This window comes from Canis lupus, chromosome 11 (assembly GCF_011100685.1).
Source record: "Canis lupus familiaris isolate Mischka breed German Shepherd chromosome 11, alternate assembly UU_Cfam_GSD_1.0, whole genome shotgun sequence".
In the NCBI taxonomy this organism is placed as follows: domain Eukaryota; kingdom Metazoa; phylum Chordata; class Mammalia; order Carnivora; family Canidae; genus Canis; species Canis lupus.
In genome coordinates, this window is record NC_049232.1 from 35,201,655 (window position 1) to 35,436,123 (window position 234,469).

At 39.1% G+C, this 234,469-nt stretch overlaps 2 protein-coding genes across 13 annotated transcripts; both read right to left on the reverse strand.

Annotated features, from left to right (window-relative positions):
* Positions 1-11,426: 11,426 nt before the first annotated feature.
* Positions 11,427-14,650, reverse strand: CER1 (cerberus 1, DAN family BMP antagonist). Its single transcript, XM_038551618.1, has 2 exons — positions 14,153-14,650; positions 11,427-12,452 (listed from the first exon to the last, which is right to left on the reverse strand). Exons 1-2 carry the CDS (start codon positions 14,648-14,650, stop codon positions 12,138-12,140), a joined length of 813 nt encoding a protein of 270 aa, XP_038407546.1. The 3' UTR covers positions 11,427-12,137.
* A 15,611-nt stretch (positions 14,651-30,261) lies between these two features.
* FREM1 (FRAS1 related extracellular matrix 1) lies at positions 30,262-195,006 on the reverse strand. 12 transcript variants are annotated; one of them, XM_038552420.1, is made up of 38 exons: positions 194,839-195,006; positions 194,008-194,193; positions 165,522-166,030; positions 160,808-160,902; positions 158,419-158,720; positions 156,875-157,071; positions 149,842-150,165; positions 146,698-146,806; positions 143,447-143,578; positions 136,224-136,568; positions 135,461-135,603; positions 128,482-128,675; positions 127,657-127,747; positions 126,023-126,190; positions 123,321-123,529; positions 120,718-120,811; positions 116,677-116,929; positions 112,182-112,376; positions 110,902-111,087; positions 104,358-104,554; positions 100,086-100,308; positions 95,777-95,921; positions 91,842-91,983; positions 88,630-88,825; positions 84,468-84,732; positions 75,902-76,316; positions 70,032-70,233; positions 69,168-69,312; positions 59,885-60,014; positions 57,188-57,260; positions 50,366-50,515; positions 48,637-48,875; positions 47,401-47,448; positions 46,967-47,131; positions 46,654-46,782; positions 46,132-46,247; positions 35,428-35,513; positions 30,262-33,389 (listed from the first exon to the last, which is right to left on the reverse strand). In XM_038552420.1, the coding sequence occupies exons 3-38, from the start codon at positions 165,762-165,764 to the stop codon at positions 33,184-33,186; spliced, it is 6,552 nt and encodes a 2,183-aa protein (XP_038408348.1). In that variant the 5' UTR covers positions 165,765-166,030; positions 194,008-194,193; positions 194,839-195,006; the 3' UTR covers positions 30,262-33,183. The 12 variants fall into 12 exon arrangements, 9 of the variants coding, with proteins under 9 accessions (XP_038408348.1, XP_038408347.1, XP_038408349.1 ...); XM_038552419.1 differs by lacking the exon at positions 194,839-195,006 and having other exon boundaries at positions 194,008-194,687; XM_038552421.1 differs by lacking the exons at positions 194,008-194,193; positions 194,839-195,006 and adding an exon at positions 187,539-187,734.
* Positions 195,007-234,469: the final 39,463 nt, after the last annotated feature.

The window sequence follows — 234,469 nt, forward strand, 5'->3', positions numbered from 1 at the left end:
CACAATAAAGTTGCTGCCATTCTCAGCAATGAGACTCAACAGTTTCACATGTAGATTCTTCTAGTATAGGAGAAAGTGATGCCCTGTGTAGGTCACCCTGACCCTTCATCTTTTGGAGAAATATGGATTGAGGCAGAAAGCAGAAGACAAATGTGCTTTTGTATTTGATTTATTTAGTTTTGAAAATGTGCTTTTAAAAACAATTTTTGTGAGTAGTGTTTTTAGAAAATAGCTTAAGTGAATGGGGTTAGTAGAGACCCTAGACAGAAGTAAAATGGGTCTAGAAAGATGACAAGTTCTACCCTGGTTCAAGTGTAAAGAATGTACTAAAAATAGAGTAATTTTGATGATGATGACCTCATTGCATGAAGGAAAGGGATTAAGATTTTCATTGAGAGATTTTATTTAAAAACAACAGCCAAAGAGATGGAGGTGGGGGCTGGGTTTGTCTCCAAGACATAAAAATAGAGAAGAGGAAGGTGCATCTGGATGGCCCAGTTGGTTAAGTGTCTGACTCTCAAGCTCGGGTAATGAACTTGGCATGGTGAGATCGAACCCGATGTGGGGCTCCATGTTCAGCAGGAAGTCTGCTCAGGATTCTTGGTCTCCTCCCCTGCCCCTCTCCCACTTACATTCCCTCTCTCTCTTTCAAGTAAATAAAGAAATCTTTTAAAAAACAAACAAAAAACAAAAGAGGAAGACAAGTTAGAAACCAGAGCTTAGGGGTGCCTGGCTGGATCAGTTGGTAGAGCATGTGACTCTTGATCCAGGGTCATGAACTCGAGCCCCACGTTGGGTGTAGAGATTACTTAAATAAATAAACGTAAAGAAAAAAAAAGGATTCAGAGCTTAAACAAAGTATGGGGCAGGGGTACCAGTAGAATCAACAGTCCAAATAGGAGAGTTATCTTTGGTAGGAGAACAGACAGTTACTTAATACTGAAAGTCAGAAACAAAAGAAGAGCCAGAGGGTGAGCAAGTGGGATATTTTGAAGGGGAGAGAAGGGAGGCTGAGAGGGAAACTTCAATGACCTCCAACTTCACGTAGACACCAGAATAAGAGATGCTGAGCTCTCAGAAAGGTAAAGGAAAGAGGCACATGTTCAGCACCAGGAAAAGAGATGAAGACTCTGAAAGAGATAGCCAATGTGGCTCATGTGGAGACAATGCTGGCCAATGAAATAAAATAATCTGAGTCCTTCTAGAAAAACTTTAGTGCCCAAGGTAATAAAAATAGCACTTTCTGGACACCTGGTTGGCTCAGTGGTTGAGCTTCTGCCTTTGGCTTGGGTCATGATCCCGGGGTCCTGGGATCAAGTCCCACATCAGGTGCCCTGTAGGGAGGCTGCTTCTCCCTCTGCCTATGTCTCTGCCTCTCTCTGTGTGTCTCTCATGGATAAATAAAATCTTTTTTAAAAATAGCACTTTCTGCCATATGTTATGGCTCTATAACACTTTGGAGAAATAACTTCTGTTGGTTTCTGAATATGCTAACTCAATAGATCTGCTTTGGGTTCATGGTATCTACATTCAGTAGATGAAAAAAATGAGGCCACCTGACATTTCATCCTTTGACATCCTGCAGTGCCACAGCAGGAAGCCTCAGGCTTTGCTGGTAAAAATGAGACTGGCAACAGTGTATAAAGATGGCTGAGAAAATTCCATAGGCAATTCAGACTCAGAGTGTCATGATGAATAGTATGGGGGAGGCAAACACATAATTGAGGAATTCAGTGGAAGCAATGATGAAAAATTGACCAATGACTTAGAATGCCACTAAGCACATCTGAGGTTAAGTAAATACCTGTGCTTCTTTGGATAAGGATAACTGCCAAACTCAAAGACATGCACGCACCACACACACACACACACACACACACACACACACATAATTTCTTACTGATATCCTTGTTCTTTGCTCTCTTAGTCAAGAAGTAATGTTCACTGTACTGCATTACAAACAAAGAAAAATGTCATCCCCAGGCTCATACCTGTTCTAGCAAGCAACCTCCTTGTTCACTCTACCTTTTCCTATTCCACTTTGGCTGTTTGGGAAGAACCTGGAGATATGACCCTGTAGAACATGTAGGCAATCATCAAATGGGATCAACCTTAGGTTTAGGAAATCTTGGACCCAAGAATCATCCCCTGGCCTGAACCTGTGAAAGCCAGCTTTCTGAGAGACTCTTTCCTAAAGCAATCTGATCACAGTTGTGCTGTCATTCATTAACTGCCACGGGAATCACCAACTGTCATTATGAAGTCTTTTACAAGCGCCCTGTAAATATTAAAAGATCATGTTAAAATTACACCATGTTCAGCAGCAGCTGATGCTGTTTTATGGAAACAGTATTAAAGAGCATGGAAAATTATTACACTACAACTCCCATGATTCCTATGTCCTACAGCTCCCCTGAAGCAGGACTCTGCGCCGCAATTTTAACTCTTTAGTCACAGCAGGGAATCATCCAACTGATCATTTCCACTGAGGCAAATCTCATCCTTTAGACGAGCTGTGTCCTTAATGCTTTAGATGCCTTTTTGCGCACTTGCCACTTAACTTTCTATTCTAAGAATGAAGGCAGGAAAATTGTTTTTGAAGCTTCCCAGGGCAAAGAAGGAATATTTCAGCTTTCTTAGAGTTAAAACTAATGTATAGGAGTGCTTTCCAGCAGCCACATGACCTGTCAGGCTTCTTTCTTAGACTCTGGGTCAAGTAGAGTAAACATTCTGGCAAGATGGGACACTTGTCTGCCCTGATTTATGAAATCTCAGAGCTAACTCAAGGCTTATTTGGGTTGTCGCATAAGTCCTGCTTGCTCCCCAAAGACCTGCTTTATCAGCCCACCATAATGTTTGAAACTTCCACCTCTATAATTTTGGCAGAAAGAACAAGATTCAGAAGGTGTCTGTTAAAATAAAAATGACTAGATGAGATTTTGACAATATTTTTAAGTTTCTTAGCAGCAATAATGACAGTATTTTTATTGAGCAAGAATATCCTCATTCTTAGGAGTAAAGGTGAAGTGTCATGATATCCGCAATTACTTTCAAATTGTTCAAGAGTCTAAAACCATGGAGTAAATACACACACACACACACACATACACACATACCTGTACAAACTGAAAGATAAGCAAGTATGGCAAAATGTCAATAATTGTTGAGTCAAACTGGAGGTTATAGAAGTATTTTTGGTACTAGTGTTTTCAAATTTTTGTAATTTTGAAAAATTTTATAATGAAAAGATAGAAAAATACAGGTTCCCAGGAATACCTCCAATTCAGTCAATTATACTGTCTAGGTGTGGAACCAAGAAGCATTGCTTGTGAGCACCCAAAGTAAGTTTTAGGCTGATATTTGGGAGTTATTGAATTATAGTGTTCAATGCTGATGAAGGAATATGTGTGGTAGGTATGTGATTTTTTTAAAAAATTTTTATTTATTTATTCATGAGAGACACGGAGACATAGGAAGAGAGAAGCAGGCTCCATGCAGGTGGCCCGATGTGGGACTCGATCCTGGGACTCCAGGATCACACCTTGGGCTGAAGGCAGGCGCTCAACCGTTGAGCCACCAAGGTGTCCCATGGTAGGTATGTGATAAAAAGAGCAATTTATCTGGGGGAGAGAAAATCAACTCAATTAAACACCTCTATTTCCTCTGAGCAAAAAATCCAGTTTTGTTAACTGGAACAGGAGTCACGTTACACATGAACTGCCCAAAAATGAAGTTTGAAGAACTTGAAAGACAGATTCTGTGGACAACAACAGGAAGATCCAGAAGGGCTGGGAGGGCAGCATAATGCTCTTGGTCTAGAAGAGATCTGAGCAAGAGTACAGAATTCCTCAGTGACCTCCACCTCTTCATTATCACCTGTGGAGCTTTAAAAATACATCAATGATTGCCTCCTCTCTCCAACCCCTACCACCACCCATTGGAACACAGCTTCTATATTTTACAAGCACATTGGTAATTCTAATGCACAACCAAATTTAAGAAGCTGAAACACAAATTCTCCAGCCAGATAAATTCTGTCGCAAGGGTAGGAGCCTATCATAGCCATCTTGATACCCTGTGGGTCAGCACAGTGCCCACCACTTAATAGGTTCTAAAAGATGTTAGTTGGATGAATACATTGATAGGCTCAAGATAAATGGATATGACTTAGAAGCTCTGAGCAATTGTAGGTCATTTGAATATCCTAAAGTGAAGGCGAGAGAGAGAGAGAGAGAGAGAGAGAGAGAGAGAGAGAGAGAGGAAACCACAAGAATGAGATTTAAGGCAGAAAGGAGGAAAAGTAGACTCCAAAGAAAATCCCACCTGTTTGGCAATTGTCCTTAGAACTGTGCCAGGGTTCATGATCTCTTTGGCAGACAAGGAGGAGAATGGAGACAGAAAGTCTCTTTTTGTGATATTTGCACATTTGGGAACCTCTTCATTTCTAGGTTCACAAGGTGTTCCCATGGTCCTGTAAAGCTCCAAGATATTATTTGCTTAAGCGTAAGGTACTGCTAAATCCCATGGATCCCAGGCCCCCCGAAGAGGGTATCATCTGAGTGTCTTACTTGAGCTGGTGCAAGATGTGAAATCTGTCTATCCACTTGAGTTTTCACCTATTTCTTGCCTGAGGTTTGGGCAGGATGCAGGTTTCCTTTGGTAATAGAATTGTGACTTATGAAAAAGAACCTACTGGAAATTCTTGTTCTTTAAATATTGGACACAAAGAGGTGTGTTTCCCTTAGCTGGCAGACAAAAGGAACTTATGATAATTTCCTTGAAAAATATTAACCCGAGTCCCCACCCACAGGTGGGTCACTGGTGATTGTTTCTTTTGGAGGAAAGGAAGAGGAGCAAAACAGAGTCAGAGGGAGGCAGACACTAAAGGAAAATCTGAGCTGTCTCCCAGAAATGTGGGTGGATAATTGGGGCCCGGCTCTGGAGAACTAGTACTACAGGAAAGTTCATTCCATTGCTCAGGGAATTATTACTCACACATTTCACCACTGAAAGCTCCTGGAGGTGAACACGAGATGAAACAAGGTGAAGAGGACCCATCAATATTTCAGATTCATCCTCTGTTCCGAAAGTGGAAACCTGACTTTTCCTGAGTTCCAGTCAGATGGGGTTGGTGCACATGATTTCCACCGTTTCTTCCAGCTCTTCTGGCCTCCATGCTTTCTTTCCATTCCAATTTATCATACCCACTGTTGAGATTTTTGGCTCATGGAAATCTTTGGGAAGCTCATTAGAATTCTGGACCTTCTGCCCTGAAGGATTCCCATACCTGCAACATATGTGCACATTTCAGGGGGTTCATGAGCCCCTCTGGAGTGACAGTTACAAACCCATACCATCCTAATCTGCTCACAGACCTTCAAAAACTCCCCATTGCCTACCAAATACATCCTTAAAACCTGTTGGCTGTCATTCAAAACTCCCCACACCATCTATACTACCTATTCTTCCAAGAGCAGCTCCGAAAATTCATCCTTAAATTCATTAAGCTAATGTGTACTGAGCATTTATCTCACATAGAACATTATACATTTTATGTAAATGTATGTTTACATATGCAAATATACCAATATTAAAATATAAGTATATAATATGATATCTAAAACAGTATCTCAAATGTATTTAAAATATATTAAAATAATATGCTGTATAAAACAACATTATATCAGAAACAGAGTGGTAACAAGTATATACAATATACAGAACTTTTTGTTCAGAGTTTACTTACAATTTAGAAATAAAGTAAATAAATAGTGATAATATAAGTTAAAAAATGACAAAGGGCTGTGGCCGACACTGTTGTTTGCCTACTCAACGGTACTCAACTGTCATTTCCTCTTTATTCCTTGCTGTCAGAGCAAAGGTTTTGTTCCATTGTTTATCCTCAGTGTAACTGATTTTATTCAGCTCTTTAAAAAGGATGCAAAATGGGAGAGAATCCTCTTTTCTATTATAGACATTGGTGTGCGAATGGTGACACATGATGTCTGGAACTGCAGCAGCCATATTGTGACTGAGGGGAGTTTTAGCTTGTGAAGGACACACTGAGAATGACAGAGCAGAAAGATGGAAGGAATTTGAGTCCTTGGTAGAATGGGAATGCTTCTGACTTGACCAACCAGGAAACTAGCTGCCTTCCATACTGCTTGTTAGTGAAATGCTAAATCCCTTTATAATTTAATATATTCTGAGTTGTGCTTTCCGGTTCTCGAGTTGAAAGCATCCTCATTGATTAAGTGTCTTAAGAAAGGCATGGATGAAAAAAAAATTAAAAAAAAAAAAAAAAGAAAGGCATGGATGATGAGCTCTGGGAATCAGAGAAGGAATAAAGTAGTGGATGAATCAGGAGTTTAACTCTATATGTGTGTGTATATATTATGTTTATGTATATATGTATATGTGTACGTATATATGTATATGTACATATATAAACACATATTTATTTATAGATTTTTTCATCTTTATTATCTTGAGGTAATGTAAAATAGTAGGAAAGATCTGGGACTTTGGAGTCACTCAGCTTCTCTTCCACAGTGCTGCTCTGGGAGAGTTATTTAACTTATATGATCATCTTCATCTACAAAATAATGCAGTACTCTCTCCCTTATAGAGTTTCCTGAGGATAAATGAAATTATGTATGTGAAGTGGTTGGTACAGTGCCTGATAAATGATATATCTTCAACATATGACATCTATTGATATTGTTTCTTTTATGCAGGAAAAAATATTTATTGAGTACCAGCTACTTGCTGGACACTTTCCTAGGCACTGATTACAATGATCAAAGAAATCCAATATGATCCCTCCTCTCATGAAGCTAATGATTTGAGTAATGATGACACAAATAATGGTATAATCATAAACTGAAACAAGTGCTGAGAGGTGAAGAAATACAGCACCATGAAATCATGCAAGAGTCTAAACTAACCTTGTCTAGGGCTTATGGAAGTTTTCACTAAGACAGTGGAATTTCAATTTGGGGTTGGAGGCATAGTAGGAAGAGCATTATTCTAGCTTTACAGAAACAAATACATTTATTTACTTGTTCCCAGACTATAAACTTTGTAAGGTCAGGAATTATATTCAAATAATCATGCATTCCTTTATTTATATTCTTTATACTCAGCGCAATGATCAGGCTCATCACAACCATAAATATACGTGGACTGAATGAATGAAGCTTCCTGACTCTCAAAAAGAGGGAAAAAATGAGTATAAAATGTCTATTTCTAGGAGATAGGAAAAGAAAGCACTTAGAACACATAGTAAGGGCTCAATAATTGGTAGCTGCTATTATTACTACTATCATTATTGCTTTATAATTTGCACATATTCTCTCTGCTACAATGCTGTAAGCTCCAGGGCAGCAGGAAATATTTCTTATTCATCTTTACTTATCTCTGGGTTCTCAGCACAGTGTCTTGCATAGAATAGATTCTTTATAAAAATTAAGAAGATACATGACATTCTTAATTAGAAATTAAATTGACAGTTTAAAGAAACCATGTACATTGAAAAAAATAAATTTTCAAAGCTAAGTTAACCACTCTGTAGCGAATACTTAATGCCAAGTTTCTAGAATTGAGATAAAGTAGACATTTAAAAAAAAAAAAAACTTTAAAAACTGTTATAAAAAGTAGGCAGAACTCTGTGTGGAGAAAAAAAAATCACTGTAGAACAATTCATACGGCTCATCATAGTGTAATTAAAAACTCACAGCTTTAATGTCACCCTTTCAGGGACGACTCAAACTAAGTAACTACCCTCTAGCAAAATTCCCCTTCTCAATTCTTTGCATACAACTTACAGCCACCTGATATTTTTCCTTTTCGGTGATTAATGAGTCGACTGATTCTCAAATTGCATGTCTTCCCCAACTAGAATGTAAGCTCTATAGGAGCAGGGAGCTTGTCCAACTTGTTTTCTTTCCATATTCACAGCACCTAGAGCTATATCTTGCATATAGCTGGTAGATACATAAATACATGCTGCATAAAAAAATATATAGAAAAATACTGCTATTTAGTATTTATGGATATATACATACCTTTGCGAAAATATAAAAGGATATTGGAAATATAAATAGGAATCTTGGGGATGTTCTTGAGGGGTCAGGGGTTTGGGGCATGGAGCGTAGCATGGTGGTTGGAGGTAACTTTATATATATATGAAATAGTTTATTTCTTTTGTAAAAATAGACAAGAAGTACATGATGACAAAATGTCAAATATACTGGTGGTAAGAATTTGAGTGTTTGCTATAATATCCTTTGCATTTTTCTGTGTGTCTATTTTTCAGAATAATTTTTTTAAAGAAAGTATGCCTGAATGGAGAAGAGTGAAATAAGCCCTGTAATTTTACAGAATCTAAAGCTCTCTCATGTGCTGCTACTTACACTTATCCTCACAATAATTTTTTAAAGATTCATTTATTTATTTTTGAGAGAAAGAGAGAGAGAGAGAGAAGAGCATGAGCAAAAGTAGAGGGAGAGGGAAAGAATCTCAAGGAGACTCCTCACTGAGTATGGAGCCTGACGTGCTCAATCTCATGACACCAAGATCATGACCTGAGCCAAAGTCAGAAATCGGACACTTAACCGACTGAGCCACCCAGGTGCCCCCACAACAATTTTGAAGTAATTCTTTATCACCCTAATCCTATCTGGGTGGAAAATGAGATCAAGATTGATGAGGGAGTTGCCATGACCACCTCTTTAATTTAGGGCAATGTTTGGCTGAGAATCTGACCAGGGGATGATTTCTCTTTCAAGAGGTAAAACCAATGTCCTCAAATATGATTGCTGAGGAAGAGGTAAAAGAAATCAACCTTGAGGCCTATAAGAAGGAGACTTCAAAGAAATCAGTGTAAACTGGAGAGCAATAAATGAACAAATATTTTAATACAAATAGAAAATATGCTCCAAATGACTTTAGTCTGGTAGCTTAAAATTTTTAAGGCTTATTTTTCTTACCTGTAAAATAGGGTATTTACCCACCTTATAAGATTTTTGTAAGGATTGTACTCATAAGTGGAATTTAAGAAACAAAATAGGGGATCATAGAGGAAGGGTGAGGAAAATAAAATAAGACAAAATCAGAGAGAGAAAGAGAGACGCCTGGGTGGCTCAGCGGTTGAGCATCTGCCTTTGGCTCAGGGCATGATTCTGGAGTCCCGGGATTGAGTCCCACATTGGGCTCCCCACATGGAGCCTGCTTCTCCCTCTGCCTGTGTCTCTGCCTCTCTTTCTGTGTCTCTCATGAATAAGTAAATAAAATCTTTTTAAAAAATCAGAGACAGAGATAAACCACAAGAGACTCTCTCTTAACTCTAGGAAATAAACTAGAGGGTCGCTGGAGGAGAGTTGGGGGATGGGTAACTGGGTGATGGACATTAAACAGGGTACTTGATGTAATGAGCACTGGGTGTTGTATGCAGTGAATGAATCACTGAACTCTACCTCTGAAACTAATAATACACTTTATGTTAATTAATTGAATTTAAATAAAATAAAACTTTAAGAGAAGATTTTTGCGAAGATTGTGTAATATATGTATTTATGTATTGTATAAGTTGTATGACTTATAACTTATCAGGAGACCCAGCATAGCATCTGGCACTTAATAGATTTTCGATATTTGTGTGTTTCCTTTCAGGTGCCCACACTCCTATGTATTATGTTGAACCATTGAGAACTGCCTTTTTTTTTCCAGTAAAAAGATGAACGTGAGCAATTTCATGAGGTCTGCACTATGAATGTAAGCTCTGATACCACTATCCACTGTCTCATCTTGAATTCACATGAGGGAAGAGCAGAGCAGAGTTTGAATAAGACTGATGATTGTTTGGGGCTTGGGCTTGAGAGTCTATTTGCAAGGATAAATAAAAGGGATTTGCAAGCATGTAAGGAGGGGAAGGACAGTCCAATTGGCAGAGATAGGTTTACATAATCAGGGTTAGGCAATTGCATACAAGACAGCTGCTCAATAGCTTTTGGCATCAAAATATATTGACCAGCTGGGATATCATTAATGCTTAACAGTATCATCCTTATGACCATATCTTGGCCAATTAGCTTGTCTTTGACCACCAAAGGGTATAATATATTCTGATGCAAATGCCACATGTGTATCTGTATATCACATATTATATTACTTTGATGTAGAATATACACTAAATATAAATACATCTGCTTCTTCAGAACACCAGGTTAGATGATGTGATTAAAGAGAAATAGAATTAAAGCATACTTCAATTCCTTTAAAAAAAATCAATATTCTGAGAAATGCCTTTTTGTGAATGCTGAAAGTAATAGGATTCAAATAATTAAAATAATTTTAAGGTGGATTTTTAAAAAGTAATTATAGGGATCCCTGGGTGGCGCAGCGGTTTGGCGCCTGCCTTTGGCCCAGGGCGCGATCCTGGAGACCCGGGATCGAGTCCCACATCGGGCTCCCGGTGCATGGAGCCTGCTTCTCCCTCTGCCTGTGTCTCTGCCTCTCTCTCTCTCTCTCTCTCTCTCTCTCTCTGTGACTATCATAAATAAATAAAAAAATTAAAAAAAAAATTAAAAAAAAAAAAATAAAAAATAAAAAAAAATAAAAAGTAATTATAGAAAAAGAAATATAACTAGAAATATAACTAAAGTCAGGTCTATACAATGTATGCATACAAATAAATATAGAAGGAGAAATGGAATCACTAAAGACAGTGATTTTTTTTTTCTGTTAACAGAAAACTGCTGGAAGGGTCAGAAGAAACACTTGGAGCATTGTCATTAGCCTCTGAAACCATTGAGAAATGCTCCCAGGTAAGTAGTCTCCAGATAGGACCTTTAAGTTATGGGACAGATAAAAACTATTAAAACAAAATTTGGGATCCCTGGGTGGCGCAGCGGTTTGGCGCCTGCCTTTGGCCCAGGGCGCGATCCTGGAGACCTGGGATCGAATCCCACGTCGGGCTCCCTGTGCATGGAGCCTGCTTCTCCCTCTGCCTGTGTCTCTGCCTCTCTCTCTCTCTCTCTCTCTGTATGACTATCATAAATTAAAAATAAATACATAAATAAATAAAATAAAACAAAATTTAAGACAATTGAATTCCATGACATTTCCCAATGCTTCATATACTAAAATTTAATACATTAAAGCATTCAGAATATTTTCAGAACTTGCAAGTATGGCATTTACAGAATAAAATACATAATATGAAGTTTTTAGACAGCAGCAAAAAAAAAAAAAAAAAAAAAACAGTCATCCAAACACAGAAGTCTAACTTACTACCTAATCCAAAATGCACATGGATAAAGAATTTCACCTATAAGTTGTTTCCATTTTTAATCATTTGCAGTTTATTTAATTTGACATCTACTGGAATTCCTTGGTTACCTCATTAGCATCTCTGGATTGACCTTTAAGCCTGGTACTGGAGCATATATTTTTAGTTCCCCATAATATACATACTTGTGTGGCTACCAGTGATTGTTCCTCGTCCCTATGAAAACCACTAAAAGTAATATTGCTGTTCCTTTTTCAAAGACAGAGACTTGACATTAAGAACTTTATATGGGGAATATCAGAAAAATAAAGAGGCAACCAAGCAAGCTACTCCTTACATCTATGGCAATAAAATAAGCATATCTGGAAGGCAAATAAAACACTGTCTGAGATGAAAGAATCCTTCCTAAAAATACTAGAGACATGTTTTGGGTGGTGCTTTGACAAGTTATCAAAGAAGCCAATTTTTAGGGTCTACTTTATTTCTTTTCCAAGTTCAGATGTAGGGCTTTTACCAGAACTCAGAGACACTAGATCATGGAACATTTGTAGTGGAAAGGACTTTAGCAATCATCTGATTCAAGTCCCTCATGTAGAGATGAAGCCCTTGAGATGGAGAAAGCTTCCACATCCTTAACATCCTCCTGCCAGGACGGCAGGGCCAAGACTAAAATCCAAATACGTACCAATAACTAGATGAATACCATTGCCTCTAAATTGTCCTATCTCGCTATTTTGAACCACCTTTCCCTTAAAATAGTATGCACCCACTAACACTTCCAAACTGAGTAATCCAGCACCTTTGCTATTGTAGTTGTGTTTTTCAAAGGTAATAGTGGGATCTCCTTTTAAGTGGAAAATCCTGGGATGAAGGGATCCTGGGCATGAAGTTCTGCGTGGGAGCCTGCCTGTAGGAGGTGTCCATGCTCATGCTCAGTCTTCATCTTGCACTGGCATTCCTTCACTAGCATCACCACCTTGACCACAGGGACAAAGCCGGTGCAGTTCAGCTGCAAGTGCATCGTGGTGAACTTGGCAGGTGAGCAGTGGGAGCAGAAGGTGTGGGGGTGCTGTGCAGCTCCAGGAAAACGAACAGACCCACATTTCCCAAAGCAAAGATTGTTCTGTACAACTACTTTTTCACAGTCTTCATGGGTGATCGTCTAAGAGGCAAACACATCTCCATTAAGTTATCTTGAGTCATTTCACTGACACACATGATGCAGAAGCTATCGACTGTAAGTCTGAAGATAATTCAGACTAAAATTTCAAAACCTTTCCAATTTTGGATATTTTACAATATCCAAGGGATGGTTAATCTATAAGGGCATAAGGGCACCTCAATTAAATTTCTTTTGTTCAGTAGATAAATAAATTAGCCTTTAAGAAATCCTTAAGTTAATAAGAAAATATTTTATATCTTAAATACCAAACTTTAAGAAATTTGATCTAATTACGTGTTACCGGTTGAAAAAATTCTAATGCCTAACTTCCTATTTAAGTAATGCGCCTTATCATTCGACGTCTCACAGTGCATTATGCATAATAGACTTTCCATACACGTTTGTTCAACTGTTCATAGAATAGATTAGAACATCAAGATGAATTCTATTCTATTTTGAGATCTATGAAGCTGCTTGGGGCAAAGTTATAGCACATATGCCTGCAAATCATCATGCATCACCTCACCTTTGCCCCTCCCATACCCCCTCACCTAGCTTTATGTGCCCTTCAAGATATATGAGTCAAACACTTTAATTTTAATTTAACTAGCAATAGAATTCAACATAAGAGTTTCAAAGGAAATTCAATTGCACGATTCTTGGGAGCAATTTTCTAATTGCACATGGCCAACAGCGCAGTCATTATTATTTGATAATGGACTTATTGCTACATATCCTTGCCTTTTCAGGCAGCATACTTAACTGCCTTACACAGTCAATTACCTTATAATACTGCCTGCTTAATTGGGTAGCATTATTGGACTGTAAAATTTTACTCTCCCCTGCGTTGCTTTCGGTTCAGTATCTTCGTGTTTAAGGACCTGATGCAGTTTCTCGGTTTAATTTAACATTTGGAGCGCAGGGCTTGCCAGGACTGATGGGAGGAAGTGGATAGTAGAATGCCCCTTTGTCTTAAAATGGTGCTGAATCCATCATAATAACCACAAATCAGCCAACGGGACATGAAGTAGGAGGTGTTTCCAAGAGGAAAAAATGTGATTTCACACTGATATCATTTTTTGAAAGCTTATGAGAAAATAAATTAAATTAAATCATTTTTTGCTGCGGTAATGTTAGAAATGATGTAGCAACTTCTGTCAGACGGCCTATGAAGTAGTTGGGTAGGAAATACAGGGATTAAGGCCAAGATACATATGTATGCGGCTGTTTGGGGAGGAGTCCCATGTATCTCACCTTATCTACAGGTAGAGCCAACCTGCTCATCGACATCCCAATAGAGGGTAGAGGAATAGCTAGAGAGAAGTTCTGGTTATTGCTCTAGGTTCCCACTCTTCCTTACTGAAGGCACAGTCTCACCTATCCCTCCGGATAGAACCCCTCCAACATAAAAATAAGTAAAACCCCATAAAACAAAGTTCTGTGCCATCACTAATCTGGGTTATTAATCTGGGCAGTACCATCATATCATTCTTACAGCATTTCCAGAACACCAAGAAACAAGGGCAAGTTAGACGGAAATTTGGGGAGTATGATCATCCTTGGCAAATGTTATAATGAGTGCCCAAGGACCAAATTTGGGAGTTAGGTGAGACTCGGGGTCCTGGCAGCCCCTCCCTTACCCTCCACCTGTCGCAGTTGTCCACCCCTTTCCTGATCCCCTCTCCCTCCAGAACAGATACCTGGCCGAAGGGCACTGTCCTACAGGTCTCCTGATGCACTTCATGGCTTTTGATGGGCAGGATGATCCCCTGAGAAGCTGGACTCATTCTGAACATGAAGTGGTGCCAGAATTTCTTGGCCTCTTCCCGAAGAGGAGATTTCTCCATTTGCATCCCATCTTTTGGCTGAGTGAGGGCATGGGTCCCAGGTGGGAAGTGCTCACTGACCAAGTCCTGGGATGGGTGCAAGTTTCGCTCAGGCTTCTTCCAGAGCCTGCCAAACCTGGACAACATCTTCTCTCTCTGCCTCTGGCCTTCTCCTGCACCTACGAGGTGTGGCACCGCAACAAAAAGATCTGGCTTCTCCTCAGCTTCCTCGTGGTTGCCAATGGGGAGTTCCCTGCGATTCCTTTCTAGGATCACAGGGGAAACAGAGCTCTGAGTTTGTCGGCCATCCCTCTGCTGTGCAGCCTTCCCTAGAGGCAGGAGCACCAGCAGCAGAAGTAAGACCAGACACATGCTGTCAGGGGGGCCCAAGCTTCTTTCAGATCCACAGATGGTGAGGCCTAAAGGAAAGAAAGGCTCATTCTCTGCAGGAATGCAAACAAGGAGATCCTATATATAGATACCTGCCTTGTGGGATGGAAAGGCAGGTGGTCAGTAGCCAGGCAGAGTAAACACATTTATTGTTTGCTTGAATTATGTAGTGCTAATGGTGTCATGCCTTCACTTGAGTTTTGTGTATTTTAGAAGGCCCCAGTGAAAGCCTGGGACCCAGGGGGTGATTAGCTGGCACTTTATCGTCTGAGATTTACAGAGCAGTATTTGAGAAAACAACACATTCTTTTCCTGGATTTCCCATCAGTTATTAGAAGAAGGACCAGAGTCAACAAACATTTGTCATGCATCTGCTTTGTATTGGGATAGAAAAGACAAGATAGGTTTTTATGACAGAAGAATATCAGATAAAAATTAAAGGCATACATTTAGTAAAAGCTCAGGCCATTAGGCTCTAAGTGCACACACACACACCCACACAACCACACACACAGGCAGCCATATATCAAAGATAAAAGCAAGGAAAAGGAAGAACTAGAATGTTAACTTTGTTGAGCAGAGAACTCTCCTTCTTACTTAGATGTGGTTGGGGTTGTTGATTTTTGTATGGAAACAGAATAAAGGGAATACGTTCTCCTTTTCCACACAAGGAAACTCACAATTCCCAAATAAATCTTCTTCCTTTAAGAATCAAATACTCGATGCTAAATTTCACAACTGGTCGGCCATCAGATAAACTCTTTCAATTGTTCACAAATTTCTCAACAGGATCCTCAGTAATAGATCGCTCATCAGTCTTCAGTGAAGATGGGGAAATGTCTCCCTCAAGCCACCCTATTGGTTTTTTTCTTTCTCTAAACAAAGAGCCAGACTTGAGAACGTGGATTCTAAGAATCAGATTTGATAGCTCAGGGCCTGAAACTGGCTGGTCAGTTCTTCACCTTACAGAATCCACATCGTCTTCTTTATTCCACAATAATTGATCCAGGTTAAATTAAGACGGAAACAAACATGCATCTTCAGGAATCAAAAGAAAATTTATTAGATGACAAGACTATCATTCAAAAATGTTATAAATCATGCAAGGGTGTGAGAAAGAAACAGCTCCACAAAATTGAAACCCCAGAATTGAATCCAATTGACCCTCCACACCATTTAAATAGTATTTCCACTGGAAATCAATCCCATACTTGCTTATATTTCTTCTCTTTTATTTTTTATTTTTCTTCTCTTTTAATATAGTTATCATATAAAAATATATATAGTTGTCATATTCTTTGCTTTTAGTAACACACATAATCCTGGAACATTGTCGCATTTCCATTCTGATCAAGCTTTCTTTCCAAGAATTGACCCATTGTAATCTTTTTTCCAGACATTTGTGTTCTTTTTAATAGTCATGCCTGATTTCTGTGACATAAAGCCTGAAATAAGTTCCTTTATTAACAATAATAAACTATTTTTAAATGGACCATCATTTTCCAGAATTCTTTCAGAAGAAACATCTTTTGCCTGTACCAAATATCCATGGGACCTGGGCTAATATGAATCAAGATATACTTGATCCATACCAAATGAGCATTAGTATTTGCCATTTCTTTTAAAGTATTTTTTAAAGTTGACTTCTATTTGAATTTTTTGATTGCCGCTAACTATCCAATGAAATAGGCTGTCCAGAGCTGGCCACTCTGCCCTGATTATAAATATGGCCTGGAGACCATCTATGTTTCCCAATTTCTTTTAAGCCTTACTTTACAATGGCTGTAGTCCCATTGCCATCAATCACAGTGTCTAGTATTCCTCCAAGCCAAAGGCTGTCCTAGAGATTCTACTCAGGATCTCAGGTTGCCCTGCACAAAGGATACATTCAAATAATTTCCGTTGAATTAAAATTTGTGATAGACTCACTTTGTGGGCAAAACATCATGGTAGATACTAGAAGATGATAGAAAGTGATAAGAGCTTGGCTCCTGCCCTCAAGCAGGTTTTATAGTCTAACGGTATTGTATATTTTGTAATTGAATTATATTAGCCATATGGATCTTAGTTATCCATCTTTAATCTTCCCGTAGCCCTAAACTCTCTTTCTTCTGATACTAATTTTGGTGTTTGATCATTTAAAAGTGACTCAAGCAGGGGCACCTGGGTGGCTCATTCAGTTCAGGGTCTGCCTGCAGCTCAGATTATGATCCTGGGATCCTGGGATCGAGTCCCACGTTGGGCCCCCTGCTCAGTGGGGAGTCTGCTTCTCCACCTCCCTCTGCCCCTTCCCCCTGGCTCGTGTTCTCTCTCTATATATATCTCTCACTTTCAAATAAATAAATAAAACCTCAAAAAATAAATAAAAATTACTCATACAGAATTTGCTTTTCTGTTCTGTCATTCCTGTTGAGAAAATGTACCAATATGTTGAAGGATAAAGTTAGCAAAGTAAAGCCTTCTGTGATGAGAACATAAGTCTGTTTTCACCCCCTGTCTCTCACAGCTAAGGGCGGATGCCATTCACCTTTCACCACTGTGTCCTTTCATTAAATCTAAAACTATGTATGTGGTACATATGGTTTACTCTTAAGTTTGCAGCTTTTAACAAAAATATGCTGCTTCTGGGCAGCCCGGGAGGCTCAGCAGTTTAGCGCCGCCTTCAGCCCAGGGCCTGATCCTGGAGACCTGGGATCGAGTCACGCATCGGGCTCCCTGCATGGAGCCTGCTTCTCCCTCTGCCTGTGTCTCTGCCTCTCTCTCTCTCTCTCTCTATGTGGGTCTCTCATGAATAAATGAATAAAATCTTTTTTTTTAAAGGAATTTTCGATTTCCTGAAAAATTGGAAGACTTTAAAAAAATATGCTGCTTCTGTGGGTCTACAGTGACACAGGCATCTAGTTACCTCCCTGGTTTGGATGAAGCCAAATGGAGCAAGGTGGGGGGGTGTCTCCAGACTCAGCAGGGAGCAGTAGTGTGGAGAGGGCACCGCAGATGGTTGGTGTACTTAGTACCAAATGCCAGAGTGAGAGGCAGGCCTGCGCTGACACAAGCCCCAACCTGCTAAGTGCACTTCCTGGGACAACCTCAGGCCTGCATGAGAACCAGAGGACCTAACGCCGTCATTCATTCATTCTCACTTAACAACCCATGCTCGGCCTCATCTGAACTCTGCTTTCAACTTGACCTGGTTTCCCGGACACTGCAGTGCCTTCAGGGTCGGGTGAAGCTGCCACTGTTCCCGAGAAAAGACAGCAGCCACATTTTTCCATCCCTCTCTTAGACTCTCAGGAGGGAGCCGTAAAATGTCCAGTGCTCTCAGAGGGGAAACAAAGAAGCTAAGTCTGCAAACCCCAGGCCTACAACAAGAGGTGAGAGGTAGTGTCAGGGTGGAGGTGGAGGTAAATTGGGAGGCAAAGAAGGGAATTTCGGTGAATGGATTTGCGAGTGAAATCTGCATGCCACTGCTTCCTAGCTACCTCTCCTCCCCAAATATGGAAATGCAATAGAGTTGTATGGAGTTGAATTATTTTAAAAGAACTCAAAAGGAAGCAGAATCTTCTGTTTTCCTCCCAAAGAATAAGGAATAAGGAAAATTAGGGTAAGCGATTTTCCCCTTAAACATTTTATCTTTATTTGGTTTTAGTAAATTATTCAAAGCATAGCATCCTCATCACTCCCGTCCCTGCCACTTTCTACAGAACCAGCACATTGGAAGAACCGGTTCCCCAAAGCTGCTCCGCTTATTGGGCTCGCTGCTCCGCTCATTCATAAAGCTTACGTTTGAGTGCCAGCTCCGCACGTGGGCCCAGAGGTACAAGGGTGAAGCTGTCCTTGCCCAGGCCCACTGGAATTTGCAGTTGATAGGGGGAGACTAGTTTACTGAGGATAAGTTATGCAAGAAAACCTTGGCAGGCGCCTTTCCTGTACCGATCTAGGACTTTCAAGTAGATCCAAATTCCAAAGGTACAGTGGACTGTCACGCTGTGTTTGTGTTAATTTTAATTTTAGTCAATAAATAGGTGTTGAGGGGTGCCTGGGTGGCTCAGCTGGTTAAACATCTGACTCTTAATTTCAGTTCAGGTCATGATCTCAGGGCCCTCAGATTGAGCTCAGTGTGGAGCTGGCTTAAGATTTGCTTTCTCCCTCTCCTTCTGCCCCTCACCCCCTCCCACCCCCTCCCTATTCTCTTTCTCTCTCTCCTAAACAAACAAAGGTGCTGAATATAAGGATGTGCAATAAATGCAATAATTTTCTTTCATTTTTTAAAAAGATTTTATTTATTCATGAGAGACACAGAGAGAGATAGAGAGGCAGAGACACAAGCAGAGAGAAAAGCAGGGGAGCCCGATGCAGGACTCAATTCCAGGACCCTGGGGTCACGCCCTGAGCCAAAGGCAGACACTCAACCACTGAGCCACCCGGGTACCCCTTTCTTTCACTTTTGATTATGTGATGAATATTTGCAGTAACAAACCTCAAGGCGAAGTATATAATTAAAGTATATAATTAAATAATAACAGTATATAATTAAAGGTAAATCTTCCTGTGACTTCCCAGGCTTCCTGTCTTGCCATGGAGGCAACCACTGATAGCAACTTATATCAAGCTTATATTCAAGCTTTAAAAATTGTCACCTGTTACAGGCTGAAATGTGTTCCCCCCAAAATTCACATGTTACAGACTCAACTCTCTAGTCCCTCAGAATATGACCATATTTGAAGAGAAGGCTTTGAGAAGAAAAGATGAAGGTAGAATGAAGCCATTAGGGTGGACCCCAATCCAGTAAGACGGGTGTCCTCATGAGAAAAAGAGATGAAGACAGAGACGCAGAAGAGAGACAATGTGGAGACATCAGGAGGCATGGAAATCTGCCCGCCAAGGAGAGAACTCCCAGAAGGAAACCCAGATTTCGAACTTCCAGCCTCCAGAAAAGTGAGAAGAAAAATTACTGTCGGTTAAGCCACCCCCTCTGGGTCATTTCATTATGGTCCCCATAGCAAACTCCTACATCCCTCCCTCAAAGAGAACAAAACATGGAGCCAATAGAAAAGGACGTATATCAAGTGGTGTAGCATGGCTCAAAAATTCTTTTTTTTTTTTTAATTTTTTTTTATTTATTTATGATAGTCACAGAGAGAGAGAGGCAGAGGCACAGGCAGAGGGAGAAGCAGGCTCCATGCACCGGGAGCCCGATGTGGGATTCGATCCCGGGTCTCCAGGATGGCACCCTGGGCCAAAGACAGGCGCCAAACCGCTGCGCCACCCAGGGATCCCTCAAAAATTCTTTTTTCACTTTAAGGCACTGATCACCAAGTTACTTTTTAGGGTCAGATTACTCCATTTCCAGTGTCAATGACCCACTCTGTGCCCCAATCGCTCCCCTACCATGGAGAAACTGGGGATATACCCATCACCGTGCGCACCCGTCATATACGATGTGACTAAGCAGCTACTCACCCTGGTTGGTAGCGAGGGCTCCTGTAAATCTAAAAGAAGACTAGGGCCACAGAGGCGACATTGCCGTGTGCCCCACCTCCCGCTGCCCACCTGTCCCCACCGCCCACGGCCTCCCCACCACCCAGGTGCGGGCACTGATGCTGAGCCTCTGCCGGGCGCCTCTTCCCCACCCGTAACATTTACCTCGATCACATCTCATTCTGCAGAGGGCTGCTCTCGGGGAGAGTAATGTCAGTGGAAGTAACTGGACTGGAAGCCAGAATACCCTTATCTGATTCCCGACTCTGCCTTCCAGCTTGTAAGCTACAAGATTTCGGGGGCTCCAGGGCCCTAAACCTCTCCAGGGACAATCCCGCCTGCCCTGCTTTCCACCTCCAGCTCATTGCCCTTCTTTGTACCCATAATTCTGCCCTCACCCTGAGCGATGTCAGTGTCCACACGGATGGGTCTAACTGGTCATCAGCATGACATGACACCCCATTCAGAACCCTAACCCAGATCTGATGACCCCAGTGTTCCCCCTGGCCTCTCCATCCCCCTGACACTTCAACTCCTATGGTGGTTTGTTTGTTTTTTTTTCTAATTTAAATTCAATCTGCTAACATGTAGTATAATACCCAGTCTCATCCCATCAAGTGGCCTCCTCAGTGCCGGTCACCCAGCTACCCCATCCCCCGCCCACCTCCCCTTCCACAACCCTTTGGTTCCCAGAGTTAGGGGTCTCTCATGGTTCTTATCAGGAATGGCTACCCCTCCAGGTGGTGGACTTCTCATTCCACTCTCCCACGACCGTATTCTGTGGCTTCCCTTCTGTACGGCGGCTCCCTGCTTTCCCCGTTACCCTCATAACAGGCCCATCACGGTTCTAGCGAAGTGATGATTGTGTGTGAACATTTGTGTAACATCTATCTCCACTGGAGATTTTATTTTTTTTATTTTTTATTTATTTTTTATTTATTTATTTTTTGTTTTATTTTATTTTTATTTTTTTTCCACTGGAGATTTTAAAGCCCATGGAAGTAAGGCTGTGTCTTCTGGAATCACCATCTCAGGCCTTAGAAGGTAAAATAACCATCCTAGTTCTTTCTGTGTGGTAGATGTTCAAAAAATTGGTTTTAAAAATGACTGTCTCTAGGCTCTCCTTCTCCTCCCATCCAGGTTGGATTCAGGGCCCATCGCTTCACACTTGTGGAATCTTCCCGACTCCCTTGCCCCTTTGTACTTCTCTAACACCCAACTGGTGAAGTTCCAACCGAACTTCAAGCCGTCACCTCCCCTGGGCCACGTCCAGGTTGCAGAATGCTGGCAGGGAGGACAATGAAGTGACAAATATTGGTTCCTTATAAAGTAACTACCCCCCTTCCTAACTGAACCCTCAGTTCTGCCCAGCAGTCTTTCTCCTATTACTCTCATCAACTCTGTCTCCATTCCTCTGTGGATTTTTAAAAAATCTTCTCTAAGTATCTCCAGCCTTAGGCCCTTCTACCTCTTCTATCGTCTTCAGTAGATGATCTCCTCCCTTCTTCCACAGAGGAAGATGGAAGTGGGCAGAAGGGTGAGTTCCCTCCCACTTGACCGTCACCCAGCATTGATTCGTTTCTCCTTCCCACTCTGCTCTTGGATTCTACCCTTTCCAACCTACCATAGTGAATATCACTCCCCCATCAACCTTCTACTCCACTGGCTGCCTCCCACTAGCATTTCTACAATCTTACTTATTTTGAATCTTTTAAATATGTCTCTTGATTTCTTGTAAGTTTTCAGGTTTCACACTCTGGCATTGTCTTCTGCCTTGGAAAGAACTGCTCAATCTCCATGTTCTCACAACCCCCTGCCAGGTCAACCCCCTGTAGGCAGACTTTTGCTTCAGGGCTTCCTTAAATAATCCTTCCCAGGATCACCCATGCTTCCTCATAGCTGTTGCAAATCTCTGCAACATTGAACTCAGCTCTCACAAATTTGGTCCTCAACAAAATGGAGAAAAAGTCACCTGGGTGGCTCAATAGTTGAGTGTCTGGCCTTTGGCTCAGGTCATGATCCCGGGGTCCTGGGATCAAGTCTCACAATAGGCTCTCTCCAGCAGGGAGCCTGCTTCTCCGTCTGCCTGTGTCTCTGCCTCTCTCTGTATCTCTCATGAATAAATAAATAAAATCTTTTAAAAAATGGAGAAAAGGAGATCAGAGTAGGCAAAACAGCTATGAAAATCCTGAAGCTTTAAGCTAGAAGAGCAGAATTGCCATCCGGCCAGCTCCCTGGGGAGTGGAGGATTTACGAGGAGCTGTCTCACCCAGAACACCAGAGTTTCTTTGGGTTTCTGGAAGCCAGGTCTCTTTGTTACTTGGCCATTTAGCGATTCCCCAGACTTGGTTTAATTTGAGTGCATATGTGTCCTCCTAAACCAAGGAGAGAAGGCTCCCCAGAGGCTGGGTCTGTGCTTGCTAGAGATGGCATTGTCAGCAGCTGAAAACAGTTTTTTTTTTTTTTTTTTTAAGATTTTATTTATTTATTAGAGAGCGAGAGAGAGGAACAGACACAGGCAGAGGGAGAAGCAGGCTTCCACACAGGGAGCCCGACGTGGGATTCAATCTGGGTCTCCAGGATCACACCGAGGCTGAAGCAGCACTAAACCGCTGAGCCACCCGGGCTGCTCCCAGGGAGTTTTGTTAAATGCATTTATCTGTGTCTTTTCTGTTCCTGATCTCTTGCTTGACACTTAGGAGGTTAATGAATGCTTTAACTTACTGAATCCAATAAAAATGTGGACAGAAACCTCTGACGTGGGGCCCTATTGAGCTTTACTTTCTGAGAGCTATCTCTCTGTCCTGGAGAACTTACCCTTAATTCTCTGTGTTCAGACTCTATTTTAAAATCAAATTTCCACGGAATCTGGGAAGACTCAGAATAAACCTTTCTTTATTGCCTGGCTGCAGCCTCAGAGTAGGTCTTTGAACTTTGTCATACCAGCCACAGTTCCTAGGCGAGACTCTCCTGGAGAATAATTATACTCCTAGAAAAGGTAGCTCCTGCCAGAGGACTCTATCGGCATTAGGTGACTTGTGCAGCTTGTAAATTGTTTTCCTCCGGTTGGAAGATGGAGGTGGTGTATCACCAACAGAAATGAGTGTAGGGGGCATCTGTCTGAAAACCATTTCCCTACTGGCTACCTTGCCAGTTTCTGCTTATACAATGCAGGCAGCTTGGGGGAACCATATTGTCCCTATAAGCTCATAACACATGGACAAATGATTAAAAACACATGGAAAACAGTTCCACAGCTAAGCTAAAATTCAGATGGGAATGGAAAATCAACTTGCAAAGCTTTTCAACTGACTCGGGGCCAAATGTAGGACAGAATGCAAGGAGAAGTTGCCAAAAGAGAGGGAAGTTGAAGGAAAAAAAGCAACTCGCGGATAGGAAACCTAAAACAATGACACCTTGTATTGACAACCCTTTCCTAAGACTCTCCAAGAGTGGGCACCAAAATCAACTCTGGAAATATTAAGTCCTTCATTTCGTGAACGATTTTGGACAGATTTATATTCTCTACCCTCCATAAATAAAGGTTGGCTTGACTATCTTGGCAACACCTATGCAGAAACATAATGTTAAGTATCTGTAACATAAATATGAAAATATTACACATTTTTCCTTTTCCCTTGGAGGTGTGGGAATTAAGTAACAAGGTGACACGAGACAAACTGTGAAAAATCATGACAATAAAATGCAAAAGCAAAGCAGAACTTTCCAGTAAGACTCGCCTTCTGATGTGAACCTGACCCCAGGCCCCAAGGAGGCCATCCAGCCAGGCAGGCCTTGGTCAGATTTGCAAAAGTTCAATTCTTGGTTCAAATCTGAAACTCTAAGAAGCTCGTTATTTGAGACTAATCACTAAAATGACCCAAGGATTCTGGTGGGTAGGAAATACACAGGCACAGAGATTTCCTGTGAGCCAGATTTTGCTGTTTTTTTCCTGTCTTTTCACTTCTGGCCTGAATCCTTGCTGACTCCTATACAACCTGAACTATATTTCTCTCCATTTAGTACCATTTAATTCTTCACGTGTTCATCTGGGGGCATGATGGATCCTCAGTACGTGGCACAAGTATATTCCTTAAATACTGAATTTCTAAAGGAGGTTTTCAAAACATGGCTCCGTGAGGAGCCATTCTGAGAAAGAATGATCTCTCAAGTCCTTAGCAACAAACAATTCTTTCTGTCATGTGAAAAACCATCTGCTAGCATGTCTCTCTTCATAATGAGATTTGTGTATCATAGATCATGTCTGAAATGAGGACATATTGGGGTTTTAAAAAGGGCTTCCTTGGTCATCTGGATTTCTCCAAAAACTGGAAACATTTCCATGATCAACACAAATGTCCTAACATGTGGGAATGTTCTCACTTGTCATACGGAACTTTAAAATCTCAACTCTCCCACCCCCAGACCTTCCTTCCCTGTTTACTGGTGAGCACAGGGACTGTTTAAAATTGTCACTCTCTTGGGGCGCCTGGGTGGCTCAGTCAGTTAAGCATCTTTCTTTGGCTCAGGTCATGATCTTGGGATCCTGGGATCGAGCCCTGCCTTCAGTGTGGAGTCTGCTCGTCTCTCTCCCTCTGCCTCTTCCCCCGCTCTTCCCTCCTTCCTCTCCTCCCAGTCGACCTCCTCATGCTCTCTCTCTCAAATAAATAGATCTTAAAAAAAAAAAAAATTGTCCCTCTCTTCCAGTACTTTGCATCTCTCTCTCTCTTTCTGTCTCACACACACTCACACAACAACTTTTAAGAAGGTATCTTTTACTGAGTACCTACTATGTTCCAGGCATATTCTTTATAGTTTCACATCTAATTTTCACAACAATTTTTCCAGAAGTTAACTGTTATCCCCATAGATGAGAAACCTAAGCTTAAAGAATTTAAAATACATAATGAGTTAATGGTGGCATCATGATATAAACCCACCATGCTTCTCTCCTGTCAGCTTGCTTTCTGATGTGTAGCTATTAAAATGGTGCATATATTATTTTATATTCTGTTGTTTTAAAACAACATTACGTGATAAAATTACCACTTTAATGGAGACAATATAATTTTCCATTAATTTTCCATTCTTCTGTCGTTGGATATTTAAGTCTCACGATTTTACACCAATATCTTACTGCCCAGAAATGAGGATATCGTTATACTAGTTCTTTTTTTGAAAATTTTCCATGTTGTAGAAACTATTGTTTCCTTAAACAGCTTTATTGAAATGCAGTAGACATACAATAAGTATATTTTAAAGTGTATAATTTGGGGCACCTGGGGTTCAGTGGTTGAGCATCTGCCTTTGGCTCCAGTCGTGATCCCAGGGTCTTGGGATTGAGTCCCAGATCCGGCTCCCCACAGGGAGTGTGCTTCTCCCTCTGCCTGTGTCTCTGCCTCTCTGCCTCTCATGAATAAATAAAGATAATCTTAAAAAAATAAAGTATGTATACCTGTGAAAATATTGCCACAGTCAAGAGCATGAATATATCCATCATCCCTAAAAGTTTCCTTTTTCCCTTTTCAATCCTTTCCTCTCTCTTTTCCTGTCCTACTCTCCCGTTCCCAGGTAACACCTGACTTGCTTTCTGTTACCATAGATAAAGTTTGCACTTTCTAGAATTTTCTATAAATAAAGTACATATACATTATGTATTCTTTCTCAGGCTCTTTGACTCAGTCTAATTATTTTAAGAATCATCCACGATGCTGTAGCAATATCTCATTTGTTTTTATTCCTAAATAGATTTCATTGCAAGGATATACTATGATTTGTTTATCCACTCACATGATAATGGACATTTGGTTGTTTATAGTTTAGACTGTTACAAATAAAGTTGCAATGACATTCATGTAAGTCTTTGAATGGAAATATGCGTTCTTTTCTCTAGGGTGAATACCTAGGAATAAAATGGCTGGATCACATGGTAGTTATATGTTTAACTTTTTAAGAAACCACTAAATTGTTTTCCAGATTGGTTGGACTACTTTAGATTTCACCAGTGGTGTATAAGAGTTCTAATTCCTCACCAACACTTGCTAAAGTCAGTCAGTCTTTATACTTTGAGCCATTCTAATAGGTGTGTAATACTCTCTCATTACAGCTTTAATTTATGATTTTTAATAACCAATGATTAATATGTTGACATATTTTCATTTACTTATTTGCCATCTTTGGTGATGTATTGTTCAAAGCTTCTGCCCATTTTAAGAAAACTTATTACTGATTTTTGAGGATCTGTTTTGTGTAATATGGATTTAAGTCTTTTATCACAGAAATGCACAGTAAATATTTTCTTCCAGACTGTGGCCTGTCATTTTCTTAGTAGCTTGATCAAGATGTATTATTCTTTTGTATATATTGTTGACTTTGAATTAATTTTTGCTTAGAATTTTTCTATCTATATTCATGAGGGATATTGGTCTGTAGTGTTCTTATAATATTTTTGTATAGTTTGGTATCAAAGTAACACTGGCCTCAGAATAAATCAGAAAGTATTCTTTTGAGATTTTCTGGGTGTTTGTAGAATTGGCACTATTCCTTCCTTGAATATTTGCAAAATTCAATAGTGAAGCTCTCTGGGACTTGGTAATCTGTGTCCTTTCATTTTTTTCCTGATTGGTCCAGTTAGAGATTTACCAATTTTATCAATATTCTTAAAGAACTAGCTTTTGGTTTCATTGATTTCTACTCTGATATTATGTATATCCTTACTTCTTCTGTCTTTTTTCCCCCTAGTTTTTTTTTTTTTTAATTTTTTATTTATTTATGATAGTCACACAGAGAGAGAGAGAGAGAGGCAGAGACACAGGCAGAGGGAGAAGCAGGCTCCATGCAGGGAGCCCGACGTGGGATTCAATCCCAGGTCTCCAGGATCGCGCCCTGGGCCAAAGGCAGGCGCTAAACTGCTGCACCACCCAGGGATCCCCCCGCCTAGTTTCTTAAGGTGGAAGTTGAAGTTAAAACCTTTCTTCTTTGGAATATAGACATTTAATGCAATAAAATTTCCCTTACATAATTCTTTAAGGGCATCCCACAAACTTTAATATGTTGTTTACATTTTAAAAATATTTTTGCAATTAATTAATTAATTGAGAGAGAACATGAGCAGGGGGAGGGGCAGCGGGAGAGAGAGAGAATCTCAAGCAGATTCCACCCTGAGCACAGGGCCCCATGCAGAGCTGGATCCCACAACCTGGAGATCACAACCTGAGCTGAAATCAAGAGTTGGACATTTAACCTACTGAACTACCTAGGTGCCCCCATGGTTTTCATTTATTAAAAAGTCATCAGACTTTTTAATTTGCCCTTTGATTTCTTCTTTACCCCATGAGTTGAGTAAGTTTATAACTTAGTTTCCAAACGTTAGGGGTTTTCCAGGGATAGCTGTTATAGATTTCTAATTTAACTCCCTTATGATCAGAGAACATACTTTGTATAACTTAAATCCCTTTAAATTTATTGAGACTCATTTTATGTCCCAGAATATAGTTCACCCCAGTAAATGTTCCCTGTGCACTTGAGAAGAATGTCTCCTCTGCTGTTGTTGTGTAGAGTGTTCTAGCAATGTCAGGTTAATTTTTTTTTAAAGATATATTTATTTATTTGTTCATGATAGACACAGAGAGAGAGAGAGAGAGAGAGAGAGAGGCAGAGACAGAGGCAGAGGGAGAATCAGGCTCCATGCCGGGAGCCTGAAGCGGAACTCGATCCTGGAACCCCAGGATTGCGTCCTAGGCCAAAGGCAGACGCTAAACCGCTGAGCCACCCAGGGATCCCCCAATGTCAGGTTAATTTGGTTAACAATGTTCACACTTCTAAATCCTTACTGATTTTCTGCTTACTTGTTCTACCAATTATTGAGAGGGTCTTAATATTTCTAACTATTATTATAGATTTGTTTAATTGTATCAGTTTTTGCTTCATGTATTTCTAAACATTGTTAGTAGATACATATATGTTAGAAGTATTATGTCTTCTGGATGTATTGACTCCTTTAAATTTATAAAATAAACTCCTTCAAACTTGGTTGCTCTAAAATCTACCCCGATATTAATATAGCCACTTCAGCTTTGTTTTGACTGTTTTGGGATGGCATATATTTTTCCTTTTTTTTCCTGTAGACTGAGTTGGGATTGATGGCCTTTGGGAAGCAAAAATACAGATGGGGATAGAAGCAAAAGGTGAACTCTTATTCATTGCTTGGAAAAAGTATTGCGGGTTACCATAAGGCCCTAATGGAAGTGTTGGTTGATTTTTGTTCCTTTCTGTCTTAAGATAAACTAGACTTTATTGCCTAGCAGAATATAAGACCTATAAAAACTGTTCAAAATGAACAGTTATATGTGTAAGTTACGAGGAGGGTATATTCATTTCCTGCATGATCCTGTTCTAAAGACTTGTAGAATTAATTTTAGAAAATCATGGCATTCTGGACATTACACATATCCAGACACACTCTGCCATCAGTAATAGCCCTCTCATGATTAATGGGGAGAAAGGAGGAAGATCAATAAAGCTGTACTGTAAGTTAAACAGTACATCCAATCAACATGCTCTTCCCCTTAACCAACTAGATAAATAAACAAAAACCTGGGTGAGACACCAAGCAAAGACTGGAAAAAGTATCTTGGATGAGTCAGATAAACACACAGCAAATATATCAACCCATTTACAGCTTTCTAAAATAAATTTTTATTTGGCAATTTTTTTTTTTTTTTAATTTTTATTTATTTATGATAGTCACAGAGAGAGAGAGAGAGAGGCGCAGAGACACAGGCAGAGGGAGAAGCAGGCTCCATGCACCGGGAGCCCGACGTGGGATTCGATCCAGGGTCTCCAGGATCGCGCCCTGGGCCAAAGGCAGGCGCCAAACCGCTGCGCCACCCAGGGATCCCTTATTTGGCAATTTTTAATAGCATTTTTATTGAGATATATTTCCTGTAATAGTCACCATTTTGAAGTGCACACTTCAGTGGTTTTTTTAGTGTATTCACTATGTTGTACAACCATCCCCACTGTCTAATTCCAGATCATTTCCCTACCCTCAAAAAGAAACCCTGTAGCCATTGTTAGTTTCAATTTCCCCTCCCCCCACCCCCTGACAACCGCAAATCTGCTTTCTGCCTTTGTAGACTTGCCTGTTTTAGACATTTCATACAAATGGATCATGTACTACGTGGCTTTTCCCGTCCATCCTCTTTTACTTACAATAATGTTGTCAAGCATATGTCAATTTTATCGTACTTATTATTCAAAGATATTTTACTGGAATGTAAGCAGACCATTTGCTCAGAGCAGTAATAATTAGAATATGTAGAATAATTTGAAGATATTCAGCCAACGATTTGGAAGTCTCTATTCAAGTGCTAATCTCTTCCCACTTTAACTCCTAAAGACTTCATTGTCCCGGGACTACAATAAGGATATTAGGTGAGATAGTATCATTGTTCTCTTTTTTATTCCTGTTACTCCAGGAATCTCAAAGACACAGAGACCCATACTTGTGTACCTCTTGTTGCAAAACATTGCTTGTCTTGTTGCAAAAAATCAGGCAGCTAGATTTGAAAACTTTAGTTCCTAACTTGATCTGGAGACAGGAAATTTGGGACAGCTGCTATCTGTAACCGTTTGACCTGATCATAAATACAGGAAGTAATACCAGTTTCTTAATCAGGAGAGAAATATAACAAAAGACAGCCTGAGCTGTTTGTATTGGGGTGTGTTTCCCTTCAATTCTGAAAAGGGATAATGTGATCAATGAATTCCACTGTGACTTCCTCCCTGATAAAAAGTTTCACGCTTAAAAAAAAAAAAAAAACTATTAGAACTTTGCACGTATCCACTATGCTTTTATACTTTTATTTTCCTATCCCATTCACAGTAGTATCTCCAGTATCTAGACTAGGTGAGGGGTTGGCACTGGATATTTAATATTCGTTGAATAAATAGTAGATGGATAGATGGCTGGGTGGCTGGGTAGATGACTAAAAGCCATGTAACTAAAGGCTGATTTAAACAGCAAGGATAAAAAAAAGACATGTTGAGTTTCCTTTTCTATCCCTTCTTACAATGGATAAATATAAAATGTTAACAACTAAAGCAACAGTAGCTCAGAAGTAAAAATAGTTTCATTTTATTAATTTTGTTACAATAGTAGTAGTATTTAAGACAGTACATTTCATAGGTTCCTTTGCTGCCAAAATTAATCAGCACCAGTTCCTCCTGGTTTGAATTATACAAGCCATAGTGTTAATGAAAATATGTGCATGTTCTCTTTGTATTAAAAATAAACAAAAACAGAAATGTAAATAAATGTCACCTGGTTCATTGATACCACACCTTGGAAGGAGATGAAATAATTATCATATGCTTTTATGTTCAGTAAAATATATGCAGTATACATATGAATGTTGTTGTTAAAGGACAAAAATCACAGGATTCTGAAAAGCTACACACTACTTAGCTGGACTGATACCCCTGAAGAGGGGGACGGTTCCTGAGTCAGTATTCAAGTCTGGGGAGAAGAGCTGGGTGGCATGGAAGTCCGTCTTTCTGATGCTCTCCTTTTTAGCTATCATCTGCCCCATCTCTTCCTGCCCAACCCTTCTCACCTCTCTCCCCTCTTCTCTCCCATGATCACCCATTCCCCTTTTACCATTATTCCATTTCCTTCCTTCCTGCTCCCACCAGAACCTGACGGGTGACAGTGACCAACCTAGGTGGAGAGAACCAGGACCATCCTTTACTTTTTTTTTTTTTATTAAAGATTTTATTTTTAAGTAATCTCTACACTCAACATGGTTTTTGAACTCATAACCCTGAGATCAAGAATCAAATTTTCCACGAACTGAGCCAGCCAGGTCCCCCCTTGTCTTTTACTTTTATGATGTTGATCATTTACTTCTTTTCTCCCCTGAAGTCAAAGCCCAATGATGAGAAAGAAACGAAGGTCATGATAAATATTGCTCAGCACCCCAACTTGCCTGAATTTTTCTTTGTATCCTCAGTCAATTACTTGCATTTTACAACCTGATTGATGCTTTTATGATCAGGAACATTTAAAAATATTATTCCAGTATTTCTAGTTGCTACAAAAATCAAAGCATTCTCTCTTTGTGCTAGCATTTGCAATTACACTTAAACATCATTGTTGCAACAAGGTATAATAAAATCTACCATGCTGACCAGGTTCTACTTAACAGTCTTGGATCTGGATTCCCAGCCTTAAATAGTTACTAGAGCTCTGGAGTTCTAGTAGGAGTGGCCCCTGAACTCTTCATTTCTTGAACTTTTACTTTCCCTCCTAGGATATCACTCTTTACATAAACAACTCTTTGCTGCATTACCTGGCATCTCACTTCCCCACGCTGCAGACCCCAGTGGATCAGAAAGGAGTGGAGAGGGTATGGACGGTGGGTTTTTCCATCTTTTGGTTAAATACCAGAGAGTGCTTGTGTCATAGGAAAGACCTGCATGTTGTATCAGTTCAGAGCCTACCTGGAATACCTAAAGGAGCCTCCCAAGTCCAATGTGCCTTTTAAATTTAAGTAAAAGGTAGGCCTGCCTAAACGTTATCCCAACTTTTCTTTGTAATTATTTCTAATCACAAAAATTTTGATAAGTGAGCAGAAATGAAACAAGTTTGTCATGTCTTATATCCAGAAACTGGACTGAATTTCTTCCATTTATTTTCACTTTACTGAATGTGTTATTATAATAAAACCTGCACCAAAGCTTTAGTCTACTTGGTAACCCTGTTTTGACTCTGAAACTACACTGAATTACTCATAAAGCAAGTTCCATTTGGCACAACCGTATTTTTCAGTGATTATGAAAAGAGGAAAAATTGAGCAAATGCTTCAGAAATAAATTTCTAATTTCCTGTAATTAAATCTTGATTTCCGAAGGGAGTTCCTGTAAAGCTGCAACATGCTTCACTGGTAGAAAAAAAAAAATGTTTCATTCGGCCGATATTATAAATTAATAAGGGATCTTTACGTTAGAGAATCAGGTAAGCATGCCATTTCTATAAATATTAGAGATTTAAGGGCTCAAAATTGTATCAAAATCCGTTCTGAGAATATAGGTTTTCAAGGGCTCTGCTTTCAGTATGATTTTTCTTTGTTCATCAACACAGTTCATTGAGACCCTTCAGAGGAAGCAGTATTTCTCTTCCATGTGTTAACCATCACTCATATCTACTCTATAATAAACGTCCTTGCAAAATGCTAGTCGGTACCCTATACGTAAATGAAAGAGAATTCACATTACTTCAAATTTCTCATGAATCTGGAAGGCAGGGGGAAACTTAATGATTAACTCTGGGATGGTATGATGCCAACATTTTTATTGGAAAAAAGAGATCTGTCTCTTGAGGGATAGGTTGACCCCTGAAGGACAGGTAGCCTCAGAATTCTTACCTGAACTAGAGCTTTGCAAATGAGCTTCTATCTACAAGATTTTCTTATCTAAAGCTTTGCTCTTCTACCACAGAGCATTCTCCTTTCTATCCACAAGCCTCTTATCTCAGGTTTCACATTCGAAAGGGCTCCAAAAGGACAATGCAACACTTTGCAGTTCCACAGTGATTTAACGAGCCCGTAGGGTTGGCTTTACTCCGGTGGAAGTGGTAGAAGCAGCTGCAGCACAGATTTCAGAGTGGATTCGCTTGAGGTCTTGGGACAAAACAATCCAGGGACCATGGACTTGGTACTGACTCAGATATGGAGTGCGGTCAGGGTGAGAGTATCCCAGAATAAGCTAATCTTGTACCATATAAGACTGTAGGCATTTATTTCGGAAGGTGTTGAGATCTAAGCATTGTACCTCTTCCTGAAAGAAATATTCATTGATCCATCTTCCTGGAACTATTCTTCAAGGTTTCTTTTTTACTAGATAGAATCACTCCTATACTATGAAAAAAGAAATGTACCAAGTCAGCCATGACACCTTATTTTCTATTGAACAATATGTACAAATCTCGTAAATAAATAGGTGAGAGATCCCAAGTGGGCACCTGTAATACAGGCCAGTTACATCTGGAGTTTCCTGGAGCACACGTAATTGTGAGGTTTGCCCTTCCTACAGTCCTGCACTTGCCATTTCCCTTGTCTTTGAGCCAAAACACAGTCCTTGCCATGCTTTAAACGTTGAGGGGGCCCTTTCCTCCAGTTGGTGAAGGTGACAGGTTCCCCGCCAATCCACTCCCAGTGGCCAGCATGCACTTGGTCATTCAAACCTAAGGTGAATCAAAGAATGTGCCAATATTACATTTATGCTCAGATATCGTTATCACTCTATTGCTCTAAGCTCAGTAACCACAAATACAGGCCTACATTTTAAAACACAGAAAAAGGCCTGGGAATCCTAAAATGCAGTTAAGAGCATATGGCTTTGAGGGGTACCTGGATGGCTCAGTCAGTTAAGCACCTGCCTTTAGCTTGTGTCATGATCTTGGGGTCCCTCTCCTTCTGCCCCTCCCCTCCACACGTTCATTCTCTCTTTCTCTCTCAAATAAATAAAGTCTTAAAAAATTAAAATCCAAAAAATTTTAAAAAGAAAGAACATATGGCTTGGAGTCAGGCAGATCCAAATCCAAATCCTAGATCTATAACTGACTAGTTGGGCAACTTTTGGCAGGTCACTTAACCACTCTAAATTTTCATTTCCTCATCTAAGAAATGGGAATAAAAATAGTTTATCAAGGGCTGTTTTAAGTATTAAATAAGATAATTTAAGTAGTATGTAAGATAAAGTTGGTGGCATACATACATGTTTAGTACACAGTAATTATTATTCACATTATTCTACAGTCAGAACTCCTACCCCAGGGAAACAGGTACACTTTTGTCTATTGTTCTTTCTTGCTATTTAACTGTCTTGGTTTTCATATTTGAAAGTAGCTTAACTAGGTATTATTTTTAGTCTGGAACGTAAGATTTTTCAGCCTGCTAAAATTCCAACAAAAAAGCAGCTTTTCTCAACTTGCCTCTCTATTCCCACTGGCAATTTTACAAATTACACTTCAGTGTTGCAAAGCTTTTGTCATTTTTCTTAAAGGAATAGTCCTCCTCCTCACTTTCCTTAATAGTAGAAATAAAGAGGCTACAATGTGAAAAAAGTCACCTATGACAGCATGATCTGGCTGGCATCTCCCAACCAAACTCAACCAGGAAGACAGTCTTAGTTGCATGGCCTATAACCTCGTCCCAAGTGATTCTCCCTTAGTATTTTGAGGACAGAATAAAATGGAGTAAGATCACCTTCTGGATGGTTTCCTTGCATTATTGATCAGGATGTGTTATGCCTAAGTACTCTGTGGGAATCGAGGCTTGAGATGAGTTGCTGTGGAAGCAGAGAAAGTGTCTCCTCCAGCTTTAACTCTCAGAGAATTTCCCAAGTTAGAGATCTACTAAGTATTACAGAGATTTTGAGAAGCCAACGTTGAGTTTACTATAGTTCCCTAAAATCCAATATCTTCAAGGACAGATGGTGAAAATATTTTGATGTGCTCCTAGAATTCTACTCCTAAAAATAGAATCTTAAGAGATTTGTATTATTATTAAAATTGAAGAGGATATTAAAACTTCAGAAAACAAGGGATAAAATTAAGATCCACCTATAATTGTCAATAGAGGTAAACATTTCTAAATCTTTGGTATATTTTTTTATATATGTATTTGTATATATCACATGCACATGTATGTATACACATATCACATGTATAACAATTTTTTATTCCACATTATTTTTTACTTCATATGGCTGTGGATTCTGCTTTTTTACTTAGCACCCTGTCACAAATATACTACATATTTTATATATGATATGCTTCCAACATATATTTCTTGAATGAAATAATAAACATAAAGCACTTCGTCACATCTTTACTATTCAGGCCTTACAAAGTATTAAATAGTAAATATTCCTTCGTATGACTACACCATATTTATTTAACTATCCCCTGTTTATAGCTCTTGCTAATTTTTTACTTTTAGAAATACTGGTCATTGAATTCTCTTACCTATAAACCAAACCACATCCCTTATTATTTCTTTGAGATAGATATCTACAAATCAAACTGTTGTGTGATTAAGATGAGTTTTAAAAGACAGACTGTCCACTGGGCAGCCCCTCCAGAAAAGAAAAAAAAAATAGACCATCCAACCATCTAACTGTTGCTTGTTACTGAAAAAGCACAGTTATTTGGCCCATGGGAAGGCAATGCCCTCTTGATGTCCTCACCCTCCTGTTGTCAATACAGCACAAACACTTGCCTATCCAGAAGGGCCTTCTTCCACTGATGTCCCAAAGCCATCGCATGTGCTGCTTGGAGAGAACAGTTACAAGGCTGCCTCGGTGACTACAAGCAAACAAACAAAAAGGAAAGCATTAGTGATAAGGAATCCAACATTCCCATTGATATGAAATTCAACACAGAAATCAAATCGGTTAAAAATAGAAGAAAAAAGCATAGTGTAGCTAGAACTTTCCAGGATTTGGAATACTCTATTATTTTTCTTTAATGACTATCTGTAAGGTGGGATAGGTGACAGCAAAGAAAGTGAGATTTTTTTTATATATATATTATCTGGATTGAATCACAAAATTCAATAGGTTTTAAACATCGTTTTAGAAAAATCAGCAACTACCTACTTATAAAAATTAATGCCAAAATATTACTACTCTCATGGGGAGTATACCTCTAAATGGCATAAATTTGACAAATATCCAGTTAATTTGATCAGTAAGGCAACCCAAACTATTCAGATAAAAAGAATTATTTGGTCCATGGGAGGATGATGTTTTACACTTGAGATATATATATATATATATATATATATATATAAAGATTTTATTTATTTATTCATGAGACACATACACACACACACACACACAGAGGCAGAGACACAGGCAGAGAGAGAAGCAGGCTCCATGCAGGGAGCCCGATGCAGGACTTGATCCAGGACTCCAGGATCATGCCCTAGGTGTGAAGGCAGGTGCTCAACTGCTGAGCCACCCAGGCGTCCCTACATTTGGTATATTTAATCAACTACCCCAATAATTGTTGTCAGACTCAGTAAAATGAGCATGGTCTCACTGTTGAAACTTCATAGGTGTTGTAGAAGTTAAAGCATGTGTTCCTATAAGCATATATAAATATTTTCCCCCAAAATAGAATTGTTTTTATGTTTAAACTGCATAACATAATGATTTGACTTATATATATTGTGAAGTGATCACAATAAATTTAGTCAGCATCTCTCATTTCATTTAGATGTCAAAAAAACAAAAAAAGAAAGAAAGAAAAGAAAAACAATTGATTTCCTTGTGATGAGAACTCTTGGGATTTACTCTCAATAACTTCCAAATATACCATATAGCAGTGTTAGCTATACTCATCATGTTGTACTTTATATCCCAGTATTTAATTATCTTATAACCAAAAGTTTGTGCCTTTTGACCACTTTTGTCCAATGACCCCACCTCATATCTCTGGCCTATGCTAATCACATCTGATCTTTTTTCTAGGAGTTTTTATTTTTTATTTTATTTTATTTTTTTATTTAAGATTTTTATTTGTTTATTCATTCATGAGAGGCACGGGGAGAGAGAGAGAGGCAGAGACACATGCAGGGAGCCCGACGTGGGACTTGATCCCAGGTCTCCAGGATCAGGCCCTGGGCTGAAGGCAGCACTAAACTGCTGAGCCACGTGGGCTGCCCGGAGTTTTTAAAAAAGATTTTACTTATTTATTCATGAGAGACACAGAGAGAGAGGTAGAGACATAGGCAGAGGGAGAAGCTGGCTCCAGGCAGGGAGCCCCATGTGGGACTTGATCCCAATCATGCCCTGAGCTGAAGGCAGACGCTCAACTGCTGAGCCACCCAGGCATCCCAAGTTTGTTTTTTTGTTTTGTTCTAAGTCTCTATATAGTATTTGGCTTTCTGTATCTGGCTTATTTTACTTAGTGTAATCCTCAATGATAATTATGTTGTTACAAACAGCAGGATCTTCTTTTTAATGACTGAATAATATCCCAGTATGTGTGTGTGTGTCGCACGTGCGCATGCATGTGTGTATCACAACTTCTTCATTCATTTGTCGATGGACACTTGGTTCATTTCCATGTCTTGGCTATTATAATTAATAAACATGCTATAAACATAAGGGTGTAGATATCTCTTCAAAATACTGTTTTGTTTTCCTTCAGATATATTGCCAGAAGTGCAACTGCTGGATCATATGGTAGTTATATTTTTAGTCTTTTGAGGATCCTCCATTCTGTTTTCCATAGTGGCTGTGCCAATTCGCATTCCGTCGCTATACACAAGGGATTCCTCTTTTCCACATCCTCACCAGCAATTGTTATCTCTCATCTTTTTGATGATAGATTTGATGCTTTATTAGGACAGTTTTATTCTATAAACAGAATAAGAATTATTCATGAATTATTTTTGCTGGTAGCTGAATTATTCTTATAAGCAATATTTGATAGTTTTAATTCCCCAATGGTGCCCATTAAAAGCTTTTTAAAAATGTCTTAAGTAAAAAGCTAATGATTATTTTTTTCCTTTCTACTTCTTCTTTTTTTAATACAGAAAGTTTCAAACAAGAAACAAAGTCACCATGATCTTGTCTGGTTAACATCCATTGATATTTTATTCATTTTGCCCATGTCTTTCCAAACTTCAGATCCATTTCTTTGCTTTTCAAGATCACATATGGTGAACACAATTTATCCATTTCTTAATGATTTTTTTCCCCATTAAAACCTGTACAGGGGCACCTGTGTGGCTCTGTGGTTGAGCGTCTGCCTTCAGCTCAGGTTGTGATCCTGGGGTCCTGGGATAGAGTCTCACATTGGGCTCCCTACAGGGAGCCTGTTTCTCCCTCTGCTTATGTCTCTGCTTCTCTCTGTGTGTCTCTCATGAATAAATAAATCTTAAAAAATAAAAAAATAGAAACCAGTACTTAATCATTCTATCATGCAGTGGTGACTTCTAGGACTTCTGAGGTATGTAAGTCTCTTTACCCCTTCTCTGAATGTCCTCAGGCTGCTGGATTTGGGTTTTGTGATTGAATCCGACCTCATTATTTACTGTCATCTCCTGTCTGACAGTCACAGCAGACACGATAGCACAATTTCTTCCCTTCCTCTCACATCCAATTTGGTAATTCCAACGTGCTGAGGGTTTAGAACGCAGAATACCAAATGTGTGTTATGTGTAGGCCGAGGGAAGGCTCGAGGGGCTGCCTCAGTCAATATGGTATATTGAACAAAGCACTAGAGATCTGAGTTCTCTTCCTCTTCTGCCCCTAATTTTCTTATGGCTGTAACTTTAGCCTCACCTTCATCATTACGAATTAACACGTTTTATTCAAGGATATTTAACATCTCCTCCTGCTTTAAGATTCTTGAAACTATCGTGAAAGCACACTTTGTAAAAGCCATTTTAGCTGGTCAAGTACTAGTTTGATTTGTCTCTCCAAGAAGCAAAAAGCCCCCAAAGAGCAAGATGGGAATATAGCTGTGTTTAGGATAGGTAAAATGTTAGACTATAGTTATTTATAAAAGAAATATTTAGGCACTGGTATGTTGATTATTTTACAAAGACATTCCTTTTCTTTTATGCCAATATACACACCAAATAGTGTGAACATTTTCTATATGGATATGTATAGAGAGAGATTAAAAAAGAAAATATAGAGGGAAACACATAAATAAAAGTCTTTTGAAAGCTCTGAAATTTGAAGGTGTTCAAAGTGTAGCATTAAAAACAAACTAATCTTTCTAGCTAAAGAAATAAACATCTACTTTGAAATGTTTTTGATTAAGTATAGATGTATTTCAGAGTAACTCTTTAAGGATAGGCCAGCAGGGGTTCCAGACACTCCTGTGGAAAACAAAATGGTTTTTTTAAGATAATGATTTATAATAATAGAATTACCAAATGTACAATGACTGCCTAAGGAAATGAGCAGATGAGATTACAATATGTAAATTCAAGAAATACCTAATCTAGGAGTCTAGCTCCTCTGGGTTGGAAAAATAATAAAACACCAATGGAGAAGAAAGGAGATTGGAGATAAAGATTGAGTTGAATTAGCAATCTGATTAGGGACAAGGAGGAAAGCAAAATTTGCTGTTCTTTTTGAAATGTGGGTGCTGTAAATGACCCTCTGTAAAGGACCTTCAGGGAAGGGAACCCCAGGAAATACAGCCCAGAATTGACTAATGATGCCTGATACCAAAACATACTAATATTAATTCTAATTATAAAATCTAAAACCATTTCCTAAAATTAATCCATGAGAAGGTAAATAGCCAGGTTGTGCAATGTTCGAAACTATACATTTTATATCATAGAAGCAATGGCTAATTCCTAGGAGAATACCTATTTTTCTTCCTTTTATATATATTTTTAATTAAGTTTTTAATTTTAATTCCAGTATTGTTAATATACAGGGTTATATTGAATTCAGGTGTACAAAACAGTGAAGAATGCCTGTTTTTCAAGACAAAGAGGGTGGAAAAGAAGAGAACATAATTAACCTGAAAAGTAATGGGGCCAGAGAAGGGAGGTAGGGAGCCCCAACAGGTGAAAAAAACAGGTTTAATGGTAGAGGAGGTCCTGGGGTTCACAATAAAATTATACTGAAGAGTGGCCTTGCTGTCCAAAAATACTTCTTTTACAAAGACTGAACCAAAGGAATATGGAGATCTTTTATTTTTCTTTTTAGTTTGCTTTTAACTTATTGCTAGATATTTTTTGAAATGTCTGTAACTAGTATCAACTGTTCTTGGAGTAATCATTCTCATCCTTTTGAAATACAATGCGTATTGAGTATCACACAAATCAGATCAAGTATTCATACTCACTTTTATATAAAAAATGAAAGTTGAAAGCTTTTATGATATTTTAAAAATCTTACATCATATATATTTTCTTTACCTCTTTTACAAATCCTGGATACCATCAGAAATAGTATTTGATAGATGTTTTAAGTTCTGGACAAATCTGGTAAACGGATAATGTGTAATTTGAAGTAGTTTTATTACTGATAGACACATAATTAGTCTTTTTCTAAAATATGATGGAAAAATTCCAATTGTCCCTAAAAACTATTTTTTTGTTCTGGAAGTTCTCTCAGTTTTATATCTTAAAAGATATCACCATTCTAGAACTTAAAACAATTCCATGAGACTAGAGTTTATCAAAATATCTTCAAAATAATATGAAAAAATTGCTTCTCAACCAGCTTATAATATCATATTTGATCTATTATGTATGATCTTTAATACCCCTGAATTAGGGGATCCCTGGGTGGCGCAGCGGTTTAGTGCCTGCCTTTGGCCCAGGGCGCGATCCTGGAGACCCGGGATCGAATCCCACGTCGGGCTCCCGGTGCATGGAGCCTGCTTCTCCCTCTGCCTATGTCTCTGCCTCTCTCTCTCTCTTTCTCTCTCTCTCTCTCTGTGTGTGTGACTATCATAAATAAAAATTAAAAAAAAATACCCCTGAATTAATAGGGAAGACAAATTTTCCATCATCATTACAATAGATTTTATAAGCTATTCTAGCTCAAAATATCCTTCCATTTATACTATTTCTAAATACGAAATAGTATATTTCTTACATATGCACTTAACAAATATGGCTTGTAAATCACATTATTTACATTTAGGTCCAGAGAGCTTCTTAATTGGATCTATCGTAAGACATCAACTTAACAAAAGGTAAATGCTGCCATTTAAATTCAGCAACTTTTGCATTCCTTTTTCTTTAAGATTTAATTAATTAATTAATTTATTTATTTTTTTATAGATAGAGAGACAGCAGGGCAAGGGACAGAAGGAGAGAGAGAATCTCAAGGAGACTCCCCATTGATCGGTGGCCTCATGCAGAGTCCAATCTCTTGACCCTGAGATCACGACCCTGAGATCACGACCAGAGCCGAAACCAAGAGTCTGATGCTCAACTGACTGAGCCACCCAGGTGCCCCAATGACTTCTACATTCTTAACAGAGCTTTGTGAGAAGAAGATGTGGGAAGGAATTGTCAGGATTGTATGACATGTTACTGATGTAAAATGCAGGGTTCAAAGACACCATACAAGACAGCTGCATCTGGAGAGAGATGGTGTCAATTTCTCTGAAGCTCATTGATGAATGAAGAATGATTTAGTTGTGGGGCCAGTACTGGGGGATAATACTTTAAGACACAGGCTGGTCTAGACATTTCCAGTACATTAATTGTCCAAACAAATATTTGTTGAATGAATGAATTTATAAACAGAGAACCTGATGATACCTTGGGTTTGCTCTAAAAGGTTACTTTGATTTCAATCCAAAAGACACTTAGGTCCTATAATTTAATAAAAATCATAATATGTCTTTGATGTGAAAGATACAAAATACTAATACATAGTTTTGAAACCTACTTTAAGTTAGTTCAACATAAAGTTAACATAGGTGTGCTCGTCACAGATCTTTATGGAGCTATTTTGGAGAGTATCATAGAAAATGAAGTCCTGTCGCTTCCACTTACTTGCTTAGAGCCACAAGCAAGTGATCTTGCTTCCCCAAATCTCTTTTATCTGAAGAATGTAGATAATAATACCTGATTTCCTCACAGAAGTGATGGGAAGATCAAATAACCCAGTATACGTGGTACGTGAAAGAATTCTGTAAACCATACAGTGTAATATACACGGAAGGTGTTATTGGCAGGGAGGCACGTCGAACTAGGTCAGCCTTCTGTAAAAGGGTCAGAGTATAAACGCGCTTAAAGCCAAGTTGCATATGACATCTCAGGTCAAATGCATGAGGAAGTAGCTAGACTTTTAAATTAATTTTGGCCTCAAGTTTATTACTGGGATGAGTGAATTGTGTAATATTAACAGATTTATGATGAGATTAATAGATGTATAACTAGTCTTCCTACTCTTTGTACTCACTATTAAAACCCAGCTGCAATTAGATGGATCAATAAAATAAAAAATAGGGATCCCTGGGTGGCGCAGCGGTTTGGCGCCTGCCTTTGGCCCAGGGCGCGATCCTGGAGACCTGGGATCGAATCCCACGTCGGGCTCCCGGTGCATGGAGCCTGCTTCTCTCTCTGCCTGTGTCTCTGCCTCTCTCTCTCTCTCTCTGTGACTATCATAAATAAAAAAAATAAAAAAAATAAAAAAATAAAAAAATAAAATAAAATAAAAAATATATTGGGGGACTAATGTAGGTTGGTCACCCTGAAGATATCAATACTACTATAAAAACTGCCATTATTTCAAAAGACATGAGTTTTGAGTCATTTCTCAAAAGGCTAGAAGATCATAATATCAGAGTAAAGAACAGCCCTTCTAGGAAAAGATACTTGGTGACCTTATGCCAAAATTGATGAATGGATGGAAAGATACCACTTAATACACGTTGTCTTTACTTTTCTCATAACATGAAGAACCAACCAGTTAAAGCTTCATTAGAGGCCAGAAGAGTTACTTGCACTGTCATTTAGTACCACTGGAAGACAAACAATAAGGCTACCTTCAAACTTAAGGTCTGAAGTTCTGTTGCTCTGTTCATCTGTAGTTTACCAACAAATCCCAGTGGCAGTTTGATTATAGTAACCTTGGCTACAGTATACCTGCACTTCTGTACTCCCCCTCATTTTTGTCAGCATAGAAACCATACTCTCCTCTTCATAATATATTGCAGTAGTCTTCTTGCTACATCAGAGAGCTTTTCATTCTGCACCAGAGCTCTTTCCTCAAGGAGAAAAAAAATCTATACTGCTATTCCTACCTGAGCTATCAATACATCAAGGCAAATTTTAAATAAAAGTAGGACACCCAGTAATTTGGAAGAATGTCTTCATTGTTCCTTAACATACAGCATTATGGGAACATATGTATTTAAACAATAATTATTTATAAAATCTTAAAAAATAGTTTAACTTATTTTATATCACCTGCTCATCAACAAAAACCTGAAAGACACCTATTAACCTCTATAGATTCTTACTTATACTTAAGATATGAGATACATCAGTAAAAAAAGGGTGGTAGATTTGACCAGTTTTTTAAAAGACTTAAAATATATTTTTCTAAAGGTTTTATTTACTCATTTGAGAAAGCGCACTTGAGTGAGCACAAGTAGAGGAGAGGGGCAGATGAAGAGGGAGAAGCAGACTCCCCACTGAGCAGGGAGCCTGATCACAGGCTTGATCACAGGACTTTGGGGTCATGACCTGAGCCAGAGACAGATGCTTAACCGACTGAGCCACCCTGATGCCCCAAACTTTTAAAATATTTATTAGCTTTATAAAAATCTAGTTATGGGGTGCTTGGGTGGCATGGTCAGTTAAGTGCCCAACTCTTGATTTCAGCTCAGGTGGTGATCTTATGGTTGTGAGATCAAGCCCTGTGTTGGGTTCCATAGTCAGCACAGAGTCTGCTTAAGATTCTCTCTCCCTCTCCCTCTGTTCCTCCCCACCCTGCTCTTGCATGCTCTCTCTTTCTCTCTCTCAAATGAATAAATAAATAAATAAATCTTCTAAAAAATAAAAATCTAGTTATATTTTACATACAGTAAAATGCATAAATTTTTAAGTATTCAATTCAATGAATTTTGACAATTGTGTATATCCATGTAAGAACCACCCAGAGCAAGACATAGAACATCTCCATCATTCTAGAATTTACCTCGTGCTTTTTAGTCACCCTACAATCCCTCCCAGAGATAATTGTTTTTTTTTTTTAATTTCTAACACCAACTAACAAATTAGCTTTTCCTATTCATATAAATGAAATCATATAATATGTACTCTTTTATGTTGGCTTGCTTCCTCTCTACATGTTTTTTTTTTATTTTTTTATTTTTTTTTATTTATGATAGTCACAGAGAGAGAGAGAGGCAGAGACACAGGCCGAGGGAGAAGCAGGCTCCACGCACCGGGAGCCCGACGTGGGATTCGATCCCGGGTCTCCAGGATCGTGCCCTGGGCCAAAGGCAGGCGCCAAACCGCTGCGCCACCCAGGGATCCCAATGTTTTTGAGATTTATTCACATGGTTGGAAGTTTTAGTAGTTCATTCCATTTTATCATTTATAAAATAAATTGTCAAGAAAATGTGTTTCCTTGTTGATGGAGAAAATATAAAGAACCCTCATAAATCAACAACAAAAAGACAAATGATGCAAACTATTATTATTTAAAAAGTTGCTATGAATTCTTGTAAATGTATTTTTAGTGCACATTTTTTTGGTTAAGTTTTATCTATTTAAGTAATCTCTACTCCCAACGTGGGGCTCAAACTCATAACCTCAAGATCAAGAGTAACATGCCCCTCCAACTGCACTAGCTAGGTGCTCCTCTAGCAATATATTTTTATTTCTCTTGTGTAAATACCTAGGAGGAGAGATGTTAGGTCATAGGAAAATGCACATAACTTTATAAGAAACTGCCCAATGGCACTACAAAGTGGTTGTACCATTTTCACTTCCACCAGCAACCATGAGAACTCCATTTGCTCTGCAGCATTTGGTAACGTCAGTCTTTGTGATTTTATAGTGAGTCTGAAGTGGTATTTCATTGTGGTTTTCATTCACACTTCCCTGGTGGTACATCTTTTCATGCACTTATCGACCAATTATGTATCTTTTCTGACGAAATCTTCAAGTCCTTTGCTATTTGCTTTAGATTTTTTAATTTATTTATGAAAGACACAGAGAGAGAGAGAGAGAGAGAGAGAGAGGCAGAGACATAGGCAGAGGGAGAAGCAGGCTCCATGCAGGGAGCCCGACGTGGGACTTGATCCCAGGTCTCCAGGATCACAACCTGAGCCAAAGCCAAACCTGATCAAACCTGATGCTCAAACTCTGAGCCACCCAGGCATCCCTGCTTTGCTATTTTTTAAATCAGGTTGTCTTTTTGTTATTGATTTATAGGAAGCGTTTGTATTTTCTCTATTTGAGACCTAGATCAGATGGACAACTGGAGATAAGCTTTCCCAAATGTGGTGTGCACTTTCACTTTCTTTTTAATAACGATTCTATTTATTTATTCATGAGAGACACGGGGTGAGAGGCAGAGACATAGGCAGAGGGAGAAGCAGGCTCCCTGAGGGAAGCCCTATGCGGCACTCGATCCCAGGACCCCAGGATCATGCCCTGAGCTGAAGGCAGACGCTCAACCACTGAGCCCCACAGGTGCCTTGCTCTTTCACTCTCTACAGTGTTTTTAGATGAGCATAAATTTTTGAATTTGATAAAGTGCAAGATCTGACTGCTATTCACTAGAGACTTCTTTAGTCTCAATTTCCAACCATGGGGGATCTTAGTCTAATTGCATTGTTCTGGAGAGTTATATACTATAGGTGACTATAGGTGTTAGAGTTATATGCCTATAGGTGGGCAAAAAGCAGGGGTGGTATCAGGGATAGGTATTTATGCATCTTTAAAGTCCTTCCAGGCTAGATAAATTTTGTTGTCATTATTTGATCACAAGTCATCCTTCACTAAGTGTTCCATTATCCACTGACCCTTTGTCCAAATTGTCTGGTTTCATAACCATCAATGTCTCTTACACTGTCATAGGTCTGATACCTTAGGACCTTTCATTGCTATGTATTTTCAGATTAGTGGGCAGGAATCCCTACTTAATTAAAAAAAAAAAAAAAAGAAGACAAAACCTGCAGTGCTGCTGACTTGGAAAAGCTCCTTCTGCCTTTCTTCAAAAGATCAGGAGAAGCTAAAAAAATAGAATTTCAGCAATGGCACAGTTGTCACATAAAGAGATACATCAAAATATACTATTAAGCTCAATCTTTCTGGACTACAGAACTCTCCTAGGGTTCCTGAAACCAAACCAAGTAGATATCAGACACTTAGCACTCGAATGAATGAAGTGACCCTGCAGCTGGGTGAGAAAAGAGACAGGAGGGAAGAAAACACTAATTAAGGTGAAATAGGGTTTCTTACTGTTCCTTGCAAGCTCGGGCAGCAGTGCTCCAGGTGCCCTTCTGCTCTGTGACCAAAGAGTGGCAGTAGCCTGAATGATGGTGCCACCCAGCTGGGCAGGCTTCACCTTCCACCTCCTGAAATATAATTGTGCATGTTCACATCAGAACGGTCTTTAAAATCTAGAATCTGCTCTCAGCATAAGGAGTCCTATGAGTCCCCCGGCTTGACTAGAGTGGTTCTGGCACCAGAAAGGAGGTCAGCCCTTATCCCAATGCTACACCTTGAGAAATGTGATGGCTTTTCACAGAAAACACTACTAAAGTTGACACTGTTTCATTTTGCACTTTTAACATTCTGATGACCTCCTTAAATCGCATCGATTAACGATTGTAGTTTGTGATTCGTAAAATACCACTCAGGCCTGTTTGCCTCTTCACCTTCCAAGGCAGGTAGACCTAGCATGAGTAGTCAGATCATTTCCCGTCCCTTGGCTTATCGCAGAGCATCGCACAAAGATACTTTGTGGCTCCTGTGTCCCACCTCGGTTTGGGGGCTCCAGGCTTTCCAGGTAATTCCATCACACTTGTACAGCTTCCGGAGGCTTTCGTGGAAGTGGAGAAGTCCCTTTAATTCCAGTGTGCAGTCCTTTGGAATTGAGGGCAATCGGTCCTATGGGAAGGAGAGGGATTGCAGATTTGACGTAAAGAAGCTGGGTCGCTCACTCACCTCCTTGAGGTCTTCATTTGTTGGGTAGCCTTTGTGTTCAGCAAAGGATCCCCAAGCCTGCAGGCTGTTTTGTGGCCCAGCAAATAGCCTGTTGTAAGATGAATAGGAAGTAAAGAGATTTTCCTACCTGTCTGGAGAAGTGTGAGTCACTTGTGGATTCCATCTTATCTGCTTGAGGCAGCGCTGCCACTTGGCTTGTCTTTTGTGGCAGACTGGTGATGGCTACTTTGGCCTTCCTTTTGCGAGATGGAGAACTGTCTCCCTCCAGCTTCTGGGAAACCATTCCATGATACTTGAGGAAACCAGAAAACACAAATAAAGAGAAAGCAAATAGCCAGGTAGCAAACAAAAACGTTTGCTGGAAAAATGAACAATCAAAAAATTGGGCTAAAGCAGAAAGATAAAAGGTTTTCTTCCTGAACACCCAAGCCTCAGAAGCAAATGTCAAAACAGGCCTTTAAGAGAAATACATAAATATGGAAGACATTAAAAAATAGTTTCACTGACTATTTTGCATCCACAAATACAAGAAATTTAGCAAGTTTCTCAGATTACACTTACATGATAGATGATGTCGGTTCCATTTCTATAAACAGAGGATGGAAGAACCTGAAATCAACAAAATACAACATATGAGCAAAATTGGCTTGAATAATAACTAGCAACAGGGTAAAACCCTTTCAGTAAGATCTTGTGTCTAAAAAATGTTAAAACATATGTTTTATGTCCTAAGACTTTACATGCCCAAATCATTAGAATTTTTAAAAATCACTGGACCCAATCACCACTTACCAGTATTGATTCATACATTCAAAGTTTCAGTTATAGAGAAAAGACTTATTTTCTTGATATATCTATAGTACACAGAGGTCCAAGAAAACATACACACACATACACTCATGAGTGTGTGCCAGTTAGAATCCTGTGCTAATAATAAAGGTCAAAGCCACGGTTGCCACACTCAAATAGATCACTTAATCTCATTCTGTCCCAGGGTCACTGGTTATTCCCTGCTTCGATCACAAAAGGAACCAAAGCAGAAATCATATGGATGGGTCAGTATATCTATCACCTCAATTAGTACAGATTAAGGAAGCGGGCAGCATTATGATATCTGTATACAAAAGGCACTGCCTTGGGGCACCTGGTTGGCTTAGTTGGTGGAGCATGAGATTTTTTTTTTTAATTTTATTTATTAATGAGAGACACAGAGAGAGAGAGAGAGAGAGAGAGAGAGGCAGAGGGAGAAGCAGGCTCCATGCAGGGAGCCCGACATGGGACTCGATCCTGGGTCTCCAGGATCAGGCCCTGAGCTGAAGGCGGCGCTAAACCGCTGAGCCACCCAGGCCGCCTGGAACATGAGACTCTTGATCTCAGGGTTGTAAGTTCAAGCTCCATGTTGGATGTAGAGATTACTTAAAAACAAAATCTTTATTTTTTTTTAATTTTTATTTATTTATTTATGATAGTCACAGAGAGAGAGAGAGAGAGAGAGGCAGAGACATAGGCAGAGGGAGAAGCAGGCTCCATACACCGGGAGCCCGATGTGGGATTCGATCCCGGGTCTCCAGGATCGCGCCCTGGGCCAAAGGCAGGCGCCAAACTGTTACGCCACCTAGGGATCCCTAAAAACAAAATCTTTAAAAAAGGGGGGGAATTGCATACTTGTGAAAGGAATCATGGCTCCCCTTCATTATGCAAATCAGCTTCTTCAGTGTTTCAGAACACTTATTAATTTTTTTTTATTGTTTTACAATGTACTCCACACACCACATCCCAGAAGTTCCCCATCCTCACTGTTTTGCCATTCCCTTGGGTCCTAAGCTTCATACGAGACGGATCTGCAGAATCAAAGCCCTGCCCGGTGTCTCCCCTAGTGACTGCTGGCCGCTTGGAAGATGGAAGGGGTCTTCTTTCCAGATGAAAGGAACCAGAAGTGGTGGATGAGGAAGACCCTGGGGACAGCGGGTGCCAAATGCCCTTCTCCCTTGCATTGTGCTTGTTTGGGTTGAAGGAATATGAAGGATGACACTGTCCTGGAGGCATGAAAGATGGCAGGTCAGTTCATTGTACACAAACAGATAAGTGATCGCATCGACACAGCCCCTGCAGCACTTGTCATTAAACTTAGATGGATGGTTTTCCCACCAGATGTTGCCTTTTTGCCATTTGCCAGAAACTCCTTTACTCTTCATCAGTTTCCACGCAGGAGAGCTGTGCCCTTCTGCACCTCTACAGGGTGATTATAAAGTCATGAAATTGATTTCACAAACCACAGATGAAAACCATTGTCATAATTTTCTAATCATACCATATACTGGGGAAACTGCCTCACCTTTCTTCATGTCACAGCATTCCTCAGATTTATTCACTGATCAAGTATCATTCTATAAACACTTCAAAGTGTTCATCCTTTCCCCAGTCTCCTACAGGTAGAAACTGGAATTGTTTGAAGAAGTGAAATCAAGTAACAGTTATAAAAGTTAGCATTCAACTGTTACAGAACAAAGATCCAGGAAATCTTAACGGAGAGACTTCTATTGGAAACATTTCCAGTTAGTATGACAAATATCTCAACCCACGACCCTCGTGTGTGGACATTTTGTACTTCAGGTGTAAAGTGTGTATTTTCATATATTTTATGTACTAACTGTGACCAGAAAAGTCTACTGAAAAAGGAATGAATTTGGCCTTAAAGGTGGTGGGGGAAGACATTGTTGAAATAGGAGTATTATAAAGGAAAGGGGATAGTGGTTATCTTTATTACAGGATGAGAAAGAGAAGAGGTGAGAGTGGATTTCAGGTGGGGAAAACGTACCATGGGTACAGCAGGTGTAACCTCATAGGTCTAAGTCCACACATGGTAACTGGACACTCGTCAAATGCTAAATGGACACCTAAGTAGAAAGTCTTTGGCAGGAAAAAAAAAATCAGAGCACCCAGGACTGTGCTTGGTTTTATTTTATTTAGTTCACAGGTTGTTCTTTTGCATATATCATCCAGGACCTATACTTGGCTCCACAACCCGAGGTTATTCATTAATATTCTCCAGCTGCTCTCGAATCCCCCAGCCAGCTGTATCTTTCACATCTATTTTTCTCCATTCCTTCCTCTCAGAATTTTCCTGGTCACACTACAGTGGGGGCTCAGATTTGAGGCATTAAGAGCTCTCTTCAACAGAGGAAGATAATTACAGCCCCACAAATGCTGGGGGAAAATAATTGTCGATAGATTCTCACCAATGTTGTTTCCCCCTTGGTGAGAACAACAAACGGGTAGGGGGAAAAAAAACCGAAACCAACTATGCCACTGACTTGTTGCTTTTCTCAAACGCTAGCTCTTAGCGGGAGGAAAACCATATGAAGCAGAAACCAGAATAAAGGACCTACAATATGACTGAGGTTGCTTTCTTGACAAGAAATTAAGCATTTTGATTTGAAGGCGTTATCAAGCACATTGGCTGTTGAAAGCAAGCAGCTATGCGCCAGGACCGCTCCTGATTTCAAGATGAGGATCAAAAGAATACCTCCTTTTGAGTCCAAAATTTTCACTGCAGCTTTTGTCTTGGTGCCAAGAACTGCATTCACAGGGGAGTTCAGAATTACTTCAAAGGCCTCATCGTCTTCCTCTAATCCGTCATAGGTAATTGCTATATTCCACATCTTAGTTGACATTCCTACAAGAAGTAAACATTTTAATTACTCTTTAATTGCTATTTCAATCACCTAGGTGTCAGAGAAATATATTAATTAACATGTCTACAGCTCGGCTGCAGTAGCCTAAGTGAGCTATTGTACTGCTACCAACTCACTGAAGTCCTGCTGTTCTCCCAAATAATATTAAAAGACCACGTTTGTTCCTGGACAATGATGATTCCGTTTCAATGCAAACACTGTAACAAAAAAGTAAGCTGCATTATGCAAAGGATGAACAACGACAACAAAAATGGTTAGGAGATGAGATCCAAGACTTACTTTTTTTCCCCCGACCTGCCCCTTCTCAAGAAACAAGTACTGTAATCTTCAAATCTTAATAGTTTCAAAAATCCTAAGAGGTTTGTACAGACAGTTAAAAGTGATTATTGGATGGTACTTCATGCTATTCATGGAACCCTTGAAATGATTGATTTCTAAAGACAGCTGCCTCCATCGGCTGCTTGACTTCCTGAGATCCTTCTAGCCCACAAATGCTTTTTCTAATGATGTAATACTCAATATTTGATATCCTCCTCGAGAGGATTTATGGGTTGGGGGTTTTAGAAACAGACTGAGCCAATTTTTTTTTCTCTTTCTGTCTGCCCCTGCTCATGCAGCTACAATCAAGCTTCGTTCATAGTAACTTTGTGAACCAAACACCGAACCGTTTTGATGCTACAAGCACATCCAGAGCCATTCTGTCACTGTGAAGATGGGATGCAATGGAACCCCAGAAACACAAATATTCAAGCTGGAAGAAACTTGTGAGATTGTCTAACCCTGACTAGTTTCCATGACGCGGATTACAGGATAACCCCCTTAGTTTATTTAGAAGACAAGGTGGTGGAAGGAAAAAAAAAAAAAAAGTACTATTTTGTAGAGAAAAAAAGGCTCAAGTTGAAGGGGAAAAAAAGTTAACAAATTTATGGTTTAACTTTCTAGGACTAAGTTTTGAAAGCTTTTACTCCCTGGCATTTACTCATTGGCTATTTGAGGGCTTTTATTCCCATAAACCCATCTATGTATAAGCAGTCAAACATTTTTTTTCTAGCTTTCTCTTCTGAAAATCTGGAATCCTTTCTCCATGCACATTGTTTGCTGCAGATTTATGCCTCTCTATTGTGCCATCTATATGACAGCCTCCTTTTTGAAGATGTGTCACATACAGATTTCATGATCTAATCAAAGTTTCCTCAATCCCCCACAGAATCCAATGGAAAGATGAAACTGTTCACTTATCTCACTCCTGGCTGCACTTAGAGGGAAAAAAAATGAAGTGTATTTGAAATAATTTAATTTAAAAAAACCAGGCTGACAGGTGGTTTGTTAAGTTTTCAGTATCAAGTGAATTCATAAATCAATTACTTTCCTAGTCTTTGCAAAAACAGAAGTTGAAACACCAAACATAAAATTCCATATAACTCCCACCTCATAGGTGGACAGATCGACCCATCAAAATATACATTTTGTATCTATTACGTACTTACCTTTGCTATAGATGCTATGGAGGATACCACGGGTATAACATCAGCAAACCCTGACATAAAGGAATTTAAAATATCTTGGAAAAGAGAAGATGTAAATGCCAGAAGAGTCCACTATTCAAGGCTACATATGATTAGCTGCCAAGATACAGACTAGATGGTAAATACAACATGTATGGAGGCTCCAGAGTTGGAAGGTTTTGGAGGGAGGGAGTGAGAAAACAGCATAAGCAAAGGCAGGAAGGTAGCAGAGCCAAGGCCTTGCATAGAGAATGAGCGAATTAGCTGGCTGCAGCGGAGCTCACATCAGAGAGGTGGTAAGAAAGCAGGGGGCAGTCTGTGGCCAGGGAGCAGAGAACCCTGGACACCAGGTGGCTGGATTCAGACTCTAAACCTTTGGCAACAGGGAAGACTCTTGAAAATGAGGGCTTAGAAAAATCTATCTCAGTGTTATGCAGGAAGATTTAAGGGCCCAGGAAGACTGGTAAAGAGGCTAGAAGTAGAGAGACTGCATAGGCAGCTTTTGTAATAAACCTGGCATGAAGGGATAAGAGACCAGACAGTGAAGAAAGTTCTTGAATGCTAAGAAGTTTAATGTTCAAAGAACTGTTTTGACTCTCAAAGTCCAAAAAGTTCAGCATTATTCAAATAAAAATCTGATACATGCAAAAAATGCCAAGTCCCAACTAATTGCCCTCTTATTGTCAGAATCATTTTTTAAAAATTATAGTACCCTTTCTCCCTCTTGCCCACTCCCTCCCCCTAAATTAAAGTTTTTCTAAGACCTAATGGAGTAGAACCAGACGGTTAGAGCAAATCTATTCCAAATTTAATTTAAGTAACCTTCTGATTGGCTTGCTTGCATTTCAATTTTGTTTCTATGCCTACCAGGTGTGCATATAGAACCAACTTTTCTAGGTTAATGAGATTGGAAGTAAGAACTTTCTGGGTTTTTCTTTTTCCTTCCTCTCCCATTTTCAAGGTGCAAAGTAGTTGTTAAATCACCGAGATTATAAGCAATTTCAGAAGGCTTGCACCAGCCTCCTGTTCCCATAAAACAAAAGGTGCTGAGGAAAAGGTGTCATTTTATGCAGACATAGCCCACTTTACAGAGTGGTCAATTACTGGATATTTTCCTGCAAAGCAGATTTCATTATTGAAAGACATTTTCTCAATGTTTTTTAGTAAATGCCATGTTAGAGATCTGTTCCTTTGGAAAACATTTTGACTCTCAGGAATGATTTAGTCCCAATTAAGAAAGCAGCAAACCTTTCAAGAACACATACTTAAAAGGAAAACAATCATTTTCTTCAGAATATTTACACTTCGACTCAGTCACAAGAGCTGAATGCAAAGTAGGCAGGATTAGTTTGGGGTTCAGTATAATGGCAGCAAGGCGTAGTTCACTAGACTGAGACGTTACCTGTTTCTCTCCAGCACCCTCCCCAAAGTTCTCAAATCTTAGAATATCCCACTGTCTGAATTCTCACTCCGTTCTTCGTCCATCACAGAGGCTACATTTTTGAAGAAACAAACAGATTGCCTGGGGCAGAAGCAGTGGGCGTGGGCGTGGGGACGCCAGACCCAGAAGAGGCAAGGATTAACGATACAGGAGTAAATAAACATTTACAGGACCTGTAGACATAGGAACTTTAAAATACTCTAAAAAATAAATAAATAAATAAAATAAAATAAAATAAAATAAAATAAAATAAAATACTCTAAAATAAGACCTCAGCTTATGAAACCATTTCTGGCTAGTAAATTCCCAAACAATGAACAGGCAAATATTGTTTCTTTTTAACTTATGAGATTTTTTTTCCTTAAAATGTCTAAATAGTCCCTAAGATCATGACCAGTTAGAGCCTCCAGAAGTCATCAGTATCTATTCAAAATAAACTCTTCTAGACAAATTGGTCTTTATCTTATCCAGTTGAACCTCTGAGAGGTGGATTTCAGAGTCCCCTCTAAGTGTGATACTTGCTAGTTGTAATCAATCCAGAGACCTGGCAGGCTGCTCAATATTTACTGAAAGCCCAATCAGTTCAAATCTTGTGATAAACAGACCGCAAATAATAGAGACAACATATAACAAAGACTCTTGACTCCTCAAAAAATGGAAAGGTTTGAACTGCCTTAACATGAAATATAAAAAGGACACACACAGTGCAAATGCATCAGAATCTTAAGGTTAACCAGAGCACAAGAGCCTGAAGCAACCTGGGATAATCATCAAATACATAATGGGAATAGCTCTTCTACAAAATAGGTCACTTGAGGAACAAACTCACACAAGACAGAAATGTAAATAATCATGGGTGGGAGGACAATCATTGTATTTGGGTAGTTTCATGTCAAATTTAAGGGTCATTGTTATAGGTTGAATTGGGTCACTCAAAATCTTTACGTTGAAATGTTAATTCCTAGTACATCAGAACGTGACCTTATTTGAAATAAGGTCATTACAGATGTAACTAGTTAAGATAAAATTGTACTAGAGGGGCCTCTAATCCATTATGAGTGATGTCCTTATTAAAAGGGGAAATCTAGACACAGACACAGGCACAAAGAAAGCCATGTGGGGACAAGGGCAGAGACTGGTGTAGATCCAGCAGAAGCCAAGGAATGCCAAAGATTCCAGCAAATCACCGGGGCATGGAAGACAGGCATGGGACAGATTCTCTCTCACAGAAGGAATCAACTCTGCTGACCCCTTGATCTTGAACTTGTAGCCTCCAGAACTGTGAAAAAATAAATTTCTGTTTTTAAGCTACTGGGTTTGTGATATTTTGTGAGGGCAGCCTTAGCAAACTAGTCACAAAACATCATCCTACTTGTGGTGAATGGCAGGAAGGTATTTCTTTTCTTTCTTCTTTTTAATATCTGTAATTTTTCTTTTTTAATTTTTTTAAATTTAAATTCAATTTGCCAACATATAGTATAACACCCAGTGCTCATCTCATCATGTGCCCCCCTTAATGTCCATCACCCAGTTACTCCATCCCCTATCAACCTCCCCTTTTGCAACCCTTTGTTTCCCAGAGTTAGGAGTCTCTCATAGTTTGTCTTCCTCTTTAATTTTTCACCACTCAGTTTCCTCCCTTCCCTTCTGGCCCCTTTCACTATTTCTTATATTCTACATATGATTGAAACCATATGATAATTATCTTCCTCTAATTGACTTATTTCAATCAGCATAATACCCTCCAGTTCCATCCACAGTGAAGCAAATGGAGGCATTCGTCCTTTCTGATGGCTGAGTAATATTCCATTGTGTACATATACCACATCTTCTTTATCCATTCATCTGTTGAAGGACATCTCAGCTCCTTCCACAGTTTGGCTATTGTGGACATTGCAGTGCTATGAACATTGGGGTGCAGGTGCCCCTTTGGTTCATCACATTTTTACCTTAGGGGTAAATACCCAGTAGTGCAATTGCTGGGTCATAGGGTAGGTCTATTTTTAACTTCTTGAGGAACTTCCACACTGTTTTCCAGAGTAGGTGCACCAGCTTGCATTCCCACCAATAGTGCAAGAGGGTTCCCCTTTCTCCACATCTTCACCAATATTTGTTGTTTCCTGACTTGTTAATTTTAGCCATTCTCACCAGTGTAAAGTGGTATCTCATTATGGTTTTGGGTTTTTTGTTTTTTATTTTTTAAAATAAAAAAAAAATTTATTTATTTATTCATGAGAGACAAGAGACACAAAGAGATAGAGAGGCAGAGGCATAGGCAGAGGGAGAAGCAGGCTCCCTGCGGAGAGCCTGATGTGGGACTCGATCCTGGGACTCCAGGATCACACCCTGGGCCGAAGGCAGACACTCAACCACTGAGCCACCCAGGCGTTCCTCACTGTGGTTTTGATTTGTATTTCCCTGATGGCAAGTGATGTGGAACATTTTTCATTTATTTTTCACATTTGCCATGTGTAGGCCTTCTATGGAGAAATGTCTGCTCAAGGGCACTTCTTTTCTATGTTTACTATTAAGGTTGTCAAATTTGTAGTGGTGCTGATATTTAAGCCATTCTGTTCTGCCTTTGGAATATCACATGACAGTGGTAGATAATGGCAAGGGTTTTGACTCGGTGGAATGTTCTCAGAGTGCAGAATACCTCCTCCGAGGAGAGCACGAAGTCACAGGCCCTGGCTGCTTCTCAAGGCCTTTTCCATGTCAGTGGCCAGGTGATCCATGTCCATCCCAGACCAGAGGGAAAGAGAGAACCATGCAGTGAAGGAGAGCTACCTGCCCCTTCTACAGAAGCCAGGGAAGGGAGGTGTGGCTCCAGCCTCAGTGCTTTAGACACAGCTCCCCAAAAGTGTGTTGGTCCTCCACCCTAAAGTCTTCTTCTTCTTCTACTTATTCAAAACACCATCTCTTCTGGGAAGTTTTCCAGAATTTCCCTTAACCAGAACAATGGCTCATCTTTTGGGTCCCAACATACTGTTAGTGAGTTGTTTTCATGTCTCTGTCTCCCACATGAGAACACCTTTAAGGGCAGGCGCCATACTTTTATATTCCCTTTTGCACCTGGCAAAATTTTTCCACTGATTCAAAACAAAATATGTGCTATCTAATTAATCTTCCTGGAATCTCCTCATATCAACCTATTCCAAGAGAAAACATTTAGAAATGACCTGAGGCAAACATGACTTTCTGAAAATTTCCATCAAAATACGAGACAGTTCAATTCAGCTTTGTGTTAGGGACTCCAAGTAATTATTTATTTGTTTTTTGTTTTGTTTTGTTTTGGTTTGGTTTTTGGTTTGTTTGTTTTTAGGAGGGAAAGGGGCAAAGAGAAAGGGAGAAAGAGAATCTTTCTTGAGCAGGCTCCACAACCAGTATGGAGCCTGATGTGAGGCTCGATCTTATGACCTGAGCCAAAATTAAAAGTCAGATGCTTAATCAACTGAGCCACCCAGGTGCCCCCAAATAATTTTTCAAATGACACTCTTTTCTGGATTTTTTGGGTGTTTGCTTTGATACTTTATATTTGTTATAGGCTTTCTTCTCATTTTAAATAAATATTCACTTGTGATAAAGTGAAAAATGAAGGACAAAACTTCAAGTCCAACCTGATCTCTCTTGAAGTGGCTGAAGAGGGTCCCCATGATCTCCACACACTCCTACAAAAATAGGAAACAAACTGTAGACATGAAACGTACCTGGGTCAAACTGAATCAGTTTAGATGGAGTCAGAGTGAAGTCTTTTCCAACTGTAGCTGACACCTGGTTGACCTTAAAAGGGACAAATGTCCTTTTTTAATAAAAATATATTTTAATTGAGAAACATCTAGTCTAATATCATAATAGACTAAACTTATCCTTGTTTTTTTAAGGAGGCTGTATATCCAACATGGGGCTTGAACTCATGACTCCAAGACCAAGAGTTGCATGTTCTACTGACTGAGCCAGCCAGGCACCACCCCAAAGCCATGCTTGTAAATCTGTTTTTAACATAAAGTTTTTTCTTTAATTATAATAAACCATTTTAGATTTAGGCTACATGATCTTCCTTAAAGTTAACTTTTTTCCTTTTTCACATTTTTATAAATAATTCAGTCATTGAAGAAAGCAAAATAAATTTTAAATAATATTTTTCTCTTCATTACGAGTGTCCATTTATTACCTTCCTTCTTTCCCAAGCTGGCTTTGAAATTGTGCCTCAGAGGAAAGAGAGGGGGAGAAGAAGCAATAGCAGGTGCTCCCAACAAGTAGCTTTGGGGTATCCTGTGAGTTTCAGGGCACTGACGCCTTAGACAAGTTGACCATATATAAGTTTGGTCCATTTTCCTATCCGGATGAAACCACCCCTCTTCACAGAAATGAAGAAGAGCTCACTGGGGATGGCAGACCTGGTGAACGGCCACACAAAATCAACCCATACACACACAACTGAGGGCTTTTGAGGCTCCATCAAGTAAGTTAGCAACAACAACAAAAATGGTGCTAGTTTACAGAGACTATTTACTGATCTCCTGTTCCCCACTCTCAGGGCTAAAAACCAGAGGTGATTTAGGGCTCTCAAGCCATGGCCTTATCTTCCCCAGAGGGAGTCTAAATCCATGTTAAGAACAGTGTCCTTGACCAGTTTGAAAAAGAAGTCATCAAATGAGAATCCCATGTAACCATGATAGGCAGGGGTCACTTTGCCCTTTTTTAGACATGTAAGATGGCCGAGAAAATGGGTGACTCTATTTCTTCACTTTCATACAAAGAAATGAAGTGCACAATTGAAAAGGTAAACGTTCCTATTTTTATGGCTTTAGACATTACCTCTGTTCATCACCAAAAGCCCTAAGATCTGCTAATAGGTCTGCAGTGGAAACTGTGCTGAAGAGAGTATTTCCTCTGAAGCCTCCATTTGTTCTTTGCCTACAATGCCAAGGCTCCTCCTGAACAACCTTTCATTGTGAAAAGGCAGCCCATTGTACACCTGTATCCACCATATGCTGGAAGTCACATTTCTCCGCATGGCTCTTGCACATACAATTACTTAGTATTTACCACCACTGAGCTAACAGACTCCTGTGTGGGAAAAGGAACGGTCTGAGGCAAGCTGGTTGGAGCAATCAGCCTGGTGAAGGTGCACGATTCAAACTGGGGCAAAAAACACAAGTCAACGTGCTTTCCCTTCCTCTGCCTCTGATCCAGTAGCCAATATGCTCTGGGTAACGGTGGCACCTGCACTCTGGGTGGAGCTGTCCCTGAGGGCTCAGGGCTGTGTCTGATGAAGGCCTGTAGGTTCACGGTATGCGTTCAGCTTAAGTAGACAAAAGTGTTCCATGTCACACCACATATGTTCTTTCTACCTGGCCAGGTAAATGGTATGTGGCCCAAAACTCTAGACTAGAGCATATGGCGTTTTCTATAGAAGACCAAAGCATTATTTAAAAACCATTCAGGCAGATTTCATTTTGCATGAACAATCTGTTGGGAAATTATAGGGCATTCCAAGTTGTCTGATGTTTCAATAACAATAAAACATCCACTGGGAAAAAGAGCTTTTGCCTATTGGACAGGTAAATACCAAATGTGGATATGGTAGGATTTAAGTGCACAAGGCTCTGAGGGTGATTTGAATTTATTAATATAATTGCGACTGAACTGAGATGGACCTTTTTTCCAGAAGCTAATATCACTCCCCTTTCATCAGATTGAGGAGTGGAGTCTTCAAGGCTCGTTCACTACTGTTAGTTCATAAAAGCTTTCAAGCTGTCATTCTCTTGAAGTGTTACTATGATAGCAATTCCCAAAAAAATCCTTCAATTCTGGAAGCCATAGGTTGTGCTCCCTGGATCCATGCCAATGGAAAGGAATAACCAGTTGACTAATTTTAAAGTGATTACTGAATTTTCTTTATATTTCGGAGGCCTGGGTTGATATATGCTCTCTTAATTTTAACTTGGGTGACTCTTAAGATAAGTTTGCCCCTTGATTTCCCTCATCCCCTGGACCACAGGAAGTGATCCTGGTGGCATACTAAGAGAAAGCCATCTGGGGGCTGCACTATGCTCTGGAGACCTCACAGGATGTCTTGCATACACACTTTCTTTTCCAAAACAGAGTTTGGCCCGAGGTCACCAGGTTGGATTTATCTCCCTGTAAAGTCAAGCTTCAAGGCTCAATGACCAGATGTAAAAACTAAAAAGTGAGTCTGAAATATCTCATCTAGAAACTAATTAAGCTAGATCAAGGGTGAAAGGACAGAAAACATTAGATGTAAAATCTCTAAAATAAGGCGATGATTCAGCAAATTGAAATTTCCTTTGTTACTCTCGTTTTCTTTTTAAGAAAATAATCAAAGGCACCAAACAGCAACCCAAATTTTAGCCCAACAGTTTACATTTTTGACTTGTTACCTTTACACTCACGAAGGCTGAGTCCATGGAATATCCCCTTCTGGTAATTTCCAAGGGCAACATGCCCACACTCTCGCAGACCTCAAATTCCGTCTGTGACCACTCAATATGAGACCATTTCAGTTCCAAACTGTAAATGAAAGGAAAAGAAAAGGAAAAACATTTTGGTAAATGCCTGTAGGGATCCTCTGCTTGGTAGGAGATTGAACCACTGGCTCATAGCATGGTGACAGAAGTGGTTCATCAGCCTACACCACTGCTAAAAATTCCTTATGCTTATTTGGTACATTTTAGTTCAAAAAGAACTTTTACTAACAATCTCATCTGATGCTTACAACAATGCTGTGAGGTAGAAAGAGTAAGTATTAGAATTCTGTTTTACAAATGCAGAAACCAAGGTTAAAAGCCTGCCAGAGGGACTCCAATGTGAATGCTCTGAAGGAACCAGCAGTGATAAAATTCAAGGGAACATTTATTTCTGGAAAGGATATTGATAAAGAAATCTTCTCTCTTATTTTTTTGGCCTTTGCTGGTACATCAAGAAGGTTCCAGACACAGATCATCTCTGAACTTGGGTTCAGTTTTAATAACTGGTTACCTTTCAGGATATGCCTAGGAATTACAATGTGCATGGGTTTTACAATCATAATCTGTTCCTTCTTCTGTGCATATAAAAGGGCCAACCGACATGTAGCTTGCATGCAGCTATACAACTGAATAAACCTGATAAATAGGGGGTGGTGTTTTTCCCACAGTAGATTTAGCAAGCCCAACATCAGATGGAAACTGTCTACTCCTCATAATAGAGAAACTTTTTTTCTCTTTTTCAGAAAACCAGAGAAAATCAGAGACATGATTGTATAAGACACAAGCAATCTTCACTATGATCATCCAATACACTTCTTCTGTTACTTTTGTTTCTCTCATTTTCCTTTATTTCTACATTGGCAAAACTCTCAGTGGTTGTCTTACTGTTTTCCCAATCTTCCACTCAGATGTAGGCTCTGTCTTCTAGATTTCTTAATACATTTTTTACAATATTTTCCTCACACAACTAGAAATTCTGGGTACTGCCATGTAGGGCACGGGTTTCACAAGGTTCTCCAGGCTTTCGTGGAGACCATTCATATTAGAGAGTATGTTTATCCCTTACTATCCACTTGATGTCTTTGTACCAATCATGTGTCACAGTCATATACTCTAAGTGCACCAGCAAGATAAACTCAAATGCACTCTCTTTCTCTTACTCCAAGGACCAGGGGCCAGTGAGGCAAGGTAGTTTGGGGGCATGGAATTATGGTAGAGGTTCATGAATCTCTATGAACATACATGTTTATTCAATCGATACATATGAAATTTATTGTTACTGGCATGCTGGGCTTCATAAAATTTCGACATGAAAACAGAATCCTCATATTAGAAATACTGGGATACTCGTGGGTCTTTGCTGTAACTGAATTCAAATCTGGCATGGAGCAGTCAAGAAATAAAGACATAAATGGCTATGCTTAAAGAATCACAAGATAACAAGCGACAAGGCTATTATAAATGCCAATAAAAATAACATGTGGCAAAGAATTCCTTCAGGACCCCGCTAAGTGAGAAGGGAGAAAAAAATCAACAAGACGGATTAGGGGAAAGGACAGAGAGATGAAACAGAAAGGAAAGAAGAGCAGTGGGAATGAATGGAATAGATAAAGATGGGTGGATTTCAGCTAAGTCTCACTAAGGTTTAAATGAGTTTCAACATCCAATCTCCTGAGGATCCATCCATCCATCCACTGCTAATGGGAACCATGACAAGCAAAAATTCATCATTGTCACTCTGCAGATCCAGGTGACCTCAAGGCTAAAGCTAAATGCAATTTGATTGCTGATCTGGATCCATAAAGGGACCATGGAGAGTGCTGTTCAGTTTCAAACCATAAAGGGCTTTGGTGTTTGGGAAAGTGCATGCATTTCCCTGATGCACAATTAGAATGCGGCATATTGCTTACAGGATAAAGTTGTCATTACACAATGTTCTAGTTTCATGTTTTAAAATTCCTACCTACAAATAATAAAGATCTATTGAAAAGCCATGAAACTAAGTCATGCTATATATTTTTCGGAAAAATATTTAAATCACAAAGCACATGCACACCGACAGGATATGTGCAACACATGTTTTGAATGTGTTTGGGTTTTGCAGTACTGAATTTGAGATCTTTCTGTTGCTGAGGCTTGTAGCTTAAATTCTATGCAAACACCTAGAAGAAAAGAGATGTAGTCAATCACTTAGGAATTCCCCCTGCATGAAGTCACACAGCTGTTCGCTGGGCATCATACAGACAACCAGATGCAGGAGACCATGAGAGAAATTTTGAAAGCTCTGAATGTGAAGGGGTCATGTAGACAAGACTTGAGTCGAGTCTTCACATTTTAATGATTCCTTCCTTTTCTTGTCACCATTGGGCAAAGCTCAATCTAAGATCAGAAATGAAGTTCCTGGACATACTTTATGTCAAACCCATATGGCGATCATTTCAAGTCATTTAGCAAGAAGTGAGAACTCCTTGAGCCCCTAGGTCATGGTTTTTCAACCTGGACACTACTGACCTTGGGACCAGACAGTTCTTTGTTGCTGAGGCTATCCTGTGCATTGCAAGATGGTTAGCATCATCCCTCTCCTCTGCCCACTAGATGCAATCACATCAGCCCCTCCAAATTAAAACTGTTTCCAGGGATGCCTGGGTGGCTCAGTTGGTTAAGCGTCTGCCTTCAGCTCAGGTCATGATCCTGGGGTCCTGGGATCGAGTCCAGCATTGGGCTCTCTACTCAGCAGGGAGTCTGCTTCTCTCTCTGCCCCTCACTTTGCTTGTGCTCTCCCTTTCTTTCAAATAAATAAAATCTTAAGAAAATAAAACTATTTCTAGAAATTTCCAAATGTCCCTTAGAGGTAACTCATCCTCAGAGGTAAGTCATCCTCAAGAAACTCCTCCCTCAGTGACTGTGGGATACTTATTACAATAGAAAAATTTATTTAATGAGGAAACTGAATTTGAATTCCCAAAAGCCACTACTGTGAACGGAAGACATAGGATTGGTCAGTGGAGATTAAACTGGGTTGGAGATCACAGGACCTCTGGTCCCTCTGCCACGCACAACACAATCTCAAAGTGTGGCACAAGAAGACTGTGTTGCTTTGTTTCTTGTCTCCATTTTTATGCCTTTTCATTTGTTTTCCTTTAGCATATATTTTAAATTTACATTTTTCCTTGCTATATTTTATTTATTCATATAAGCAGTGACATGGTTATAAATATTTTAACAATGGACTCTGGAGGGAAGAGGTGTGTGCGTGCGCGCACGTGTGTGTGTTTAATACTGATTTTAAGAATGTATAGGACATAATTTATAAGTAATAATATTAGATATACTACACTTTTATTGTAGATTTCACATAATCGGTTGATTCTCAGCTACCATTTTGTTGATGTTTCTCTAACTTTTGCTATGAATATAAGAAAAGCCATTTAAACACCCAATTTAAAATTGCAATCCATCCCTAAATTCCAGCACCTGTGAGTCCCCTTATCCCATCCAACTTTTTCATTTTCCAAAGCAGTATCATGTAGAATATACTATTTAATTTATTTAGATATGAAGCATGCTCCCAAGTACACAGAAGTCTTTGGTTCACTGATATATTCCCATGTCCCTTGGAGAGTGGCTGACAGTAAGTGCTTGATAGATATTTGTTCAATGAATGAAGGGAACTTGTTTACCCACTGTTTCCCAAGCTAAATTGACCACCAGAACCTTTCGTCTCCCCAGCCCTATCAACATCATATTTCACAACATTTGAAAAAAATGTTAGGATAAATGATCCTCACATGTTCTTTCCAGCTCTTACTCTGGATTCTTTGGCTATTATTGTACTTTATTAGAGTATTGAGAAAGATGGCGCTGATAAAAGAGTATTTGACCATAAAGCATGATTGCTTAATACATATGTATGGTATTTTCTAAGATATGTGCATGATTCTCAACTTTTGGCAACGTCTAGATACAGCTTTGATTGTCACAACTGGGAAGAGGGTGATAATGGCATTTTGTGGGTAGAGACCAGAGATGCTGTAAACATCCTGCAATGCACAGGACACTCTACCTGCCCTTGGCTTGCCTCCCAGTCCACGACAAAGAAATTACCTGGCCCAAATTGTCAACAGTGCTGCTGTAAAAAAATAAAAATAAGAATAAAAATTATATATATATATATATATATACATATATACTTTCTGATATTTCATTTTGTAGCTACTTGAGTCATATGAATGAACAATTAACTGAAAGAAACACTTAGGATTCAAACCCTAGTTTGAGATTTGGGACATTAATCTAGGTTAACAAGTGCGTGTGAAAAAGGCACTTAGCTGCTCTATGCCTCAGTTTCCTCACTTCACAAAGTGTAAATGATGATGAGTCTATACTTCAAAGGGGTTAAATGAGCCTTAATGAATACTCATTAAGTATTTTGAGTTTCTCACTGAAAGTTTTATAGAAGTAAAATTGTGACTAATTATTCTTCCAACTAGATCTTCATGTATAATCAAGTAGCATATGACTTAAGAAAATTGAAAGGCTAAAAAATATTTTTCTGGGTATTCTAAGGCTTATCAATTCAAAGAGGATGTTATTAATCTCCATAATCTCATGCTATGAACACCTGTGTTTTCCATTTTGTCTTTCCCTCGTGGTAATGGGAAAACAGTGTTTAGCCAGGAGGCAGCACTCTGAGTATCCAAAACAAGAGCTTTGGAGTTAGACACATCTTGCAACCATTTATTAGTGTGTGATTCTGGTCAGTTACCCAGTCTCCTGAGGCCTCAGTTTTCATCAGTTTTAAAATGAGAATTATACTCATGTCAAATGATGAAAATTAAAATTCGTTAATATGTATAAAGCACCTGTACACAGTGGGTGCTTAATAAGTGCCAATTCCCTTCCCTTACTCTGTGATTTTTTAGATCTATCCAGAGACAAATACTTTAACTTCTGGCTTGCAGGTAACATGAAAGCTTTACTTCACCAATGGTTTCAACCTCTTCCCCTGCAAGGTGTTTCATAAAAGTTGCTAAAACATTGCTGAGTTGGCCTGTTACAAATTCCTTTACTGTTTGATTTCTTTTGTCCCTTCTCTTTCAAAGGCAGGAATGAATAAAGGTAGCCAGAGGGAGGAGAAGAATCAGTCCTTGGAATCGTGCAGCAGCAGGAGAAGCAACCCAGTGATGAAGAATTTCACCACGGGTCAACTTTTCTTTTGAAGTTCACTTTTTTTTTTTCCAGTGGGCACAGTAAAGAGGTCAATGTAGAAGATGTGTGAATAAACTGCCTTGGTCAGAAGTTGGCTGCATTCTGTGATCTGCACAGGCATTTTTGAGGACCAGTGTGAGTCCTATGTAGCTGAGTTTGGGAGCTCTGCACACTATTTTGAGACTGGAACAGGGCTAGAGAACAGATACGACGTCATGTGAGTGAGTCATGCCAAGGCACGAGCCAATAAGATGAGCGCCCACTTTGAAGTCATGAGGTCAGGATTCACTTTCAGATCTGCCATTCATTCATTTCGTGACTTCTGGCCAATTACTTAAATGCTTTGAGCCTGATTTCCTTATCACCCTCAGAGGACTGTATTTTGTAGATTAAATTAGACAACATATGTGAAAGCACCTAGCACAGTGCCTGAAATTTAGGCACTTAGCCAAATTTAAATCTTTATGCAAATTTCCATGAATTTCAGTGTTATAAAATAACTTCTATTTACAATAAAATGTCTCCCAAATGTATTCCATGAAAAATTTCTCCCATGAGCTATTCTGGGGTAGGGTGGTGATTGTTCTAGAGGCAAATCAAATTGAGATATGCCACGTACTATATCTCCATCTCAGAGATTCCCACTCCATACAAGCATCTCCATGATTCTGGGATGTGATGCACTTAAACAGCATGCAAGCAAGCTAGCTAGCTAGCAACAACTTGATTAAATCAAGATTTCCTAACACCTTTTCTAATGGAATATCTATTGACCCTTCAGAACCGATATTCTATAGAAATGCTGCGATAGCAACATTTTAGTAGCAAAAACTTACTATCAATCAAGATTCTAAACAGGAGTCCTTCTTGGTTTTTAAAAGAGCCTCCTTTCTCTCCAGATTGTACCCAATATTCCCTTTAGCTTTATTACAGAAGGTTTTCAGCCCTCTAAATACACGTAATATTAATCCATTAATCCTAAACTAAACAAGAACATAAAATTACATAAAGCTTATTGATTAAAAAGCATGTTGACTGTTTACTTTGTGAATCATTCCAGAATCGATTTCCAATTAGAGATGGGCCACCAAATGTCTCCGGGATACCCCTTCAAACCGTCAATCTTCTACTCATATGAATGAACAACAGCAATCACCACTGCAAGTTACATTTGTCAAGGACTTTAAATATATAAGATGTGCTCACATGTTTTATCTCATTTGTTTCTCCAAACAAATTGTGGTATCGCCCTCATCTGACAGAAGAGATAACTAAGGCTTGCACAGTCACCTAGGTCAATGGCAGACCCAAAGCTAGAGTCCTGTTCTTCGGCTCTAAGTCCAGTGGCCTATTGTTTGTTATCTATACCATAATTCCCAGTGTCCCCGTGTGTTGGACATGGAGGCACATTAATATCGATATCTGTAATTCACTACTTTAAAAAAAACCCCGAAACCTAATGTCCTTGAAGAGTATGTATTCCTCCTTTCTTGGGTGGCCAATGACTAGAGAGAAAGAAGGGAGATAAGTCTGCTGCTCCTTTCCTGATAGGCCAGTTGAGTTGACTGGTTAAGAGTGGGCAAGAAGTTCCTTAGTGCAATAAGGAAAATGGTGGACTCTAGGGCCACCTTTCCTGGGCCTGAATCCCAGAATTAGTTGCATGAGCCTAGAAAGGTCACCTCCTATCTCCATGCTTCAGTTTTCTTGCCTATAAATTCTGGATTATGGTGGTACCTAACTCATTGGTGGTTGTGAAGAGCAATGAAACAGAGTAGAGGGGTGCCTGGGTAGCTCAGTCCGTTAAGTGTCTGCCTTCAGCTCAGGTCATGATTCTGGGGTCTTGGGATCAAGTCCTGCATCGGAGTCTGCTTCTTCCTCTCCCTTTGCCCCTCCCCCAGCTTGTGTGCTCTCTCTCTCTCTCTCTCAAATAAATCAGTAAAATCTTAAAAAAAAAAAAAAAAGAAATGGAGTAGAAAACAATTGTGTTGCAAATACCTATAACATATACAGTACATGTAACTAGGTTCTTACGGGCTGTTTTGGAAAGGTGACTATTCACATTATTGTTTCTTACAGAAATAATGGGTTTCTTGTTCCAAAAACCATCTACTTACAAATGAGGTTAGGGACAACTATACCATTAAGAAATTATGAAGGTAAGTGCTGAGTAATATCTATCTCCCCCTACCACTCCAAAGAAAACAATATATATCAGAATCAAATCAAAATAACTTCTGAGTTAACCCTTAGTAGGCATATTTGCATCATCTCCTTCCACTGGTTCCAATCATTTCAAGCTGAATTACAAATATCTTCAGGTACATGAAAGTTGTATCACAGAAGGAGGAGTCTATTTAAAATAGCCTTAATTAAGGCTATAAATTCCTCTGTGATTCTCCTATGAATCTGAGAATTATTTAAAAACATAAACCATCTTCAAAAGCAACATCTTTGGTAACGATGAGGAATAAAAAGGGTGTGCAGTTGAAGCAGTATCAATCTAGCACCACTGAGGGAGAGAAAAATTCCTGTCAACCATGCTATGTTCATAGGTAGAGGAGCAGTGGTCAGCATTAGGTCAAAAACAAGTCTGGTCAATAGTCCCGTTCTTTAGTTGAATTATTAAAAATGTAATCAATTTATTAATGATTTTGGAGCAGAGTTTTTTTTTTTTTTCATTTTCTTGGGAATTGGAAGACATTTGTCTGAAATTGCAATTAGGCAATAAATTTTATATAAAGATTGTAATGCCAAGGAATCATTTCTCTTGAATAAGATCAGTTTAATGGGTGGTGGTCTTCCATTTTAGTTTTATAAACTTATGATTATATTTTACTGTCAAGGCCCAGGTCTTCCTTGTTCATGCCTATTTCCCCAGCATCTAGTACTGTGAACCTGGCACATAATAGCCACTTGATAAAAATCTGTGAAGGTTATGAATCTGGGCCAGGTATTATCTGTTATCAGGCCAAATGGAGGCAGGACTCAATGAATTTTGCTAATGAGGATGCATTTTTCTAACAATGACTATAGAGACCTCTGCTGGCAAGTGTTGGAACTATAATTTAGTCAGAGAAAGTAAGAATGGAGAGAACAGAGGTGAATTTGCTTTTTTCTTCTTTGTCCATATCATGTCATGAAAGGCCCATAAAGGGGCTGTACTCGCTTATGATGATGTGTGGCTTGACCAGGTTATGGCAAATACCGAAATTAGGATAAATGAGCAACTTTTCTATGAGGTGACTGGGAAGGGTGTTAAATTTCAAAAGAAAAACATAGCACAAGAATTGGACTCTAACATTTCTGTGATTATCTGATAGCTGGTAAATTATTCAAGGTCTACATTCAAGAGAAGTTTAGAACAGGGGCTCAGTCAGAAATATTAGGATGGTCTGGTTCTACATTTTCTACGATTTCAAAGTGTCACTTAGTATTTCTCCAAGTCTATTTTCCCCTTTACACGATCTTCATCTTACCTGTGATCGTTTTATTAACTAACAGGCACAGTCACAAGTAATCATTTCGTTTTTTGGGTTTCTTTGGAGGGAAGAGATATTTTGCTAACCCTTCCTGACTGCCCCATTTTTCCTGCTGTAGGTATTTTAGAAGACTGGTTACTAACGCAGTCCTAGAGTGACCTCTTGCTGCATGATTTGTACATGAGCTTGCAAGCCCAGTCCTGGATGTGAGTGAATTGTCAAGACAGAAACCACTCTGTGTGCAAAGGTGTATGTATTTACGTAAGTAATATGAATTATCCAGCACTCTATAATTTAACTTTTTAATATCCCCATACCCTATGAGGCTGCTGGCTTTCCCATGATCACACATTAGAAAGAAAATTCTTTCTCCAAAATCGGTTCTATGGCTTCTGAAATGGCCTATCAATTTATCTTTGGATTCTGCTTGAAAAACAATATTTCACATTCATAACTAGATATATTCGGGACATTATAAACAGGACCACTGAATAAGCAAAATAATTTACATTTGAGGAGTAGCAGAGTTCCCTGTGGGGTCCATGATTTGGAATTCCATGATATCTGAATTCACATCCAAAGATGGGTTTATGACGTAAAGAATGGTCTTACTGTTTAAGTCCTTTTGGACAAATTTCTCATGGATAAATTCACCTACAAAAAAGAAATGAATGAATTTCACAGGAATCAAACAAAATATTAAATAAAAGCTGATAAATTATATGGTTATTTTATTTTAAGCACAGCTTTAAAAACAGCCAAACTATATATTTTTAAGAAATTAACGTTATTGCAAGTATCTTAAAACTCCTATGCAATAAACTTAAATTAGGCTTTTAAACTTAAATTGGCTCAGAAATATTGTGCCTTAAAGAAAATATAAAAATAGAGGGAGAGTAGGAAGATACAGTAATAAAATCTCTAATTCTGTGCCATCCTTTTTAGTGATGTATTTTGATCATTGTCTTCAAAAAGCAGAAATAATATACAGTCCCGAGAAGCCATCATACTCCTCCCAATTTTTTTAAACTGACATCACTTAGAATTACTAATAGAAAAAAAAATTAGTCACAAATATGAAATTGGTCCTGACACTGTGTGTTCTTCTGAATATATTACAATCTGGCTGTTAAAAAGAATTGTTAACAATACACAGCTGCGTATCAGTATTTGATTCTTCCACTCAAGATGAATTTAGGAAAGCTCAACCTCAAACTCTCTTTTGCACCAATATTGATTTATAAACTGCATCTATCGGTAAGCCCTGGGGAGTGTTTACCAAATGGGCCTATACTTAATTCAATTACTCTCTAGCCTTGCCAGCTACAGGGTACTTTAAAGCGAGCAATTATAAGGATTAAGGAAGGCAGTACCTGTGGTTGTGTTCTCCAGATGTCCATGTTGGGGGCCTCGTAAAATCTTAAAGATGATCAGATCGTCATTGGTGTCAGGGTCCGATGCCTTCAGCACATGGGAAGTGAGGTAAATCCCGTAACAGCCATTTTTCAGGAGCACCACTTGAGAAGGGGAATGCAAATGTGTGATGTGGGGGGCTGTTTTGTCCAACTGGTCAACCTGGATAGTCAATAATTACATACAATCTTATACAAAGGTTTCTCACCTCTAATCACCAGAGAGAGGGTCTTAATGGTTCACAATGATAATCTAGCCCAAATTTCAGATTCTTTATCCTCCTCATTTGTTCATTTCTGCTAACGGCTGGCTTGTTCACAGAATACTCAGTAAATATCACAATGGCTGAAATAGAGGCTGACTTTCTATTGTAAATTCTGACCCAGCTTTGTTAATTGTTCATTGTCTGACTCTTCTATTAGGACACAAGCTCTCTGATGGCAGACATTATGTCTCCACCCCTCCTCCTCTCTCTATTCTGTGCACCTGGCACTGTGCCTGAACCCTAAGAGCAGCTCAGGGAATATTTGTTGAATGAATACATTAAAATTGACCCAAGAATTGTATTGCAGGGGCACCTGGGTGCTCAGTGGTTGAGTGACTGCCTTTGGTTCAGGGCGTGATCCTGGGGTGTTGGGAAGGAGTCCTGCATCAAGCTCCCCTCAGGGAGGCTTCTTCTCCCTTTGCCTATGTCTCTGCCTCTCTCTGTGTGTCTCTTATAAATAAATAAATGAAGTCTTACAAAAAAATTGTATTGAAAACTTAACATTAGCTCCAGAGGAAGATCCTCCCATGTTCCCAGTGTTTAGTGGTATACAGAAATAAGGTTATAAAGATATACATAAGGATATACATCACAAATGCATTGAACATTTTTGGGGCACTGCTTTGTTCAAATGCCATAAACGTTAAATTAAAAACAGAAATACTGGGGTGCCTGGGTGGCTCAGTTGGTTAAGCGTCCAACTCTTGATCTCAGGATGGTGAGATTGAGCCCTGAGTCAGCTCTGTGCTGAGCATGGAACCTGCTTAAGAAGTCTTTCTGTTCCTCTCCCTGTCCCTCCCCTGTTTCTGTCTCTCTCTTAAAAACAAAACAAAACAAAACAAAAACAAAATTAAAAAACAGAAATACTTCAGTAGGAGAAAAATGAAAAGCAAGTATAGGCATTTACATATTTGTTTCACTAAGGATGAGAACCAGGTAACTAAACAGGTAGACTCAATTTACAAAGATAGTGGAGGTGGGATTACTCATGAATGCAAGAGGCATATGGGTTCAAACATCACAAGGGGTTGCAGTCAGGTACGGTATGAAGCTTGGTCCATCTTGCAAATGGAAGTTAGGGAAGAAGCAGGTCAGCATGGATAAGCACCGTTTACTACTGATACTGGAAAATAGGCACAGTAACATGGTGTCCATTCCCTTTACTCCTAATCATTCAATTCTTAACTTCATTTGCCCAAAAATGATACCATTATAAATCTGGGTTCACCTTAGCTAAGTAAAGAGTAAGTGCCCTGACAAGATTATGTATATATTTTTGTATAGGATGAAATAAACTGTTATCCACCTATTTAAAAAAAAATTGAGGTAGGAGGAACTGAAAATAGAGAATTTCCACAACTTAGTGTTAACTGGTAAAAAAAAACAAAACCAAAAACCAGTAACTTGCAGAACAAGAGATGACTATAATATCATTTTTGTTCATCCATATGTTCACACATAAATAGACAAAATTCTGGGAGCATTTACACAAACCTGTTCATTTGTTTTGGGGTGGGGAAAATATCAGGCTTAGTTATGTATTTCTATATGGAGTTTTGTAACAATCAAATATTTCTTTCCCTCTCAGATTGGCAAGGTTCTTTTTTACTAACAAAAATAATCATACAACATGTTGGTAACCGTTTGGAGGAAAACACTTTTTTATATTTTGCTGATAGGGGTTCAAATCAGTGAAAATTTTCTGGAGACAAATTTGTACATGCATGCGTATACATATATGTAAAATGTATATATACTCTGATCCAAAAATTTCACTTTTTTTAGTATGTCCTGCAGAAATAATTAGATGCGTACAAAGAATGTGTATGGGTATATATATGTATGTTTTTACTAAATACAATTAATAAAAAAATCCATAAAATTAAAAGGGCAACACGGGATTTATAAATCATCTCTACCTAACACTGAGGGCCATTCAGCCTTGAAAAATTATGTTTTCAAGAAAGATCTAATGACATTAGATTTTCATAAAATAATCAAGACTGGAGACAGACAATATGCTTGATTGTACATATAATATCCTCCCAGTTTTAATTGCACAGAATAAAAAAATGAAAAGAAGTCACCAAAATTAGTTATCTTTGAGTGGTATGATTGGGAAAGACTTTTTTCTGGTCCCTTTCTGTATCTTATAAGATTATTTACAATAAACAATTATTTTACAAACAAAAAAAGCAATAACAATTTTCAAAAGTTACAGCCATTCTCCTCTCCTATAAACTGTGGATGGCAACCTCAGAGTTGTGCAATTGGGTGGGAGGTGGGGAGTCAAATAGTTATCATAGCCTTTTGGGGGAGAAGCTCCTTCAAGTATGATGGCCAGTAAGAGGGATGGTGAATGGCAGCTGAGGAAAAATAACAATACTTGGAACTATGAAAGAAATCCTCAGAATTATAACACGCTGAGTGCAGGTGTGGAGTTTTTTTATGTTGTATTTTCCTTAAAAACAAAAGTGTTACAAAAGGAATAAATGCCTGTTGTGATCATTTGTTTAAAAAATATATTTTCAAGAATACTTTAAAAATATTTTAATACATATAAAATAAAACAAAATAAAAATAAAGTATATTTTTAAAAATATTTTTTTTAAGATTTTTTTTATTTATTTATTCATAGAGACACAGAGAGAGAGAGAGGCAGAGACACAGGCAGAGGGAGAAGCAGGCTCCATGCAGAGAGCCTGACGTGGGACTCGATCCAGGGTCTCCAGGATCATGCCCTGGGCTGCAGGCGGCGCTAAACCGCTGCACCACCGGGGCTGCCCTATTTTTAAAAATATTTTAAAAATAAAAACTTTAGTTACATGGTTCCCTCTTGTGTCTTTGGTCACACTTGCCTGAATATCATTACACTTCTGGTTTCTTTCTAAAAATATATATATATTTAATATATTTTAAATATATTTTTAAAAATATTTTTAAAATAAAAACCCTGGTAACGTGGTTCTCTGTAGTGTCTCTGGTCACACTTCCCTAATCTCATTAAATTTCTGGCTTCTTCAAAAACAGGTCTTCTGGCTTAGTATATCAGAAGCATTTTAAAATATTGGCGTCCAAGGCACTTTTTTTTAAAAAAAGAAGACTACATCCTTTGAAGACTTGTATTGGATTCACTGAAAATCGTCTCAGACATGTGTAAACCATAGGAAGCAGTGGCACTGGTCCTTTCTCCCTCACCGCCAGCCCTGTCCCCACTTAGAGAAGAGTAAAAGAATCACTGTGGCAAGGTGCAGTATCCTGGTCAGATAGACATGATTCCCTACAACAGGAATGTCAGGTTGTGCACACTGGTATCAGTGAAACACAACTGTGTTTTACACTTGTGAAGCCTACTGGCTTTGCCCTCAGTCCCACTGAGGCTGAGACCATAACAGTAGTATACTCACAGTTGGTAGATTTTTCTGGACCAACTCATTTTTCAGTGGTGGTAGACTTTATACTGCCTTACCAAAGAAGCTCCTGAAGGCAAGAGACTGAGGGGCAGCAGTCACTTACTTCCTAAACTACCTGACCTCTCTGCTAAGAAAGACTAGAAAATTTGGAGGAATTATGGAAAAAAGCTTGAGGCTTTCCTTGTCTATACATAATTGTATTTTATGAAAATACAAGAAAACCTTGTACTTTGGATGAAAAAGAACCTTTACAACTTCTATCCACATTTTCCTATCAGTAAATTCTGCAACTTCCAAGAGATCACTCTCTTACAATAACTGCTCTGTAATATGAGTGTTGGTGTTGGGTCAGGCCTCATTTAAGTTTGATATTTCTTCTAAATTCTCCCTTTTCCTTCTCTACTCTGGAACCCATATGCCTGTACTTACAACGTATAACTCCCACAAATTTGCAGCCAAATAGATCAAGAAAAGTATTACTGGTTAGACAGTACAATGACATTTTTCTACCTAGTCTGGGGAGTCAAGAGTCAGGAAAAAAACATACTACTAGATTGAAGAGTGGGATGAGACAAATAACAAAACATATAATTGAAAAAACCACATAATTTTACTATATACAAAGTATTTCTTTCATACTGTGTCAATGATATCAGCATCCACTCTATGTTATCATTCTTCCCTACCTTTCTACTAGAGTTCACCTAGAGACAGTGATGGTTAATTTTATGTGTCAACTTTGCTGGCTATGATGCTCATCGTTTGGTCAAACAGCAGGCTAGATATTGTTGTGAAGGTATCTTTTAGTTGTGATCAGCACTTCAGTCAGTTGACTTTGAGTAACGCAGATAACACTGCATAGTGTGGGTGGGCCTTGTCCAATCAGTTGAAGACTTTAAGAGAGAAGACTGAAGTCCCCTAGATAGGAAGCAATTCTACCTCCAGACTGCCTTCAGGATTGCAACAAACATCCATTCCTCCTGGGATTTCCATTCTGCTGGCCTGCCTTGCAGGTTTTGGACATGTCAGACCCCAAATGGTGAGCCAATTCCTGAAAATAAATCTCTCTTTCTTTTTTACTTCTCTTTCTCTATATACATCCTATTTGTGATGTTCCTCTGGAAAATGCTCACCAATACAGAGACTAAAGAGCACAGGAAAATTATGATTATTTACATAATCAGAAGGTATCCTTCAGTGACACTCAGATTTATCTTTTCTACAGTTGGTAGAAGTGTGTAGAACAAGATAAACTACATTCAAGAGAGTGGATTCAAGGGTATAAGAAACAGAATGTGCTTAATGTGTTCTGACTAAAAAAGGAAAAACACATTATGCCCTCCCCAAATCATCCTAATAGACAACACAACTGTGGCAGAGTAGTGCCAGAGGAAGGGCACAGAATTGGGGGATCAGAAAGACTGGAGTGGGGGTCTTACATGGTTTCGATCGAATTATTTACCTTGTGAACTTGTGAACACCTATTAAATGCAAATAATAAAACTCCCCTCTTCTTAAGAAAGAAATAAGCTTTCCTTGAAATGGGTCTGACCTAATACTCCAACACTTGTAGCTGCTACAAGTGTTTCCCCATCATTGTTTCACGTGTAATATTGAGGCTGCCTTGTACGTTTTCACGTGTTCCATCAAAAATCATTAAAATGCCAGCAGATGATGTGGACCAAGAGGTATCGTCCTAATAAGTATTACAACAGTAGTTACAAGATATTGAATATCTAATATATTTCAGGAAATATGCTAGTGCCTGCAGTACCTAGTCTGATTTTATTCTTATCACAATGCCATAAAGCATAATTTTCTAAGGACAGGAGGTCAAATCCTAAGAGTTAAAGGACTTCTTAAGGTCATACAGCTAATAAATGGCAAACCAGGCCAATAAATTCCAACCTAGTCAAGCCTGACTCCAAAGCCCATGCTTTCTGTTTCTACCTGTCCTGCCACAGACTCTTGGTCAGAGCCTGCATGGAGGGACTGCACCTGTCTTGTCCATATTACTATGCCCAGTGCCTTGCTTAGTGCCTGGCATGCCAGAGACACACCTCGCACAGCATACATTTGAATGAAGGAAGGAAAGGAGGAAAGTGGTTTTCTCTACATGTGTCCCAGGAACCTGTGGCTTTGTCATACTTGCCTGGATGGTGAATGATACAGGTTCTTGTCCCACTCTCCCATCCACAACGAAGCCTTGGTTCGTACTATCGGTGGCCACAAACGTAAAGCAGTCCACCTGGGAGTCTCCTCCCAAGTGCCTATAGGCCACATTCCTGCTGTCCACGTCCTGCTGGGTGAAGTTGTGTTGAAGCAGCACTGTCCCCCGCAGGTAAAGCTGGCCGTGTTGTGGGAGCTGGGCCAACATGAAGGTGAGGTTCTCCGCTGGGGTGTCAGGGTCGGTCAGCTGGAGGATGTCAGGGGAGAGCAGGCCCGTGGTCCCTTCGTCCAGTCTCAGCCCCCTGTTCCTGGTCACCACGGGTAAGGCTCTGTCCATGGTCTCCAGTATGATCTCAAACACCCCACGTTTGGTCTGCAGGCCATTGCTGACGATGAATCTGGCAAAGAGAGGCAAGGGCAGCCTTCAGCATGGAATCTTGTGTCACCATCTACTGGAATGAAATAATACACACCTTTTACTAAAGGACATGTCCTGGTGAGACTCAAATGAAAACCCAAGGGTAGATCTTTCAGAAGGACACCATTCTATCCATTAAACCAGTCACCAGGTAACACACATATTACCTATAACATTCTACACCCAAAATTATTTTTTTGACAACAATGGCAGCAGACTCATGTAATAGAGCAGGCCAATTCTTTTTTTCTTTTTAAGATTTTATTTATTTATTCATGAGAGACACAAAGAGAGGCAGAAACATAGGCAGAGGGAGAAGCAGGCTCCCTGTGGGGAGCCCAATGTGGAACTCGATCCCAGGACCCCAGGATCATGCCCTGAGCTGAAGGCCGATGCTCAACCGCTGAGCCACCCAGGCGTCCCTAGAACAGGCCAAGTCTGCCATTGAGATTTCTCAGGCTCGTCAGCATTTAGTATAATTCCTTGCCCTAAATAGGTATTTTGCATACAAGTAGACCCCTTGCATTGGTTTGAAGAGTAGACTCATTTTATATATTTATAATTTCATAACTACATTTTCTTTGTAAATAAGGTAAGCTTTCAAGACTGATAACTGGGGGCCAATCCAGTGGCTGATTTTGGCTATTTCATTTTATTCATGTATTTTCATGGCAAATTTCTTAAAATCACAGTACTCAGCCATGTCATCATGCCTAACTCATTTCCCCTCCTCAGGTCTCATTTTCACCCTTCTGGAAGGTAAAAGATTGGACCAGACAATTGCTAAGGACCAGCCAACTTTAAAACATCATGAGATTCTCTAAACCTTCATATTTTTCTTGTGCTTTTACTTTTGCCCCTCACAATATATATGGAAGTAATAGCGCTAACTAAGGATTAATTACCTAATTTAAAGAAAAAAGAAATTAGAGCAGAAAGGTACAGAATGTAGTGGGAGATCATAAGGTAGGTAGGAGACAGAGCTGAGATGAGAACCAGGTTTCTGGACCCCTTATCTCCTGCTCCTACAGAGTTTTTAATTCAGGCCGGTTTAACAAACCACAAAGCCAGACTTGTGGTACCTGAACACCACTGCAGAATGATAAAGAGAAAGCTCAAATGATATCAATCCAAGGTGTGCAAAATCCCTCACACACCCTTGGATTTGTGATACCATAATGTGCTTTTGATGTTTATTGATCACCACATCACATTCCACCCACCACTGCCAATGTCAAAATACAACAAATCGAAATGGTCTTTCAAACGTATCGATGCGTAAGTTTGATTTGAAGGACAACTGAGAGTATCATGAAATTAAGGAAACCAAATGCACCACTGAAACTCCAAAAAGCTAGCAAATCACCACTCTCAAGTGGAGTTGATGAATTCACTATAGACCAAAGAGACGTACTTTGAAATAATCGTGGAGTTGTACCTGTTAGTTTTTCTCCATGTACTATGGTTGCTAGAAATATTCATGGAGAAGATACTCTTATAGTCCATAGTTGTAAAAAAATAAAATAAAATAAAAAATTAAAAAACCCTCTAAAAAGAATTTTTTTTTGCAGAATATAGCAGAATATAACCTGAAATTATAGAAGAATTTTCTTTGGAGGTTCTTTTTTTTTTTAAAAAAAAAAACTAGAGAAGATATGAGGTTTATATTTGTTTTACTCATCTGACAAATTTGACTAACTAGTTCTTTATTTTTTGTAAAATGTGTCTTGTCCTTGAGGGTTTAAGGGTCAATGCTCTGCTTTTGAACACAAGAGAACCTGAAACCAGGTTGTATGAGCACAAACAGTCGACCAGCCTGCCTGAGGCAGAGGGCTCAGTGTAAAGGAGCAGCTGTATGAAAAGGAAATGAACAGGAGTTCGGCTGAGCACAGATTTTACTAAAATTTTTGGGCTTTCTAATTATCTAGCTTATAAGACTGCCTACAAGGAAAATAGTATGTGATGCATAGAAAAACGAACCTATTCTTTTTTTGCTAAGGGAAATTGCTAAGTGGAATATTACAAATAAAGCGAATTCTTGACATGTAGCACACTTTGACTTCTAAAGAATGTAACCTGTTTTTTCCTCCACAGCATTATTTTTACAGTCTGAATAAAGACACCAACTTTAGAATTGTACATTGAGCGAAATCAGTTTCCTTAAAACAAAACAATCACGTTTGCTAGGTATGTTCTAAGCAAATAGGACAATTTCACTGCTGGATCATGAGTGTTCACACAATTAGCTATTTTTGAAAAAAGGAAAAAGAGATGCATCCAGAAAAATAACTGTGTTCTTCGATTTTGTTAGTCACTTCAGCAGTTTCAAGTGTCAAATGATATGCATTTTTATGATGAAGATTATGATCTATTTCTCAGGGAGAGCTTTTCGTGGAATTATGATTTTATTCCGTTGTTTTCCTGTTACTTTTTTGGGTTTCCTCCCTGGAGCCTATCATCTAACCCGAAGTAAAATAAGGAGACAAAGCATTCCCTCACTACCTCCAATTTCTCTTTTCTCCGCTCTCCTCCTCCAAAAACATATTTCACGCCTCCCATTTCAAATAAAGTGGCTCTCTTTTTCCTATCAGATCCCTATCTCAAAATGTGCTCTTGGGGGAAAGTTTTAAGTCAGCTGTTTATAGTTGAGCACAAATTTAAGCCAAAGGACTTTCATTTTTAGTATTAATCATGGAATTAAAGAAATTTATACCCCATTAAACTCATGTCAAATTATGGGTGGGGAAGAAAGGGGAAAGAAGGGGAGGGATGGGGATCAGGAGTAAGGAGCTTCAAGGGGGGGCTTGAGTGAGTCACGGGGGGCATTCTGACTTTCCCCCATAGAGACTGAATTCTGAGAACACCTCAAGCTCAGTCTCAGGACGGCCGTAATTATCTCTGAATGCATGACCCACGTGAGGACACTGAAGTTGTCTTAGGATTCAGGCTGTCCGTCTCAGACTCCTCCCTGCCTGATGATGGGGATCTGACCACGTCGGAAATCGGCAACCTGCCATCAGACAGATGGGAATGAGGGCAAGCAAGCCAGAGACCATATAAGAGTAAGAAATATGTTTACTGAGGCCAGTGTTCCCAGCTGGGACCCCGAGGCAGCTGTCTGTGCTGACCGAAAGGTAATAAGCCAGTGGTGAAAAGGATGAAATTTCTAAACGTGACTGGACCAGACCCATCATGGCACTTTCACGAGTAACAATGCAAACTAGTCACAGGCAGAGAAACATTATCACAGGGAGACAGGGTGAATGGTCATGGTTGGCTTCCCAGTCAGAATAAGCCTAGCACAACAAGGGCAACGAGGTCAGTGCTGTTCGTGTCCGCCAAGGTGGACCAGATGATCCTCCAAATGCTCTCCCCCACCACCCCCAAAGAACCCTTCCAAATCTGTTTTTGAGTTTTAAAACAACGGTGCCATTGCAATGATGGCATCCATTCCAAGGTTAAGAAGCCGTGCTATTGAGGTGGCAGCTTCTTCTGTGGATCCGTCTTTGTTTAATTTCCCTTATGCCCCCCATACCCCACTGAAAAGACCCTCAGCCAGGATGACCAGTGTTCTCCTGAAATTTGGGGAATGACTCTCAGATTTGTCTGGGGTGCCTGCCTGGTCTGATTTCACCATTACCATGGTGCTTTCAGGCTTTCTGCATTTCCTGGCAATAGAGTTGGCTGAAGAATCTGCCATCTGTCATGGCATTTAAAAGATAAAAATGGAATCATAAATAGAGCCAGTTCCTCAGAAAGAAAAAAAAAAAAAAAGTCCAGCCAGCATGTCAAAATGGAGGACATTAGCATGTTCTTTTAGTACCCGGCTGCCAGCAGCTGAAGTCAGCTTGCTAATCACTTGGTGTCATCTGTCCTAGAATGTGCTGCCAAATCTTTCTTCCAGGCCAGCAGCACCAAACAATGCAGGAGAAATTTATGATTCACAAAATATTTTTGCAGAAGGTAAAATCTGACCATTAAACTCCCCAGTTTAATTAATGCTGCCATATCTTACATTAAAAAGAGAAGGGGGAAAAATCCTCTGCCATAGAATTTATCTCTTCTACCCAGCCAAATTCCTTGCCAGATTTAACAGCAAGCAACATAAATTTAGGTGATTAGATTGGTTGCATAGATTTAATTTTTAAAAAGCACCACCATCTCACTTTCATTAAAACAGACTTTCAGCTTTGGTTTAGCTCCGCTTGACAAAAAACACAGCAGCCCATGATTGGGTTCGTGAAATGACAAGATTAAAACAAGGGTCTTGGGCAGATGTTAGGCTCTTCCATTATAAATATGTAAAACTGCTGGCCAAACATCAGAAGGACACATTGAGGAGGTTTCTTCCCACAGGTGCATATTCACCATGAATTTTTGGTGCAATGGAAAAATCTCTTAAAAAGATCTTTTCTCCAATTCAGCTCTGATACTAAGTTACATAAATTTAGACAACTTTCTGTGCCTCTTTGAACCTTGGTTTTCTCATGCATAAAGCGGGAACAAATCATTTCTCTCAAGGTAGTGGCGTAAGGCTTAAGGAAAATGATGGACAAAAAAAAAAAGCCTAGTACACCGCCTGATGCATTGCAGGTATTCAAGCAATTCTTGCTTTCCTATGCATAAATTGAAGGCACGAGACTAAACCAATGTTTTTCAACCCTTGTTTCCTACTTGAGTCATTCAAACAACACCTTTATAATTTTTGCCATATTTCTGTACTACCTGTACCCTTATGACTTACTATTTTGCTTTAGATCAACTCACTCTTGTACTTAAAGAAATGTATTTAAAAGGAAATCTTTTAGCTGGAAAAGCTGAATGTTTTTACTACTAAAAACTTAATCACCATAAATACTACAAAAATAAATACAAGTAAATAATGTTTTTAATTCTAGCTAGGTATTGTGGCCCAATGGCCTGGAACCCACGGCTGTCTGCTAAAAAATAGGAAAACAATACTGAAAAGCTACTAAGAACACATGAGCCCCAGCCTGAGACTCCTTTCTTGAAATAATCAGGAGGATTGACAGAACTACAATGGAGTAGTTCTCACTCTGGATTCCCTGTCATTCACTGCTTTCTCCCAAACCCACATCATTTTGCATCTTTGTATCACTGGTGGTACAAATTACTCACTTTGGGAATTAGAGCCACAGCCTTTTTGCTAAAAGAAAACCCTGCCCAGGAACCTAGTGTGCAAAACAAACAAAACAAAACAAAACAGCTCTATCAGTAAGTTGGGATGAAGATCTCAGAGCCTCACCAATTCAGCTCCTTTGTGTGGTGTCTCCAGGAGGCCCCAAGAGGGCTTCTGTAAATCCTCAAAGCACCTTTGAATGTATTTGGAACAATAGATTGGACCAGCCCAGTGATTACTAGTCCTGACTGCAGCAGAATCCCCTAGAGAACTTTGAAAAATACAGATCTCTGACCCAAGACTGGACTTACAAAGTCACCTCTGGAGTGAGAATCAAGAATATATTTTTATCAGTCTTCCCAGTAAATCTCTAGAAGATCTAAATATTTTAAAAATTCAAATAAAAACTCTTGGGGTGCCTGGGTGGCTCAGTCAGTTAAGCATCCAACTCTTGGTTTCAGCTCAGGTCATGATCTCAGGGTTGTGGGGTCAATCCCCATGTGAGGCTCTGCACTGGGCATGGAGCCACTTACGATTCTCTCTCTCACTCTCTCCCTCTGCCCCTCCTCCTCCTAAAAAATAATAAATAAAAATTAAAAATTCCTAGGATAAATGATTTCTAAAATGTCATCTAGTATTCTATGCATGTGGATTAGGAAATTTTTAGAGTATCATCAGTCCTCACATACAGAAATTCTGTATTTCATTCTCTGCACATCATCTCCATCTGATTAATTTGTAAGCTTGATTTCTGAACATCTATATGCATTCATTGATTGACTTCTCTAGTAGGGTCACTGGTTTCTCCAAACAGTCATTAACATCTTCAGCAGTCTCTCCGTTGGGCATTGACTGGGGAAAGTGGGAATGGATAGGAGCAAGCAGTTCCAGAAATGGATGTAAAATCAAAAGCCCTGAATCTGATATACATGTATTAGGCCAAGAAGCACCCAACCTTCATAAGTAACTAGGAAAAAAAGATCATCAGTCTTCTTTGTAATTTCTTTTCTCCTTCAAGATTAATCTTGGTATTATAAACATTGGCAGAAAAAAAGGGGCCAAGGAAAGAATATAATCAATAATAACAGGAACAATATTACAACAATAATAGTAGTAAAAAGAGCAGCTAACACTTATTTATCTCATTCTTCGTATGTACCACATATTTTTTATAAGTACATGCATAAACTCATTCAAACTTCCCACCACCCTGTGAAACGAGTAAGTATTGTGAGCATCATTTCTTTTCACAAAGAGGACACAAGAGCACAGGAGGATGTGTGATTTGACCACAGAATGGTAAGTATTGGAGATGGTAATTGACCCCAAGCCTGTGTCTTAACAACTATACTGGACCACTTCTGGAGCAAAAGAATCAGCATGAAAAGGAATCCACACATCTGACATTTTAGTTAATGCCCAGCATTATCAAGCACTGAATTGTTATTTAGATATTGATCAATCAAATGATTATCTACTTGTTAAGGACATTTGTCAAGAGAAAAAAAAAGAATATATTAGTTCAAACTTCCCCTCAATTTTTTAACAGTTGATGGTCCCAATCATCTTTCCAAATCATAAATCCATAAGGCAAGCAAAATCATCTTTGCTGACATTTAAATAATGTTTATCACGGCAGACATACTGAATTTAGAGAGATAAGATGTAGGATAGAGGAGAATGGTATTTGAACATGAGTGTGTCAGTGCACTTGATAATTCTTGGGAACCCAAAAAATAATAGAGGAGCATTCTGCATCTACATTAGTTTATAGTGCTCTTTTGAAGGTTATATTCTTTTTTTAAGATTTTATTTGTAAGTAATCTCTACACCCAACGTGGGGTTCAAATTCATGACCCCAAGATCAAGAGTTGCACGCTCTTCTGGCTGAGCCAGCCAGAAACTCCATTGGAAGTTGTATTCTGACATGGTGAAAATGGTACTGGGAGTCAGAAGCTCTTCAAATATGTCAAATGAACCAATGGTCTCAGGGCCTCCATGTTAATTGGTAAAATACAGGACTGTGTATGTACGATGATTCTCCCAAGGGCTAGTCCAACTGAGATTTCTTAGATTATTTTTATTTTTCTGACAGAGAGAGAGAGTGAGCAAGCACAAGCCAGGTGGGAGTGAGGGCATGGCAGAGGGAGATCGGGAGAGAGAATCTTAAACAGGTTCCATGCCCAGTGTGGAGCCCAATACAAGGCTCCATCTCACAAACCTGAGATCATGACCTGAGCTGAAATAAGAGTTGGATGTTCAACCAATAGAGCCATTTAGGGCCCCTCCAAGATTCGTATCCCAGCCCTGGGGATCTGGATTTCTATTAAAGACCTCAAGATCAGCCAGCTTTAAGAATTGCTAAATGGTTGGTAGCTCCTCTAGAGTTTGTCTTGCTTTTTATGACTGGAAACAGATTTCAGTATTTTAAATGAATGCAGACTTTCATTAATGTCATACCTTTGTCTTCTCACCAGATTGTTATTCATCCCAATGATTTATTTGATACAGAATTCATAAACAGGTACACAGCCTCCAATTATAACATTGTTTCTATGGGGAAACATGATCCACTTTATGACAACATGATTTATGATATAGTTCCTGGAATATGTTGTGTCAAAAGGCAGTGTCTGTTTGTGCCAAATGTTTGTGCCAAATGAGGAAATACCTTTCCTCAGACAGATAAAGATATCCCCCAAAAAGCGGTGAGTTAGTTTTCTACGTCTCTCCTTAGCTGGGACTCTCAGGTGTTTATATTCCTCCCCCTAGAACAGCTGGCATTTAGATATGCTCTATTTTTAAACAACAGGCTCTAATTTATTGCTTTGCTGTTGTCCAATTAATTGTACACCTCCACCTTTCATACATCTAGGCAGTATTAGATCATTCCTATATCAGAGTTGGAAAAGAACTCATTTTCTGCCTCCTTTTATCTATCTAAGCATTAATCCAGGGAAGGGGGTTCTGAAAAGTTTCTTTGGAGCTCACCTGAAGGTGTCACGGGAGACAGCTGCCTTACTCTTATGTACATAGCAGACTGTCTGTCCTGCTATGTCCATTTGGCTGAAGCTTGTAATGGGAACTCCAGGATAGCGGACATACTGGACCTGGCCATACCGCGGAGGGGAGGTGATGACATAGAGTAGTTCCTCAGGTTTGTCTGTTCCATCCACAGCAAGGAGAGTGGTGGTCGTCAAGAAACCTCGATCACCTTTAGACACCACCAGCGGTTTCACAAGGATGACAATATCACCTGTGTAGCAGAAGAACTTGTGGTCAAGACCCAAATTAAAAAAAAAAAAAAGGCCAAGATATAGATAAAAAAAACCAAAGTCGAAACTGCAGAAATAAAAACTAATATGCTATAGAAAGGTTGATATAATTATGGCTAATAAAAGAATTAGGCAAAACACAGGACCAGTTATGATACAGCGGGGGAAACACATATGGCCAATAAAAATCCAAAAAGATGCTCAATATTATTAATAATCAGTGGAAACACAAATCAAGATGGCAAGAAGTTATAACCATCTTGTAACTATCTGATCTGCAAAAAATTAGTATCTTATGACAACAAGTGTTGAAGAGGATGTAGAATCTCGCATACAATTCTGGTAGGAATGTAAACTGGCACATGATTTGGCATTATTCTATAAAGAGTAGAATATTCACATACTTCTTGACCCTGAGATTCCACTCCAGCTGTGTGCTAGAGAGAAACGTACAGTGACGCCCAGGAGATGGGTACCAGAATGGTCACTACAGCACTACTGTAATTGAAAATGCTGGAGACAACCCTAAAGGTAAATACGTAAACAAACTGTGGTCCAACTGAATTTTATATGGCAGCAAAATGAACTAGAACTATATGCAGCAACACAGATGCAGCTTGTTAACCTTTGCTCTTTGCCTGAGCAAGTCCCAGAAAATAATAAACAAGAGTAAGAATATGAACACAAAATTCAGGATGATGGTTCTCTCTGAAGTATGGGAAGAGCACAGAGGTAGATGTTTATTACTGTCAACATTCCAGTCCTTGAATTGTATGGTGGTGGCACAGGTGTGTATTATGTATTTAAAAGAGAGTAAATGAATGAGTGTATGAATTGCTTAAGTGAGTGAAGGAGAAGTGGGTCACATGTGGACTAATGGCACAGTTTTACAAACTAAAAATTATAGTCCAATTTTGTTCACATCATTCATTTAAAAAATGATCATAACTCCAATATTGAGTTTCTACTAATAATCTACACTAGATTATTTTGTTGCTTCTCTGTAATACATCAGAGCTCTTAAATATCAATGCAAAAAGAATAAATATCCAAGAGGAAATATGTGTGAAGTAAATGCCGAGCTATTTCTAAATGTAAAAAATACAAATTGTCAATAAAATTTGAGAAGACATTCAGTCCCATGAGGAAACAAAAAAATAAAATATCAAGGAGATACCACTAGACCAGTGGTTCTCAATGAGTGGCAACTTTAGTGCCCTGGGGACATTTGGCATTGTCTGGAGACATTTTTGGTGGTTTTATCTGGGAGTTCCTATAGTCTTCTAATAGCTAGAGGCCAGAGATGCTTCTAAACATTCTATAATGCAAAAGAAAGTCCATTACAACAAAGAATATGAACTATTCTATTTGGGATCTATCCCAAAATATCAATAGTGCTAAGACTGAGAAACTCTGCTTCAGATGATCGAATTGGTCTTTTTGGTAGATTATTGGTGCTTTTAACTCAAAATGCTATCCAACTTAAGTGCAATGGAGAATCAAAGATCATCCTAACTTTAAATCAAAACCTGAGCCCCAGATGGGGCTTGCCTCCTGGGAGTCAATACACCAAGGGAGTAAGAGGAATGAACAAAGCTGAGGATTCAAAATCATCCACAGAATGCTTCATCAGGAGCAGAAGATAGATCTGAGGGAGGAAGAGCATCTGGGCTTTCCCTCAATGCAGTCTTTCAGCACTGTGACAGCAGAGTATGGTTCAACGTCAACTACAAACCATGTCCTTTTAAGCTTCTCTCAAAGAGCTCCACATCATTTTTGCCAGTGTGCAAATCACAAGACATGGAACAATCAGAAGGCCTGATGTTATTCATAATTGCTCTCAAATGGAGATAACCCAAATGCTCAATATTAGGATTATGCTTTAATTATTCAGTGTAGTTTTCCTCAGAGATGACCGACAGTTATAAAATTATGCTACAATCTGAGAAGATTCACACTAAGATTTTTTTTTAAGTTCAACATTGTATAGATATAAACCATGATGTAAAAAGGAACAAAGAAGGAATTTGGAACTTCTGAAAATGCTAGTCAGTTAATGTATCTGTTTAATATAAGTGTTCACAAATCCTTTTGGAAAAGAATCCCATGTCAGTTGTCACAGAGACTGGCCAGGGACTCACCAACCTCACTTCCTGGGCACACCACTATAGTTTCCACTACCCACCCGCCCTTAATATCGCTTGGGACTATGATTCAGCCACCCGGATGTGCAGAAGACAAGTGCCTCTAAGCCCAGGCCAGGCATCCTCTTATTTTCCTCTATGTTTCACTTCTGGAGTGACTCCAAGGCCTTCGGAGATGAAGGACCTCTAGTTGGAAAAAATCCCAAGATGGCTATATAGAACAGATATCTCCTCCACTTCAGTGAATGTTCTGTGCTTAGCCAAGGGCAGTCTATCCTAATACATTAGCTGTCTGCACTAATATAGGACTTGCATTACATTTTGCCTGGGGATATATATATATTATTCATGAGAGATGCAGAGAAAGAGACAGAGACACAGGCAGATGGGAGAAGCAGACTTCCCGCGGGGAGCCCCATGCGGGACTCAATCCCAGGATCCCGGGATCATGACCTGAGCTGAAGGCAGACGCTCAACCACTGAGCCACCCAGGTGCCCCTGTCTGGACATATGTTGATGATAACCACAGTAGTCTTACTTTTGCAGAAAGTAAGAGGTATGGTATGGTAATAATTAGCTTCTCTAAGGGTCACTTATTATTAGACATCTTCAAGGAAGATATTTTACAACCAGAAACAAGCAAATAATAAAATAGTTATTTTAGAGCCCCAAATAAACATCTCAAAATCTATCATGCTGACTGAAATTAAAAAGAGAAAGATTCAAAACAATTGTAATTCTATGACACCCTTGATGTAAGAGTTGTACTGCCATTCTGAGCTTCCTGGCAGCAAGGTGAAAAAGGAAGCATTCTGTCAATCAGGGATGCACTGAAGATTCAAGAATATGCATGGGCCTAGGAATATAGAGATTTTGGGACCATATGGATGAACAAGAAATGAACATACCTTCCTCACATAAACTCCAAGAAAAATTATGGGGCAGTGACAATTGGGCATCAACTGTCCAACTGTTGGTTGTGCTTCCTTCCCAGTATTTTTTTCACCCTCCTCCTTCTACCATTTATATGCTACTGAGGTTCCTGAGTCCTACTATACAAAGGGTCTGCTAATTCAAGAGAAGCTTAGTATCTCCTTGTGTTCTCTCTTGTCCCTAGAAGAGTCGGTATTAGTGCTTTCAAAGTGAAGAGAGCAACGGTCTAACCTTTTTAATGACCACCTTCCTTTTTATGATTTTTAAATTTTAAAATATGTTTTTATTTCTTTGTATTATTATATTGGAAAAGTTTTTCCTCTGAAACTTCATTTTCAAGTAATATTTCACTTCCTGTGAATAAAATTAGTTATCACATTGATTTGGTAAAATTTTACTTAGAGCAGAAATCCCTGACTCTTAAAGCAGCCTGTGCCGCCACACTGTGAGTAAGGCTGGATTTCCAATAGGCTTTCTGAAATACTAAAAACAACAAGTAGAATGGGCTATTCTCATGAACCTTACAGCTTCCCGGGAGAACAGGTGGGGAGTCAGAGAAGCAAATCATAAATGATGGAATTTCAGGTACAAAGGATGGAAGGAAGAAAGGCAAAAGGAGAGGGAGGTAGAAAGGGAGAAGGAAGAAAGGAAGGAAGGAAGGAAGGAAGGAAGGAAGGAAGGAAGGAAGGAAGGAAGGAAGGAAGGAAAGAAAGGAGTTAGTTGAAATCCTTTGAGTGCTTACATGAGCTCACTTCTGGTTATATAACATAGTCCCAATAAACCTGGAGAGGGATATTTTACCTTTTCCCATATCCTTGATGGTGATGTGACAGTCAAATGCCGGTGATCTGTTGTCACCATCCCAGAGGTAGAAGGTAAAGCTGTCTTGGTCCTGGGAATCCATTGTCCCGGTGTGTGTGTATCTCAGCAAGTTCAAATCCACTTCTTCCTGAGTGCACTTCATGCCAGGGTAGAGAGGGACCCAGTCCCTCCCTGTCTGAAAGGTGGCAGAGTTAGTCAGCTGCTCACGGTTTTTTCTTTCCAAGCTATGTTAGTGGACATTTTCCATACCCCTGTAAACCTCCAATATAAGTGATATTTCAGGGAAACTCCAGATGCTTTTTTTTTTTTTTTTTTTTTGCAATTTTACCTTATATTTTTTTCCTTTCAAAGAAATAAATTGAAACAAATTAAAACCTTGGGGGAAAAACTACCTTCCACCAAAGGATTTTTGACAGTTCTGTGGCAATTCAACAGCAGTGCTACTTCCAAGGTATTTATCATAAGCAATCATAGCTGATTAAATATTCCAATTAATGAGAGCAGGTGGGTAATCGAGCTGCTGAAATTGATTCTTTAAAAATTAAATATGTTTCATTTGAGGGTTTCCTTTTTTTTTTTTAGTTCCTATCATTATATAATTAATCAAACTATTTTTTCAAGCTGGCTTATCACTGGACTTATCTGAAATAGATAAAACAAAAACAGATGTATTGACTCCTGCCACATTTTTCCAGCCTTACTGAAGCTCAAAGAAAATGATCAAAATCCCAATCATTCCCTCTCTGTATGTCTTAAGTCAGCAAAAAATAACTGAAAATATCACATATTATTTTTTTTTATCAGAATCTTCTAAAAACCAGCTAACATCGACTAACCATATATTCTATATTGAACTTGGGGGCAGCCCGGGTGGCTCAGCAGTTTAGCGCTGCCTTCAGCCCAGGGTGTGATCCTGGAGACCCGGGATCGAGTCCCACGTCGGGCTCCCTGCATGGAGCCTGCTTCTTCCTCTGCCTGTCTCTATGCCTCTCTCTCTCTCTCTCTCTCTCTCTGTGTCTCCCATGAATAAATAAATAAAATCTTTAAAAAATATATACTGAACTCAGTGCAGAAATTATGGTGTTCTCAATTTAAAAAGGTTCTTATGCTAGGGGGAACTGACAACTGAGAGTTCTTGATAATAATGATAAATCTCTATCGGATTTATAATTTTTTCTTGTTTTTCTCTGAAGATACAATAGCTTTCCCTAAGAATAGCTCATAAAAGTCATTTGACATAATTCAAGAAGAATGTCATCTTACAAATTTACTCTACGATATTATCTTGTATTTTTCCTTGTTTGGCTTAAGAGACTAAAATAAAAATTTAAATCCTTGTGTTATTTTTCTTTCCTTTGACAGATTATTCCAGACTCCCAGTTCCTGACAAAAATGCTTTGCCCTCTCCTCCTCTCATTGTGTTACCGCTTCCTTTTAGACCTATTTTACAAAGTTTCTACCTCTTTAAAATTTCTGCTCATCTGATGTTTGTACAGAGGTATTTTCTGCCTCAGTAAGTAAAAGTTAGTTACATTGTAATAATTAAGGTCATTATGTGTTTCTATCATATGATCTATTTGCAGATTTAGTTTTCAAAACAGTCTCTTTCGGGTTTTAAACTGCATAGCCTGCAATTCTATTTAACTTTTTTCTTTAATAATCTTTTCTGAGAAAGTAAATACAAAAGAATATATCTTTTCCTATCTCTCATCTCCATGCAATTCCCCATTTGCACTCCCAATGCCAGCTCTGACTTAACAAAATCATTTGCAAGCTCCAAAGGAGAAGAAAATAAGAGTCAGACTCAAGGTGGAGCAAAATAAGGAAAGCCAACAAGAACACAAGAACCCTTGAGAAAGTCCAGGAGTCCTAGAATCCTGATTCATCGTCTTGGAGAGATTTGGCAAAGCACAAGGGAGCTGGGAGAGAACTATGTGGTGCCATCCTGGGAACCTGGACCCATCTGGATTTTCACATACCCAAAACACTTCGCTTCCCATGCTACCCAAATGTGTGAGCTCTCACTGCATTTCTGCTTCATTACCCTTTGAAATGAAATAAGGACACAGCTGTACCTCAATTTAAATCAGTGATTGCTCTTCACTCTGATTCTCTATGGTGCCTACGATCTAAGACAATCAAGCTGTTCCAGGCAGAATGAATCCTCGCTGCTCTTCTAGGACTGTCTCCATTACATTAAAAGTTAAGCATTCAGTCAAATAATCACATTGGGGATGGTTGGTGGTTGTTGTTGCTAGCCTTAATCCATCATTCAAACAAATATTTTGATGGATTACTCAAGGGATCTTTTCAAGTGACTGATCTATAATTTGTGTTGGGCTATTCCTTGGGCATCATGCACACAGTCTGAATCAGACTGGTGAGCACCATTTGTTAAAAGACTATCTTTTCTCCATTCTATTGCCTCTGCTCTTTTGCCAAAGATCTGTTGACTATATTTTTATAATGGTCTACGTCTGGGCTCTCTGTTCTGTTCCACTGATTTAGTTGTCTGTTCTTTCACCAAATCCACGCTAACTAAATTAAAGCGACTTTATAGTAAGTCCTATTCCTTTAATTTTTTTCTCCTTTTTGTTTACTATTTTGTGCATTTTGCCTCTCCATATAAACTTGAGAATCAGATTGTTAATATCCACAACAACAGCTCTGCAAAGTCTGTTTGAAAAAAATTTTTAAGGGATGCCTGGGTGCCTCAGTGGTTGAGGTTTTGATCTCGGAGTCCTGGGATCAAGTCCCACATTAGGCTCCCTGAGGGAAGCCTGCTTCTCCCACTGCCTGTGTCTCTCTCTGTGTATCTCTCATGAATAAATAAATATAATCCTTTAAAAAAAGAAATTTTTTAAAAATCTGGTGATAATTAAGATATCTCCTGGTTCTCATCAGCCATTAGACAATTTGCTTTACCCTCACCAGCCCCTCTCTCAAAAATTTAGGTACAATCCCAGGGGAGCAGGAACAACAAAGAACCCTAATATTGGTCGAATTTGGCCTGAGTTGAGTAAGAAAATTTAGAATGGTGTGAATTCACCTCAAACTAACAAAATTAAATTTTCTACCTCTGGGCAAAATACAGCTATTAGAGGATAGATTCAGTTATAGAAGTCAGTGTATCAAGAAAATTTATACCTGCTACATGAGTTTTGAAAAGTAAAAGTAAAAAGGCTACTAACCTTAAGTTGAAGTTGCCCATTTTGTGGAAGCCTTTCAAATAAATAGTAAATCTTCTCCCTGGGTGAGTCTTTATCTATGGCTGAAAGAACAGCACTAGAAATAATTCGAGTTTCACCCATTTTCATTGTAATTTCAGCCTTCCTGTAAAAAGGAAGATGTCTAGGTTGATAGGATGGTCATTCACAATGACTATTACAGTTCTGACTCTTCAACAATTAGGGAATGTAATCCCTATCCAAAGTACTGAAAATGATGAGTTGGACTTGAGAAACAGGCTCTCTCATTTCACTTTACACATGAAAGTCTAAAAGATAATTACCAACAAGTATGGTGTGAAGTAAATAATTCTCATTGCTTCTATTCATTGAACTTTACCATTTTATGTTGTAATTTATTTCATAAAATGATTTTATTTCCAATATTTCGCTTGGTACAATATCTCCATGCCATAAGTAAGCAAGATACTATCATTCTAATTTTACCTTCTAATTTATATTCTAAATTTACAAAAACTTACTTAAAGAAATTCAATGGCTTAGCCACTGGTGTCCTGGTACCCTTTATGAAATACCATCATGAATCTGGAGATACTTAGGCAATACATGGCCCTCTACGTTATTCTTCCTTGCCCTGGTAACACCTTCTAGGTAGCGAGCATTCTCTTCACAGTGACTGATCTTTCCCAAGTGTTACAGCTACCAGGTTTGCCCCTGGCATCCTGACGACAAAGCTGGGATGAGTAGCTGCTGCTTCTACCATAAATGCTGCTACCATGACTTTGCAGTTCCTCTATGCTGCTACTCCTTTCCCAGCCAATAGAGCCATTTTCCTTGGTCTAACCAAGGTGGGGAAGGGATTTCTTTCCACCGGTTTCTAGCCTTCAGTTTTGGTCACCACACATGGCCAAACGCTGTCTAACTGGACAGTTTGGTTTCTGATAAAAACTGGTGAAGTTTCCTTGGGATGCAGATAATGAAGGACATTTAAGTAGCATCAACTGGCATTCCAATAACCTTCCATGCTCCTGTTGACAATTCAGAGCCCAGGCATGTCAGTTGTAACCTCTTTTACCTGGTGACTTTATTGCCTCTCCAGGACTGACATCTTCCCTGGCAGTAGAAGGTGATTTTTGCCCACCTCATTCTTAGAAAATACTAATCCCATTACTCTAGAAGGTTAATGAATCAGTTGACTGGTTGACTATGGAGATTAGTGGTGCCATTAATAGAACCAGATTAATCAAAACAGGAAGGAAGCCAATGTGAGGAAGAAGATAAGGAGTCTGGGAGGAGGGAAAGTGTCAGAATGAGATAACAGAGGGGCCAAAGGAGAAGAAAGTATGTCATAGTCTGACTTATGTTGAAAGAGACCGTGGGACAAGGACTATGGTGAAGGTAATTTATTTGGGAAGTGATCCCAGGAAGCAAGAGAGAGAAGTGAGGAATGAGACAGAGGCAGAAGGAATAAGGTAACAAAAGGTGCTTTTACTACTATGGCACTCAATGGCTGCTGGGGATCTTTTGAAGAATCATATAGAATATGCTTCAAATTGTGCTTCTGAAGGATGGGAGTACAGGACATCTATTTATCTCATAGGTTGGGAGCTACCATCAGAGTGTCTTCTGCTGTTTCTGGACATGAGCCAAATGGGTCAGTGCTACTTCAGAGAAAGCCCTAAGCCACATAAGAAGGGGAGCGATGCACTGAGGTACTGGTAATGGAACCCTGAGAGTGTGCATGGTGTGTTCCACAAGAGCAATTACAATCAGAGGGGGGACTAAGGGAGCATGACTCAGAGAACCAAAAGCATCTACCATAGCATCAAAAGGAACACCAAAGAAATGGTGTCAAAATCTAACAGGGACCAGCAAGGTAAGATGAACCATTCAATTCAGTAGGAAGGTCAAAGGTAATGTTTAAGGGAGTAGTTTTAATAAAGTGGGGGAGGTTGGGCAGAAATGGATGAAGCACAAGCTATTCCTCCAAATAGTTTGGCACTAAAATAAATGAGGAACTGGGTCATCTTTGTGGTTTTAGAATGAGAATACCTGTTAATAATGGTAATAACTAGCACTTAGGAGTGCTTTCTGTATATTAGCCAGTCTTTCACGTGCTTTTACATATTTTAATTCATTTAATCCCTGCAAAGACCCTATGAAGAGGATACTGTTATACTCTCCACCAACAAATAAGTTGATTAAAAGGTAGAGAGAGGTGAAGTGACATTTTCAAGGCCACACAACTGGTTAGCAGCTGAACCAAGGCAGTCTGGCTCCAGAATCTGCTCTCTTCACCACTAACTATGACCCTTGTCTTGTTAACAGAAGGAATGAGAAGGCAGGGACTAGAGATCTAAGAGAAGAAAATCATGGAGCACATTCTGGGAGGAGGCAAGAGGTGATCTACCCAAGGACACACGTGGAAACGAAAGAAGAAGCAATAGAACTTCCCCTCTATAGGAGAGAGTGAAAAAAGAAAAGAAAGAAAAAGAGGGGATCTGGAAACAGAGCAAAGGAGATTTGGTGATTCTGTAGATAAAACTATGTCAGGCAGTTTAATAGCAAGAGCATAGCAAGAAACAGGAGATCAGAGTTGAGTAAGTGCCCCATTATGTGACCTGTCTGGTCTCAGTTTTCTCAGTAAGGATAACAACACTTATTTCCCATAATTTTAGTGGAAATTTAAGGAAATATCTGTAAAAGGATTCAAAATAGTGTCTGTCACAGAGTGAGCACTTAATAGACACCAGTTTACACTTCTCTCCCTTCCTCTTAGATACAGTGAGGTCATCAGAAAGAGGTTACTTAATACTGCAATACTCTTCATAGTTTCATTTTACAAATTATGGTCATACCAGTCCAACATTCTAACTAGACAATAGAAAGTAGAGCAGAAAGCAGAACCTGCTGCATCTTTTTTGTGGAACTGATGTCTGTGATGCAACCCTCCAAAAAACTATCATCAGTATTTCACATACTGGTGGCCCATGAGAAATGGCAGGATCAGAAGGGACTTGTTTGTGTCCTCTTTCCTGCAAAGTAGAGGAGGCTTTGGGGGTTTACACACCTTCAGGAAGCTGTTGGCTCCCTGATAAAAACTCAGACTGTCTGCTCAATGCCTCTCACTGCTGTGCCATTGAATACAGAGATGAAGCAGTCAAAGAGGTCCCAAGAAGCAGACACATCTCTGCACCTAGCACCAGAGAGCTGGGCCTTCTCAAGGTTTACCCTCATATAGATATGTACAGTTGCCAGTAATAAGAGAAATAGCTGGAGCTACAGAAATATAACTGATGGAAGACTCTGCACTCTCTGATCAAGGTGATCAACTACAGAGGGAGACACTGAGACGATTTGCAATTAATATTAGCTCAGAACTTTTAAAAGATCACATGAGTGATCATTTTGCTATCAGGTAGCAAGGTAGTACCAATCCATAAGGAACACAGAGGAGTGGTGGATCATGAAATACCAAGATGATGAAAGAAATGGCATTTATATGTTTCCCTCAGCCACTCTTAGTTAAAAGTTTGGTCAAATCCACAGGGAGGACTGTCTGCAGTTAATATTATCACACTTTAGTTAAGTCTATACATCTATTACACTTTGGTGTGTATGTACACATGTGTTTACTCAGTACACTATTCATTCCACACAGAAGGTGGAGTCATTCTTAATTATTTAAAGCTAACTGGAATTTTTAGAGGAAAATCAAATAATTAAAGGGTGAATTTAACAACTGCTAAGGAGTTGTTACATTAACTACCATTTGTACCAAAAGTTCTAGGTGCCTGAGCAGGTGGGACAAGTTGTGATAGACAGGAACTGTCAAAGACTTGTTTTTCTCTGGAAGACACATATTACATTTGTACCTAGTCTTCCGGACCACAGAATTTTCTAGAACATCTGAAAGGGACTCTTTTCGGGTAGCTTACTTGCTCAGCATTGGTTTCTCATCATTAACTGGGGTGATCTCTACTGAAATGGTTTTTAATATCTTATGTTTCCCATCTGACAACTGGATTGTAAAGTCATCAGCAAGAGTCTCTGAGTCATCATGCACATACATCAACTTCATTCCTGGAAGAAGGGGGAAAAAGAGAGAAAGTAAATCTTTCTTATGATTAAACCATTCCAAAACACACTTAATCTTTTAATTTCCAAGGTATTGGTATCAGCAGCAAGAGTTCACTAATCAGCGTAATAGGATAAAATTAAACTTTTATGAAGCAAGACTAGCCTTTTAATTTGTTAAAAATTCATATTTAAATACTTTAGTATTTGATAAGGATCTTATTTAGAAATCAGTGAGGAAAGCATATATTATTTAATAAACTGTATGAGAACAGTGGTTCATTACTTAGGGAAAATTATAGTTTGATACCTACTTCAAGCCAATAACCAAAATAAATTCTAGATGAATCAAAACTTAAATATAAAACTACTTTTTAAAAACCAAACAGCATTCATATGAAAATGTAAGAGACCCAGAATAGCCAAAACAATCTTGAAAAAGAACAAAGTTGGAGACTCACATTTCCCATTTTCAAAACTTACTACAAAACTACAGTAATCAAGACAATGTGGAACTGGCATAGAATAGATATAGACTAATCTAACAGAAGAGAGTCCACAAATGAATCCATACATTACACGCAACTTATTCTCATCAAGGGTACAAAAACTATTCAAGGGGAAAAAAGTGGCCTTTTCAAATAAATCATGCTGGGACAACTAAAAAGCCACAGGCAATAGAACGAAGTTGGATCTCTACCTCACATTACATACAAAAATGAACTCCAAATGGATAATAGACCTAAATATGAGAGCTAAACCAGAAAAACTGTTGGAAGAAAACCTAAGAGTAGATCTTTTGTGACTCTGAGTTAGGCAATGGTTTCTAGATAAGACACCAAAAGCACAAGTGACCAAAACAAAACCAAAAAAGGCAGATAATTTAGATCTCATCAAAATTAAAATGACACTATCAAGAAAGCAAAACAACAGCCCACAGCACTGGAGAAAATATTTACAAATCATATACCTGATAAGGGAGGGTCTAGTATCCCAAATATATGAAGAACTCTTATAACTCAGTGATTAAAAAAAACAACGCAATTATAAAATTGGCAAAAGATTTGAGTAGACCTTTTTCCAAAGAAGATATAAGAACATAGACAAATAGCCAATAAACTCATGAAAAGATACCGAACACTATTAGCTATTAGGGAAATGAAATCAAAATCACAATGAGATACTATCTCTCACCCACCGGAATGGCTATCATAAAAAGATAGATAGTAACAAACATTGGTGAGGATACAGAGAAATTGGAACTCTCTTACATTACTGGTAGAAATGTTAACTGATGCCACTAATTTGGAAAACAGTCTAGCAGTTCCTTAAAATGTTAAACATAGAGTTATCATATGACCCAGCAGTTCTACTCCTAGATACAGACCTAAGAGAAATCTAAGTATATACCCATACAAAAATGTATACATGAAGGTTAACAGCAAAAACAGAATAGACCCAAATATCCATCAACTGATGAATGGATTAAATAAATGCAGTATGTCCATACAATGAAATATTATTTAGCAGTAACAAGGAATGGCACAGTAGTGACTCATGCTGCAATGTGAATGAATCTTGAAAACATTATGTTAAATAAAAGAGACCCTTATAAAAGGTCATATATTCTATTTATATGATTCTGAAATGTCAGAATAAACAAATCTATAAAGATAAAAAATAGGTTACTGGTTGCCAAGGGTTGACGAAGAAAAGGATGAGAATAACTGCTAATGAGTATAGTATTTCTTTTGGGGGATGATAAAAGTGTTCTCTAAATGATCATGATGATGAATATCTAAAAGAACCTCTGAATTGTAGACTTTAAATGGGTGGATATTATGGCATGTGAATTATATCTCAATAAAGATGTTTTAAAATATTTGGAAGAAAACACAAGTAAATATCTTATTTCTGAATGTAGAACATCTTCCTAATACAAAAACAAAAAAAAGGAAAGAAAAATAATGATGAATTACACCACTCATAATTTATGAGTTCTGTACTTAAGACTATGAATTAAAAGGCAAATAAAATAGAGAAAAACATATCTGTAACATGTGACAAAAAAACGAAACATTAATATTTAATCATCTCTTATAAGTTGATATAAATCAATGGAAAAATGAGCAAAGGACATTATCAAGCAATTTACAAAAGGTGAAACATAGATGGTCAATAAATACAAAAGTTTGGTAAATCTTACTCATAATCTAAAAATTTCAAATTAAGATAACAGTGAGAGACTGTTATTGACTATCAAACATGCAAAAGTTTTAAAAAATATCCTCTCTTGATTAGGAAAATAGGCATGCCCATGTATATCATGCAATGGCAATTTTCCCCTAAAAATATTATAAATGGTCACCTTTTTTTTACCAAGTAATTTCATTATAAAAATTTATGCCAAAAAATTCTAAGAGATATGGTCTAAGATTTACATTACAAAAACATATGCAAAATACGTTTATGTATAACCTGTAATATCAAGAAATGAAAAGCTATCTGCACATTTAAAAATAGAAGATATATAAAATTACAGTGTAGTTCTCCTATACAATGAAAAGCTAGTTATTACAAACCATCTTTTCAATTAGCATCTAAAAGGTAAGAAGTTTATTATAGTTGATAAGAAAAAAACATTACATAATGTGGTGGCAGTTTTATAAGTTCTGTATGTTTGGCATGGGAGGATGTATGTGAGAATATATTAAAGTTTTTTAAAAATGTAACCATAAATGAATCAAAAATAAAATGAAGACAAAAATCTAATCTCTGAGAATGTTACCAAGCTATTGACCAAAGTATTAATTTATGTAAACCATTTTTTCTTCAAAATCATTGTATATTGCAAACTTTACCAATATGCATGCTTATTAACCAAATAATATAATATTTAAATAATAATATCCAATTAAAAGCAGGCTTTCTTGAGAGTAAAATTTGATTATTCATTTTCCATTGTCAAATTTGAAAAAAAATAACCACTGTAAAAACATATTGTATTATTTGATACACACGGTTGTTGATTCGGTAATATCATCTCTTAAGCCCCAGAATTTCTTTCTTTGCAATTGATAAAAACTGAGAAATATATGAATTAACTTTTCAAATTCAAACGTGCCAGGACACTGTACAACTATTACAAAATAAACTTTGGGGCAGAGAGCTTGCCCTGGCTGGGGAATGGAAAAATTTAAAAAGTGCTGAACCAGTGCTGGATGGAGCCAGCATGGGAAAGAGATGGTCTAGAAAGCCTGGTGTAGGGGGAGGCTCCACGGGGAGGTCAGAAGTTACCTGGTTCTGAAGGCATGGTGTTGGTTAGCCTAGCAAACAGGGTTCAGATTGGGGAAACAATATGTGAAGGCAGGAAGGAGAGTGAAAGTAGGCAGTGATTCTAGAACCACCCTTTTCTCCTACATCTAAAAGTATGTTTATATTTGGAAAATGGGATAAAATTGATTTTTTAAAAAGAGTAATTAAAAAATAATTCAGGCTGCTATTCCAATGTGTCACTTCCTTAAAGAACAAATTATCTCCACAGAGAATAATGAGCTATTATATGTGGTTCTATATTTGTTTCAAACATAGAAATTTTGGCCGACAAATCTCTTCAAATTTAGGTTCCATGATCTCAGTAGTTTTAAAAAGGAATTTTTTATTACAACATGAAAAAGTTGGAGCTAAAATACCCAAAATCACAAATGCACAAATGTCATTTTCTTTAAAGATTTATTTATTTCCTTGAGAGAGAGGGAGAGCATGAGCAGGGGAAGGGGTAGAGGGAGAGGAAAGAGAGAATCTCAAGCCGACTCCCCACTGAGCATGGAGCCCAATGTAGGGCGCAATCCCACAACCACAAGATCATGACCTGAGACAAAATCAAGGGTCAGACACTTACTGACTGAGCCATCCCAGTGCCCCACAAATATCATTTTTAGTGATGCTCCCAAAGTGAAAGAAAACATATCTCCTTTTCAACTACCCACTATCTCTGAGGCTTCATGCCCTATATTAACCCAGAGCCCAGAGAAAACCCTTGAGGGATAAATGAATAAAGCAGTTGAATGCTATTTCTTCACTTCCTATATATAAGATTTATTATTATCTTTTATGGACAACATTATTAAATCAACAAAAATAAATGAATATAAATAGAACATAATCTACCTTTCTTGAGAAGTTCCAAGGAAAAGTTCTGAACAAGTTCGTGCTTCTGGCCAGGGTTGACAGACTGCTTATTTTGAGGAAAGTCTTTGCTAAGCACCCTGTTGATGAGGAGGCCATGGCGTGGTTTATGAGTGATGCTGAACAGCAAGGGGTCTTTGGGAACATCCAGGTCAGCTGCATTGATGGTGGAGGATTCCAGTTCTTTCATCTGACCCTCACACACCTAAGCAAAAGCAAGTCAGAAAGTCAGTTGTGTAGAACTAAAATTTGTCTTTCTTTTAGCAAATTGCTCAAAAGAAATAAGTTTAAGATATCCTACTGCAAATTTTCTCTGAAATTTATGTGTAATGAGTCATAAAAAGAAATAGCTTATTTAACATGAGCTTAGAAGAAAAGGATAAATCTATTAATCTCTCTCAGGTTTTCTCTGAAGATTTCAAAGCAGTTTATTCATTACCATTAAGGACACACACACACACCTTTTTTCCTGATAATTCAAAAATCAGGGGAAAAGCAATCAAAAGAATGCTTGCTTTCTGGAAGTCAAGAGTTCAACTGTAAAACTAAATGTAGACCCTTCACCTTCAGATCCTAATCTGTTATTTTAACTTCCTGAACCATGTTGCTTTCACAATTCTCTTTTCTGCATTAGAAATGGTACGAATGTGTGTTCTGTGCACCAGGGGTATTTTATGTTTCTATTTTGCCATTGCAGGAAAACCTTCTGTATTTCAATTGTAATCAACAATAATTGAGAAGGATGCTTCTGGATACATAATAGTGTTTAGTTTAATTCTGGGTCCCGCACCTCTCCACAGTCCTTATGCCTCAATTTTCCTGAAATAACTCCTCCCACCCCTATCCCCCACCTCAGGTTTTATAATCCTTTAAGGACAAAGAGAACTGACTATTTTCATTTCGGGTGGGATCTAGCCATTTATAACTTGACATGGTACTTAGCTGTCTCAATCTTTTTCTCATGGCAAGAATAAAGAGAACAAAGAAATACTTGTTTCCTCTTTTGAAACATAGCAAGATCTAAACAATCAGAGTGTATACACTTAACAGATGCTTATCGGTAATCTGCAATGCACTGGGTCTCATGCTGTGGGGAATAAGAAGATTCTAAAGAATCAAAGTCAGATGAAACCATGAAGGCCTGTCCATCAATAATTATAATGCAAGGAAGAAAATTATTTAGGGCTACTAAATATAGACAAACAAGAAGTGCAAAAGGGTGGAGAAGACCAGAGATGTCTTCATGGTAGAGTGGGCATGTAGCCTTAAAGGATACATATTGGTTAGATTTGTGAAAATGCCCTTTCTCTGCAGCCTCTCTTACTGAGACAGCCTTCCTGCTACCAGTGTCTAGTGAAGTGAAGAAGAATCACTTGCCATTCTGATACTTGGGCTAAAATGATGCTGGTTTCTTGTATCTTAGTCCTTACTGAGGACTAAGATGGCATCATAATTTAATGTGCAATGATGTAATTGTGAAATCATCTTTGATGGTGACTTGCCTTTTTCTCCAAGAATTTTAATAAAGCAACCTAAAATATCAAGCTTTTCAATCAAGCTTAGGACTTGGGCTCACTATATATATGGCTTTCTTATTTAGAAAACGGTAAATTACTTTACAATATAACTGGGACATTTCATTGGAAAAATTGGGATTCTTTTTTGCACAATGAATCTATTGAGATCACAAATGAAAGGTTTAGATCAATATACACAAAATGCAGCAACTCACTAGAAGAGCAGTTTGAAATGGATTATAATATCTTAAACTAAAACCTCATCGTTTTTTGCAAGTTGCAGCCCAACTTGATGGAAGCTCAACTGTCTACAAGAAATACACTTTTCCCCAAAAAAGCTAAATATGACTATTTTTAAAATCATTTAAAGATGAAAGTCAGCTCTGCCAGTAATACATGGGCCTCCATATTTGTTACTCTTCAACAGCTTCCCTAAGGAGTGAACAGGTAATATAAGTATGATTACTTTCCAAGAAGAGCAAGGGACAATTTCCCAGTGGCCTAATTATTTCAGAAACTCCAACTCTTGATAGATGCGTGACAATAGAGGTAGGTATAGAAGACTCATTTGTAGAGTTTTTCCTCTCTCTCGTAATTACTGAAGTGCTCTCTAGAGAAACTCATGTGCCAACAGAAGAGGAAGTATAGGAGCTGGCTCTTAAATCTCTTCATGAGATGACTCTCATATACCATGAAGAGACAGTAGAAAATTCAGATCAAATGAAGCCTTTTGTATTTAGAATTTGATAATATTTAGTGACAAATAAGACTAGATAATGGTTTCAAAATAGATAATATTTGCTTTGGTAAATGTCCGAAAAAAGATGCCCAACATAACAGCAATAATACAAACAGTACCTATTTATTAAGGGTCTAGTATGAGCCTGACGACATTGATCATCATAGGTACCCCTTAAGGATTTGATACACAGTTTGCAGATAAGGAAACAGAAAGATAGAGAGAAATAATTTATCCAGGACCCTACAACCAGTAAACGGCAGCACCCAAGTCCCTCTTACTCCAAAGCCTATGCTGATCCGTTTAACCAAGATTTGTGGTACACATGTCTTAATTAATCATATGTAAAAAATAGAATTGTTTTAAAAGATTATTATGCTGATATGAAAAGGTTTCCAATATATTTAAATAGATTTTTTAAAAAAGATTTTACTTATTTATTCATGAGAGACACAGAAAGACAGTGAGGCAGAGACAAAACACAGGCAGAGGGAGAAGCAGGCTCCATGCAGGGAGCCTGATGTGGGACTCGATCCCGGGACTCCAGGATCACGCCCTGGGCTGAAGGCAGGCGCTAAATCACTGAGCCACCCACGGATTCCCTAATTAGATTTTTTAAAAGCAGAATAGTAGGCATAATAGGATCCCTGATTTATAAGTAAATACAGAAAAATTGCATATATATTATACACACACACACATACACACAAATCACTGGCATGTGCACAAGTTATTTTTGAAGAATTACTAAAACTCAATCAATGGGAGTGGCTGTAGGTAGAGGCTACAGAAGAGAGAGACTGCCATATTTCATTGCATATGTTTTTCACTATTCTAAATTGCATGACCATGTATTTTTATTATTATACTTTTATTTTATTTTATACTTTATTTATTCAGGAGAGAGAGAGAGAGAGGCAGACACAGGCAGAGGGAGAAGCAGGCTCCATACAAGGAGCCCGACATGGGACTCAATCCCAGATCTCCAGGATCAGGCTCTGGGGCTGAAGGCGGGGCTAAGCCCCTGAGCCACCCAGGCTGCCCATATTATTACATTTTTAAAGACAGTATAAAAATAGCTTTTAGAAAACAGCTACATAAAAATATGCTTTAATACATGTGAATTAGGACAACGGGTGTTATCTGAGAAGTGATATCATGGCCATTTTAACTATCTGAATTTTTAAATAAAACAAACATCATAGAAAGATAGCTTTAAAACTACATAAAAAATGATTCAAATTGAATTTTTTCATTCCATATATCTTTATAAATAGCTATATAAAGGGGTGCACAGGTGGTTTCTTGCTTTCGGGTCAGGCCCTGATCTCAGAGTAGTGAGATGGAGCCCTGTGTCAGGCTCCAAGCTCAGCAGAGTCTGATTGAGGATTCTCTCCCTGCCTCTCTCCCTCTGCCTCTCCCACTCATATTCTCTCTCTCTCTCTCTCTCTCTCTCCTTTTCTAGCAAAATAAATAAATCTTTTAAAAAGTAGCTATATAAAAAGATGCCTTATATATGTGAATTAAGAGTCCTTTGGTTAAGAGGCCATGCTATGGAATCAAACTGCCTGGGTGCAAATCCCCTATGTACCATTCCCTATATGCCACTTATTTCCAAGTTCTGTGATCTTGGGCCAATAAATTAACCTCATTGTGCCTCATTTTTTTTTTTTAGCTACTAAAAGGCATAATAATACCATCATCCTAAAAACCTTGTAAGTACTAAAAACAAGCACATGTAAAGGACTTGAAATAGTACCTACAACCTAGTAAGTACTCCATCCTATATATATGCAACTTAATTGCATCCATGCAATTCTATATGTTAGCACTTATAATCATACCATCATTATTATTAGGATAATATTTTTCAAGTAATTGCATTATATAATATAGATTACTGCTCTCCCCATTCCTTATCAACTTAATGTATTAAGTGCATAATAAAATCAGAAAATGATAAAAAAAAGAAATGGAAAATTCTGTTATCTTTCTTACAGTAATATTCTGCACTACAAAGTCAGGAGCTTCATCATTCATGGGGTTGATTATAATGTAAAATGGTATCTCCAAGGAGCGTTGCTTCCCATCTGTGACATACACCATGAACTGGTCAGCCGTCGGTTCCATCCTTAGATGCCTAGCCTGCACATAGTTAATGTGCAAAGCCTTCATGTCTCTCCACGGGAACGAAGCTAGAGCACATCAACAGGGAGCAGGTAAATAAGAAAAACATTTTTTCCCAAGCAACTGGCTCTTAATCCTTAACCCAATAGCCTATTTCTCAGAAAAGCAAATAAGATATCATCACGGCTGACTTCAGAATTAGGTATCAGGAGCTGCTATAATGTCTGTCAGCCATCAACATAAAAACAGATATCCATAAACCATAAGGAAGGAATAAAATTTGCATGGAGAACAGAAGGCCGATAACTGCTAAGCAGGATGTGTAGGGACTTCATGACTGTTCTTTATATAGTTGGAACGAATGTAAGAGAGACCTTCCCTTGATTAAAACCACTGCTCCTATATGAAGAGTTCTTATAATACTTGAATAAGAAAGAGACTATCTCTTTCATGTAAACGCAAAACAAGAGTCAGTCAATCACTTGCCTAATTGATGTCAAGCAACAGGTTGGATTGAATGGAATTAGCTGTTTTGGTATTTTGACATTACCTTAAATCAAAAGAGAAAAATGCTCTAGGTTGAGCATTAGGTCGCAGGCCAAATTGCATACCTTTAATGCAATAAATCTCTTCTCCCAGCTTTACTGAGATATAACTGACATATGACATTGTAAGTTTAAGTTTTACAATGTCATGATTTGATATACACATACTATAAAATGTTACAATAAGTTTAGTTAACACATCATTCACTTCATGTGATTACCATTTTGTTGTTGTCATAGTGAGAACATTAAAACTCTACTTTCAAATCACCTTTCAAGTATATAATAGAGTATTAACTATAGTCACCATGCTGTACCTCAAATCCCTGGATTTTACATAAATTTGCACCTTTTAACCAACATCTCTCCATTTCCCCCACCCTTCAGCCCCTGGTAACCACTATTCTACTGTTTCTTTGAGTTTAATGGTCTTAGATTCCACATATAAGTGAGATCATATGGTATTTGTCTTTCCCTAATGTATTTCACTTAGCATAATGCCCGCAAGGTCCATGTGTGTTGTTGAGAATGACAGGATTTCCTTCTTGTTACAGCAGAATACTATTCTATTATGTGTTTAGATCACATTTTCTTTAAAAAAAAAAAAAAGATTTTATTTATTTATTCATGAGAGATAGAGAGAGAGGCAGAGACACAGACAGAGGGAGAAGAAGGCTCCATGCAGGGAGCCCGACGTGGGACTCGATCCCAGGTCTCCAGGATCAGGCCCTGGGCTGAAGGCAGTGCTAAACCGCTCAGCCACTTGGGCTGCCCCAAGATCACATTTTCTTTATCCATTCATCCATCACTGATCACTTAGGTTGTTTTCATGTGTTGGCTATTGTGAATAATGTTGCAATGAACATGGGAGTATAGATATCTCTTTGATACCCCATTTTCATTTCCTTTCGATATATACCCAGAAATGGAATTGCTGGATCACATGGCAGTTCCATTCTTAATTTTTTGAGAAATCTCCATAGTGGCTGTACTAATTTACATTCCTACCAACAGTGCACAAGTGTTACCTTTCTCCACATCCTCACCATCATTTGTTATCTCTTGTCTTTTTGATAAAAGCTATTCTAACAGGTGGGAGGTGACGTCTCATTGTGGTTTAGACTGACATTTCCCTGATGATGAGTGATGCTGAGCACATTTTCGCATACTTGTTTGCCATTTGTCTGTCTTCTTCGGAGAGATGTCTACTCAAGTCTTCTGCCCATTTTAAAAATCAGATTATTTGGGCTCCTTTGCTATTGAGTTGCCTGAGTACCTTATACATTTTAGGCATAAATCCCTTATCAGATATATGGCGTACAAATATTTTCTCCCATTCTGCAGGTTGCCTTTCCATTTTGTTGAATGTTTCTTTTGCTCTGCAGAAGTCTGTTAGTTTGATGTGGTCTTTCTTTGTTGATTTTTGCATTTGTTGCCTTTGCTTTTGGTGTTGAATCCAAAAAAACATTGCCAAGCCCTATGTCAAGGAACTTACCACGTATGTTTTCTTCTAGGAGTTTTACAATCTCAGGTTTGAAGTCTTTAATCTATTTTGAGATAATTTTTTGTACAGTGTAAGTCATTGGTTGGTCATTTTCATTCCTTTGTGTGTGGCTGTCCAATTTTCCCAACACCATTTATTGTCCTTTTCCCAGTGTATATTCTTGGCTCCTTTGATGTAAATTAAATGACCAAATATGAGTCGTTTTACTTCTGAGTTCTCTATACTGTTCTATTGATCTATGTGCCTGTTTTTATGTCAATGCCATCCTGTTTTGATCACTATAGCTTTGTAATTCAGTTTGAAATCAGAAAACATGATGACTTCAGCTTTGTTCTTTCTCAAAATTGCTTTGGCAATTTAAGATCTTTTGTGGTTCAAAAGACTTTTAGGATCGATTGTTCTACTTCTGTGAAAAATGTCATTTGAATTTTGGTAGTGACTGCCTTGAATCTATAGATGGCTTTGGGTAGTATGGACTTTTTAACAACATTAACACTTTCAATTCATGAATATATCTTTCCATTTGTTTATGCCTTTTACAATTTCTTCCATCAGGATATCAACTCTGTCTTAAAGTTTTTGGTGTATAAGTCTTTCAGTTTCTTGGTTAAACTTATTCCTAAGCATTTTATTGTTTTCTATGCTATTGTAAATGAAATTGTTTTCTTTATTTCTTTTTCAGATAGTTCATCATTGATGTATAGAATACAACTGATCTTTTTCTGTTGATTTTGTATCCTTTTTTTTTAAATTTTTTTTATTTATTTATGATAGTCACACACCCAGAGAGAGAGAGAGAGAGAGGCAGAGACATGGGCAGAGGGAGAAGCAGGCTCCACGCACCGGGAGCCCGACGTGGGATTCGATCCCGGGTCTCCAGGATCGCGCCCTGGGCCAAAGGCAGGCGCCAAACCACTGCGCCACCCAGGGATCCCTGATTTTGTATCCTAAAACTACTTAATTTGCTGAGTTGTTCTAACAGGTTTTTGGTAAAATCTTTAAAAATTTTCCATATAATATCATTCACAAACAGAGCCAATTTTACTTCTCCCTTTTATTTTGATGCTTTTTATTTCTTTTTCTTGCCTAATTACTCTGGCTGGGACTTTCAGTACTATGTTGAATAGGAACAGTAAGCATGGGCACACTTGTTTTGGTCATCTTAGAAAGTTTTTAACCTTTCACTGCTAAGTATGATGCTAGTTGTGAATTTATCACATATGGCCTTTATTATGTTTAGGTATGTTCCTTCTATACCCAATTTGTTGAGAGTTTTTATCATAAAACATTGTTGAATTTTATCAAATGCCTTTTCAGCATCTATAGAGATCATCATAGAATTTGTATCTTCCTATCAATTTGGTGTATCATATTTATTGCTTTGCATATGTTGACTATCCTTACTATCTTAGGTATAATTTCCTTTTGATCATGGTGTATGATTCTTTTAATGTGCTACTGAATTCAGTTTGTTAATATTTTGGGAGAAATTTTTACATCTATATTCTTCAGGGATATTGTTGGTTTGTGGTTTTTTTAATGGTATCCTTACCTGGTTTTGGTATCAGGGTAATGCTGGTCTTATAAAATGAGTTTGGGAGTTTTCCCTTCTATTCAATTTTTTGCAAGAATTTGAGAATACTGTTAATTTTTCTTTAAAATTTTGATAGAACCTGTAAAAATATCTGGTTCTGGGATTTTCTTTGTTAGGTTGTTTTGGATTACTGATTAAATCTCTTTATTTGTTATCAGTCTTTTCAAGGTTTCTAGTTCTTCATGATTCAGACTTGGTAGGTTGTCTGTTCCTAGGAATTAATCTTTTTCTTTTAGGTTGTCTAATTTGTTGATGTATAATTGTTCATAGTAGTCTCTTTACGATCCTTTGTATATCTGTGGTATCAGCTGTAATATCTCTTCTTTCATTTCAAATTTTATTTGAGTTGTCTCTGTTTCATGGTAAGTCTAGGTGAAGGTTTGCTTTTGCTTTTGAGGTTTTGTTTATGCTTCTGAAAGACCATGTCCTAGTTTCATTAATCTTTTCTATTGTTTTTTTAATCTCTATTTCACTTACTTTTACCATAATCTTTGTTGTCTCCTTCTTTCTGCCAACTTTGGACTTATTTTGTTCTTTTTATTTTTAAAGATTTTTTAAAAGATTGTATTTATTTATTCATGAAAGACAGAGAGAGAGAGAGAGGCAGAGACACAGGCAGAGGGAGAAGCAGGCTCCATGCAGGGAACGAACCCGATGCAGGACTCGATCCTAGGACTCCAGGATCATGCCCTGGGCCGAAGGCAGGCGCTAAACTGTTGAGTCACCCAGGCGTCCCGACTTATTTTGTTTATATTTTTCTAGTTCTTTGAGTTATAAAGTTAGGTTGTTTATTTGAGTTGTTGTTTTTTGTTTTTTTTTTTAATTTAAGTACTTATCACTATAAACTTCCCTTTTAACACTGCTTTTGCTGAATTTCAGATATTTTGGTGTGTTGTGCTTGCATTTTGTTTCAAAATTTTTAAAATTTCTTTTTCCCAGTTTTATTAAGAAATAATTGGCATACATCACTGTGTAGAGCATGATGGTTTGGTTTACATGTATTGTGAAATGATTGCCACAAAGGTTTTGCTAACATCCGTCTTCTCATATAGATACAATTAAAAGAGAAAGAAAAAAAAGAAAAAAAATTTCCCTTGTGATCAGAACTCAGGACTTGTAGAAAATTTCATCTTTGACCCATTCATTGGTTGTTCAGCAGTATCTTAATTTACACATATTTGTGAATTTTCTACTTTTCCTCCTTTTATTGATTTTAATTTCATACTATTATGGTCAGAAAAAATATTTGGTATGATTTCAATCTTTTAAAATTTGCTAAGACTTGTTTTGTGACACTTCATATAATCTATCCTGGAGAATGTTCCATACATGCTTGAGAAAACTGTGTATTATGCTTCTGTTGGATGGAATGTACTACTGTATTTGTCCACTGGGTTCATTTGGTCTAATGTACAGTTTAATTCCACTGTTTCCCTATTGATTTTCTGTCCAGATGATCTATCCATTGTTGAAAGTAGAGTACTGAAGTCCCCTACTATTACTGCATTATTGCCATTACTTCCTTCAGATCTGTTGGTATATTTTTAAATATAGGGTGCTCCAGTGTTGTATGCACATAAATTTACAATTATTATATTCACTTGATGAAATGACCCCTTTATCATTTTACAGTGACCTTTGTCTCTTGTTTCAGTTTTGACTGAAGGTCTATTTTATCGGTTATAAGTACCCCTTCTCTCTATTGGTTTCCATTTGCATGGAATATTGTTTCCATCCCTTCATTTTGAGCCTGTGTGCCCTTGAAGCTGAAGTTAGTCTCTTGTAGGCAGCATGTAGTTGGATCTTTTTTTTCCTATGCAGTCAGTCATTCTATTAGTGCAATTAATCGTAAAACTAGCCTCTCTCATATTTAAACTGGATATGCCTCAAAGGTACTTAAAGAATAGTTTAGTTCATTTATTTCTAAAGTGTTGTCTTTGAATAAATAAATGGTGTTGTATTTGAATAGTTTTGGTTTTGATGTCTGTTTTTGTTTTGGTTGTTATTGCCTGAAATACAAGAGCTATTTAAATATCTGATACACAGGGCTCCTGGATGGCTCGGTTGGTTAAGAGTCTGCCTTCGGCTTGGGTCATGATCCGGGGGTCCTGGCATCGAGCCCCACACTGGGTCCCTGCTCAGTGGTGAGTCTGTTTCTTCCTCTCCTGCTCCACTTGCTTGTGTTCTTTCTTTCTCTCTAGCTCTGAACTCTCTCAAATAAATAAATAAAATCTTTAAAAATAAAAATAAATATCTGAGACACATTTTAGTTTCAAAATTAAAGCCATCACCTTCAACATTTCAGGCTCTCTCTCTGTTACACCCATGATACATGTCCTAATCTTTTCTACCAATGTCTATTAAAAATGCTAAAAGATTGAGAGAAGGAGACTTATGAGCTCCCACCAGATTTGATAGAATAAATCTATCAAAGATAAATCCAACTTCAAGATAAATCTAAATTCTATTACAGTATTTCGTGTTGCAATGAAGGTCTTTTAAAACATTCTTTCTTCCATATTTATTCTTAGAGTTTTCATAAGTGAAATCTCCACTTATTTTGAAGTAACTCACATACATGGGGCAATTCAAATTGAAAATCAAAATGAGAAACAATAATATTCAAAAGTATCCACTATAATAATAATAATATCTTGAGTGTACATAATGTTTTGAACATTTTTAAGTTCCTACCCAGCCATTGAGCATGATCTGGCCAGTGAGATCTGTAGACATAGGTGGGTTATCTCTGGTCACAAAGTAATGACTTACCTATGCTTATGCCCATATTGCTTTTTTCAAAACCTGCAGAAGGAAGTGTGTTTTCAAGGTAGCCAAACTGGGGAGGAGAAACCAAAACAAATTCCAAGTCATCTGTTGCAGTGTCAGGGTCAGTGGCGGACAAATGGTTAATGGTAACGGCTGCGGAGAAACCCTCATCTACCACAAACATGGTACCTGCATGCAAATAATAACGCAATTATGACTTAGCGTGAAATCCTCTAATCAGAATAGTGAAGACAAAAGGGAGTGATTGCAATTCCAATTCAGAGAAGCCTCCCATATGCAAATATACTTCCATGGGAGTTGTTCATTTCCTTTGGCATAATTTCTCCTTACAGTGAAAATATTCGGGGGTAATGGGTGGAATTTAATTTGACTTGTGGAATTATATTTTTTTTCTTGGACAAGCAAGCCAAACAATAATGGAAAGACAGCAGAAATACTAAATGCTCTAGTACAGCCCTTTAGTCATTCTCAAGGAACTCTGATTTCCCTTGTGTGTCTATAGAAGTGACAAATGAAAATAAGAACTGCCAAACTGTTTTAATGATAAGCCACTAAATGTAGTTTATGTACTCCTCAAGATCAGTTGTTACCTCTGTTTGTCAGAGCGTTAATTGCCTGTGAGCTATTATGAATTGCTCATAACGAACATTTTTTCATGCCTTGGTGCTTAATTATTCTGCAGGGATAATGCTTCCTTTCCAGAACATTGCTTGGGAGATAGTTTGCAAATTACAATAACATCCATACATATGCTTGTATTTTTTTTCTAAGAGACAAAACATATACATAATGCCTATGAAGCGATGACTTTCTAAAAAGCAAATAAGGTTAAATGTATATAAATGGTCTCTCTGGTATTTTCATTCTACTCTAATAGAAATTATTATGGATAAAATAAATTACTCCCTCTCTAGCAGGCAAATGATATTTTCCCACGTGAAATAAAACCAGAGTATTTGAGGATTCCAATGTTGTCCTCATCCCCTCCCACACACACACACACACACACACACACACACTCACTCACTAACACACATTCTCTCTCCATACAGAATTATCCATATTTTTAAACAAATAAATTCTTTTGCCTTGTAATCTTTTAAACATATGGAGTTTTCTGCAAATTTGTGTTGAGGCAATTCTCAGACAATTCTGCATGGTAGTTTCCTATTTTAACTATAATTCAAGTTCAATTCTTCACTAAACCACAGGTATGACACAGATGAGATGATGGAACATTAGTAGAAAAAAAACATTGTCACCTATTGCGATTGAAGGTGACTGGTTGTCCACTGGATGTACTGTGATGTTGAGGGCATACACTGGAAAGGACTCATGAAGAGGAATAGATGGATGAGGCCCATTGTAGCAACAGCCATTCACAAAAGGGCCAGCTTCTTCATCCGAAACCACCAATGTAATGGTATCAAAACAAGGCACCAGGCCAATCTCACCACCTGGAAGACACAACTACAGTTGAAAACTGACTCTATAAAAATATAGAATACTAAGATGAAACCAACTTACCTCTCTACTACATGTGTACAATGGCAAGGAAGGAAATCTAGGTGGGTAACCTGCAAAATTCAATTTTATCTCTATGAAAGGAAATAGTTGTGAAAATAATGAAAAAATGCTTGCCCATCTGTTGCCTCTGGTGAAATCCTGGCCAGCCATCTCTCACCATATGGAGGGGCAAAAAAGAGGCTAACAAGGGTCTGACAGTTCACAAATGAACAAGGAGAGGCAAAAAGCTTGACTAGTGATGGTTTCATTCTTCCTTCCTGATTGTCTAGTGTTAGGACCAACCTCAGGGAGAGCAGAAGGCACCCTTGTCCTTCCAACTGGATTGTCTTCCCATTTACATCAACTACCTTAAACGAACAACCATCAACCATGCCACCACAGTTAGGAGCAACGGAAGAAGCTGGGAAGGTGAAATAGAAAGATGAGCCACATTTTTGTCATTCGTTTCAATATTTTCCTTATTAAATAATAGCCAAGACATTAACAAAAGGGCAACAGGACATGGGGAAAAAGGTGGCATTTATTTTTGTTTTCCTTTTACTCTTTAGGGGTATGCATGTGGGATTTAATATGGCCCCAACTGAAGCAGCAAGAGGTAGAAGGGAAAAAAATGTGAGGATTAGATAGTTTATCAGCAAACCAGCCAATCTGCTCTTGGTTAACTAACAGCACAGAGGTAGAAGATCCAGGGAACAGAAATGTTCTGCAGATGCGCTTTTGGTAATTCTCATGCATAACATTGAAAGTGCCAAGAAGGAAGCAATTTCGTTTGGAATTTTGATGAGACCAGAGCACAAGAGATCAGGGATGTCATTGGTCTTTTCACAAGACACATTGGTCAAATATACACTGTACTGTTCTTGGGATTATTCTACCCACTTAAAATAATGACAAGGAAAATCAAGAGATGATATTACGGAGCAACCAATGATTGAAGAATGAGAAAACTGGGCTTGTAAGAAAAAATAAAGTTGAAGTGGAGAGAATTAGAATTAAATAATCTGCCTTTAAGTTTAGGAGTAGTAACAATTATAAGATGCCTCTCATTTATTCATATTTATTTAAAAATAAATTGGAATAAAGCCTATTTATTCCTCATTCATTTGATAAATATATATTTAACGGCTCTTGTGTGATAATTAGTGTTCTGGGTTCTTCAGCAGAGAATCAGGCAGACATTTTGAAAGCATCAAAATCAGTTCAAAAGAATGTCAAATGCCAAAAGACCTATTATGGGCCAGGCACTGACACAATCTCATGGCAAAGAAAGAAAAGCAGCTTGTTAGAGTATCACAGGTGTATGTATGTATTAAGAGGAACCATGTGAAATTGCCACCATGAACTCATTTTTTTACTAATTAAATGGAAAATTCCTATATCTCAGCCTGACTATGCACACGGAGCTGCAAGTGAAGAAAGATGAAAGTTCTGGCGGACAGGGGTGTGGGGGCAGGGCACACATGGCAGAGAAAGTCTAAGAAGTCTTTCCAGATGGCTCTGCTGGCTTTATCCTGAGCATTAAGTGATGAGTACTTTACCAGGCAGATGAAGGAGAGAACTGGGATGGAGAAAGGAGAATCTGCAAGGAGAGAGAGCCAAGAAGAGAAGTGGAAAAATCATTCCAAGGAAGAATAAACAGCTTTTTTAAAGAAAAAAAAAAAAAAAGCAAACATAGTGCCTTCCGTAACTGTAATTTCAAATATAATGAAGTGTTGGATACATTTACAGAAAAGCCAGGCTGAGCATCATGGGTGGAGAATTCTCTGCCTCAAATGGAATATAGTCTTAGCGTGTGATTTATATTTAAAATGGTTGACCACAATGTTATTTAAAAATTTTTGTTGGAATGACTTCATGTTTAATGTTGGGAGAAGAGCAGATTCTCTGATGATGTAACTTTACATCATCAAATATTATTCAATTATTAAAACTTACATTTGCAAGAACTTCATAACATTTAATAAATATCTTAATAAATGTTTAGCTCACAAGCTCAATGAAAAAAGTAATTAACAAAACTGCACATACATGATAGGCAACTATGTAAAAACTTATGATCAGAAGAAAGAAAACAAAGTACTGTAATACTGAAATGTCAACAGTGACCAGTTTTGAGAAGTAGATAGGTGATTTTTCAAAACTTCATTATTATTTTCCATGCTTTCCAAGTTTTTTTTTAATGGCATGTAGTATTATTTTTATCATCATGGAAAGCAAAAAAAATAATGGTGACAAAATTATTCTCAGGTAGCCTTTATAATCAACACATAAAGGCAAAGCAGAGCCACTAAAACTTTAGGTCCTCCAGTACTGTGTGGTCCTTATACTCTCTCCCAGGCAATGCTAAATAATTACCAATTGAGTAATTGCTAGAACATTACAAGGAAACACATCATTCAAATAACAAACCATCTTCTGAATTGGAAGTATTTCTGCTAATATAGTAACACAACAACAACAAAATACCCATCTATCTCAAGTAATTTGCCTAGTGTTCTAAAAAAAATTAGTTCATACTTCCTTATGTGGCCATCACGCTGGAAGAGATATAAAGATGGACACCTGCTGTTTAGCACTTGGAGCAAAGCACTGGAAGAGAAGACAGATTCATCTCACCCCCAATTTATCTATGCTGCTTTAGCCTGCCACCGATGTTAAATTTATATTAAAACCAACAGTTATCGGGCTACAGCCCCTTTTCTGCCAGTCTATCTGAGACCTATTGAGGAAATCCGAATGAGGCACCCAGGTGTGGACCCTTGAAAGACATCGGGCAAGTGGACTCTGCTCCCCAGGACAGGGCAATAACCAGTGAAACCCTTCCTAAGACTAAACACACTTAGGAAGATAAAGGGATACCATTTTTTCAAGAGATGTCCGGCACAGTGATTAAAATGTGCCATACTAACTAACTGGCCATAAAACAACTGGTATCTTACTAAATCATGGTTTTCCAAAGTACAGATAAAAATACTATTTCACAATATGCCCCCTCCCCATTTTCAATTAAGCCTTTTCTATCTCAGTCTCCCTACTCTGGGTTCCTCAAGGCTCTCACACTGACTGCTTGTATTCTCCATGTGTTTTCAAATAAGGAAGTGATTTGAGTTCTGAAACCTCTTATTCCCTGTGCCCTACCTGGTCTTCTATCCCCATCCTGCTTCCCATGGAATCTACACACGAGAGCAGCATATGGATGAGTACACATGAAACTGTAATCGAGTGGCAATAAAAAGTGTTTAGAGGAAGTATACAGTATTATTACCGAGGAAGTGCACTCAAACCAGAGATCAGAAGACGTGCAAGAGGCAAAGACTGATGAGGTACAGATATGTGACACGTGAGTGAGTCTGTCTACCCATTTAAATTGAAAGTCCTTTGCAGCTGAGTCTGGATTATACTCCTTTGTAGCCCACAGTGCCCAGTAGTGTGTCTTGCAGATAACAGATGCTGAGTTAATATTTTTCTTATTTGTACATTTGACATGCAGACAAATGCCATCTGGGTAACAATATAATGTGATGCCAGAAATGAAAGAACAATGCTAATAAACAAGCTTTTACTGTATCATTACTCTGTGTTCATTGCTGTCTAATGCTGTGGGATTATTCAAAACCATAAGATATCACCTTTGCTTTTCAGGAATTCAAAAGACAAAAAAGTTACTCCTTAGGAACTTGATGGTAATCAAGTAAACTTGTGTTTTTTAAAAAATCTTTTTTATTAAGTAATCTCAGTGCCCAAAATGGGGCTCGAACCTATAACTCCAAGATCAAGAGTCCCATGCTCTATGGATCAAGCCAGCCAGATGCCTATTAAAATTAGCAATATAATTATCTTAGGGTGCTTACTTCAGGCATTTCTGCTATGATTTATGGATCCCAAAGCTGTGATGGTCAAATGAAGTCTTTTTTGAATTGACCAAAAAGGGAATGCAAACGACCCAGGGTGAATTAAAGGTCTCAGTAGAAGCATCAGGAACAAAACAGCAATAATAGGTGCTCCTTCTCCACTCTTGGAAATTCACTATGTTACTGAGATCAGAAATCCTTCTAAATATGGTGATTATGCTTATAAAATGGGTTACAGGCTGCTGCTACTGTTGTTGCTTTTTTTAACAGAAACAAGCGTTAAGACTTTTAGATTATCAGAGCCCCCAGCAAAAAGGAGCGTTATGACTGTTGTGGTGCTTGCATCCGCTCACACACTAGTCGCCGTGTGGTCACTTACCCGTGTGTTTGTACGTCACAGCCCCCGAGATGACATCTCCCTGAGAGAACTGATCCACTGTGACTCCAGCCTTCCTCACCACCCCATGTTGAGGCTTTTGAGCAATCACAAACATCAGTTTCAAGTCATCACTGTCCACATCAGTAGCAAAAATGTATTCAGAGGTGATGACTACCTCTTCGCCCTCTGAGCAATGCATCATGGGAATGAGGTCAGTCTTTAGGATTGGTAGCTCATCATTTACAGGGAATACCTGGTTGGGGGGAATGCATGTTTTCAAGAAAAAGAAAGCAATGACAAATTGCCCAACTGTTAAACCATAGCTCATAGTTGGAATGACAGGCATTTTCAATCTTCCAGACACATGAAACAATAACCGTGGAATTTGGCCAAGCAGGCTGTGTCTTTTCCCCATATGAACCATCTTGCAAGAAATGGCCAACATGAGAGACATTTTAGGTAGAAATGGAAGAGTATGGTTATGGTTTGGGACTCAAAGCTCTCATTTATTTCTAGACAGACAAAATATAAATGTAATACAAATCAGTCTTCACTGAAGTCCCTATCCTCCTTCGTTAAATTCACACATATTCTAGAGGAAATCTGGTCCTTGTGGTCTGATGCATTTACATTTACCACATCAGAGTTATTTATATTTCAAATTATTTGGCAATTACAAAGCTTTCCTCCACCCTCAACTTCCTGCCACCCAGGAAGTTTCTCTAAACTTATAATAAGCAACAGCTTATTTCAAATATTTTGAGTTAACTCTGAAACTCCATAACCATTAAATCAATCCCAGACTTCAACTTGATGAAACATTTTTCTCTCACTGTATGAAAATAAAGCTCTAAGTAGAAAGGAAAGAAGAGCAATATGGAATCACTCTGGCTCTCTGAATCTAAAGGAATCACCCAGACACTTGAAAAGGCAAGTCCTTTATTTTTTTAAAATGTTTTAAAAAATTTATTTATTTGAGAAAGAGAGAGAGCATGACTGGGGGGAGGGACAGAGGAAGAAGGAGAGAGAATCTCAAGCAGACTCTGTGCTAAGCATGGAGGCTGACACAGGGCTTGATCTCCTGACCCTGAGATTATGACCTAAGCTAAAATCAAGAGTCAGAAGCTGAACTGACTGAGCCACCCAGGGACCCCAAAAAGGCAAGAATGAAGGAACTTTCTGCCTCTGAGTTCATGGTCTCAACTTGGTGTATCTGCTACACATTTAGTTATCAAGTCCAACCTGCAGATACTCTCAATCCCACATTTCAGGCCCCTTCACTTGAGCCATGGTGATCTTTTTAAAATGTGGCTTTCATAACTCTGTTTCTCTTTAGATTGTGTATATCTTTCACCTTTTAAAATGTGGCTTTCATCAAGTCACTGCCATATGGGGACAAGCAGCAGCTTCCTAGGACTGTATTAGGAATGTATTAGGCCTCACTTCATGTAATTGCGGGCCTTTGCCACCCCACTGCCTTTTCACCCAAAGACACTGAGTTCCTCCCATCTTGGGTCTTTGCACCATCTCTGCATGCTCTCTCTGCCCTGTGGCTCTGTAGACCCTGCCTCAGCTCCTGGCTTGCCTACCCTCTCCTTCAGATTACATTTGGATTCTTCATGGAAAACTTCTTAGACAACTCAGACTCATTTAGGGACTTCTACCATTTACTCTCTTTTAGCACCTCATTTACTTGTAGATATATCCATATTTTAATTATTTCAGCGATAATCTACTTAATGTCTGCCTTCACCCCCTGCCTATAATCTCTAACTGAACAGAGACTTTCTTTGTCATGTTCATCATCGTATCTCAAGCATCTATCATAGGCACTGGCATATAGAAAGCATTTCTTAAATATTTATAGAGTAAATAAATGAATGAAGGTAAATATGTATTTATGCTCTGGATACCCTGTTATTTAAACAGGCTAACAACTCTACAATAAGTATACATGAAATTATTTTCATATTTTCCTTTAAAGGGTAGATGGGGTAATAAAAACTCAGATTTATTTATTTAATCAAAGGTAAAAAAAGTATGCAATACTGTATTCTATTTTCTATTGGCTTATTAGGGAACAATATCTTTGTTCAAGTCCTCTGAGTGGATTCATTAAGGACCCTCTTTATTACTGCTCCTGACTCTATCTATGAATGGCACCAATACATCCATGATGACCACCTTACAAAACACAAAATAGCCTCAGTTTTCAAAGGATAATAAAGCCCAAAGGCAACAGAATTTAACATTCTTCCTGGATAGAAAACAATCACACATAATTGTCCAAAAGTTACCTGTACTTCTAATTGGCTTCCAAGGGCATGGCCCTTTTTGTCTAAAAATTCACAATAAACAGACTGCTTACATAGTCGAATGATTTGGGGAAAGTCATGGAAACTTCTTGAACTTAAGTTTCCTTGCCTTAAAATGGAGATAATTTCTTCTTCATCTACTTAAAAATAATAGATGGATATAATCAACCTAAATTAATTACTAACCATAAAATACCATACAAACACATTATTACCACTAATAATAATTTCATATCACAAAGATCTGACAAATTTCAAACAGAAATATTTGGTAGATAAAAGTCATTAGTGGTTCTTTCTGGGGCATGATAATTCTTTCAGCATACCTTCCTTTGTCACTAACTATAAATACTTGCAAATCCTATGAATTTTGTTTATGGATTTAAGTGGTCACTCAACAGAGACATGCAGGGATTCCCATCAACATTTATGTGCAAATTTTTCATCATTTGTCAAAAGGGGGAAAAATCATTTCGAATATATCTCAGAAAGGAGTATATGGTACAGGAATTCACAAAGGGGCACTACATACATGGCTTCTTCCACACAAGAAGGAAAAGCCCAGTGATGCTAGCCTAATCCAGCCAGTTGCTAAATAAATATTTCTGAGTGTTATAGCTCAAAAATATTAGAATCAATTTATGCATAGAACCAATTGGGGGTTTTATTTAAATTCAATTAGTTAACATATAATACATTACTAGTTTCTGAGGTAGAGGTTAATGATTCATCAGTCTTATATAATACCCAATGCTTATTAAATCACATGTCCTTAATTTCCATCACCCAGTTACCTCATACCTCCTTTCCCTCTAGCAACCTTCAGTTTGTTTCCTATGATTAAGAGTCTCTTATGGTTTTTCTCCCTCTCTGATTTTGTTTTTTTTCTCCCTTCCCCTATGATCCTCTGTTTTGTTTCTTAAATTCCACATATGAGTGAGATCATATGATAACTGTCTTTCTCTGAACAATTTATTTTACTTAGTGTAATACCCTATAGTTCTAGCCACATGGTTGCAAACGGCAATATGTCATTTTTGATGGCTGAGTACTATTCCATTGTGTGTGTGTATATATATATATATATATATATATATATATACCACATCTTTTTAAATTAAGTATCTAGGTTTGAGATCAGAGTGGTTTAATCTTTAAATGGATTAGAAAGAAAAAGTATTATGCCCTTTTCACCAGTATAATTTTGTTGTTTATTGCCTGTCCTGAGACATTCAGATGTAAACAAGTATACTTTTGTTTGGAGTCGACATGTTTCAAGTTCTATCAGGAACTCTTAAGAGACTTCCAAATAGGGGCACCTGGGTGGCTCAGTGATTGAGTGTCTGCCTTCGGCTCAGGTCATGTTCCTGGGGTCCTGGGATCGAGCCCTACATCAGGCTCCCCACAGGGAGCCTGCTTGTCTCTCTGCCTATGTCTCTGCCCCTCTCTCTCATGCATAAATAAATAAAATCTTTAAAAAAAAAAAAGAAACTTCCAAACCAGGGGTACCTGGTGGCTCAGTCATTTGGGTATCCAACTCTTGATTTTGGCTCAGATCATGATCTTAGAGTCATGGGATCAAGTCCTGTGCTTAAGATTCTCTCCCTTTCCCTCTATTCCTCCCCACCCTACTCGCATACATGTGCTCTCTCTCCCCTCCATAAAAGAGGCTTCCAAACCAGATGGTTCATTTCTATATGAACCAGGGAGTAAACGTTCTACCCACCTCAATGTGTAGAATAAATTCTGCTGAATTCGTGCCATCTGTGACCTCCAAGAATATGTCATCCTGAAGTATCTCAGATCCATCATGCTGATACCTGTAGGGATGATATGTGCCATTATCCCCTCATGGCCACTGTGACAGTAGGGCATGCCTGACACAAAAGCTCTTCCATGGCTTTGCCACATGGTCAATAAATGAATAACAAAAAACATAGCTTAATCATGAAGTCACATACTTAACTACCCAAGTATCCCTGAATGTAAAAATGGCTCCACCCTGGAAGAATGTGTTATATGCATTCATAATTTGTCCCCAAATCCAAAACCTTCCCTTCAAGTTGCCACCATGGCAATGGGAACCAGTTGGTGTAGTTATGCTTACTTATGTAAAACAAGGCTGGGGTCAGGGGTTACTGAGAAGACATCAGACAGGTAAGAGTAAGACACTCTATGAATCTCGATGAGCCCCCTTCTCCCCTCCTCTTATGCCTACTAATCTTTCTGCTTGTGCTTTCAATCTACCCAGCTCTTCTCTAAAACTCTAATCTATGAATTACTTATTGCCTCTCTCCCTCCATTTTCCCTTTTCTATTTACTAGCTCTCTTCCACTCAATCTATAAAGATTTTCTAATCTCTCCAGACTTAAAAATATTTTTCCTTGGCTTAGCATTAGCCCTATTTTCCTTTAATTCTCAGTCAAGCTTTATATAACGGAATTATCTAATTCAAGACTTTTCATCTACTCTCCAGCCACTGTAGTGATACATGGTAAGTTCTAAATAGCTGTTGAACTGAGCCAAATTTTTAGCTTATCAGTGATTTGTTCACAATAGGAAATAAGCGCTAGGAAATGAAATTTAAAGTTACATAAAAATAGTATACTGAGGGGCGCCCTTGTGGCCCAGTGGTTGAGCATCTGACTCTTCATTTCAGCTCAGGTCATGGATCTCAAGGTTCTTGGCTTGAGCCTTGCATTGGGCTCGCACTCAGTGGGGAGTCTGCCTGAGGTTCTCTCTATTCTTTTCCCTCTGCTCCTCCCCCTGCTCATGTACACATACTCTCCCTCTCTCAAACAGATAAATCTAAAAAAAGAAATATAATATATCAAACATGTATAACACTTACATATGAAAAAATCCCAGGTCTAAAAGGTGTTTTACTCAGGGCTAGACCCACCCATACACTGGGTAGGGACTCAGGTTTGAGATTTCATTCCAATGGCAAAGAAAGTCCACCTTCCATCCCCAGTATCCTCCCACACACTGCCTCCTATGATCCCTGATATTTTCATCAAAAATAGATATGTGATAATGTACTAATCCTATCTTACCATGCTAATACCCCTAAAAGGACCAAGTGGATATAGGAATACATATCCAAAGGTATGGCTATGTTGTCATACAGAACAAAACCAGACTCCTCCATATACTGAGTGACCTCAACCTCTTAGTTTCTTCAATTATAATATGAGAATACAACCATCTCCCATGTCAGGCTTGATTACTGTAAAGATTAATTAGGGGAAAAAACATAAATGCAAGTCTATGGAAGAATCCTTGCTGGCAAATACTAGTACTTTTTCTTCCATCCATCATTCACTCCCTAGTAAGAATTACCTAAACAGACTTCTTGTTCTAACATGTAGCTAAAACCTGAGATCTCTTAAAAAATGAAATTTTAATAAGGATAGAAGTGAGTAGTGAAAAGAGGTCAAGATACTGGAGACTGTAAATAAAGAATGCTAAACTAAACTAAATCTCAGATGAAATTGATCTTCCTATGTACAAATCTGAACTCCTAGTCAACTTCCAAGTGTGGAATTAAGCATTTGATGCCGAATACTTTCTGAAGGATCAAAATTCCCATTTACAACTTGAACTTATAAATGATAAGTCAACTAATATATCTCTACCTGACCTTTGCTTTTGAGTATTTTCCATTGTTTTATAGAGAAGGCATTTTACTAGATTTTGTAGGAACGTTTTTTACAGAACTGCAGTAGATAGAAGAAATGAAAAACCTCAAGGTGAGGGGAACTGCTGTTGGACCATAAAAAGTGAATTGTTCGATTTTTGACTGGCAAAGACCCAAGTACTACTCCATGCCCTACCTCCCTAGCCTACCCTACATGTTTGCTTGCAAGTCCATTCTCAGTAGAATGAGATAAAAATTTACACTAAAGATGTTGATCAACAGATTTTTATCCCAGAATTTCCAGGGTTGTGAAACTGACCTTCTTTAAAGCTGAGTTCAACTATGTAGCTTAGCCATATAGATTATTTTAGTCTACATTCATTCAGTTTGGCTATTACCTCTTGTGACATGTATAGTTACAGCAAATTAATATTCATGGTAATTAATTCCTGTTGTTCAAATATTCAAAAAATAATTCCCACCGATAGAGAAAGCCAGATGGAAAGAAAATGTCTGGAGAGAAATTAAAAGATTGTCATTTCTAATTTTCAACCAAACCTTGAAAGTATTAATTGGCATGCTGGTACCCCTGAAAAAATGGAACAAACTTCTTTCCCTTACTTTGCCTCACAACTGATCCAGATGAAGGCCAAAGCATATCAAAAAAGAGATCCAGGAAATGTTCTAACCTAACTTTTAAGGCATGGAGGTCTCCCCAAGAAAATATGTCTCCTATGTTTAGAGGAAATCCATCCAGCTCCACTCTTCCACACTGAGGCAGTCTTTGTAGGGAGAGGTAGATGCTGTCCAGTTTGGTATCCACATCAGAAATCAGAACATTTTCTGTGCTGATGACACATTGAGCTCCCTCAGCCACTCTTAGGGGGTTGGTAAACACCTAAAAAGAAGGAAGAAAACATTCGAAGCCTTGTTCTATGAGCTATCACTGAAGACAGAGCTCATTAAATAAAAAGGGCAGGGTGTGAGGAGATGGGCAGAGGAAATGGAAGTGAGCAAGGAGAAGTCATAGCCTTCACTTGGAGACCTGCTCTATCCTCCTGCCCACCAGGTCACAGCTGCCCCAAAGCAGCCCCTGCTCACGAAAATTATGAGACCAACCACCCTGAGACAGTTGCTTTCTATTCTTCAATACATTACTTCTACTAGCAAAGGAAAACATAAAACAAGAGCCTTCTTTCCCTACAACTACCTTCACCCCCATCCTTCCCACATGCCTTACTCCTATATTTTTACTGTTTGGAGGAGAAAGAAAGAAATAATACTCCTGTTATTAAAAGAGGAGCATTATTTTTAAACAAGGTCCATGTCTGCCAGCTTCATTGATTCTCTAGTTGCATCAATTAATACTCCAAGATGCTAATATTTCAAGGGATATATTCTGCTATATTCTGTGGTTTTAAATTATAAATGTATTTTAGGTCAACTTTCAAAAAATAAAAGCATAATGCTAATTTGCTCCAACTCATTCATCACTAACTTTTCTGTCTCTGCCTAAACCCAGTGCTTAGGTTTTGGGGGTCTTCCTGCTAGCATCATATTATGATCACCTAGTGGTTATCACTCAACTCAGCTATCTGCAGGTATTTCACACCAGGAAACCAATCACTCATGACTGGTTTCACTGCAGCTACTCATTTAACTTTATTTATAATATTCTCAGTTCTCTAAGGTATGATTTCATTTGTCCCATACACTATAGGAAAAAGAAACCACTATGCCACATTAGCCCTGAGTCCTCATAACTATTCCATCTACCTTCAAAAGAGGAAGATAACTGTTCCTTTCATCATTTCTAATTCTCTCCATAAATCATTTTTCTCTAGCAAGAGGTTTGGATTGCTTTGCATAAAGCACTATTTCTCTCCATGACTGTTTTAGAAAAAGCTTTGGCTTCTTTAGATGCTGGGCTAGTTCAGGGCATGTATCTCATATACAGAAAGAACGGTCTGAATAAAATCTAATCAAATTAACAGACATAATAAACTACTCCCTCCACAGGGAATGTGATCTGGTCCCTGACAGGGAAGGAATCAAAGAATATAGTTCGGGGGATCCCTGGGTGGCGCAGCGGTTTGGCGCCTGCCTTTGGCCCAGGGCGCGATCCTGGAGACCCGGGATCGAATCCCATGTCGGGCTCCCTGCATGGAGCCTGCTTCTCCCTCTGCCTGTGTCTCTGCCCGTCTCTCTCTCTCTGTGACTATCATAAATAAAAAAAAAAAAAAAAAAAAAGAATATAGTTCGGATTCTTTTGTCTTCTGTGTGAGACCTTTAGTGCATCTTTTGCCAAAAGTTGCAAGTTCAGAGGCCTGAGGGGGCAGGTCAGTGATGTAAATGAGTGCACTGGGCTACGTGGGGCCTTTTGAGACTGGAGAGCAAGCTCTGGCAACTGCTGCTGGGGGCAAGTGAGTTCACTGCTGCTAGAGCTTCCAAATTTTCAAGTGAAGCTAGAAATTCAGACTTGATGTGAAACTTCCTGATGTGTAAATGTTGGCAACTCACTAATTAAAAGTATCATTTGGCTCTATCAGAACAGTTCTGTGGGTTGGGTAAGCCCCTTGGTCTTCAGAGTGAGACCTCTAGCCTCCAGCTTTGGGCAGGTGTAGAGATGGGGAGGAGAGACCCGGAAAGGGAGCCTCAGGACTCCTGGCTGTCTTCCAGGTAGGTACTTGGAAGGTGACATCTTTCCAGAGGGGTGAGACATGTATGGGTTGTCATCTCTCTTGTTCCTGATATGTAGGTAATCTTACTTTGTCTTGCCACTCCTGAGGGGAAAATGAGTCCAGGAATAGCCACATGAATGAAGTCTAGCCCTCTAATGGGGTTTGAAACAAACTGTCAATATGAAGTCCAGCCTCACAGATCAGATGCAGAAAGTAGCATCGCCTTTGTAGTTCAGTTTTAATGAGATACCCAAACGCTTGAATGCTTATGTCAACACTAAGGCTGAGATAGGAGAGGATGGAAGGACTCATCTTAATTCATTTGAAAAATTAAAAAGCTTATTTAGATTAGTGAGCATATAGTTGGCCTGCAAAGAGAACAAATAAGTCCTTCCAGTTGCTAAGAGACCCATAACTTAATCCCCTTCCCCTGATCAGCATGTGAGACTTAGCAGAAAGGAAATGAAATGAAAGAGGTTTTGATAAAGCTTTGAAAATAATGCCAAATTCAGCAACTGGAAAATCTCACCTTTTAGACTGAAAGTCCCATGGGGAGGTAAAAGCTTTTTTTCCTACACTGTAGCTGGAAAATTAAATAGTTCTATAAAATAGCTAACGAAAAGTTAGCATTTCCAATAAGTCTTGGAGTCTTCTTTTCTTTCTTTAGGTCTTCCCTCCTTTTTGTCTTTCACATCAAACATCGTACATACCTTAGGAACTTGATTGTCCACTGGAAGAATTGTGATGTTAAAGCAGATCCCATGCAAAGTGCCTCCATGCTGGTTACTGATGGAAAATGCAAACTGAACATATCCTGGATTGAGGCCCATATCTTGCATGGGTGGCTTGTAGGCCACTTTCATGTGGTTTACAGCATGCTGCAAAGCAAATCGAGATGGAAATGTGGGCACCCATCTGCAAGGATCAGAGACTTTCAGAGAACTAGGTCTCCAAGAGCCATCACATTGACACAGAACATTGGAAGTGCCAACATCATCAATTTGAAGATCCCAAAAAGCTCTGTTTTAGAAATCACATTTTCTAAAACCAGGATGGAAAAGAACAAAGGAATTAAGTAAATATGTCAAGCGCTTGAAGCCAGCCAACTCTATAAAAGACCGCGGATGTGAATTTCAACCCAGCATTGCAATAAATTAGCTGTGTGATATTGGTCAAAGTACTTAAACTTGCAAGGCCTCGATTCTTTATCACTAAAATAAATAAAATAATAAAATACTAGTACTGAGCACATGGGGTTTACACACTTATTTGCAACATCTAACTACAGTGAAATTAGGCAGAATTAACCCTCTGGGCAGGGGTAGCTGCTGCCTAAGTATTCATCACCATTACTGTGACTCTCGGGGGAGTATTCAGGGTACAGTACACAGGAACAGGGAGAAGGTTAGTGAAGGATTTTGGAAGGTAGTAGTTCCCCTCAAAAAAAAAAAAAAAAAAAAAAGATATGTTAGGGAATCCCTGAGCGGCTCAGCGGTTTAGCGCCGCCTTCAGCCCAGGGCGTGATCCTGGAGTCCCGGGATCACGTTCCACGTCAGGCTCCCTGCATGGAGCCTGCTTCTCTCACTGCCTGTGTTTCTCATGTGTCTTTCATGAATAAATAAATAAAATCTTTTTTTAAAAAAAAAGATATGTTAAAGTCCTAACCTCTAGTACCTCAGAATATGACCTTATTTGGGAATGGGGTTATTGCAGCTGTAAGTAGTTAAGATAAGGTCACACGGAAGGGTGAGCCCTTCATGGAATGTAACTCGTGTCCACAGAAGAAGAGAGAGACACACAGAGAAAAGATGGCCATAGGATAACAGAAGCAGACTGGGGTGGTGATCCAAAAGTCTAAGGAGGAGACAAGGAAGGCTTTCACTACAGGGTTTCAAGGTGGCCCTGCAGACACCTTGATTTCAGACATCCAGGCTCCAGAACTTTGAGACAGTAAATCTCTGTTGTTGTAAGCCACCCAGTTTGTAGTATCTACGGCAGCACTAGGAAACTAATACAGTGGATCTTGAGTGACCTGAATGTGATGGAATAAAATCTAGGCACCACCAGATCCGTTAATCAGAGCCCTGCTGCTGATAAAACGAAGCCAAAGGCTGTGTTGAGTTATAATAAGATTTGGAAATCATATCCAATGCAATGAAGCATTTTCAAATAGATATCACATGCTTAACAAATATATGGAAGCAGGAAGAAGTAGACATGAGGCATTTGATGCTTTTGACAGATGTCAAAGGCCAACATTCTCAAGTGCAACACTAGGAGTGCCATCCCTTCTCTCAGAAGACACCTCCATCACGTTTGTCAAGATTTTAGCATAGCATCATACCTGAGTGAATGATCTCAGCCCTCGGGCTGCAGAATTTTTAGTTAGCTTTGAAATGCTATCCACCATAATTAATTTCCCAGCATCCAGATGTCTAGAGAGAAATACAGAAGGACACATCAGCTAATTTTCCAAGCAAGAAACATTCAGTCAAATAGCCCACAACCAAATTTTCTAAAGCTAAAAAAGCCCATTGTAAGAGAAAATCAAAATCTTCATATTCTCCTTTCCTGTTGGGGGGTTCTAGCCTTCAGTCCAGAATCATCAATGTCATTCTCATGACTGCAGAAAGTATGTACAGAATTTTCTACTTTGATCTCATGAAAAGAAATTGTTCTTCTCAGCCTAAAAAATGTTTCCTTGCTTCTTCTCATCCTAAAAAAAAAAATGTTTCCTTGCTATCATGTACATGACACAAGCCTCAGGTATATTCATGCCACTTTTCTAATTGAGATTAGAGAATATGACCATTTTGTGGCCTGTAATATCTGAAAATAGTGTTATGAAGATTCAATAAATTTTATTAAAAAGACAAAAATAACATGCTCTTTACAAAAGAAAGAAATGTTGTATGAAAAAAAGATTAAAGATTGCTTTAAGCTTACCTAAGCTGAAGACACTACAAGTGGCAGGTCACTTACCAATTAATACAGCTTTTGAAGGGAGGTATGAGATAAGTTTGAGATTACAGTAAATGTGGAATTGAACACAAATTCATGTCTGATCAACAGAGCAATTTAATCACAGTACTGTATATGGACACTTGCGACTCAATCCTTGGACACAACCCTCAACAAATAGCCCAGGTGATGACTTCTCAAGAGATACCTGTGGCCGAAAGAGAAAAACGGAGGTGTCGTTATCGTGTAGAGAAGCTCCCTGTTATATTCTGTATCTATAAAATGTAGATGTTTCTTAGTTATGTAGGCCACCTCAGTTTCCTTGACAACCAAATGCCGAGAAACTCCAGGAGCCTCCTTTGGAAGTTGGTCATCCACTGGAGTGATATGGATGGTCACCACCTGGAAAGAAATGATCTGTGCCATTAATTTGAAATACCAAAGGACACCAAAGAAAACACCCCACAATCACCCAGTCATGGTGAAGATGCTTTTCAAAAACTCCCATTTATAATATACTTCCCCTGAAATGATTCAGGAGCTAATAAGAACATGGTCCAAAAATAGAACATTCTTACCCATTTTGTGTTATGTTTTAAGAATATAATTATCACAACTACAGTTAATGCAGTCACTAATGCTAGGGAACAGGCACATAACAGGGTCCCGATTTTACTTCTATTTCTCCCTCCTACCAACAAACTGTGCTTTCTTTTGCTACCACCTTCCACTCAGTCATTGATCCTAGAATCCTTGTCATAACTTTTGGTTCCTCCTTCTCCACTGACCCATAACACATCTCCAAGGCCCAGAGTGTCTGCTAACAAAATTTCCTATACCATGACCACTTTCTGCTCCCTCCACAACTGTCATTCCCACTCTTACTGGTCTAGCTCCAGCTCTCGTCATTTCTTCCCTACGTTATTGCAACACCTTCCTGTGAACCCTAACTACCAGACCGAATCTAGACTTTACATACCTCTTTTAAAAGAAAATTGCAAGTCAAATCAGTCATTCATCTCCTCAAAAGCCTAAGCCACCACTCAGGAAGGATTAAATTGTTCAAACTCCTCAGCATAGCACCTGGGACCTCCACAGTTTAGACACACTCATTTTTCAACTTCATCTTTTACCACCTTCTGATGCTAACCCAGGAGTCTAGATGCACATAAGGTATCAGGTTGTAGTTCTCAAGCAGGCCTCTACGATCTGGACCATGCTGTTTCTTCAATCTGCAAAGCTTTTCTCCTGCTTTCTCCCAAAACTTGAGGCTCTCTTACCTTTCAGGGCTCTTAAAACTTTGCCCAATTTCTCAGGGCACCTGAGTGGCTCAGTGCGTTACACCTCAGACTCTTGCTTTCAGCTCAGATCATGGTTTCCAGGTCATGAGACTGAGCCCCACATCAGGCTCCATGCTCAATGGGGAGTCTGCTTGAGTCTCCCTCCATGCCTCATCCTCCCCTCCTCACACACATGCATGCATGTGTGCTCTCTCTCTCCCCCCACCTCCTCTCCCTCTCTCTCTCTCTAAAATAAATGAATCTTTAAAAAAACAACTTTGCTCAATTTCTCAGTTGGAATTGTTTCTGAATTTTGTTTATCCCTCAACAAATATTATTATTTCATTGTCTGGTAGTATTAGTAGTTCACATGTCTGTCTCTTCTAGGCTGAAACGTCCACAAAGGGAGAATCATAGTATACTGCAAACCATGTGGGATTTGTCAGTGGACAGACAGTTGAAATGCAGAGTATACCACTTAGTAGCTCTTAACCTTGAACAAGTCACTCAACTTTTTTGAGTGTCGATTTTATTGGGTAGTTAAGTGTAACAACCACCGCAGAGTTGTTATGAGGGTCAAATATCACTATATGGATAAAATGTCTGGCACACAGTAGGTGCTCAATAAATATTATGTTCATTTTGGTTGCTATACAACAACTGGCATGGTATTTTGTAAGGAGAAGATACTTCATCCATGTTTGCTAACTCAGCCAACATGCCCTATCTGTGACTTCTAAAATTCTTAAAATCATGCTCACAGGTTTGGGATCATGTAAGAGGATACGGCAACTTTGCCAAACAGATTTTATCATCACATTTATCTTTTTTTTTTTTTTTTACAATAATCCATGACTGGTTGTGAGAAAGCAATTACTAACTCTCTCTCAAAATGGGACGTTTGTTTGGCATCATGGATCTTTGCACAGCTTGATGCATAAGAGTATTCTTACCCTGCTTCTAATTATTTTAATATTGTTACCAAAGCACACATCAGCAATGCCAGTTTTTCTACAATAATGGTGTTCACAATACTTAATTTGAAAATGAAGAAAATTCCTTTTTAAATTTATGTACAAAGCAATAACTAAAACATGGTTAAGCTCTTGCAATGATAAAGCCTGGGACATCAGCTCAGCCACCGACAAGCTATGCGCCATCAGGCAAATAATTTAACTCCTTTGGAGCTGAGTTTTTCTCTCTAGTAGCACAGTGAATAAGTACCTGGTAGTAGGTGCTCAATTAATTAATTCCCTGTCTTCATCCTTCTTTACTGCTACAAAAGCACACAAAATATTTACTACTCCATTATGAAGTATTTCGATAATTAAAAACTAGAACCAGTTATTAAAATAAAAGAACACAATGACAGTCATTTCTCCAGTCTCCTGGAGTCTGTGTCACAATTTTTTTCCAATTATAGTTTTTTGCTAATCTACAAAGTTCAGAAATTCTCTATGGGACCTCCCAGCCATAGTGTGCATCAGCGAGGCTCCACTTAATTGAAAAACTGGATTTAATATGGAAACAATAGTTATTGTGCCTTCAAAGAGACCATTTTCCATGCTAATTTATTCTCCAATGTGTTCTTTGTGTAAAAAGAATGTACAAGCATGCTTTTTTATACCCCTGTAGTAATTCTTGGTGGGCACATTTTTCAACATGCTTTATGATCACTTAAGTTGATGTATCTTTACATATTTATGCATGTTTAAACAATTATTGTATGTGTGTCTGTGGGTAAGAAAAATCCTATTTTAACAAGCTCCATAGAGAAATAAAGAATTCTCATTGTACTGAAATTTGGTTATAAAAAAGACATTATTGAACACCCATTCCCAAACAGTGAAAAACTAGTGTCCAACCGCTCAGCTCTTGCTGCTGGCTCCTACATCCCTCCAGTCTATTTATGGCCATAGGCACCTGCAAATAGTCTTAGAGAGAATTTGAATATAAAGTGATAAATCAGTATACAAAATAACAAAGCCTGACCTTGACCCTCAGAATCAGACTCAATATATGGTACTCCAACAGCTAGTATCTGACTTTCTTACAAGACTGGGTTTTTGATCTTTTTGTCTCAGTTTTGATTCTTGCCTGATTCTTTTATCTTGTATCTTCTGTTGAGATTATCCAGTGCTATTTCTCAGTCCCAGGAACTACTATCAATGTTAGTTTTACCCACCTCATTTTCCAGTCTGACTTCTGACAAATGCCCTTGCCCTGCGTGCCTGTTCTCTCATCTAGTCACATCCAGTTGCTTCCTTTCACTTGACTCACAGGACTTTGTGGTACCCGCTTCCTTTCTTCCCCAGTTTCTTAGTGCTCTTTCTGTTTCTCTCATCTATCCTTATTTTGCATTATCCATTTTACTTTGTTTTTAAGTTTTTATTTTAATCATCTGGTGCTCATCACAACACGTACACTCCTTAATCCCCATCACCTAGTTCACCCATCCCTTCATCCATCCCACTTTACTTCTAATATCACTTTCTCCTGGTTTAAGATCTCTTACAACTTAAACCCTATAAAGGCCTCTAGTAAGAAAGAGAAAGAAGAGAATATTTTTCAAAAAACATTGAGTGCGTGAGGCTTTATTTGATGACAGTAATGACAACCAAAATAGAAAGAGGGAAAGGTTTTCCTGCTAATGTGTAGATATACTGTTGATGTGTCAGTCAACCTCATAGAAGAGTGCTCAGTAGAGGATGAGAGGACGGAAAGGGCATCTCTGCTTACATAACTTCTTTCCTGCTTTATGTGCATTGTGTCTCACCTGAGGATATCTTTGCTTTCTGTCTCTGTAAAACAAAGTTTTCCAACAGTGTGGCTTAAGCAATCTCGGGCCCTACTTTAATTGCTGGTGAGCACAGTACCTTCTGATCACAAAAGCTCCCATCATGCAACCTTTTTTATCTGGACTTTCAGTTAATGGTGGATTGCAGATTTTGTTGACTATTTTACAGGTTTTGCTGAATTTCTATCTGTAAGACATGACTACATACTTGTACAAATTGAAGATGAAATCATCAAGTAGACTAAATTTTGATCATGTAAGTTTCTTAAAAATTAGAATTTTGATGATGATATTGGGGGTTTACAATACAAAAACATTTACCAGCACACATACACAAAATACTTGTTTTGTTGCTGTGCACATACTAATTCCTAGAAACTCTGAAGAATAAAGCTTTATACTTATTCCCTCCCTATGTTACTCCCTCCCCAGTTCCTACCAAATGTTTCAATCTTCTTATATTCTCTTACTTTTGATAAAAATGGAAAGAATCAGAGTTCATTTTGGCACACACACAATAAAACAATTCTTGAGGTTCTACTTTGAGTCTGATACCAAAGTCTGAAGATGCAGAGATAATTTGTGATTCCTGCCATCAATAAGCTCACAGCTGATCCAATAAGACAAATAATGAATGGCCTCACATTATGGTTATTTGATATTGGATCATATTAAAGGGCAACCTGACCCAGCCTGGGGGAGTTATGGAATGAGGGGCATCAGAGAAGGATTCCTGGAACAAGTGATGTTATAGCTAAAAGTAGGTTCATAGTCTGGAGAAGGACTAAGCTAAAGCTGTCACTAATCAGAAGTGGGGGGGAGGGGATGGATGCCAGAGGAATGCCACCAAACACTCTGCCACTGTATTAACAGGTTTTAATTATCCTCAGTTACAAGAATGTGGCTGACTCTTTGATTCTTACAGCAAATTCATAGATTCTATCTCTCTCTGTATCTCTTTCTCAACACAGATTATGAAGATGAAACCAAAGGAAAAAAAAACATAATTATGACCTTTTCTTTAGAAATCCATCCATCATAGGGAATAAACTTGTAACTGTATCTAGAGAGTTTGGTCTGACTTATTTGCCAAGATTTAGAAATATTCTCATTCAATAAGGTTTTCATTATCTTATTATAGAAAGATTTCACATCTCCATTTGATCTATAAATATGAGATAAATATAAGTAAATCTATACCTATGATGTATAAAATAGATAATAGCAGAAAAGGAAAAAGAAGTCCTGAGCTTTCAGTTTTTTAAAGGACACATAGTCTGCTAAAAGTGATATGGTATTCTAGTCAGAAACAGATCAGTTAAAAAAAAAAAAAGAAACAGATCAGTTTGTATAGATACAATAGGAGATTTTAAAAATAAATCCTGTTAGTAGTAGCCATTTGCGATTATCAAGTCAACTAAGGTCTCAAGCAAAAATGCAATCTAGAAATGGCAATAATACATTGATGAAAAAAGAGAGTTGTTATTCGTAAAAGAATCAATTCAATATGCAGAGGAATTAAGAATTTTCTCATTCATTCTCCATTCTCTTTCCAGGGATCACCTAGTTCCTTTAGTTTCTGTGCTCTCTGGTGTGATTCTTCCTGACTGTCCTTTTTTGTATCCCTTTGTTTTGGCAAACAGATAAAAATAGCTCAATAACCTATGTAGCAGCTAATGTGGGTGACTGTGATATTATGAGAAGCATTATATACCCAATAGGGATACATGCTTTAAGAAATCATTTTAGAGGGGCACCTGAGTGGCTTGGTCTGTTAAACCTCCGACTCTTTTTTTTTTAAGTTTTTTTTTTTTTAATTCATGAGAGACACAGAGACAGAGACAGAGAGATAAAGAGAAAGAGAGGGGCAGAGACACAGGCGGAGGGAGAAGCAGGCTCCATGCAGGGAGCCCGATGTGGGACTCGATCTTGGAACTCTAGGATCACGCCCTGAGCCACCCAGGGATCCCCCTAAACCTCTGACTCTTGACTTCAGCTCAAGTCATGATCTCAAGGTCGTGAGATGGAGCCCTGCATCAGGCTCCCCACCCAGCGGGGAGTCTGCTTCCTCCTTCTCCCTCTCCCTCTAGCCCTCTCCCACTCTAAAATAAACAAACAAATCTTTTAAAAAAATCATTCTAGGGCTGGTCCTAGATTTGCTTAGGTCTCTATACATGCCACCTTCCAAGATCATAGGTATAAAATACCTAGCAAAAAGAACCATGTATAGTAAGTGATCACTTATTTTCAACTGTCTTTTTCCATCCCTACCACCAGTCATCCTCTCTTTGCATGGAGCCTACTCTTTTATAGTTTATAGTTGTCCAGATCCAATGCTAACTCCATATTCTGTAATTTGTAATTTCTATATGAGAATGCCTCCTTATACTTATTTCTGCATCCTATATACGTATATGATATACTTGAGTGGTGGTAAAACTTCTAGTTTTTCAGAATCAACAAAACTTACAGTTCTTCAAAAGCTCATTTATCTATTGAGCACTTGCCATGTGCCAGAAACTTCTCAGTACTTTATATGTGATTATCTCACTTACCCTCACAATTGTTCTATAAGGAAGTTGTATTCTTATCTATTTTAAGGATGAGGAAACTGAGGAACAGGTCAATCAGTTAGCTAGGGTCAAGGACAGGAGAGAAACACGGGCAGTGTAACTTCAGAGACTATACTGTAACCACTACACACAAAATGCCAGTGTTTTCTTCATGTTATAAGGTCAGCAAATTCTGGGAGTCTATTCTGTATAAAAGAGCCCCATGGTGAAATGATTTTGAGAAATTGCATACATGGAGTTTTGACAAAGAACTTACAAATGCAATATTTACAAATACAATAATTTACAAGTACAATAATTGACAAGACTTATTAGGAAAGAAAATGGTAGAGAAGTCTTGTTGCAAAGAAATTGACTTAATCTTGTTGAATCCATTGCTTCTCAACTTTGAACCTCAAAACCTGCTTTTATGTAGTTTCTAATAACACCTCCCAGAATGAAAAAAAAGACACCTCCCAGAATGAAAAAAAAAGACACCTCCCAGAATGGACATCTGTGGATAATACTTAAGGATAGTATTCAGAGATGGCCTCTTACCTGTGGCACTGAGAAATTTGGAGGTTCATGGCTGTCCCACAGGACAAATTCAAAAGAGTCTTCAAAGACCTCTCCACCAAAGTGACGATAGTAAATGATGCCATTAAATAGATCCCTCTGAAGGAAGCCAGGGACAGGATAGCCTATTGGGTCCACAAAACACCACATACTTTTGTAACAATCTTTCAGATATTGGGGTAAAAAGATACTGGACCTGTTTCCAAAGGGTTCTCTGCCTACCATGGTGTATGTATCCCAGAAATCTTCATAAATACTTCTAACAAAGCTTATAAATAATAAGTAGAAAAATTAAAGTTGCTACACCTGCCTTAAAAAAGGTAGAAAAATTAGCATTACAAAAATATTTTTAAGAAACATTCTTAAATAACACTAATACTTGATACCTATTTTGTTATTCCTGACTACTTCAAGTAGTCTTGAAATTACGCTATGAAATTATTCTAATAAAGCATAAACAAATGTTATTTGTGAAATTATTTTATCAATAATTTAGAAGAGGCCAAACACTTCTCTTCAAACTTATTTGTTCTATCATCGTGCTTGGCAGACTTAATTTTTCATAGGGTAATGGTTACCTTGAGGTTCAGCTCTGGAACTTGCTAGATGCACAAATTTGAATAGATCAATTTAACTTTTCTAAGTATCAGGCTTCCCATCCATAAAATGGGAATATCTTACCTCATAAACTTGATGTCCACCCTTGTACAAATTCTGACACCAAAATTCTTTATTCAAAACTTACCTATCAGTCCTGGCCCTGGCTTCTTCATGATCTCTCCAGCCTGAGGAGGTTTCGTGATATTAAAATAGATGTAGTCATCACTGGAGTCCATGTCTGATGCTCTCAGCATAGAACTCTGGATCAGTATGGTCTGCCCTTCCTCCAGTTCAATCACAACATTGCTTATGAGAAATGGGGGACTGTCATCTTTGGGCAAAATGTTGATGGGAAACTTATGGCGGATGCTGTGATGGCCATCGAATATCCTGAAGATCACAAAATCTTTGGTGGAGTCACTATCATCATGATGATAGCGAACAACTCCAGCCTGAAGGTCAGCCACAGTGAAGAGAAATCCTTTGCCGCCTGATGGAGAGAGCAGAGATGGAGCTGACTGAATGAGGGGTGCAGAAGGAGCAGCTGTAGTGAAAGCATCTATAAAACAGGGACAATCATACATATCTCATATTCCCTAGTAAGGATGAGAGAACCTAAAGAACAGTAAGCCTACAAAATATGTTAATTATTATCAAACTCATTGTTATCATCCTACATGGCAGCACTACTTAGATGGGCAATTTCGAACCAGGAGCAGCAGTACCATCTGGGAAGTCATTAGAAATGCCAAGTTCTGGAGGTGAGCTCCAGCAATCTGTATTTTACCAAACCTCCTGAAGAGTCTAACACATGCTAAAGTTTGAGAATCACTTGCTTATTGACCAAGAGCTAGAGCTCTGATATCAAATGGCCCAGGTTCAAATCCCAGTTCAGTCACTTTTTAGGTACAACACCTTAGACAGGTCAAGTTATCTAAATCTCAAGTTCTCCATTTGTAAAGTGGGAATAATAATTGTACCTCATTTCATAAAGCTAATAGAAGGTAGAGTATGTATAATGCTTTGTACAGTATCTAGGACAAAGAAAAAAAATATTAGTACTATTTTCTACCTCCTCTGAGCCACAACATCATCATGGGCTACCACTCTACTCTTCATTTCTACAGTATTAATAAACATTGCTTCACTCTGCATAAATGATTACAATTCTTGATGGCAGGTGCCCCAGTATACTCCTCATACTGTTTTAAAGCCCTCACTGGAATAAGTGATTAAACATTTGTATAATAGATACTACAGGTTACTTGCTCAGTAGTCACTTTCTGATTTTTCACCAGTATCAGACTCTAGTTTTATTTGGAATAGCATTATGATCATTTAAAAATACTCAGGTTCCCACACTTCATTCCATCTAGGAGGTAGTACGTGACTTGGTAGATTTAAGCGGAACCCACGTATCAGGTTCCAGCAAAAAGTTATTAAAGAAAGTAAATTAATTGACGTAACTTGTCCCTTCTCCTTCTTCCTTCCTAGAATGCAGACCCAAAGTCTGGAGATATAGGCACCATCCGGTGACCACTGTCAGAGCAGAAAGAGGTCCTGGAATCATGGATCTAGAATGCCTACCTCTGGGCAAATTTGTCACATGAGGAAAATAACTCTTGAATTTTTAAATAACTGGGTTATTTAAAATGGAAAATGGGTTTCCATTCCATGCAGCTGAATATCCACCCTAATTGATACACCCAGGCTTATGCTGACCTCCTACTTTCCTGGGATTGGGCAAGAGAATTTATCATTTTATTTTTTATTTCAGAATTCCCAATTACAAATGATAATAAATAAGAGCTCTCTTTCTGTTTTATACTTAGGAATACCAAGAGTATAATTGAATTAATTCCTCTAAGCTCACTACAAGAAATGGACTATATTATCATATGATATGAATATTATTTTTATTAGGGCTAATACCTTGTTAACTACCATCCTTATAATTATAACACAGTTAACATAATAACACAATGCTACTAACAATATAATATCAGAATGATTACCAAGTATTAAAAAAGCAAAGTTTTTCTGTTTCTCATCACAATTTTGTGAATCAGGGAAATATTTTGTCTTCCAACTGGGATAAGATCATCAGTTTAAGCATATATTTAGAAGGAGATCTGAGATTTAAATGATGAGCCAAGCACGAGATGCTACTCATAAAAGGTCATCCAGAGGCATCTGGATAGCTGAGTCAGTTAAGAGTCTGACACTTGATTTTGATTCAGATGAGGATCTCAAGGTCCTGGGATTGAGCCCTGCAATGGACTCACATTCAGTGGGGAGTCTGCCTGAGGTTCTTTTTCTCCCTCTCCCCCTGCCCCTTCAATAAATAAATAAATAGTCATCCACTGATGTGAGCATCCTAACACAGACGCTAATGCCTTCAAGATCCCCAGATTTTCTAGACATGACAATTCATTTAGAAATGAGGCCTAAGACAGAAGGCTAATTTGAACAAATTATAGCTAAAAACTTCCCTAATCTGGGGGAGGAAAGAGATATCCAAATCCAGGAGGTACCAAAACTCCCATCAAAATCAACAAAAGCAAGCCAACACCAAGATATATCATCTAAAATCTGCAAAATACAGAGATAAGAAAAGAATCCTGAAAGCAGCAAGGGAAAAGAAATCCCTAACTATAAGAGAAGACAAATCAGGTTCACAGCAGATCTCTCCACAGAAATCTGGCAGGCCAGAATAAAGTATCATGATATATTCAACATCCTGAATGAGAAAAATATGCAGCCAAGAATACTTTATCCAGCAAAGCTGTCATTCAGAATAGAGGAGAGATAGAGTTTCCCAGACAAACAAAAACTATGGGAGTTCATGACCACTAAACCAACCCTGCAAGAAATACTAAAGGGGACTCTTTGAGTAGGAAAGAATGACCAAAAGCAACAAAGACTAGAAAGGAATAGAGACAATCTCCAGAAACACCAATTGTACAGGTAATACAATGGATTTATAATACAATATAAATATAAATAAATTCAAATCTATCAAAAACCACTCTGAATATAAATGGACTAAATGCTCCAATCAGAAGACACAGGGTATCAGAATGTACTAAAAAAACAATATCCGGGCAGCCCAGGTGGCTCAGCGGTTTAGCACTGCCTTTGGCCCAGGGTGTGATCCTGGAGACACGGGATGGGTCCCACATCGGGCTCCCTGCATGGAGCCTGCTTCTCCCTGTGCCTGTGTCTCTGCCTCTCTCTCTCTTTCTCTCTCTCTCTGTGTCTCTCATTAATAAATAAATAAAATCTAAAAAAAAAAAAAAAAAAAAAAAACAAGATCCACCTATATGCTGCCTACAAGAGACTCATTTTAGACCAAAAGTAACCTGCAGATTGAAAGTGAGATCTTGGAGAACCATCTATCATGCTAATGGATGTTAAAAGAAACCGGAGTAGCCATACTTACATCAGAAAAACTAGATTTTAAATTAATGACTGTAACAAGAGATGAAGAAGGATACTATATCATCATTAAGGGCTCTATCCAACAAGATGATCTAACAACTGTAAATATTTATGCCCCCAACTTGGAAGCACCTAAATACATAAATCAGTTAATAACATAAAGAAACTCATTGATAATAATATAATAATAATAGGGGACTTTAATACCCCATTTACAGCAATGGACAGATCACCCAAGCAGAAAATCAACAAGGAAACAATGGCTTTGAATGACATACTGGACTGGATGGACTTAACAGATATATTCAGAACATTTCATCCTAAAGCAGCAGAATATGCATTCCTTTTGAGTGCACATGGAACATTCTCCAGAGCAAATCACAGACTGGATCACAAATCAGCCTCAACAATTACAAAAGTATTGAGATCATATCATGTATATTTTCAGACCACAACACTATGAAATTTGAAGTCAACCACAAGAAAAAATTTAGAAAAACTACAAATACATGGAGAGATAAAAACATCCCTTTGAAGAATGAATGGGTTAAACAGGAAATTAAGGAAGAAATAAATATATGGAAAGAAGTGAAAATGAAAACACAACAGTCTAAAGCCTGAAATGCAATGAAAGTGGTCAAAAGAGGGAAGTATCTAACAATATAAGCCTTTCTCAAGAAACAAGAAAAGTCTCAAATACATAACCTAAAAGAGCAACTAAAGCCAGTAGAAGAATGGAAATAAATGATATAGAAACAAACAAACAAAAAATCCACTGTAAAACAGATCAACGAAACCAGGAGCTGGTTCTTTGAAAGAATTAATAAAATTGTTAAGCCCCTTGCCAGACTTATTAAAAAAGAAAATAGAAAGTACACAAATAAATAAAATCACAAATTAGAGAGGAGTGATCATAACCAACACCACAGAAATACAAGTAATCAAAAGAGAATATTATGAAAAATTACATGCCAACAAACAGCAATCTGGAAGAAATGGACAAATTCCTAGAAACATACAAACTGCCAAAACTGAAACAGAAAGAAATAGAAAATTTGAACAGACCCATAACCAGCAAAGAAATTGAATTAGTAATAAAACATCTCCCAACAAATAAAAGTCCAGGGCAAGATGGCTTCCCAGGGGAATTCTATCAGACTTTTAAATTAGAGTTAATACCTATTCTTCTCAAATTGTGCCAAAAAGTAGGAATGGTAAGAAAATGTCCAAACTCCTTCTATAAGACTAGCATTACCTTGATTCCAAAACCAGATAAAGACTGCACTAAAAAAGAGAATTACAGGCCAATATCCCTGATGATGCAAAAATTCTCAACAAGATACTAGCAAGTCAAATCTAACAGTACATTAAAAGAATCAGTCACCATGATTAAGTGAGATTTATTCCTAGGCTGCACTGGTGGTTCAACATTTGCAAATTAGTCAACATAATATACCACATTAATAAAAGAAAGGATAAGAATCATATGATCCTCCCAATAGGTTCAGAAAAAGATTTGACAAAATACAGCATTCATTCTTGATAAATATACTCAACAAAGTAGGGATAGAGGGAACATACCTCAATATCATAAAGACCATATACAAAAGACTCACAGCAAGTATCATCCCTAATGGGGAAAAACTAAAAGCTTTTCCTCTACGATCAGGAACAAGACAAGGATGTCCACTCTGACCATTGTTATTTAACACAGTACTGGAAGTCCTAGCCTCAGCAATCAGACAACAAGAAATAAAAGGCACCCAAATTATCAAGGAAGAAGTCAAACTTTCACTATTTGCAGATGGTTCCATGGAGAAAACTCAAAAGTTTCCACCAAAATATTGCTAGAACTGACAGATGAATTTAGCAAAGTTGTAGGATACAAAATCAAGGTACAGAAATCTGTTGAATTTCTATACACCGATAATGAAGTAGCAGAAAGAGAAATCAAGGAATCAATCCCATTTACAATTGCAAAAAAACCCTAAGATATCTAAGAATAAACCTACGAAAGAGGTACAAGATCTGTACTCTGAAAACTACAGAACACTTATGAAAGAGATTGAAGATAACACAAAGAAATGGAAAAATGTTCCATGCTTATGGACTGGAAGAACAAATATTAAAATATCTATGCTACCCAAAGCAATCAACATATTTGATACAATCTCCATCAAAATACCACTAGCATTTTTCCCAGAGCTAGAACAAACAATTCTAAAATTTGTATAGAACCACAGAAGACCCTGAATTGCTAAAACAATCTTGAAAGAGAAAAGCAAAACTGGAGGCGTCACAATTCCTGACTTCAAGCTGTATTACAAAGCTGTAATCATCAAGACAGTATGGTACTAGCACAAAAACAGACACACAGATCAATGGAATAGAATAGAAAACACATAAATGGACCCTCAACTCTATGGTCAGCTAATCTTTAACAAAACAGAAAAGAATATCCAATAGAAAAAAGATAGTCTTTTCAACAATTGGTGTTGGGAAAATTGGACAGTAACATACAAAAGGATGAAAATGGACCACTTTCTTATACCATACACAAAAATCAATTCAAAATGGATGAAAGACCTAAATGTGATACAAGAAACAATCAAAATCCTAGAGGAGAACACAAGCAACAATCTTTTTAACTTCAGTCACAGTAACTTCTTACTAGACGCATCTCCAGAGGCAAAGGAAACAAAAGCAAAAATGAACTATTAGGACTTCATCAAGACAAAAAGCTTCTGCACAGTGAAGGAAACAATCCACAAAACTAAAAGGCAATCTACAGAAAGGGAGAAAATATTTGCAAATGACATATCTGATAAAGGGTTAGTATCCTAATATATATAACAAACTTGACACCCAAAAAACAAATAATCCACTTAACAAATAGGCATAAGACATGAATAGACATTTTTCCAAAGAAGATCCACAGATGGCCAACAGACACATGAAAAGATGCTCAACATCACTCAACATCAGGGAAATACAAATCAAAACTATGAAGAGATACCACTCCATACCTGTCAAAATGGCTAAAATGAACAACATAAGAAACAGTAGATGTTGGCGAGGATGTGGATAAAGGGGGACCCTCTTGCACTGTTGGTGGGAATACAAACTGGTGTAACCACTCTGGAAAACAGTATTAAGTTTCCCCAAAAAGTTAAAAATAGAACTACCCATGACCCAGCAATTGCACTACGAGGTATTTACTCAATGTATACAAAAATACTGATTTAAAAAAAAAAAGAAAAAAATACTGATTCAAAAGGGTATATACACTCTGATGTTTACAGCAGTATTGTCAACTATAGCCAAATTATGGAAAGAGCCCAAATGTCCACCGACTGATGGATAAAGAAGTTGTGTACACACAATGGTGTGGTATACACACACATACACAAACACACACACACACACACTGGAATAATACTCAGCCATCTTGGCAAGAATGACATCTTGCCATTCGCAATGACATGGATGGAGCTAGAATATATTATGCTAAGCAAAATAAGTCAATCAGAGAAAGACAAATACCATATGATTTCACTCACATGTGGAATATAAGAAACAAAACATGAACATGGGGCGGGGGGAGAGAGGGAAGGAAACATTAAGAAACTCTTAACTATAGAGAACAAACTGAGGGTTAATGGAGGGGAGGTAGGTGGAGGATGGTATTAAGGAAGACACTTGTGATGAGCACTGGATGTTATATGTAATTAATGAATCATTAAATTCTACTTCTAAACCAATATTACACTATATGTTAATCAACTAGAATTTAAATTAAAACTTGGGAGAAAAAAAGAGAAAGAAATGAGGACCAAAAGATGCTATGTACATCCTGTTAAATATGATTTGCCTTTGGAGAGACTATTTCTTGGGTTCTCTTCTAGGTTAGAGAGGCTGATATTTCACCTCTGAGTGTAAGTTGTCCATGCTGCAGGCCGCCCACGGTGACCAGCTGGACAGCATGGATGTCATCATTGTCGACAATCTGAAACTGTTCCCAAGTGATGGCCCGAGATTGCCCCTCTAGAAGACTCAGACCTACAAGAGAAAATAGAAAACTGTCCTGAAATTTCTATGACATGCCAACATGCCTATTTTAAGACAAGATTAATGAATTTTCACTCACAAAACTAGCTGAAAATTGTATCTTTGAAAGCTTTTCAAGAAATTGGAATTTAGCTTTTATTTTTGGTAATATTTTCTTTTTCTAAGATTTATTTATTTATTTATTTATTTGAGAGAAAGAGTGCAGAAGGGAGAACCAGAAGGAGAAGTAGAGGGAGAGGGAAACTCAAGCAAACTCCACACTCAGCATAGAGCCCTATGTGGGGCTCAATCTCATGACCCTGAGATCATGACCTGAGCTGAAGCCAAGAGTCAGACATTTAACCAACTGCACCACCCAGGTGCAGGAAAATATACTTTTTCATACTATTAACTCCAATCTGACAACTGGTTCCTTATATATCCATTGGAGGCATGGTGATCCAGAATATAAATATTAAAGGAAAGAATAGATGTTCTCAGTGTTCTCTCATTCAAAAATGTCCACAAGGAATTTTTCAAAGATGGCATCCAGGTAATTTTAGCGAGCAAAAGAATCAGAAGAGCTTTTACATGTGAGTTAAGAGTACAAGAGTAGCTCACAGGACAGAGAATGTAAAGTGGTTAAATGTGCAAATATGGAGCTACTACGCTAGGGGAGTGTTTAAGGGTATTAGACATGAAGTGTCTGACACTTTGCAATGAGGACTGAATTTAACTAAAGGAAATGCAATAAAATCTTCTCCTTGGACCCAGCATGCTGGAGGGTAATTGCTACTCAGAGCAGCAAGAATACAGATCCTGGCTGGAACACTCCAGTTAAAACAGGGAGCTGAGCATCACCAACCATTCCCATTATTCAGTAGATCCGGGAGTTGACAGATTACAAAGAATCTTAAAAGGGAGCAAAGCTTTTTAAGGAACCAAGTAGATAAAACTTAGAGGCAGTATATGGATGGACTGGGTTACACTCCCTTTCAAACCTGCCCAGCTTTCCCTGCCTCCCTGGCTGTGACCATGTGCCCCCTTTCCTGCAACAGCAGGCCGACAAGGGTCCCCAGAGTCCCCACAATTATAAAGTTCTGGCTGCCACCTTTGCCTCATCTACTGATATGGCTGGTTGGCTCAACCATTCTCTTCGGCAAGGGCCAGGTTTTGGCATGACTTACCCTTGTGACCATGGCCAGGTCCTACACCAGGGGACACATTGAGTTTGTGTAGTAGTCACAAAGAGGGGCCAGGTAGCACATCATGGACATGTGGCGAGTCGACATCCATTGAGGCAAACTGACCACAGTGAGACAGGAGATGGAAAGCAGCTAAGAGAGAGACTATTCACCCCTCCCCCATCCCACCCCTGACTGACCACACACAGTGGTTCCATCTCCTTCTGGAGACACCAGCATGGCTAACAATCAACTTCACTTTCTCATAAACTTTGTCATGCCACCTTTTTATTTGTTCCCCACAATTTCCTTTTCCTCTTCTTGTTTTCAGTATAGGGTTAGTGCATATGACCTGCCTCAAGGACTGCTGGCTAGGGAACTTGGGATAGGACATACAGTATGAAGAAGGAGAGAGAGAGAAAGAAAAGGGGGGGAAGAAGGGATGGAGGAAGAAAAGAAAGAAAGAAGGGAGGAAAGAAGGGAGAAAGGACAAGCACTTATAAATAATTTCTGTTAAGGGCGCCTGGGTGCCTCAATTGGTGAAGCATCTTATTACTCTTTGTCTTGGTTCAGGTCTTGACCTCAGGGTCATGAGTTCAAGCCCCACACTGGGCTCCATGCTGGGTGTGGAGCCTACTTAAAAATTTAAAAAAAAAAAAAAAAAGAATCTCTATGACTGTGACTGGTAATAAGGGTTTTGAAGCCAAGAGTGTATGGCACAGCACAGTACCAGGCATCATGGGAGATAGCAGAAGAGCAAACAAGAAGACTAGAAGTATATACAGCAAAATATTAACAGTGGTTCTGTCTTCATGGTGGTAATAAATGATTTTATTGATTCATTACTGTTTCATTCATTTACTCATTACTATCCATTCATCATTGTTACCATCATTATTATTATTACCCATTCATTCATTCCTATTGTTTAATACACTTTCCAAGTTTTCAATGACGAACATATATTAAGTTCATAATAGGTAAAAATTCATTTTAAAAAAGATTCTCATATCCAAATAGCCAAAACCAGATTTTGAGCTCTCTTAACCAGCTTGAGTTTTACAGATAATACAGAGTATTAAATCTTTATGCTCAAGCAGTAATCCACTTAATATGTGATCATTACTAAACTTCATGTTATCAATTCCTTCTTTTCTTTCATTATCCCTCTTACAGAGGTAGAATGGGACGTAGAATCTGCAAGACTGCTCAATCCATGTTCTCCACACACCTGAAGCTCACACACATACAAACATGTGTGTGGGTACCCTCGTGTAAGGGCATGTGAGTGAGTGTGTGTGTGTATGTAAGCCACAACCTGAGGACTTAAATCAGACACAAATATTTTCCCCTTAACAGAGCCTACCACCATCACTTATAAGTATGTTTTGAATGCTATCAATGGGATCAGTGGGAAAGGAGAAAATCTTCATTCACATTCCCCATTTACATCTGATCTAAATATACACATTGCATTATAAGACCACTCACAAGTGACCTTCTTTTAAAACAAAGCAGTTAAAGCTCTTATTCATGTATTATGGCATCCTTGCATGTCCTAAAAACAGGACAATGAATTAGTCTACAGCTTCCTTTCTTTCCTCTGAATAGTCAGAGTTGGAGACTTTTTCTCTCTATGTCCAACTATAGTTTAATATCACAAAGAGTCACTTTTTGCCTCATTCAGTTGAAAGGTGTCCTTCTGGCTTATTTCCTACAAAGGAAAAACTTGGCTTCACCACACAGGAATCCTGGATTTAAATTTCTCACCCTGCCAGTAGGAAAAACAAAACAAAACAAAAACAACCATCTGATTCCCTTAACTTGTCTGGGTTTCAGTTGCTTCATGTGTGAAATGGGAAGAAAACAACCTTTCTTTCCCAACCCATAAACTTTCCTGCCTTCCCTTCAGGGCTATGTTGCTTGACGCCCTATACTGAGTTTCACCTGTGTTCCAGGACACTCTCGGGGCATTTGTATCTGCTGTTCTGATGGAGATGTGGACCGTAATAGGCGCACTCCTTTCAAAGAAGAAGTCGTAAACCTCCACCTCCACCTGTAAACAAACAGTTGCATAAGAATCACACATTGACAATTTATAGCATAAAATACCATTATTCCCTGGGGTATACACTATACACCACAGATGGAGGCAAAACAGATTTAGGTTTCTGCTGTTGCCTGATCCCTCTTTTTAAACGATTTACTTATTTATTTTAGAGACAGAGAGTGAGAGAGAGAGAGAAAGAAAGAGAGAGAGAGCAGGGGGAGGGGATGTGGGGGGAGAGAAGCAGACTCCCCGCTGAGTATGGAGCCCAACACAGGGCTCCATCTCACAACCCTGAGATCATGACCTGAGCTGAAATCAAGAGTTAGATGCTTAATGGACTGAACCACCCAGGTGCCCCACCTGATCTCATTTTTGGCAACCTGAGCTCACAATTTCAGGCTCTAGATCTTATTCCTTAGTTAACAGTATTTTTAAATTTTCCTTTCCATAAAAGAAGCTTTTAACCTGAAAGCAAATATGCTGGAGAAAGATTCCTGCAATTGCTCAGGAGACCAGCATCAGACCAATCCAGCTCTTTCAAAGGCATAGGGTCTAGAGCAGTGGATTTTAACTGAGGGAGACTTTGTTCCCCCCACCCCCACCCCAGGAGACATTTGGGAATAGCTGGAGACATTTCTGGTCTCAAAAGTGGGTATTCATGGTGGGTGGTACTACTGACCACTAATAGTGGATAGAGGCCAGGGATGCTCCATGCACAGGACAGACCCCACAATATAGAATTATCCAGTGCAAAATGCCAATGTACTGCCTGTAAGAGACCCTGGTCCAGAGGCATCTATCTCTCCAAACATAGTTTTAAATATCCAGATTTTATTTGCCTCCATGAAATCCATCAGTAATAAATGGTGCTATATGATATGGTATTTTTAAAGATTTTTTATTTATTTATTTATTTATTTATTTATTTATTTATTTATTTATTTATTTATTTGAGAGAGAGAGCCCGAGCAGGGGTTGAGGGGAGGCAGGGAGTGAGGGGCAGAAGGAAGAGAAGTTTTGAACCTTATTATGTGTTATGCACACATTGCATGAGATGCTGACATGGGAGGATAACGTATAACACAGAAATGGAAGGCATATGCCTACTTTTGAAAAATGTCCATTTGACAATGATGTCCATTTGGTCATCAGAGAGGATAAATGATCAAATGGCAACATATCAGCAAATACTACCAACAAAAGAAAGAGATTCAAGACTGCCAAAGTAACAGACTGAAAATGAAACCATACCCAGGTGGAGATGTCTTTTGGAGATGTAATGTAAATATCTATTAGGTCGAGCCATATAAAATCATATGTCACATGCTCACTAAGAAACACTGTTCTCAAACCAACAGAGTACCTAATAAAATGAGTTTGAATTTTCATGGCTGAAAGAACGGACCACCTTGGCATTACAGTCCTCGGAAGGGTTGGCCATTGTTCTGCTCTCAGCGGTCCCACTCCAGGTGGCTGAAAGAGCCGAGGGCTTCCAACCCACATAATCTGCAAAGCATCTAATCGCCACTGAGAAAATTAAAAAGTCACCTTCTAACAACAACAACAACAAAATCACATATTTGGACAGGTTCTGCTTTAAGATTACATTATACAATGCTGGAAAAGACACATGAAGCGGCCTGAGTAGCTGTGCTTTATTTATGAGTTCAGGGTAAAACCAGACGTCTAAAGAGAAATTACTTTATAATATGGAAGGAATGAGAAGTGAGAGCAAGAAAGAAAAAAACAGCTGTCACTTACTATTATGAAAAAAAAAAAAAAAAAAAAGCAAAGGGCAAAGCATGTCATTTACAGCCTGAAGTCTTTTGTCTGCCCTGGAGGCTAAATGCTGAAAATGCCTAAATTAGATGGAGGACAATTTGGAACCCCAGGGACACTCATTTTCCTTAATAAACCTGAAGTCAAGTCTGTATCAATCTGCTCATTTAAACTTTCCATCCTGTTCATGTTCAAATCAACTTGCTGGTAGGTAAGTTTGGTAAGGGTTATTACGCACAGACTGTAACCAGCTGTTCTCAACTCCCAACCAAAACAAAGATGAAAGAGCCTGGAATAGCAGCAGAAAGTACTTAGGTTAGACAGAAAGAGGACTTTTCTGACAGGAAAGTGTTTGATAGGGAAATTAGTTCTCCAAAGAGATTATAGAATCTCCTACCTGGAGTCAGTGTTACTCATTAAAATTTAGGATCCCAGTAAAACACTCCTCCAAACAAGAGGGAATAGAATTTATTAATGAGGGGCACTTGGGTGGCACAGGGGGTTGAGTGACCTGAGCTCAGCTCAGGTCATAATCTTGGGTTCATGGGATCGAGCTCCAAATTGGACTCCACACTCAGCATGAGGTCTGCTTGAGATTCTCTCTCCCTCTCCCTACCCCTCCAACTTGTGCTCTCTCTCTCAAATGAATAAATATTTTTTTAAAACAGAATTTGTTAGTGAAAGGATTGTGGACAGAGTCATCTCTAACTTCCATGGTCTATGTATTGTAGAAAGGACATTAAGGACACAAGAGTTCTCAAACTGGTGAGCTCTGGGCCAAATGTGGCCCTCAGACATACAATTTTGTAGCTGCCACAATATGTTTTAGAACTTTTTGTTTGTTTGTTTTAGAACTTTTAATATGTATTCCATATTTAGAAATTGAAACATTTTCACAAAAAAACTTACAGATTTCCAACTCCTCTGAAAGAACAAGAGCTAAGGCTACCCTGGGTGTGTCCATATTTGTCTGTTTTCAAACAGGGCAGCAATCACCTGAGCTTGGGTGCAGCTGCCTCCGAAGCTGCAGCTCTTTCTTCTGCTCCCCCACAGTCTCCGTTCCCCACCCCCTAACCCGTGGGTTTATTAATTTGCATCACCTGGCTCCTCTTGGCATCTGAGTGTGGCCCAGATTTACAGTGATTGATTCTCCTCTGAGGCACTGACCCTACAAACTAGACTGAAGGTGAGGGGAAGTGGCCTCCCTCTCCAATAACTCTGGAAACCAAATAGGCTGACGCTCTGTCTCCTTTTTTTCTTACCTCGTAATGTCTCCGCACAGAATGGCTGCTATTCGGTGGTTGATAGGCTATCTGCAGGTCACTGAGATCTTTCCAGGTGAATGAGGAGACCGGTCTGGTGTGATCCCAGAGATGAGTCACGTAGCCCTGGAGTGGCGCTTTAGTAATGTTAAACACCAGCAAGGACTTCGGGGTCTCGTCCTCTTCACAATCCAGAACGGATGTAGTCAAAGAGGTCAGGATGAACTGATCCACTTCCAGAGTAAACATGGCCATGAACGCAGCCCTTGGAATCTGATTAGGAATGCCAGGTCTGATATAGACGGGCAACCACGTGCTCTCTGACTTTTGAAGGGGAAAGAAAATACAAAGGAGAAGTAATATGAATGAAGCTATCACATACATGGTTAATAGAATGGTGTGTCCGGAAATGACTTGAAGCCTGGCTGCACATTAGAATCGTTGCAGAGTTTTAAACATATACTGATGCCGAAGCTCCATCTCTGCAGGTTCTTTTTTTTTTTTTTTTTTCATCTCTGCAGGTTCTAATTTAATTGTTCCCCAAAAGGGACCAGAAAATTGGTATTTTTAAAGTTCTCCGGTGAGTCTAATATGTAGCCAGGGTTGTAAAGGGATATTCATTTTGGCATCAGAAGGAGCTGTCCTGGGATGCTTAGGTGGCTCAGTCAGTTAAGCGCCTGCCTTTGGCTCAGGTCATGATCCCAGGGTTCTGGGATGGAGCCACAAATTGGGGTCCCTGCTCCATGGTGGGGGGGGGGTTGCTTCTCCCTCTGCCCCTGCTCTTTCTCTCTCTAACAAAATCTTTAAAAAAGAAAAAAGGAAGTAACTGCCCTTTGACACTATCTCTAGCACTTATGATTTGTGTGATTTTATTTAAACAGGATATTTAACTCCTAAATATTTTCCCCCCATTTGTAACATGGAAATAGTGAACCCCCAAGGATTAACCCCCAAGGATTAAGTGAGATAGCCAAAGTAAAGCACTCAGCAGTGCCTGGCACATGCTACCAACCTCCTCTGGCTGCTGTACCCACTTCCTGTCATATGGTTTTAAAGATGGCTAAGGCAAGATGAAGGGAAATGTCTCTATAACTCAGTACTCATGCAACTGAAGGATGGTGGCTCGGTTGTCTAGTTAGTTAAGACCCTGAGTCCCCAAGTGAGGAGTAGGTAATTTAAAAAAGTTACCAGTCAGGCTAGAAATGCATCCTCCTCAAATGAGAGAGCTATGAGCAAAAGGCCCCAGTAATGAGGATCTCCAGAGAAACCAGGAAATTGCATCTTGGGATCTGAGGTGTCAACAGGTGCTATGAGAAAGAATCCTCAGAGCAGAAGATGCTGGTTATCATGGGACTGTTAAGAACAACACTAAATGATAAGAGTCACATCCAATATCCTGAACACTGGACATTGGACTAGAAGTTGTAATCTATATATAACAAAATGTTGAAAATGGAATTTTTTTTGGCTCAGTCTCAACTTAAGTTCCAATGAAAGAAATATCAGATATCAAAGTGAATGTGATACCAATACTCTAGGAAGAATTTATAAACGCAAACTGTCTGGAACTGGTCTAGAACCCTCTCACCCACTAGAAGAACAGAAAAGGGTTGAGAAGGGTAAGAGAAAAATCTATTTGTAAAGAAGACCGCTTTGCTATGCTGAGTTACTCCCTCCATCCCCAACCTCACATACCCCATGGAGGGGAAAGGTGGGCAATGCTACCTCTGTCTCACTTGTCAGGAGAGAAGTTTCCTTAAGGCCAGCCTTACAATGTATCTTTCACAGATAAGAACACAAGGGACTGATGCTGGGCTCTTATAGGAGTAAGCTAAGTAGCCAGACACAGAAGAATAATGGTGCTTCTTCTGGGATCTCCCTATAGTCCTTGTTTGTGGCAGAAGAAAATATATGAGAGTTCCCAGATATGGGCAAGTGGGACAGAGGATTGGTCTGGAGTCATCCTGGACTCTGACCTTTTGGGTACATCCATGAGAAGCCAAAGAATCCCAGCAGCAGGCCGCTGAAGGTGGAAATCATCCTAGAGCTGTGGGAGGAATTGCAAGTGAATATTCAGGCAAGAAATGCAATGAGATCATTTCTCAGGAAATGAGATCCACCAGAAAGAGACCTCCAGGATGGGGGAATCCCCAGAGAAATCAAAATTTGTTCTGGAGACAAAGAATCAGCTGGAAACACTTGCCAGAATTATACAGCATGACGTCATATTCTATCAGTTTCTGATCAAAACCCTCTCTCCCCAATGCTCCCCACAAAGCACCCATCCCAAGACCATAAGTTCTGAAACTAGCCAGCAAAACTCAGAAGAGAGAAGAGGAACAAAGAGAAAAGGAAATCAACTCCTCTCCTCTCCCACTGCATGCTTAATGAAGACAAATTAATGATATGCTGAGACATCTCAGTGTTTAAAGTATCTATTCTTTACATGCCATTTAAAAAAAAAACATTTAAAGGGGTGCCTAGGTGGCTCAGTTAAGCATCAGACTCTTGATCTCAGTTCAGCTCTTGGTCTCAGCTCAGGTCTTGATCTCAGGGTCATGAGTTCAAGCCCTAGATTGGGCTCCATGCTGGATGTGGAGCCTACTTAAAAAGAAATTATTTAAAGAGTAATAATTTTGAAAATTCAAGAATGGGAAAATCACTGTATGTAAGGACTGGTGCTGAACAGCAAGACCATTTAAGCCTAGAGTTAAGCCTAAAGAAAGATGTTATTTTAAACATCTTAACAAAATGGAGAGAAGTGTCAAAAGAGCTTATTTGAAATAAAAGATAGATGATTTAAAAAATAACAGGTATGGGACACCTGGATGGCTCAATGGTTGAACATCTGATCCAGGGTCCTGGGATTGAGTCCCACATCGGGCTCCCCGCAGGGAGCCTGCCTCTCCCTCTGCCTGTGTCTCTGCCTCTCTCTGTGTCTCTCATGAATAAATAAATAAATATTTTAAAAAAGAAATAACAGGGATAACAACCAAATGCCAGAGCTAAAATTGCAGATTGTATAAACAAAGCCTGGAAGGTGGGCAATCACCAGGAGAAAGGATAAATAGGATCACTCCTCATCATATATAGGAAGGACCTAAGGGACCTCATTTCATTTTTTATCTTAAGTGTTAAAAAAACAAGTTAAACAATGCTTTAAGTTTTGGAAATAAATCCCAGTAAAACATAAAATGGGATAAAAGACTCTCAGATGAGTGAAGGAAAAGGCATAGAAAATATAATCTCTATTGTAAGATGATTTTTTTTATTAGCCAGAAAGCATAAAACAAGATAATAGGGGCACCTCGGTGGCTCCATTGGTTAAGCATCTGCCTTCAGTTCAGGTCATGATCCCAGGGTCCTGGGACTGAGCTCCGCGTTGGGCTCCCTGCTCAGTGAGGAGTCTGTTTCTCCCTCTGTCCCTCCCCCAACTTGTGCTCACGCTCTCATTCCTCTCTCTCTCTCTCAAATAAATAAAATGTTTAAAAAATAAAAAGATGATAGAAAAAAAATACATATCCATTGTAAAACTATAGCTTATATTCCCATGTTCAAGACAAATATTCTGAAATTATACCTCTAATTACATGTGTCTTATAGGAGAGACATTTAAAATAAAATTACATACAAAGATTAAAAGTAAAAGGTTGATCAAAAGTTATCATGTAAAGAAAAAAGCAGATGTGACCATAGTACTTTCAAAGAAAGATGAATCAAGGCAAAAAAACATTAAAAAAGAACAATGTGGGTAGTTAAATGATAAAATATATGACAAAGATTATTATAAGAAGCATTATACTTAATATTATACTGGCCAAACTAGTGGGGAATAGAGCAAAAATAAGAGGACTAATTCCTGAAAAAGAAAGGACAAAATTATCATCATTACTGAGAGATATAATTAGGTCTTCAAAGGCTCAAAGAACTTAAAAATTCTTAGAATAATTGAATTCAAGAAAGAAGCCAGATAAAAGAAAATTATACCAAAAAATAGTTTTCCCATTTATCATCAGTAACCAATGAGAAGATAAAATGAAGGTGGAAAGTGTTTATTCACAGTAATTTCCCAAAAGCAAACTGCCTAGGACTGGACTTATTAGGTATGCTCAACTTACATGAAGAAAACTGCAAATTTTACAGAAACATATCAAAGAATGTTTGCTTAGATGAAGTGAGGCCCCTCATTTCTGGATGAGAAGGCTCAATATGGTAAATGCTCTAATATTCCAATTATTTCCAAAATACTTTATAGTTATGATCCAATTCTGATAAAAAAATACTTAAGGGCCTTTTCTTTAATGAATATAAATGGATTAATTCTTTATTGAGAACTAAGATTAGGTGAGAATGGATAAGAAAACGTTGAAGATAAGTAATAAGGAAGAACTTGCCTGTAAAATATTAAAGTGTATTATTGACCTTTTAGATTTAGGATAACTGATACTGGCACAGGAATAAGGTGGTAAATCTAAGGAACAAAAGAGCTAGACTTGAAATCGTATACGTTAACACCTTTCTATACAATAGAAGCAACAAAAATCAATGAGAAACAGAAATCCTTATTCAACAAATAGTGCTGAAAATTTTGGCTATTTGAGAAAAAAAAACCTGTTCCGTGTTTCACAGTATGCTAAAATTCATTTCAGATTGATTTAAAAGGCTAATGTAAACAAGAAAACCTTAAGAATCTAGAAGAAATCATGGATGAAATAGTCATTTAGTCACTTGATGAGGCTGGACTGTACAAGCAAAAAAATAATAAAATGACAATATTTTAAAACTTCAAATATAGTATAAGTTCAGATCCATAAGCAGATCCAACACTGGTGCAAACGACTCCTTACCATGAGTGTGTGTATGTGTGTGTGCATAAAGTGGAAGAAATAGAACCTATTTTGCTTTCTGACTTTTTAAAAAAGTATTCTCCACAGTGAACATATTACTTTGATATCCATAAAAGAATGTGTTTTATGGCATGCCAAATTGACTATGGAGTGGGTTAATTAATAAAACAAGAAGGTCATTTTAAGGGGTAAAATGGCAAACTGATCTAAAAATAGAAACAAATAATACCCTAACTCAGTATAGAGAGGTAAAAAAGAAAAATCTGTTCAGGAAGAAAAATGAGCCTAATTTTTTAATGGAGGTAAGATAGCAATAAAAGTGAAGTTTTGGGGCTTCTGGGTGGCTCAGTCAGTTAAGCATCTGACTCGATTTTGGCTTGAGTTGTGATCTCAGGTCCTGAGATTGAGCCCTGCATCAGGCAGACTCTGCACTGAGCATGGAGCCTGCTTGAGATTGTCGCTTTTGTTCTCTGTGGTCCCACACTCCCCCACTCTCTCCCTCTCTCTCAAAATAAAATAAATTAAATTAAAAAATATTTTTGTGTCAAAAAGATGAGAAGACATCTACTAATAGTTAGACCTAGAATTTAGTCTTGACTCAGTCATAAAACGGCCGTGTATGTACAGGCACAGTATGCACTTTCTCTGACCACCACCACACAACAAGACGTTTGGGCTAGGCCAGTTATTCCCAAACATAGCTGATGATCCATTTTTTCCTAGGTCACTTTTTTAGCTAGCAAAATATGCACAGTACTAACTATGTACCAGGCTTCATGACAAGTGCTTTATAAGTATTATCTCATTTATTTCTCTCATTTACCCTAAGAAGTAGATTCTATTATCTCCATCTTAAGATTTTTTAAATGAGGCATAAAATTCATGGTCAAAAGCTAGTTAATCAGACATTTGAGCCCAGGCAAACTGGGCCCAGTGTTCATGCTCTTAGCTGTCGATGTTAGGCTCAGAAATCTATCCTTTAAAATTCATCAAGTGATTTGCCTAATCAATTTGACCAGACCATCTCAAAGTTGGTTTTTTTTTTCATCTCAACTCTAAAATTCTCTGATCCTGTCTTGTCATTTTCTTATCATGTTTTATCTTATCAATTCTGTGGGAGTGACAGTGTTCCCTAATCTGAGTTTCTTGGGAGAAATCCTGTGAGAAGCCAAATTTTGAAAGATGGAGGTCTTTCATGAATGTAATCTTTTTTTTTTTTTAAGATTTTATTTATTTACTCATGAGAGACACACGGAGAGAGACGCAGAGACACAGGCAGAGAGAGAAGCAGGCTCCACACAGGGAGCCCAATGTGGGACTAGATCCCAGGACTCCAGGATCATGCCCCTGGGCCGAAGGCAGGCACTAAACCACTGAGCCACCCAGGCTGCCCTCATGAATGTAATCTTGGATCATTTTATACCAGCACAAAATCCAAGCTGTTTCAGCTGGTACATAGTTGCCCCACTCACCCAAATAAACAAATTATACAGTGTATAAATCAGTTGAGTAGCATGTTAAATATTTCATATAAACTGATTTCATCTTCTACCTTCATTTCAGTGTGAAGAGATTAACAAGAGGAAAGGGCAGGAGGACAATTTAACTGAAACTGAAAGATAGAGAAGGCTGTAGGGGACCTGTCTCCTTGATGACCTGGTCTTCCATCTCAGAGCCTGGAAGAGGGAAAAGGATATAATCTGCTATGCCCATAATAATGAAACTGAGCCTCTCCTTGCTCCCTGTTTCCTGTGGCCTTGCTGGTTGACGTGTGGGCCCCATGATTTCTTCTAACGGTGAAAAGAGGTTCAAACAAAGAAGGAGCGAATGAAGCCTCAAAGAGAGGGTGCTACAAAAGACCATATGACAAGCTAAAGAAGACTGAAGGAGAGGAGAAAGAAGGATAGCATGGTTGGCCCCAGCCCTTCCTCCATTGCCTTAGTGTTGGCAAAGCTAGAAGAGAGCCAGCGACAAGAAATCATACACTGATATTCTGCACATAGCTCTGGGGTTAAGCACTTGCTGGCAAAATCAACAAGCCTGAAGTTCTATTCTATTAAGGGGAGTCCCACCCATAATAGGGGAGAAACTGTCCGTGGCATGGCAGCCAACATGAGCACCACCATGGAAGTGGCTCTCTTGCAGCAGGTCATCCTAGGACACAGACACATAACCCCCAGTTCTACCTTGTATACGATTTTGCTCCTGCCATCTGTGAGGTCCACCTGGATGGAGATGTAGTCGATGTTGGGAGAAGGGGGATCTGTGTGTTGATAATGAAGCCCCATCAACAGGAACTCCTCACAGCTCACATTGACACTTCCCATTTTCTTCAGTCCCAGGGCACAGCTTCCACCTGGACACCTCAGCTCTGTTCCCAGTTCTAGAATGTTCAGCAACTGAGTTGAGACAGTCACTAGAGCATGATTGTAAAATTAAAAAACCAATCCTCCCTCCCATGGATACTGACTCCCTCTCACTGCCTCAAGAATACCCACACATACCCTCTAATCATTCAAGGAGGGGGTTGGCATTACTCTACAACCCCTGAATTTCTTTTCCTGAGAAGAATGTTTGACCAGTTGTCTCCTGAGCTCCCTGCCCACCAAAAGTTACACTGAGAGAAAAGTAATAAAATATGTGTTCTGATGACTGAATATTCCTGACACATAGGCCAATGGATCATGACTGGCCTTCCATACTCCACTGCCAGCCTTCCAATCACAGCATCCACATCCAGGGGTCTGTCATGATCTCACTCCAATGCTGTTCTACTCACTCAAATTCTCTTCCCACTGTGCTCATCACACCCCTGAGTCCTGATACCTTTCCAGGTCCCCTTAGTCTATTTACTAAACCCTCTTTTAAGTATGCTTTGACCACCTGAACCAACCTGCTCTCTCCCACTAAAGACCACAATCATCTCTGCAATAGTGTATCTCTGCCCAGCTTCATTTCACTGTTGTGGGGTGACACCCACAGGCCACGTATTTTTCGAGTGGGCTTTTGTACATTTCCTTGATGTACAAAATCAGTATTCTATTTCTTAACCAGACAGTTGTGAACACTAAATGAGAAGACTCATGCATAATCACGTCCTTAGCTGTAAATTATTGCCCAAATGCAAGTATTCCTATGACTGTGATTGTCTTCATATAGTGCCTAGAGCATTATTAAGCACAGAGGAGGTGCCCAAAATATACTGATTAAATGAATAGCAGAAGGAACGTTATCTATTAACTTCTCCTGATTTAAACCATAGCTAACTGCCCACCTGCTCTACCTCAAACTTATTTGTAATCAAATCATACTTAATAAATGCACCAATTACTCTTACGACCGTTGTCATTGTTACTATGAATAACAACAGCTGACGGTCACTGAGCACCTGCCAAGAGCCCAACACCATGTGAAGCACACTTTGTGCATGGGATCTCATTTACTCCATCTTGCCTCAACCCTGTGGAGAGCTATCCTAGCCCATTTCATGGAGGCTTAGCCAGGTTAAGTAACTTAACTAAAATCACCCCAGGAAATAAAGAGCAGAGGAGGTTTGAAACGCAAGTCTTACTGATTCCAAAGTCTGTACTCTTAGCCACGAGCCTACAGTTTTCAACCAGCGACAAATCCTTATATCAAGCAAAAATTTTTTGTCGCAGTGGAAACTGACTATTTACAGAAGTTTTTGTCAGGCCTAGCAACGTTCAGATATGTATTAAAACATACATACGAGACTTGGGGAAAAAACTGTGTGGTTGATCTCCCCGAGGTTTCTCTGGCCGAGGCTCCAGCAGGACCACCTGACCGTGGGCTGGCAGCCGGCTCCCCACGGGATCCAGCCTGACCGTACACTCCAGGCCAGCCGTCCTCTCGTAATCAAATCTGAGCAGGTTCTTATCAATGGCTCCGGACAGGCCGTAGAATTCTGACACCTCCAGTACATTGTTACTCTTACGGATGATGTTACAGTCTGGTTCCAGGAGATAGACCCTCAGGATAAAGGTTTCCGTGAAGGTATCTGTCTCAGTAAATCTGTGGAGAGAACACAGCAAAGGCCATATTTACTAGCGCTCAGGTACTTCCGGTATCCAAGGATTGACCTTTACAAAATGTGCGTAAGGGGGAGAGTTTGGATTCTGCTATATACCGTACCCCCAATCTCTGTTCTTTTCCTTTCCTCTCCTCATCTTGGGGTCAATTCTTTTTTCTGCCATCTCCCTGGCCAATGAGCTTTCTTTCAACACCTTCTTGCAAACCCATCAGCCATGCTGATATGTAATGACAGCCGGGAGCTCAGAATCTCACTTCTAGCACATGTATAATTTAAGAGTACCAAGCCTGTGTAATTTATGGATTGAGTTTTGATTCAGGAGTGAAAGGGTGAGGCGTTTCTGAAGCATCAACATCTTTCTGTTCTTCAGAAACCTATGAGAGACACTGGTAATTCCATGTTACAGAGGGGGAACTGCTCACCAAAAGGGCTGAAGAGGAGGCAAGGCGGGGAAAGCATGTTTTCTGATTTTCTGCCTCCGACTTCTCTGAGTATTCTATATCAAATGTCCTCGAGACCAAGAGGAACCACAGCTCCTCTGCGTCAGCCTTTCTCGCCTGCTACTCTACCCTGGCTGTGCCTTCAAAACTCAAGAAAGAAGTAGGAGGATCCACAATCCACCAGCTTTTTCAGCCCTTCCAGGCAAGCTGTCCAAAGTTCGTTTTTTAACTCTAAAGTCTTAGAAAGACCAAACAGCCAATATGCTGGTGATAAGGAATCCTTGGACACTATTTCATGTTTTGAGCACAGTGCTTTGTTCACACCTTTCAGCACTTTTTGTGTTATTAATTATCTGCCCATATTCTGCATCAGATTATGAGCACCAAAAACCTATGCATCCTTGCCTTTGTGCTTCCTATGCTCGGTGATAGTAGGTGATCATAACTCTCTATAGAATGAGTCACTGTCCCAGTGTCTTCCACAAAACTCTTTGCAATATAGTATAGTACCCAAGGGAAATTCACACTAAGATATTTTAGCCATATAGTCATAACAGCAATAAAACCAAGTAAAAATCTATCTAAAAGCCTACTCCACCTACAGCATTGTCAGTTACCTCTACGAAGTGAGCAATACCATAACCATGAGCTTAATTTTTAAACTAATTTTTATTGAGATATAATTCACATACTATAAAATTCACCTTTTTAAAGTACATGACTCAGTGGTTTTTAGTATATTCACAAGGTTATGCAACCATCACAACCACCAATCCCAGAAAATTTTATCAACTCAACAAGAAATCCATATCCACTAGCAATCACTCCCCATTTGCCCTTCCCCTAGCCCTGGCAACTGCTAATCTGCTTTCTGCATATTACGGGTTTGCCTTTTCCAGAAAAGGTATGTGACCTTTTGTGTCTGGCATCTTTTATTTAGCATGATGGTTTCAAGGTTCATCCATGCTGTAGTAGCATCTATCAGTACTTCATTCTGTTTTATGGCTGAATAACATTCCATTGTATGGATACACCATCTTTTGTTTATACATTCACTGGTTGGGTTGTTTCAACGTTTTAGCTATTATGAATAATGCTGCATGAATATCTGTCTGTAAGTTTTTGTGGAAATAAATGTTTTTATTTCCCTTATGTATATATTTAAGAGTAGAACTGCTAGCTTACACGATCACTCTGTACTTAACTCTGTAATTGACTTTTTAAACAATTTTATCATTTAATATGTTTACACTTAGAAGATACTCTACTTCTTATTAACCAAGCAGCTGATAATCAAAATGAAGAATATCATTCAATTTTGGAATATATTTTCCTAGTTCTCACTAAGAATTTGTATTTTGTAATTTTCATTTTTCATCATAAGTAGGAGGGTGGATCTGCACAACAACTGTAAAGGGGAACAGGACTGAAATTTGTCACAGAAAAGCCCCCAGGAAGATGATACAAATATAGTTGAAAGTGGACCTCAGTTCTTGCCTCATCTACTTAGGTCCCCAATTTCTACTGATTATTTTCTTGTTTGGAATCTAGTAACTAGTCTCATGATAATGCCTATCAAGAGGAAAAGCCCTAAGAAGTAACATAGAATGGTTATGTGTGCTGCTTACCTGTAAAGTCTAAGCTTCACTGTATCTTCATCAAGAATCGGGCAACCATTGTGAATATACTTTACTTCATTGGGAAGGAAATGGCAGTCAAAGACCTAGTTCATGTGAAGAAATGAATAAATATTTGTGAAAAATAATGGTACAAGATTTGATTTTTCTGGCAGTAGAGTACCGCCTGGGGTAATTATGGTCTGTTAGTTGGGGGCATCTACGTGTGTGTGTACATGCGCATGTGTATATTGTACCCACCACCACCTCCACCCAACCCCCGTGCCCACTCACCATCCTGCTTACATAGTTGTGTCTTATTTTGAGAATACCTAAACTATGAAAATCCAAGCAGATCAAGCAGATATATTAAGGAGCAATTATCTCTTGAAATGATTATTTGTTTACAGTCAATAGTACATTTAAAATATCATTCAATTTATCAAAGTATCATACACCCACACCCTTCATCGTTCATAGTAATTGAGTTAGAGAGGTCTACTTGTGTGTATGCATGAAAAGGTGTGCATTACCCCTCACACAAACACACTATATATTATATATCTTTTTCTTCTCCTTTTATTTCTTTCTTTTCCAAATAGCATTTTTACATTCAAGAATGAAGCTACTGACTATGGACACTATTGTGGCTGATCAGAGCCAAACATGACTTGGCAGTTGCTTCTCATACACTTGCAAAAGACTGCGCTACTGGTTAGTCATAGGAGGAATGGTTGATGAGACAAATAGCATGCTAATGGTAATTTCTTCTATTCAAACAAAATTATAATTAACTGAGTCACCTCACTCAGAACAATTAAGGAAATTGCTAAGTGTCGTATTTTGGGAACCCTAATTCTTGAAAGAAGAATTTTCTCTCCCAACCACAGCATGACCTTCATTCTACACAACCTGACTTGGAACAGTGTTAAGAAATAGCCTTGAGGTATTTGCACACTGTCACTGTTGAGCTCATGGTGTTTAGCATATACTTTGTCACAGGCTCAATCATTTACAGGCAACTTTGTCCTCTCTGAGAAGACTTTATTACTAATACAAATGATCTTCTTTTCCCACAGACATCGTCGGTTCCTCTTTTTAATTGACAACAAGGAAGGAGATAAAGGAAAGACCTTCCCCATATCATTGACAAATAGTCATGGTGATAAAGAGACAATCTGCTTTGTTAAAAGAAACATCTGTTTTATGTTTCGTAATATGTTTTCCTTTTATAAAAGGCGACAACCATAATTGTCCATAAATTTACTAACTAAAACAAAGGAGAGCTAAATCCTTTTCTAATTACTGTCTAGCCTTGGTTTTTTTCCACTTCAACTGCTTTTCAATTACAATTTATAATTAAATTGTCACACATTCCTAACTCATTACTCACTTTAATGACAGTAAACGGGGTTCAAGTTAGAGATGTTTTCTTACGGCTGTATTTCCGATTCAAAAAAGCAAGCTCAGCTCTAAACTGAGGTGCTTTTCCACCCAGGAAATTTCTTGCTTTGAAACAGGTGTGAGAAGTGCTGTGTGTGAGGAAGTCTTGTCCTAAAACATGAGGAAAACATATTGCCACCGACCTTATCTAATTGACTATATCAAGAGGGTTATCTAAACAGAAGGTACTGGTGTGCGCCAATTGAAATCCCTTTCCAAATATCCAATAGGAAAATGAACCTGTTGGTTCTAAGACAAACTTCAGTAATGAAATGAAAACACTAATTGAACAGATGTTAAACAAAACATTTTCTGTGCAAATCAAATAAAACTGTTCATTACACAGCAGGGTGCTGTTAATACAGTCATCTCGCTAGAAATGGGTTCACATAAGCCTTGCTTTCAACTTACTGGTAAGTGCTATTAAAGAATAATGTTTACACTTTGTGTGTATGTGTGCATTTGGCTATGCTTAATTTCAAAAATGCCATAAGAAATACATCCTTGGGGGAGGGTTGACTTAAAAATAAGCACACATTCCCCCCAAAACCAGACTTTACTTAGGAATCTGGCTTCTGTTGAAATTATCATAATAAACTAGGAAGATCATCTGGAAGTTTGAGAAACAAAGTTTTCTGGATGCATAGATTTTCTTACGGTACAAATATCTGACAGAAAGATAATGAAACTCCACAGTTCAACTGCCTCCTTTTTTCACACAATAAATTTTAGAAAATACAAGTCCCATATTTACTTTAGACCATATAAATCCACTTGTGATGCCACATCAACCTCCGGAAATGTGCTCACTGAACATCTTCTTGCACTAGGCCACAGCACGCGAAAGGACCAGTTGAGACTTTGAAGCCCCATCCCTGGCCTACTGGTAGAGACCTCCCTAAATCATGTTGTTTCTGCTCCATATTCTTTCTTTTATTGATTTTTTTGTTCATATTCTTTCTTTTAAAAAAATATTTTATTTATTTGTTTATGTGTCAGAGAAAGAGTGAGCACAGGCAGGGGGAGTGGCAAGCAGAAGGAAAAGCAGGCTACTGGCTGAGCAGGGAGCCTGATGCAGGACTCAATCCCAAGACCCTGGGATCATGACCTGAACCAAAGGCAGAAGCTTAACTGACTGAGCCACCCAGGTGCCTCCCCCCCCGCCCCCATATTCTTCTAGTAACCGGATTTTTGCTTTAAAATCAAAGGAAGTTTGGAATGGAGATGACTTGGAGATCTCTTACAACCCTTGATCCCCAAATAAGTGTTTTACCTCGTTGTAGTCACTTGGATCCCCATTTGCTCTCTAGCATCTCAGAGCCAGCCAGATGGTGAAGACCATTAAAACATCACCAAAAATATACAATGGAGACAACTTTGTTTCTTGTAGAGAAACTACTATATATATGCTTATAAGTCATAGGCTATTTGGGATGGGGAGAGGTTACTACTCAAGGATGACTTAAGGAAAAGTTTATTCTCCCCAAATTACTTTCTAAGGAGGGAGAATCTGCTGAAGAATGGGGCTTTTGTTTTGCTTGCTTAGAGCCAGAGATAATACACCTGGACCATAGGTTGCCCCAGTGTACATGAGGGAGAATTTTTTTTCTCTTCCCCCACAAAATAATCTCACTTCTAAATAAATGTTAGACAATTTTTAAAAATAATATTGATTGGAAGGGGTACCAAATGATGAGTTCACAACTTTATAAGGCACCCACACATATCAGTGGAGCCATGACCCCACTGTTTAGGATTAGGGTCCTCTATTGCTTCCCCAAATGCCAAGGATTTGCTTTTAACAAATGCACACCTAGTTAGGACTTCATTTTCTGCAGCTAATCTTTTTCATGTCATCTACTCATTGCATTTAGCGCATCTGGGTTCCAGGTATGAGCTATCCCAGGTCTCTCCTCTTTCCCTGACTGGGTAAGTTCAATCAAACACACTGTCACTGATGTGGCTCAGTCACTAAGTATCTGACTTGGACTCAGGTCATGATCTCAAGGTGCTGGGATAGAGCCCAGTGTTGGGCTCCAAGCTCAGCAGGGAGTCCGCTTGCCCCTCCCCCTGCTCATGCTCTCTCTGTCTCTCAAATAAATAAACAAAATCTTAAAACACACCCACACTTTTGCAGTGCAAATCGTGTTGGGAGGGAAGTGTGAAGATGTTGCAATTCCCAAGCACTTGGGAATATGGCCCCTTAGGAGCTGGGGCCATTATTATATTCAGACAGTTTACAGGTGCCCATCAGAAGCTCTAGCTGACAAAAGAAAATCTCATGGGAAACTGGAGAGAGACATTTGGTTGCTATCACATCAGGAATACTCCCTAAGTGAGAGCCCACCATAGAATTGCGATGTGTTTCAGAACTGGACTGGACTCTGAATGCAGTAAATGGGGCGGCTGGCGATAACCACGTGAGTTAGCATCTTAGTCTCTTTAGTTTGTCTCTACATTGTCTGATACTTCTGTTGAGTAACTTCCTGGAATAAGTTTCTTTAGCCAAATGGAGAAGAAGAAAATTAACATTTCACAGTTCACAAATAACGGTGCATTTTTCCAGAAACAGCAGCAGCAGCAACCAATGCTAAACATTCTCAGAATTGCCTGCTTTGGGAGGAAGTTAAACCACAGCAGAGACAAGTCACAAAACCAGAACCAATTTCCTATTTTGTATAAAGATAAACTCCTACTTCAAGCAAAGACAATATGTGATAATACGGACTTTTTTTTTTTTAACCCATGACTTACAAGGTAACTTCATCCTATGAGAGGACTGCGCATAGAATACTCTCAAACGACAAGGTCTCCAAGATTTTGACTAAAATTTTCTAGACATTTTTGAAGAACAATGAGTATTTAAGGTGAAGTATTTTCACCCCTTTTTCCATATCTCTCCTCTCACTCAACGGAATGTTCCAGTGATGGAAACAGATGAAAATGTCTTCACATTTTACTTTTGCTACTCTGTGATCACAAGAACAGTCTAAAACACATCTTGAAATCTTGAGATCTTCTTCAAAGGCACTCTGACCAGCAATGGATGAGATCATTTGGGGCAGGAATAATCCCATAAAGACTGACCTTATCACATCACACAGGAGATAGCCCGCTCCAGCCCTTGGAAGGCTGTCCCTGTTCTGTTTTTTTTCTTTCTCTCTCTCTCTCTCTCTCTCTCTCACACACACACACACACACAATCACTCACTCACTCACTCACTCACTCACTCACTCACATTCATACACATGACTGAATAGAAAAATCTCAGGTATGACCTACCTGTGGAGTGAGTTTCCCGACCCTTTGGGTCATTGGCTCGTTCATCACAACTTCCACTTTGCAAGCATCTTTTTCTTTGGGGATGGCAAACTTCAGGTCATCTCCCAACAGGAAGGCAGAGCTGCCCTTCATCACCCTGACCCCACGGTTAAGGCTGATGAAGGAGGGACTGGCCCAGTTTAGGAGAAGCAGCAGCAGCAACAACAGCAAGGCACTGTGCCCACTCCAATTCGGAGAGCTCATGCTGTCAGGGGCCAACTCGGTTTGTCCACCAGTGAAATCCCTTCAACAAAGGAGGGTTTCTGTGCTTCCTCCAGGGATGTTAGCTCATAGTCCAAGGGGCAGGGCAAGGGGTCCTGACAATGTGCCCCAAGATCTTAACATGTCCCTTTCATTTCCAACTCAGACAAGGAGGCTTTTCAGGCAACCCCAGGGCTTTTAATAAAACTCGCTGATCACTCCTGACAACGCCGGCAAGATGAATGTGCCTCCCAAGTGCTTTTCTAATCCTGCAAATGAGAGGAAGAGGAGGAAAGTGAGCGAGAGAGAGAGACCAAAAGGTTTGTATGGCTATTCAAAAGATCCCTGCAGGCAAAAGAATCTTTCAACCAGCCTATAATTTCAGCTAAATTAAAAACAAATAAACTAATTTGACCTCCAGGCCTGTCTGAAAGGCAATGAAGCCATTTCATTAGCCTGCTTGCGATTCCCGTTTCCGGGCTCAACATGCCCCCATTGGGATGTCACTTGTGTGGTCCCACAGGAGCCCACCAGCCTCGCTGACCAAGTGCCCAAGTGCAGCATTTGGACGGCTGTGTTCATAGGGAGTTGGGCTCTTCTTCTGTTTCCTCATCTGTGAAATGGGGACTATAACCTAATTTGTATAAGACAGCTGACAGAACTATGTGTACACTGTTTCAAAAGCTGATTAATTCAAAATCATGGCCCAACTAAGAAACGAGCTTCATAATTTGTTCCGTGAGCACAGCTCTGACTTTGCTGAGCAACTAAGACACCTGTGAAACACTTGAAGTGGACATTGGAGAACAGATATTTTTCTAAGTGAACATTGGGAGTTCTCAGTTATATGTCAAAGGGACTAAGAATCAAGTCACATAGCTTCAGTAGACACAGCTAATGAGTCGAGGTATACGTACATATTTGCATTATCGATGACGCTAATTACATTATGATGTACTGAATTTGAACAAATGGGGTCTTTGTTTCTACTTTAACCACTTAGAATTTCAAGATTATTGCTCTGGGTTCCATACTAACAGAAATGACTCTGCAAAGTAAACTGTATTGCAATAAATCCTTAAGTGCAGGGTATGGTTGGGTGGACAAATGGTGGTTTATTACGCCCATAGGAAGTCTTTACATTTTAATGATTTCAATAAATTTCTGTGCATAATCAATGGGTACTCAAATAAATGTTTGACCAAAGGGCGTACACAAAAATGCCTCCAGTATTCACATCTAATACATCAAGGAAAGACTCATTCTCTTGTCATTGTTTGAAACCACTTACTTTTGAGGTAGTACATGCCATGTGTCACCCGATATCAAGCAGCCTTTTTTTTTTTTTTTTTTTTGGTGTCAATCTCAAACTAAAACAGTTCCCACACTCCCACTGACAGTGTCATCCACGTTCTGGCTGAATTGATGTTGGTTTATTTGGGCAGAAAAGCAAACCTGGTTGTTGAACCTACACAACAAGGTCAAACCTGGTTTTTCCATTCACATTTGGCATCTAAGACCACTCAAAAAAGGCAGCACATTCAGAGAGAAAAGGGTGGCTAAGTGTTTCCCAAAACAGAGAGATAAGGGAGAAGAAACTTTGCTTTCTGAGATTTTTAAAGAACTAAGTCAACCTGTAAAGGCTGTAAGGGTGGCACATGCTCATGCACCCCTCTTATCTCACTATTACTTTCCTTCTCCTTTACTGCTTCTTCCTAGATCCGACTTTTTAATGTGGGGAACCTAGGGCCCAGTCCTTGGACCTGTTTTTCGTCTACCCTCACTCCCTAGTGATCTCATTCCTTTGCTTTAAATACCATTTATATACTAATGAGTCCCAAATTTATATCTCAAACCTCCTTCCTTAACTCTGGATTCCATATGCCACTGTCTCTGCAACATCTCCCTGGGGGTATTTAATGGGCATCTCATTCTTTATGTTGCCAAATTTGTGCTCTTGGTCTTCCCTCCCTCTCTCTCCCCAATTTCAGTTAATGGCATCGAACTTTTCAGCTGTTCTCTCCTTTGTCTCAGTGTTTGGTCTACAGCTAAACAACAGCAACAAAATTCTGCTTGTTCATTGCAGTGGACACACCTTACAGTGACCTCCAATAATTCCAGCCTCCTGGCACCCAGAAATTCCCTCCCCTTGAGTGACAGCAGAACCTGTGAGGCTCCCAACCAACAGAATAAGGAACAGGTGATGGGATGTCGTTCCCATGGTTACACTATGTAATGTAAGAATCTCTCTTAGCAGACTGGGGCTCTGGAGAGCGTTAATTTTTGGGGAGGGGGATCTAATCTCTTTATTGTCCGGGTACCCTCCCTGGAACCCTCCCCACTCCAAACCTATAGAAAAATTCCAAGCCTGGGAGTGTTCTGCGAAGGGAGGTAGAGTGTAGGGAAACCTCTGTGCTCTGCCCTCTGGCCTGAGCAGTGCCAACAGGGAGGACATGTGGGGATGGGAGGCTGATGACTCCACCTGCAGAGGATGTGGCACTGGCTGGGATGTGGGGGGGGGGGGGGGGGGGGGAGGTGCCTGCTGCCAGCTCTCCTGCTGAACTTGAAGAGGCAAGCCTCCATAAGTTCCAGTTCAAAAGAAAATGAATTCTGCCGACAGCCCAAATGAGCTTGGAAGAAGATTCATCCTAAATCAAGCCTCTGGATAAGACTGGCATCCAGCTGATGCCTTGATTACAGGCTGAAGTAGGGAATCCAGGTAAGCTGTGCCCAGACTCCCGACCAACGTCAACTGTCAGGTAAGGAATTTGTGTTGCTTTAAGCCACTAAGTTTGCAGTAATTTGCTTACATGGCAGTATCAATTGAATGCACTCTTTTTCAAAACGTATCCAGACTCTAACCACTTCTCACTTCCATTATTGTTACCAAAGTGCAAGCCTCTGTCAACTCTCTGCTGGATGATTGCAAATAGCAACCTATTTGACCACCCTGCTTCTCCTTTTGCCTTACTCCTAGGAACTCTTCAGCATGGCAGCCAAGGCTCCTATTAAATACTACTTAGGTCCCTTCCACACCCCAAAACTCCAATGGCTTCTCATCTTAGAGTAAAAGCCATAAGGCAACCGTGTATGTGATGTGTTTCTCCCTTACTTCTCTCACCTCCTCTTCTGCTTGTCTTCCTTTCACTTCCTCTGCTCTAGCCCTACTAGCATCTTTGCTTTTCCTAAAACATATCAAAGATTAGCCTTCTGCTCTTGCAATCGTCCCGAACACACACCCACTCTACCCCACCCGCACTTACTCTGGCACATTATTCCCTTGGATATCCTTCTTCTCACCTCACTGGCTGCCAGTTTCCTATCAAATGTCACATCTGCAATGTACCACACCTAACCACCCCCTTATAATTTTGACACTCCCATCTCCAGCATCCTTTTCTGGTTTGATTTCAACCTTAGTCCTTATAACTACCTAATAATACAGTTACCTGTTTATATCATTTGTTACTGTCCCCCTCATAAAGGTGAGAATTTTCATCTTTTTTATTCATGGATTTATCTTTATGATTCTCTCCATCTTGTCGCCCAGGACCACACCATGGGCTGGCAGAGCTCTGAGCTAGAAGGGCCCTGAGTCTCTGGAACATTTCAAAAGTAGAGTCATTATACCAGCCCATTCTTCCAGAATTTTACATGGCAGAGAATGTAAACGTCTTTCTTGTTTAACCCACTGTTATTTGGGGTTTATCTGGGTACCCCTGACTGAACTGTAACTATAGTTTCAATCATCACCTTATTCTTCAAGTTTTTCTATTAACTTAATTTAGTTTAATCACTAATCAACTAGTGTACCTTCTTACCTAATAGCATATGGGGCAATAGCTCATGCTCTAATTGTATCATAATAAGTTCTTTTTTTTTTTCATAATAAGTTCTTAATCAGCAGATAAGTACACAGACCAAGATCCTAATGTTTATCCACAAGGAAGAGACATGAGAGAAAGAGGAGGAAATCTATTTCTGTGGCTCCCTGAGCCCCACTGATGTGAAAAGAGTGGATCCGAATTCTGAAAGTCCAGATCTGAATCTTGATTCTTATGAACATTGATTTCCTCTTTTAAAAACAGAGCTATCGGGGATCCCTGGGTGGCTCAGCGGTTTCACGCCTGCCTTTGGCCCAGGGCGCGATCCTGGAGTCCCGGGATCGAGTCCCACCTCAGGCTCCCGGCATGGAGCCTGCTTCTCCCTCTGCCTCTCTCTCTCTCTATCATAAATAAATAAGTAAATAAATAAATAAATAGATAAATAAATAAATAAATAAATAAATAAATAAAACAGAGCTATCCATCCTCCCACTTCCAGTTTCTCTGTGAGACTAAATGAAATAATCCATGTAGAAATATTCTATTATAAAGCCCCATACAAATGTAGCATTATTATTACAAAATATACGAAAGGAATAAGAATAAAGCTTGTCTTGAGAAAAACAGAGCAGCAGGACTTGGGTCTTGGTGACGGTGGCAGAATCAGGTTCAGTACAAGTCAGAGTGTGTTCAATTTCTATTCTCATTTACTCTTTCTTCCTCATAATCTTAAGACAGGCCGTAGTAGTAAAAACTGAATTTCAGTATTTCAGAAACAACTTGAAGCAATACAACTGGAAGGAAAAGAAGGGTCCAGGAGCAACAATTTCTAAACTCAAAACCAAACAACCTTTAGTCAGTGAGGCCTAGGTGAAGTCTGCAAAATTAAGCTCAGTGAAGATTAAAAAGAGTACGTTGTATTTGTGTTCTATTTACATTCAGATTTTGCTCTTGTATTTTTCTCTTGGTGTTGAGGAATACCAGGTATGTGGACATTCCATGGAAAATATTGCTCTGATTTTTCACTTGAAGAAGGCAGCAAAGGAAGGGAGAAAGAGAAGGATTTGGATGAACAAGTGGAGAAGAAAAGACTGAACAAACAAACAAAAACCACAGAATAGCCAAGGAAATTGAGGCTTTGAATCACATAAAATTTCATAGATGATGATGGGTCTTTTATCTATCCCCCTTAAATTAAATGGTAGTAACTGTCCTCTCTGATACAAAATTATGATGTCTAGAGGTAACCAACATTTACTTGACAATACCCTGTTATAGCTCATCTTGAGAAGTCTGTTGCCTGGTCCCCAGCATAGAGCCCAGTCAGATCCTCAGAATCCATCTGCTCACAGCTCACTCAGATTGCTCATGTGGGCATCCCCCAGGGTCGGCAGAATCAGCTGGAGCACTCAGATGTGCAAGCATAAAGGTGACTAAATTCTTCAAGGAAGCTTATAAACTGACTTTTAGCCACTGTAGATTTAATCTGACCTTGTAATAGAAACAAATCCTGTCTCTGCTTGCCTGTGGTTCAGCTACTTCTCGGCATTTCAAAATCCTCATGTCACAGCCACAGAGGCAGTTCTGTTCTTACAGAACACGTTCTTGCCATTGCCTTTTTCCTTCTTGTGGAAATTCGGTATCCTAAGTAATATCTATACAAGGCAATAAAAATGAGTGAAAAGATGTTCTGAACAGTGGTAAACCACTCTGCTTTGAGTTTTTCCTCATAAATTTCAAAAATGTTTCTCTAATCAACTTTTCTTTCTTGGTAAATTTCCTGAACAGAAGAAAGTAATTTAGTAACATTTCCTGGTGCAAAGGGGGTTAAGGAATATGAGCTAGTATTTACTTCATAATTACATATTTGGCTTAACCTTAGGAGCATGTATTCTTTATGTTAATAAAAACATGATCCTCCTGTCACTTATCTAGGATATTCTGTACACATCAATAAAAGAATGGACCCTAGCTGTACTCCCAGGCTCTCTCTGCAATAGAAATTTTCAATGATCAATGGTAATGATGTACCCTGATAAGAATCGTATTTACTACTATTCTTTTCTAAAATGCTGCAGTGGTAGCTATGCAATGCAAGGAATGTACCTTCCCCCTCTTGTGCCAGCACAATAATCTATCATAGCTCTTTGCTGGCTTGCTTTGCTGTGTGCAGGACTCACATATGTAGCCTGATACTCTTCTCCTGTGATCCAGATCATTGTTACCAATCAAGGGAAGATGATATAAACACTGGAACCTTTTATCTTCTCTGTTTTACAAGTACCCTCAAGTCTTTAAAAATGAAAATAAACCTGAAAGAACTGACCCTATGATATGTGCACCCATATGTTTACTGCAGCATTATTTACAGTAGCCAAAATATGGAAGCAATCCAAGGGCCCATTGATAGATGATGAATGGATAAAGATGTATATAACTACAATGGAACATTACAAAAAATAAAAAATAAAATAAAATAAATAAAAAAGAAAAAGAAAAAATTTTTTTAATTTTTTTAAAAATTTTTTAAAAATTTAAAAAATGGAACATTACTAGCTATAAAAAAGAATGAGATCTTGCCATTTGCAACAACATGGATGGTGTTAGACAGTTATGGTAAGTGAAATAAGTCAAGGAAAGACAAATACAATTTGATTTCACTCCTATGTGGAATTTAAAAAACAAAACAAATGGACCAAATAAAAAAAGATAAACAAAAAAGTAGGCTCTTAAATATAAAGAACAAACTGGTGGTTGCCAGATGGAAGATCGGTGGAGGAATGGATAAAAGAGGTAAAGAGGATTAAGAGTACACTTATTGTGATGAGCACTGAGTAATGCACAGAAACGTTGAATCATTTTGTACAGATGACACTAATACAATGCGGATGTTAATTATACTTCAATTTAAATATAAATACTCAAATCTGAAAATGGGGGGTGAAAATAAAGTGGATTTATTTATTTTTTTATTTTTTTATTTTTTTTAATAAAGTGGATTTAAATTAAAAATGACCAACTCAGAATCAACCCATTCCCACCCACCCAAACATAGAGAGATTTTGCCTAGAACGACGAAGAAAGCCAGTAAGAGTTTTCTAACTTCTCCTTCACATTAGAATCTTATAATACTATCGTAGAATTTTTGATGGATTTTTAAAATCATCATTATTTTCACCCAAACCAAGTTTCCAAGTAATTCCTATAAATCAAATGTAAAAATTTAAAGCATAAACTTGTAGTTAGAATTATCCATGGGACAACTGAATTGACTCCAAACCATATATGACATAAACTGATTCACTAAGGAGCAATTAGCTGACAATCAGGGCAACTGTATCTTGAAAAGGACTAGCTATCCACACTCAGACCAAGTGGTTCTCTTCTTTGTTCTAGTTGAGGAAATTAAGACTTAGACTTTACCAAAGACTTCAGATGCAAAACCCTCTGACCTTAGCACCTCTGAGAGAGGGACAGAGAAGTCTAGTTGCTCCTTGTTTTAGGCAAAAGGGAATCAACATTCTAAGACCTCCCCGAGGTCATAGCCAGAAGCAGCAGAGCCTGGGGGAAGTGGGTCTTGGAGTCCCAGCAAAGGGCTTTTTTCTCCTGTACGCTGGCTGTCTCATTCTATTCTCTCCAACAGAGAACAGTTGAACCATATAGACTACAAAAAGAAGCACTGGGAAGACACAGTCATAAAAATGGTTCTTCTCTTTGAGAAACTCATAACCTCTTATGGAGCTTCAACTGTTCAATGACCTCCTCCCCCCCGCCCGCCAAGAATGAAAATCTTCTGCAATCTTGCCCAACTCAGGATTTCCAGAGATTTCTCTCAAATAGGGAGAATAGAATCATGCAGAAGAAATAGCTTGTGACTTCTAAGATTGTTTTTTCTTTAACAAATAATTTGTGTCTTCCTTTCTTCATTTTTTGATTACCTGCTATAAACAGGCACTAGGCTCTATTTTTATGTGTATGTTTTCATTTATTTCTCACAACAAACCCTACAAAGCATTTTCTACTATTGTTCTGAAATGACAAAATAATCCTAATTAGAATTAACATTTACTAACTGCTTACTGAGGGGCAGGCATCATTTAAAGTACTTCAAATATATTATCTTTGTTTAATTTCTGCAACAGTTTTAGGAGGTAGATGGTGATTTTACAGGTTTGGAAAATGAGATGCAAAGATGGTAAGTAACTTGCCCGCAGTCATCAGGTCATCAGCTTGACTCCAGAGTCTGTGTCCTTGTTACTGCAACTTAGTTTTGTCTGACTCCAGGACCCAGGCACTTAACCACGCTACATTATACTGCTTCACATCACCACAAAAATCTTAGACTCCTTGCAATGGCTTCACTACCCAATCCCCCGGGGTCATTTTCTTGAAGCCTGTTTACCCTTAGAGATTTTCTTTAGAGTTCCCGACAGCAACTAATGACTCTTGCCTAGTTAAAGTTTCACTGAAGGCAATGCTCTCTCAAAGAAGTGGCTGTTACTTTAAGAGGAGATAATTAATGCAGATGCCCCAACTAAGCAAATCTTGAATCTCATAGCGTTCCAACTCATCACACTAGCAGCACAATTTAAAGGCCTCAAGGCAAACTGGCCTCCTCAAAATTCCAGTCTATTAAATCAATAAAATATGTGTTGATTCTGTTTATAACACTGTGTTTCCTCCACTCTGCAATTTTTTTCTAAAATGCAATCTAAATCACAGAATGTATGGTTTGGGAGAAACTTTAGAAATCAAATAGCCCATATCCTTCATTTTTTTCATCAATTTATTTGCTTTTATGAAAATAAACCCCTTTATATATATTGAAGAAATACATGTTCATTATGCATATAAAAGAAATACATGCTAAAGGATAAAAATAAAGAAACATAAAGAAAGGGGAAAAAATACACTTTCCTAAAACCCAAAGAAAACATCCTTATGTGTATGTATATACAATTTTTAAAGTTAATTAAAATCATACTATAAAAAGAGCATGGACCATCCTTTCCTATTAACGTAACATTCTAGTTTAAGCATCCTCCATATTATTAAATATTCCTTGTGATCTTACTTTTCATTTGTGCATTCTATCCAAGACATGAATATACTATGATTTCTACCATCATTCTATTGTTATGTTGAAGCACTTACCATATCAGTGGATTGTGATGAAAACCCCTTAGCTATACATTAGTTGATTTTCCTATTTCTTTCCTTTTCATAGTTTTCTAGCTGTGGAACTACAGGATCAAAGAGTATCAATTTATTTTGAGGCTCCCTGATATGCATGCTTTCTAGAAAGATGGTGCTAATTGGACATCCTTACTAGTCTTGCCCACATTCCACATCATCCCTTTAATCTTTACTCACTTCCCAAGTGAAATGTTGTATCCTGTCACTATTTTAACTTGCATTCCTTTGCTTACTTGAGATTTAGGTTTTTGCAACAATCATTTGTACTTTCTCTTCTAGAAGCCCCTTCATTTTACAGAAGAAAGTCCTGTGGCAGTTAAATGACTTTACCAATGCTGAAATACATTTCTAGGCACAAGATGAAATACATATCTAGGCAATCCTACCTAGCATACCACATCAGCAAACCAAAATTTAGATAATTTTCATATCCCTGTAAATGCTCTGCTTGACCAGACACACAGTCTATTCAATCTTCCAATCCCCAAACACCAAGCCAACTCTGAGACTTCTCACTCCAAACAAGGTTGGCGGTGTGGCCCCACCCAGTCAGATATTCTCTAATTGTTTCTTCCTTGTTCTTTATTCTTTATCCTATAAAAACTTCTTGCCTTCTGCCCCCATTCTGCAGTTCTCTGAGACCGTCCACTTCATAAAGTGTTAAATAAAGTTTGTTTGTGTCACCTAAATTGTCTCCTTTAATCTGTTTCTCAACATAAAGATTACATAGGTATCTGGAGACCAAGCCTGGTTTGGAAACTTAGTTCTCATAACATCCAGACCACAGCAATGTCCACTATCCATGCAGCTCGCTTAAATCACAGATGCTTGGTCCAGAAACATCCCTTTCAGTACTCTTTCTTCCCTGAATTCAGCAAGTCCTGACAGACTCCCAAAACTAAGGAGAGAAAGCCTTCCCTCAGGCTATTCTGTCAAGACCAAGGTTGCAAAGATGGATCTTTGACCACCACACAAATTCATTAGAAGGTTACCATTCTCAGATTTTTCAACAGTTCAATGCCTATCCAACCAGCAGAGGCCACATTTTGCAAATTGTGTTTATTAAAATACACATTTGGGGGAAGTTAAAAGTTTTTCACACAAAAATAAATGTCTTCTATATCCAAATCTATCTGAAGCACAGAATGCTGAAGTTTTTTATTTAAGGTTCACAATGCGATATGAGCATATCAGAGGCTCTAAGAAGTCCTGAGTAAAGAAAAACTTTCAGCCTGAAGTTTGCAAATGAACAGAAAACCCGCCCCACCCCCATACAAAACCCAGGTTCTTTGAAACATCACTCAAGAAACACTAGGTTAAAGAGTTAAAAATGACTGAAATATAGAATGGCAACACGGTATCTCAAAATTTCTGGTCACACCTGATAAAATCATACTTAATGAAGTCTACATCAGAAATCCAAATTCCAGACCACTCTTTGGAAACCAGACATCTGGCCTTTCTCTACAAAGATCTTCCACTAAAACTCCCTTCAAAGGTAGAGAAAATGGATGGCAGAGAGGATAATGGTTTTGTGCCCTCGATTTACAGTTGTTTTTAATGACTATTGAAGTTTCTTTAACCATCAAAGGCATTTCCTTGAAGATTAGGAATGGCCATAATTTACATTCACTTTGCTTTTAGCCAGAGGGATGTATCAGACAAACTTTCACAACAGCTTGTTTTAATTGAATAACTTAAACAGAATGAAAACCATTCACATTCACTCTGGTTGACTATAACTGGTACTAACCATGTGTACACACCCAGACTTCTTACACTTAGGACCTTCCCACCCAGAGTCACCCTATCAAAATTGGTTTTCCTCTTCTTGAGTGAATTTTGCATCTTCTTCTTTTTTTTTTTTTTTATGATAGTCACACAGAGAGAGAGAGAGAGAGAGACAGAGACACAAGCAGAGGGAGAAGCAGGCTCCATGCACCAGGAGCCCGAAGTGGGATTCGATCCCGGGTCTCCAGGATCGCGCCCTGGGCCAAAGGCAGGCGCTAAACTGCTGCGCCACCCAGGGATCCCCAATTCTGCATCTTCTAACTCACTATCAAATACCAAGTTGTCCAGAAGTGAGATTCTGTTTCAATTCACAGGAAGTCATGTTCAGAAGTTCATCTTCTGGAAACAATCCCCTTTTTAGAATACCTGGTTCTCTGTTTGAATAGGACAAATTCACTTGTTCTTCTAAGTAAGGCATAAGCAGTTGTAGAATACCCACTTTGTGACGAGGGCTATAAGGGCTAGGATTACAAAGACAAAAAAAAAAATCTTGCTCTTAGAGAGTTTATAGTGTAATGGAGAAGGACAGACATACAAACTATGAATTAAAAAAGAGTGGGTAGTGCTCTAATGGTGGAATGCATTGTGTGCTACAGGAGTAAATAGGAGGGTGACATTTGACTCAGACTGGGCAGAGGGGAGGTCTCCTACAAGGGGAGAGAGCTGGATTAGAACAAACAGGATTTATTTAGAAAGGCAAAAGGGGCATGGTTGAAGATGAAGAGAAAGAATCAGAGAACCAACAAGCAGATGTTATGTCAGAAACATGTTTTTTGTGTAAATGAGTGGAGAGGTAGCTGACTTGTGTCAGTTCACTAAGGTATAGCCGCTACCTTTGAGAAATTGAGGTCTGCAAGAGATTCCTAATCAAATACTTTACAATACAAAATGATATTGCTACAATGGCATATGAGCAAAATGCTCTAATGAGTTCATCAAACTCAGCAGTTTACACTTAAAGAACTTGTACTTTTCAAGATGAACTACTTTATGGTGAATAGGATTGCTCAACATTCAGAAAACTACCCAGTGTGATGTCTGGGTGGTACAGTGTGGTTAAGGGTCTGACTCTTGATTTCAGCTCAGGTTGTGATCTCAGGGTTGTGGGATCAAGCCCCGAGTTGGGCTCCACACTCAGAGTAGAGTCTGGCTGAGATTCTCTCTCCCTTTCCCTCTGCCCCTTCCCTGCTGCTCTCTCTTGCCATCTCTCAAATAAATAAATCTTAAGAAAAAAAAACAAAAAAAAAAAAACAAAACCTACCAAGCATAGCTCCTTGAGCGATGCTACAATAACGCAGACCATCTTACTTGCATGCCATAGCTAATGATAAAATCCAAAATCACAGATGTCTGGTGCAGAAAAGAGGCCAACCATCACAAATAGTCCTGTTAAAAAATCTGCTGAAATGGAAATGCTTTTTTTTAAAGGCAATATTTTTAAGGAAATAAGTATGAATTTGGAAAATACTTTATGAACAAAGATACTCATTACCCCAAACTGGTAAACCCAAATGTCTAACAATAAGGAAATGACCAGGTAAACCCATAGTACACCTGAAGTTTTGTAAAAATAATATTTATTTTCTCAATTTTTAAAATAGTACAAGTTCATTGTAGAAAATCTGAGAAATAGGGCAGCCCTGGTGGCTCAGCAGTTTAGCGCCGCCTACAGCCCAGGGCCTGATCCTGGAGACCGGGGATCGAATCCCATGTCAGGCTCCCTGCATGGAGCCTGCTCCTCCCTCTGCCTGTGTCTCTGCCTCTCTCTCTCTCCTCTCGGTGTATTCTCATGAATAAATAAATAAAATCTTAAAAAAAAAAAAGAAAATCTGAGAAATAAACAGAAGAAAATAAAAACTATCCAAAATTCTAACATGCAGAGACAATACTGTTAATATTCGGTCTTCTTTCTTCTACGGATAGTTATAGACTCTGTTTTTAATTTAAATTCAATTAATTAACATATAGTGTATTATTAGTTTCAGGGTAGAGTTCAGTGTTTCATCAGTTGTATATAACACCAGTGCTCATTACATCATGTGCCCTCCTTAATGTCTATCACCCAGGTAAACCTTCCCCCTACCACCTCACCTCCAGCAAGCCTCAGTTTGTCTCCTATGATTAAAGTCTCTGATGGTTTGTCTCTCTCTCTGATTTTGCCTTTAGTTTTCCCTCCCTTCCCCTGTGCTGCTCTGTTTTGTTTCTTAAATTCCACATAAGAGTGAAATTATATAATTGTCTTTCTCTGATTGACTTATTTCACCTAGCATAATACCTTCTAGTTTCATCCACGTCATTGCAAATGGCAAGATTTCTTTTTTGATGGCTGAATAGTCTTCCACTGTGTGTGTGTGTGTGTGTGTGTGTGTGTGTGCGTGTACACCACATCTTCTTTATCCATTCATCTGTCAATGGACATTTGGGCTCTTTCCATAGTTTGACTATTGTGGATATTGCTGCTATAAACATTGGGGTTCAGGTGCCCTTCGGATCATTACATCTGATCTTTGGGGCAAATATCTAGTAGTCTAATTGCTGGGTCATAAGGTAGCTCTATTTTAACTTTTTGGGGAACCTCCATACTGTTTTCCAGAGTGGCTGCACCAGCTTGCATTCCCACCAGCAGTGTACAAGGGTTCCCCTTTCTCTGCATCCTTGTCAACATTTGTTGTTTCCTGACTTGTTAATTTTAGCCATTCTCACTGATGTGAAATGGTATCTTATAGTGGTTTTGAGTTGTATTAGAAATGCTTTTGATGACTTAAGAAACCAGGTGATAAATGATAAAAAAAAAATGAAATGTTGCTTGAGATTAAGTCACAGTACATAGAAAATCACAGAATTCTAGGGTTGAAAGGAGCTTCTCCTCCAAATTTTACTTAAACCAGCATTATCATCATCAGGTGTTATGCATTTACTTTGCATCTGACCCTGTTTCACAACCACCTTTGGAGTGGATTCTATTCTAAGGATTCTGATTCTAAGGTAAATAATTTGTCCAAGGCAAATACTAATAAATGATTGAGCTGGCATTCCAATCCCAACAGACAGGCTCCAAAGCCCATGTTCCTGAACCCCATGCTCTACACTCCAGCACACACATAGAGGTCAAGGTGAGGAAGTAGTGGCCTTAAGGGGCTGAGTGATTTGCCAAAGGTTAAAGAATTGCTTGGCCTGCTGCTTTATTCACTTATACAAGCAGATTATGGAAAGCACATCATAATATCAAGTACTGTAGTAAAGTTAAAAAAAAAAAAAAAACCTACAAGTGGTATACATGGATCCTGGCAGTAAGGAGACCCAGACAATTGTTTGAGAGTACTTTTCCTGGGAGCAGGCCTTCCAGAACATGGGCAAAGCCTTCAATCCCAGCAAGATTTGCCAAGTGAACATCTCTTGCCATCACCTAGCTGCCTGTACCTGCCCTTTAAGGAGATGAGTGTCACTACAAGAAAATGAACCCTTAAAAAATGGCAATTCTTAAAACCAACGAACAATTAAACTTATGAGAACTCTAATGAGAGGCTTTCCTTTCTTCTCTGCTGAGGATCTTAGCACAATTCTGATGTTCAGCTGTGACCTACACATCACTTTATTTAACAAATATTTGTTTGTTTCACAAATATTTGCTTTTTATAAATAACTTTGAAAGGATGTACAAGACAAGGAGGAGGAGGAAGCAAGGGGAGTTTAATGCTCTGCTCTAGGATCACAGTTCAAGAGAAAAGAAATGCAACAGTAATAGGCACAGAGGCCAGACTATAAATCAGATCTACCAGCTCTCTCCCCGTTCCACTATTTCCTTGAACAAGGTCATTATTCTTCCTTGGCCTCTGCTCCTCTCCTATACGATAATTGATACCTTGCAGGGCCATTAAAGTAGTTAAATGTGATAATGTATGTAAATGTATTACTTACCACTCAACCAAAGTCCCCAGGGTGCATGCACATGCGCACCCACACAGAGAGCAGGCTGTCTGAAGGAAACTCAGTCCTTTTTGCCCAGGCCAATCAGTTTTTTTTTCCTAAAACTTGTTGGAAAAGTTACCACTGTAATGGATACATGTCATTAAACAGTCATCAAAACTCATAGAATATACAACATCACATATGAACCTGGATGAAACCATGAGCTTTAGATAATCATAACTCACTCATCAATTGGCTTATCAATGGTAGTACACCATACTGATACAAGATGTTAGTAACTGGGGAAACTGGGGAGATGGGGTGTATGTGAGAACTCTGTTCAATTCTTCTGTAAACCAAAATCTGCTCAGAAACTAAGTTTTATAAATTAAAAAAAATTATTATTTGAGCCATCCTTGACCTGTTCCATGATTTATGTTGAACTGACTCTCCAGTCACACCCAACAGAGCTAGAAATTTTTCTTAAGAGCAGTATAGTGCCATTAGCAACAAAAAAGGAGCAAGCCAAACCACAGTGACTTCTTGCTCCTTGCACTTCCTGATGTTCAGAATTGAGCATGATTTTATCCACATTGTATAGCTCTGTTCTTCCTCAGGATCTCCAGCTACTCAAGTGCCAGCAAGGCTTGCGGGCCACAGGACACTCCCACACTGAGGTCCCATATGTTAACCCAGCTCCAGTATTAGTTCTCCGGCACACGCATGAGTCCCTGATGCCTCTGTGGTCCGCTGAACTTAATTGCATTAAGATGAGTGGAAACTTAATCTGCTTACTTTGGCAGAATTTGGGGTGGGCTGTGGTGAGTGGGAGGGTGGGAGAGTGCTCTTAGGCAATGAGATTAAAAATGCTTCAGTACTACTTTAAAAACAAAATCTCCATAAACATTACAGGCTGCAAATAAAAAGTATCTGAATGTCTGATTTGATGACTTATTGTTGAGTACATGTGTGTGCAAGAATATAGCAATGTATAAGAATGGCATCACATAACAATTATAGACACCACCAAGTCAGAGAAATGTTTTAATAAAGAGATAGGTGCAACTGGGTGGCTCAGTCAATTAGGTGTCTGACTCTTGGTTTTGGCTCATTTCATGATCTCAGGATCCGGAGATCAAGCCTGTTGTCTGCCCTCAGCACATCAGCACAGAGTCTGCTTCTCTCCCTCTCTCTCTCCCTCTGCCCCTCCTCCTGCTCTCTCATAAATACACGAATTAATTAATTAATTAATTAATTCTTTAAAAAGAAAGACAAATAGGGCGCACACAAGTGGTCTTGGTTTAAACACTGTTTTAGAGTCCCCAAGATACAAATAGACTTTTTTTTTTTAAGTGGGCTTGCAAATCATTTGTCTAGAAGTGAGAACATATTTACCATGGGCAGAGCATCCAGACTAGCTGACAAATGCAGTACACACTGTGATGTCACTGCACAGTATGTAAACTCATCATGGTGGAAGATATTTCTGGGGAAACCACACTAACATACCTGTTCTCTAAAGTATTGGCCAAAGGAGCTGAGACTCCTTTAAGGGGTGTTTTCAGTTTCGTACACCAAAATTACAGGGCACTATTTGTGTTGTAACCATGCTCCAAGGTGCTAGGGTGCTGTTTTCACAGACCAAAAAGTAAAAGGCGCCCCCAGAGTTATGCAGGGTGGGGGCTGACCCCATGTCTCCTGAGGCCTGAGGAAAAGTAGTGGCTACGAAAGAGACTTCACTCTCATGGCTTCGGCCCTATTTCATTGTTGGAAGGAAGTAAATAGGCTTTGTGAGGGCTGATGATGGTCTTCATCGTTGACAATATTCCAGAAATACACCAAGGTGAAAGAGTTGCCTTAATGTCACTCCTAACCAGCAGGGTCCCATTTCTGGCTTCTTATCAAGATCACTCACATATCATCTCAAATTTCAGATTTGATTTGTCTGGGTGCGGTCCAGCCATCTGAAATCAAAAGTTCTCTGCAATAAACTACAGCACTTTATTTTCTTCTCCTCCAAGTAGAAGAGGCAAAAGGGGCTTTAGGGCCCAAACACTGAAGGCAGGTTTTTTGGCATGTCTGAAAATTATCAGGGTGTGATGAAGTGGTGGGTGTAGGGCTGGGGTGCCACCTAGACCAGTACCAGGAAGAGGCTGAAAGCCAGATCCAGCTTGAAGGTGACTGGGGAGCAAAGTGGAAGAGGAGAGGGAGACAGGATGGCCCCAGACAGAGAGGAAATGAAGGAAACTCCCTGACAGCCTAGCTGGGAGGCCATTCCTAGGAAGCTAGTCACATGTGTGACAAGTACAGACATGAGGCAGTGGCTTCCCAAATTAGCAAACTCGTTAGAAAGGAAACAGTCTAAAATAAAAGAAATTAACATAAAGTTTAGCCAGTAAAATTTTATGCTAGCACTAGTTTCCATTGCATTCCAACTTTTCCCTCGCTGTGACTCTTTAAAGACACAGTTAAATACATGTATTGCAACCACAAATTTTATTGCCCACAAGGCTAATATTTTTCCATGTTTTTTTTTATAGTATGATATATCATACCGTGATGGAAATAATCTTTTGGGTTTAGGCAGGAAGTAATAGGTCTCCCTAAAATCATTACTTACAAAGTCATTATTGATCAGATTAGAAAGGGATTTGAGGCTGTCAGCTTAATCATCTGCTGCAAAGCACAAACATTCAGATCTTCTGGTCTGTAAATTAAAAATCTCTCGCGTGATCCCAAAGTCTAATTCCCTTTTGTGTTCCTAATGTATCAGTTTCTTTCTTGTCAGTTCCTCAATAGAACAGTGGCCATTATTTCATGCCTCTTATAACATTTGTTACCACAATCGTGACTTTCAATCTTGTCCACTGGAGCCCATCTCACTACCTCCAGTCTTCTGCTTGGATATACAATTTGTCTTTTTCTACTCAATTAAAAAAAAAAACAAACACAAGGATCAGTTTTTTGAAGGAAATAACTGGTTTTTTTCTTCTTATATAAAGAGAAAGTCAGATAGTAATGCATGACATTTATGTCATGTTCTTCAGTTCACACATCTCTTTGTAGGCAGACCTCAATTAAGCCTTTGAACTAAGGGTTAAGTACTTTGACTAAGCCATTCACTTTTTGAATCCTTTGAAGGTGCAAAAGAACCTCAACCTTAAAATAAATATGTTACTTATACCTTCTCAGACTTGTTTTCATTATCTGTACAATCAGGATCCATAACACTGATTTCACAAGGTTACTGTAGAGATTGTGTTTGTTGTCATTGTTGTTAATTAACAAATTCAGCTGCCCTCACATTATGGGCACATGTGCTCCTTGCCATGTCATTGTCTTAAAGTCCTTAGTCTTAATCTTAAAAGTCTGAAAAGTCTAGGTCTTAGACCTTAAAGTTCTGGTGTCGGATCTCTCTGGCCACAGAACTAACTATTCAGACATGACGCGTGCAAGCCCCAGGCTGTTCTTGACAGCAAGCCTGCTGTGCAACACCAATATGATCTCGGAAAATATCTCTATTAGCTTAAGAGGTTGTCATCATTTGCCGTATTTTTTTAGAGAGGGGAGGGAATGAGGGGCAGAGGGAGAGAGAAAGAGACGATCTTAAGACAGGCTCCACGCTCAGCATGGAGCCCAATGCAAGGCTCGATCTCACAACCCTGAGATCATGACCTGGGTCGAAATCGAGAGTTGGATGCTTAACTAACTGAGCCAGAAGAGGCACCCCATCATTTGCCATTCTTAATGCAAACACTTCAGTGGGGGAAACAATAGATGAGGACCTGAGCCTTCCTACCAATGCATCTCATAGCCTGTGACGTCCATGAACTACAAGGATCCTAGCACCAAAGCAACTGACAAAGTTACAGACAAGGAAATGTCTCTGTATCAGAGAGTAAATAAAGGCCAGGAGTTTCCAATACAGCAATCCAGCAACAATCAATGTAGGAGGCCTCATAGCATCTACAATGCAAAATAGTACACAGAGCACATTGCTCTCTCCTAGCCTGAAGAGTTGAACTGGCATTGTGCAGGTTTTGTAGCCAAATGAGAAAAATAAAATGGGTTTCATCAAGAATTTTTAAAAGTGCAAAGCTAGTCCTGCCTGAGTAAGTTTCCTTGTCACCTTATCCTGAAGCCAAGCTCTAAATCCAGAGTGTATTACAAATCTTTTTTTAAGATTTTATTTATTTTTTGAGAGAGAGCAAGCAAGAGAGTGCACAAGCAGGGGGAGCAGCAGAGGGAGAGGGAGAAGCAGGCTCCCCCCTGAGTAGACAGCCCAATGTGGAGCTTGATCCCAAGACCCTGGAATCATGACCAGAGCTGAAGGCAGATGCTTAACCAACTGAGCCACTCAAATGGATTTCTAAATGTGAATTTATAAGTCCACAGGTTTTATTTTATTTCCTTCTGAGTAATAATGTCCTCAGAATTTGGAAGATCAGCTAACTAATACCAGGTAGAGGCCTTGACATGGTAGCATGGTATTATTTATGGGCTGAATTTTGTTCTCCCCAAATACATATATTGAAGTCCTAACCCCTAGTACCTAGAATGTGACTATATTTAGAGATAGTCTTTAACAAGGTAATTAAGCTAAAATGAGGCCATTAGGGTGGCTCTTAATCCAATATAATTAGTGTCCTTATAAAAAGAAAAAATTAAGACACAGATGGGGACAGAAGGAAGACCATGTGAAGACACTGGGAGAAGAAATCAATTCTACAAGCCAAGGAGAGATGTCTCAGGAGGATCAACCCTATTGACACCTGGTTCTTAAACTTCTAGCTTTTAGAATTGTGAGAAAATAAATTTCTGTTGTTTAAGCCACCAAATCTGTAGTCCAGTGTTATGGCAGCCCTAGGAAATTCATACATATGGTAAACAAGATATGAAGAGGATACAAAAACCAGTGTGAAAGTCTTTGGGTAGCTACTTAATATAGTCCAATAGCCACTCAACTGCTGTTCCTTTTGCACTGAAAAGTCACCTCCAGTGACCTCTTAATCACCAATCAGGAACTCCAGCAGTGGTTATTTTTAATTGTTCCAAGAATGCAAAGGGCTTAAGGCATCAACTATTCTCCAATATTCGAGCAAAATTATTCTTTTTTTAAGATTTTATTTATTTATTCATGATAGACATAGAGAGAGAGAGGCAGAGACACAGGCAGAGGGAGAAGCAGGCTCCGCGCAGGGAGCCCGACACAGGACCCAATCCCGGGACTCCAGGATTGCGCCCTGGGCCAAAGACAGGCGCTAAATCACTGAGCCACCCAGGGATCCCCGAGCAAAATTATTCTTATAAAATGCTGTGATGTTTCCTGCAGATCTACTATGTGAAAGCCAATGGGCCTGAGCAGAGGCCACAGTGAAGAAAGAGATCAAAGTAACAAGCTGTGACAGGTGGGTAGCAGGAGTCTGATTTTCTTAAGAGGAGGCAAATATTGAAAGAAAAGGAGAAGAAAGAAAGAAGAGTAACCGGAGAGGAAAGGAAGAGAAAAGGCCCTTGTGTCTGGAATTTACAATGAACTGCTGGTGCACCAAGTCACCCCAACCATAAACATGTCCTACACTCAATGACTTTACATTAAAAAGGTTATATTGTATTTTAGAAATGAGCCAGAAATGTATTCTATACTTGGTAGAAATCAATTCTTCAGGTGCGTCGCCATCCTTGTTTGTTTTTATTGTTGTTATCCCTTTGATAAATGGGCTTTAATCGGCAGCCAGTGGCCCTCCCCATAGGAGAAGGCAAGCCTGAAACAGAAGAGCAGCCACACCAGTGAGTCTTGAGGACGTGGTGACCTTAGATTTGGATGCTGGTCCTGCTGCCTACCGGTGACATCATCTTGGCCAAATTAAGTTCTCTTAGTCTCAGTTGTCTTAGCAGTAAAAAAAAAAAAGGACTGAAACACCAACCTATGGTTGTGTTGTGAGAATCAAATGCAGAAATACGTATGTAGACATTAGAACTCAGTGGGTGTTCAATAAATGTTAGTGTTCTGATCACTGCTACTACCATCACTACCACTACCACTACTATTACTCCTACTACTCATCAAACATCTTCTTTTCTCCTTTCCCACCATAGGCCTCATCTTGACCAACTAGCCTACATCCCAGTCTCTACTCACCCCTCACCACTTTGCATTCCCTAAGACCACTTGATTTTGATTGCCACCACAAGTCTACTGAAATAGCTATCTCAAAGGCTGCCAGTGACCTGCTAATTGATATATCAACTTGAAATTTTCTCCAACAATCCTCTCTGATCTTGAGCACCTAACAGTGCCCTCTACCCACTTTCTGGGTAATTGCTTCTTTCCTGGGTTCTATACCTCAATATACTCCCGGTTCTCTTTCTACCTAACCACTGCCTTTTTCTCTTTTATTTGCTCTCCATTCTATTTCTTCCCTCTTTGTTTTTATCTCCTTTGGGTCACACTGCACTGCTAAAAATGTAGCATTTCTTAAAACTTCGAGCTCCGCTGGCTTCTCACCTCCGCTCTCACAGCCTTTGGCTAACACCTGTAGACTTATGCGTTCCCAAACCACAGTCCTACCCTCTCCCATAGCCTCCAGTTACACATTCACAATGACCTGCTGGACCCTTCCCATCTCTATGTCCCTGTTCATGTCTGCTCCTTGCCTGGAATGTCTTTGCTTCCATCCTTATTAAAATCTTTATGTATTGGGGCACCTGGGTGGCTCAGTGGTTGAGCATCTGCCTTTGGCTCAGGTCATGATCCTGAGGTCCTGGGATCACGTTCCACATTAGGCTCCCCACAGGATCCTGTTTCTCTCTCTGCCTATGTCTCTGCCTCTCTCTCTGTGTGTCTCATGAATAAATAAATAAAATCTTAAAAATAAATAAATAAAAAATAATAAAATAAAATAAAATAAAATAAAATCCTTATGTATTAAGGCCTCATGAAATACTTCCTTCAAGATGTCCTAAGATATGATCATTCCATTTGGAAATATTTCTTTCCTGCTTTTCAGAAGAATCGAATTTTATTTAAATCCATCACGGGGCATTTATCACATCCTACCTGATGGAGTAGCTATTCATCTAAGTGTTTTGAAGGCAGGAGAACAAAGCATCTATTGCATGTGATATATGCTCAACACGTCTCAGTAAATGAAAGCAGCAAATACAGTTGAACTATGCCTTCACACACTGACATCTTTGAACTCTTCTCATTTAAACTTGAATATTTCTGTGAGTCTGGGTTATAGAGATGTGTCTAGTTTTCCCTCTAAAAAGAAAAAAGGAAAAAAGAGGTTAGAGACATCCTTTCTCTTAAAAGAAACATCTTGAGTGGTGCCCATAGCTCCATTTTTGGCCTCCTCTGGCTAAATCATTTTCCAAATTCCTAAACCAATATAGAGAAGACAAGCTTATCCAATGAACAAACAGCACAAATTCAAAAGTGTAACTGTTATCACTGGGAACACAATCAAGACCGATTGTTGTTGGTCTCAACAATCGGAGGCTGGAATAATGGACTGAAGCTAGTAAGTTCACGTTTGGGAATGTAAGACTACATTCCCAAAAAATCAACTGCATGTGAATGGGAAAGAATAGACCTACTTTGGCAGTAATTTATGAAAAAAAAGAGTCTGTCTTCGAACTATTTGAAAAAGGAATAACTTTACTCTCTGGGTCCAGGGTGCAGAACCTTGGATAGGTGGAATTGTACCCTACTTTTTTTTTTTTTTTTTAAGATTTATTTACTTACCTGAGAAAAAAAACAAGAGCATGAATGAGAGGGGCAGGGGAAGAGGGAGAGAATCTCAAACCAACTCTGCGTTGACTGTGGAGCCCCACACAAGGCTCGATCTCATGACCCTGAGATCACATGAGCTGAAACCAAGAGTCAGACCCTCAACCAACCACACCACCCAGGTGCCCTGCACTCTACTTTTAGGAGGAATTTTCCTTTAGAGTTGTCCAATAATGGCACGGGCTGAGATATAGACAGAGGAAGGGAGAGAGTGTGGATTAGGTGCTTTCTGAGGTCTCCTTTAACTGTGACACTACATTTCCCTGCGTGATTGTCCTCTGCCCATCTCTCCAGTCTCTTCTCACAGGATTCTCCTCCTTGCCCCTGACAAGCTACTCACACAGCTCTTCCTTCTTAAACTCACTACCCTGCCCACTCTGAGCCTTTATATGTTTTACACATACACGGCTATTCCATCTGCCATGAATGCCCTTCCCCTATTTCTACCAAACTCTCGTTCCCCTGGCCAAATTCTATGCATCCTTCAGGTCTTAACCTCCCAGACCAGTGTTATCTGCTTGCATAGAATCCTGCGATACCCTTACCACAAGTGGCATTTTAATTGTTTATTTGTAGTCATTTTATTAAAAGTCTGCCTTTTACCATAGTCTGTAAGCTTCTTGAAGATAATAACTATGATTGTTTTGCTCACTCAAGTCTCTCCTGCCCTGGTCATCAGCTCTGGCACAGAGAAGCTTAGTAAATATTAGTTGAGTGACTTACTTATCACAGTGCAAACACTGGACCTATAAGAAAAAAATTAGTGGAAGACAAAAAAAGACCAGGGGGCAAAGCAGGGGGAGCACTGCATGTTTGAATGCCTGTCGTTTCGTCTGGTGATAGTTCACAGGCTGCCCACGGGGAGAGCCCAGAGTTTCAAATTCTCAAACAAACATTTCCCCCAGAAGTTGGGCCCCTGGCTACAAAGGAGCAAAATCCTCCCAGCCAAAAAAAAATAAAATGATTTCTTTCCTGATGTATTTATCTGAAATAGCTATAAAAGTCTTCCATTCTGGAGGGTCAGGAAGAAATGAGGACAGAATGGTTTTAACATTGGCCCTTGCTCTCTGTACTAATTGCTTTGAGAGTCGAAAGCTTGTTGAGTCTGTTCCATCTGGGAGAAGGAATCAGTGGGACCAAGGCCAGAGAAGTGGTGGGCTGACATCTAGTCTGTTTCGTCAATGAAATCTGGAAGAAAGCTTAATTTCCCATTTCTCTTCTCTTTTCACCTATAAATTGAGGGGCTTGCCACATGTGTGATCCTTGCCAGCCTTCACACCTGTGTTAGCGCTCTTCCAGAGAAGAAATACTCATTGAGCACTCGTCATATATCATGGACCATGCTAGGTGCTTTCCAAATATCCTTTAGCTCTCATGAGCATCTGCTAAGTGTCCATATCTTCACTTTACTCAGAGGAAACTTAGTAAGTAACTCAGCCAGCATTACAGAACCAAAGAATATTGCAGCCCAGGACTGGAACCCAGCTGAAATTTATTCAAAGAGTCTTCTTCTTTTTCTTTTTTTTCTATTACACCACTCCAATTTAACATTTTAGTTCTCCATTTAATACTACTTTTTGGGTTTCAAAATAATCACTAAGGCTTATTGAATGAAATAGAATTATCCCACCACGTTACAACAAAAAGGAAGATTTACATAAAACAGAATCCAAGTGTTACTGTTGTGTGCTGCCATGTTGCCTTTCCAAGGAGGAGAATCATTTTAATGGGAAAAACAAATCTGGGCTACGAAAGAGATTTGATAGGAAATACCCAACAACGTTTAAACATTTGGATGAATTCACTTCTAGGAATTTCAATCCTTTCTGAAATTCTCCCAACTTCACAATGGTTTGGACTTAGCATTTACAAAATGAAGAATTTTTAAACCAACAGGAAATGCAGACCCTGGAATGAAAATCCCATGGCATGGAGTACAACTTCATGAGATCAAGTCCTGGCTCATTTATTGTACGAAGAATTTAGGGAGCATTTGTAAGTCCTGAGCAGCTGATAACACTTGGCAGAATGCAGAGATAGGATCCCAGGGATGTGGAACACCGATGGAAGGATGCGGAGCTCAGTGGGTCCTCCAGTGTTCTCTGCACGGAGATAGCTCTAAAGAAGCCAGATATGAAAGTTTCCAGGATAAAACTGAGAGTGAAGAGTGACATACAATCTTAGAAGCCTCTGCATGATGCATAAAAGGATTATTTTTGACATCATATCAGCAACCCATAAATAGGGAGGGATAAGAGTGAAACCAGAGACTCTTTTGGCACTTCCTGTAAACCTACCAACAAGAGGCCAAGAGCTTTTTGTCAAAAATATCCAACTTTGCAATATCCCTGTACTCTGTCGTCTAGTGAGTAGCTTCCCACCCAAACATAATATCTTCAGACAGCTGGAAGCTACATTTGTCAGAAGAGTGCACAAATCACAGCTATATTTCCTTATCTGGATGGCCAAGCTTTAGAACCCTTTGAAATGTTGCAGTCATGGCAGTGAGAGAAACTATAGTACAGACAAAATGCGGATTTCATTAGGGAGTTGTTTTTTTGTTTTATTTTTTTTTCCCCAGACCCTCAAAGGTCCCCGTTTGAGTCTCTCACCTGGTAGCACAATAGCTATTAAATCACTTGAATGAAAGGGTCAGGTTGCAAGCTGTGCAAGTATGGAAGCCGTCAAGCCCTGTTCAGACCACCCAGCTCTCCAAAGCACTAGCGACACCAGATTCAGACAAGATAAGAGGCTGCTGTCCTATGTAACCTGGCCCACAGAGACAGCCTTTCTGGAGAGTTACAGGACCCCGTTGTGAGGAATGACTGTGTGCTCTGCAAAGGTAGGATTTGCCTAACTCACTCTACCGGTGGTCTCAGTTTCTTATGAGAGAAAGAAAAGTTAAAAGATATTTTTGAAAAATTTTCAGAAGAGCAATAAGCCAAGTCTTTGGGCCTGTTTTCAAAGCAAATGCTAAAAAGCTCCCATTCCCCCTTATCTGTGTTTAGAAGACTAAACCAGCCGTGTCCACCAATGTCAGAATTTCAGAGCTGGAAAGATACTCAAATTCATTTAACTCAACGGAGTTTCTTGACAGAGGAAGTGAAGTTTAGAGAGATTAGCTGGCTCATCCAAGACTGGTCAGCAACAGTTAAGACTTGAAACACCCTGAGGACCAGGGCTCTGTGCGCAAACACACAGATCTTTCTGCAGTCCTCCAAAAGTAGCATGGAGCCTGGCACATAGTGGGCACTTGCAAACATTTGGGGTGAGGAGAGGGGAAAAAAGGAAGGGACACTGATGACCACACCTATTTTCTTTTCCCTACAAATATACAACGGCATATAATGTCATTGGAGATGAGGAGGGAGGCTGAGTTCTTACTTTGGTATGTTGTCAAACGAGGACCTCAGCATAATGGAGGAATCACTTCCTGTTTCTCCCAATCCCATGGGTTGGTCTAATTGAAACTCAGTTTCTTGGAATTAGGCTCCTCCTGAACAGTCCCAAGAAATAATTCAGCTTAGCTCAGCCCCCTTCAGCCTAGCCCATCCCCAGAAGCTGAGTATCCCTGGGAGGCTGATAAAGAGAACAGCCGTGGGTTGAAAGTTTCTAAGACAAACACTGCTTGGCCATATGGGGTCAGGTCATCCCAACACACGGGGGAGGGGAAGACATGGCATGCAAGCAGCTTTGCCCAACTCCTCCTCACTCACGGGAATGGAAAGGCAAAGATGGAAAGAAGAGCAAGGAAACAAAGATGAAGTTGGTGGGAATGCTGCTTAAAAGCCCTGGTGTATCAGCCAAGCATGCAAAGCCATGTTCCATATAACTTATGTTCAACATCAGCTGAAATTCAAGTTTATTATGATATTAACCAAGTATGTGACAAGAATTTAATTGCCAAGGACAACGCAGAGCAGTGCTTTTCCAAATGTAGATCTCATCTCCTTTGGAATCACCTGGGTATACTCTCGGCCCCTCCCCAGGCCTAAAATCCTCTGGGGGGTGTGGCCTGGGCACCTGACTTTCAGCAAGCACCCAAGAGGTTCCTAAGCACACTAAGTGTTGAGAATCCCTGAGAGAGAGAGAGCAAAGGTAGTTAACATTTTCCTAGAATCATGCTGAAGGCACTTTTATCAAGTGTGGGCAGGGAACTGGGAAGTAATTCTTCAAGCTTTAACTAGAGCCAGGAATGGTGGTGTCAGTTTTCCAGAGCAGAAACCCGAGGAGGCTTTGGATCACTAAGTCTGGTCTGCGAAGCAGCCGTGAAGAGGTTAATCTCTCCAGCAAGATTCCCAGGTCATAAACTCCAACCAGCCCCCGGAAATGCTCTTTTTAAGCTGTGTAATTCACACCAGGCAACAGGACTGAGCACAAGAGTCGAAGAAAAAAAAAAAAAAAAAAAAGGCAGAAAAGAAAATTAAATGCCTTGAAAATTATTTCTGTGACCCAGATGAAAACTAAAAGAAACTACTCACTACAGCACCAAAGAATCTGGGTAATGCGCAGCAAGAACTTAAAAAAATCAGCCTCAAACTTGAGAACTAAATGATTTCTTTGCCCCTCCAACGCTCCTTCTCATCCTCATAAAAATAGAAACCGGGCTCTTAAAAATACGTATCTAAATAGAAGTAAACCAAAGCCAGGTATCCAGCCCTCCTGCAAATTTCGATCTCTTCCTACCAGGAGGATATTATCTGTGGTGTCAAGTTTTTCACCATTTCCCGTAGCTGAGAAGAAACCTTCTGATCTGGGCTGGAGAGGGTGGATTACACAATTGAAAACGGTGATCTCCTCGGTGGGGTGCCACGGGGATGGCTTCGGAAGAGACTCCTAAACCGTGTTACATAATAAAGAGACTCCTGCGGTGGGCATATGGGTTTTCTTTAAACAGTGCAAACTGCCACCCTCTGAGTTGACGTGAGAATTAAACTTTTGCAAGCGGACTCCGCACTTCTTGCAGGGAGCCTGGAGGCCGAGGCTCCCCGGCAAACCTGGGGCACGGCGCTACCGGAACCTTCGCACCCCAGAGGAGAGCAAGGACGCAAAGCACACGCCGACAGGTAGTGCTGTCCCTGTCCGAGCTCCAAAGCTAGCAGCCCTGGGCCCGGGGAAGCGGGGGAGTCACCGGCCCGGTCGTCTCGGGTGCGAGGGCTTCGGGAGGCAGCGGGAGGAAGGGCAACCCGGGAAAGGAGCGGGAGCCGGCGTTCCCGTCTTTCGGGTCAGCTGAGTCCTCGCTTTCTTTGCACCAAGACGCCTTTAGCCCCACGCCACAGGGAAACAGAGCCTTGAGGTCCCCATACTCACTGCACGGTCCTTGCGGGGCCCCTCCCGGGCGGGCGGCGGCGGCGGCGCACACTCGCGGACTGCGGGGCCCCGGGCCGGGCCGAGACCGCTGCCGGCCGCTCCCCTCCGCCGGCCGCGCCCGGGCGTCGCTCTGAGGTCGCGGGCTCCGCCGAGGCGCCTCACTTCGGGCCGCCGCGCTCCGCCACCGCTGAGCCCGCGCCGCCTGTCCCGCCCGCCGCGCCCGGGCACACGCGCGCTGCAGCTCCGCCGACCCCGACTCACGCGCACGGGCGCCCACGGGCGCCCCGCACACACTCGCAGGCGCGCGCGCGGCCACACCCCCACGCACGTGTGTGCACACGCACACATGCCGCACACAGGTACACGCGCGCTTCCCCCACCCCCAGGCATGCACGCGCGCTGGCACCCACGCGTGCGTACTCACACACTTTCCTCCTGGACCCTCCAACTCTTCAAACACTTTTTTTTTTCCTTTTCCCCTCCTCCTGAACCTCTTTTCTTCGAACCAGATTCCTCCCCGGAGAGGTTTCTATTCCAATTCAGACAAGATGCTCAGCGTTTCCGAAAGGAGGAGGAAGGGGAACTGGCCCCTTTTAACTTTCGTCGTGGCCTTTAAAGCAAAAGAGGAGCTTCTGTTCCCAAGCCCCACTTTAGCTGTTCAGTGTGCAAGGCTTGTTGCGTGCTTGAGTCTCTTTAAAAAGTCACCAAAAGTCTCATTTACATAGAGTGCGTGACCCCACCAATTCAGATATCACAGGTCAAGAAACCGCCCCCCCCCCCCCCAGAAATCCATGTCATTAAACATGTCAGGGTTCAGTGGGCGGGTGAAAGTCTGGATCCCTAACAACTGCATAATAAAATACTTTCCTGTATTTCATCTCCACCAGAGAATAAAAGTAATGGCACACCATCTGTCCTGACTTTTAAATTGACGCTAAATAGAGAAGTCGAAGTATCATCTCACTCTGGACGAAATGTTTATATTGAGACATGTCTGGTTGTTCCAAACTTTAGCCAAAAGCACAAGGCTTCAAACTGCAAATCCAGTTCACTCAAGATGGGGTTCCCCTTCAGGAGCTTGCCATGCCATACCCCCTTCCTTGGAAACAATGAGAAGAGAGAAGGAAATTGAAAAGGAAAGAAAATTGCACCAGGGAGGAAGGAAAGAAAGAAAGAAAGCTAGGAAGCAAGCAAAAGAGAGAAAACAATTATTTTATTTTACGACATGCTTTATGGGTACTTTAGGTATACTTACTCAAAATCACCAGAAATTTAAGATCTTCTAGAATCTCTTGATTCACCCCATTTGCTCTGATAATAAATTAATGAGGGATCCCTGGGTGGCGCAGCGGTTTGGCGCCTGCCTTTGGCCCAGGGCGCGATCCTGGAGACCCGGAATCGAGTCCCACGTCGGGCTCCTGGTGCATGGAGCCTGCTTCTCCCTCTGCCTGTGTCTCTGCCTCTCTCTCTCTCTCTCTCTGTGTGTGTGACTACCATAAATAAAAAAATAAAAATAAAAAAATAAAAAAATAAAAAATAAAAAATAAATTAATGAAACTTCTTAAAGAAACATGAAGCTCTCTATAAGTAAACAAACACTGTTGGCTAAACACAATTATTAGTAAACAAAATACAGTGACACTGTGTGACTCCTGTGCTAATGTCAAAAGGGCAAGAAATAAAGCCTTAGTGATACAGTTAGGCAACACAATGTGATAGATGATTTTGTTCTCAGACTGAATTTAAAAATTTATCAGCTTGTGAATATCTTAATGACAAAGAAATGAAAAAGATCATAGATACTATTAGTTGAGACCCGAAGTCCATTTGATAAGAGGAATGATAGTAGGAAGTTGCGTCCATGTGCTTCTCCTAACATCTGGGCTAAATAAAGTGTATGGATTAGTCGAGAAACAGAAATAAAGGTTTTCCATCACTTCTGTGAGAAAGAAAAATACATCCAGCATCTAAGCAAAAAATAACAAACAAACTTAGATTGAAATGTAGTTCAAAATGTCTGCAGGAAATATAATTTTCTTTAAGTTAATTAGTATATGTATGATGCTTGGCCTAGCATTATGCTGGACATATTCTAGGAGAGACAAAGATAGAGTTAGGTTAGCCAAAACATCTTGAAATCGGAAGTACTTGCTTACACAAATAAGTCACACTCTCTCTCTTACATCTCCCACAAATGGATGAGGGCTGTTAAAGTCAGACAATTATCAACTTCTATAATGTGCTCCTTGAACAAGTTGAAATTCAAAGCCAAATGTTAAAAAAAAAAAAAAAAAAACAAGCAAAGGAACAACAAAGGATCCTGCCCCTAAAAGCATATGCTGTTGTGCTGAAACAAACTACATTTTAAAGAAATCATTCTGTTTCCAACCGAAGGGTTGGAGTGATGTGAAAGACATAAAATGTTTTGGAGATTAGCATGTGTTGAAGATTAGCATTCTCTTTTGGATTGTAGCATGTATAATTTCTACTGAACAGTTATAGAATATAGCAGTCTCTGAGAAGCACCGCCAACATCTTCACCAAAAACCCCCCATAAGCGAATTAGGAGTGCACCTATTAAATACTGCTGATGGCACCGAGCACATTGCCCTGTGAAAATGGTTTTCCCCTGAGTCTATAAAACCTGATGACCACAGGAAGCAAGGCTGCAACAGGGAGTGGAAGTGGTCACACTCTAAATAGATCAACTTAAAACAAAAACAAAAAGTAAGCAACATAAAAGTAAAATAAAATACCCCATACAGCAAGAAAAGAACAGAAATACAACCCAGCAAGAGTATTGGAGGCAGAGGCTTGCTGAGCTCGAGGTTGGGAGCTGACAAGGTGTATAGGGAATGAAATAAGTCCTGAGAGAGGCAGGAAGAAGAGTGGTGTGCTCTGCTCAAAATCAGAAGAGTGTAGACTGATATCACTCTTAAACATAAGTGCAAAATCCTAAATAACATATTTACAAATCTACACCTATTTTGATAGATACTAGGACCAATATCTAGTATCTATCAAATTTTTGGATGGCAAGGATGGTTCAAAATGAACACATCTAGCAGTTTTGTCTTTTAAAGGAGAAGAAAAAACACACACACAATTGTCTTCATAAATGCAGAAAAGCACTATTCAGTAAAACCATTACTAGCCAACTAGGAATAGAATAGAAGTCTTTCCATACAATCAGAGATATCTATCAGAAATCTTGCACTTAATGGTAAAGTTTTAGTAACAACTAAAGAAGGAACAGAACAAAAATCCCTGTTACATTGCCCACAATTCAACATTGGATAAGAGATCTTAGCCAATGCCATAAATCAAGAATAAAAAATAAGACAGGATGATTGGAAAGGAGGAAAATAACCCTATTATTTGTAAAAAGATATGAGTCTCTCTGTAAAATATATTTTTAAAATCACCTCAATGAGAGTGCTGGAAGAAGGTGCTCCTGATGGAAAAGATACTAAAGGGACAGACTTTCCCAAGCAAACACTAAGTAATGCACTTGTTAACAAAGGATCCTTCTCCTGGCACTTATTTTATGTCAGGAACCAATGGTCCAGCTGGAGACCTGAAACAATTAATAATTTAGGTCCTGTCATTTTATGACGGCTGATATTCAAATCATATACTTTATTGAATCATTAGAACAATGTTTCCCATCCTCCATTTCAAGGCTATTGATTGTGGAAATGGGAATTTCAAACTAAAAATTCTACTTATCACATTATCAAGTCCACATTTGTCCACTGAATTCCAGCAGGAAATGAAAACAAACATTCCATTTCACCATGCCCTCACAATTGAAAATACTGGTGGCAGTGCATTTTTCTCATTAATAATTAACTTGAACACAGCTTCAAATGCCAGCATTAAAGTAAACAGACATTAGGATGTCTGTACACGCATTAAAAACATGAAAAAATCATCAGGAATCCTTTTTATATCCATCTTTTATAGGAAAAGGAAAAATGCATCAAAGGCAACATAAACAACTTAATTTTACGATGTTTTACATTTCAGCTATCTGTGAGATTTGGGAGTGATTTGGTCTTTCATAGCTTAGCACCAGGAACAATTTTATCTTTCCAAGCATACATAACATAAGGAGTTAGGAGTTTTCATGTATTTTTTACTCCAGAAAAATCTCCTAATTTCAGCTCCTTCAAAAGATAATGAATTTTATATCAGAAAAAATCCAAATAAAAATAGTTGTTACCTTTATTTAAAAAAAAAAAAAATCATGGCAACCTAGGCCAAGTCTGGATACTGAACTCTGAAAGAAACAACAAACCCACAGGCAAAAGATACTTTTCACATCTTAGAAATAAATGGCACATATCTACTAACAAAATCCCAGACTTGTTTAGAAATATGATGCTGAAATCACATACTGTACAGGTCTTGCAGGAATCAGAATGAGCTGATCTATTAAATTCTCTGCAACAAGGGTTACTGAACCTTAGTGTAAGCTAGGCTCTGCACAGGCCATGGGAGGGACAGGGATGAGTAAGACCTACTTCCTGCTCTCAAAAATCTTACAATACAATCGGAGAAGATAAGAATATATAGAGAAATATTGTATATTGAGATGCAATTAAGGATAGCCAACAATTATTGAACATGTACCCCCTTATGTATATGGTCACCTACATGCATTTATTAACTCATTTAATCCTGACAACTCTAATATCATGAGTGGATCTAAGAGCTCAAACCATAGCATCAGTTGTCTCTCCTTCCATTGACCAGCTCTGCTTTGTTTCACTCTGTATATTAACCTTATTTTCTCCTGGTAAATACAAGCTTTTCCTTTTGCTTTTTTAAATTTTTATTTCCTTTTTTTTTCTTTTTTACTGAAGTATAGTTGACATATAATATCATATTGGTTTCAGGTGTACAAAACAGTGGTTTTATATATATATATATATATATATATATATATATATATATATATACTTTTGGTTAGTGAAATGTCTTTCCTAGGATCTCCTCTTGACTGTACTCTTTTTTTTTTTTTTTTAAAGATTTTATTTATTTATTCATGATAGTCACAAAGAGAGAGGCAGAGACACAGGCAGAGGGAGAAGCAGGCTCCATGCTAGGAGCCCGATGTGGGATTCGATCCCGGGTCTCCAGGATCGCGCCCCGGGCCAAAGGCAGGCGCCAAACCACTGCGCCACCCAGGGATCCCTTGACTGTACTCTTAACGAGAAAAGGTAGTGTTGTGCACGAGCATCGAAGACATTTAGGTCAGATATTTCCATTTTCTTGTGTAAGAATTTGAACAGAATTTACCAAAATGTCATATATGCCCTGCTCCCCCTTGAAAACTCACAGGAACTTTCAAGGGGGGGGGAGTCCTTTCTTTTCTTTATTTAAATTTCTGCTATTAGTGCATCATGAATGTTTTAAAAGCACTAATTTATATGGTTTAATATTAATTAAAGGTATTCTTTACATGAATTACTTGCATTTGTTACTGATGTAGGAAAGATGTTAGGGTTCGAAGCTGATGGCCAAGGGAAAAAAAATATATATATACATATATATATATGTATATATATATATATATATACATATATATATATATAATGCTCACCATGATCAGTGTAGTTGTATAGGCTTTTTTAAGGGAAAAAAGACAGCCAGAAGCCCAGACCTACATTCCTATGGCTTGCAATCCAAAAAGAAGAGTGTAATCTTCCATATCAGTTTTAGCAGTAAAACTGAGGAAGAAGTAGGGGTTTTAGATGGTTGATACATCAGGACAATGTGGAGTGAGGAAATATTTTTCAAATAAGAATAGGGGAAGGAAAAAAAAAAAAAAAAGAATAGGGGAAGGAGATGGGAAAGCAACTGGGCAGGACCATTAGGCACCAGTAGAGATGTCTAGTTCAGCCTCTGAAGCAGTAGGGAGCCACTGGAATTGTGTTTTAATTGAAATATATTGGACATAAAACACTGTAAATTTAAGGTGTACAATATGTTGATTTGATACATTTACATATTGCAATATTATTACCATTGGGTGATAATTAGCACCTCTATCATGTTACATAATTATCTTTTCTTTTTAGTGTTTGGAATAATTAAGTTCTAATCCTTAGCAAGTTCAATGATTATAATATAATATTGTCCACAGTCCTTACAGTGCACATTAGATCTCTAAAGCTTAAAGAAGTGAACTATCAAGTCGTGAAACACATGGAGGAAATTCAATTACATATTACTAAGTCAAAGAAGCCATTCTGAGAAGTCTACATACTATATTAGTACAACCATATGACATTCTGGAGAAGACAAAACTATGGAGACGGTAAGATATCAAAAGTTGAAGGCAGGGAGAGATGAATAGATGGAGCATAGAGAATTTTTAGAGCAATAAAACTACTCTGTATGATACTTTAATGATAGATACATGTCTTTATAAATTTGTTCAAATCCCCAGAACGTACAAAAGCAAGAGTGAATTTTAAAATAAACTATAGATGGGGCACCTGAGTGACTCAGTTGGTTAAGCATCTGACGCTTGATTTCAGCTCAGGTCATGATCTCGGGGTCATGACATTGAGCCCTACATAGGGCTCTGAATTCAGCAGTCTGTTTGTCCCTCTCCCTCTGCTCCTCCCCTACTCACACGTTCTAGATAGATAGATACATACATACATACATACATAAAATTCTTTAAAAAACAAAGTATACTATAGACTCTGGGTGATACAGACGTGTCAATATAGGTTCATCAACTTTAATAAATGTACCACTCTAATGGGGAATATTGATAATGGGAAGGCTATTCATGTGTGGAGGCAGGGGGTATGAGGGAAATCTCTATATCCTTCCACTCAGTTTTGCTGTGAACCTAAAACTGCTCTAAAAAATAGTCTAATAATTTTTTTTAATTCAAAAGCTAAAAAAAAAAAAAAAAGCAACGGTATCTCTCAAAGAGGAAAGACAGTCTTTAAGAACTCCACACAGAGAAACCAGTACCCTTATGTACTGTTGGTGGGATCAGAAAATGGTGCAACCACTATAGAAAACGACATGAAGTTTCCTAAAAAAATAATAATAAAAAAATAAAAATTAAATTAAACATAGAATTAACATACGATCCAGCAATCCTACAAAGCAGGGTCTTAAAAATACACCTGCATACATGTATTTCATATCACAGTTGCCAGAAGGTAGAAACAACAAAATGTTCATCAACAGATGAATGGATAAACAAAATGTGGCATATGCATGCAACGGAATATTATTCAGCCTTAAAAAGGAAGGGAATCCTGTCATATACTAAAACATAAATGAAACTTGAGGACATTATGCTAAGTGAAATAAGCCAGACACAGAAGGACAAATGCTGTAGGATTCTACTTATATGAGGTTATCTAAAGTAGTCAGATTCATAAAGGGACAAAGGAAAGTGATGGTTTCCAGGAGCTGGGGGAAGGAGAAAGTGAGGAGTTTCTATTTAATGGATAAAGAAATTCATATATGTAAGATGAAAAAGTTCTGGAGATCTGTTTCACAACAATGTAAATATACTTAACACCACTGAACTGTATACTCAAAAAATGGTTAAGATGGTTTTTTAAAAAGAAAATAACAATATTTGAAGATTTAAAAAAAATCCAGTGGGAAATCTTATCCACAAGCCTGAAATCACTAAGAATCTAGCATAATTTAAAGACTGGCTAATCATGCGATGAGCATTCTTTATTATTATTTAGAAAACCTCATGTCTTTACTGACAAGTACAATTATAGGTTCCCAACCTGCTTACAATCAACTCACCCAACCAAATTCATTTGAGATGGGGGAAAGGATATAATGAAAAGTTGTTTTTCCTAAAGTTTCCATTGTTCAAAATTTCAAATTATCTCTTCTGAATCTCAGGATTAATAGCCCTTCCTTACTTAAACTTTTCCTAAAATTACTTTTTTTAAATTAGAAACATTTCCCTATGTCTAGGAATCTTTTGGGGGTCTTCTCTGAAGTAAGATCAATACACTTCTCAAAATTTTTGTACATAAAGTGGTAATATTTAAGAGCAAATATGACATTCAAGTGTACAGAATAAACTTGGCTTCAAATAAGAGATAAAAAATTATAAGTTAGCCTTTCTGAAGTCTACCAATGCTTTCTCTGGTTCCTTAGCTATGAACACTTGCCTTCACTCATCCTTTTTCACCTCCTAAACTCTTGACTAAATTTTCCATACTATGTGGGAATGAGATAAGAACACACATTTTCAGAAAGTCATTCCAGCATATTTGACATAAATGACATACATCCAGCCTTGTTCACAAGAAGCTAAGAGTATTTAGTTATGGCCTTCTTAGTTGAATCCCTATGGTGTACAATTCTGTGGTTTGCAGAGATGTTTAATACAAACACTTTTTATACTGTCTATTTTAGGACCAATAATTCAAATATGAGTATTTAACTTCAATTATATGAAACTTATCACTGTATCTTGCCCCAGTAAGCATGTGAGATGGCATTGATGACAATGGCTTGGGTACATGCTCCAAAACAATATCACAGAAGGGTCCACACACTCTCTCCTGGCATTAACAAAAATGCAATTAGGAAACATTCTGGGAGCCATCTGGGAAGTCCATTGCAGACATGATGGAGATGGCAAAGCAGAAAGCAGAGATGTAGTTACAAAGATAGGGTCTGAGTGGAACGATCACCTTGTGCTGCCCTTTTTTGCTTTTTTTCTCTAGCATGAGGTCAGCTCATGCACTCATCTAACACTTATCAGGCACTTACCATATGCTGGGTACTGTCTCAGTGCTGGGAGTATAACAATGAATATAACACATGTAAACAATTATAAAGAATCTGCGATTTTTATCCTCCCTGAAAGCTAACAAGTTAGACTGCCACAATTTCAGGGATGCTGGTGGAAGACAGACCACTCATGGGTCTGAGGCAAAAGATAGTCTATTACTTACAACAATAGCTATAGCCAATGCATGAACATTTGTACCCACAAGATAATGTAAGGAGGGTCATATGATACTTGCATCTACAGCGATGTACATTATAAAAGAGGAACCTTGAACTTAGAGAACCTAAATATTTTATTATGGGCAATAAGCCTGCCTGCCCTTCTTCCTGGAAGAAGACAATATCTTTACTATACTGGACAATAATCAAACCTGTCCTCTGCTCTGGAGGAAGACACTGCACCTACCATGAAAGGCTTTTTGCTCAAACAACCTTGAAAGGGTAGTACAAAACACAAAACAAAGATAGTCAGTACCTTTGCTGATGGGACATGCAGAAACAAGACACTCATGGAGAATTATCTCCCCAAAGTACAGTCCCTACTCTCAAGAAACTTCGAATCTAAAAGAGGCACTACAAATGTCAAAATGATAATAATAGTTGAAGGTGGAGGGTAAAATGATAGTAGATGTATACAAGATACTATGGGAGAATCAAGGACATGCTCTGAACCAAGATGCGGAAGAAGAACATTCAGAGAAGCCTTCTCAGAGGACCTAAGTGCCAGGGCTGACTCTCAAAGGATGAAAAGGACAGGGCAGATACAGAAAGAGGTGGAGATCATTTTGACAAGAAGTCTCTGCAAGATCAAAGGCATGAAGATGCGAGCAGGGCGCTGCGAGGAGAAAAGTAAAAGAGGCTGGGCGTCAGGGGAGCTTAAGCATGAAGCCCAGGGAAATGGGAGCTGAAGTGTGATGGGCAGGCAAGGCCTAGAGTTTGGAGAGCCTTCTATGTCTTGCCAGGGAGCGTGGGCTTTGCACTATGGACACTGGGGAGCCCCTGGAGGGTTTAAACAAACCTTGGATTTGCATTGGCTAGATCCTTCTACACGGGAAGGGACCCATGTCTCTGGCTCAGTGTCGTGATTTTGGTTTGATACACCAGGTCCTCAACAGTCCCCTCCAATCCCTGATGACATACTACAAACACTCAGTATATGCGGTTGCCATCAACCAGCCTCCTGAACGTTTCTTGGATAATCCAGCAGGGCTGCTTGCTCCTCTCAGCCTTGGTCAATGTACTGTCACTCTCGCATTCAGCCCGAGTCTGCAGTAGGCACCCTGTGTGGTTCCTGGAGTCTACTTACCAACACCACTGTCTTCAGAGTAGTTTTATCCTGTTCCCTGGGGTTTTAACAGTCAATAATAAAGGTATCCAGTTCAGTATCTTCCCATCATCTGATTTCCTACTCTCACAAATGCTATCACTGAAAAATGACAGAGAATATCCAGATGTCTTCTGTTTCTCATTGTGGTGCCTCCAGATCATTTCAGCTAAGTGTTGTTGATGGAGGCACTGGATGCCTGGAGCAAACACTAATACTATTTCTAATCATGGATGAAAAGTATTTTTTGATCATTTATTTTTATGAGAAAATTTTTAATCATTTGTTTATGAGGAATGGGAATGTTAAGTCTTTCTAGAATCCTCGGGCTTTAATCTACTGGGACATTTAGCTAGACATCACCAGTAATTGTTTGAACCTAAAACATACTCTAGATATTTTATTATTTCCAAATGGGATCTAGATCTGTCACAATTATGCTTACCAGGATCAAAAAGACCTGAATGGATCCCAGAAATGCCAACCTAGAAAAAAACTCAAAACCTAAATTTATTCTTCAACACACTCTTTTCCCTTTTTTTAAGATTTTATTTATTTATTGACAGAGAAAAAGAGAGCACATGCAGGGGAAGTGGTAAGCAGAGGAAAAGGGAGAAGCAGGTTCCCTGCAGAGAGGGAGTCCAACTCGGAGCTTGATCCCAGGAGGCTGGGATCATGACCTGAGCCAAAGTCAGATGCTTAACTGACTGAGCCACCCAGGCACCCCAATGCACTCTGTTCATGAAACATCTGGCCAGTCACACTTCAGCAAAACAAGTGCTCATTGCCACAGTGAATGGAGTAGGAATTTATTACCTACCTGGTCCAGGCTTTCCCATTGATCTATTATCTTGCTCAACTTCTGCAAAGGCATCTTAGAACAAAGGGAATATTTGTCAAACGTTTTCATCCTCTTAAATAGTGACATCTCTGGAATTGATTCTTTACTGTCTTTAATAGAAAGTATATTATATCAAGTGTATTGTAACCCTGGGTTCTTATAGTTACCCCAACTTAGAGTTTCAAATGCATAAACTGCAGCATCCAAAGGGCATCACTTTTAGCACATGAAAAGAAAAAAAGATGTGAATGTTCTAACTTACTCCAATGTGGCTGACTTCAGATTAGCATTAATTACTCTAACTAAATATGGCAAATAATACACATAATGCAATGTTTTGGAGGCTTCTTCCAGTTCCAGAGCTAATTTATAGATATCAACTTGTTTGAGCATTTTAAACACTGTAACTTTGATATTATTCTGTCCATCTCACAGAAAAATCAATGACATTTAGTTGTGCTTCTCTAGCAAGAGACTGTCTCTGAGGCTTCTAGTTACAGAAAGTATTCACAGAGTTTCAAGGGATGACAGAGATGAACCCAAAGATATGCCCAAGTTTCCAGAACTCATGATGGAAATGAACCATGAATTCAGGTCCTTTGAATCCAAGCCAGGATTCCATATTACGTAGCTTGTGCCTTTGCAATATACCCCATAACTTTTCATTCCCCTGTAAGAAGACAAGCAGGAATAGCTCACCAGTCTCAGCATTTCCATCTGGAGTAGTTTTGGGTAGTCTTCAGTATGTTGGGGTCCCTACTGCTCCAATATGCTGAAAAATGGGTACACTGCCCAGCCCAGATCTAACTACTCCTGCTATTGACTCTCACATTCAAAGCTCCAACTTCAACATAAAATGTCACGTTTTCACTATTGAAGCACCTCCAAGAAGGCTGATATTTTGAATTCACCAGTTTAGTGTTATACAATAGATCTATAAAAGAACAACAGCATGGCTTAGCCATGCAAGTGGAATCAAGGATAGCAGGAAAGCGTTGGCATTAACTAGCAGTGTGACCTTGGTGAAGTATCCTCAATTACCTGCTGTATAAAATGAAGATTAACCCTTTAGACACTTCCAGGAATTGACAAGGATTTTTGGAACAATATGCTCAAAAAGTCCTCTGTGACCTCTGAAGTGATGAGCAAATGCCATTAGGTTAGCTAATGCATGTAAAGCACTCACATGGTAAGTACAGTATAAGAAATTTGCCACAGGGGTGTCTGGGTGGCTCAGTCAGTTAAGTGTCTGCCCTCAATTTGGATCATGATCCCAGGGTCCTGGGATTGAGCCCTGAATCCAGCTCCCTGCTTGGTGGAGAGCCTGCTTCTTCCATTCCCCCTGCTTGTGCTCTTTCTCTGTAGCTCTCTCTCTCTCAAATAAATAAACAAAATATTTTTTTAAAAAAAGAAATTTGCCATAAATGTTAGCTATCAATATTAATCATACCATTTATGTAGAAAACAGACACTTTTGAAAAAATTAAGTATAGTAAATTTTCCTCCACAATGCAGATTCAAAATATTTTCTAGAAAAAGTACTAGCTTTAGGGTATTATTATTATTATTATTTTTTGCTTTAGGATACTTTGAAAACATATTTTGAGGGGCAGCTGGGTGGCTCAATCAGTTAAGTGTCTGACTCTTGATTTCAGCTCAGGTCATGATCTCAGGGTCATGAGATCCAGCCCCAAGTCTGGCTCTGTGCTCAGTGGGGAATCTGCTTGAGGTTCTCTCCCTCTACCACTGCCCCTCTCTCTGCTTGTGGGATAGTAACATCTTACACTTGTGTCTAAATTGTTCCTCTTAAGTTCTCTGAAGAAATAAGTTTGTAATCTAGTCACCAATTATACAAATAAGCCAATAGAGAAATTAATCAGAGGAGTCCTGTTATTTTTTTGACTGTAAAAAGACATTTTTAATCCCTTCCTATACAAGGGAAGTAGAGAAAATTCAGTTCCTCTGAAAGCAAATTAGTATGTTTAGCTATAAGAATAATTGTTAAATTTAGCTACCACTATGGTGGTAATCACATCACAACACATATCAAATCAACACATTGTACACCTTAAACTTACACAATGTTATATCTTAATTATACCTCCATTCTTTAAAAAACAGAATAACTGTTAAGTTCATAGGAGATTATTATTAACTCATCAGGTCTTTAAACAACAGCCTAGAAAGATTTTTATGATTACTAAATCAGATTTAGGTATCATTCTGATAGAATGTACCTTCATCACAACACAAGATGCAATGTACGTCTTTAGTAACTTCTAAGTCAGCAGTCCTCAGAATACTTAGGAATACATGGGGGCCCCAAGACCATTTCAGGAGCTCCAGGTGGTCAAATTATTTTTGTAATAATATTAAGATTTTTTCCCCTTATTCATTCATATCCTCTCCTGAGTATAGAACGTAGTTTTTCAGAGGCTACATGACATGTGGTATTGCAAGAGATTGAATGCAGAAGCAGAAGTGAAAATCCAGCTGTTTTCCATTTAGTCAGACATTAAAGAGATTTGCAAAAATGTAAAACAACACTACTTTTAAAATTATTTTCTCATTTTCAAAATTATGATTATTTTTCACCAACATTATTATGTTAACATGCATAAATTTATTGCTACTCCTTTGAAATAAATAAATATTTTAATATTTTTCCATTTTAATTTATAGTACTCTAAATATAGATAAATGTAACTCAAATACACAAAAGATTTTTAGGGTCTTCAATACTTTTTTTAAAGAAAAACAAAACTTTCTTTATTCACACCTGGCATAATAGTCTATGGAGAAATTCCCATGGAATTTACAAGAAAGCTGCTAGAACCGATGAGTTTGGGAAAATTTTAGGATGCAACATAAATATAAAAAAGTTGTATTTCTAAATACTAGTAACAAACAATTGCATATTGAGATAAAATACTAACAGAAAAAATATGAAAAATTAGGTATAAGTCTGGTAGAATATATGTAAGACCTGTTCACTGTAAACTATAGAACATTTATGAGAGTAATTAAAGATCCAAACAAATTGGGAAAGATACCATATTAATTGTTGGAAGTCTTAATATTGGCAATGTGTCACTTCATCCACATTGATACATAGAGTTGATGCAATGAAATCAAAATCCTACCAGGTACCTTATAGAAACTGACAAATTTGGAGCACCTACACTACAATTATATGGCTATGGTATCATGACAATATGGTAGACAAACAGAGCAATGTAGTAGAATAGAAAATCCAGAAATTGTATGCATATATTCAAATAAACTTTCACAAAGACTCAAAGTCAATTCAATGAAGAAAGAATAATCATTTCAATAAATTACCATGGAACAATTAGATCTCCAAGTACAGAATATTTAAATTGAAACCATATTTTGCATTATATTAAAAAATTAGCTAAAAATGAATCATAGACCTAAATGTAAAAGCAAAACTATAAAACATGTAGAAGTAAAACATAGGAGAAGATCTTTGTGATCTTGTATTAGGCAAAGATTTCTTACACACAATACCAAAAGCAGCCTAAAACAAATTTAATATATTGGACACAAATCACAGGCTAGGAGGAAATATTTTGAGAGTGCAAAGCAACTCTGAAACCAAAAACTTTGAGAACTACTGATCTAAGCAAATGTGTTGCAAACATTCTCAATCTCCTTATGTAACAAATCCCAGTTCAACAATCTGACTTTAGTCATAATAACATTATCCCAAGATTGAATCAAAGAAAATGGGGCTTATGAAAGCCAAAAATTGAATTAAAGAATGTAGGGCTAATCCTTTCTCCTCAAAGAATATTGGGCATATGCTTTTTTTTATGTCTCTACAAATAGTGTCATAGTTCATATTCCATATTTACATTCGTGGTTTTATTTAATCCTTAAATAGAAAAGACATTATCTTTCAGATTTTATAGATGAGGAAATTGACCTAAAGAAGTTACATGATTGATCCATGACCACAAGTCCAACTGGCTGGACTGGGATTGAAGCATAGATGTTTGTAACTACCTGTCTAGTGTGGTTTCCATTGTAGCAGAATGAAAGTACTATATCTAAATATTCTATATATGAACTTTGAATCTGAGAATTTTATAACCCCATGATTTTTTTAAAGATTTTATTTATTTGAGAGAGAGAGAGAGAGAGAGAGAGGGAGCAGGAGGAGGAGCGGAGGGGGAGGGGGAGGGAGGAGGAAAGACTCTCAACCAGATCTGGGGCTCCAACTCACAAACCTGAGATCATGACCTGAGCCGAAAACAAGAGTCCCATGTCCTGAGCCACCCAGGAGCCCTTAACCCCACGATTTTCTTCCTTCCTTCCTTCCTTCCTTCCTTCCTTCCTTCCTTCCTTCCTTCCTTCCTTCCTTCCTTCCTTCCTCCTTTCTTTATTTCTTTCTTTCTTTCTTTCTTTCTTTCTTTCTTTCTCTTTCTATCTTTCTTTCTTTCTTTCTTTCTTTCTTTCTTCTTTCTTTTTTTTTTTTTTTTTTTTTTTGATTGACTGATTTGGGTGGGGGAGGACAGGGAGAGAGGAAAAGAATCTCAAGCAGACTCCCTGCTGAGCACGGAGCCCACTGCAGGGCGTGATCTCATGGCCCATGATATCATGACCTGAGCTAAAATCATGAATCCGACGCTTAACTGACTAAGCCACCCACGTGCCACCAAACCCGTGATTCTTAATATAATTCCCCTGACATTTTTTCCTTCAAAAAAATCAAGAGCATCTTTTCTCTAAAATCTAACATTCTCCAAACTGTAAGTAATATAAGAGAGGCTAATTTTCTGGAAGCAACTTTTTCTTTCAAGAATAAAAATATCAGATATCCATTTTGTCTTTGCAGTCACTAAGAGTAAGCATGGTCTAATCTAGGTTAGAAGCAAATATACCTGCTGGGACAGAACTAAGGGGTAAGCTTATGTAACCCATGAAAGGATTAGAAGCTATCTTTAACACAGCAAACTTGTAATAGTTAAATACCTTATGAGAACCAGGTGAGTTTTTAAATTTAAAAAGATAGATTTTGTATTGTTTCCTAAGATCAGATGTTGAATGGCTATTTTGTGATTTACTGATAATCTCATGTTTTTCTTTAAAGCTTTGCACAATATGATGGGTTTTCTCCACAACATGATTAATTTCTTAAATTGATGATTAAGTGATGCCTGACATTTCCATATCTGCTTGAGACTAATGGCATGCTAACTTTTAATTTAAGGAATCAATTAAAAATGACATAAAGATGTAAAATTTTAATCCTCTTTGCTAAATAAAGTGATCTAGTTTTAAGCAGAGAAGGATCTTAGTTTTAATTTGGAGGTAGCTAAATGAGAGATTTAAATCATGAAGGCAAGTTCTGTTATCTCTATGTTCACAGGAGTACCAGTAAATTGAAGTGATTGAACTAGGTATTTAGAAGCATCTTTAACATAGATAAACAGCATGGTTGTAAGGAAGACTGCAAATATTCATAAATATGAAAGAATGTTAATATTTATTAATGAATAATCAAACACTTTTTAAAATACATCAATGCCTTGGACCAAAAAGGAGGTTTTGTTTTGTTTTGTTTTGTTTTGTTTTACTTCTCCAAATAAATATTGGACGTTTGAAGCATGAGATTCCAACTTTTATATTTGAAAAAATTCAGATGTTATTAGTTATTTTTTATTATAATTAAAACTATGTGGAATTAGGAAGGAGGAGGAGGATTTGAGAGCTGAAAGAGAGAGTAAGAATTTTTCTTTTGAAACTACCTTCTTAAATCTGACTAGGGAATCCTAAGCCACCCTATCATGATTAAAATAGAAGATCACAAATTGGCCAAATGCTGATGCTTTTGAGCTGGTTTTTTTTTTTTTTTTTTTTTTTTTGAGCTGTTTTTATAAGAGAATGATAGAACAAAACAAGACAGTGGGAAGGGAAAAATCCCTCAATCTCTAAATGAAGTGCCCTTGGATGGCAAGAGAATGGCAAATCAACATCAAGTTGGACTTTCTCCTAAACAAATCATGACATTTCAGCCACAATTGAGCTTTAGCAAAAATAATTCTAAATCCTTTCTTAAAAGGCCAACCTTCACAGCTACAGATTTGGCCACTTGATCATCAAAAATAAAGCAAGCTTTGAAAATATGACTAACCGTGCTTTTTGCACACTCCCCAAACCACTGCCACAACAAAACAGTCCTGGACAGCTGGAGAGTGAGGAAAAACAATTTCACCAGAGGAGCTGAAGAAATTCCCCACCCCTTTTCATAGACGCCTGCAAAAAAAGACCCTTCACACTGTTTTTTTTTTTTTTTTTCAGGCATCACCAAGTTTATCTCAGAATTAAAAAGTTATCTTTGATGTAAATTAATGGCCCTTACTCCACAGACTGAAATGGGAATTTGGAAAAATGGCACTTTCCAAAGAGGGTTGGAATTTTGTCTTTCTTCCATCTGAGCTTTATTTCTATGCATCAGTGCATGATTTTAGCATGTTGTCTTACCACTCTATATCAGAAATTTGTAACATATGCTTTCAAATTATTCTCTAGTATGCCTAAGTATTAATTACATGGGTTATTTCTTTTAAGATTAGACTTAATTTCAATGTATAACATAAATCTTGGCCAAGTAAATAACTTCAGACATTTATGGCAAATTCTGCCCCATAGGATTAGACATCTTAGGCTCTGTTTTATGGGGATGTAGTAGCATCTGCTAACTATCAAGAGGCAAGGGAATACATTTTATGATGACTGTTTCCTGGAGAGATAAATAGGGGCAAAAAACTTAATTTTTCAATATCGATTCCTTTAAACCTTAAACTAACAGCACTTTTACAACTAATGATCTGGTTTTACAATGATAACTTAATGCTGGGGAAAATGTATTTCCTTTCTAGCCACTCACAAATACAGGATCACTCTGTTAAAAGATCTTTTGGTTACAGGCTATATTACATATTTTTTTCAACCTGCCCCCAAGACAAAAACTGATTTAAAGAAATTTGAAATGGCCACATCTTTTCAAACATGTCTGATTCATCAATAACTAACTACCATTTTACAGCATTTTTATATAACAAACAAAACTTGATTTTGTAACTTTCAGGATCAACCCAAATGAAGGCTCTTCTATCTAAATGTCTTAGCTTAACATCTAATCAGTGGGAAGCTGTTCTTTGGTGGCCTTCTGGGCAAGGGTAGGAACGTAATCAAGCATTTAGGATGTGGTTATTTGACTTGCACACCCTTGATTCCATTCATTACACTACAGTCATGTTAGTTATAGATCCAAATCCCAGGACAACTTTTAACTTCCCAGATAATTTACTTTCTGTGGGAGAGAACACACCCATGCATCAGTCGGGGGTGGGGCAGAAGGAGGAAATCTTAAACAAACTCTGCGATGAGCACAGACGGCACCCAAGTCAGGGCTTGATCTCACCACCTGAGAGATCATGACCTGAGCTGAAACCAAGAGTCAGACACTTAAGCGACTGAGCCACCTGGGGACCTCTTTTTAATTTTTAAAACTATTTTGACCTAACTTCTCACTTACAGAAAACTTGCAAGAACACTACAAAGAATTCTTCTCTATCATCACTTGGATTTATGTTAATATAAATTAATTAATTTATATTAACATTTTAATGTAAATTAAATTATATTTTAATTAATATTTTGCCATATTTACTTTATCTTTCTCTCTTTCTATCTCTTTGTGTCTTTCTCTCTTGACATGCACATATATTTTCTGAGCAATTGGAGTAAACTGCCTACATCATAACCCTTAACACCTAAGTACCTCACTGTGTATTTCCTTAAAACAAGGGTGTTCTGTTATGTAACCACAGTATAATGATCAAATCAGGAAATCTCATGCTTCTGCACTAACATTTTATAGACTATATTGTTCCAGTAATGTCCTAAATAGCAACTTTTTTTCAGATTCAGAATCTAATCCAGGACCATTCATTGCATTCAGATGTTATATCTCTTTAGTTTCCTTTAATCTGAAAGAGTTCCTCAGCTTTTCATGATGTTGATGTCTTTAAGTTAATACGCCATGCATTTTGCAGATTTCCCCTCCTTTAGTGTTTGTTTCCAATTTTGGCAAGAACACTATGTAGGCAATATTGTGTCCCTCTCAGCGCATCACATCAGTAGGCACATGATGTTAGTTTGTCACATTATCGGTGTGTTAAATGTGGCCAAAGCCATTAGGTAATGTCAGCTTTCTCCACTGTGAAGTTACCTTTTTTATTTATTTATTAATTTTTTGCGTTCCTTAAAAGTGTGGATAGCTGCTTCACTTCATCAAACCTTCATTTACTATTGTCCTATTTATAGATAGCTGTCTATATCGGCTATTACTATAAAGGTCATAAAATGCTGAAGTATCGTTCCTGGTTTTCTCCTTTAAGGAAGAGATTTCCTTTTACTTATTTATCCTTTCTTGATTTATTATCTCTATGGATGCACAATTCCTATTTTATTCATAGGCCCTCTGATGGTCAAACTGTACATGTCAACTTGATTGGGCCATGGGGTGTCCACATATTTTGTTAAACATTATTGTGGATGTTTCTGTGAGGGTGTTTTGGGTGCAGTTAACATTTAAGTCAGCAGACTGAGTAAAGCAGATTGCCCTCCATATGGGTGGGCCATATCCAATCAGTTGAAGACTTGATGGAACAAAATGCTGACTCTCCCAAGTAAGGTGAAATATTCTTGCCTGATAGTCTTCCAACTGGGATATCAGCATTTTTCTTCCTTTGGATTTGAACCAAAACATTCACACATCCTGGGTCTCAAGCCTACCAGTCTTTGGACTGGAACACAACCAGGTTTCCTGGTTCTCAAGCCTCGGATTCAGACTGGAACAACATTGGTTCTTTGGATATACAGCTCCCTGACTCATCTTTCAGATCTTGGGACTTGCTAGTCACCATAATAACGTGAACCAATCCAGTATAATAAATATATTCTTAAGTTCCTTATAATATACAGTTTTTATATTATATACAAATATATATTTATTTGATTTCTCTTCAATTTGTGTTTGTCTTCATTTTTAGCAAGAACACTATGTATGTGGTATTGTGTCCTAGATATCTATATTTATCTATCTGTGTATCTATCTATCTCCTATTGTTTCTGTTTCTCTGGAGAACCCTAATACAGTTTCCCATTATTATTTTTTCTAAAGATTTAATTTATTTATTTAGAAAAAGAGAATGAGTGAGTGCATGAGCAGGGAAAGGGAGAAAGAGAAGCTCAAGAAGACTGTACCAAGCTCAGAGCTCAATGTGGGGCTCAATCCCACCACCCTAAGATCATGATCCAAGCTGAAATAAAAAATCAGATCCCCAACCAACTGAGCCATCCAGGCACCCTCTCATTATTTTTAAAGTACATTCTGCCTTTTATCCAAGATATTCCAGGCTCCTCTGGGTTTTTCTCTTCCCTGGCCCTGGAATCAGCCATTATTAATTCAAGCAGCAATACCTCTTTTTATTGTGGTATGATATTTAAAAACCAAAATTCTATTTTTGTGTGTGTGTGTGTGTGTGTCTGTTTGCAATAAATAGTCTCTTATTGACCTCACCTCTTGCACAAAAAATAGTGGGTTATATATATACTACTTTGACTTTTGCTTTTATTTTATAGAAAATTACTCCATTTTGGTCTATGGAGCTATTTTTCCTTCTTTCTTACAGTTGCATAATTTTCCTTGATGTGAATACTCCATAGTTTATTCAATAAATATTTCCTGTATTAAGAGATTTAAGTTATTTTCAGTGTTTTGCAATTATGAATAATGCTCCCATGAGTAATCTCATGCATATCTATCTTCATATTGTTGAGATACATTTTCAGAGTAAATTCCTTGAAGTGGGATTGTGGGATCGAATTGTAAACATAGAAGTCATCTGGAAATTGCCAATTCCCCCTCTAAGGGAGAGCCATTCTGCACTCTCCTGAGCAGCATATGAGAACGCCTGCTTGTTCTCCCGCCTCACAAACAAAGTGTATTGTCCAGCTTTAAAATCTTTGCCATTAATTTGCATTTTTCTGACAGGTGAACTTGAATATTTTTTATATGTTTAATGGCCATTTAAATCTCTTCTTGGTGAGTCATCGTTCACATCTTTTGCCCATTGTACTATCAAGTTTTTGTTACCATCCCTCTTTATTTTTTTTAAAGATTTCATTTATTTATTCATGAGAGACACAGAAAGAGAGAGAGGCAGAGACATAGGCATAGGCTCCTCCACAGGGAGCCTGATGTGGGACTCAATCCTGGGACTCCAGCATCACAACCTGAGCCCAAGGGAGACGCTCAACGGCTGAGCCACCCAGGCGTCCACCATCCCTCTTTAACATATGAGGCAACAGACAAGTAACCCAAGGTTACACATGAAGAATTGCTGGAGCTGAAACTGACCACATAAGGAGAAAATTGCATGAAAAATATTTGTTGTTTAGACTTAACTCTTCAAATCTCTCACAGTAAACATCTATTTACCTTGATAATTAAGAGAGAAAATGCACTAAAGTTAAAAAAAAAAAAAAAAAAAGGAAGAAAGGAAGAGAAGAAAAACCAGCTGCTCCCTAAGTCACAACAACTTTCAACAGTCTGCCAGAGTGATCGGCACCCCGAAGGTGGAAGCAGCCAAGCATGTAGGCTGCCAGCTGTCAGAGGCTGTAGGAGTTTGCCATATTTGTGTTTATTTTAAATAAAAAAGTAACAACAGAGGGAGGCACAAGAAGAAAATATTGATAAGGTGACATTCGAGAAGACTGAGACGGCATACTGAAACCCTGCAGCCAAGGGGGAGCATAGGCACAAGGGAGCAAGCCTTTACAATCAAAGGCTTGTGATTCGTTAGAGAAACAAGAGGAAAGGAAAACAGGACACTCACCAGTAAGACAGAAATCGCAGAGATGGTTTCAGGGTCTAAGACAAAGCTCTCGGCACAGAGAAGGATATAGAAGAAGGCAACCAATCTGCTACCTTGGAGAACTAAAGAATGGCCAAGTCGGAAAAGAGGAGAGGTAAATGGATTCTTCTGCTAAGCAGCAGCTCTCAGCTCTCACAGATTAACATCACCAGAGGCACACTTAAAGTAAATAGATGCCTGGGCCCCATCTGAAATTAAATCCGAATTTCAGGGATAGGATGCTGGAATCCTGTTGGGAAGCATAGGTCTATCCACGCACCGTACAAAAGGGATCTTATTGGAAGTTTTCAAATATTCTTTCAAGGATAAAAGAAAGAGGTTAGGTCTATAATTTTTAACTCAACAAGTCAACCCGTCAGTGCATATAGGAAGATTATATTACCATAATCATCATCTTCATCAACACCACGGCCATCATCACAGTTCCGACTTAGTGAATACCCTACCAGGCCCTAGATCTGATGCCAAGAACTTTATACTTTTTACATATTCTAATCTTTACAGAAACTCTTCAGGGTAGATACTATAATTTTGACTTTAGATTCATGAAATTAGTTTCAGAAAAATTAAAAGATTTATTCAACTCAGGTCTTGACATACTTTCCATCCCACTCAGTACCGTGAAGCACCATGTTGCTCACATTTATCAACCTTACAATTACACTTACATTATAACACAGCAATTCTACTCCTAGATACACTCCCAAGAGAACTGAGTGCCAATGTCGAAAAAAGACTTATGCAAAAACATTTACAGCAGCTGTTGCAATTCTATTCATAATAGCCCAGAAGTAGAAACAATACAAAGGATAAACAAATTGTGAAATATCCACACCACGCAATACTACTCAGCTACTAAAAAGAACAAATTTCCAAACTGATATACACAACAATGTGGATGAATTTCAAAGACATTTCACCAAACGAAACAAGACAGACCCAAAAGAGCACATGCTGTGTGATTCCATGCCACCTGTCCCCATTCAAGTATCACAGTGACCCAACAGAACCAAAAACAGCCCAAATTCTTAACCTTAACCTCAGAAGGATGATTAAGTGTGTTATGGTATGCCCACACAATGAAATAGAGTGCAGCCACTGCATGATGATCGTGCAGATTTTACAGCATAAAAAATAAAGGCTAATTATCCAATGTATGTGAAATAAAGCAGAATAATGAATTGTACCTACCTAAATGATTATAACCATGTATGCATTAGAAATGCAAATCTTTAAGGATTAGATATAAACATTTTAAAACTCCTAATTTGTGGATCCCTGGATGGCTCAGCGGTTTAGTGCCTGCCTTCAGCCCAGGGCATGGTCCTGGAGTCCTGGGATCAAGTCCCACATCAGGCTCCCTGCATGGAGCCTGCTTCTCCCTCTGCCTGTGTCTGTCTCTCTCTCTCTCTGTCTCTGTCTCTCTCTCTCTGTGTCTCTCATGAATAAATAAATAAAATCTTTAAAAATAAAAAATAAAACTCCTAATTTGTTTTAATTAAGGAATTGTAGAATGATTTTTTGGTATTCAAAATCCATTATTATTGTTATAATATTATCTAGACAATAAATCATAAAGGACTCAATAAGCATGAATTCTTTAAAATCATCAAACATTACATTCCGAATGAAATGAATCTAATAGTTTGTATCTAGGACCCACCCTATTAAACCATCTAAAATCATACTGGATGGATAGTAGGGCTGTTAAATTAGTCTGATACTCTTAGGACCTGAGATTTCTTGGATGGGATGAATTTTTAGAGGCAACTCTTTCTAATTTAAGAGTTAATTGTGACATAATATACAATTAAATAAAATTAAATAATAAAAAATAAAGAAATAAGAATCAAATACTTAAAAGGGACCACTTGAAAAGCCAAGTTTAGGGGCACCTGGATGGCTCAGTTGATTAAGCATCTGTCTTTGGCTCAGGTCATGATCCCAGGGTCCTGGTGTCAAGTCCCACATCAGGCTCCCTGCTCAGTGGGGAGTCTGCTTCTCCCTCTCCCTCTGCCGCTCTCCCAACTCGTGCATGTGCGCTCTCTCCCTTCTCTCTCTCTCTCTGTCTCTCTTCTCTCTCTATGTCAAATAAATTTTAAAAATATATTTTTTAAAAGTTTCAGAACTAGATAGAGCACAACATTGTGAATGTATTGAATGCCCCTGAATTAAACTTTTTTTTAATTAAACATTTTTAAGGATTATTTTGATATTATGTGAATCTTATCTCAATTTATCAAAAAGGACAACACCAAGTGAGAGATGAATACAAAATCTAGACGATGGCAAACAAATGGAGGAATGGCAATTGATGCCCAGAGCAGAGTAAATGAAAACTTACATGTGGGATATTGGAGGTTTCTTCTCCAGGGAAAATTAACAGCTGAGAAAAAAAATAATAACTAGTCATAAAGTCTCAGTACATTCTTCTCTGTCAACAGGCCTACACATAAGTGACCATTAGATGCCTCACTCCTAAATATGAAGGAAACTGATAGCCTCAAGACTTTTGAGGAAATAATACACCCATGAAATAAGAACAAAATGCTATATTTTGGAGAGTATTAAGAAAGCAAGAAGTAATATTGGGAAACTAAATATATGACAAGAGAAATTAAAATTTCAAAAGATGGGGCACCTGGGCGTCTTGGTCAGTTAAGCGTCCCACTCTTGATTTCCCTTCAGATCATGATCTTAGGGTCATGGAGTCAAGCCCCACACTGGGTTCCTCACTCATCGGGCAGTCTACTGGAGATTCATTTTCTCGCTTTCTCCCTCTCCCCGCCCCCACGCTTCCTTTCACTTTCTAAAATAAATAAATAAATAAATATTTTTAAAAATAAAATAAAATTTCAAAAGAAGTTTTACAAATACAATTGAGAAGAAAAAATAGAGGAGGAAAATAGGAGAGAGAACAAAAGTAGAGGGACGCCTGGGTAGCTCAGTCAGTTAAGAGTCTGACTTCGGCTCAGGTCAGGATCTCAGAGTCCTGAGATTGAGCCCTGTGGTATCATCAGGCTTCTCACTCAGCAGGGAGTCTGCTTGTCCCCGTCCCTCTCCCCTGCCCCTCCCCGTAACTTGTGCTCCCTCCCTCTCTCTCTCAAATAAATAAATAAAATCAAAAAAAAATTTTTTAAAAAATAAGTAGAGAGTTGATCCAACTTGTATTTGAGAAAGAGAGAACAAAGATAGATTGAATACTGGCCCACAAAGATATTTTGGTCTTAGCTCCTGGAACCTGTGAATGTTGTCTGATACGAGAACAGGGACTTTACAAGTGTCATTAAATTAAGAATTCTGAAATAGAGAGATTATCTGGATCATCCAGATGGGTCCTAAATTCAAGCACAAATGCTCTTATATAAAGGAAGCAAAGTGAGCTGTGACAAAAAGAGGAGCAGGTGATGTGACCACAGACACACTGGGATTAGGTAGCCTCCAGTGGAAGAGTGCCTCATCTCCTGTGGGGGTGGGAATGTGCAGAAAGGTTTTGTTTTATTAGTTTTGTTTTCTCTTTGGGGGATTTGGGTGGTTTGTCTGTCTTGTTGTATGTTTCTTTTTTAAAATGTCATCAGTAGAAGAATCCCTGAAAAAGCCAACACAATTTCTATGGGTTCATCAGAGCCCTGCTAACTTTCTGAGCTTTTGTTTGCCCTTGACATTATTCTTTCACACAAGTTTGCACATACTCTTTTCTACAGCACCAGTCCATTACGACACCCATGACTGGCTAGAGAGCTTCTAGAATAGAGTGGCAGCTTCCAAAACTGTTCAATAAACTGAGAGATCCCTGGCGTGATGGTAATCCTAACAGTGAATTTCACCCATTCAATTACCACTGGCAAGCATTATCTACAGGTTTTAATAATTTTTACTGGAAAACATACCATAATAAAACTAGAAACCAGTCAATATTTTTCCTGCAATACAAATGAAATTATTCTTCTTGGAGTTAAGCTAGTTACAATTGCCTATTCTAACAAATACAAAGCAACAGGAGCAGAAACAAGCGTTTAGTCAGTTAGAGCTGGTTCTGCACACAACTTGAAAAAAAAAATCCATAGTGGAATTTATGAAATACGTAGTATTCAAATAACAATCTTGAACATTTCTTTCTGGTGCAGACAACAACAAAAACTCTATTAAGCATGTAGCCTAGGACTGTAATTTGATACCTGTATATCATAAACTCTAGTCAGGTACATAATTACACAGGCAGTATCAAAGACCTTTTACCCACGATGATGGATTTGATCTTGATTCATAGTCTTCTTCATGACTTACAGGGTTTCACTGCTTCTAGGAGCTTATATACTCCTAATTGTTTTGTCACTCAGTGATAAAGGATACCATCTAAAAAAATTTTTTTTAAAAAGCCTTAACCAGGGTATATCAACTGAACACCTGAATGAGAGATACCCAGTCTTTCCTATCCCACATAATTTCATGTAGTAAGTGGAGTTTGAGGAGCGCTCAGAACTGCTCGTTTCTGATGGGATCTGGGTGGATACTTGTCATTACAAAACAGAGTCTGTGAACTAACAGAGTTAGAAAACATAGAAAGGAAAATGTCGACTTGCCAGATATCCCCACTTCGCTCAATATGTATTTATGTATGTGCATATGCACGTCCACCTTCTTCCAGAAAAAACTGAATGCATCCTTGACATTTCTCCATCTGTACAAAGCAATTCGTTCCTAGTTCTATTCCACAACCTGCAAATATTTACTTCTATTCCCCAACCCAGGGAAATGTAACAATAATATCTACATCTTCTGGAAATTTACTCTCTTAGAAGAAAATGGTTTGTCTTTCTAATTAAAGAAATGCATATAAAGGAAAAGTCTGGAGAGGTGGGGGATGTTGGAGATGTTGGCTATGGTAGAAGAAAGACACTTTGAAGAAATTGGGAAATTAAAAAGAGCCATTAATATGGATATAAGACCCTTACAAATTTAATGAGTCGGATCAGTTTCCAAGTAAATACACTATAGATTCTATGATTCCATGATTAAGAATTTTAAAAGAATTCCCTGGGGATTCGTAAAAACTCCTGAGAGCACCTCAGGTCACCAAAAGCTGTGGAAGTGGTGGAGTCCAAGTCTGTATCTCTAAGAAGTAAAAGGGAAGCAGCTAATATCTGGGTCAGTGGGGGGGTGGGGTGCTGGTAATTACACTAAGATATATATATGTATATCATAAGTATATCATATATATATGATATACTTATGATATACTGAGGAAAATAAGAAAGACCAGGAGAGGGGAGAGATCTAGGGGCCATGAGCTGGTGGTAGATCCTGCTTGACTGGATGGTAAGAGAGAGCTTGTGGGTTCACTGTCCTTTTTTTGTCCCTCATCTGTGCTCAAGGGCCCTTTGTGGCTGTCCCACAATCCTCTGATGGGGACCTGGCATCCTAGACTGGAGCATGTAATCCCTGAGGCCCATATGCCTGAGACAGGAGAGAGCTTCAGATGGTGGAGAACATTGGCTGAGTTCTGCCTTTTAGTGGGTCCAGTGGCTTTGGTTCTATCTTCTATAATCTGTGTGGGGCTGGGGTCTTCTTTCTGTCTTGTTACCACCTCAAGTAGAATCCAATACTTAAAAAAGACCATGATATCAATCAGGTAGGGGAGTTCTAGATCCAGCTCACAGAAGAGATTGACTCTTGTCTTTTCTTTTTCTTTGCCTTCCCATTTCTCTAAATCAATTATTGAAACAGATATACTCCAGGAATGGGAACTCCAGGGAAAGATTAGGGTATCTAGGCTAGGAGAACAGCTTGGGCAGGGCAAGGGGGATCAGGACTTCTCTCCAAAGCTCACAGACCATCTACCTGTAAGAAGGTTACCTGGTAGTGGACTCCAGAGTAACCCCCAAACTCCATGCTTCAGTGTGGAAGCATGAAATAAACAGGTCCTCAGCATCACTCATCAGCTGTCTTCCCATCTCAGGTGTCACTAGGCCATACCTCCCCATTTTGTTAGGACTTATCTATGAGCAATGCTGAGCTCCTGAAAACCTCTGATCAGATACCACTCCATCTCTCCTAAGAAAGCAGAAGCCCATAGAATGGAGCATAGATGTTCCTAGAGATCTGAGATTCTGCGTCCTTCTTCAACAGAGGACCACTGTCTAAACTATCAATGAGGATCACATACAGAAAATGCTTCTTTGAGTTTTCCAGGAAGGATCAGTAGAAAATACATCCATCCCCCATTAACAATGGATAACATGGAAAGAATAGAGATCACAATTAAATCAATGCAGAAAGTCACATAATTCATTCAATAATGAATACCTTCAACTTGCTTAGAAAGAGGAGAGTGAAAAATGGGTCCCAGACTCCCATTGTTCTTACCTCTCAGCATCAGTTTAGAGGCAGGAGGGATAAAGTGAGAGCTGGAAAAGGAAAGGTTCTACTATTCAACTCCCAGTGCCAAAAGGGTTAACATTCATCTCTCCTCTCCATGAGGTCCCAGGGCCAGTAGGGCCAAGGATATCAGTTCCTAGAGCAGAATCTCAGAAAGCAGAGGTCCTCAAGAAGAGGCATGTAACAAAGAAAGCCCCACCTGATGCCCAGGTCCTGCCAGAGTTTCCATCAAAGAGCAAATTTTAAAATAGCAGTGGCATCTGCTACAGAAGCTTCATCCCTGGAAAAAAGAGAAGGGACAAGCAGATCTAAGGCTCAAAGCCTAAACAATGTCCACCTCTATGCAGAGCCCAAGGTCCATTAGATATTGATATTAGAGTTGCCTCTCTGGACAGAGGGAATATTGAAACTCACAAACAAGCCCATCACTGGCCAGATCCTAAGAAAGAAACAGGCTTGTGCATGGAGCTCACGTGAAGACAGGGAGTCTACTCGAGGAGGTACTCAAGGACCTGGAAGAGCCAATATACAAATTCCTTAGTGACAGCACTGCTTTCTCCCCTCAGTAGGGTTAGGGCTGAGGACCTCATCCCAGCCTTCAAGCAGGCTCTGCTTACCCTGAATACCCTAAGCATTAATATACGGGTCACAGAGAAACTCAGAAAACCCAAAACAACTGCACAATTCTAAATAAGCAGCTGTGTTTGAATGGACCTCCTCTGTGCTCCCCAGGAGCTTATGCCCGCAGCTAGGCCTTGAAGCCCAGACCAGAGATGCCCCAGCCATCAGGCCATGATCCCCAGAGCCCCAGACTCTGTCACGGGAGGTGTGTTTCCTCTGATCAGCCAGAAAATTCTGCTCCACCCACTACCTCTAGCAAAATTTCTCTCCAAGGAATTCAATTAGGGAAAATAAATTAGTTCTCACATTACCACACCCTCTGAAGAGGGGCAGTCTCTGTTTCCCCTAACTCGCATTGGTTACTTTCATTCTATCGTTGTCTTCTTGTTTCTTCCATCTGTGGTATGTTTGGGGGAAGATTTAGGGAGTTCCAGGAGCTCAGGCCTAGAGAAAACAAGGTTCTGTTTCAGCTCCTACTGGGAGGCAGCTTTGGCTTCTCGAAGGCGACCAGAGCCAGGGAGGAAGTCTGACAGTGGCATCCACTCTGTTCCTTCATGTGTATCTCTGAAGATAATCCCGTTTTCAAAATTTGTGATTATAATACTGCTATTATAAAAAGATAAACACATGCACAAATATCCTACCTTATAAACATTCACAGTTTCAAGCAATGGGAAAATTCAATAAAGACCAGAGCCTAGGGGCACCTGGTTGGCTCAGTGGTTGAGTGTCTGCCTTCCGCTCAGGTCATGATCCCAGGGTCCTGGGATTGAGTCCTGTGTCAGGCTCCCCACAGGGAGCCTGCTTCTCCCTCTGCCTATGTCTCTGCCTCTCTCTCTCTCTCTGTATCTAAAATATTTAAAAACAAAACAAAACCAGACCCCAGGAGCTATATCATTCCTCTACTCCCTCAACATTCTGAATGTTACACATCTATGGGGTGGAGTAGGTGTGGTTATACACCCAGAGTTACCGACTCAGCCCCCAGAAAACCTCACATACCCTAAAAACTAAACTGGAAGTTTGGGATATGAAGCCCTGAGTTCAGAATAGCAAGAAGAAACCTCCAACAACCCTGAGCCTGTTGGTGGAGAGCTTCCACCTGCCCCCAAACCCTCTTCCATTCCTGGTTGAGGCTGGGGAAACAAGCACTGCTCCCCAATTCTCACTTTAGAATTAATGAAAAGGTAACGCTGACTGTCACCTCACCGTCCTTTCTCCATGTGACAGGTTTTAGAACAGCAGGGAAATGAAAAACTCCCCCCTCTGTTTGTGGTTTCACACCAGGGACAGGAGGAGGCCAAAGGAAAGGCAGAGCAAACGTGGAGTAGAAGGGGGCACATGCTGTTCACAGCATGGCAAGGAAGTTTCCACAGACCTTCGAGTAGCAGTTGGGCCACTCTTCAGACACCACAAGAGACAAGAACAGAAGAATGTCTTACGGCCGGGTCACCTTGCCCCTCCTCCCATCTGCCAGAAGACAGTCCCTATCTGAAATGATTATGAGAAAGAATTTTCCTGCCAACAGTACCTTTTTGCATGTTACAAAACCGAGCCACTTTCCAATGGATACCGAGCCGGGTGAGCTCCTGTGGGGAAGGGGTTTGAGGGATATTGTTGAGCAGGGCCCTGGGATGCACATGGCAAGGCGTGGGAACAGGGTCATGAAGCAAATTCTGAACTCAACCATGAATTCTCCCCACTGAGGAGGTACCTTGGAAAAGGGAATCCTGTCCAATGTGCACTGTCCCAAGTTAAAGTCCTGATTAGCCTTCAAGGAGGATTCTAGAAAATCCTTTGGCTCACAAAAGGTAATATCTATACCAATGGATAGATAGTCAAAGCCCCTTGGTTCTTGTTGCTAAAATAAATTCAGTTGATGGCAAAAGGTGGCTGATAGACCCTCAGAGAAATGTTCAGAGTATTTGAAACCAAGTTGGACCTATTAGAACAAGCTAAAAGAAGGACTAAATAGTGGCCTTGAAAAGAACAGTAAAAAAGTAATCTTCCTCTACTCTAGTTTCTGAGGATTTCAGAAACCTACACAAGGTGAATTACAAAGGAGGAAAATGCAAAAATAGGAATCCTAGATTGATGTCTGACACCAATAATTAGAAACACAGAAGGAAGGAAACACTAAAAAAAAAAGAAAGAAAAAAGGAATGTTTTTTTCTTCCAAATCCACATACCAACAATGACAAATCTTCTGCAAAGTGGCAGAGAAGTTGATGCCAAATGTTGCAGAGAGGTGGGGGGGGAGGGAAACTCAAGAAACCATCCAAAAGGAGACCGCATCAGGTGCCGTGTCTTCCCCCCACCGATTGCTAAGTGAACAAGCCACATGCTAACATCATAGCAGAAGCAATTCCTACGAAGGACTGACTACTAAATCAAAGAAAAAGAATGGGAAAAGCAGTGAAATGTAATTACCTGGGTTCCTCCCATTCTTGCTTCCACGGTTTCTTTTAGTTCAGGGAACGAAATAACAACAGATATTTTAATAAAGTTTGCCTGAGTTTCCTGCCCATTAGAGCTTTATGACCTTCACCAGAATGTTAAACTTCCTCCCAAAACATTTGGCCTTTGTAAGGGCTTCAGATGGATTATAAAGCAAACCATGTGTCGCATTTCATATTCAATCACAACTCACACGGGCCTTTTAACAAGCGCTAAATCACAGTTTCTTGGAAACCTCCAATTGGAAACAGTCACTCGGACATCTTGTCTGGGGCCAGGATACGGGTCCCCTGCCCTATGTAGCTAGCTACTTGCTCCGTTTCCTTTTCATTGCCTTCAGGGATGTGATATTTTTCTTCTCCACGTTGAGACACCGCCTGCCATCCTATTAGGACCCACTGCGAGGAGATGCTCTGTGAGGCTTGCCTTCTGCTCTGAATATTCTAATATTTCTCATTAGTGAGTAACTCTACCCAGCAGGAAAGAAGAAGGAAGCTGTGAATAATGCAGCTGGAGATTTCAGAAAGAACACAGAAACTGGGGGCAAAATACACTAGTGAATAAACGGGCTCCTTATTATCTAGGTGCTGACGTTCACCGCCTCCTGCCCCAGGACTGTCCATCTCACTCTGTTTAGCGCTGTTGTGTTCATGCCTATTTCTCTCCGCCCAAATGGGAGCACACTGAGTTCATAGTGAATACATGTCACGTGTGTACTGGTGTGCCCAGTGAAGAGAACTTAAATTCCTTTATCATGACAAGGAAATGACTGTTTGGGTTTTGCTGGGTGATTCTGGTTTCCAGAGATGGAAAGGATAACTCATGTCAGTATAGAAAAGCCTTGTATGGGGGTCAAGCATCAGAATAGTCCGTTCGTTACCTAAACATTAAACAAAAGGATGCACGTTATTCTGGTTGGGGCGGGGGGGATGTTAGCAGCTCCAGGCTCTGACTCTTCAGACAGACAGACTGTGATATCTTCCTCCGGTCACTGCTACCCCAGCCTTGCCTCAAGCTTCAGTGGGAAAACAGAAACCGACAGACAAGCCTCCAAACATGCTTTGACCACCAAATCCCCAGGCCGGCTGTGGCTGTGACTCCCCTTCATTAACTCCTCCCTGGTGAGAGAGTGTCAAAGGCAACTTCGCACTCTGGGCCAGGACTCTGTCCCCTCTGTCTCTCGCAGAAACTTCAGTCCTTCACTTGGCGGCTCCTCCTCTGGCAGAGTCCTCCACTTTCCCTTCCACAGGACCACTCCCAGGAGCATTGTAGAGGCTCTAGTATCATCTAGTTGAAAACACAGCCCTTGACGTCACAGCCCCCTACAGCTATCAGCTGTTCTCCTTCTCAGCTAAGACTCAGAAACGCTGCCTACAGACCTTTTCTGGGCATCAGCCCTCTCCACGACACCAAGTCACCAAAGCATCCCTCATTCTAGTCCACTCAACCATTATCTTAAGAAGGCCACCTTCTCCTTCATGAAATACTCTCCTTTCCCTCCTCGAACTCGCTTGTGTTTCTCTCCTGACTCTCTGGTTCTTGCTTAGTCCTCTTTGCTGGTCCCACCTGCTCATCCGAGTGGCTCGGTGCTCAGTCTATGCCTCTTCTCTTCCTCCACTGCAGCCCATGCAGAGGTGATCCCACCCAGTCTCTTGACTTCAAAGAAATCTGCTGACAACTCCTACATTTCTACCTCTGGTCCTGATTCTCCACACCCCAGAGTCATCTACAACTGCCCACTTAACACGCCCACTGGCATGTCTGAGACATATCTCAAACTTGAGATCTACAAAACAGAACTCTTGGTTTTCCTCTTCTTCCCCCAGGACCCACACAACCAAGTCACTCCCCAGTCTTTTCTGCCTCAATAAATGTTTCCCCATCTTTCCAGTTTCTCAAGCCTGACACCTGAGTCATCCTTGACATCTTTCTTTCACAAATTCCCATAACAGAACATCATATCATATTGATTTTCAATATCCAAAATATATTTAAAATCTGTCAAATTCTTGGGGCACCTGAGTGGCTCAGTGTGCTAAGCATCCAACTCTTGGTTTCAGATCAGGTCATGATCTCATGGGTCATGAGATCGAGCCTCTCTGCCAGCTCGGTGCCCGGCGGAGAGTCGGCTTGGAGATTATCTCCCTCCGCCCCTCTCCCCACTAGCTCTCTCGCTCTCTCTCCCCCCCTCCTTCTCTCTTTCTCTCTCAAATAAATAAATCTTTGAAAAAAAATTGTCAAATTCTTTACATCTTATAGGCTATAAATGGTCTTCCTGCATCCACTCCTGTCTTCTCCAACCTCCTTCCCACACGTCAGCCATTTTATTTTCCTTTTTGATTTATTTATTCATGAGAGACACAGAGAGAGAGAGAGGCAGAAACACGGGCAGAGGGAGAAGCAGGCTCCATGCAGGGAGCCTGTTATGGGACTCCAACCCAGGACCCCAGGATCATGCCCTGAGCCAAAGGCAGACACTCAACCACTGAGCCACCCATGTGCTCCGGCCATTTTAATCTTCTTTTAAAAACATTGGACTGTGCTGGTGCCTTGTTTCCCATTGTATTCTAGATAGAATATAAATCCCTTAACATGGCCATATGGCCCTCTTGATGTGGTCCTGACTACATCTCTCCCCTCCCTGTCACTCCCTGCACTCCAGCCCCATTGAGTCAGTTGGAGTCTGGGGACCATCTACCCATGCCCATCTCATCTGCCTTGCATGACAGGAAAGCTAAGAACTACATTTTCCCCTTTTGCCCCCCTTGCAGCGAGAGACCAGCATATGGTTTCATCCTTTCAATCACAAGCGCTTGACTTTGGGCCTCAGTTGAGGAGGGGAGAGGCAGAGGATGAGGCATCAATTTGGCTGGTGCAGACTGGGCTAGAATCAGCACGGTTCTGAAGTCCCTGGCTTCCAGATTTGGTGGTTTCCTGTAGCCAATAGTGGTTTCCCAGTCATAGAAGAAACAACGTGTTTCTGGGAGCAGGACACTGTCTCTGGAAGCTCTGCCTGGACCATATGCCCAAGAGCCTCACTCTGGTTCCTTCCGCACTCTTTAAACCACTGACTACCTGATAAATCTCTTCTTCCTTAAACTAGCTAAGGAGGTTCCAGTTGTTGGCAACTGAAACTTCACAGATGGACTGACCAACTTTTAGTTATTTAGTTGAACCAAGATTGCAGTTTAGAATGTGAGTATTGAATCATCCTGGCTGAATTTGAAGCCCGGTTCCAGCACTTCCATGCTATATGACCTTAGTTTAATTATTTAATCTCCCTAGCCTCAGTGATCTCATTTATAGTTGAGGAATAAAAATAGCATCTATTCCAGAGGGCATCTGAGGATAAAATGGGATAATACCGGTAAAATACTTAGTATAGTTGCTGGCACATAATAAGAGTTCACTAAATGTTAGCTTTTATAATTACTATAATTAAGTAATATTATTATTTCTTTGCTCTGGGCCTTAAATTTTGCTCTTTCTTATGCCTGGAGCATTCTGACTTCACCAAAACCAATTAACTGCCCCCTCATCTTCAGTTTACAAATTATTTCCTCAAAAGTTACTTCCTGGCCCATCTTAATTATGCCTGCCCTCTTGGTTTCCTCTTATAATAAAAATTTCCCCTCTTAGAACATGCATCAAAATTTTCAATTATGTATTGTTTTGTTTGTTTATGTTTTTATGTTTTTAACCTAGTCTCCTCCAAGGAGCTTCCACGAAGGTGGCTGTCATGACTACATATGTCCTGTCATATAGGGAGGACCCAGCATTTTGTTGACACACAAATGAGCTCAAGAAATGTTTCTTAAATGAGTGACCCAGTCAAATGTGGTGGCAAATATAACAAAAGTTGTTGAACGTGTGGAGACCTGTGTGACCAGCCAGTTCTAATATAGAGAGGCCAGGCCTGCTTTGCCATAAAACAGCCCAAGATGAGTTTGGGTAATTACCCATAAGTTTTCTCTATCGTATTAAACATTAATAGAACTCCACAGTTTTCTATGCCTGTTTAAATCTATCGATTTTTTTTAATCCTTCTAGTAAACCCAATTATCTTTTTATCTCATCTTACAGAAGGAATGCAAGCTTCAAAATGTCTGCAACATGCACATCACACAGAGAAGAAGCAACACATTTCACGAATCACTGGTTGACATGAGTTCCAACACTGGCTTTGACATTTTCTTGCTGTGTGATGTTGGGTAAAACTCTCAATCTTTCTGAGATTTTCACCTGTGAAAAGGACTAATTGCGTCTGTGTTGCTGGGAAGATTACATGTATAATATCTGAGATGTGCACTGTGTAAAGACCAGATAGCCTACATGTCATCATCATCCACATTGTTAAGTACTCACTTACACTTAGCAACGTGGTGAATCAGGTTTTTCCATTAGAATCTTGGATTCTAGGCCATTGATACCTTAGGATTACATATGTTAATCAAAGCTGTGGCATGAATACCATCCTTCATTTTATTTTTATTTTTTACAGATTTTATTTATTCATTTGAGAGAGAGAGTGCAAGTGAGCACAAGTAGGGGGGAATGGCAGAGGGACAAGCAGACTCACTGCTGAGCAGGGAGCCAGAGATAGGGCTCGATCCCGGGACCTTGAGATCAGGACCTGAACCAAAGATAGATGCCTAACCAACTGAGCCACCCTGGTGCCCCCCATCCTCTATTTCATTAACTGAGAGATTTAATGCCCCACATATCAGACACAGATGCACAAACCTAGCTTTCATATGAGCTCACTCCATCTCTGCAGTCAGACTGTAACTCCTTGATGACAGAAACTAGAGCTGCCTTTTTCCAAAGTGCTTTGCACAGAGGTTGTGATTATTTGTCAATGGATAAATGAGGGGGGGGGGAAGCTATGGACAGGAAATCCAAAGCGCTTTAAGAAACCAGTATTTCAGAATGAATTCTGCAAGGTAGATGATCCAAATCAGAGCCAGGGGCCCCTGGCCTCACACTCAGAATGTCTTTAAACCTTAGGCCAGAAAAACCAGTCCTGCATCCTGTTTCTGAGAGGAAACTGACTCTGATGAGTGGACTGTTAGGCCAGGAGCCACAAACAACATTCATGGTTTTTGCTGTTGTGCAGGCTGACCGGGTTGGGCCATCGCGGAGCAAATAGACTGTCACTGGGAACTCAGTGGGAGAACAGATGGCAGTAATTAGGAGACAAGTGATGGGGTGAGTACTGAGGTTTATGTGTTCAGCATCCTCTAGATGGTATCTGCTATAACCACAAATAAACTGCATATAACCAGTTACAGGGGTTCCCAGTTCCTTCCTCAGGGCCATGACTTCAACATCTCGAGTATCCATGTTAATAAGGATCCCTGGTTTTAATCCTATGAGATTGACCACATCATTTCCTGTTTGTAACTTGGCTGAACACATGGCTGGGATTTCTCTCCAGCTCCCCCACCACAGCAAATCCCATGTCTTGACGGACCCTCTCTGAGGAACCTGGCTGCTGTGTTTCCACACTGACGAGAGAAAGCTCCTTCCTCTCCTGAGGGGAAAGGCTGCTCAGGTACAGTGAGGCCCGAAAAGCAATGAGTATGTGGCCACGCTGTAAATGACAAGAAACCAGGCTTATTATTAAATCGGTCTCTGTGGTGTTACTTCAGAAATTCACGTCTTAAGTGGGAAAACAGCTAATGTGTCTTGCAATAGTATAGCCCGTATTTGTTTAACACTTAGCCTTGCCAAGCACTGTGTTAGATTTGGGAGAAATCAACTCCTTAATCTTTATCACAGCCAGGTGAAGTAGGTCCCATAATTAACCCCATTTCATAAATGAAGGCTCAGAGAAGTCAAGTAGCTTTTCCGAGGTGACACAGCTAGTTAGCAACAGCAAGAACACTCAAACTCAGCTCAACCTGACCTGAAAGCCATCCCTAGTGTAGATCTACCTATACAAGGTCTCTCATCCCTGAGCTACCCAGCCCTAAAGTCAGCTCAAACGGGATCATATTCCTCTTCTTTCATCCTTCAGCTATCAACTTAGCAGTCCCCCTCCTCCAGAACCGCCCCCCCCCCCCCCCACTGTTCCCGACTTGACTTAGCCTCCTCCTGTACTGATACACAGCACTTGTAAATCTGATCTCTCCCACTAGACCGGGAGTTCAGAGGAGGCTGGGGCCACGTCTGTCATGTGCATGGTGAGTAAGAGAGTGTCTTGCACCTCATAGGCACCATGGACATATTTGTGGGATTTATGGATTCATGACTAAAGATGACACTCCACAAAGGTTCTTTCTGTAACATGAGAACAGGAACTCACTGCTTCTCTCCAGAATTTCCTTTGTCCCAGAAATCAGAAAAGCAGGTGAAAGCTGGTGGTGTGCTTTCTGAAAATGCTGTAAATCCCCTAAGAGGTCAAATTTCTTTGTAGTATGTGAAAGCCTTAAGCCCAAATTTCTTTGTAGTATATAGTAAGCCTTAAGCCCACCACCTGTGCAACCAATTTTTAGCCTTCTTAGAGTGGCAACAGAGGGAAAGAAAGGCTGGTGTCCTAACACCTTCACAAAGGCAAAGGTTTAGAATATGAAGTGTCGTGTTATCCTCAGCAACAAAGATTGCGTTAAAGGATGGTACTAAGGGAAGAGCATGGTCTGTCTGGCCTCTTTACAGCCAAACAGGAGCCAAGATGGGTTATGTGGGCCTCAGTGCAAAACAAAAATGAGGGGCCCGTGTTCAGGAATTATTAAGAATTTCCCGAGTGACAGCAGTGTATTAAATCAAGTATCGGCTCTTCGAAGCCTGAATCCCTGTGCAAAGGCCCAGGTCATACACACACAACCTCAGTCCTGAGACGGAAGCCTGCAGAGCTTGTATTAAGTCCTTTGATTATTTAATTTATTTCATTTCATTCTCATGGCAGCTGCATGAGGTCGATGTTTACACAGACAAGACATTTGAGCACCAGACAAAGAAAGATTTTGCTCTAATTGAATGGAGGAAAGAGGCCCATGGAATAACCAGCAAAGAAAGTGAGGTAGAAGATGAAGAAAAGAAGTAGAGGCTGCTGTGCCACCCTGACCCATCCCAAATGAAAACTCAACTGGATCTTTCTTTTTCTGACCTTCAGTAAGGAGAGAAGTCTTGAGGTAGAGTAAATGGCCTCAGAGAGTTTAACCCAAGGAAATTATTCTCTGCCCAGCAGATAATAAATACTAATAACCCCCTCCCTCTGTTTCTCAAGAACCAAGACCACTGCAGGTCCCAAATACTGTCCCTATGGTCTGACCAGCCTCCCTCACCAGCCTCTCACCATCTAGTAAATTCGACCCCAGCAGCACTTTGCAGCCACCACAGCAGTGGGACTGGTGTGCTTGAGAACTGGAGGAGTAGAAAGTGAAGAAGACAAAAGCCACTTCTCTCTGGCCACCACTGACTCCTGTTACAACTGCCTGGCTGCCCTCTGCTCCACCCAGAGGGTAAACAGTGGGTCTGAGCAGTGCCCCAGGAGATCATTCATCTTTTCCCGGCACAGCACTTTTAATTAAAAGCTCTAGGTTTGGCAGGAAAAGCCTTTAAGTACTTGAAAACACAAGGAATATTTCAAAACAAGTCTCAGTCTCACTCAGGGTGCGATCTACATGGACCTCTAAGGTTTAACTCAAGAGCCATCATTGGGAAAACATACAGTATTACCCAAGGTCTCTGGATGTGACCACCAGCAAGACCAAGAATCCCAGATTCATAAGCCTGAGCAAGATCAACCATCAACTGATGTGTTGCTCATTCTTCCTACAAAATTATTTCAGTGAAAGAATATTGGGCTGCTTTTTAATTACAAAGGTTATTCTGAACCTTCAGTTAAATACCATTAGGAATGAGAGTCCCACAAACACCGAAATACTGGCTTTATGGCTTCTGTGCTTTATGACTCTGGGCTAGTGACTTCACCTCTTCAAGCCTTGGTTTTCTCAAATAAAGTAATAATAAAAATAGTATAACAATGGCAACCAGGAGTGTCATGGGGATTCAATAAGATAATTATGTTAAAACACTTAGCATGGTGGCTGGTACATCATGAACACTGAACAGTAGTTCTCTATTACTAGCATTACTATGACACTGAGGTTTCAAGTTGGCAATGCTTTTCTCACTGTTACCATAGTCTTGTTGCCTAGAAGCCAGGAAGGTGCCTGTCAGGAACAGACACTTAATAAATATTTGTTGAATAAATGATTCACTGAAAGTCAGTGTCTATTTACAACACTAGATTTCAAGTTTTATTGAGATTGGGACCATCCCTGCATTTTTTTCAAAAGATATTCATTGGACTTCTATTAGATTCCAGGAACTATGCTCTTGTGGTGTCTATTTCAGACAAAACAAGTGCTTAAAATTTTTTTTTCATTTTAAAGAAGAGCTCTTGGGGTCTCTGGGTGGCTGTCGATTAAGCGTCTGCCTTTGGCTCAGGTCATGATCTTGGGGTCCTGAGATGGAGCCCCATATCAGGCTCCTGTAGTCTGCTTTTCCTTCTCCCTCCCCGCCGTCCTCCCACTTGTGCTCTCTCTTCTCTCTATCTCTCTCAAATAAATAAATAAAATCGTAAAAAGAAAAAAAGAGCTCTCAATCCTGGCCCTACAATTCAGTTGCAATACAATGGCTAGTCCAGTGGACCTTTAAAAAGTCCTGATGGGGGACACCTGAGTGGCTCAGCAGTTGAGCATCTGCCAAAGGCTCAGGGTGTGATCCTGGGGTTCCGGGATCGAGTCCCACATTAGGCTTCCTGTGAGGAGCCTGCTTCTCCGTCTATGTCTCTGCTTCTCTCTCTGTGTCTCTCATGAATAAATAAATAAAATCTTTTTTTTTTTTAATAAAATCTTTTTTTAAAAAAAAAGTCCTGATGGTCTCTTTTACATAGCCCACAGTTTCCTGGGATCCTTCATTCCAAAGAAACCAAATCTGTAAAAAGCCCACAAAAAAGTTTTCCCAAGGAACATAGCCACTGGATTAGGTACTACTCTGTCAAAAGTGAACAAATGTTCACTAAAAGCAAGGATGTTGGGTTTGGTTTTTAGTTTTATCTTAAAAAAAAATTGAGGGGTACCTGGGTGGCTCAGTGGTTGAGTGTCTGCCTTTGGCACAGGGTGTGATCCCAGAGTCCAGGGACTGAGTCCTGCATGCAGCTCCCTGTAGGGAGCCTGCTTCTCCCTCTGCCTATGTCTCTCCCTCTCTCTGTGTGTCTCTCATGAATAAATAAAATCTTTTTTAAAAATTTAAAAAAATAAATTAATGAACACACACACACACACACACACACACACACACACACCCTAAGGGTTGTAAGTAACTAGGATCCCCTTTAGTTTATGACCATAATTCCAAACCCTCTCTGGGCTCTAAAAGTCTAAGAAAAGGGCTCTTACTCTACTGAATGAAGTAAATTTCAACAGCCACTGTTCTCAGGGGCTTTCGAGAAGGGAACTAGGTGTACATGTCCATA

Bases quoted from the DNA above. Each gene is read 5' to 3' on its own strand.
- CER1 (XM_038551618.1), bottom strand. From the start codon at position 14,650: ATGTGTCTGGTCTTACTTCTGCTGCTGGTGCTCCTGCCTCTAGGGAAG. The intron at 12,453-14,152 runs GTATCTGTTCTG...TTTGCCTCTTAG, and splicing joins GGACAGTGCCCTTCGGCCAG to ACGATCACCCATGAAGACTG.
- FREM1 (XM_038552420.1), bottom strand. From the start codon at position 165,764: ATGAGCTCTCCGAATTGGAGTGGGCACAGTGCCTTGCTGTTGTTGCTG. The intron at 84,733-88,629 runs GTAAAATATCCC...TCTGCTACACAG, and splicing joins CATCAAGGATATGGGAAAAG to GTGATATTGTCATCCTTGTG. The intron at 33,390-35,427 runs GCAAGTGTTTGT...GATTCACCTTAG, and splicing joins AAGAAGGCCCTTCTGGATAG to GTTTGAATGACCAAGTGCAT.